This window comes from Myodes glareolus, chromosome 21, assembly GCF_982192425.1.
Source record: "Myodes glareolus chromosome 21, mMyoGla1.1, whole genome shotgun sequence".
Taxonomy (NCBI): domain Eukaryota; kingdom Metazoa; phylum Chordata; class Mammalia; order Rodentia; family Cricetidae; genus Myodes; species Myodes glareolus.
In genome coordinates this window covers 10,507,106-10,750,094 of record NC_142046.1, presented here as the reverse complement: position 1 = coordinate 10,750,094, position 242,989 = coordinate 10,507,106, and the positions used below count along the sequence as shown (strand labels likewise).

The 242,989-nt window shown below is 46.1% G+C and overlaps 6 protein-coding genes, 2 long non-coding RNA genes and 1 other non-coding gene across 11 annotated transcripts; 5 read left to right on the top strand and 4 right to left on the bottom strand.

Annotated features, from left to right (window-relative positions):
• The first annotated feature begins 9,217 nt into the window (after positions 1 to 9,217).
• Positions 9,218 to 11,824, top strand: B3galt9 (beta-1,3-galactosyltransferase 9). The gene is given in 6 exon segments (XM_048432288.2): positions 9,218 to 9,223; positions 10,449 to 10,704; positions 10,707 to 11,106; positions 11,108 to 11,187; positions 11,190 to 11,255; positions 11,326 to 11,824. Coding segments are annotated over 6 exon segments (1,092 nt in total). The 3' UTR covers positions 11,610 to 11,824.
• Positions 11,825 to 15,684: 3,860 nt separating this feature from the next.
• On the bottom strand, positions 15,685 to 32,033 carry Psmd5 (proteasome 26S subunit, non-ATPase 5). Its single transcript, XM_048432204.3, has 10 exons — positions 31,844 to 32,033; positions 28,102 to 28,246; positions 27,235 to 27,348; positions 26,775 to 26,903; positions 24,725 to 24,834; positions 24,096 to 24,238; positions 21,635 to 21,826; positions 20,033 to 20,142; positions 18,255 to 18,395; positions 15,685 to 16,386 (listed from the first exon to the last, which is right to left on the bottom strand). The coding sequence occupies exons 1-10, from the start codon at positions 32,014 to 32,016 to the stop codon at positions 16,129 to 16,131; spliced, it is 1,515 nt and encodes a 504-aa protein (XP_048288161.1). The 5' UTR covers positions 32,017 to 32,033; the 3' UTR covers positions 15,685 to 16,128.
• Positions 32,034 to 37,953: 5,920 nt separating this feature from the next.
• Positions 37,954 to 59,941, top strand: LOC125398996 (protein CutA homolog). Of its 2 annotated transcripts, XM_048432209.3 has the most exons (8): positions 37,975 to 38,114; positions 38,207 to 38,322; positions 46,860 to 47,005; positions 48,847 to 48,906; positions 50,235 to 50,280; positions 50,514 to 50,563; positions 55,515 to 58,163; positions 59,398 to 59,941. In XM_048432209.3, the coding sequence occupies exons 1-7, from the start codon at positions 38,105 to 38,107 to the stop codon at positions 55,615 to 55,617; spliced, it is 531 nt and encodes a 176-aa protein (XP_048288166.3). In that variant the 5' UTR covers positions 37,975 to 38,104; the 3' UTR covers positions 55,618 to 58,163; positions 59,398 to 59,941. The 2 variants fall into 2 exon arrangements, with proteins under 2 accessions (XP_048288167.3, XP_048288166.3); XM_048432210.3 differs by lacking the exon at positions 38,207 to 38,322 and having other exon boundaries at positions 37,954 to 38,114.
• Phf19 (PHD finger protein 19) lies at positions 57,404 to 75,746 on the bottom strand. Its single transcript, XM_048432206.3, has 15 exons — positions 75,616 to 75,746; positions 73,565 to 73,756; positions 73,100 to 73,181; positions 69,800 to 69,895; positions 69,331 to 69,431; positions 68,706 to 68,854; positions 67,012 to 67,107; positions 66,199 to 66,267; positions 65,998 to 66,118; positions 63,910 to 63,977; positions 63,233 to 63,394; positions 62,644 to 62,731; positions 61,845 to 61,930; positions 60,844 to 60,939; positions 57,404 to 59,646 (listed from the first exon to the last, which is right to left on the bottom strand). Exons 2-15 carry the CDS (start codon positions 73,748 to 73,750, stop codon positions 59,304 to 59,306), a joined length of 1,743 nt encoding a protein of 580 aa, XP_048288163.2. The 5' UTR covers positions 73,751 to 73,756; positions 75,616 to 75,746; the 3' UTR covers positions 57,404 to 59,303.
• Positions 75,747 to 77,853: 2,107 nt separating this feature from the next.
• LOC125399062 (U6 spliceosomal RNA) lies at positions 77,854 to 77,960 on the top strand. Its single transcript, XR_007231590.2, has one exon. It is a non-coding gene; the product is annotated as a U6 spliceosomal RNA (small nuclear RNA).
• Positions 77,961 to 97,848: 19,888 nt separating this feature from the next.
• On the bottom strand, positions 97,849 to 116,102 carry Traf1 (TNF receptor associated factor 1). Of its 2 annotated transcripts, XM_048432217.3 has the most exons (8): positions 115,953 to 116,102; positions 112,070 to 112,264; positions 110,384 to 110,468; positions 103,303 to 103,368; positions 102,441 to 102,851; positions 101,097 to 101,274; positions 99,673 to 99,821; positions 97,849 to 98,615 (listed from the first exon to the last, which is right to left on the bottom strand). In XM_048432217.3, exons 2-8 carry the CDS (start codon positions 112,207 to 112,209, stop codon positions 98,397 to 98,399), a joined length of 1,248 nt encoding a protein of 415 aa, XP_048288174.3. In that variant the 5' UTR covers positions 112,210 to 112,264; positions 115,953 to 116,102; the 3' UTR covers positions 97,849 to 98,396. The 2 variants fall into 2 exon arrangements, with proteins under 2 accessions (XP_048288174.3, XP_085537452.2); XM_085681326.2 differs by lacking the exon at positions 115,953 to 116,102 and having other exon boundaries at positions 112,070 to 112,533.
• A 24,641-nt stretch (positions 116,103 to 140,743) lies between these two features.
• On the bottom strand, positions 140,744 to 241,059 carry LOC125398997 (complement C5). Its single transcript, XM_087899686.1, has 41 exons — positions 240,949 to 241,059; positions 237,838 to 238,030; positions 221,262 to 221,424; positions 219,029 to 219,099; positions 215,649 to 215,740; positions 213,566 to 213,648; positions 206,623 to 206,713; positions 205,430 to 205,544; positions 203,018 to 203,144; positions 200,862 to 200,977; positions 200,588 to 200,773; positions 199,406 to 199,609; positions 197,364 to 197,573; positions 197,083 to 197,232; positions 195,232 to 195,361; positions 192,971 to 193,045; positions 191,381 to 191,578; positions 189,705 to 189,795; positions 187,656 to 187,729; positions 186,928 to 187,067; positions 183,065 to 183,292; positions 181,741 to 181,801; positions 175,555 to 175,644; positions 173,870 to 174,082; positions 173,375 to 173,450; positions 170,469 to 170,628; positions 168,939 to 169,034; positions 166,572 to 166,743; positions 165,132 to 165,337; positions 163,533 to 163,685; positions 160,404 to 160,466; positions 157,149 to 157,230; positions 156,221 to 156,278; positions 151,230 to 151,332; positions 150,687 to 150,761; positions 150,480 to 150,585; positions 149,431 to 149,514; positions 148,127 to 148,216; positions 144,939 to 145,022; positions 142,356 to 142,494; positions 140,744 to 141,108 (listed from the first exon to the last, which is right to left on the bottom strand). The coding sequence occupies exons 1-41, from the start codon at positions 241,026 to 241,028 to the stop codon at positions 140,970 to 140,972; spliced, it is 5,067 nt and encodes a 1,688-aa protein (XP_087755812.1). The 5' UTR covers positions 241,029 to 241,059; the 3' UTR covers positions 140,744 to 140,969.
• Positions 141,061 to 146,015, top strand: LOC148118656 (uncharacterized). The gene is made up of 3 exons (XR_015735822.1): positions 141,061 to 141,203; positions 141,963 to 145,203; positions 145,393 to 146,015. It is a non-coding gene; the product is annotated as an uncharacterized LOC148118656 (long non-coding RNA).
• On the top strand, positions 156,037 to 172,563 carry LOC148118655 (uncharacterized). Its single transcript, XR_015735823.1, has 3 exons — positions 156,037 to 156,515; positions 168,645 to 168,811; positions 172,468 to 172,563. It is a non-coding gene; the product is annotated as an uncharacterized LOC148118655 (long non-coding RNA).
• Positions 241,060 to 242,989: the final 1,930 nt, after the last annotated feature.

The window sequence follows — 242,989 nt, the reverse complement described above, 5'->3', positions numbered from 1 at the left end:
CTTCCCAGGCATCTAATTCCATAAAGAAAGGCAGTTACTGACTTGAGGTGCTAACTGCTTCCTAGGTGCTCACTTCTCTCTACACACACCCCTCACTATCTTGCTCCTCTCACCCTTCTCAATGCAGACATCTAACTTGTTCTCCAGCCCGTAACAGAAACAATCACAAAGTTCTGAAAATGTATAGTATGGGAAAATTTTCTAAATTGGGAGATGGGAGCCTGAGTTTGGTCTATGCCTCTAAGCAATTGCATATTTATGTTGGTCTTAATGGCTAAGGCAGTGCCTGTGAATATCACATTTAATTTTTAGCATGGTTCCTATAAAATGTAAGTACTACTGCCCTTACTAGCAAAGACCATGGCCCAAGAGGTGGAGAGCCTCTCCGAGAGATACATAGGAAGCAGCAGCTCAATGTTACCCAGTTTCCACCCCCCCCCAGGCAAAAACTTCTACCCCGCATCATTTTACAGGCAAAGCATTGTGGGTGCAAAGTTTGAATATCGTTTCCCTCCATCTACTGTGCCATGACCTGTGCAGGTAAGGAATAAAAGATTCAGGTCCATGAGAAGGCTCTGTGGGTAAAAGTGCTTGCTGCAAAGCCTAATGACCTGATCCCCAAAGCCATGTGTTGGTTTGAAAGAAAACGGTCCCCAAAGGGAGGGGTACTATTAGAAGGTGTCCTTGTTGGAGAAAGTGTGTCACTGTGGGTGCAGTCTTTAAGATCTTTTTTGCTCACGCTTCCCTCAGTGTGACAGTCAGTTGACTTCCCATTGCCTCCAAGATGTGGGATTCTTAGCTACTCCAGCACCACATCTGCCAGCACCCCGCCATGCCCATCATAACGGACTGAATCTCTAAAACTGTAATTGAGCCCCCTCAACTAAATACTTTTATTTATAAGAGATGTCGTGGTGTCTCTTCACAGCAATAAACAAAGAACAGACACCATAAAGTTTGTTCTCTGGCCTGTATGCGCGCGCGCACACACACACAATTTTTCTTTAAAGAATAAAAGATAGATACTTGTTCTTCAAAAGGTTATCTCCTTGCCCCTCTTTTCCTACCAAGTACAACCAGTTAAGTACAGAGGCAGGCCAGGCATGGTGGCACACATCTTTAATCACAGCACTCAGAGACAGAGGCAGGAGGATCTCTGAGGCCACCCTAGTCTACATAGTGAGTTCCAGCACAGCCAGAGCTATGTAGAGAGACCCCGTTTCAAGAAACTAAAAGAAAAAAAAAGAATCAGATGTTTTGAAAACGTGTGCATATGTGCACAGAGGCTTATATATACATAAAAATATTTTGTGAATATTCAGGAAACTGATTAAACAGGTTGCTTCCAGAGAGAACTAGGAAGGCAAGGAATAGGGATGAGATCTCTTTTAACCACACATCATTTGTATTTAAAACCATGGATACACTATTTTTAAATTCTTTTCCTCCTATTGCTTGTGGGATTTAGAAAATTGTTTTTATTTTCTTGTCTGTTTTTTGAGACAGGCTTTTGAAATGCAGCCTAGGCTGTTCTCAAGTTCACAATTCCCATGCCTCAGCTGCCTGAGTGCTGGGACTAGGAGTCACAGCCGCTTTGATATACTTCAAATAATGTTTATAAAACATGGGCTCTGAAATCTCACTTGTTGGGTAACCATGGGCCAATCATCTCATGTATTTCAAGCACATTTCCTCACTTGTAAACTGTAGCCTGGTACTGCTTTACCTACAAGAGTTTGTGAGGATTAAACAGGATAAGGCGTTCTGCGTGTATCTGGCACACTATGAGCCTTCAAGAAATGCAGTTACTGTTACTAAATAACTATGAATACAGTTATTTCGGCCTTGATTTTTTTTTAAAGTAGCATCCCAAATACACACCTGTTTTCAAAGCATACCCACAAGCACTGTGCCTTCCTACACGCTCTATAACGTTCTGTATTTTACAAACCACTTGTCAACACTTCATCTTTCATCAAACTGGTAGCCTTGGGACATCAATGTTAACTCATTTCGCAGCTAGAGAAACCGAGGCACCAGAAGGCAGGAACTTAGATCTAATTTTCCTGTCTTTAAAATTAACTCCGAATCCCTCAGCCCGCTCGTGGCTCCCTCGGTCCCTTCCTCATGGAGCCGTGTTCCGCGCGGCACTGACCTGAGCGAGCGCCCCGGGGCCCGGGACCTCGCGCCGGGCTCACACCGACTAGGCGCGCTCGGGCCACCAGAGCGTCGCAGCGGCCGGGTCCGCTCCGCAGCCATGGCGCCTGCGGGGAGAGGGAGAAGACAGGTCGGGGCAGCGGGTCAGCAACGCCGCCGCCGCCCAGGATCCCTGCCCAGTCCGGCCCGGCCCATAGAGAACACAGACCTGGACCGGCGGCCGCTGCTCCAGGTCCGCAACCACACAGGGGAGCGGCTTCCGGTGCTGCTTGCGTCATCTCCGCGCGTCCCTCCGGCACCCAGCGCCAGCGCCGGGCGGAAGAGCCGGTACTTCCGTCCGCTGCTCACCGGGGAGGTGGAAAAGAATGGCCGGGGCTGCGGAGAGGGGCGGGATACAGCCGGTACCACCTGTCTGTGCTTACACCTAGTGATCCTGGACTAAAGCTTCGTTTCAAGGCGACTTTCCAGATTTGTAGGGAGTGCTTATGTTCCTCATCGACCCTTGTTTTTCACCGTTAGGGGTAGTTTTTCACCGGGGAGAAGGGGGCTCCCAATTGAGATGTATCTAAATTCAAACAACCCATTAACACTTGATTCCCAAACACGGTTCTGGCACAGATGAACAAATACCTAACGGCGTGAGGTCTACATCTAGTCGTGGGAGAAAGACCGCATAAACAACTAGGCAAACTATGCGGAAAGAGGCAAATGCTGTGGAAACGAAACCGTGATTACTCAACCACAGAGATGGCTGTTCTCTGTAACACTTAAGTTACTTTGTGAGAGTCAAAGTTACATTTTAAGTTTTAATTATTATGCCTTAGGGATCCATAAAACAAAAATTCCTCTGATCCGCAAGCCCCTTGCCCAAGGACAGACACAGTTCCTGAAATGCTCGAGGCTGCTGTTTATGGGAGATAAGGAGCCACGCTTTCACTCCCCTGAACAAACAGGTTTGTTGGACCCATCTGCACCAGATGTGCTTGGTCACATGTGAGCAGGAGGTACATAGGCAGGAAATACGACAGGATGTTTGCTTGCCCCCGATTGGACCCAATGGGAAATGCAATGAATTATGGGTTTTCCTTCTTAAACCATCGTAAAACTTGATTCTGGACCTTAGTGTTTTATTCTCTATTGGCGGGATTAACAATTTATCAGCAGGCTCAAATCCTTTTGCTTTCTGCAGCTAGAAGTCATCTTAACGAGAAGCTCTCCCAATGCTGCTGTGTAGGCGTTTTTTGTTCTTGTTGTTTTTTGTTTTTGTTTTTGAGACAGGGTTTCTCTGTGAGTCTGGCTGTCCTGGAACTCCCTCTGTAGACCAAGTTGTCCTTGAACTTGAACTAAGACCGGCCTGCCTCTGCCTCCTAAGAGCTGGGATTAAAGGGGTGTTGCCACTGCCTGGCTTTTTTTCTTTTCTTTTTCTTTTTTTCTTTTGAAAGCTTTTGTTTCCCTTGCTGTTTGACAGCAGCAACCATGGCAACATGAAGACAGGAACAAGAGCAGGATGATCATGAGGAGGGGTGTTCAACAATTTTTACACATGAAGGATTCCAGTAGGCCTGGACATGGCGAATGTGACTCTGGCAGGCCTTGTCCTTTCCCCATTTCCTCCTTCTTGCTACACTGTTAGGTTGCATTCCTAAAGCTAGCCACCAAGGTATTCCCTTATTTGGCCACTTCCTCCTCCTGAGGCTGACTGCCAAGGTCTAGCTATCAGGTATTAAAGTCCAGCAATAAAAAGTCCTGTTTTGGCTACCCTAATTAATATGCCCAATCAAAACAAATCAACTCATCCTAACATGGGGGTTTCCCTTTATAAATTGCCATTTGCTTATGGGCCACACCTGTGCCCTCTATCCAGAGGCAGGCCTTTCTCCCTCCAGGGCAAATATCTCCCCCCACTCTGTTCCCTTCCCCTTGTCCCTCATCCTCTATCTCCTGTCTTTGTTTCTTATTCCCTGCCCTTTGTCCCTCTGGAGCAAATAAATTTCCCTTATGCTGAGAATTTGATCTTGGGATACCTCGTTCCAGTCCTTCAAACACAGGCCTTGAATATCTGGACCTGTAACTCTTGTGTGGATCCAGGAAGTGGTAATTCCTTCCCCCTTAACACCTGACAGTTTTGTAGCTTTTGGCCAATGGTGCATGAGAACCTTAGCTTTAAAGACTTGACAGCCAAGTTGGGGTAGTGGCCCATGTGCATAATCCCAGCACTTGAGAGGCAGGAGCAGGAGAATCAAGAGTTCCAAGTCTACGTGGGGATGGGGTGGAGATGTCAAAAAACACCTGCAGTGTCTTCCTTCTCAGTTAATACAAACGTCTCTCCTGCTCTGAAAGGACAAAGAGGGGAAGTGGGCACTTTTTGGCAGGCCCTGCCAAGCTATGCCACTAAGCAATCACCACGAGCTGATTGAGCTAGTGAGACAGGTTTATTGTGGGGGGGTGGAGGGGGAGAGGCTGTATCAGAGTGGGGACAGGAGAGAAGCAGACAGACAGAGAGACTAGAGGAAGAGGCAGGATGGGAGCAGAGGGGTAAGAGAGGAAAGAAGAGCAAAGAGGGGAGTAAGGAGGCAGAGGGCTCTGCTAGTGGCACTTTTGAAGGGTGTGCATGTTGCCCAGCTGACGACGGAAGGCACCTGGTCACAGATGATGAAGCAAGTGCTTTGGCAGCCGAGGCAGACTGCTTCCCTGGCGGAAGCTGACAAGTTCTCTGCCCTCTCTTGCCATCTGTTCCTTGTGTCCTTTCTCCTTTCCAGATCACTCTGAAATGCCTCTGCTACTGCTCCTTCAGCTGTCAAACAGCTTGCCGCTTTTTAGGTTTTTCCGTGCTGATTGTGTTAAACCTGAAATTCACAAGAGAAAGACCAATTTCTCAATTTTGAGTCAGATTTGAAGCAAGCTTTAATATTGGCCAGAATGTTGGACTCTGGTCAGGTCCATTCGAAGGTTCCCATGGCCACGAGTCAGTTTTTACAGAGTCTTAAAAAGGCAAAAAGCTCCCACAGGGCCACCGTATTTCCCATTAGGTCTAATGAGGGGCAAGTATATATATATATATCCTGCCATATTTTCTACCTACATACCTCCTGCCCACATCCAGTGAAGCTCATCAGATGCAAACACATGTGTTTAGGGGAGTGAAAACAGGTGGTTTGTTAATTACCGAGAACCACAGTGCCCAGCATTCCAGGAAGCTACAAATGGGATTTACAGGTTAACTTTGGCTCTTAAAACCTCTAGACTCACCAGGTGGTGGTGGTGCACACCTTTATTTAATCCCAGCACTCGGGAGGCAGAGACAGACAGATCTCAGTGAGTTTGAGGCCAGCCAGGATAGGCTCTGAAACTACACAGAGAAATCCTGTCTCAAAAAACTGAAAGAACCCCCCAAAAAAACCCCAAAACAAAACAAAAACAACAACAAAAACCAAACCAGTAGGCTCTTGCTACCATGGCTGATTTTCCTGACTCCATCATCCTCCCTTCTCTGTGTCTTCTCTGTTGTTTCCAGCCCAGTCCACACTACTGAAAGTTGGTGAGATCACTGGTGAGAAGAGCCTTTTACTACGTTTAATGTTGCAACATGAGAGTAGAGGGCACACGAGACTGTCTCCCGGGTGACACCCTGGGTGAGTCTGAGTAGACTGATTATATGGCTAGAGAAAGGTCTGTATCAGGCACAGTTATGGAAGTTTGTGTTTGGGCCAATTACAGCCTTTTCCTTTAAGACCAGTCACTGCAGTCAGAAGAGCTTCTAAGCCGCTAGAATAAGAGCTCCTCACCCGGTATAGGTAGAAATGGTTACAAGGTCATCTAAGTCCACGAATACTTGTAATAGCCAGAAGTATGTGTTAAGTATTTTTCCTTGGCTGACAAACCTTTCCATCGGCGCAATAATCCAAATCAAACCAAATCAGACCAAACTAGAAGAGAGACCAGATTTAATGGATGGCAGCATTCCTGGGTGCCCCACCCCCATCCCAGGAAAACATGGAGAGGGGAACAGACCACGGAAAACCGTGAGACTACGTGTTCATTCTTGGGGGACAGTTTAAATAGCCTGTGGGAGTGGTCTTGACCCTCCTGAAGGAAGGGTTACCTTTTGGCAAAGTTTGGACTGAGGCAACTCTCAGGGGAGGGAGCTTTGAAATGAAACTTTCCACCCAACGATTCAAGATGGATGCCAGGGGGCTGGGGTGAAGCCCCCAACTAAACAGTCTGGTACAGACTGCTTCATACTGTAATGGCCAAAGTAAAATGCTGCGGATTCCCAGAGGCTGTACCAGCAAAAACACTGCAGGTCCAAGCAAACAGTGGTCCGGTCCGAGAGCAGCCAGTCCCAGGCAGGGACAGTGCAGTTTCCCGAGTGGCTGCAGCTGGCCACAAGGAGAGACAGACAGATGGGCATGCCATGAGACCATGCCACAGGTCTCCATTCTCACCACGTCTCCCCTTCTCCCCTTCACCCCTTCTCTTTCTCTCTTCTCTCTCTCTCTCTCTCTCTCTCTCTTTCTCCTCCCCTTCCCTTCCATAACCCACTAAATAAATATCCAACCTCACTCTGCATGGCGGTGCCTAGCCATGTCTCTGTCTCTTGCCTGCCACATGGCTCCTGCCCAGGAGCAGCCACCTTTGGAGACCTGCAGCGTGGTTTCGTGGAGTGCCCATCTGTCTGTCTCTCCTCATGGTCTGCTGCAGCCACTTGAGGAACTGTGCTGTCCCTGCCTGGGACTGGCTGCTCTGGGGCTCGCTCCCCTTCTCCCCGGCTCAGGGACCTACAGCATGGTCTCATGTCCTGCTGCAGCCACTCGGGATCCACAGCATCTTACTTTCACCATTACACATACAGCCCCAAATAGGGTTGTAACTTCAGCAGTTGGGGGCGATCAGCTACAGTCGTACATTTTTCTAAAGACACTATATATGCTATTATTTAAATTCTTACAATTTTATAAGATAGTTACCATTATTATCCCTATAGTTAGAGATGATTTTGTTATCCTGCCTATAGTTAGTCACTAACTGTCATAGGATTTAAGCACAAATCAACTTCAGAACACCAACTATCCCCTTGCGCCTTCCTGGGCTTCATAAGCTGCACTCATGGGCACTGCATTCGTGGGCACACATACCCAAGAGCACCAGTGAGACCCCAGCAATGACAAAGATGTCCTCTTGGTTCCCTTGAATAACGTGGTCACTAGACTCTTGTTTTGGGCACATATGCTGTTTGCAGTAGAGTACAGGAAGGTTCCGCGTGCCTGGAGCTTCGGGAGCATGTCAAGCATTGGAAATAATCCTTAGTGGTGGAAGCCAAGTGTGTGGTCCTCAAAACCAGATCCCAAGAGAGCAACTTTGATCTGACAGGCACAGGAAGACACTGTCAACAGCTACATCAGAGATTGATTGCTGAGAGCGTTCTGTGAAACTAAGAGAGAGATGAACATATGGATTTGACAACCTTTATGAAAGGGGTGGCTGGAAGGAAAGCCATGTACCAACATTTGTTTGCTGCCCTGGTCTCAACCTCCACTGGGTAGATGTTTGATAAGCCAAACTGCAAATTTTAAATGGAACTTACCCAGAGGTCATAATACTTGGCCTTCTCATAGAAAAAAAAAAAACTTCACTCTAAATTTGAGGCCTAGAGAAGATCTGGGAGCAAAATTTGTCACCAGAAAAAGAAAATTACGAAAACATAATCTTTCAAAAACATAATATAAGACACATTTAATTGTTAGATTCAGTACATATAAAAAGTCCTTTTCCCACTTGTTAAAGATTCCCAAGACCAGATGATAGTTGTTGAGAGATCACACACAACTTTAAGGGCCTGTTTGTGAGTCTGTGTCTGTGTGTGTATATGTCTGTGCGCGCGTGTGTGTGTATGTATGTGCATGTGCCATAATTCCTTTTTATTGTTCGGTGTTTTTTTTTTACTTATTTTTTGAATTACTACACAAAATATTGTTTCATTATGGCGTTCTCCCACAAAATCTGTTTTCTTGACTGTTCTAGTTCCCTTTATTTCCCTAAGGACTTACACTTTTGTTTGTTTGTGTTTGTTTTTGATACAGTGTTTCTCTGTATCCCTGACTGTCCTGGAACTAGTTCTGTAGACGAGTCTGGTCTCCATATGAAAGATTCACCTGCTTCTCAAGTGCTGAGATTAAAGTTGTGCACCACCACATCTGGTTTTATGGCAGTTTCTTCTTCTTCTTCTTCTTCTTCTTCTTCTTCTTCTTCTTCTTCTTCTTCTTCTTCTTCTTCTCCTTCTCCTTCTCCTTCTCCTCCTCCTCCTCCTCCTCCTCCTCCTCCTCCTCCTCCTCCTTTTGTTTTTCGGGACAGGGTTCCTCTGTGTATCCCTGGCTGTCCTGGAACTCACTCTATAGTCTAGGCTGGCCTTGAACTCAGAGATCCACTAGCCTCTGCCTCTCGAGTATTGGGATTAAGGGCATGAGCCACCACCACCCAGCAAGATTTCTTATGATTTAGTAAATGTCGTACATAACTTAAAGCAGGAATTCAGAATCTCTCTCAGGGAGACACATTGAATATATAATGTTTCTTTGGGGAGAAAAAATATGGGCATTTATTTCTCAATGTTTAGAGTGGTTTTATCATGTACTGGGGATTAGGCATTATTTCCAAGAGACACCCACACATTGTTTTTCTCTTTGGGAGGTGCAATCACGGTGTGGGTGACGGGTTCTTTGAACTTCTACATGTATTTTACCTGGAGCTCAGCATGACGATAAGGAGTCTGTTCCATGAGACGCACAGGGAGAACACATAAAAAGGCTTGCTTTTCCTCTTTTGTTCTAGATTCTAACCAGTCAGAACACGATAAGGACATACTAGCCTGTCCTATGTAGGTGGCTGGTATTCTGGGACAGAAGCTCAGGGTGATTGGGTAGAAGCCTTATCCTTAAAGTCTGAGGCTCAAGGTGTTTTACTACAATTGCCGCCAGGCTGCACTTAGCCCAGCATTCTCTTGTGCAGAACTTGGCATGTGAACTTAATCATTTCCAAAGCCCCAAGGTTGCTCGCAGACAACATGCAGGTAAGTTTCGAATCATCTCCGAAGCGTTCGATAGCTGTTGAAATAGACCGTTCTGCATGTGAATTGTTAGCACTGAGAAAAATGGCAAGGAGTGCCGTTTGCCACTGCAAGTTCTGCTTTGTTTTTCCTATTCCATCGGCATGGCGAGGGAAAAGTGGGGTCAGAGGTCCTCAGTAGTCACAGTGAACTTTAGACACTGGCAGATCCGAGTTCAGAACCAGAGCCTCTTACCCACAGTGCACTCTTAGGCAAATTATTAAACCTCTCAGGTGCTCATCTGGATTTGGAAGTTAATCTACCCAAAGGGGTGTCACTGTGGCTAAATGCAGTAAGTATAAAGTGACCAGCAGGGCACTGGCACCCAGCAAAGGCCCAGTGAGAGGCAGCTCACTTGAGCCACTTCCTAAGCACAGGCTCTAACACAGTTCTGAGTCCTTTAAAGGTCCCTGGTCTGTTACAGTTCCGCACGCTCCCTTCTGGGTGGGCACTGTCCCTCTCTCTGAGTGAGGTGGAATAAACTTGACACAGGTCCACCTAGCTCTCTGCAGAGAATGCTCCCTGCAGATAGTAGGAATCTGCCCACATCCACAGGCATGCCAGATGCATAGGGAGAGTCAGTCAAAACAGTCTGTTCAGTATCAGAGTAGGTTGAAAGTTGTACTAAAATGTAAGTCTGATAAATAGCCAGGGTGTGGTGGACACCTAAAGCAACCACATCATGGAAAACAATCCTTGACCTTTATAATTAGAGAGGAAACTGATCCAAGGGCTTCCATTCAAGGAAGAGTTATGTGTATGTTCCCTGTAGGTTTTAATAACAATGATTAAATGATTATGTCATTCGATATGTGGCATCAATACAGCTGTGCCTGATCCTTCTTTGTATCTCCAGTGTATAACACAGTATCTAGTTTATAATTGTGTGTGTGTGTGTGTGTGTGTGTGTGTGTGTGAGTGTGTGTGTATGTATATAAACTTCCACCCAAACAAGGAAGTAAACTGCTAACATTGTGCTCAGTGTCCATTTTCTGGCAAATGCTGGAGAAGAGAGACACATAATGCTTGTGACCTGGGAGACTAAAATCTAGTAGAAGAAAGAAGTAATAATAAACATTTAAAATAGAATGTACTGCTAAGTGCTGTGAGAAGCCCTTCAGGCTGGTGGGAGGAATGAACAGGGACCGGAATGAAGTTTAAAAGGCTCGTAACCGCCTTTCTTACTTAGGTGACGTTCTGCAGACTTCGGACTCACTAGTGGCGTTTCATTCTGTTTAATGTTATCCTATCTCATGCTTTGCTCTTTGGAGCTGACTTCATGGAAGAATACTTTTTACATGCTTTGCCTCACGTCGATATGAAAATTCTTGAAATTAAGAACAAGGCAAGAAAACCCAACATGGGATTCATAAGAGGTACTCCCTCCAAGGACTATGTTTTGAGCCAGCCGGAGGCATGTAACGGGAAGCCCATCTTTCTGCGTTCTCTATCTTCAGTAGTCCAGGGAATGGAACAAGAAGGGAGTGCATGAGGACAACCTGGGGTAGTGTGACCAGTGTCCAAGGCTACCCAGTCCTTGCACTGTTTGCTCTGGGAACGGCAGCTCTGGTAACTACCCAGGAAGAGACAGACATCGAGTCTCAGGAGAATAACAACATAATTGAAGGGATCTTCTTGGACAGTTCTGAAAACCAAACCCCGAAGAGCATCTCAATGAAGCAGTGGGCTGTGACTTTCTGTCCTAATGCCCTGTTCATATTCAAAGCTGACGAAAAGATGTTTATCAATCTACCAGGCTTGGTGGACTATCTACTCAGTCTAAAAGAACATCTAGAAGGTATCTATGTAGGAAGTGTTACTCACCAAGATAATCCTAATAGAGACCCCTAGCCAAGAATTTGTCCCTCTTAGTGAGTACCCTGGCTGCTGCAGTGATGAGGCCTTTACAATGCCCCAAGACGCGGCTCAGACATGTATGTGGTTTTGAATGAAGCACCTACAGTGATACCGGCTGATGCATTTATAGGGATTTGTGGTAAGTCTGTTGGTCTTTTTTGTTGTTGTTGTTTGTTTTTGGTTTTTTTCAAGACAAGGTTTCTCTGTAGCTTTGGAGAAGTCCGATGGTCTTATACCCATCCATAGCTCAAGGTTTTCTGAGAAGAGACACATTGTATAAAACAGATGTTGCTACAAGTTCATCTTTACATCCTCAGAAGCTACAGATGCTGAAACTTCCCTGGCATGGAGAGAAATGAATGATGGGAAAGGATGTTCACTGTTTGAGACTTACTATGGGCTCATTTCCTGCAAACTTCTGACATACCTCGACGGCTTTGGCTGTTTTCACGTGGGGACTGCACAAGGCAATGCTGTGCACTTTTGTGGGTAGTATTCACTTGTTTTTAAGTTGCTGTTGGCTCAGTGTAGGAAGCCGCTCTATGTCCTCATGTCGTGTAACAGCTCTGGATCTCTATTCATGCCTAGGAAAACCACAAAACGTTCCTAGTGCTCTGATGTACTCAGTCTTGACATCTTCTCTTTGATGTTTTAAGACATTTAGATTAGTATGGTATGATTCTTTTCAAAATAAAGTCTTTCAGAAAAGAGAGAACATTAAGTTTCATTCCAACATATTGTGGTGTGCAGTGATACATATTTTAAAAAATTACATTTTTTATTTTATTTGTGTGTGTACAGATGCATGTGGATGTATCTGTGTCACAGGGAGTGTATAGAGGTCACAGGACAAAGAACAAGAGGAGTCAGTTCTCTCCTTCCAACATGTGCATTCTAGGAATGGAACTCAAATCATTAGACTTGACAGAAATCACCCTTATCTACTGAGCCATCTTACTGGCCCATACGAGTAAAAAATAGTATAGTACATTATGGAATGCCTAAATCCATTTATTTAACATATGTTTCCTTATATACTTTTTGTGGTAAAAACACTTAAAATGTATGCTCCTAACAGTTTTCATGTGTGTATGTGTGTGTATCATATATATGATCTACCTTCTGTCTATCTATCTTAACTATAATTATTGTGAAATATAATAGATTTCCTGAACTTATTTCTTTTACTGTATGTACATTGGTATGAAGGTGCCAGATCCTCTGGAACTGGAGTCACAGACAATTGTGAGCTGCCATGTAGGTGCTGGGAATTGAACTCAGATCCTCTGGAAGTACAGCCAGTGCTTTTAACCACTGAGCCATCTCTCAGCCCCAATCCTGAACTTATTTCTATCAGACTGATATTGTTTGGTTCCTTGACTAAAAACCCTGTGAATCTAGAAGTCATTATTCCTCTGAGTTTGGCATCTTTAACACTGCATGTGTGAATGATAATGTGGCTCTTTGTCTTTTGAGCTTGGCTTATTTCACTTGCCATGGTGTCCTCTTGTTCCTACATGTTGGTGCAAATGATAGTTATTTTCTCTTTCTTCCTTCTTTCCTTCCTTTAAACATTTTTTAATTTTTTATTTTTTATTGATTCTTTGGGAATTTCACATCATGCACCCCAATTCCACTCACCTCCCAGCCCTTCCATATCCTCCCCTCACCCCTGATGCTTTCTCCCAAAAGAACCCCCCCTCAAAGTCAATTAAAAAACAAAACAAAAACCACCTCACTTCTGTCTTTCCAACACCTTCATCCATCCTAGTGCCTTTTGGTGCTGCTGTGTATCACACAAGATATCGTTTTGTCCAGTCAACCCCACCCACAAAATGCTCATTGCAATGAGCTATTGGTCCAGTTCAAGGCTTATGCCGTAAGGGATCATCACTGGACCCTCTCTGGGGCGCCTCTCTGCTCTCCAGCTGTTGCCCTGAGTCATGGAGGTCCTGTGGTTATGCTTCCACAGGACCAGTCCCTTCACACTCCAACAGGTCAGAGATGGTGTAGATGTTAGGGTGGGCCAACCCAAGGCCCAAGACGTGGGGCGGGGCTAGGTGGTATTGGCCCCCTCAGGTGAGGGACAGAGTCAGCTCTCCTAGGCCCATGCCACTGGGGCCAGCTCTCCTCTGGCTGGTCTTGAATTCCTGGATTAACCACCTCCATCTCTGAGTAGCTGCGACTACCAGATTACATCACTGTGCCCAGCTCTATTGGCTATTTGAATTTTTTTTTTTTTGGCTTGGTTTTGAATTGTTTCTTGCCGGGTAGGTGGTGGTGGCACACACCTTTAACCCTAGAACTCAGGAGGCAGAATCAGACAGACCTTTGAGTTTGAGGTCAAACTACAGAGTGAGTTCCAGGACAGCCAGGACTACACGGAGAAACCCTGTATTGAAAAACAAAACAAAACAAATCAGTTTCTCAGTTTCTTGCTATTGTAGTTCACACATTTTCCCCATTTTTTTATTTTTTATTTATTTATTTATTTTTGAGATAGATAGGGTTTCTCTGTGTAGCTTTGGAGCCCGTTTTGGAACTTGCTAAGTAGACCAGGCTGCCCTCGAACTTCAGATGCAGGAAGGTGAGACGCGGTGGCTATTCCTCCTGGAGGGTGGGGTGATACAGATAAGCCAAGGATGTTTCCGTGGAAGGGGTATCATGAAAGTTCAATCACCAAGGTTGCTCCTCTGGATTAAAGCTCTCATACCCTACAGTCAGGGTGACATATTGGTGTAGGCCTTGAAGGGAAAGAGCTTCTTCATTAGATGTCTGTTTCCTGAGGGGCAAGGCTCTATGCAGCTCAAGAACACGTCATTCACAGTTTGGCTGGGCCTGGGTTCCAAACGGTCAGGTGTATCAGCTGCAGCAGCAAGGGGACAGATGGGGTGCTTCCTAGACAGCCCATCATCATGGAATGAGCATGGAGCAATGCAGAGAGGTTTCAGAACAGAGCTGCTGCCCACCCCACCGTGGGATTCACTCTAGCTCGTTTCCTAAACACAGGGCTGTGGAACCTTGGGATTAGGATTAGGAATGAGGCATATACAGCGTTTTCAGCAATGTGGAGTACAGGGTTGCTCACTGGTGGTGGCCGTGATATTGTCTCAGGTGCTGGCAGTGGGAGTATGGAGAACTCCACGAGGGTCTGTGGACCAGTTTGTAGAGGTTTGAGAGACGTGCCAACTTTCCCCCCATCTTTGGGGTTCACTGGCAGAAACGGCTGTTGGTCACCCCAGAGGCAAGGCGTGCATCTATGCCTGTGCTGCCTTCACACCTGGCCATTTTGTTGGTGTTGGTTTTGTCCTCAAGCCTTCTCCGGGCTGTTTTAGTTTGTGGAAGTCACACTCTCTCATACACACTTGCTTATTAAATGCAAAAATAGTAACTTACAGCTCTTATTAACACCTGAAAAGAAAGCACAGAAGTTGATTGATAATCAGGTGGTGGTGCATGCCTTTAAATCCAGTGCTCAGGAGGCAGAGGCAGGTGGCTTTCTGATTTCTAGGCCAACCTGGTTTACAGAGTGAGATCCAGGGCTACTCAGAGAAACCTTGTTTTAAAAAAAGAAAAGCCAGAATGAGAATACAGGCCATATACAGGAGAGCAGGCCCTCCTCTGAATCTTGTGGTTAAATAATTAAGTCAGGGACTGGAGAGATGGCTGCTCTCTTCCAGATGTCCCGAGTTCAATTCCCAGCAACCACACGGTGGCTCGCAACCATCTATAATGAGAGCTGGTGCTCTCTTCTGGCCTGCAGGCAGAACACTGTATACACAATAAATTAATAAAAAAAAAAACAAGTCAACATTATGATTCAGGATTGTGGTTGGCGGGGTGGGGAGTTACCATTTAATGGGTATGAAATTCTAGTTTTATAGGCAGTCTTGGAGATGGATGGCAGTAATCACTGTATGACATCTGCACATATAAAATACCACTAAAAAGTACACTTACAATGGCTATGTTTTTCACCATGTGATATACTTATCTCTGAGTTTGAGGCCAGCAAAAGTCACTCTGAATATTTCATGCCAGGAAATATCTGGCTGTGTCCTAATTTGTGATATTGGCAGCAGAGAATCGGCCAGTATGGGAAAAGGCCACTCAAGGGACACCAGAGAAGAAACGATGGAACTGGACTAGGATTCCAGTCACTTGAGAATCATGTCACAGGAAGGGATGAGGTATCAATCTCAACACAGCCTAAAAGGAACACTTCCTGGTTCTGAACTGGTTGGTCACTGCCAAGCTCAGGCAGAAACCTCTGGACAACTGAATTTTGTGTGTGGAGCACTTTACTGTATATCGAGATTATCACTAGAAGACAGGCGAGGAGAACCATCTGGAAGCCAGTGAGACAGCATCAGTTTGTGCGCTGTCTTCTCCACCTAACCCCCATGGGTCAGAGAAATTCCTTCACAAGACGACCCACAGTAAGATGACAGCTCTTCCCTCCTTCCCCGGTAACATAACATGGTAAAATTAATTGACAAACAGCAAAAGTACCGATCCCAAACAATTTTTAGAGATTTTTTGTTTTCAAAGGAAAAGTCACCAAGAAATCTTATTAAAACTATTTATTCCTTGTGTACAAATAATACAATTCAATGATTCCAAATGACTTATTTTTCAGGAATACCCAAGATTCTGAGGTGGAATCAGATCAGGGAAAAAAAAAAAAGGTGCCGAAAAGAAATCAGTCATTTTGGCTTCATTTTATTTTTAAATGAGGTCATGAGTAGGCCCATGGGAACTCGGTGAGAAAAGAAACCTCTGCCCTTGCAGCAGAGACAACCAGAGGCCTGGGAAAGCGCTCGTGCTCACAGCTATGCCACTGCCTGGTCCACACGGTGCTGACACAGGAACGGCACTGCAGATGCGAGGCTGCCCCAGACACTCCATGGGAGCTCTGGACGAGGGAAGCCCTGCTCTCTAAAACATGGATGGAATCATATGCCTTGAGAAATTCTGGTCAAAACATGGTCTTCTGTCCTAAATGAAAGAAATCAATCAGCTCCTTCCACTGCTGTCGTGGCAACAGGTTTTACATAGTATGGACCTTCACTTAAGTAGGTTCTGAGTCTTAAATAATTTGAGTTCCCAAAGATCTCTGCAACTGTCTTGGAATTGGCAAGTGCTTTAACCAGTTCATATTTGGCATCCTTAGAAGCTTTGTCATGTTCCACAGAACGGTCCATCACAAATTCCACAAAACCTGGACTGTTAAACATAAGTTTCTGAGCCCAGGGCTGGTTTGCAATAGCCTGAAATGAAAGATGGAAGAGAGTACAGTTACTTCATCTGTGCCTTAAGAAGGTGCGCCTGTGAGCAGAACAACACAGAATGCAGAAATACACGTGGCAGCACAGACCTTAAAGACATCACCCTTTGTCCAAGTAAACCAATTCCCAAGAAACATATTTTAAATAATTTTTTATACTAAAAGTTTTGTATACAAAGATGTTCATCACACTGTGGAAGCTATAACTGTTTAATAATGGGCCCAGATAGGTAAACTATGGCTCGTTACGTTATTATTTATAAGGAGCCTAATAACTTGAGTAATCTACCACGTGAAAGACACAGAGCGGTGGTTCTCACCTTCCTAACGCTGCGGCCCTGTACTATAGCTCCTCATGCTGGTCTGACCCCAGCCATAACACTACTTTGTTGTTACTTCATAACTGTACTTTTGCTACTGTTATGAATCATAATTCAAATATTTCTGGAGACAGATTTGCCAAAGAGGTAGTGACCCACAGGCTGAGAACCTCTGAGACAGACCCAGCACCTCTAGACAACAATGAAATGGTACCAAAGCAGAGCAAAGCCAGAGGAGACAATGATGCTTCAGGGACACTCTCGAGATGGGGTTTCCCCGAGTAGACCAGGCTGGCCTTCTGCCTGCTGGGTGCCAATAGAATGCATTCTAAACCAGTCTAAGAGTGTGTGATCTGGACTGATGTAGGAGGACCGTCAGGACCAGCCTGTAAACCTGCGTCCCCAACAGTCAGACTGAGGAACGAGGACGGTGAACGGGATGGGCAGAGGTAAGGAGCACACGAAACACTGCACTCCACAGGTCAAAACCAAGATGGAATGCGAGCACACAACTTTGTGTTCTGAAATCTCCTATTTTTCAATCTTTTTCAAATTTTAAAATAATGAGTCAGCAACCTACATGTTTATCGACAGCTCATACCACATTGAGTATGTTTACAGCCTCGTTTATCGATAGCTCATACTACATTGAGTATGTTTATAGCCTCGTTTCTTCCTCAGGCTGGCAGCACGAGCCACCCACCCTCACCAATCAGGGTCAGAAGAGCAAGAACTAAGATCATGAGACATCAACACAATGGCTGGTTCAAAGGTGAAAGGTCCTGAAGCACTTATAAAGTCTTACTGTTTTAGACCTAAATCGGCAGTCTCAAAGATGACAGGAACACCTGTGTTAATACATGCTTTAGGAAGTCTTCCTCTCTCATTTCCTCCTAGCATGGCCTAGTGTGTGTCCTGGATCCTATGATAAGACCACTAATGTGATTATATCAGTCAGGACAACTGGCACGGTGCTAAGTGCTGGGGCTAAGAGGTTAAACACAGGAAAGAGTTAATACACATTTCAACAGGTGTAATACCTCAGCTATAATTCTATAGCCAACTTTCTAACTATATTTATGGTCTGGCTCCCTCTACAGATTGGAAGTTCAGAAAAGGCTCAACATCTAGCAGGTAGGGGAAACTCAGCATCTGCTGAAGGAATGTATCACATGAGAACGGGACCCACTCAACTCCACTGTAGACTCAGGCAGTGTGCGGATGCTACTGCTTGATAAATAAGCAGTGCCGAGGTCAGAAAGCACAGCAAAGGTCAGAGGTAAAAAACTGGCAAACAGGCATCACCCGTGCACTAAGTGCCAGAAGGGACAGCAGAAATTAAGGCTCAGGAAAGGTGCTGAGCACAAACTGGAGGGGTAATCTGTGATCCAACAGCAGCTTGTTCAACCTCAAACAGCACTGGATCCCTTTTACTGACAAACTGCTGTGTGCGCACACAGTGGCTAGCTCATTCTGCGTGCTGTGTTGAGCTGGCAGTCACACAAGGACTTGGAGACAAGAGAATACCTACTGTGAATACTTTCAAGGCAGCACAGTGGAGTTCAGGAAAGGGCTGGTTACTGATGCCACGAAAGAGTTCCAGGGAGTCTCGTGATAAGGAGGAAAACCAGGATTCCGCCATCCTCAGGAAGTCATCAGTCTGCTGCTCGGGCTACAAGACAGAGAGGGAAACACTCACGACAAAGTTAGCACACCCGGAGAAAGGCTAGCAACTACAGTGCAGAGACTGCTGGAAACAGCACCAGAGATCCTCCTGTGCAGAGCTCACCCCAAACCCACTTCTGTGGGAGGAGATAGAGTACTCCCCAGGGTCTTGAGTTCTACTGTTCACTCTACGCTCAGAACACTAGTAATCAGGCCCTTAAGAAGGCCCAGCGGGTAAAAGCACTTCCTGTGTAAGTCTGATGGCCTTAGTTCAACCCCTGGATTTTATATAAAAGTAGGAAGAGAGAATATTGACTTGGCAAAGTTGTCCCCTGACCTTCACATGTGTACCATGGCATGTGAACCCATACAGACACACCTTCCCCCATCCCTCCTTATCTCATACACAACAATAAATAAAAGTTAGGAGGTGAGGAGAGGGTTATGAGTAAGCTAACTAGAACTAAAGAAGTCCCCGCTCCCGATTTTAATGGAATTTGAATTGTGGTATCCTGTATGAGCAGACAATGCTGTTCCCAGAAGAAATGGGTTATTAAATGAAAACCTCGGCGACTCTTTACAAGTTAACTGGGAGGTCCCAGAGAGCACCCCCCAACTGAAACAGGGTATGCCTATTGCTCTTGGTTGCCCACCATAACTAAATGGTAACCCTCTTCCCAAAGACACCTAGACTTTGTTGACAAGACACAGAGAAACCAATGACTAGGAAATTCTGCCTCAGCCAGCTAGCTTCTATGGCACCAGAAAGCACTATGCAGGCTTCCAGGGAGAAGAGACGTCAGTGTTCTCCAGTGCTGGCCCTGCGTGTTACAATCTGACTCTCAATGAAAGACGTGTCCCTAGTGCAGAGTCCAATGACTATGAAGTGGATAGCCACCTCCGACTAGACCCGAGGACTGCTTCACGAGGAAGACCTCATGCTTGGTACTGTAAATCTTGTCAGAAAGCCAGAGCTGGGGGCTGGAGAGGTGACTCAGAGGCTCTGAAATGCTATCTTCTACACAGAGCATGATGGCGGCACTCATAAACTCCTAGTAGGGTGGCTGTCCGCTGTCTGCACACGTTTAAGTCAGCCAACATTCCATTAAGAGATGAGAAGAGCTATAGCACTTGACAGCAGCTAGGGGAGGGACAGTCTTTGCCAGTGCTGCTATGACCTCATAGCCTTGTGCACATGGATTGGATTCAGTAGTTATGAAAGAAAGGAAGAAGACAGGCATGAAATTGGGAGGAGGGCATTGGAGGAACATGGAAGGGATGTTGAAGAGAGTGGATACAATCAAAATTTATGTATACATGTATGGAACTCTTAAATAAAAATATTGCTAAAAATTTTTCATGTAATTAGTTAATAATGATGGTTATCATCTTTTTTTTGTTTTTGTTTTTTGTTTTTTGAGACAGAGTTTCTCCATGTAGCCTTGGCTGGCCTGGAGCTCAGAGACTCTCCTGACTCTGTCTCCCTCCTGAGTTGCTGGGACTAAAGGCAGGCACCACCAGGTTATTATCTTAATTCACATGAGAAGCACGACACCCATGTGAACATGAAACTGACTAGTGCCAAGCTGACGCATCCTCCCGAACATGCCCCACTGCCCTTCAATAATTTCTCCATCTACTTACTGATAGATACAGAAGAGAAGAAACTGCGTCCAAACATCTCGTTTTTAGCTCCGTGGAAGCATTCTTTGCTTGATATCCTATCCTCACGAGGAGGCGTTCAAAGCGGGTTCCTGTGAAGGATTAATGGTGACACATAACAAAACCCACCATTTTAACCACCTCAGTTAATGCTACTAACCACACTAAGATTGCTGTGCACCATCACCATCTCCAGAATGTCTTCAACAACCCAAATTCTAACTCTGTACCCATCCTCCCTCCTCTCATGCCCTGGTATCCACTCTCCACTTTCTGTTTCTATGAACTTGACCCCCCTCCCATCTGCTTACTATAATCCCGTCTGTGAAATCATGCAATATCCATCTTCCATGCCTTAGCATAATGCCTTCAGACTTCCTCTGGGCTACAGCTTGTGCCACAATGTCATACTTTTACAAGTAGATGCCAACCAGTGTAATACCATTCACTTATATAGCAATGCACACCGGTTTCCAATTATTGAGCTAACTGATATTGTTAGAACAGGCGTATATAGACAACTGCTTGAGCCTGTGCTTTCCATATTGTTTAGTTTATGTCTAGAAGTGGAACTGCTGGCTCATGTTAACTCTATGTTTAATTTTTCAGTGGAACTTCCATACTGTTTTCCATAGCAATTGCACCATTTCATAGTCTGACTGGAAAACATGGGAGTTTTTCAACATCTGAATACTTATCATGCTTTCTTAATTAAAAAAAAAAAAAAGACTATCCTAATAGGTGTGAAGTGCAAAGGGCAATTTATTCTCTCATGCATTGTGATTATCCATCTACAACACACAAAGAGGAATGTGTTCAGGACCATATGATAGACCCAAACACAGCATTCTACTTGCTACGCAGGGTGAGCATGGTGTACAGGACTGGATCAAAGGCCCCAGTCTGCACAAGCTCGGGAAGTCTCCTGTATTTCTGCTCCTGTATCTGGGAAGGACTATAGCCGCTCCATGCAGGGCTGAGAAGTGGATGCCACAGGGAACGTACTTAAGAACCACAAGAGACACTGCAGAGGCTGTGCGTGCAATGCATCAATTTTCAACATGTACTTTGCAAGTGTGTTAAATAGTGCTGTTTCCTGTACTAGAATTTGTTGTGCAAGTAGACTGTCAAGGATATTCCATACATGCACCTTTCTTAACATAAACTCTTGGCACACACGTTTCTTTCCCGACTGTCTATCTGTGCTTGTGGAACTGTCAACCCCCGAAGAAGCTGCTGCTGTGCTGTTGTGGAAATGAGAGTGAGGCCTAGAGGACGACATGAGTGAAATCCACAGCTTCCAGCAGCGACGAGACTGGGACACGACACGACACAGGAAGATGGTAACAGTAAATGCTGCGTGGTCCCTGTCGTGTGAAGCAACCTAAATCTAGCACGGAGTAAAAGCCACAGCTTTTCAGTTGTAATCCTGAGACCCAGAGAGGAGTGCACACCCGGGGAAAGACTACACAAACATATACAAGTAGTCCCCTAACGATTAGCCCGCCAAAGATGGACCTGTGCCCTGAATCACGGCCAGAAGTGAAAATACATCTTAAGAAAGCCAAGGTAAGTCATACTAACCTGTCTTCTGTAAAACCTGCTTGCCTTCAACACTGGATCCCAGAATTCCAACGGTGTCCACGGCTACACCAATCATGGTGGGGTCCTGACTGTCTGCCATTTCAAACACTTTCTCCAGAAAGACAGGGTAACGCTCACAGATCTGCTGAGGACTATCCATGACAGCCAGGTTTCCAAAAAACTTCACAAATCCTAAATATATTCATTAAAAAAATATACTTTATCAGAGAGATAAGACAGCACAAATTGGGGACCATGTTTCCACAGGAATATTAATAAACTGCAGGCCAGAAAGAGGAGACAGACAAGCACTGTGCTGTCTACAGAACAGAGTCAATAAGGAGGCTGAAAGACCCATGAGATGTGTGCTTCTGAGAGGCAGAGGTAGAGGAGCGTCTGTGAGCTTGAGGCCAGCCTGGTCTATACCGTGAATTACAGACAGGAGGGGAGAGAGAGGGAGTAACAGAGGGGGAGAGAGGAAGAGAGGGAGAAAGAAGGAGGGAGAGACTGAAAGAGAGAGAGAAAGGATGAGAGAGACAGAGATGGGAAAAGGAAGAGAAGATAGGGAGAGGGAGAGGAAGAGAGACCACGTAAAGACCAATGATAGGAAGGCAAGCTTGAAGACATTACTGAAAGAAACTGTTAACCAGGAGACCACTCAAGGGGCATAAACCTTCAGCTACTACAAGTGCTGATGAAATATGAATCAACTTCTCCTAGAATCAAATGGGTGAGGTGAATCCTCCTCGATCTTCTCACCCCAGAGACTCCATGGATCTGGTACACACAGTCAATGTCATTACTGCTATTTTGATTTACTTCTCACTGAACCTTTTTTTTTTTCCTTTTTCTTTTGTGTATACCTGGCTGTCCCAGAACTCACTCTGTAGACCAGGCTGGCATCAAACTCACAGAGATCCTCCTGCCTCTGCTTCCTGAGTGCTGGGATTACAGGCGTGTACCACCACCACCCGTTCCTTTGCTGATTTTTAACTGGTCTGTCTTCTTCCTACCAACCGTTTGTGTCCCTTATATTCTGGACAATTCTTTCCTAGTTTGCAAATACTCCTCTAACCCCACACTGCATCTCACTCTGGTGGCTGTCTCCTTGTCTGAGCAGATGCTTTGATACAATGACCAAGACCATCTTGGCCCAGGCCAGCCTGAAGCTTTCCCCACTACATTTCTTGCAGCAACTTCAGTTTCACGCCTTGTGTTTTGGTCTTAATTATACTGCGTTGAGCTCTATGATGTCAGATGAGGGTTCAATTTCATTCTTCATTTAAATACCCAGTTTTGTCTTTTAGCATCACTTACCGAGAACAATGTACTCTTCACTCTATGTTTTGGGCATGGATTGTGCATACACACATTTACTCGAGCCCTCCGTTTTGTCCTATTAGTCTGTGTGTCTTTTCAGGAGTAAGATGGTGTTTCAATAATCAAGTATTATTTTTTCAGAAGTTATCACAATGGGAGTGTTCCCTTGAGCTCTCTTGGACAATTCCTTAGTGGAGAAGGCTACTAATTTTGTATGCTGCTGTTGATCCTACAACTTCACTTAATCGTTTCTTAGCTGGGACAATCTCTTGGTGGAGTCTATGAAGCATCCTGCATGAAAGATCATGATGTGGGAGTCCCCTCTGTGTGCTGTGATTACCATTAACAAATAAAGAAACTGTTTCGGTCCTATAGCAAGGCAGAACTTAGGTAGGCAGGGAAAGCTAGGCTGAATGCTGGGAGGAAGAAGGGCAGGGGCAGAGAGAAGCCATGCCGAAACTTTGCTGGTAAGCCATGGCCACGTGGCCATATACAGATTAATAGAAATGGGTTAAATTAATATGTAAGAGTTAGCCAATAAGAAGCTAGAGCTAACGGGCCAAGCAATGATTTAATTAATATAGTTTCTGTGTGATTATTTTAGGTGTAAGCTAACCAAGTAACAGGGAACCAACAAGCAGCCTCCCACTACAAGATCATGCTGCCCACACACCTATAAACAGGACAATTTCCTATCTTCCTCTTAGATTTAGAGGCCTTTTATTTTTCCCCTTTCCGACATGTCTAGAATTTCCCATACTGCACTGAACAGAAATGGTAAGAGACCTCTGGTCCTGATCTTAAAGGAAAGGCTTTCAACTCCTCACTTGAGCACACCATCAGCTACAGACTTGTCACGCATGGCCTGTACTGTGCTAAAATGCATCTCTTCTTTTATACTAATTGAACTGTCAAGCTAAAAAGATGTTGAATTTTTTTTAATCAAATGCATTTTTAGTATTTGCTGGCATGTTTTTTGTCCTTCACTTTAGTACTCTGGTGTATCCTATGGAACAGTTTGATTTACTGAATCACTCAACGGTGACCCACCACTGATGGCTGCAGATGTCTTGCACTGGAAGCAGCACTAGGAAGGGTAACCTCTGCCCTCCAGAAGCCCATGTAACTCAGCTGCTCTCACCTGGCAAATAGAAGCCAGAGAAAGGGTCTGAATCCGCTCCAACAATTATATTAGATATCTGGTCAATGACTCCTTCCTGAGCAAGGTATTGTCGTCCATGATGGGTATATGCTAGTGACGTCACCATTTCTATACAGGTGGCTCTGAAATAAAACAGGACAAAAACGAAGAGCATTTTAAAGCTGCTTTCACACTGGTTATATTTTATTTATACCTCACATCTGAAAGGCCCTTTTATGTCCTGGTGTCTTGTTCAGAAGACAACACAAGGACGACACCATTTCCTAACTTGTTACTATGGAGTTCAGAGCTGAGGCCCGACCTTCTGACTGGAGGCCCAGTACTATTTCTGTAACACAGCAGTAACATACTAAAGCAAGGAGCACACTTGGCCAGGGACAGAGGATATGGTCACAGGAAAATAGCTACAACATCCTGCAGGGCTTTGCCAAACTCATTATATTATGATATAACGAGCGATTTCCTAAAATGCTTCCTGAAGATAAAGAGCAGTCCTGAGACTGTAAACTCTGTATAGTCTCCAACAGCACAAACCACACTAAGCTCACAGCTGCCTCCTGGCCCTCCAAAAAAGGGCATTTCTCACTAAGAACTTTGAGTCTACATACCTGACCAGCACGTCCTCACCCGTCAGCTCTCTCAGGAGCTGGGTCACCAACCCACTTGTGGTACAGTAGTTTAAGGATTCTGATGACACAGAAGAAATCTCTACAATTAGCTGAAAGAACCGAGAGAAAAAAGGTCAAAACAACCCAAATCTGTTAGATCTCATTTTAAGTTAAATGCAGAACTATGTACTATATATGTAATTGAATTCTTAACAATTCACGATTTACTGAATTGTAAAACTTCACTGAACATAAATTACTATGGTAGAGAAATAGTCCATAGAATCTAGGTATATGTCTAATTCCACCAAGAAACCATTAATCAGGGCATAAAAGCTTACAGCATCAACAAACACAAAAATGAGTCTTTCAAAACAGTATACACACACACATACACACACACACACGCACAGAGACACACACACACACACACACACACACACTCAGTAGAAGAGCACTTGCCTAATACGTACAAGGCCTGTATCTAAGCACTGCAAAACAAAACAACAAAATGTATCCATACATCTGTCTGTCACATCTTCATTTGAGAAGCATGTTCGGAAGCTTAATGAAAGACAAAGGATACTGAGCAGTTGTAAGCAGAAGTTTGATTTTTACATTTATTTAGCTACTTATTTTGTGTATGAGGGGAGGTGGGGACCAGAAGACAACTTGTGAGAGTTGGCGGCTCTCTCCTTCTGCCTTAAGGATCTGGAGACCACATTTCAGGGCATCAGGCTTGGCAGCAAGTGAGTACTTATCAAGCCATTTCCCTGGCCCAAAGACCATTCCTATGTGTGCTACAAACATTATGCTGTACACCACAAATACACATGACTTAGTGTATCAATTAAAATATACACTTGGGGAAAACAGTACTGATTGTACTTAAGAGAAACTAGGGATGAGAAAAATGAAGGGAAATTCATTTGGATGCGAATACAGTAGTGCAGAAAGTGGTACTGGTGGCTGGGCTAGGATGGTGGCAGCTTCGCCGGCAAGGGAGAAAGACACAACTTAAGTGAAACTAACGTGATGGGGCGTGTGACCGGGAAAACAAGCCTCTTGAAGATGGCACAGACCAGGAATTCAGCTAAGCACGAGTATGGGGGCGACAGTAAGTAAGGAGCTACATGAAGGCTGAAGTCTTAACTTGGAAGAGAGGTATGGGCTACAAGTTGATGCATGAGCGTCTTCTCACACAGGCGGAAACTGAAATCATGAGAATAAATTTGCCTGACTATAGCATGAGCATGAAAGCGGGGGATGGGACCTCACAATCCTCAAAATGAAAACTTCAGTAAGGAATAATGAGCCAGGGCGCAGAGGAAACAGACAAGGGGAAAGCAGAGCTGGTGAGGGAATTGGATTATAAGCGGCTTCACTTTAGATATAGTACTTACTTATGTGTGTGAACTTGGGACAACTACTTCTTCAACAGCGACATTAATACAACATTTACTATAGTAATCAATGACACAGGGGCTAAGATAGTGTGGTCACTAAAGTGCTAACATACAAGCATAAGGACCCATGTTAAACACCAGGTACAACAGCATGCAATTATAATTCCAATGCTGGGTAGGCAAAGACAGGCAGGTCCCTGGAGCTCACCAGCCAAGCGGCTTAGTCTAATCAGTTCTCAAAGAACAAGGTAGAGCTGAGGAATGACACAGACTGACCTCTGGCCCCCACATGCACACATCTACATACCAAGCATAAACACACAAAAGGAATTAAGGACAGTGTGTGTGAGGATTTTAGCAGTGCTCAACAGAAAACTGGTCGAAAGAAGAGCCAATTCTGCCCACTGCCAGTACTGACAGTTTTTCACTGGAGTCTCGTCAAAAGTAATACTTACAGCACACTGTCAGAATGCCTGTGACCATCTCATACATTGGGCTGCGAATGCTTCTCGATATTGTGAGCACCATATCATACAGGATCTAATGCAGACTATATACTGTATGCAAATGAGCCACTTTGTTTCCTTTGTAATTTACTACACTGTTTTGAAAGCATTAGAAAGAAAGTGAGCCTTTAGTTTTACCTCATATACCCTGTATCGGACGACATCATTTGTTTTCATTACATTTTTCAAATCATCCAGCAAATTACTTTCAAATAAAGCTTCCAGTCCAGCTTGGGTTAGTGATATTCTTGACAGGGATTTGATAGCCTTATATGGAAAGAAAATATTTCTTGTCAGAAACGTACAGAATATTTATACCTACTTCCTACACCTGATATGAAAATTAGCATATAAAATACCTAATCTAACAGGTATTCGCATTTTAGCCACTGTTATTTATAACTGGAAAACACTGAGCAACCAAATGTAAGTCTGATAGACAATGTAGACGTGTCTTAGGAGTTTCCTGCTATGTGTCTGACACCAGACTGCAGATTCGATTCTACCTTAATCGTACAAATCATCCACCAACCCTTCTCTGCTGACTTTAGGACACCATGCCTTGTACAGTTGGCTGACAGTGTTCTAGTGAACTCACCACTTTGGCAACAGATAAATTCTCTCCACCAATGCAATAAACAATCTGTTTTAACAGTTCTACATTGTTCAGAATCTCACTAACAGCTTCAGTATTTTCAACAATTCTTCCAATCTGAAAGAAAACAAAACAAACAAGTAGAGAGACGCTTTTTTTTAGGGAGAACACGCTTACAAGTAGTTATTACAGCTATTATACAAATCACTACAAATACACAAGGATCCAAATTCATTAAAGCCAAACACAAAAAGTCATGCTTTTCAATGAAAAGGAACATAAATAGTGGGGAAAGAGAGGAGACAGGTGAATCAAAACAATATGAATCCTAATATGTTAAGTTTTGGTTGCACAAATCTTGTATAGATTACTTTGAGTTTAATTTTTAAATTAAGTAATATAAAATAGAAGTACAATTTTTAATTCTAAGGCAGTAAGAAGATCAAATGAAGATGGGTAAGCACCTGCCATAGTCTCTGGCATACATACAGGCAATGAATAAACAGCACCCCAACTGAGTACACAAGTACACATGCAGGGAGGAGAAGGCTGTGGCCGTCTACTGGGTGCCCAAGTTGTGATACCTATGACCCCAGCAGCACGTCACACAAATGCAACGATACTTCGGCTGCCGTGATCAGTGGTATTATCTTAACGTGTCTGCTTAATGAACTCTACACTTAGTTCATGCTTCTTCAAAACAAAATAATGCCACAAAGTAACCTTTAAATACCTAAAAATCATTTTCTTCAGACTAAGCACGCCTTAAAGAAAAAAACAACAGGTGTGTCTTGTTAACTCAAACACCAATGGCATGACACCCGGCGTTCGATGAACAGCTGACAGTGAATGACTACTAAAATTCCATACCTGGGACAGAGTGAGGGATTTTACAGAATCATCCGGGTGAGTCAATCCCCTCTGTAGGTCAACCCTGAGGTTCCTGGCCAAGTGAACTGGCTCCACAGCTTGGAGCAACTTCTCCAGAATGGATACACACAAAGCGGTTTGTTCCCTAAAGGAGACACCACAGAGCTTATCCACCCAGGTCAGACTGAACACAACCACGCAACACCTAAAACTTGGCGCCATGACAATTTCTTTCTAAAGAATTTTTCAAGGTAGCAGATTCTAGTCACGCATTAGACATTTCACATGTATCTATTATCTACAATGCCTGTGTTGGGGCTACAGAGACAGATAGAACATATGGTCGAGCCTCGGAAAGCTCACTCTGGTAGAAGACACACACACACAGACACATAGACACACACGGTAGATAGATTACAGATAAATGCTGTAAACTAGGGATAGAAGCTGTGGGAGATTAAAAATAAGTTTGCAAGGTATGGATAAGGCTTCTAGGGGCAGTAATGCCAAACTAAGTTTTATGGAAAAAAAAAACCAGAACGAATGATTTAGACAGGTGTTTCAAGCAGGGGAAGTAGCAGCATAAAGAAAACAGAAATAAGCTACTGTATTAAAACTTGAGAGGAACCTCATGGTCAGAACTGGGGGAGGTGGTAAATGGGTGAGGTGAATGGTAAGAAAGGAAACTAAACGTGCACAGAGTCTCTTACGCCATCCTTGAAATGTAGGCTTTTTCCAGAGAAGCAATGCCAAGTGGTCAAGTGGCTTTATGCAGAGAATTAACACAATGACATTTAGCTTACAGAAATCTCTTGGGGGCTGGGGATGGGACTCTGCAGTAGAACACATGCTTAGCATGTACAACGCCTCGGTCCAATCCCTAATGCCAAGGAGGCAGAAGAACAAGCGAATGCATGAAGAAGGAAGGAGAACCACTTTGCAGCATGCTAGATTGCGGGAGGTGAGGAAGGAGTGAACCAGTGATGCAGCAGCCAAGACGGAGAAGAGGGAAAGCTACCAGAAAGTAGACCAATCCGAACGGTTGACTACCCACTGTAGGTACAGCTCTTGTTCCAAGATCAACTTGTCTTTTAATAGGCAATATAAATAAATGGGCTAATCTATGCCTGATGCCAGTACAGAATTAAACTGGCCTAACTTTCCTAGATTGTGACAATACAAATCAAAAGCCTTTAAAACAAGCACAAGGACGATGGCTCAGGGGAAGAATGAGGACCTGAGTTCAGCCTTCCGCCGAGGATCCGAGCTGGGATTCCCAGAACCCACAGAAGCTGAATGACTCAGTGAAAAGACTTGCCACGCAAGGCCTGATGACTTGCAGAATCCACGGGAAAAGCTGGATATAATACAGCAGTATGCACCTGACAGGGCAAGATGATCACGGGCCAGCTAGCCTGGAGCAGAGGTTCTCAACCTGTGGGTCGTGACCCCTCAGACAAACACACGAGATGTTTATATCACGATTCACAACAGCAGCTAAATTACAGTTACGAAGCAGCAACAAAAACAATTTTATGGGGGCTGGAGAGATGGCTCAGCAGTTAAGAGCATTGCCTGTTCTTCCAAAGGTCCTGAGTTCATTTCCCAGCAACCACATGGTGGCTCACAGCCATCTGTAATGAGGCCTGGTGCCCTCTTCTGGACTGAAGAAAGAATACTGTATACATAATAAGCAAATAAACAAATATTTTAAAAAAAACAACAATTTTATGGATGGGGGTCACCACATGAGGAACTGTATTACAGGGTAGTAACATTAGGAAGGTTGGGAACCACTGGACTGGATAGGTGGTGGCAGAAAATAAAAACAAGATAGGTCTTGTCTCAACAGTAGGAAGGTGAGAATGGACTCCCTGAAGGTGTACACACAAACACACACACACACACACACACACACACACACACACACACACGCACGCGTGCAGTTTCTCATGAAAAGAACTTTAAAAAGTAGTGATGGGTTAAACCGTATTGTATGTAAACTGTAGGTCCTATGTGACCCTTAGCTGCCAAACAAGCTAGAGGTGGTTAAGTCAGAATCGTTCTTGTCTGACTTCTGGGATGTATATCAGTAATTTTAGGTGTTAATTATTCCCTCACAAACAGTGTAAAATCAGACTTCATCAACAGAATCAGATTCCCAATCAGCAGTCTCTTACATGGTCTCGCCACGATTATCCGACAAAAAACACTCCCACAAATTGCCACTGACAGAGCACATTCCAGCTCTAAACTTTCATGAGAATTGCTCCCCAGACTCGCACCCCATCAAGTAGCAAACTTTCCTTTCCACTTCACTCTAAACTTCCCAGCCCGCAGTATGACTTTCCAGTCTTTTCACTTTCCATAGGAAAAGCTGACGAGGAGCAGTGGGAGCCCTGTGAGAAAGCCTGGGCTACACACTGCTCTACATAGCAAGATCCTACCATAAAAAACCAAAACAAACAACAAAAACTGGAGCTGGGATCCCCGTTAAAGGTCACAAGCCGCATCTTGTATTCAGTATGTATTCTCTGTTCAGCCCAGGGGATGCCGAGGAACAAAATGTGGTTCCTGTCACAGTGGACACAGAACTGAAACAAAGGAAGCATGTCCAGAATCACTGACAGAGACGATGATGACATCCACTAAGATGTCTGAGCAATAGTTGCGTGCAGTTGGAGGGATGGCCCTTCCGCAGAGACCTTCACAGAATAGGGACCAAGAAGAGGGCACACAGTTACAAGGTACTGGTGTGAACGATGTTAAGAAATTGCAAGTCATGTCTGAGGGACGTTAGTGGTGTTACATGATAGGTGGAGTAAAGGAAAGGAGTTAGACTGGAAAGCTGATTGGACATCGAGCAGCAAGACTCTATAGTCATGATTTCCCGCTGTAGGCAAGTGTAGCCAGGGACAAGCCAGCCCGGCTGACCTGACACGTTAACTCTGGCTGCAGGGTGAGGACCGGCCAGAAAAGGGAATAACCACTAGAACAGCGACTGTGAAAGCCAACAACAGACCAGCCAGAGGAGTGGAAGCTTATACTGAAGAGAGAGAGGGTAAAGGAGGGAAGAAAGCCCCCAAAAGCATCAGTGTTGATGAAAGAGCTCACTATCTTTTCAAATTAAAAAGTCAATTTTTAAACTGACTCACATAAAAAATCCATTAAATGATCAAATTACCAAATACAAGATGTTTTTAATTTAAAACTATAGATGCATATTAAATCAAAAGTTGTTACCCTAACAATTTAACCGCAGTTTCCGTATTAATAGTTTCTACAGATAATCCTGGGTTATGCAGTTTACTCTAACCTGTAGGGGTAGGTATACAATGGGTTATATGCATTACACACATCGGGATCATTAGCTTTGCAATTTCCTTTCCCCCCATTCAACATTTTCATATTCACACTCAGAACTCCAATTTCTAAATAGCTGGGTAATTGCACTATAAGCTATGTCCTTAATTTGGTTGTTTCTAGTTTTTGCTGTCTCACCCATCTGTTATGACTACCCTCTGTATACAGTACACTGACATACAAGGGAACAAGCATTTGTACATCGGTTGCTGAAATTAAAAGGCATGCGAGGGATCCCGCCACACTTCCAGCAGAAGATTCTATCTGAAGAGGTGAAGCGTCAAGACCTGGTCAACACGCAATTGGACAACCTTCACTTTACTCCAAACCCCTCGGGCCATGCCTACCCACCGTCTCCCAAGCCCCGGGCTTCTCTCACCGATTGTTCCCGTTAAGCAAGGAGAAGAGGGGGCCGAGACGTAGCTCTGCTGCCTGCTCGCGAAGCTCGTGGAGCGGCACAGCGTGCACCACAGACTGCAGCGCACGCAGTTCCTCCAGCGGCGCCTCCAGCCGGGCCACCTCCCTCAAGAGCGCCACCGCCTGCGCCGCCATCTTTCTGGCGCCAGTCTGCCCGCCCACCTACCTGGATCCCGGGCCCTTTTCCGAGTCTCGCGAGATCGGAGGGGGCGTGGTCCCTCACGAATCTGTCAAGTCTCGCGAGGGATTCTTGGGCGCTCAGAGCGGTGCACGCCCCTTTGCAGTTTTAGGACTGAGATGCCCTTGGTAGGCTTGCTGCGGCCGGACGGCTGTGACGGTGAGGACTTCCGGGGAACCAAGTGGCGTTGTGCATGAGCTCCTCCAAGTCCTCCGTGGCGGAACCGAGCTTATCAAGTCAAGGTACATGATCCTACCTCAGGAAGACGTGACGAAAGTTCCCGAGAACTGGAACCTGAACGTGATGCGGCACCTTGTTGACATCTGTCATGCAACTGGAAGCTTGATTAAGAGACGTTTGGAGCTGAAAGTTTCCGGCATCTTCAAGATGCTGTGCGTGATGGAATTATCCAGAGGATGGACACTGCATTCGTCTTTGGAGTGGAGGTCCAGACAGTAGAGGGGCTGGCCTCAGACTCTGAAGGCCGTTTGCAACCAAGCCAAATGCACCTACACAGGTGGGAACCAACAACGGTCAAGGACAATCCATATCCGTTTCATGAAAGCATGAGAAAAAGTTCGGAAATCGCTGCTGTCTTGAGAAGTACGACATTACTGGAGGAGGAAAAACCATTAAAAGCTAGGCGACAGCTGTGCTGGCGAATCTTATGTCAACCAGACACACAGCTCAGAGTTATCTGAAAGGAGGGAACCTCAGTTGAGAAACTGATCCAGTTGTAGGGCATTTTCTTAATTAGTAATTGATAAGGGAGGGCTTAACCCATTGTGTGTGGGGCCATCCCCTGGGCTGGTGGTCATGAATTCTATAAGGAAGCAGGCAGAGCAAGCCACGAGGAACAAGCCAGTAAACAGCGCTTTCCATGGCGTCTGCTTCAGTTCCTGCCTCCAGGATCCTGCCCTGTTTGAGTTCCTGTCCTCACTTTCTTCAATAATAAACCACATTATGGAAATATAAACAAATAAACCCTTTTCTCCCCTACTTGCTTTTTGGTCATGGCATTTTGTTGAGACAATAGAAACCCTAACTAAGATAACAACCAACTATTTCAAGCAGTTGGAAAGTTCAGAGTTGTGGACTTCATCTGGTCCTCAGCCAAGGAAATGAGCCTGATTGGGAAGCATTGCTTCCTGTACTTTTAAGGAAAGAGACAAAATTCCAGAAAGCTTAGAAAAGACCAAGGATGTGATATCCCTCTGTGTGAGTGCATGTCAGGCACTCAGGTGAAAAAAATAAAATTCTGTAGTTTTACAAAGACCTTAGTTGCACTTGTCTTTTGAAAAGAAGAAACCACCATTTTCCTGTTTTATGACTTACTCACCCAGAAGTATCAATAACCATTGCCTTCTTTCTGGATTACTTCATGATTGTTGTAGTCTTGAAGCCTAGACTAACTGGCAGAGAAAAATCTTGAATTAAAGGTGCTGGTGATTTTGGACAAAACTACCAGTAATCCAAACTCTCCTTTGCTTACTCTAATGTTGATATTATGTGTTTTTTCCTCACTTCCTCCCAGAGGCTTGTTTTCTGTAGCTGTTGAATCATATTTTTGAAGCATCCAGGAATTATTACACCAAGAAGACATTAGATCACTTTTCTCACTGCACTGGAAGAAAAAAATAGCTCACTTAAGAAACATAGCAGCTGGGCTGGAGAGATGGCTCAGCGGTTAAGAGCACTGACTGCTCTTCCAGAGGACCCGGGTTCAATTCCCAGCACCCACATGGCAGCTCACAACTATCTGAAAATCCAGTTCCAGGACATCTGACACCTTCACACTAATGTACATAAAATAAAGTTAAATAAACCATGAAAAATATTAAAAAAAATAGCAGCTGCTAGGCAGTGGGAGCACACACTTTTAAACCAGTACTCAGGAGGCAGAGACAGGCAGATCTCCATAAGTTGGAGGTCAGCCTGGTCTACAGAGTGAATTCCAGACAGCAAGGATTGTTATACAGAGAAATCCTGTCTTGAAAACCACAAAAATCCAATAATAACAAATAAACAGACACAGGGGCCTTACATTACGTTTAGTAGTTGTAAAAGAAGTATAAATGACACATAGCCAACCATTATTAAAGCTTGGTAGAAACTGTAGGAGTATTCTGTAAATTGCCGCACATTTCACTAGAGCTGATGAGGCCTGAAAAAGAATCTGTTAAACTGATGGGTTAAAAGTAACATTAAGAAAAGTGAAAACAGCAAACCAAGAGTCTATCCATAGATGAGAAGACCAGTCCTTATAAGCAAAGATTAAAGATAACTCTGAGAAAATTGAAATCTGTGTATGCCAGTCCTCAGCCCTCCCTCACTGGCTGTAATTGATAGGGATCCTGTGCCTATGAGATGGCTCAGCAGGTAAAGGCACTTGCTGTCAAACTGATCAGTGTTGTAGAATATTAGTTGAAGATGTGTTCATTTGTTTATGCTGTGGAACATTTATTTAATGATGCAAACATGTGTTGCATTCTTTTATGTTGCATTTGTTTAGCTCTGTGAAGCTGTGTTACTGTGCCTGTCTAAAACACCTGATGGTCTAATAAAGAGCTGAATGGACAATAACAAGGCAGGAGAAAGAATAGGAGGGGTTGGCAGGCAGAGAGAATAAATAGAAGGAGAAGAAAGATTGAAGAAAAGGATAAGAAGGAAGACTTCAGGGGCCAGCCACCCAGCTACACAGCCAGCCGCAGACTAAGAGTGAAAGTAAGATATACAGTGTAAGAAAAGGAAAAAGTCCAGAAACAAAAGGTAGATGGGATAATTTAAGAAAAGCTGGCTACCACAAGCCAAACTCTGTGTATATTTATTTGGTAACTGGGTGGCAGGCCCCCAAAAGAGTAAAAGAGCAAAGAATAAAAAACAACCAACTACAGATCTGAGTTCCATTGCCCATGGTGGGAAGGAAAGACTCCACAAGTTGTCATATGGATGCCAGACTGGTGTGGGAGTGCTGGCACTCAGACACACACCCCTTCCATACACCAATAAAAAAATGTAATAAAAGATTGCAGTGGATTTCTAAATAACCTATAAAGACATAGAAGAGAACTTATAAAACAGAGAGACCGGAAGCAAATGAAGTAGGAAATGGAGAGGGGTGCAGGATCCGAGTCTGAGGCAATGTCTGACATGGGCCCAGAAGGGAGACGCAGGATTTCATAAGGAGGAGAAGTGGGAGGATTGATCGGAATAAAAGACCTCTGGAGGTGCTGCTTGTAATTCCAGGCCATGGCGTTAAGACTGAGAGTTTGTGTCTCAAGATACTGCCAAAGCCATTCATGCACAATTGGACTTTGGGATCTAACTTGAGAATTGACTATGAAGAGAGCAGAAGCTCAGAGGCTGGTGGTCTCTCCCTTGCTGTTACACCCACACCAATCACACGCCATCAGAGGCTGATGGTCTCCCCCCACCATTACACCCACACCAGTCACACACCATCAGAGGCTGGTTGTCTCTCCCCTGCTGTCCAGCTATCAGCATCACTAGCACCGCTACCATCACACCCACACCAGTCACACGCCATACCATCCAGTCCATTGAGCAGGTGGTGAGCAACAACATCTCAGGAAAAGAACTGAGTTAAGTGGTCATTATCAATGCCCATTTTCATTAATGTAATATGCTGTGGGATGTCTTTCTGTATGCTATGAATTGTGTTATTCTCATTGGTTGATAAATAAAGCTGCTTTGGCCTATGACAAGGCAGGATATAGCCAGATGGGAAATCCAAGCAGAGATATAGAAGGATGGAGACTGGGAGACGCCATCCAGCTGCCCAAGGAACAACATGCCAGCAACTGGTAAGGCCAGAACCAGGTGGCAATGCTTAGATTAATAGAAATGGGTTAATTTAAATGTAAGAGCTAGCTAGTAATAAGCCTGAGCCTTCAGTTGAACATTTATAAATAATATTAAGTTTCAGAGTGGTTATTTGGGAATTGGTGGGCAAGAGAGAAACCTCCAATTACAGTAATAGGTATGAAGGACTATATTATAGTCCTGATTTACCTCAGTAGGCTTATGAAGGTTTTTTTAGGGACCTTCAGTCTTACTTTTTTCTAACTATATATTTTATACAGATAACTAAGTTTTTCAGTTACAAGTAGAAACAGGTAGTTGGAAAGAATAACTGCTTTTGAAATTGTATCTTGGTTATATGTTTTGTAAATTATTCAATATTAATCTTTTGTTCTTCATATCTATGAAGAAAGTACGAACCTCGCCTTACTCTGCTCATCTCAGGTTAGGTAATTTGCCTGAATGTGCAGCTAACAATTTAACTCATTTTAGCTATTGCTTTCGCTAGGAAACCAGGGCTTTAGCGGTAGATAGTTAACCACTAGCTAATGTTAAACCCCTGAAGGCTGTGAACTGCTCTCATGGACCAGATATGGTTAATGGTATGTTTTTCTGCACAGTCTGAAACAATTTTTGGTTTGTTTTCCATATTCCCTCATTTTTGTTTGAGAGTTTGTTACATTAAACAAAATTTACCAGTTTATTTTTTAACTTATTGTTTGACTATTTATTGTATGTGTCTGTGGGTGTGAGTGTGTGTCACAACAACTGTGTGGGGGGCAGAGGGACTCCCTTTCCATCATCTGGGTTCTGGGATTGAACTCAGTTCATCAGGTTTGGTGACAAGCACCATTACTCTGGCTCAAAACTCGCCAGTTCAAGTGTATATTTTGTTGAACACTCCCTCCCCCAAGAGTAATCTAGATATGAATCAGTTCCTTAAGCAGTCTATTTTGGTCCCTGTATATCTAAGCTCTTTCCCTGGGCCGGGAGATGCCAAGTTAGGATAGTTCACACTGAAAAGCACAGCTCGGCAGACGAGTGCACTTGCTGCCAAGCTTGGTTCCTAGGACAAACCACCTGGTTGACCAGAGAGAACAGACTCACGCAGAGTTGTCCTCTGACTTGCATAGGTGCAGCGGGGCACCTGTGCCAGAACCGCACAGATACACCACAGAAGGACATGGACAAAATGTGGTAACGTTCTTTTAAAAAGATCCAAAGAACAAAAGGAATATATATTTTTAGATTTGTTCATTTTTAAGTGTGTAAGTGTGAGTGGTGCCATGGAGGTCAGAAGAGGGTGTCGGGTCCCCTGGAACTGCAGTTATGGGCGGTTGAGAGCTGATATGTGGGTTCTGAGAGTTGAACCCATGCCCTCTGGAAGAGCAATAAATGCTCTTGAGCACTTAGCTGTTCCTCCAACCTCAGAACAAAATAATTTTTTAAAAAGTTGGAAAGCGTAGCAACTGAAGACTCTGCAGGACAGTGCTCACTCACCCCCCCCCCCACGTCTTACTGCTTTTCTCCTGTCTGTGCCCTCTCTGAGTGTGTCTGATGTGTAAATAGGATGGTGCTGGGCTTAATCCTAGGAATGGACAACTGGCTTGGGAAGGGAGGGATTAGTTCACTGAGGAGAGAATTAGGCAGCAAAAGTTAAGGTACAGGTAAGGAGAGAGGGAGGGAGGGACAGGGAGGAAGGGAAGGACATGTGACAGAGAGGCAGTTCTGTGTGTACCTCATTTGTTTGTCTTTGTGGGTGGCTTTGGCCAGTTGACAGAAGGGTTTTATCTGTGTTTTGCTTCTTCGTGTGCTGTGGTTTGTGAAGGTTTTGTTTCCTAAGAAAGGTTTGTCTTTATCTGTATATCTATGATTTTATGTTTTGCTTGAAGAGAAAGAAAAGCAGCATTCTTTTTGCCGGAGGAGAAGCTCTGGAAAATAAGCTCAAAGAAGTGAGACCAGTGGGGGAGAAAGCCCGCGTTCCCTCCAGGCCAGTCTTCTGGCCAGCCTGGCTGGGAGGGGCAGAGTGGACGTTGTCCTGGAAAAAGGTATGTGGGGGTGGAGGAGGCTACAGTTAGGGCCCTGGGTTCCGCCTACAGCTGACACCCTACCTAGGCTGCAGACCACAGTTACTGCCTACTGCTATATCCCCAGCAAGGGCACCATGGACAAGCAGGAGTCACGGTGCCCTCCGCCGGGCCCCCTCAGGCTATTTGTCCTTACATGCCTCCTGGTGAGTGCCACCAAAACAGTCCTGAAGCCTCTGCCTGCGGCTGAGGGGGAAGAAATGCAGGAAAGGTATTTCTCTCTCCACTGCTCTTATAGATTTGAGCTGTGAGCAGCTTGTGGGAGGAGAATTGAGATCCTTGGAAGTCCTCAATGTCCTGGAAGCTGTCTGGTGCCTCATGGTTACCAGCCCCCTTTCATGTCTGCCCTGTGGGGTAAGTGGGGCTGTCTTCTGTGAGGGAAGGACACATGAGAATGTCTGGGACATCCTCTCCTAAGCCCTTTGCTAGGATCTTTGGCTGCCGCGCTGACCATCGTGCTCTACTGCCTTTTCTCGGGCTGCTTTCTCATCTCCGAAATGCCCTAGAAAGTTAATGTCAGACGTACAGCAAATGGTGGGGAGGACAGGACAGGACTGGAGGAGAGGCTCAAGCCCAAGGTTCGCACCATCCCGGTGTGCGCATTTGGAGGGATTGCTCCCCTTCTCTAGACATTATTTCCTCATTTGCAAAAACTGCTGTAAATCTCTTGGAGGATTCTTGTTTGTTTTGTTTAAGTTCTGAGTTTGTAGCTAGGAAAACACAGAAACTGAATGTAGTGTTGATGTCAAGGTATTTACAGATTCCTTTAAAGTAGGTTGGTTAAAAGGTTAAATCACTGATTTCGATGAGGCTTCCTCTGCCTCACCACAAGCTTGCGAAGCCTCTTAAAGGTCAGGCAGAAACTCCAGGACACTGAGGAAGAAGCCCAGTGTGGCGGCGCGCTCCTGTTATCCCACCACCCAGGAGGCTGAGGTGCAGGGGTCCCTGCAAGTTTGAGGTTTACCTGGTCTACATAATGAGTTCAGTCCATCCACGGCTACAGAGCAGGACCCTGTCTCAACAAAAAGAGAATGGCTGGATCGAATAGGAAATAACTGAACAGATGCATAACATATTTCCTATAAGTATAAAATTAGCAATGGTGCATAGTAAAGACACAAAAGATATAAAGTATCCAAACTTTATTGTGTAGAGACATCTCTTTAAAACAAGTTTGGGAAGGTGCCTTAGTAGGACGCTGGCCATGAACCTTGTTGGGATGCCCTGCACCTATGTAAAGAAGAGCCAGGCACAGCAGCACACATCTGGGACCTCAGCACTAGGAATGCTGGAGACAGGTAGACCCCTGGAGCAGTTTGACCAGCAAACCTAGCTGAATCATTGAGCTCTAGGTTCAGTGAGAGACCCTCTCTCAAAACCAAACTGGACCCTGGACAAAGAACTACCGGCAACTGAGGAATTCTGAGAGCAGGAAAACTAGTCTTCCCTAACTGGCTATCCATTACCAAGTGGTCAGTCCTGAAATTATCTATTGATCAGTCTGTCTATCTATCTGTCTATCTGTCTGCCCACCCGCCCGCCTGTCTGTCCGTCCGTTCATCCATCCATCCATAACACTAGATAGATTGAACAGGTTGTATTTATATATTTATGTGTTTATATATATGTGTGTAATAATAACAAAGAAAAGGAGGGGAAATGGGAGGGGTTGGAGGGAGGAAAGGGAAGGGGAATGACATAATTATATTTTAGTTTTCAAAGAATAATTTTTTTTTTTGAGACAGGGTTTCTCTGTAGCTTTGGAGCCTGTCCTAGAACTAGCTCTTGTAGACCAGCCTGGTCTTGAACTCACAGAGATCCGCCTGCCTCTGCCTCCTGAGTGCTGAGATTAAAGGTGTGCGCCACCACCGCCCGACAAGAATAATTTTTTTAAAAGGTAGAAGATGCCCTACTCTGACCTCTGGCCTTCACAAGCGCAGTGCATCTGCACATATATGCTTGTGTGCCCACACAACACACAAATTATAGCCAGGGCTTTTCCCATTGAATTGAATGGTGACTTTGACAGTGGCGAGTATAGCTGCCTTCAACTACAGTAAATGTTTCTGTCAGGGAATGTGATCCTTTCCACCCATCAATTTTGCGTTCATTCACTTTCTAAACTGCCATCCACTATTGGGTCCACCCTGACCTTTTGTGCTTACGACACTCTGTTAGTGTCCATGAAAATTTTCACTATCTGGAGTGCTAAGGTTCTTGTCCAATGGGGTAGGCCATAGCAACTGCAGTGTGATGGCAGTTCTGATCCCTACCTGCTAGATGAGAATAGTGTTCCCTCCCAGTCGTGAGTCAGAATTGTCTTCAGACATTGCTAAGTCCCCTGGAGGACAGAAATCACCCTGACTTGAGTTTGGGCCCCTGCCTCTAGTTACTTTGAGCTGAGGACTGCCTTAGGTAACACGGGATGGTCTCTTGCCTCTTAGTATTTTGGCTGTGAGCTCACCTCCAGCTCCCAGGGCAGTTAGTGTGAGTTTGTATCCCCACCACGCCTGCTGGCTGAAATGCCCCAGATCTTAGCTGTTTCAGCAGAGGGACAGGCAGTCTGCCTCCTTCCTTTCCAGTAACATTAGCATCTTGATTCCTTTTTTTTGTGGGTCAATCTCCCCTGATAAGTGCTCCTTTTGCTTACAGTTGTACTCAGGCCTCATGTTAGGGACCTCGAGGGTCACAGTCTCTGCCCTAGCTGCCACTGAGGTGTCAATCAAAACAGCCAAATAGTGAAAAGATTGAGCTGCACTGGGAAGAGAATGAAGACCCAGGATCCCCTAAGTCCCTTCTCACTGCGATCGGATCTGCACACCAAGACTGTCCAGGTCAGGGTGACTCACTCACTACTGACCCGTCATCATCTAGGGTCTGGTCTCCAACAAGGTGATTCAACAAACTGTCAGCAGTACATGAAATCTGTTTCTGGGAGGCGTCAAGTACAGTCTTTTTCTTCTCCTAGCATGAGCATCCTGGGCAGAAGGCTAATTCTCGAGCCTTGGGTCCACTGTTTCAACAATTGTATGGTTCGATTGAGGAATCTATGTACTGTAGCAAGGCCAGTAATACTTAGAGTGTGTGGTTCCCAAGCCTTGCTTCCTTCACCAAGTTAGCTAATCTTGACACCGCCATCTGACTTGCATACTGATAGTTCATTTTACTAGCCTGCAAGTATTTATTCAGGGCCATGTGCCAAGAGGTGAACTGGGGCTATGGCCATAAAGCACAGCCTTTTCCTTGTGTTAGGGATCCCAGGCTGTGCGTCTCTTCTTATGAGAACCCGGGCACCTCCCAGTCAGGCAGCGGTGTGGAGGAATTCCCCATCTCCACCTCTGGCACTTCCGGGTTAGGCAGCACGGGGTGGGGTGGGTTTCCCTCTGGCACTTCCGAGTTAGGCAGCACGGAGTAGCGGGGGTGGGGTGGGTTCCCCTCTGGCACTTCCGAGTTAGGCAGCACGGGGTAAGGAATTCCCCATCTCCACCTCTGGCACTTCCGAGTCAGGCAGCACGGGGTGGGGGGGTTCCCATCTACACTTCTGGCACCTCTGAGTTAGGCAGCACGGAGTAGGGGAGTCCCCATCTCCACCTCTGGCACCTCAGAGTCAGGCAGCACGGGGCGGGAGGGTCACCTCAGAGTCAGGCAGCACGGGGCGGGAGGGTCCCATCTCCAGCTCCTTAGTGAGGCTGACTGAAGGGGAGGAAGTACCTTGTACTTCGTCAGAAGCCATAAGCTATTAGCAGTATTGACAAGATCCAAATCCCTCCCTCTAGTGCTTTTATTTTTACCCTGTAAACTAAACGAGTTTTCATTAAAGAAGCACGGCGATAGCACCTTGAAAAGGCTGGTTCATTTTTGCTTCCTGGCTATGGGGTCAGGTCCGAGGGGTAGGATGCTCAGTTGAAATGGAGGTACTAGTGGAAGCCGTAGGAGGCAAGAAGAATTCAACCAAAACATTAACATCCAACTCAGGGCATTAAAAACATTGCCTGGGGGCTGGAGGGACAGTTCAGTGGTTAAGAGCACTGGTTGTTCTTGCAGAGGACCTGGGTTTGGTTACCAGTGCCCACGTGATAATTCACAACCATCTGTAACTCCAGTTCCAGGGGGATCTTCTGGCCTTTGCAGGCATCAGACATGCACACGGTACCCGGACATACATGCAGGCAAAACACCCATTGTTGCTGGCTTTTTTTACTCTTTGGAGTCCACCATCCTGCTCCCAAATAAACAGAAATTTATTCTTACTTATGAATGACTGGCTTTAGTTTGTCTTGTTTCTAGCCAGCTTCTCTAGTTTAAATTATCCCATTTCTCGTTAACTATGTTTTACCTCTGGGCTTTTTATCTTTATTCTTATCTCTTTCTTTCCTTCTTACTCCAGGGCTGGCTGTGTGACTGGGTGTCTGGTCCCTGGTGCCCTCCTCTCCTTCGCTTTTTCTCTCTTCTTGTTCCTTGCTTTCTCCCCACCCCCAGCCTAGATTTTTCCTCCTCTTTATTCTCTCTGCCCACCAGCCCTGCCTATCCTTCTCCTGACTCGCTATTGGCTCTTCAGCTTTTTATTAGACCAATCAGGTGTTTTAGACAGGTAAAGAATCACAGCTTCACAGAGTTAAACAAATGCAATACAAAAGAATGCAACATATTTTTGCATCGTTAAACAGATGTTCCACAGCACAAACAAATTCAACACATCTTAAACTAATATTCCATCACAGCTCACACATATGGAAAATGTTTTTAAGAAAGTAAAATAACAGCAAAACACGATTCAGGGCCTGTCAAGAGCTAGCGTCAGAAGCCATGTGATAATAGAACATGGAGGGAGGACAGAGGTGCTCTAGAAGAAAGCCATGAGTCCGGGCTGGGAGACAGGAGGGGCAGCCTTGCTCAGTCTGGGTGGGTCACAGCCTGACTCCTAGGCAGCCTGTGTCCTTTGAATGACTCTATAATGATGCTGGAATGGAAGGTACTTCAGTTTTTTCCTCTCAAACGTCTTGCCATGAAGATAATAAGAAAATGACAACTCAGCCGTTTTCTCCCACAGTTGCTGACGCGTTGCTCAGGATCTGAGCCAGTGACTTTCTAAACAGATTGTTTTCTGGCCAGTCTCCACTCCTCATCTGCCCATTCTTCTGCTCTGATGGCCACACTGTCACCCCCTACTTCAAACCCCCACTGCACCTGCACCTGACTCCAGATGCACATGTCCCAGTTTGACCCCTTTCTTCGTCATTCCTTCCCTTCATAGTTCATTACCTCCTGATTTCCTCCTTACCCATAGTAACAGGGCACTTCATACCCCTTGAGGTGGTTTAGTGCCTTAGTGCCCCCATCAATAATCTGACTTACTATTTCAGATATGATTCAAATGGAGTTTTGGTTTAAATGTTTGCCCACAGGCTCATGTAAAAGCTGAATACTTGGTCCCCAGCTTGTGGTATGGTTTGAAGGGACATAGACTCTCTGGAGAAAGTAGGTCATTGGAGGTGGGCCTTGATGCTTAGGATTTGGTTTCTCCAGTCTCTGCTTCCTGGTATGGCAAAATGTGAACAACCAGCTTCCACACATTGCTTCACCATGATGGGCTACCATTTGTGTGTGTGTGTGTGTGTGTGTGTGTGTGTGTGTGTCCCTGCATGTGTTTGTGCGACTGCACACACAGCTGTGAAAGTCAGTGTTGAGTGCCTTCCACTGTTGCTCTCTACTTATTTGAGGTAGGGTCTCTCACTGCACCTGGAGCTGATTGCCTGGCTAGACCCTGTCCAGTGGGCCCCTGTGAGTCTCTCATCTGCCTCCTAGCACTGAGACTACAAGCGTGTGCTGTCCTGCCCAGAGTTTTGCCTGGGTGCTGGGCATCCAAGCTCAAGTCTTCATGCTTGCCCAGCCAGCACATTAGCCAGTGAGCATCTCCCTAGCCTGACTGGATTCCCTTAAACCAAGTCCAAATCAATTTTGCCTCTGTTAATTTGCTTCTTGTCAGGTATCCGGTGGGAACAACGTCAAGACAGACTAGCATGGGAAATTGGGGTGAGAAGCAGCCTGTTGGTGTTCTGAGCTCCATTGTTTGCTACGCCTCTGGGAGTGATTTGTGGGAGGAGTCTGAAATGGTTTGGAGTTGTGGGCTAGAGAACCCCTGGACTGCTGTAAACAGAGCCTGTGGATCACTGTGGTGGCCGTTGAGAGGACCAGAATGACTGTAAATGTGGGTGGCAAGGACTGTGCTTCTGTGGTTTCAGAGTGGAACAAGGATTCTACTGGGATAAGCAGAGAAGCTCTTTGACCTGAAGTTCAGTGTGGAGCCAGCAAGGGGAAAGCAGCTGAACTTGTTAAGCTATTGGCCCTTAGGAGAAATGAAGCTGCTGGTCATTAGGAAAGGGGCCTTAAGGGCAAAATCCTGCCCGTGGAAAACTTCATTGCAAATTCATTTGAAAAGAGAGTGCCCGGCTGGAACAGGCTGCCCAGGGTAGTGGTTTTCCAGGTTTAACCTTAAAGGCACACAGAGCACACTGCATCTGTGGTCTCAGTGGGACAGGCTACATCTGAGCTGGCAATGGAACTTGGATACTGGCATTATTGACATGTAAAGGGCAAGAGTTACAGGGTCATGAGGCTTCCACAAAGCTGCGAGGCCAGGAAACACATTATCAGGGTCAGCTTCCACGGGTAGGGCTCCTAAGTAGGCTGGCTATGTGGCTGGGAAGGTGGTGCCTTGGTCTCAGTGGCGACCACAAGGACATTGGGCATGCCAGAAATACGGCACATTTACTGAGGAAAGCTGTAGGCACTGGTGGAGCTGACCCAAGACATAGCACACAGCACCTGTGACAGAGTTGGAGGGGCGGGACTAACCACGCCCACTGCAGTACAGAACTGTTCCCTGCAGGGTCTGTGTCTGCCCCAGCAGGGTCTGTGTCTGTCCCAGCAGAGTCTGTGTCTGCCCTGCTGCTTCTGTGTCTGCCCCACTGGATCTGTGCCTGCCCCACTGGGTCTGTGTCTGCCCTGCTGGGTCTGTGTCTGCCTTGTTGCTCATGCGTTTGGCTCAGTTTTCCACACTGAGCCCCTATTCTTCCCTTTGGGAACAAGAATGCTCGCATTAGTGTATTGCATGCATTTTGAATTATAGGGGCACCCAGACAGGAGACAGTCTTGAGTCTCTTGACTTTGAACTTCTATAAAACTGTAAGGCTCTGAGGACTTTTTAAGATAAACTGAATATAATGAATGTTTGCGTTGTGAGGTCACTATGAACTGACGGGGGCAGGTATAGAATATACTGGGATGATGATTATGAAATGCCTCTGGTGGGCTCATGCGTTTGAACATGTTTCCTAGTTGATTGTGTGACTTCGGACACGGTGAAACTTTCAGGTAGAGGCTGTTTACTGGAGGAAATTGGCTGCTAGGAATGGGCCTTGGGATTTAGCGCCCAGCCAGCCTCTGTCTTCTTGACAAGAAATAGAGACCTCAGGCCACAACTCTGCCTCTTGCCCTGCTTCCCCAGCCACAGACACCACAGTGTAAGCCAAGTTGCTTCTCGTCATGACAACGAGAAAAGTAACCAATATATATAGAGAGAGCACCCTCTCAACAAAGCCTGCTTGTGCTCCGCCCCCAAGGAGAATCTACTTCTTGGTCACTCTAAGGCTTAGCCCCAGTAGCGTGTGTTGCATGATTTTAAAACTGGTATGTTCGCACTCCAAGCATGCGCCACACCTGGAACGGTTAGATGAATGCAAGTGAAATTATTCACTAAAGCATTAGAAGAGATAGATGAGTGCTTACCATTAAAAATAATCTTCACAGATGCTAACGCTTCAGTGAGTGGCAGCCGCAAGTACCTGCAGTGACAGTTTCGTGCAATAGAAACGGATTTGAAATCATCCAGACTTGAGTACAAATTCCGGCTTCAACATTTAAAGCTATGGTTTAAGAAAGTTTTTTTTGCCTTATTGATTTGTGGTCCTCTATTTTTTTTCCCTTAGCTACAAAACGCAGAGGAAAACATCTAGGCATGCGTACTTTGTGTATGTGTTGGTAAACTTGTGTGTATGGGTGCCAGAGGCCAACCTTGGGGTATCATTTTTCAGGAGCCATTCATCTTGTTATTTATTTATTCAGTGTGTACGAGTGTTTTGCTTGCACCATGTGTGTGCCTGTTCCCTGGGAGCCAGAAGAGGATATCAGATGCCCTGGAACTTGGGTTGTGAGCCACCATGTGGGTGTTGGGAATTGAATTCAAGTCCTCTGGAGAGATGACTCAGCAGTTAAGAGCAGCTGCCTGCTCTTCCAAAGGTCCTGAGTTCAATTCCCAGCAATCACATGGTGGCTCACAACCATCTGTAACGAGATCTTGTGCCCTCTTGAGGAAATGATCTGGTCAGTTGTCCTCATCAACTTAGACCATGGAACTCAATATGGACAAGTCCAACAGAACCACCATATACGGGCTGCCCAAGCATGCTTTCAGCATTGCCAGGGCATAATTTTCCATATTTCCAATTTTTCCTCTGAAACAGCATTCAGTGCTCTTAACCTTGGCTTATTTATTTATTTTTTTTGTTGGGGGTGGGTGGGTAGGGTCTACCATTGCTCTAAAACTTGCTGAATAGGTGCCAGGAATTATGCTGGTCATCTCGTTAGCCCCAGGGATCTGCCAGTCTCTGCATCTTCAGTGCTCAGATTACAAGCATGGGCCACCAAATTCAGGGTGGCATGTGGCAACCTCATTTAACTGAGCTGGTTTCCCCGGACCTGGGCATGAACACTCTAAGTGGTAAAACAAAATACAGACCTCAGGAATTATTTTGTGAATGGGGATGACGAGATGATTCCAGTCTGGTGGAGCCAGGAGTCACCGACCTGTGCTTTTCTTTTGTACCATACAGATCCTGGCGGTCATCCTGACGTATCCTCTGCTCAGGACCTTTACCCTCTGGCTCCACTCCTCCCTCACCAGGAACCACATCTCTGGCACTTACTCCGTTGTTTTTGTCAACTGTCCCAATGAGCAAATTGCCAAAGATGTTGCCAGGTATAGTGCAGGGCTAGGTGATGCCCCTACGTGAGCGGGAAGCTACCAGGGTGCTCCTAGGGGCCACGTTGTGCCCTTCTCTTGCTTTTGGCAACCCTTTCTGTCCAAAGATGAACTCCATGGTTTCTGCTTGGGGTGGGATGAGGAACCCATTGGATGACCCAGGGCTGATCCTCCTGCTGATGATTCCTGCTAGGGAATGTTAACTCATTGATGGGACAGAAGAGGTGTGACACCCTAGAGATGGGTGGCTTATTGGAGGTCTTAAAGGAACTGTGAAGGCCTCCATGGGGGACAATTTAACCACTCCCCAATTGCTAGTCCAACTCTTTTTCTCACCCCCTTATCTCAATTCCCGAGGTCTCATGATAAGTAAGAAAGAAGAGGGCTCAAGGGACGAGCAGGGAGAGCAGCCCCTCCTTGGAACAGGGGAGGAAATCTATGACCGGACCCGGGAGTAGGGTTCCGATAAGGCGTTTGTCAGAAACCTTTAAAACAAAAACAAGCAAACAAGCACCAACCAAACAAGGGTATCTATCACGTGGCAGTGGAGGGCAAGCATGCTGACCCCCTCTCCCGTCCTTTCCTTTTGAAGTCACTAATGCCACCCTGGGGTCCCACCCTCCTAACCTCACTAATCACCCTCTCCAAACTCATTAACATGATTCGTGGGGTTAGTTCTCAGCACAGGAATTCCGGGGACGCACTCAAACCCTAGCATTCTGCCTCTGTGCCCCAGCATTCCTGACATTACGTGTAAAACACTGCCCTTCCATCCCCATAGCCCTAAAGCTGAACTAGCGATAGCACCATTTCCAGCATCCAGAATCCAGCGTCTCATCTGAATCTGAATCCAGTGAGATTCAGCACACCAGGAGCAAACCGACTTCACCAGCTTGTGAAGTCAAACAAGCTGCCTGTTTCTAGAGGACAATGGTGAAGCAGGCATTTCCAAGTGGATAAATAAGCAAGTAGTAAGGAATAGCTGGTCCCCAGTGGCTTGGGGTCATCACTGCTGTGAGAAAACATCATGGCCAAAAAGCAAGTTGGGAGCAAAGGGTTTAGTTGGCTTATGCTTGCACATCCCTGTTCATCATTGGAGGAAGCAGGACAGGAACTCAAGCAGGGCAGGAACCTGGAGGCAGGAGCTGATGCAGAGGCCATGGAGGGGTCCTCTTACTGACTTGCTCATTGTGGCTTGCTCAACTTGCTTTCTCATAGAACCCAGGACCACTAGTCCAGGGGTGGTACCACCCATAATGGGCTGGGCCTGCCCCTATCAATCGTTAATTCAGAAAGTGCACCACAGTTTGCCTACAGCCCATCTTATGGATGCATTTTCTCAACTGAGTGTTCCCAGGTGACTATAGCTTGTGTCAAAGTAGCCAGGACACCATGCAAGTGTAAAATTCTATAGCACCTTAACTCTGAAGGCTCAGGATAAATTCCTGGATACAGTGTGGTGGGGAAGGACTAGGTCTAGGCAGTCCAGCCTCCACAGCTTTGCTGGGCTCAACTTAACCACACTGTGCTGGTAGCGCTGCAGTTTTGGGTCTCGGTACTAACTTAGCCCCGGCAGCTCCCCTAGCATTGCCTAAGTGAAGACTGGCAGCTGCAGTTTCCACATTTTTACTTCATTAATTACTTGCCAAGGTCTTCACCTACAGTTTCATTAAGAATTAAGTTTCCAACATAAGAATTCTCAGGGCATATGTAGAGTATAGCAGGGGAGGGACACCCTAAATGATTCTTTACTTAGACTCAGATAGTCACAGTGATTCCCATCCCTTCTCTTAAAACCTCGGACTTGCTCCAGTGATCACCCCCTCTCCTTGCTCTAGGGCCATATTGGATAAGAAGTTGGCCACTTCTGTGAACATCTTGCCTAAGACGTCGTCACTGTGAGTTTTGCCAAGGCCGGGGAGGGGACTGGAAATGCTAAGATTGGTTCCTAGACGACAGAGATAGCAGGGGGCAAATGTGAGCCGTCAGAGAATGTTTCAAAGGCGTTTAATCAACACTACACAGTTGACTTACATCCAGAGATTTTGTTTGTTATCAGTTTATATCTCCCAAGGAAGGCAAAAATATGTTGTGTATAGAGAAAGGAGAGAAAAGGCACGCTGTTTGCTCAACTGCTCACATCGTCTGAGCATGGCTACTTAACTTGGCTTAATTTTTGATCTCTGAGCCTCAGCCTAGGCCTGTTGAATTAGCCTCTCTGAGGCTGAGGCCTAAGTTTCTGAATCTTTAAAATGTTCTCTAGAGGCTTATGCATGTAGCTCAGGGCAGAGTACCTGCTTGCCTAACATGCACACGGCCTGCGGTTTGCTCTCCAACATAACAAAAAAGGAAGCGGCAAGAAAAGATGGAGGGGAGGGTTGATGGAGGGAAGAATAAAGGAAAGGAAAAAGGAAGGGAGTAAGGAAGGACGTAAGGAAGGAAGGAAGTAAAGAAGGAAGGAAGGAAAGAAGGCAGGAAGGCAGGCAGGAAGGCAGGAAGACAGGCAGGAAGGAAGGAAGGAAAGAAGGAAGAAAGGAAGGAAGGAAGAAAGGAAGGAAGGAAGGAAGGAGACCTCATGAAATCTGAGTTAGGAAACTATCTTCAATAGATAACCTTCAGGAATGCACTGGTAGGTGCTGAATGTATTTGTTAGAATGATTGGACAGACTGACCTGTGGGGTCTTGGCCAACTCTAGACTTCTTTTATGGGTTTGTAGTTAGGGTTCCTATTGCTGCGAAGAAACACTAGGACCAAGAAGCAAGTTGAAGAAGAAAGGGTTTATTTGGTTTATACTTCCACGTCACTGTCAACGAAGTCAGGACAGGAACTCAAGCAGGGCAGGCACCTGGAGGCAGGAGCTCATGTAGGCCATGGAGGGTGCTGCTTACTGACTTGCTCCCCATGGCTTGGTTGCTCAGCCTGCTTTCTTATAGAACCAGGACCTCCAGCCCAGGGATAGCACTACCCGCAATGGGCTGGGCCCTCTCGTATCAGTCCCTAATTAAGAAAATTCTCTACAGGCTGCCTGCAGCCCAGTCTCGTGGAGGCATTTTCTCAGCTGAGGCTCCCTCCTCTCTCATGACTCTAGCTTGTGCCAGCACAATGGGTTTGAGGAAGATTGTAGCGACTTCTCTTCAGTAGTCAGAATTACCTACTTGGGCAGGTTTGACAATTTGCCAGGCTCCTCTTGGGACTGTTACAATTTGATTTTGTTCTCTTCTCTAGGTACTTTTGGAAGGGAGAAATAGAAGAATCCACTGAGATCTTGTTGGTAAGTGAGGATGGGGCAGAGGAGGTCTTAATAGGACAATGAGTGACATCAGGACCATTTCCAAATTTGAATTAGTGATGAGGCTGGGGTGTAGCTCCGTGACGACATCTTAAATGCACATCAATCAATCAGTCGTGATGATTGCCCCACCTGGGGCTGGTGACCTGGGAGGGATGGAGGGTTGAGCTGGCCTCCAGGTCCTAAGTTGCTGATTAATTTTCTTCCTGTCACAGCTAATAAAGACAAAGACTTCCAAGGTCTCCAGGCTGTCCACCTACGTGAGGTAAGGTTTCTTACTCACGAACCACAGGACTAGGTCTGGATATTCTGGACACTGTGTGAATGAATGTGGGAAAAGGGAGAGCTGGGTTTAGCAACCGTCTCCTTGAGACTCCGTGTCCTCTTTGTCTCAGGTTCTCCACCTGGACGATGGAGAGCAGAACGAGACAGTTTACACTGGTGGCTTCAAAATATTGCTCTCAGGGCCTTTTCATGCTTTAGAAAGATTATTCACGAAAGCTCCATGGGTCAATTTCTAGCTTGTTCCCAGTAACGCAGTCGCAAAGCCCACTTTGAGTCTCAGCGGTTGACAGCAGTGACTCACAAAGTGAGGTCTCGTTACCTCTGAGGTCTCCAAAACTTTGATGAAGTCCATGAAATGAACGTTTTCAGTCATAAGTGCCAAGGATTTTGAAAACTGTTTTTAGCTTACTTTAAAATACAACCATTATATAGTAGTAGTAACACAAATATCTTTTTTTTTTTAAAAAAAAAAAAAACTGGGTTTCTCTGTAGCTTTGGAGCATGTCCTGGAACTTGCTCTTGTAGACCAGGCTGGTCTCAAACTCTCAGAGCTTCACCTGCCTCTGCTTCTTGAGTGCTGGAATTAAAGGCATGTGCCACCACTACCTGGTGCACAAATATCATGTTCCTATGAAGAGTACTCATCCTTTTTCAAAACCAAGAAGTTAGTGAGAAAATGGCGTCATTTCTCATTTTGCAAATTGTGACTTAATAAGATAGCTGTTAGGGACAGTTTTAAGTTTACCATGACAAATTCAAGGTTTCAAAATTTAGATTTTTTTCCTTGCAAACAATTCTCTCATTGGCAGCAAGGACTTTGTCCCCTTCTACCTCTAGCATTGGATACGGGATCCTGTGTCACTTCAGACCTACTGAATGGAACTGCATCCCAAGAATCATATCTAGTGATTCTTGTCCACGTTACCACTGAAGCATTGGTCTAACCTGTTGCCTCAGTGCTGGCCATGTGTTAGACCACTTGGAGATATTTTCCAAATGTCCAACATAAGCACTACCTCATGGATCTCAACTTGGTTTGTCTGCGAGAGGACCAAATGATTCACTATTATTATTGTTATTATTTTATTTTCTCATACATTACATCCCAACCTTATTTCCCCTCCTTCCAGTCCCTCTTCCTACCCTTCCTTTCCTCCAGATCTTCTCTTCCTCCTCTGTTTCCCTTCAAAAAAAAAAGAAAGAAAAGAAAAGAGCAGGCCTCTCAGAGATATCAACCAAACATGATATAACAAGTTACAAGAAGACTAGGCACAAACCCTCATATCAAGGTTGGACAAGGCAACCCAGGAGGAGGAAGAAGGGTCCCAAGTGTAGGCAAAAGAGTCAGAGACACGTGGTATTTGACATTAACACCTAAAAAAAAAAAAAAAACCGTCACAGACACCCACTTTCCTGCTGTTAGGAGTCCTACAAGAACACCAAGCTATACAAACACAAAGTATATGCAGAGGACCTAGCACAGACCCATACAGAGTTCATGTTTGTTGCTTCAGTCTCTGTGAGCCCCTATGAACCCTGGTTAGTTGATTCTGTGGTGTCCTCAATCCCTTTGGCGCCTGCAATCCTCCCTCCCCCTCCTCTGCGGAGTTCCCTGAGCTCTGCCTCGTGTTTGGCTGTGGGTGTGCATCTGCTCCCATTCATGCATGCTGAATGAAGACCCTGATGACTGGGCTAGGGACCCGCCTTTGAGTATAGGAGAATATCATTAGGAGTCATTTCATTGACCTTGTTCGACTTTTTTTGTGGCATGCAGGGTTGGGGGAGCAGTCATGCTTGGTTCTATCCTGGATCTAGATAGGTTCAATCCTATGTCTAGGATGTCCTGCCTCCGGTTCCTGGCCATCCAGGCAGTGTCTGGTGTGGGCTCCCTTTTGTGGCATGGTCCTCAAGTTGGACCAACCTTTACTCCAACACATCTTGCAGGCAGTGTGGATTGTAGGTCAAGTGTGGGGTTCTTTTTTTTTTTTTTAAAGGTTTATTTATTATGTACACAGTGTTCAACTTCCATGTATGCCTGCAGGCCAGAAGAGGACACCAGATCTCATTACAGATGGTTGTGAGCCACCATGGGTTGCTGGGTTTCCGGAATCAGGACCTCCGGAAAAGCAGTCAGTGCTCTTAACCTCTGAACCATCTCTCCAGCCCCCAAGTGTGGGGTTCTTAAGGAGCATCCCAGGTGGACTGATGTGTGCCCTTGCTCTGCATGGTAAAAATCCTCTCCTCACATCTTAGGGAAACTAGGATTTTGTGGCTATAGAGCTGTAAGCCGAGTCTCAATTCTAACTTCAGAGAAGACCTTTTTGTTACCACATCAGCAGAGGCGAGGGAATAAGGCAGTTTGGCTGAGCCGAACCATAAGCTGTGAGGGGACAGCTTCTGGGTCAGGAGAACTCCAGATTCTATTTCTTATGTTGAAGTCTGGCTTCCTACTTGATAGTTGCACCATAATGCTTGTTTTTTTTTTTTAAAGATTTATTTATTAAGCATACAATGTACTGCTGGCAAGGAAAGCACCAGGTCTCATTACATTACAGATGGCTGTGAGCCACCATGTGGTTGCTGGGAATTGAACTCGGGACCTCTGGAAGAGCAGCTAGTGCACTTACCCTCTGAGCCATCCCTCCAGTCCCCCATAATGCTTGTTTTAGTAGATGTATATTTTTTGCCTCATCTGTCTATCTATAAAATGGGTATCAAACTACCAGGCTGCTATACATATTAGACTATATGCAGTATACTTATGAAGTGTTTCAACAGTTCATCTTACTGCTAAGGTGTCTGAGTCTTTGAATTCTGTATGTCTCTTTATAAAAGAAGATTCTGGCCTTGGTGACCATGAAAGAAGCTTATCAAACTGACAATCAATCCTACTTATAAAACACTGTGATTAGTTAACCATGTTAGTTCATGAGAACTTCCCAATGACTCTACTTTGATCAGAAAGTAAGTGAAGAATTATTTCATTCATCTGACACATGAGAGACTGACGGGAAGATACCTGACACTGGGCCAGGTGAATTAAGCAAAGAGGCAGGTGACTGAGCCAGGCTTTCAGTAAGGGCCCCCTGGGGAAAGGTCAGGGATTATTTGACCTTGAGGCTCAAGAGAGGGGATTTTGGTTGATCAGCAGGAACAGTGAAGATTTTCTAGGTAGGACGGAATACACAGGCTTTGGGGAGGGGCAGGAAGACGCAGCGCTGTGTGCGCAGGGAGGCGAAGAGTAGTGAACAGGAGTGTGTGCAATGCTGGCACTAGCTAAGGGCTCGGCACACCCTGTCCCAGCTGCTTCTCAGCAATCCAGCCAAAAAGGTGTTTTTATCTCTTTCTGTGGAGACATTCAGAGAAATTAAATGACTTGTCCACAGTCACAGACACAGGGCAGACAGGAATCCCAGCTGGGAACGCTTGGAGCACAGCAGGAAGTGCAACAGCAGCTGGGGAGGCTGGGATGGGAGCCGCATAGACTAGCTCCAGCCACTTGGTTCAGTTCACATTTGGGCGCCACCTGTAATGTGAGCCACACGAATATATATATATATATATATATATATATATATATATATATAATCAATTTATTAAGGGATGCACTGGGGGAACAGACTCACAGATACAGGACAAGGTATAATGAGTTGCAGAGTCCTTCCGTTTAGCCCAGGGAAGCTGGGGATCGATCACATGCGGCCACTTCATGCCACCTGACCCGGTCTTCACCACCAAAATAGAGAGCAGGACCCTTCTCTCTCTCCTAATAAGTGGTCATGTCCACAGAGAAGAAGCCATGCCATAAGGCTGGTACCCTAAAGATATTGGTGAAATGAGTTCCTACAACACACAGAACTAGTAAGGACAGATATAGACTTTGGACCCATATCTCTAAGATTCTAAGGCAGCCGTCTTCAACCTGTGGGTTGAGATTCATAACAGTAGCAAAATTACAGTCATGAAGTAGCAATGAAATAATTATATGGTTGAGGGTCACCACAGCATGAGGAACTGAGTAGTTTTTTGTTCCTCTTTACTCTTTGGCTTTTGTTGGGGGCCTGCCACCCAGTTCTCAAATAAATCACCATGGAGTCTTATTCTTTCTTATAAATGCCCAGCCTTCCTTAGCTTGGCTTATTTCTAGCCAGCTTGTCTTTTCTTTTCTTTCTTTCTTTTTTCTTTTTTGTTTTTCAAAAAAAGATTTCTCTGTGTAGCTTTGGAGCCTGCCTTGGAGCTCACTTTGTAGACCAGGCTGGCCTCGAACTCACAGAGATCTGACTGCCTCTGTCTCCTGAGTGCTGACATTAATGGTGTGCGCCATCACTACCCAGCTCTAGCCAGCTTTTCTTACATTATCCTGTCTACCTTTGTCTCCGTGGTTTTACCTTTCTCTATTTCTGTGTAACTTTTCTTTCTTATTCCATTGCTGGCTGTGTAGCTGAGTGGCTGGCCCCTTTGTGTTCTCCTCTCTTTGGTCTAGCTCCTTCCTCTATTCTCTCTGCCGTCCGCCAGCCTCACCTATCCCTTTCCTGCCTCACCGTTGGCCATTCAGCTCTTTATTAGACCATGAGGTGTTTTAGACAGGCACAGTAACACAGCTTCACAGAGCTAAACAAATGCAGCATAAAAGAATGCAACACGTGTTTACATCATTAAAGGTTCCACAGCATAAACAAATGTAACACATCTTAAACTAATATCTACAGCAGAACTGTGTTAGAGGGCCGCAGCCTTAGGAAGGCTGAGAACCACCGATTCAACCCAGTACCTGCTGGATGGGAAACAGGCTCTGGCAGGCTGGACCACGCAGGGCGTTAAACAGTGAGCTGCAGCCGCTCGCAGGGGCCTCCAGAGAGCCTGTGGGCTGGGTTTTATCATGTAGGTTAATCTTGTCACCATCACTCAAGAGTTCTGCTTTCTTTCCAAAGGTTGGCTCATCCTTTTGAAATCCCAGAGGTCTTCAGTATTGCCATGGACCAAGGAGATGCTCGCTATTTAAAGTGGCTTGAGGAGGGCATGAAGGAGAAGTAAGCAGAGAAACTGTGCAGGCTGCTGCTGTCGGCTGAGGCCTTCCTGACTGCTCTGGGAAAGGCCACCTTTCTGCCTCCCCAGGGGTTACGAACAGCACAGAGGTGACCTGTGCATGTGAAGTGAAGGCCAGCCAGGCCGCAAGAGCTAAGTGGAGCCTGTCTTGGGGTGCTGTGTATTTTCAGGCAGCCAGAGGGTGTGAGGGTGAGGAGCGGGGGCAGAGGGGTGGTGGTAGTAGGCACTGGGACTACTATAAGTGCCCGGGGTGTAATCACTCCTTTGCTTCTTGTGGGGACAGAGAGCCTTTCTCACCTGCGTGTGTGTGGGATAAATGCCTTCCAAAAAAAAAAAAAAAAAAAAAAAGAAAAAACCAAAAACCCCCAAAAAACTTGTATGTGTTCTTTTCAAAACGATGAATCATAGTGATAGAATTTCAGGGGTCAGCAAAATTGCTTCTTGTTAGGGAAGCTTTTGTTGCTTCCTAACTTGCAGAGGTAAGGCTGGGAAGGGGCTTCTTGAGCCTATGCAGTCTAGGGGAATATATGGGTTTCAACGCAGCCTTGTGAGCTGAGGATACGTCTTGACTCTTACTAGACTTATTGTAACAAACATGCGTAGACTCCAATCCTCTTGGATTTTCTTAAACTCTGAGAGTGTGGCTTTCATTGGTTCATTTCCGGTGCTGTGTATACCATCACAAAAGCCTTTCTTGGTGACCTGTCTGCCACAGTGTACAGGAAATGGGAGAGAGGGGCACTTGTTCCTCATCTTATCCTTGTAAGTTAAACTTATTTGTTAGCATTTTGCTGATAAAATCCGAGGTCAGAGGGCCTAAGCCACTCAGGAACGTGAGGCTGTGGACCGGAGTCTGATTCTAATCTAATATTCCTACTGCTTTTCATTCAGAGGCCAGTTTCTGAGAACCTACTGTAGCCACTGGCATAGAAGTTACTAGTCTTTAAGACATCTGTCTGTCAGTCTGACACTTGTCCATCCTTTGCGTTGTTTCTTCCTTACCACAGATCTGGAGGGTGTGACCCACTCCATGGATGAAGAGAGTAGAGTTTAGTGACGGGCCACTTTCCTTGCAAATTTTATATATAGTGTGTATTTTGTACAGACTCTGAGAGAAGTGTTCCAAGAAATAAAGTTTGGGAGCAAAAGGAGCACTTAAGGTGGTAGGTAATTCAGGCTGCTAATATACCCAAATGCTGTGGCATTAATGCTATTCAAATGATGTTCCCTGATCTTTACATTTAACCCCAGGCTACAGTTTCTGTTAATAGTACTAATAAGAAGGCTTGATATGCCTCTTAACTCAGCACCTTTCAGGTAAATGTAACGATGAGGAAAGGAGTATGAAGGGTGAAGTATTTGATCTGGGAATTTCTGACAATTCCAGTTTACTGCTAAATTCATTCATTCTTTTTCTCCCTTCCTTGTTTTGTTTTTCCAAGATAGGGTATCTCTGTGTAACAGCCCTAGCTGTCCTGGAACTCGCTCTGTAGATCTGCCCGCCTCTACCTCCTGAGTGTTGGTATCAAAGGTGTGTGCCACTATGCCTGCTTTATTCCCAAATCCTAAGGGTAAATGTTTGCTGTTACTCAGTAGAGGTAGAAAAAGAAAGTTCCACGTTATCACAGAGCAGTAATAGTGGGAACACTGCAGAGAACACAGATGAGAGAATGCGGGGGTGGCTGGGTGGTCGAGGGCTGGCCTCACCCTCCGTAGCCTAATCTCCAGGAAGCCAGGAGCAGCAGGCCGTACAAGGACACGTTTACACTGTAAACCAGACATGATTATAACTTTAATATAACAAATATTATTAAAAGCAGCAATTCAAAAACCAAAATCTTTTCAAAGGTGCACAGGGTTATACTGTCACTTGACAGTAACACAGCCATTACCTCGTGGGAGTAAAACGTTGGTGTTAGGAGTCAGGTGACCTGGTCAGGCCTTGTGCTATCGCCCCCACCCCCTCCTGCTCCTCAGGCCCAGTAGGGAAGGAACAACCTTGCAGCCTGGAAAGCAGACGTTGGAGGTTGGCAGGCTCACTGAAGCTAATAGGAGGCCACAAATCTGACCCCAGTTCCCCCACTACCGCTAGCCTGGGAGTTAGCCTCACGACTCTCCTTCCACCTGGCCGCACTGGGGGACTTCAATGGCAGCAGCTGTGAGACTGAGAACTGGGATCAGCGCCCATCTGCTCATCCTTGGCTCAGAAGACAGGGAAGCAGAGGAAAGTGAGTGGCTGTGCCCAGAGTGAGAGGTGACGTCCCTTTGCAAGGCACTACAGTTGCTGAGGTTTAAGGCAAGGGTTATCTAACTTCTGAGACCCCCTGAATGCTCACAGGCAGGAACGGAGGGGTCAGGCCTATCATGGAGATATCAGCTCCCGATATAGGACTAATATCTCCATGCTGTTCATTTTCACCTTCCAGCTGGCAGCATGCAAAGCCCCGCCCAGCTGGAAGCCACAGCAGCAGTGAGGCTGGTCCCAATCTGCCGTCCCTGCCTCCCACCCCAAGGCACTTCTACTTTCCAACCAAGTGAGTCAGTTTCTAATATCTCTGCAGGCAAGCTAATGGCTCCTTGCCCACCTCCTAATTTTGGTTTCCCTCCAGATAGGGCTGTTTGTCCATTTTAAGGGTTCTATTTATACCATCAATGACAAAGACTCCCTTTCTGAAGGGAAGGAACGATTCAGGCCCTTGAAAAACTCCAGCCTGTCCTTAATGGGATTGTCAGTTCCAGGGCGAGGCAGGTGCTATGCAGAAGAGGGCAGTCTTTTGTGCTTCTCTGTTGGGTCAAGTGTTTGGTTTTCACATTTAATTGCAGCATGTATCCCTGGAAGGGGCCAAGGACAGGAGCCAGGGTGCCAGGAGGGCGTGGGAATGTGACGGTGTGTCTGTACACACAGTGGTGTGGTGTGGGACCTTGTGATGAGTCTGAGATTCAGTCTGACCTGGCTTGGCTCCCCATCATTTCCTCTGAGGTCTCAGTGTTTAAGAACACCTCTGTGCAGCAAGGCTAGGCTGTACTCCATGACGACAGTGAAGAGTTATTGCTGGGGACAAACTTCTGGGACCCTCAGAGTCGACTCATGTAGTCTCTCCTCTGAGCCTCAATAAAGGACCCTGCTGCTGGCCTCTTCAGCACAGACCCAGTTCACCACCCCCAAGCTTTGGGTCCCAGGCACTCTGAACTTTCTGACACCCCTACCCTCCTGGCATTAGGGGTACTGGTGAGAAAATGGAAGAGCCTCAGGGTCCAGTGAGGACCCAGTGAAGGCTATCCAGTGAGGGACAGATGTGCCCATGGCAGATGTGTGACCACACAAATACCCAAAATGGGTGAGGTAAAAACATGGAGAACTGGGGACAATGAAAAACAGATTTAGGCCTCAGGATCGGGAGGGGTCACAGCCAGGGTATTTTGGAACCAGAGGAACCAATAAACAGTTTGAGGGGTGTGGAGTGTGCAGACAATGAGAAAGAGTCACTGGGGTCTTGGGAGACACAGGCAATTGGTACAGCAGCACACAGACTTTGGCCTGGCGGGCAGCAGGCCAAGCCCTTAGGGCTCTGTCCTGCTTCCCTCCACCACCCCAGTCTGGAGAAAGCAGGGAGCCAATGGCTTCTCTGTCCCTCCTTTGGTTTCCAGGGATGTAGGCAGCCCCTGAGGGATTGTCAGTAAGGGGTCGTCCCTTCCCATTCTAACAGGTACTGAACCTTGCCCTCAGGTGTGACCCTCCGAGCCAACACTTGATACTTCTCCCCACAGGCCAACCGTCCCGCTGCCCCAAAGTAGTTGGTGATAGATGACTTGAGATGGGACAAGGAGGAGTCATCTTCACTGATGCTTTCCAACGTGTGGCTGTCAACGCCTTCATCTGGCTGCTCAGGGCCCAGAGCTCCCTCTGCGCTACTGTCTGAGGGGCAGCGTCCATCCAGCTTGGCCGCCTTACGCTTTGCCCGCAGGGGCATGTACGCTTTGGCTGCCAGCTTCCTCTTGCGGCTGCCTACTGTCCATCTGTATCAGGAGGGGAGAGGGATGAGTTGGAGAAGTTATTAGATTCCTCACCCCGAGAGTCTCTTAGGTACCAAGACAGACAGGTACTCTTAGGTACTGTGCCGGACCCTGGGCACGGATTATCTTGCTCAAACTTCACAGTAGTTCTGTCATAGGGAAACTGAGGCTGCAGAGAAGAAATCAGCTGGGGAGGACTAAAGGCCAGGATTCAAACCCGGATATGTTCAACTTTGAAGCATATGCTCTCTGTATCTGGGAGGGTGGGCCACTGTTATATATGCTTTTGGAGTCCACAGTGCAGAGGCCTTGTTTAGACCACCTGGTTCTTTGTATGAGCTGGATGAGCTACACAGAGACAGGAACTGAAAGACCTTGGACTACACAGCAGGGGTGTTAGCACAACAGATACGCGAGGCAAGCTGCACACTAATGGATGCCGAGACTTGTCTGCCACCACCTGAAACACTAGCGAGAAACCAAAGAAACAGGAAGACAAGGGGTGTACAGCTCAGGGATAGAGTACTTCCCTAGGATGCATGACGCTCGGCTTTGAGCCTTAGAACCCAAATTAAAGTTCCAGAGGCACGGCCGGGAAGCGACAGGTGAGACCCAGGCAGCGACAGATGAGTGTAGAGAACAGTTCCCGTCTTTAGAGACACTGCAGTCTTAAGTCTACACCCACAGTCTCTCCACACTCTACAAGACGGAGGCGCCAGAGTGCAGAGGGGGCTGTGTCCAACAATAAAAGGGGCTATACCCTTAGTCAAACCCCAGGGTCTTTTCCCTTCCCCTACAATCTGCCCTCTACATAGGCTTAAAATAAATGAAATTTCCTCTTAGAAACCCTGAAATACAATCAGACAGCCAGCACCTGAGAGCAGGAGCCCTGCGGTCTGAGGCACAGACACACAGTCACGACATACAGAAGCCAAGAGGCTCAGAATGAAAGAACTCTAATCAAGTAGTCCCCGAATTAGATTGCTTGACTAGAGGGATCACACAATCATTGCAGGCAAAGTTAACTTCAGCTTCCACCCTGGTAACTTGGAATAGAGGGTCCAGAGCAGACTCCGGTACAGAAGACCAGCCCCCTCCCTCACCCCTCTCTCCTCTCTCTCGACCTGAAAGTGCAGAACAAATCTTCATCCAGCAGTGGGAGGTGGATAGGCTGGGGACTGCTGTCCCAGCAAAGCTCACCTGGAGTCATAGGAGAGGCTGGTAGAGGCAGAGCCAGAGGTGCTGGCGGCATCGGTGGAGTCCACATCTGAGAAGAAGGTCTGGCCTGAGCTGGCACTGAGAGGAAGAGAAGACACGCCTGCTGCTGACCAGGCTCACAAGGCCTCCAGCCTGGCCCTCGGGGTCCCTTGGAGCCTCTCTGCCTTCTGTGGCTCCGACAGGAATCCTCCACCCAGCAGAGGCCATCTCTTCTCCTCATCCCAGACCTGCCCTGTCTTCTTTTCCATCCATTTAGTTTTCGAAGTTGAGAGTCAACAAAACTTTCCCTGACCAACCTCCCCTGGTGATAGACACACTTGGTGACACAGTCCAAGAGCCATCGGGCACTTGTGCAAAGTTTCGCAGGTACAAAGCGCGTGAGGAAAATGAGGAGGCTGGGGGCTAAGGCATTTAGCTAACGCTGCATGGTTAGAACTGGTAAACATGGACCAGAGTTCTCGGATCACTCTAAATGCCCCACTTCCTGCTCGACGGCCAATGAACAGCACGACATGGTCCTCAGTGATTTTAGGAACAGAGCGGTAAAAGATGAAGTCCTTGCCTCTGAATCACCCAAATAGGGGTGCTATGAGCTCTAAGCAGGCTTCCAACACAGCCTGGGAGGGCCAGTGAGGGCTTCCTGAGGAAGAACCTTCCTGGTTTTTGGGATGGGGGAGGGCAAGGCACAGGGCTTTGTAGGCAGAGGCCTCAAAGTAACCACAGTGAGAAGGTAGCCATCTGAGGTGTGAGGCAGGAGAAGGAGAGAGGTGGGCAGCAGGCGAGGCAGCCCGGACCACTGCTTTGGAGGGCAGAGGGCGCTATGCCACAAGCCGTGTACCACAGATTCTCAGGCAGCCCTGTGCACCCTGGATCTTTTAGCTGAAGTTTCAGAAGGCCCATGCAGAGAATGTCCACACCCTCAGGATGTGTGCCTTCTTCACACTGGGGAGTAGAGCCCCCTTCCGCTCCAGAGTATCAGGTACCTTTTTAAACTCTGAATTTCATCCAGAGTGAAGTCGAATATACTGGCCAGGTGGTGGTTGGTGCTCCAGGCAGAAGTGAAGTCACTCTGTAGACATAAGAGAGGATCAGTCACAGGGCAACAGACCCCGCCCCTCCCCAAGCAACCTTATCCCAAGCTGAGAGGTATATGGAATGCTAAGGCTGCTGGTACCTTGGGTAAAGCCTGCCACTTCTTCCTGACTGTCATCTGTGACCAGAGAGCCAAGCCACCCTGTTTTCTAGTCCTGACCTCCTCTCCAGCCACCTGTCTGACTTCCATCCGCCTCTCTGGGTCTCAGTTGCTTCCACTGCCAAGCTCAGAGCTCACGGGAAGCACCGTTAGGACTCAAGGCTGCGGTGAAAGTGTACTGCAAACTGTAAAGTGCTGGAGAGCTGAGGCATGGTTAACACTTCCGCCCACAAGGAGAGTTTCAGTGAGGTTAGTCAAACAAGAAAATGTGCTGAGATGGTGCTAGGCTGGGCTCAGCCCCTGCCTTGAAGTGGCGTCTAGAAAGCTGCTGCCCACAAACTGCCCATTTTGTGCAAACTGGGACCAGGATATTATCTACCCCTGCCTCACCCTTGTGTTCTCAGGAGAACCTGAGGTAGATAAGACAGTAGTGGTCTTAGGGTACCCGTCTCTTCCCTGTTTCTCTGTAACTGTAAGTATGACACCGGGGCATCCCTTGGGTCTGTGGACAGTTTTGGATACAGTACAGGACCCCCTAATGTATGCTGTCCCTGTACGTGGACCAGGAGAATAAGAAACCAGGCACTAACACTGGGAATAGCATCTTCCAGCAAAAACTTTGATCTTTTTCTTCTATACACTCGCCTTTTCTGCTGCTGGGATTCACGAGGCAACAAACTGCGGAGACAGAAAAGGGAGAAGGTGGCCTTGTCAGAGCTGGAGGGCCAGGGAGGGGTTCAGTGTGAGAAGCCTCAGGAATGCTGGGGGCAGTGTGAACCTGGGAGGCCGCCCCAGGGGCAGTGAATGTGGAGTGGCTTTAGAAAGTGAAAAAGAAAAGGTCCCTCCTTACCCTTGTGCCCCTAGAGAGGAGGCTGTACCCAGCCGGGAGAATGAGGGCATATCACACTCTGTGAACCTTCTCTGCCCAGCCCTAATGCAGCAGGGCTGGGTGCCAGAATGAGGCTTCCCTGGAGCTAGGAAATGAGGAGTCTATGAGCTTCTCACTAGCTCTCCCAGGGTATCTAGAGCTGGACCCTGCTGGGACTAGGGACCCCAGGCTTACAGTGGTGCCACCACCCCACCTGGGCCCATTGCCTTCTTCCACCTGCAGGAAGAAGCTGGGAGCTTAGTCAGACAACCCACGCTGGCTGTAGCTACAGCCCCTCCACCAGCACTGACCCGGGCTTGCTCTTTCCTCTCTTGCGAAGCAGTTCAGAGGCCCCTCTCTCACTTGGCATCAGCCTCCTGTCTGGAAGCAGTTTTCCCGGAGGGGTGGGTGGGACGCGGATGCGCAGGCGGAAGATGCATTTTTTCTTCTTGATCTCCTTGCCACACAGGAACCTAGGGTGGGCAGGAAAGAGGTGCGGGCTGTCAGAGTGGAGCTGGTGACCACCAAGGCCATTGACCTCCCTGTCCACAGAATGAATCCAGCCCCCAGCCAGGAATGTGGTCAAGTGCCTCCCTGCCTCCTGCATGTGTTCTGGCTGAAGAACAAAATGAATGAAGCTGGGAAACAAGAGGATGAGGGAATGACAGGAACAAAGCGCAGGATACACTGGATGTGGTGGCACGTCCTTGGGAACTCAGCACTTAGGAGGCTGAGCAGGAGGAGCAAGAATTTGGGCCTGGGCCAGAGAGAGACCCTGTCTCAAAAAGCAGTCAACCAATGGGTAAGAGGGAGAGTGGGAAGAGAGGAGCAGTCAACCAATGGGTAAGAGGGAGAGTGGGAAGAGAGGAGGAGGAGCCAGGCAGGGAGCACGGTTGGAGCAGAGGCTACACGGTAGGGGAAGCCTACAGACTAAGATCCCCCACACATCTGTGAGTCCCGCAGCAGCTCTCTCCCTCCCTGCACTCACCGGCTTTTGTAACTGTTGAGAGCGTTGAGGAGATGAGGTCCTCGATCTGTCACAGGGGTGCTGGTGAGCTAAGGGAAGCAGGCCAGCAGGCCAGTCAGCCATACACAGGCATCAGAGGAGGTGCTAGCCTGACCCCCACCCCGCCCACCGCTGCCATCGGATGCGCCAGCATCCTGCAGGTGAGAGCCATTAGCTTACAGTCGGAACTCTCTGAGCTGTTTGCCCACCTATACCATAGAGGAAAACTCCCGGCTTCAGGAACTTTACAGGGCTGTGGCTGCAGTCCGGTGGGAGACTGCTTGCCTATCACACACAAGGCCCTGGGTTCATTCCCCAGTGCTGCTTTAAAAACGTCTGCACACTAGACCAGCAATGCCACCCTATGGGATCTATGACACAGATAAAGTATGGGACACGGATGAAATTTCACACACAAATGTGCCCAAGAGGGAGGACATTAAGTGTGACTATTTAAAAGGTTATGAAAACATCAATAACCTGGAACCACATAAAAGAGATGATCTAAAATAGCATATTCTGTTTCCTAGAAACCACAAAAATGTTACGGAGCAGGATATACCCATGCTTTAATTCTGCGTATTCCCGAGCAGTGAAAATATGGATCCTTTCAAAGTATACTTCTATTTTGATAATTTAAAATTTTCTTTCTATTAGAAACATACATTGTTTTAAAAACATATTTATTTTTATTCTATGAGTGTTTACCTGCATGTGTGTATGTGTACCGTGTATGTAGTGCCCGTGGAGGTCAGAGGAGGGTGCTGGGTCCCTGGAACTGCAGCTACAGACATTGTGAGCTGTGTGATGGGAATGGAACTGGGTCTCGCACAGGAAGCACAAGAGTCTCAGCTGCTGAGTCATCTTTCTAGCTCCTATGCATGATTGCTATAAGCCATGAAAGTTATTTAAAAAAATACCACCTCTAGGGGCTAGAGATGGCTCAGGGGTCACTATCACGTGTTCTTGCAGAGGACCTGGGGTTTGATTTCCACCACCAACATGGTAGTTAAGATCCATCCATAACTCCACTTGCAGGGGACCAACCACCTCCTTATGGCATCTGTGGTCACCAGGCACGCATGTGGTGCGCAAACATGCATGTGAGCAAAACACTCATTCACATTAAATAAATCTAAAAAAAAAATGCTGACTCTAACCTTCAAGGCTTTCTGTGTATCTTATAGCTTACCAAACACTACAAATGGAGACACTATATACAACTGCATGCTATATGTAAGAATTACCTATTTGTTTTTTTCAGATTGCACTTTAGTGTGTGTGTGTGTGTGTGTGTGTGTGTGTGTGTAGCCTGTACATGCCATGACACCTTTGTGGTGGAGACATTATACACAACTGCATGCTATACATAAGAATTACCTATTTGTTTTTTTCAGATTGCACTTTAGTGTGTGTGTGTGTGTGTAGCCTGTACATGCCATGACACCTTTGTGGAGGTCAGAAGACAACTTGGGGCGTGGGTCAGGTCTCTCCTTCCACTACATGGGTCCTGAAGATTGAATTCAGGTCCTCAGGTCCTACTGAGTTATCTCAATGACCCTTGTTTGTTTTCTACAACCCTGCCTCATCATAGAAGTTTTGGGTAGTGAGTGGGAGACATCTCATTCTGCAGTAGTAAAGAGGGCTCTGAGAAGTCCTTAGGGCAGAAGTCTACATAGCCCCGCAGAAGTGGCTAGGTCTCTCCAGCTCTGCCAGTGTCAAAGTCTGTTATTTACGGGCACTAAGGCCCCTGGAAACAATGCAGAAACAGATCAGCAGAAGACAAACACACTGGACTTTCCAACCTAGCCAGGAAATCTTGTGTGGGCCAAATACCATAGCAGAGAGTCCTACTCCATCCTCACTTTGGTGCAGCGCCTTAACTCCCTTGAAGCTTAGTGAGGCCCCAGATGACCACTGCTCAAACTGGAGACCGAAGCCCCTTCCCCAACACAGGCTCGGAAGCTCTGACTCAAGGAACTGCAGAGAAAGGGTGCGAGTCTGGATACCTGTGTTACCCTGCCCTGCAGGGTCCCAAGCAGGTATCTCTGGCACCAAGGCCTCACATACCTTGCCAAGCTGCAGGAGCTCCCAGTGTTGGTTAACAAAAGCCAGAATCTCCTCGAAGTCAAAGTACTTCTTCTTGCTCTGTACTCCCAGGTTGTAGAGGGCCAGGTGAACTATGTCCACCCTGGGCAGGAAGGCAAGGGCCAAGTGAGGGCAGGGCAGAGGGAAAGGGAGGAGCTGGTGGGGACAGTCCCATCCTCTCACCATCGCAGGGGCAGTCTCTCGATATACTCCGGGCCTTGGTTACACACGGAGCAGAAGAACAGGTAGAACCTGGGGGTAGGCGAGAAGGGGCTGTGATGGGAGGGTACCTGACCCTCAGCCTCGGACACCCCCTCACTCCCACCTGCTTTCTCATGGTCGGCATCCACTCCTGGGCTGTCAGCCTCTGAGTGGTATAGGGAACAGGGATCAAGGAATATGTCGCTATCCCTGACCCCTCTCCGAATATTGCTGCTCTAGCATTAAGCTCTATTCATAGAGAGGTTGGGCTGTAGTGGTCACCATTGTCTCTTCTGACACACATGCACGCATGTTCTCTCTCTTTCTCTCTCTCTCTCTCTCTCTCTCTCTCTCTCTCTCTCTCTCTCACACACACACACACACACACACGCACCCCAACCACCAGCCAAGATTTAAAAAAGCGTAATATTTGATTTCATATACAATGCCTCCCATTAGCTTAGCCCTACTAATTAGAAGCCACCCATTTCCCTCATGGCTTCTATGGTAACATGGTAAGGCTAAGAGATTCTCTGTTCTGAGACATCTGTAGAGACTGGAGCTTAGTGAAGGCAAGAATTTGCTTATGGTTCCCCACACATCAGTGGAAACTAGGCATGTAGCTGAGCGTGTTCCTTTATCATCTCTTGGCCTAGCATAGCTAGTGTCTCTTTTATCTTGCGCTGTCTCCTGAAGACAGCATAGGCTATGACAGACCTCCTTTGTAGGGTCTGGCAGATGATCTGAGACAGCTGCTGCGGTCACCCCTGTCCACTATGCCCAGTCAGCACCTACCGGTCTCCAAACATCATAGGCTCATTAAGGCACTGTGTGCAAGCTTCATGGAACCACTGCCTGCAGCGGCAACACTGTAGCATCCTCAGGTACCACCTGCAGACACAGAAGGGCCGGGTCAACCCCATCCTGGCCAGGCTCCTCGACTTCCCCCACACAGAGATGGGAAAGAGGACCGTTGACCATAGTGACCAAGCACCGCGAAGCCAGAGCTATGTCACCTCTAGATGCACTAGATCTTGCATCTAGTAGAAGAAAAATGCACCATTGGCACTGGCCTTAATATGCACATTCCCTGGTTGGCTTCAGATCTGGCTTAGTTTTCAGAGGAGACTTTTGAAAGTGCATTTATTTATTTTTAAGCAACTGTCCCATTAAACATTGGGAAGCACCGACCTACTAATGTCACCCAGGTTTCTGTATACTGTTTTTCATCCGTCATTCGTTAGATCTTCCAGGATACTGGGAAGCTCAAGGATAATGAAGGTAACTAAGCCCATTTGAGAGCTGAAGCAGTTCAAATGGAGTAGTTAGAACCCAGCTGGGCTTTAAGGTAATCTCTAGACAATCAGAGCTGGCCCTCAGACTCAGGGCAGGGAAAGCAGGCAGTCTGCCTCCCACAGAGGATAGAGACCCTGCCTCTATTATAGACAGCCCAAAGGAGCAAATTCAACTGTGCATGGATGCTCAGGTGGGCAAGCAAGATCAGATTTTTGCCACAGCAGGCAAGACTGTCCTCCATGATCCCAGGAGGTCTCCAGGAAGCCAGGGCACCCACCTGTTTCCCTGACTGATCTCCACTTCCTGGCAACACTACCACCACCACTACCAGCAGATTACAAATTCCCAGCTCGTGTGAGCCTTAATGTTACCTCTGCTCACAAGCGCACAAGGAAAAACTAGTAAGTGAACTGAGAATCAGGGAGGCAGAGCTGGCAAGGTGCTGTGCAGGCTGGTTATGGACATCTCTGTCAGGTCTAGGATCTTAGGTGGCTCCCAGAAAATCACTCTGCCTTCTACTCTCCACTGTCCTCTGGACAGGTTCTCACTCTGAGTTTACTTTCAGGGCCCACCCCTTCAGGCTCCTTGGTTCATACCTGCCTTATTGCGGCCATCCGACCTGGCCGACACGCCCCTAGAAGCCTGGTCCCCACCGACCACTCTAGGTCTCCCTCTCAAAGCCCCATCCTTGCAGAGTGACACGGCCAACATTAGAATCTGCTCTCCCTAAAATGATATCGCTTATCTGCCCCTCCAGTTCCCGCCTCCACGGCCTGACACTTAGACCCTGCCTTCGCGACTGTCACTCAAGGCCCGTCTCCCCAAGACCTGGCCCCAGAGACACTCTGGGTCCGGCCCTTCAAGATCCACCTCCACAGCCTGATACTCAGGTCTCTCTCTGAGGCTGTCACTCTGGGTCCACCCCTTTAAGTCCCGCCTTCACAGTCTGCCGCTCAGACCCCGCCTCCTAGCTGTCACGTCATTCTAGGTCGCGCCTCCACAGTCTGACACTATGGACCCGCCCCACAGCTGTCAATCCAGACCCGCCCTCCAGGCACTCAGGTCCCACCCCCGATCTGTCACTCAGGCCCCGCCCAATGAGGTCGGGCTCTTGTGTCCGGCTGTCACTCACGGCGCCTGTCAGCCCACCCGGAGCCCGGGTCTCCCGCACGTGCCCCGCCCTGCGACCTTACTCTCCAGGCCCACCGCAGTAGCAGTAGCATTGCTGCTGGTTGGTGCGATGGGGCGAGTCCCACTCGAGCTCCTCGGGCTGGTAGGACAGCACCATCTTCACCGCCTGCAGCGTCCTGGCGATGGCGCCTTTCTTCAGCGCACCTCCTTTCTGGGGAAAAATAATGCCCAGGTCACCAACTACTCGTGTTAGCACACAGCTATCAGGAAAAAAACCTGCCAGGGTTGGGGAGACCCAGGCATTTTAGGAAGGTCAGAAAAGCAAGGAGCTTTTTCTCACCAATTCTAAATCCATCCTGTCTCCTTCAAAGATATTAATAGCATTAGCAGCATAGTAAGCATAACACAGACAATAATTAACCACGTGTAAGGGGCATGTAAATAAAATTGTCCTTTAGCAAATCACCCTTTATTGGGTGCCCATTTTATAGTCGGGGAAGCTGAGGTTTAGAGAGGTTCTGAAAACTGGCCTAGGACAGAGGGCTAGAAGGTGGCAGAGCATACTGTGTCTCCAAGGCCCAAGTGATGAGTCAGTGATGGGTCCTGGGGCCTGAGTCTGCGAGGCTCTGGTCTGCCCAGTCGGCAGGGAGGTAGGAAGGCAGGGGATGGGGAGAGGGGAGTGCTCACCCTCACAGCCAGGGCAAAGATGCAGCGTCGGCAGAACCATGGAGTGAGGAGGGGCCGGTTGGCACTGCCTGCGACGGGGATGTGGCATTGCTGGTGGTAACCTAGGGCAAAGGAGGGGACGGTGAGTACTCGGGCCCAAGGCTAGTTGGCCAAGGGCAGGGAGGCTAGCTATGGCAAGCCTTTGGGAGTGCTGCCTGCCAGCTTCCTGGCTACTGGCTGGTGGTACCCAACCAGGGGCCAAGCTGATACCCAACGAGGGACTAAAAGACAGTATTGGCCACTTCAAGTGGAACCAAGGATGGGCTTCAGTGCCTCCCCAAACTAGATCTCTCATTGCTCTTTCTCAGCTTTCCCCAAGGCAGGGATGCCTGTCTCAGGGGCAGAGGAGAAACAAAAAGGCAGATGGGACCTCAGCAAGTGAGTGGGAGAGGGATCCACTAGTCGTGGCCTTCCCTGTTCGCCCACTCACCCAGGCCACACTTCCCACAGATGAGGATCTCGTTCATTGGCCCCGAAGTCTTCCCCAGGCAGATGTCACACTTGGGCTCCTCTCCTGGAACACCGGCTGAAAAAGAAGTCCTCTCAACTCGGCTCCAGCTCACATGACCAAGAAAAAGTCAAAATCCCAGACTGGGAGGTAATCTGTCCTTGGAACTGGCAGAGCTCATAGGAAACTTAATTCTGTTGTTTAGTTAAGTAGGCACAGCGTTGAACTGCCTTCTTATTTACATTTACACATAGACAATTACCATTCTAAGTGTACGTTATACTCATAGACAATTACAGAGGTGTCTGTTTCCTGTGAACTACCGAGAAACAGCTGTACAGATGCTGAGGAAAGTGACTGCTGAGGGCTCAGATCTAAGGAGACATCTATACCACACCATTCAAGGCTCACGAAACACTGTGGAAGGGGCCAAAAGGTAACAGAAGACGACCAGAAAGGCTGTGAATTGTTATTCTTTGAGCATGACATGGCCACTGCAATCGTGAACTCTTTTTTGTTTGTTTGTTAGGTTTTTTGTTTTTGCTTTTTGGAGACAAGGTTTCTCTGTGTAGCCCTGGCTTCCTGGAACTCACTATGTAGACCAGGCTGGCCTTGGACTCACAGAGATTTGCCTGCCCCTGCCTCCTGAGTGTTGGATCAAAGGTGTGAGCCACCACCGCCTGGTGCAATCAGGAACTCCTAACAGTTGCAAATGACGACACTGGGTCTGCCTGAGAATGGGGCCATCAATACCAGACACTGACAGCGTCTGGGAGAAGGGGGGCAGAGGCGATGCTGTTGAAGAGAGAGTAACAGAACTGCACACTGCACAGGCATGAAACCATCAAGGACTTTCGTTATGAAAGCAGTAATAATAACCACAGCGCAGGAAGTGAACTCCGACTGTGCATTGCTCTTCCCAACAGGCCCCCAAGGCTGCCTCACCGAACCTCCATAGCCTTTCAGAGGTGCCTGGTAACACATGTTCCAAAGGTGGGGAAACTGAGGCTGAAGAAGTTAAGGTCCTTGCTTAGATATTAAGAGGGAGAGTGGAATCCAAACCCACAGCGATCTCACTGTTAATCCTTTGCTCTTTTGATCACGTCTGGCTCCCTCTCTCCTACTCTAACTTGTTCTGCTAAACATTTTTTTATATTTAAACACTTACTACAGGATAATCATGTAATGCTCCCATCATCTGTGAACGCAGAAAACCCTGTTTCAACTATATTCTCACCCACATTTCCACTTGTTATTTCAAATCAAGACCCAGACATCCATTCATTTTTCTAGAACTACCTCAGATTAGAGCTCTCTCTAAACATACTGCAGAACCTTTAAGAAGAGTACCTGAAGTTACTTTTATTTCCAAATGTCTGATTAAAATGTCATTACAATTTTATGTTTTGAATCAAAGTCCAGATATAGTGACCAAGTTAATTTCTTTATTTTAGTTTATTTTGGAGCTGGGGTTCTGACCCAGGGCCTGTGCTAGAAAGCCCATTGTGTAGGCCACATTGCTTAGGGGCCAAGACAGGGTTTCTCTGTGTAGTCCTAGATGTTCTAGAACTCTCCCTGAAGACCAGGCTGGTCTCGAGCTCAGAGATTCGCCTGCCTCTGCATCCTTAGTGCTGGGATTAAAGCCGTGCACCACCACCGCTGCCTCATTTTGTCTTTTTGAGATGGGGTGTCTCACTGAGATCTAGGGTTCACTGACTAGGCTGACTAGCCAGTGAGCTCCAATTATCTGCCTGTCTTTATGGAATTACAAGTGTGAACTACCATGCCAGTTTTCCCAGCATGGGTTTTGTCTGCATGGATGTGAGTGCACTACTGTGGGCCTGGTGCCTGTGGCAGTCAGAAGAGGGTTTGGATCACCCAGAACTGCACTCACAGATGTTTGTGAGCCACCACGTGGGTCCTCTGGAAGAGTCGCCAGTGCTCTTAACCTCTGAATTATCACTCCATTCCCATGTTCACTTTCTTATGTGGGCTCTAGGGACCATATCTGGGTGCTTGTGCTAGCAAGGTAAGTATTTTACTGACGGATCCACCTTCCCTACTACTGGCTCAGTTGTGTGGTCAGCCTCTTGACTCACCCTCAGAATAGCAGGTTCTTAGAAACTGCCTCTCTCCAGCACAGTGGCCCTGGGCTGAGCAAGCCACACGTATCACCTCATCTACTCTTCCCAACTGTTCGGTGAAGCCTGGACTTCCACTGTCTCTTCCTTTCAGTTGAAGAAATGGGGACTCAGGAAAGTGACGTCACGGCTCAAGGCTGTGTAGCCAGTAGGAGACAGAACTGGAACATGGTCCAGGGGCTGTCTCACCCTAGACCCTGCCTCTGTTCTGTTAAGAACCTGTGATGTTTAATAGGGTTCTTCTCTCATGCCAGTTGTCATAGTTAGCACCTGGAGTTCCATGATAAAAATACATGGGTGCTGTGACTCGTGACTACCCAAGTCTGTCCTGCAGAGCCTGAACGATCTCGACTGGCTATGTCTATAACAGTGTCAGCTGGGGGCTGGAGAGATGGCTCAGTGGTTAAGAGCTCTTCCCGAGGACCCAGGTTCAATTCACAGCACCCATATGGCAGCTCACAATTGTCTGAAAATTCAGTTCCAGGGGATCTGACACCTTCACACCAATGCACATAAAATAAAGTTAAATAAACCATAAAAAAATTAAAAAAAAAAAAAAACAACAGTGTCAGCTGTCTGAAGGCGAGTGGTACCCAGCCCAGCTCTCCTTCATCCTGAAAGCTGACCCAGCTCCATCTAGGTAAGACCATTTCACACTCTCCTGGCTCTGCCTAAGCTGACCTAGCTCCATCTAGATAAGACCATTTCACGATCTCCTGGCTCTGCCTCACCCCGACCTCCTTGCCTAGGGGTAGAGATTTAGAGATTTCCCACCGATTTCTTCACTTGCAGATAAGGAACACAGTTCACCTCTATAGCTGAACCCCTCTCCTCTGGTCTCCTCCTCCTCCCTAGACCTAGAGTAGCAGACACCAAACATTCAGGAAGGACACAAACTGCAGGCCTGAGACCAAGTCCTAGCACTCTTAGCTCTAGTCCATGCCTGAGCCCCTCCCCCATCCGCCCTGCCTCCCTCCTGAAGTGTGAGCATTCAGGCAGGGGCTCAGTGTCACACAGCAGAAATCCGATCATCATGCCCGGTGGGCCCAAGACGAGTACTCAAGGCTGGGCTATATGGGCTAGCACAGGGGCCAGGAAAAGAGTGGACACAGGGAGAGGCCCAAGGACCTCGGACACTCACCGTGCTGTATGTCCTTCCACAGGACCCAGTATTTGGAATTATCTTCAAAAGTGACAAGGCAGCTTTGCTTAGGACTGCTGACCTGAGACAGGAGAGGGGCAGCATGAAGGAACAGCAGGGAGGGGCGGGTCTTCCTCCAAATCCTGGGCTTTGTGCTTCTGAAGACAGGGAGGCCAGGAGAGACGGGCACTGTTCTCCCCACCGTGGAGTAGGGAGACACAGGGACAGGGTGACAGCTGCATGGGCATGTTTTTAAGAGCAGAAGGGCAGGCTAGTGTGCCACTCTTGCCCACCTAGTCTGGTGGTTTGCTTAAGTTCTCTAGAAAACCTGCTGGGACATGCTGGCTCCTGAGGACGGAGCCTGCCAAGCCAGGCTCTGGTGCCTTCCGCTCTCAGCTTCTAGGCACGAGGGACCAGGAATGGACGGAAAGGCCCTGACCTGGGCCCACGGCAGGGAAGACTCACCCTCTTGATCTTGCCGAGGTAGTACAGCCCGTCCGTCCACCGGCACAGCACATACTGCCCCTCTGTCAGTTTGGACATCAAGTCTTTGAAGTTCTTTTTGGTTTTAGACAGGGTCCCCTTGCTAGGGAGGTGACTGGCGGCACCATAGGCTTCCCGAGTCCCTGGTTCCAGAGCTTGAGTCTCCATCAGTTTCTGCCGACACCAGGAGAGAAAGAAGAATCCCACTACCTGTCCTAGGAGGTGAAGGTCTTGTCCTGGATGCAAACCCTCTGTGGGCTCAGCTCTGAGGGAGCAAGCACTTAAGACTTCAAGTCTCCCCTGAATGTGTTCAGAGAAAAGCCCACCTGGCAGTGAAAACTTTTGGCGTAGCTTGGGAACAGGTGTGACAAAGCCATGTGCCTTTTGTAAACACCCCCCCCCCCATCTCTGTTCTCAACTATTTGATGATTTCATGGACATTTAAACCTGCCCATGCTTTCATCCACATGTACAGTGGCCATACCAGCCCAACACATCAGAAGACTTCTCCAGCCAGCAGGCTGCCACAACAGCTTCTGGTCCAGTGGCCTGAGCATCCCTGCCAAGTGTCCTGCCCTCTCTCCCAGCATGCCCTGCTTTCAGTTCTGCCCTCATCTTTTTCCATCCATTAATTCATTCACCTTTTCCAAGCCTATTTCTTGAGCCTGCTGCTTCCTACTGCCTGGCACCTGGAGTGAGGAGTCCCTAGGTCACCCTGGCTTCCCCATCCTGAATCTTTCAGAAAACTTGTGGTTCCCCAAACCTTAACTGGTGTTCAGCCTTATTGCCTTCTCCTCTCTGTGGGCTCACCTGGCACCATACCCCACCATACACACTCTCTTCGGGTCAAACTCGGCTTCCCTATGTTGCACTCCGTGGGGACGGTGGGGGCGGTCCTGCTCTGATTCCCTCCCTGCCTAGGTGCTGGGAACCTGGTGCCTGGCCTGCTGACAGAAAGACAGCTCTGGGTGTGTTTTCATGTGAGTGCCTCTTCAGAGACTGCAAGGACACTGTCTGTGGCAATGTGCCAGTCTGTATGTGAGACTAAGTACACGTGTGCGCGTGAGGGGCCCTGGGGCAGTGGAGTCAGGGTATTGGCTGTCCAGATAGCGGGTGTCTACCTTCTTCTACTATCTCCTTCCTGTCTTTTACTCCTGAGCAGAGGCACAAGCACCAGGTAGGGGCTGTAGTCAGAACTCTTGCCCTCTTCCTTGGCACTTGGCTCTTAGGGCGCTGGGAGGTCCCTACTTGCTCTGGCTGGAACGGGACCGGCCTCGGCAGGTTCACAAACTGACATTTCCTCCCCCGCTGAGCTTTTGGGGGCAGGCCGGGTCGGTGCGCCCCCGAGGCCGGGCTGGGCCCCCGGGGAGCGGCCCCCCCACCCCGCCTCCATCCTCCTGGAGCGGGCCCCCGCGGGCTGTGATTGGCTGATTCAAACCCATCGCCACAGAAATGCTTGTTTGCGGGTTCCCGTCGGCGTCCAGTTCAAATCCGCGGCACTGGGCGCGCGGGGCCGGGCGGGGGCAGGAAGCGCGGATGATTCATGCGCCGAGGCCGCTCCGGGGCGGCCGTTGGCTTTTTAAAAGGGTGTTGGGGAGGGGGGGGGAACAGCTTGCAGCAGTGTCCCTTCGGCTTCAGGCACTCCTTTCCTCAGTTGCTCCAATTGCAAACTTTCCCCGCTCCCAGCCCGTCACAGCCTGACTTTGGACGTGAGCAAAATCCCAAATGCCCTCCTATCCTCCCCTCCACAGCTTCATATGGAAAAGAAAAGACTCGCGGCCACAAACGGAGACCTGTCACCCACACCCTGCGGTGGGCTGGGGATGTGGCTGGGATTCTCGCTGCCCTGAGGGTACCGCTCGCTCTCCATCTCGGTTCCCATCCCACAAGCGCGCAGCTCCACAGGAGTCCACCCCCGCCCGGGGATTGAAGGACTCAACCTAGTACTGAGAGGTTTCTAGAAGAGGGGTCGTGTGCAGGGATTGAAGCGTGAAACGCGGAGTCTCCCGGGGCACCCGCGGCGCGGGACTTACCGCGAGGCAGCGCGTTCGCCGGTCCCACTTGGAGTCTGGCCACCAGGCACATCGGCGGCGGTGGTGCGCTCGGCCCGCGGCTGCCCGGCGGAGTGTCCGCCCGTGGGGCCGGGGTAGGGGTCTCGGCGGGGGCGGGGCGGGGCGGGGGCGCCGCGGGGAGGAGGGGACGCGGAGAGGGAGGGGCCGGTGCGCTCAGGAAGGGGCCCCCCGGGCGCGGGGCGCCATCTTTTTCGCGTTTTCCCCGCGAATTATTGACGTCCCCGCTTATGTAATTAGCAGGGGCCGCACCGGCTTCGCCATTGGAGCCCGTGGCCGGCGGGGCCCCGCAGCGCCTCCCGGGGCCGCCCCCGCGCAGCGAGCCGAGCTGGCACACGCGGAAACGCAGCTGCACAGAACCACGGCTGGGCAGGCGTGCACACACCACACGCACAGAGTTACACCCGGACCCTGGATGGCCCCGGCTAGGTCGCCCAGCACCTTGATCTTACAGCACAGACATCCCACTCCACCTCCGGGAAACCAGGGCAAGCCTCAGAGAATCAGACACACTCAAAATGACACTCTCCTCTCAGCGTAGGCTCCCGCGGAACCACGTGTAAGGCACATAAGTCAGCAAGGATAGAGCGCCGATACAGTAACCACAAGACCCACGCGGGCATGCCACCCACGCACTGCAGAGATACAATGCAAAAGAGACAATCACATACACCACGTGCACAAACACAGCACTTAGGATAGATCTTGTAGATCTGATAAAGTCTCAGTCGATAGAGTCTCCCTCCAGGAGAAAAGACAGAGTGTTCTCATCCAGACTCACTCTTGGCACCAGGGCTGGAGAGAGTGCTGGCTGACGCCCCTCACCCACATTCCTGCCTTCAGTCGGAAGTACCCATTGCACCTGCTACCATGGTGCCCGCACACACCCCTGCGGAGTGAGTGCATTCATGGGAGCCTTCCCTGCTCATTGTCTAGTGGCCCACATTGTCCCTCTGCTCCTTGGATGTTGGCAGTGCAGCCTGAAGCTCCTATCTGCCTCTGTCCCCTAGCTTGAGAAACAGGAGTCCTCTTCCACCCTTCCTCATTCCCCCTCATCCCCTGGTATTCCCGCTCCTGCTGTCTTACCACCCTCATTCTGGGTCTTTGACCCACAGCAGAACCTAGTTATCTGAGCACCTGTCTCCCTTTTGCTGAGCCTGGAAAGGAAGTTGGTAGCAATCCCATCAGACAGGATCTTCCAGTCTAGGAAGACCAATTCAAAGGCACCTGCATTTAGTCACTTTCAGCAGAGATAACACCCCTCTTTCCAGGATGCTCTCAAGAGCCTCTAGGCTGACCAACACTACCTTTAGGATTCCAGGGGCAGAGACAGCGGAGGAAGCATGTCTCTGCAGCTCACAGGCAGGCGCCACCCATCCCTGGGTGTGAGATCCTGAGTGTGTCACTTCAGCTGTTGGGAAAGTTAGGGGACACAGTATGCAAAGCCCCTGTCAGCCCATGGCCGTGCAGAAGGGGAATAGTGTGCTTTGTCAAGAAATATGTACTCACCCTCTGTTCCCTTGCATAGGGTACGACTCCGGGCTTAGGGCACACAGGTGAGTAAGAGAAAGAGGACCTGCAATCTGGTTTTGGGGCAACACATTTATGTAAAAAGAAGATCTGGGCATGGAATTGGGGAATTCTTGCTCCGAAGCCGGGCCTGCTTCTGAGCTGAGGGATTGTGGGTGAGCTAGTCCCCAAGGTTTATGCGCCATTTTTGTCTATTCAAAGGTGGTGGCAATACTACTCTGCCTCACAGGGCTGTTGCCCCAATAAAGGTCGATACAGAAAGGAGCAGGTGCTTTGGTAAATTACAAAGAGGCCTTGTGCGAAACGAGAAGTGAGAAGGACAAGGCAGGACACTGAAATGCCACGAGAAAGGTGTGTCGTTCTCTGTGATTTAGAGGCTTAGTTCCATGGAGAAACTAGCATTCTGGTAGAATGCAGGAATAGGGAGGCACATGTTTCAGGAGGAGGGAATTGAATGGACTGACACAAAATTTAAAAATCAAGGTTAAAAAGTGAGCAGTGAGCCGGGCTGTGGTGGTGCACATCTTTAATTCCTACACTTGGGAGGCAGAGGAAGGCAGATCTCTGTGAGTTCGAGACCAGCCTGGTCTATAGAGTGTGTTCCAGGATAGTCAAAACTTCACGGTGAGACCCTGTCTTAAAGAAATCAATCAATCAATCAATAATTGATTAGTGCTTGCTTAGGCAATATATAGACTAAAATTGGAGTTATACATTGAAGTTTAGTATGATCCATGTGTAAGCATGACATACAGATTCATGATCATTTCACATTTTTCTCATAAGAATGCTGTTTGCTAGGGACCTGGAGAGATTTTGCTTTTTTTTTTTTTTTAGGGTTGTTGATGTTGAAAAGCCTTAAATAAAACTGATTTAAAATTTAAGACCAGGCAAAAGATATCAACAGATCATTCCCCAAAGAGGAAACCCAAATGGCCAAGATGACCAAAAATATAAAGAGATGTTCACCTTCATCAGCCATGTGGGAGATGCAAATGAGAAGGGCCGTGTTGTGGCATCATCACCGGTCCCCAGGGTAGCAAAGAGTTAACATCTGCCTGTCTCAGAGAGTGGGGGGTAGTTAGGGTGCAGTGCCAGGGCCTCTCAGGTTCTGCTGTTAGGGATGTCAATCGCTAGGACTTTGGAGACCTGATGGGGTAACATCAAGTGGCATTTAAGATACGGGTACTTCCAGTTTAATGGTACTCAACATATAAAAGCAAACAAACAAACAAACAAAAGATAAAATTATATCTTGTGAGAAATTAAACTAAGACAATGAACCCTAACATACATACATACTAGGGACAGATAAGCAAGGAGGTAGGTAGGTAGTCTGGGGTAGAAAATGTTCATTTATTCATTTAAACCTGCGAGACTACACTGTGCATGGTTTTAGTGATAGTCAAGGGGTGTAGAGGTATTAACCATCATGGGCAGTGAACGATCCCGGACTGGTGTGTGTGTGTGTGTGGCCTGAGATTGGAAAGAAGCACAAGGAGGGTTTAATCAGATCTGTACGATTTCTTTCTTAGAAAAGACCAAATATGTCAAAGTATGAGGATGTGACGGAGCTGGTGGCTGGTGTGCAGTCCTCTCTACTTCTCTCCTTCCTAGCCTGCGGCTTTCCCTCTGCTTTTGTGCAGTTTCCTCCTGGAGGGAAGGGGGAGCCACTAGGAGCCTTGAAACCCACAGAACCCAGGAAGTTCATGAAAATGAGAAGATCTGCAACCTCTGCCCCTCTGTAAGGTTATAAAAGTAGTAACCAAGGGAACTGGGGAGCTGGCTCAGTGCGTTAAGTGTGTGACAGGCGTGAGGCTATGACTTCAAATGCCCAGAGCTCACATAGAAGCTGAGCACAGTGGTTTGCTTCTGTAACCACAGAACCCAGAGTGGAGACAGCAGACATGGTTGCTCACTGGACACCTAGTCTGGCTGAAACAGCAGACTCCAGGTTTGGTGAGAGAATATGTATCCAAAAAAAGTGTTCATGTCTCCCAGGGAGGAGTTACAAATAATCTGGTCACTGTGAAGATGCCAGGCACCCAAGACCCCAAGAAAGTAGAGGAAGGACATCTGACATTGACCTCGGATGTGTGTACACATGGGCAAACCCATTTGCACACATATGAATATACCCACCCCAATGTAGTAAACCCTATCTGAAGAGAGAAGACTTAATGAAGCTAACTGCAGGGCGGGGAGATCCAAGGGTGGGGACTTAGTGAGCTGTCACTCATAATGGGGTGGGCATTTTGGTGATGTAGGTTGTCACCCTGCTACAATTAGTGGCAATAAGCCCATTGGTTCCCAGCAAAGGCTAGAATGGATTCCATTCTTTGGTCTCTCCATTTGGGGTGAATAGGTGCTTATTCAAGTCTCCTAGGAAAGACTCACATTCCATGTTTGGGACAGCTAATCATTATCAAGATGGGCACAGGAGGTCCTGAGATGATTACTAACGTGGAGTCTTGGGGTGCATTGACACTGAAGTGTGCAGGGTGGTTTAGGCCACAGCTCCTCCTAGGTCTGCCATCAGTTGCCTTCCTCTTTTAAGACTTGTCACAACTTGGTGAGCCAAGCTTGACAGACGTCAGGGAGAGGGTGGAGGGTTAGAGTGGCAGGGGCACACACACACACACACACTCATGCACGCACACACACATGCACGCACACACGTGCACACACACACGCACACACACACAATGCACACATGCACACACGCACACATATGCATGCATGTACGCGCACGCATGCACATGCACGCATACACACATGCGCACATGCATGTGCACATGCACATGCACACACATGCACATACACACATGCGTGCACACACATGCATGCATGCACACATGCACATGCACACACACGCACCACACCAGAACATGCTCCATCCCCTCAGCTGTGCTTTCTCTTCACTCAGCATTACTCCTTTTATATTTGGTTAAGGAAGATGTAGAAATGTGCAAGGAAGAACTACAAGCCATCGGCAATGGTCTCCATATTACACTTAAATCACTTTTCCTGGAAAACTCGCTTGTTTCAGCACACAGTCACTAACTTACTTTGAAAAAACATCATTTCGTTTCAGAACCCTTTACCCAAGTCCTATGCAACATCCATGAAGGTTCTATATGAAACAGTCACGCTTTATACAAACACTTGAATATTATGGTCATTTAGGCTATGGAAATAATTATCATGCAGGTGACTAGTTAGATGGGTCTGTGTTCTCTGTCTAAATTTGGAGGGTCTGTGTTCTCTGTCTAAATTTGGAGGTCAGTTTAGAATGTTTCTTTCATGGAGGTGTTTTCTCCTTCCTTCCTTCCTTCCTTCCTTCCTTCCTTCCTTCCTTCCTTCCTTCCTTCCTTCCTTCCTTTCTTCTTACCTTCCTTTCTTCCTTCTCTCTTTTTTTCTGCTTTTTGAGACAGGTTTCTCTGTGTAGCTTTGGAGCCTGTTCTGGAACTCATTCTGTGAACCAGGCTAAACTCGAACTCATAGAGATCCACCTGCCTCTGCCTCTCAAGCGCTGGAATTGAAGGTGTGCGCCACCACTGCCTGGCTGGTGTTTTCAGATTCTAGTAGAAAACATGGCCATTAACACTATTTGAAGATGAGTGGGCTGGCGGGGTCAGACTGTGACCTGTTGCCGCGCCTGTGGCAAGGGTAGCTGCCAAGCCATAAACACTTTTTACCTGTGGCTTTTGTGGGTAAATAAAAGAAATCAAGTTGTCTATTCCTGTAGAAAGGGAACCTTTGCCAGCTCATGGAACTGGAGCTGCTACTACCCCACCCCCCATGTCACTGTTAAGAATGAAGTGGTCCTATCTGATTGGTGGTAGAACATGCCTTTAATTCCAGCACTCAGGAGGCAGGGACATGTGGATTTCTAAGTTCTAGGCCAGCCTGGTCTACAGAGTGAGTTTCAAGACAGCCAGGGCTACATGGAGAAACCCTATCTCGAAAAACCAAAACCAAACCAAAATAAAACAAACAAACAAAAAATCGTTCTCTTTTATATCTACTTTCAACATTCAGCAGTCAGCTAGGGAGCCATGCTGTGGACACTTGTCTGTTGGAATCTTGGGTGTGCTATAAAGATAAAAAAAGTTCAGCCAATGGCCTCCAGTTGTCCCTGGTCCAGAGCTGGTGTGGGGGAGGGCAGGACAGACACATCAGCAGGTAATTGCTAGAGATGGGGTCAGATAAGCAGGCTGGCTTTGAGCACACAAGAATGACTTCCAGTATTCTGCCCCTTCCCCCAGTAACTGAATCATCTGATCCTGTGACCTTGGTCCTTGTGTCTCCTTCATTCCTGGGACAAATACTTAACTAACCAGGGTTGCTCAATGGTTAAAGTTTAGAACAAATGTGTGATTTTCTGTCATTCATCATAAATCATCCCACATAAGTACTTGACCTGTTCTAACTCTAAGTTTTGTATTTGAGAATTTGAGAGTTATTTTTTGTCTTTTTTTTTTTTTAATGGTTTTACAAGACAGGGCTTCTCTGTTACAGTTCTGGGTGTTATGGAACTTACTTTGTAGACCAGGCTGGCCTTGGACTCATAGAGATCCACCTGCCTGTCCTGGGAATAAAGGCGTGTGCGCCACTGCCTGGCTTTGTCCTTCTTGTTTTTATGGTGTGGTGTTCCATTTTGGTCTTGAGGAGATGGAAATTGAGGCTGTTGTAGGAACTTAGCAGATTCTTTGTATCAAAGCAGATGTCAGAATGAAGAACTGTTTTTTATAAGTGCTCTGACCTTGAGGAATCCTTGTGGAAAAGCAGTGATGGCCTTGCTGAAGGGGCAACACAGCCACCTTGTGACTTTGGTCAGGAGAAGCCTCAGGCATCCCAGAAGCTTTTGGTATTATTGTGTATTGCAAGCATACATAATAAAGGACTAGAGCTGTGGGGGGCAGCGTGTGACGCTCTCCTTCAGTAAGACATGCAAATTAGAATTAGGGACCTTGGTACTAGGAAACACTTTGTGTAACTGTCAATAAAATAAGCCTTTTTATGGCTGTTTGGGGTTCAGTCCTTCAGAGAAACTGGACCTTCCTGCTGCCACACAGATCTTAAAATTTCATCTTTAGTACCAACCTGCGCTGCACAGAGCACCCGACAGAAGCAAAACTAAGCCATCCAGCCCAGTGCCTCCTCCCCAGCCTCATCTGCCTCAGCGGATGTCCATTTGAGGGCTAGGGCACCTTTGATACCATGACATTTCACCTGGTGCTGCCTCACGCCACGCCCACAGCTGCAGGGTGAGCAAGGCTCCAGGAGGGCAGAACTTCCTCACCTGTGGCTAAGGAAGCTATGTGACACATTCATAATCACAGAGACGGAAGTTAGACAGGCCCCTGGCGCCAGGTAGCTAGCTGAGAGGACCTCCTATGTCAGCTCCTAAGTCCCCATTTTCATGTGGGGGAACGCTCTACAGAGGCTCCTTCAAGGACAGGGAAGCAGGGAAGACTTGCAGGCTGAGTGGGAAATCCGTGGAGAAGCCAGATCTGCTGGCGTTGTCTTGTCAGCTCTCAGGCAGTCCCTGGAGTCTTTTCTTTTAAATTGTTTTTACATTTTAGTTAAAATATAATTGTATCACTTCCCCCTTTTCCTTTCCTCCCTTCCCCCTTCACCTCTCCCTAAGTTCCCTCCCCCTACTCCTTCGAGGTCTCTCCCATCTCTCAAGTTGATCCCTCTTCTTCTCCGGTCAGTATTGTTACACATATATGTAGATGCAACATATGTGTGTGTATTTATGTATGTGTGCACAAATATTTAAATATATAATCTGCCGAGTCTGGTTGTTTTTTTTTTTTGTTTTTGTTAGTTTTCAAGACAGGGTTTTATGTAGCTTTGCAATCTGTCCTGGAACCCACTCTGTAGACCAGGCTGGCCTTGAATTCACATAGATCCTGTCTCTGCCTCCCACATGCTGGGAGTAAAGACCTGGTGGCCCAAGTCTGTTTTTCTTGTTTGTCTGTATGTGATTTCAAGGCTGACCACTTTGTATTGGACATAAATTAAGGGGTTCCTCCTGGGGGAAGCTAACTCTTCCTCTTTCTTCTTCTTCTTTTTTTTAATTTAATGTGTATAGGTGTTTTGCTTGCACGTATGTCGTGCCATGGAGGCCAGAAGGCAACAGGAGTTTGAGCTACAATGAGAGTGTTGGGCGTTGAACTCAGGACCTCTGGAAGAGCAGTCACACTTTTACCTGTTGAGCCACCTCTCCAGCCCCATCTAGTCTTTCTACCACCAATGTTTATTTTAAAAATTCTGTGGTTAAATATTCTGTGACATGAAACAAATTTTGAAGGGAATCCTTGTTGGAGTGGGAAGGTATGAGTGGCCCTTCAGGACCCGTTTCTGCTTGGAGAGCTATGAACCTGTCATCAGGATTCCAAGGTTCTTCAGAGACAAAGAGCCTTTACTCCTGCAGCGAACTCTTGCTTTGCTCCATCCTTGTTCTGTCCCCAATATTGGGGCAATAAGTTTAAGAGGATTAGCTGGGGCCTTTTGTCTTCTTCTAAGACCACGGGTCCCTTGTCCTCCCACCTCAGAGGAGAAGAAAGATCCAGTTAGAGTTTCACGTTGGGAGGGGTGGGAGCTGTCATGAGGTAGGACCCGCTAACCTAGGAAGGGTGGGAGCTGTCATGAGGGAGGAGTCCGCTGACCTAGGATACATTTTCATGCGGTGTGTTTCAGATCACTGGACGCCCCAACAGCGAAGTTTAGACAAACCCCAGGGCTGGGTATGGCATGTGACGTTCAGGTGGTCAGGGAACAGGCCAGCAGTGGATCTAAAGGGGCTAATCTGCAGGGGAGACACTATGAGCAGTGTAGAGTTGGGAATCGTGGGCACAGTTTGAAAGGAAGTCAAAGCAAAGAGATGCCAAGGCAGGGAGATAAGAAACAGGAGACAGGGAGCCACAGAGGGACATGCCTCTCTGGAGACAGCCTTAGTCTGTACAGAATACAGCGGAATCAAAAGGGAGCGAGGGACTGAAACCACAGGTAACATGCTCACCCAGCTTTCCAGGCTCATCCAAGCACTTGGTAATGCACCTTCGGAGTGACCACAGTTTCTACATGACTGGCCATCTGCCCTAGCATTTCCTATTTCCACGATCAGTCCACTCAGCTTGCAGCCTCCTCTGCCCCATCACAGGAGGCACTGCGTGGGCTACCTTCTCTGTGCTGGTTATTGACAGCTTTGGTGTCAACTTGTCTAGGCTGTGGGGCCCCACTATGTAATCAAATGCCAATCTGGGTGTGGTTGTGAAGGTGACACCTAAGCCCGTGCACACCGGTTAGGTTGAAGGAAATGACCCTCCCTAGTGTGAGCGGGCCCCACTTAGTTGAAGGTGTTCAAAGTGAAAATGATATACCGTGCAGATTCCAAGCTTGCCACCCTGATACAGCCTTACCAGCTAATTCCACAAATGTCCCTTATAAGTATTGCATATAGATATGTATCTGTCTCATATTGTCCCCAAATCAACTGAAATACACACTTTTGGAGTCTGTGAGGGCAGAGACGGGTCAGGCTCCTCAAGGCTCACCACCTGCACCTCACGGCAGGCGTGAGTCCTGTCCTTTTCTGTCTAGCCTTCTGCTCAAATACCCCACACTTCTCCTTCTGCCCACCACAGCCATGGCTTTTCCTGCAGTCACCTTCTCCACAGTCATGACCTTCCAAAGGCTAGAAGGGCCTAGATAGGAGCGGAAGGACCAGAGGAAGCTTCAGGCAGATCTGGAAGCTGGCCCTGAGCCACAGGTGAGAGACTAGGCCTGGCTTCTTAGGACATTGGCAACTCACACCTGTGGCCCTGTGTTGTGGTATTCCTCAGACCACAGTGAGAGAGGCTGTGCCAGCATTTTCACAGCGTCCAGAGGGGTCCAGAGCACCCCAGGAAATCTCTATTCTGTCAGCTCTGCAACAGGATGAAGAACTAGGACCCGAGGGCTATCTATCCCTGCAGAGTCTTGCTGAAAGCCACCAGGCCGAACTCTTCCCATCTTAGGCAAAGTGGGATCTTGCTGACGGACAGCAAGGGTCTGCAGTGCCAGCAAGCGGCTAGACAACAGTCCAAGGCAATGCCCCAGGGAGCTGCAGAACTCCACCTCAGTGAGGCCAGTGTATGCCAGGGTCTTCTCCGGGGATCAGCCTGGGAGAGTGAAAGCTGCTTTCGCACATGCCTGTCTGTTCTCCAGGGAGGTGCGGCAGTCTTTACCGCGATGCCGGCTGGGCAAGGTGAATGTTAGTTTTCCATTCCTCAAAATGGGGAATAGTCCCTGACAGAGTTTTAAGGTCGAGCTGGGTACTGGGAAGATTCCAAGTGACAGCTACCCTCTTGAAGCAATAGCCCAACTTAAGCTAATGACACAGAACCTAGAATTAGATCCATCTTGACTCAAGACCAAGTTGTATGTACCACCTACTAGCTCGAAACATTGGTCTTGAAGAACCATGATCCCCTCCTCTGAGAAATTAAGGTATTGAACCTACAAGCACTGTAAATGAAGAAAATATTTTGAACCTTGAGGGTGGTAGGAACGGGCAGTGATGGCCAAGGCAGCTTCTCGCCTTGGTGTTCTACTCAGGGTGTCCAGTGTTTGCTGGGTAACTTGACAAGCAAGCGGTCATTGTTGTCCTCATTTGACTACTGCCATTGTTCTAATTTGACCACTGCTTTTGCCAGAATAAGTAAACAAACAACAACAACAACAAAACTCAAGAAAGGCTGGAATGTAGCTTGTCTGGTAAAGTGTTTGCCTTGCTTGTACAAGGTCCCAGGTTTGAGCCTTAGCACCACATAAATTGGGCATGGTGGCACACCCTTGAAATTTTAGCTTCCAGGAAGTGAAAATATGAGGATTAGAAGTTCAAGGTCATCTTCATCTACAAAGCAAGTTTGAGGGCAGCCTGGATTCCATAATACCCCTGTCCTAAAAGATCAAAACAAACAAACAAACAAACAAACAAACAAGGATATCAAATAAACAAACCAACATCTATCTCCAACCAATCACACCATACCATTGTGCTCACCATACCCACTGTGATGCCACTGTGCCCACCATGATGCCCCTATGCCCACCATACTTACTGTGCCCACTGTACCCACTGTGATGTCATTGCACCCAGTACCCACTGTGCCCACTGTACCTACCATATTCACTGTACCCACTGTGATGTCATCTTACCCACCATACCCACTGTGCCTACTATACCTACTGTACCCACCATACCCATTGTGCCCACTGTACCCACTGTGATGCCACCTTACCCACCATACCCACTGTACCCACCGTACCCACTGTGCTCGCTGTACCCACCGTACCCACCGTACCCACTGTGATGCCATTGTACCCACCATACCCATTGTGCCCACTGTACCCATCATATTCACTGTACCCACTGTGATGCCACCTTACCCACCATACCCACTGTACCCACCGTACCCACTGTGCCCGCTGTACCCACCGTACCCACTGTGATGCCATTGTACCCACCATACCCAGCTTTTGTGAGCTACAGCCTCATAAATGAGTCCACAATGTTTTCTTTTTAGCAGCCCTTTTGACATTTTCATTTTAGTATGTGAAATCTGGCTACTTGTCTTCGGGAGAGTTTATGGAAAAAGAGCTTCCAGCTGGCTTTGGGGCAGCCCATAAAAATGTCCCGAAAACTTTGCCCAGTTAGAAATGAGAAACCGCTGGCAGCAGAGCCAGTGACGCCACAGGCCACGCTGAGGCCCCTGGACTGCACTCATTAGCAAGAGGATCCTCCTTCACTCCTTCTCGGTGTCTGGGCTAACTGAAGGATGGGGCCCAGGAGCTGGTAAAGAGAGACCACAGCTTTCAAAGAGCAGATAAACACATCCTTTACACAGACGGTCTGTGATTCAGACTGTTTGAAAGGGCGTGGACCGAGGAGGGAAGCAGCTTTGTAGCGTTAACTGAAGAGGCTGACGAGGACCCTCATTTTCTGCCCCTATCTGTTCCTGGTCTCAGGCTTGATTCCTTTCCAGAGTCCTCTTTGGTAACTCTGTCTCATCAAAGAATCCAGAGGAGCCTTCCGACTGTAGCTGGCTTCAAAGTCACAGCCTTGGCTTCACCTCCCCAGTGCTGGGATTATAGGCATTGTGCCACTGCATCCAGCTTTGCAGAACATAGACCTGACTGTCTCTGTGTCTTCCCATACTCTCTTGCCCACCCTCAATCCAGCTGTGTCCTCAATTTCCACTCAGAATCTTGGATTTCACCCCACCTTGGCTGGGACATCCTGCCCCCTTCTTCATGTCTGGATATTCACTTCCCAGACAGCCCCAGCCTCTCCTGTGGTTAGGATCCAACAGGCAGTGTTCGATTCCCCCCAGCCTGTGCATCCCGCCAGGGTGCCTTAGTTCTCCGCCCATCTCATTTCTCCTAACAGACTGCTTGTATGGGGGTGCCCGGCTCAATGTACCCCAACACAGCTTTCTGTTGAGCTGGTCAAGGGTATGGCCTAGGAATGGGGTCGGAGACTGTGTGTTGAAGAACTTCCTCTAGGTTGTTCTCCTGTGCATTCACGAAGAAGGGCACTGGCAACATGTGACAGGGATGACACAGCCATTTATAGGACCTATGGCCCGGACATCTCACAACCTCTGAAGCCCATTTGCCTGGACAGGCAGTGCTATGCGCTTGTCTAAATGCTGCCCAGCCTCTCCTGGTCTGTCCTGTCACAGCCAGAAGCAAGAAGAAAGCCAGTACACCCTCCTGCCACTCCGGTCCCAGGAGCCTGACCTGGGGCACTGGGTACTGGGTCAGATACACACGACATCCTAAGACCTGGCTGCAGACTCCAGGTAACTTGTGGAGCTGGGGAGTGGCATTAGAGGCCAATAGGACAGTCACAGAACCTTGGAGAGATGGAAAATGCGGCTATATCCAATTCTTGTGCTTTGAGAATACAGGCTTCTGGTTGTCAAATTTCTCCTCCTAAAAGAGATTGGCAACAATCTGTATTTCTGTGTGCATGTGGGAAAAATCCTAACTTTTTTGTTTAGGTTACAATTTTGACTTTTTGAAATAGGGTTTCTCTGTGTAGCCCTGGTTGTCCCGGAACTCGTTCTGTAGACCAGGCTGGCCTCAAGCTGCCTGCTTCTGCCTCCTGACTGCTGGGATTAAAGGTGTGAGCTGCCACTATCCAGTGAAACATTCTAACTTCTTAAAGTTGACAATTAATTCAAACAATTCCAAACAAAGTTCAGGCTAATAACAAGCCCCTTATCATTTCCTACAAAAGTGTGCTCTGACCGCCTGCAGATTGAAACTAGAAAGGGATGCGCCTGCCTCGACCGACCCACAGAGCCTACTCGGTGGGTCCGCACAGAGCAGGACTCAGGAAACAGTCCCCAGAGGTTTGCGCAGCATGTACCAGCTGGAGCTTGTTTGGGGACATGACTACTCATGTCCTCTTAGACTCCTGGTCTGAGGGCCCCTGAGAGTTTTATTTGGCCTCAGTAACGGTGTGTGGGAGTCTGTAGACACCAGGAGTGCGCTGTGTCGGGTCGAGCTTTGTCGGTTAGAAAGCTCCGCGGGCGATTTGTGGCCTCCCCCAGAGAATGCAGGCCTGTTCTGGGAGCTGGTGTCTCATCCGGCTCTTCTGGCCCCTCTGCCTTTCGTTCTCCACGTGGTCACAGCCGAGCTGTCGAGCCTGTAATCCCTCTCCACCAAGGACACGAAGTGCCTTCTGGAAGACAGCGTGCTATAAATAAATGAGCCTGACAAACAGTAAGAGCTCCAGAAAAGAAAAGATGATTAAAGAAGAGACTATGAGAATGAATCACTACAGCACTTCACACAGAACAGGTGCTCCGGAAACGGGTCGGGAGGGGGGAGGGGGAGGGGTGGGGGTCTGGGGGCTGAGGGCAGGGGGAGGACCGAGGAGGCAGGGAACCAGGGCGTGGAAAGCAGAGGCTTATAGATAATAGACAATAGCGCTGTCATTTCCCAGGGGCCGAGCCCACAGCCACGGTATACTATCTCCGCCTCAGTTTCCCCAGCTATACAGATGATGATGATGATAATAATAATATAAACAACAACGATAATAACAACAATTATTACCTGCTTCATCAGAGTTGTTGGGAGGACTGGATGCGAGGGTGTAGAAGAAGTTGCCTGTACAGGGCAACCACCTAATAAGAGGCAACTGAGATTCTTTTAAAAATGAACACATCCTGAAACACGACCTTCATTCAGTCGTGTAATGACGAGGTTTGTGTCTGAGTGAGGCCCAAAGGCAGGCCGGCTTTTTGTGTAAGTAACTGGAGTCTTGGCGAGAAAGCCACAGGCGCCCATATTCCCTCCACTGCTTGCCCCGGGTCTGGATACCTGCTTACCAAGTTTGGGGTACAGCAATGACAGCAGGGAGCTAGCTCTACCTAGGAGTGGCTGCCCCATTCCTCTCCCAGCATGCTGAGGGGCTAAAGGTGCTTCCTGTCTGCCCATCACTCACCTCGGCTACCCTTGCCCTCGGCGGTGTTCATCTTTTAAAATCTCCGACAGTTTCCAGCAGGCTTCCCTGCTCCCTCCGTGATGTCAACTTCTTACATTTTATTCTTTTTTTTAAGATTTGTTTTATTTTTAACTCCGTGTCTGCCTGTGCACGTCTGTGAATGTGCACATTCATGCAAGTGACCGAGATACCAGAGATGTCTGATCCCCCTGGAGCTGGAGTTAGAGGTGGCCGTGAGCTGCTCATTGTGGGCTCTCAGAACTAAATTTGAGTTCTCTCCAAGAACAGCACATACTCTTAACAGCTGATCGGTCTCTCGAGCCCCATTTTTTATTTTTATGTATGTGTATACATGTGTATTTGTGTGTGTTCATGTTGTATCTATGCACTTCTATGTTGTGTGTGCATACACAGAGGTCAGAGGACAGTCCTGGATGTCATCCTCAGGAGTGCCGTCGATCTCCCTTGAGACAGGGCCTCTCACTGAATCTGGAGTTCCCTAAATAGATGAGGCCAGCTGACCACTGATCCCCAGCACTGGAATCACCAACCCACGCAGAGTGCCAAGCCTCCCTTCCGTGGTTTCACGGGGTGGAGAGAATCTATTTGTGACAGGCTCCAGGTTGATGCAGAATGCCTCCACAACAATCCCTCTCTCTACATGATCGGCACTTAGCTCAGCTAACAACCCATGGGTAGCAGCAGTAGGTTTCTGATAAGGCGAGGCCACCATGCACCCTGCCTGGCAGACGTGGGTGCTAAGCAGTGGCTTCCTATTCGTTGTTCAGATCAGTCACCACTGTCCGTTCTGTGATCCCAATCCCATGACAAGACCCTAGCTACAGGGAGAAGGTAGACATTTTCCCTGGTGTGAAAGTTGACTCGGGGGTCCTGAATGTCAGCCTTCTGATGTCCCTGCAATCTCCACTTAATTAAAGGTTTTGAAAAAAATATATATATATATATAAATTTAAACACTTAAATGGCTGAATATGAAATTAAAAAAAATTCAGGTTGAAGTCAATATTAAGTCAAAAATTGGACCCTGCTCCCATGGGCACATGGACAGGCATGTGGACACAAAATTTTCATTTTCCAAGTTGAACCAATTCCACAACTTCCAATATTCCCTTCTGAGACTACCTTTGTCTAATTTCCTGAGGCAGGTGACCAACTTCATCCAGTCTTTGACCCTGGAATTAGGAGTCATTTTTAACATAGTTTACATGTTTAACTTCTCAGCCTTGGCCTATCCTGGGTATCATCTGGTAATTAAAAGTATGAATTTAAAAGCCGCAGACTTCCTTAAATGGAGATGAAAAGGGAGAGGGAAAGTCAGCATAGAATTTCAGGGCTTCCCTTTCCACTCTGCCCCCCGCGGAGGCTCAAGTTACAGCCCTTCAACAGAGCAACAGATCCTTGGACTCGCTACCTCCGGGGTCACCTGGCCCTTTGTCTCCAGATCACCTCCCAAGAGGGGTCTGACCTGGGAGCACTTGGGCTCTGGCCTGGCTGCCTGGAAGAAGTTTCTGGCCACCAGGGGCTGCTGCTAAGTCCTCCTGCCCCATAGCCGCTGGTGCACCTCTGGCTGCCGTAAGGCGTATTTATTCCACTCACGTGTTGCTACCCATCCACACACCCTGAGCGCTGGCATTAACCTTGGGCAGGGCTCCCAGAAGGCGTCAAGAGGACGCAATGGATGAATTCCAAATAACTGCTCAGTAGAAGAGCCTTAAAGTTTCCCTCTCTTCTGTCAGCCCCCCGCCTCAGCTAACATCCTAGGGTCTTCCATGGGCAAGGACATTTATACCCATTGTAAAGGCCGGAGCATTCTGATTGCCTCGGGACTCAGGACCAAAGTGGGGTTCAGAGCAGGCAATGTGACAGTTCCCAGGTTGCACAGCAAGGGGTATGGTGGGGCCCAAGTCCAGGGAGGACTCTTAATTCAGTGCTGATTCCACAATCGGAGTCCTTGTGCTTCATCTGCTCTGCCCTGATAATGTTCCTCCCTGTTGCCCAGCAGTAACCAAGAAGCATAAGGCTAGGAACTGGCCCCTTAAGAAAACAAAGCACAGACACCAGTGTTAAGCTTCCCTCTGCTTCCACCATCCAGGGTTTTAGGGAATGTGATTGCTGCTGTGTTTATGCAATAGCTAGAGGACTCCTTAGTATAATTATTTGAATGGCTTTGTTGAAATCCAGTTTACTTAGTATAAAGTAAGACTAGACCTTACTTTGAATTATGATTTATTTTATACATTTAAAAACAAATTCACATTTAGAAATAACATTGAGTGGGGGTAAAATAATCTTCTGGGCTGAATCATTTGGGTTGATTTATTGCAAAGAACTGGCTTGATTGCGGGGTCTGCTGAGGCCAGTAGGTACCACCCGGTCAGGCAGTGAATAAGACCAGCTGCCGCTCCCGCCCACAAGATGACTTTCTTCTTCAGGTAAACCTCAGTTTCGTTCCTAGCACCTGCTAACAGATCAACCAGGATAATCCTTTAATTAAACCGACCAATTATAAGTGGTAATTACATCCACAAAAATCCCTTTCCGGTCACACCTGATGATTACTGAAAAGCTGGAAACAGCAAGAGAACCAGGTTGTTCGGTCAAATTAACCAGGGCAGAGGTGAAACTGTCAGCTTCGGAGAATACTGTAATGTGCAAGAGGCAGTCACCTGGAGGCTGAGGCTTAACCTGGGGTGGGCAGTGCTGTGCCGAGGAAGGCATTAAGATGGGGCTGGCCAAAGGCACTGTAGCAGCCTGCATTGCTTCACAGCTTCTTCATGCAATCCTGTGCACATGCCTTAAACAGCCTGGGTATCAGTCTGTAGATTAAAAAACAGGTACCATGGCTTTATCAGCTGCTGGATGTCTACCGAGAAGCTGGGCGGCGGGGAGTAGCTCAGTGGTAGAGTGTGCACTTAGCACACGTGAGACCCCGGATTCAATCCCCAGCACAAAAACAGACATATGATTTTGCTGCAAGTATCCTGTTCTACACACTGGTGCTTGGGAGGGTCTGGTGGGGTAGCAACAACGGCTGTACTACATTGTTTCCAGAGCCAGGCCTGGGGCTGAGAACTATATGTAGACTAGTTTGCCTCACCTGTTTACTCCAAGCCTGTAAGCCACCACATTGTCGCTGTGACTCCATTTTACAGAAAAAGATCACTCATGAGCACATTTGCCTGTGGGCCCGTGAGATGTCTTGGCTAGCTCATGTCTTGCTTAGAATCTTTCTCTAGGGCTGAGGGTGTGGTAGGGCAGACACTCAGTACACCAGGGGCCCTGGGATCAAGCCCCATCACTGAAAAAAAAATCAAAACAAAATTACTTTCCTAGGCACAAAACGCTCCCCCCTCTGCCCCTGGGGAAGCTTGTGTGAGACCCTAAAGCAGCTGGCACCGAGTGGGCAGACCTCCAGCTTCACCCTGCCAAGTGTCAGGCTCTGAGGAAAGCTGCAGTTAGATGGCTTCCTTCTAAGATCCAGCCCTACCACCTCTGAGTCTATGGGAACCTCAGTTTCACTATCCAAAAACATGGACTACAGCCCTTACCCTTGCCAGGGAGGTTGGGGGCTTGCTCATAGGCCCAGAAAGGCCCCAGAATTATTGAACTGACCCCTCCTAAGACCCCTGTTGGCAGGGAAATGGCAGTTGGGGCTGGGTTACGCCCAGCAAAGCTTCAGAGCCAACTGTGCCGAGGCAATGAGAGCTAAAAATAGCCATCACGTCTTATAGGGACATCAGGCTGGCCTGGAGACAAACGGGAGTAGGGGAGCTGGAGTGGGGACACTCACCACCAGGGCTCCCCACCTGCAGGGGATGTGTGCGTAGGGGGATCCCCATCTTCAGCTCAGTATAACTGGCCATAGGCCACATGGGGAGGGGAGGGCCTGTTCTTTCTGGCCAAGGCGATGGAAAAAGTCTTCTAGTAGGGTTGGGTGTCAAGCTCACATGGACTACGGATGTGTTTCTAGGTTTCCTAGAAATCCAATCTACCCAGAGTGTTGAAATTGCTTCAGTCTGCCAGCCACACACATAAAACGTCAGTGAGCTAAGCAACATTCTCTCTTCGCTGTGAAGTCTGTGTTGTAGGTTCAGCACTTCTCAACTGGGTGCAGGCACAATTCAAGGGCTGAGTTCACTTCCTGTAGCTGCTGGAACATATTACCACAAATGCAGTGGTTCAAAGCCATGCTCGCCTACAGACCTGGAGGTTGGAAGCCTGCAGCGACATTCACAGTCGCTCCCTAGGGAATGGTGTCCCTCGTGCTGCACACAGACTTGGGGCCTCTTTCTCCGCGTCAAGGTGCATCCACCTAACTGAAGTTTCTGTTGTCACCTCTTCCTGTTTCTGTCATTATTTTTAACGTCTCTGCCTTGGGCTCCTCTGATTCTTTTGATAAACTCCTTGGTGATGACCTTGGACCCCTGGGTAGTCCGTGATACTCTCTCAAAAAAGTTGTTTAACTTAACAGTCTCTGCAAAACCCATTTTGCCAGGTAAGATAACACATTCCCATGCCCAGGTCTCTTCAGCCCGCCTTACTGCTCTGCGCCCACATGTAGTGACCACCATACTGGGCAGGGTAGCTTCGGGGGCAAAGGTGAGAGTGTAACCTGTCAGGAACTAACTGTGGGCCCCAGGGCAAGTTACTTCATATGTGGACAAGATTACACTTGCCTTCCTGTGAAACAGATAAGCTGTTAACATTAGGGTGCTATCAGCAGAAGGTAAAGTGATTACCGTCTGCAAAGGGAACTATCCTGACAGGGGTGTGTATGTGTAGGGGTGTGTATGTGAACCTGTGTATATGTGTGTATACCAGTGTATGTGTGTGCACATGTATGTGTATCTGTGTATGTGTATGTGCACATGAATACGTGTATGTATGTGTGCCCATGTGTATGTGTATATATGTGTACCTGTGTGTGTTCACACACGTATGTACATGTGTGTGTGATGTGTGTAGTAGGAGATCTGAGTTCTGGCAATGTGTGGTGGGTGCTCAGTAGACATCAAAGGACTTAACGGCCTCATTTAACAGACAAGGAAACTAAGGCAGAGTGAAAGTAGGTTTCTGATGAGGTTGGCGCTCAAGGTCTGTGTCTATTATCACCCACCTGGCCGAAGGGCATAGCCCAGAGACAGCAAGAGATTGCTTTAACCTACACAGAAGGAAGCGGCATGCCACATGCTCTGAGGGCCTTGGTTTGGAGTGCACTTATCACCCCTACATTGCAAGGTGTGTATGGGGCATAGACTTCCCAGGAGAGTGGCAGCAGCGAGGAGCTCATGTCTCAAGTGGGTTCCATCTCACCAGGCTGGGCACTTCTCCAGAGATGGAGTTGTGCGTGAGGGTGAGAGTATGCAGAGAGATCAGTTTTGTGTACAAGGGACTCTCCCACACAGAGTGACACCAGAAGGCTTCTGGGTGTACCAGGAAGGCCTAAGCCCACAGTGGCTTGGCCTTTTTAGAGGAGATGCTTCCCTGAGTGGCCCCTCACCGCCTCCAAGTTCTTCTCCTAAAACCTCTGCAAAGGGACCCGCCTGGGAAGATGGTTCAGTTGGTGAAGTGCCTGCTGCCCAAGCATGAGGATTCGAGTTCTGTCTCCAGTGACCACATAAAAAGCCGGAAAAGCTGGTGCTCGCTAGAAATTCTGACATCACAGAGGGATGGGCAGGTGGATTTTCAGGACCTGCTGCAAGCCAGCCTTGCAGATCTGTGAGCTCTGGGTCACAGTGAGAGACCTGGTCTCAAAAAACAAGGTGATGCCACCTGAGGAACAACACTCAAGACTGGCCTCCAGCCTCCACACATGCACATGTGTGTATGAGCATTCCCTTACAAGCACCTTCACAGACATGTACATGTATGTGTGCATATACATAAACACATACAAGAGGGGAGAGAGAGAGAGGAGAGAGAGAGACAGAGACAGAGACAGAGACAGAGACAGAGACAGAGACAGACAGACAGACAAGAGTGGAGCACCCCTGCTAACTCTGCAAGAGTACAGTCCCTGTTGCTGGGGGAAAGGCAACTACTCCATTGGCCTGTGGGAGGCTGAGGGCCATAGGCAGGGTGGGAAAATGGTTCAGTTGACCTCCTCCTCGCCCATCAGAGAGGGGAGGAAAAGCTACTAACTTGGTAGGTGGCCTGGCCTAGTGGCTGCCCCACTATAAACCTTGATATTGTTCTCTGGTGGGATCTGGCCAGTTTTGCCAGGAGAAAAAGGCTTTGAGACGGCCGAGGCTCGAGGAAAGGCCCCAGCAGAATGCCAGTGACCCAGGTGACTGTCCTATCCAGCTCCCTCTGCTGGGCTCCATAAATCCCATGTGTGCCACAAGCATGCACTCTGCTTAAACACATACATGTGTGTGTGCGTGCATGCCCCAGATGTGGAGGCAAATGAAATCCAGCTCCTGGCACAGGGTCCTGGGAGATCCCACAGGAGAAGCCTCCCCCAAAGGCAGAGTGCTGCAAGCAGTGGGCGCCTCTACTGCAGAGGGAGCCTGAGAGGCTGGCTGGCAGCTGTTCCGGGGCTCGCCACTTCCCATTTGCCTCCATACAACTCACCTCAGTCCCCAGGAGGGTACCGCAGTGAGCAGTGAGCCTCCAACTGTGCTGGCTGAGCTCTGCCTGTTGCCTGTTTGCCCCTGAGAAATGATCTGATCTTTCCGAGTTTGTTTCTCCATCTATAAAATACTGTTTTTAAAACACAAGAAAACTCACTGAACTCTTCCAAGCAGCGCTCTCTAGTCTCTGGGATCGTGCTGACTTTTCTTTCTGCCCAGGGATACTTTTCCAGCTTTTCTGTAAGTGTTTCTCTCCTACATAGACCCTCCAGGCTAAAGGCGTGAATCACAGGCGTTCCCACTTCAATAATTTTCTGTGGGTCACCTGTGGACATGACAATGTGGCCTCTGAGCAGATGTTGTCAGGGCCAACTGCTTGCTTCCTGGGCCACTGTGGGATTGGCATTGTCTTGCAGAGTCGGCCCTCAGGCTTGGTGAAGGACCTGCCACCTTCCAAGGCCTGATGAAGATGCAACCTTGTAGTTAGAGGTGTCACTGGAAGAAAGCCTGGTGGAAGGGAGGGGAACTGGACACCAAAGATGGGGCTTGAAGTGCCAGCCCCTGCCATGGTTGCTCTGGCCTTAGCTTCCCCATCTGTAAATGGGCACAAGCTTGTCGTGAGGATCCGGTGAAACAGGATTTACCAGCAGCTTGCCTCCCTGACCCCTGAATCACCCGGAAGAGATAAGCACAGAGCTTCTCTGGAAGATAAATGATCTGTTTAAGCTATTATCTCATCCTCTGCTAACAGGCCAAGGGTCCTGCAGGTGCGTCACTGCTCAGCATTTGATGACTGTGTTCTGGCTGACCCAGCGTTTCTGCCTTCCCCTTTGGTCACTCAACCCCTGCTTGCAGCCAAGATACACCCTATCCCTCCAAGGCTGTTTTCTCCTTCACACACGCTGGTGTCTTCCACTGAACTAGGAGATTCCGGAGAGTGGGCTGCACTTCTCACTGTTTCCCTGGCAGGGCTGGGCGTAGGAGCTACCCACAGCTGTCCAGGAGCAGAGCTTGTCCCCAGCACTTCATGGAACCAGGCAGGGGACACACACCGATAATCCCAGCACTTGGGGGCTGCAGGCAGGAGAACCAGGCATCCAACACTATCCTTGACTATAGAGTGAATTTGAAGCCAGTGTGGCCTTTTGAGAGGGGGCGCGGGGGTGGGGGGGACAGGAAGAATGGAGGGAAGGAATGCTGAGGACACTTTCTGGCCTCCACAAAGGAAGAAAGCAGGAAATGCAAGAATGGAGGAACAGCGGTCCCCAGGAGTGTAGCAGTCCCACTTTGGCTGGGCACTCTGTGAGCAGCGGAGGAGGTGCTGTGTCTTGGACACTGGCCCCTGATTTGCATGGCAAGATCTTTACGTGACCTGGGTGTGCTCCTGTCTGTTGGGAACCTGGGCTGCAAGGTTAGGTGAGTGGGGAGCTGGAGGACATGAGGATCCTGGGTATTTCTCCAGAGTCCTCTGTGGGGGTAACCTCACCAGGGACAGGAAGCTTGTTATTATTTGTTTCGTCTGTAAAAACATCAAAGGTCTTTGAATCCAACCAGCAAGGCTTTCCTGGTACAGCTTCCGGATTTATCTGTTAACACAGGAACCCAGCCCCGGGCAGGTCAAATTCACACTAGCGTCTGACACTTCTGCCTGTGGTCCTAGTTCTGAGTCTGGACAGAGAGACTTGATGTGTTTCCAGTTTCCACTGGCCTGCAGAGACCTTCCCAGTAGGAGTGCTCCTCTGCTTAGGCCCCACAGCCTTGGCTCAACATCCATGCCCCAGGCCAGTCTTAAGGTGGTCTCAACATTCAGGACCTGCTGGCATGCTGGTCTGCTTGTGTGCCAGTCTCCTGGTGTGCCAGCCTCTGAGTGTGCCTGCCTCCTGGCGTTATGAAGAGAGCACTTCTGCCTTCTCCACTCTGTCTCTGCTGGCACAACTCCAGTTCTCTTGCTCTCTCAGTAGCCACAACCAAGCTGCTGTGGCACTCTGGTCACTCCAGCTGCAGCCCATCCTTCTCTTGCACCGTGGGCTCCAAGGGCAGGGCCTGGAGGCCTATCCAGCTAAGTCCCCTAGTCTAAGTTGGTTCCCCTCAGGAGATACGCCACATCCCTAAGCACTGGTGTCCACAATGCACTTGAGGAACATTGTGTCATCTTTTACGTAGGCGTGCTTGGGCGACTGCAGCTTGCTGAGGGGGAAGAAGAGCGGGCAGCCACTGGCCACGTTGGTCTCACTCTGCGGCCGCTGGAAGGAGGCCGAGCTCAGGTCAGGCCTGAAGGCATCAATGGCGTGTTCACGGTTGTTCTGATCAAGTAGCATGAAGGTGACCTGCAGGGTAGGGATAGGTGGAGGGGTCAGGCCTCAGGGGATAGCATTGGTTCTCATGGGAGCCCAGTTGTTTGGGCTCAGATGGCTCCACGCCCACTGCTTGGGCTGTTGCTCTGACCATGGAGAGGAGGTACCATGTTCCACATGGAGAGGAAGCACAGGTGAAAAGGACTTCATATATGCACTAGGGAGAGGCCCATGGGGCAGAAGAAACACCTGGTACTATGGTAGCTTCAGGTTTTGTCTTTCACTGTCTCACCCAATGGGAATTCTCTCTCTCCCTCTCTCTCTTTCTGCATGTGTGCAAATCACAGGATCACAAGTCACCATCAGGTGTCCTCCTCTATTGCTCTCCTTATTATTATTATTATTATTATTATTATTATTATTATTCAGACTTGGAGATCACTGGTGAAGCTCCACTGGCTGGATGGCAAGCCCTAGAGGTCCTCATAACTCCTTCTTCCCAGTTCTGGGATGGGAGGTACTCACACCTGGTTTTTGGTGTGGATTCACCATTTCCCCAGGCCCACAGTAGTGGGGGTTCTGTTACTATAATTAAACGGGCTGCAGAGACTAGGGTGCCCTGATAAGGATCATGGTGATGTGTCAACTTCTGTTGGGACCTCTGCTGCCAGGCAGGAAGCAAGAGCAGACGGGGGCGCAGCTTCCACTGAGCTTCTGGTGTACCCAGGGCAGATCATAAAAGCCCCTGAGAAGTGGATCCCCTAAGCATGACACAAGCTCTCCCCTGGCAGGACCCCTTGAATGTAACCCAAGAAACACACTGCTTCTCCTTGCTAAAGCTGCCCTTAAACTTGCTGGCACTAGAATTTCTGGGGAGGACTTTAAAAAATCCCAGTGCTCCTTCAAAGTGTTTTGTTCCAGACACTGAAGCTCCTTCTCAGTGGGCAGGATCCTCGGCCGCTGGATTTGCACTCAGCTTCATTTTATAAAAGGAAATTGATACAGTAAGCACAGGAGACTTGCCCAGACCTCAGGTGCATAGCTAAAGTCACCATGCCCTCCCCAAACCCATCTTCTCCTGGGCTCGTACCTTGTTCCGGAATGGCCAGGGCAGCAGAGCGTCATACTCTCCTCTCATGATGACGATGAACAGGGACAGGTGGGTCTTCTTGCCTGAGCCATCCCCATTCAGGTACAACCGCAGACACAGCTTGTAACCATACTTGGCCGTGTAGAAAGCTGAGAGGTGAAGGCAGTGTCAGCACAGGTGAGGAGATGGGGTGCAGCAGGCAGGGGCTGAGGATAGTGGGGTTTGGGACCTGGCTCTCTTCTCTAGGAAGAGTGTTGAGGAAGGCCATGCTCTTGGAGGTTGCCTAGCTCAGGGGTTGGCAGCTGGCCTTCTGGTCACAGAGAAGGCTCCCACTCGATGGTTCTGGCTCGGTAGGTGATCTGGCATCTGTGGTTTTACCATTCCCTGCGGCGCCATGCTGCTTGTCTCACAGCTACACGTGGAATCTACCATCTTAACCAACCCTCAAGGAACTAGAGATTGAGCCCAGAAAGGGAGATGGGTGGGTGTTGTTTTATGTGCTGGGGCAGAAGTAGGGTTAAGGTCCAGCCAGGCTTCCCAGATCTTGGCATTGATTTTCTCGGCTGCCCAAAGGTTGGGCCCTCCCTGGAGGCTGCTGTGAGAAGGCCCTTTTGGGTTCTGCTATTAACCCTTGGGAATGGCCCCAAGAGGCAAGCCATCCCCAGTGACCAAGCATGGGGGGTCACGTGGCCCTCTCCCTGATGGTACATCCTTGGGCACAGCTGTGCACCCAGCTCTAAGCAGACCCCCTACTGGGGACCCTGCCTCCTTGCTTCAGGTGATTTTCTATAAAATGAGGCTGGGAGGGCAAGTACTTGGCAAGGCTCTCAGATGTCACATCCAGGAATGGCCTGGTCCTGGCAGATGGTGTGACTTAAACAGATCCAGAGCTGAATGTAAATATTATATGTATGCCATCTATAGGTGGACACACACACACACACACACACACACACACACACATACACATACACATGCACGTGCACATTTGGTTACCAGTTAGTGAATAACAAGAGTGTCAAGTCACTACTCTATTAAGTCCATCAAAGGGCCCGAAACCCAATCTGTTGATGCCCATGTGCCCACAGGCACACAGCTTCCCAGAGCCTGGCTGGGTCCTCTGCCTCCTACTGCAGATGGCCGGCTGGGCCGTGACACTGGCGGCTGTACCACTCTGGCTGTTGAATTTCATCTCCTATCCCCCTTCTCATCCCATAGCCTCTTTGCAGAGTGCAATTAACATCCAGGAAGGAGAGAGGACAGTTGCTATGCTGGCAGAGTCATGGTTCAGAGAGCACAGTCTATATCTCCCCCATGACTGGCAGGGGCTCCAACCCGACTCAGCATGGCTGTTCTCCCTTCTTGTCCCCCAGGCCCGCTGGGGCCTGTCTCTCCTCCCAGTCTTTGTGCCCACAGGGAGTTACCTGGAGAGAAGAGACTGATAGTCCTGCCACACACTGACTCATGACACCGTCTGGTGACATTGGTGATCTTCCATAGGAAAGTGCCATCGTAGGAGGCCTCCTCCATGAGCCGCAGGCTCTGTTCCAGCTTGCCCAGGACCTGATCCTTTTGGGCCAGGGTCTGTTGCAACTCCACCACCTGCAGGGAAGGTTGGTCAGCCAGAGGACCAGCACCCAGCTTGGGGGACTGGGGATAAATCAACTCAGAGGTTTCCCTGACCAAGTATCACCTAGTGCCTGCACCTGTCCCATGCTTGGAGTCCCTTTCTCTTGTACCCCCAGGCCAGCTCCTATCATTCGGCAGGAGCCCAGCTCACAGAGCCCCTCCTGTAAAGCCTCCAGTCATGGTCCTAGTTGGCGAGTCTCTCTCACTGTGTTTCATGACTCTTACGACTTCCTCCTCTTGCCCAGGCTGTCTCCCCATGGCGGGCTCCTATCTTTCTATGTCCACCCCCATAGTGCTAAGCTCCAAGAGTGGAGCCAGAAGTCTGAGGGTGCGATGGGAACTCTCGCTGCCCTTGGGAACCTACTTTACAGCAGGGGTGAGGAGCTGCCTGGTCATTGGAGCCCAGTGCCTGCTCCTGCTAATGGGTTTCCTCAGAGACATCTGAAAGGATAAACTTAGCTGGGAGACAGAAGGTGAATGGCTCGGACCATACTGGTCGGGTGTGGTGGGGGCAGAACCAAAGGCAGGCCCAGCTAAGTGGGACACAGTGAAATAATGTTGCTGTTTAAATAAAGAATGACATGAGCCTGGTGACTGACTCCGTTAGGAGCAGTGTGACCCCTGGAATGGAGGAGGTGGGCTGAGACTACGCTCTGCATGGGGATGCCTGCAGAAACTGAGGCAGAGCATAGGAAAACATCCTGGCCCCCCATGCTTTGACGAGCAGATGAGGGCACTGAGGGACATCGTCTGTTAGGATGTGAGCACTGTCTGCTCTGGACAGCAGGGGTGGGGACAAGCAAGCCCGTCGCTCTGTGGGCCCTGAAGGTCACAGCCAGGACCAATACTGGGAAAGCAGCTCTACGAAAGGAGGGACTGTGTAGCAGTGGAACTGCCCAACAATGGAACGGAGGAGAGAGCATTCCGGGCCGATTCTAAACAGAAGACCTGAAGCACCGGACAGCATGGCATTGGCTTTCCCCAAGCTTCTGACTAGGGTCTTCCTAATAGGTCCTGGGAAGAGGGGACATTTGGGTTAGGAAGGAGGCAACCTCTTTGGGCAGGATGAATGACGAGAAGGCTGCATGGCGTACCGGCACCCTGAGCTGATGTCAAGAGCTCTTGCCCATCTCACTCACCCGCTGCTCCAAGGTCAGGATGTGCTCTCGGTCCAGATGGCTCTGGTGGATGGAGGCGGCCAGTGCTAGGTGGGAAGCCTCCACCTCCTTGTTGAGGACAGCCACGATGTTCTCAAACACACGCAGTTTCTCCTCCAGCTGAGCCAAATGCTTCTCTTTCAGGAGGTACCACAGGGCCTGTTCGTCCTGGCTCTCACAGCAAGGCGCCCGGTAGCAGTCGACCTCCAGGTCCCCAGTCACTTCCACGGCCGCCTGAAGCTGCAGCTCGGACAGGTTCCGCTCCAGGGCCATGGGCGTGGAGCCCAAGTTGGAGCCTGGCAAGGACTTCCACTCTTTTAGGACCCCCAGCAGCAGGTGCAGGTGGGAGGCCTGGGAGGTGGCCTCGTGCTCCTGCATGGATTGTGGGCTCCCCTGAGGAGAGAGGGAGAGTTGCTAAGGAACAGTGGAAGGAGACCCTGGGTTCTAGCAGGGAGACATGGCGTCAAAGGCCACCAAACAGAGTCAGAACATTATCCCAGCAGAGGGAAAGTGGCTGTCTGTATGGAGAAAGGCGGGGGTGAAGCCATGTACAGGAGACAGCTTCCAGACACCTCCCCGCAGCTAACATCCAGGTCTCTAGTGTGGCCATTCTGCCCTGCACTTGAGCAGAGTGATGATTCAGGACCATGGAGAGAGGTGTGGGGACATGCTCTTGAGTGATGCTCCAGGACTTAGGTGAGGCATTAAGAAAAACTTGGCATAGTACAATGACTTAAGAGTTGTATTTGTTGCTTGGCAACTCAATAGCACGAGACACCAGAGGTGTTTTGGGAGTGGGGAATGGGGCTGGGACCATGGACAGATTTGACATGCAGTTACTTACCTTGAAGGAACAGCCAACACCTGCAAAGGGACACAGGACTCCAGCCTCAGTCACCTCAGGGTGGGCCTGGAAATGATAATTGTGTCACTGGATGCTGGGAAGCACCCCCTGGGCCACCCTAAAGTGACGGGAGCCAACAAGGCCAGAACTGGCTAGGCACATGACTCTGCTAGCTCTATTCCTTCTGCCTGGCCAACTTTGCTCCACCTTTGGAGTCTTGCCCTTCTGTAATCATTCTACAGAAAGAGGACTGAGCCCTGCTGTTATTTGGAACAGCTCATTCCATGCTATTGGGAGAGAGTGCACACAACTCCGGAGTGAGCCCCCACTCTTCAGTTTCAGGATGCTGAAGAGATACTTCACAAAAAGAGCACCATGAAGGGGGAGCGCGCCTGCCACTGCAATGGAGGAGCGCCGCTCCCATGTGTCAGGAGAGCTGGACTAGCATGGCAAGGCCTTCCCAGCAAGAATGTGGGCAACAAGAGCAAAATAGTAATAGACACACTGGAAAACTTACCCAAGTAATTCATTTTATTATTATTGTTATCATTGTTGTTGTTGTTATTATTATTTATCTAGGGTCTCACTATGTAGCCCTGGCTGGCCTGGAACTTGTTATGTAGAACAGGCTAGCCCCAAACTCACAGAAATCTTCTTGCCTCTGCCTCCCAAATGCTGGGACTAAAGGCATGTGCCATTACACTCCGGCAGCCTTGAAATTCTGATCCTCCTGCCTCCATTTTCTGAGGGCTGAGTATCACAAATATTGGCTCATGAGACACAAGGGACTGAGCCCAGGCCTTGTGTGCACACACATCTCTGTGTAGATATGAGTTTCTGCTTCTCTTGAATACATCCTGGGAGTGGCATATGTGGGCTATCTGGAGGCCGATTGTAAGTTGTGAGTGAGTTAGATAAGCAGGGCTGAGCTTTCTGTAAAACACCTTCATAGGGCTGGGAATGTAGCCCACTTGGTACGGACTCCAGGACATCCTTGTGAAGAAAGTTTAGGGGAGGCAACATGGTCCCGAGAGGCAGTTACTGCCTGTCACCAGTCTGGTTGTGTGTGTAGGGAATGACCAGCAATGTGGGGTAGGGCATTTGCCATCTCGGTAGTGGGGAGTCACCTGATTTTGTACTTTAACCAGGACTTTAGTAAACTGTACACTCAGTACACCTAAAATGAGCACTTTTTAAAATCTGTAAATGATATCTTGATTTTGTGAGAACTTTTTTTTTTTGCCAGAATAATCAGGAGATGAGGATGAAAGGAAAGGAGGGAGCCTACAGGGCTGAGCAGATACAAAGTCACAGGGCTCGCTTTTCTCAAAGCTGATTCTCACCGGCCCATCAAAGGATCACCCACCTGTCCCACTGCCTTCTGCTACAGGGCAGGCTGTTCCCAACCAAGAATAGGAAACAGATGTTGATGGGGACAGGCAAAGGGGGTCCCAGCAGGGAGATATACTGGTTGTGGGAATCAGCCTCAAAACAGCCTCTCCAACAGGTCACTAGTGATGACATGAGGCTCAGGGGCACCAGATGCCAGGTATTTCTGGACCCTTTTGAGCCCTGTGATTCCATGCGTATGGTTCCCATCCATTGTGGCTTGAAGTCGATAGTCCCCAGAGGGATAAGAACAAGAAAGTGGGACATCTAACACCGGAATTCAGGCATTGCTCACAGAGTGGGATGTGCCCGTGGATGAGCAGGGCCTGTGGGCAGGACAGCCTGCTGTGGGCTGTGTGGATGTCTGGCTTGTCCTCATGATGAGGCATGCAGGGGAGTTTACTGTGACTGGCACTGAATGCTGAAAGATGGGCAGGGGTAACTCAAGAGGTCTTCTGAAGCCCTAGGGTTAGTGAGGCTGCCAGCTCTGGTCACCCATCACCCACGCCTTACCATGTACTTGGGTGTGGGCTCCAAGAGTCACCCTGTGTGTCTATAATACTGTCGTAGTGTCATGGTACTGGGAGAGTTACTAAGTTCTCCTAGGTTTAGCTTCCCCATCTGCAAAATGAATAATGCTAATCCATCCTCTAGCTGTTGTAGGAACACGAGGTGATACACATAAGCGCTCACATTGCTAACCTCTTGTAGCCGTGACAGCACTAAGTGGTTTAACACAATACAACTTACAATCTCACAGTCCTACCATGAGGGTGCTGGCAGCTGCTTGCTCCTCTGCGAGCTGCCTGCAGCTCCTGACCCGAGGGTCCTCTCTGCATCGTCCAAGTCAACATCCCCTTCGCACCCCCGTGCATGCTTGTCTCCTCACGAGGATCCTGTGGTTATGTTGTGCTCACCCAGGTAGTCTAGGGTGCTTGCCCTACCTTGCCTTCACACCTACAGAGTGACTGCTCCTGCCAGGTGCACAGGTCATGTATGGGAGCTGATTTTCCACTTGACGTTGAAATAGAGCAAATACTACCAGTCTAGGAGCATGAGGTTGGAGTCTGGCTCTGCCATTGATTTAGGGTCAGCTACCAGCATCTCCTTTGCCCTCGGCCTTTATATACTAACTATTAATAAATCAAGGGTACCAACAGGATGCTGTTGGAGGGCTAAGATTGTGATGCAAACTGTCACATTTAGGAGTGTAAAGTGGAGAGTTCACACCGTTTAGTGCACTTCAGAGAGCACAGTCATATTTAGGAGAGTAAAGATGGGAGACACACACTTTAGAGAGCACATGTCACATTTGAGTGTGGAAAGATGGGGAGTCACACTGGCTAGCACACTTCAGAGAGCACAGACACAGACACGGGGGACATATGGAGTACTTTCCCATACACCAGGACCCTGGGAACAGAAGGCTGACTGGCCTTCCCTGAAGGAAGCCCACTTGGGTTCAGCACAAATAATGGAAGAAGTCACCATCGTGGTCAGAAGTCATGGCATGTGGAGGGGTCACGTTACAGTGCCATGAGTTCCCTGCTCTGAAAAGACACCCCCAGGTGGCAGGAGCCCACTGCATGCACACACTGGACGTTACACGAGACTGCTTAAATTCCTGTCATTTGGGGCTCTAGAGAAGACCATGGCATTATCATGAGCCACAAACCAATCTTCCTGACTGGACCTCAGAGGGAAGAATGTGAGAGAAGCAGAGTTCCCTTCTTGGGGTCTCAGCAAACATAATCAAATGTTATTTCCTAGTTCCTGGTTTGTTTTGTTTGTGTGTGCATGTGTATGTATATGTGTGTGTGCGTGCATGCGTGTGTATGTGTGTGTATGTGTGTGCACCATGTGTGTATGCCATGTGTGTATGTATATGTGTGTGTTTATGTGTGTATGTGTGTGTGCATGCATGTATATGTGTATATGTGTGTGTCATTGTATGTGTGTGTATGTGTGTATATGTGTGTATGTGCATGTATGTGTGTGTATGTGTGTGTACATGTGTATATGTGTGTGTGTGTGCTTGCACCCACATCAGATACCCTGCACTATCACTCTCATTGCTCTCCACCTTGAGACTTGGTCCCTTGAGACAGGGTCTCTTACTGAACCTAGAGCTAGGCTGGTGAGCAACAAGCTTCAGCAATCCTCCTGTCTCCACCCCTTACATGACTATTTTACAAATATGCATGGCCAAGTCCACCCCCCTTTTTTAGCAGGGGTTCTGGAGATTTGAACATGGATCATCATGCTTACACAGCAGAAACAGAAGATCTGCCCAGCCCTTCCCCATCCCCAGCTCCTGATTTGTCTTCTACCCTATTGTCAATTGTTCAGGAAGGTCATTTCAGACAAGAGTAGCCTCTCTATGTTATCACTGACCTTCTAATACTTGCTTGCTTTGTTGGTAACTAGCTGATGCTTCTGGGCCCTACGTAAGGCGATGATGATCTATTACAGACTCAGGGGAGGATAGTAGTGGGCATGGGGAGGGTTTGTTAGATGGGCACCTTGGGCTGAGCTCAGCTGCTCCCTAGTTTGGCCTCTTTGCCCAGTTTCTGTCTCCTAGGTTTCCTCAGGCCTGCAGACAAAAAAAGGTGGGAGTTACCATTGCAAAGGCCTGGCTTAGTCACTTTCTCCAGGTTAAAAGTCCCTAAGTTCCCGTCAGGGGTGGGATCAGAGGAGTCCCCATGGTAACTACCCTGTAGTTCATGCAGGCAGTGCTCTTAACCACTGAGCTATCTCTCTGGTCCTTTACTTTGTTTGTCTTAAGGAAGCAAATTTCAACCTGTGCTCTTGCTGAGCCCTGGAAATCCCTCAAGTCTTTAGAGTCTGGGGCAGGAGAAAATATGGGATAATACTGTTTGATGTTGGGTCATAGTGCTACAGTAGAGAGAGAAGCTCTCCAAGATGTTAAGTTTTAAACTTTCCAAAGGAGCAGCAGGGTTCAGTCTTCTTGGAAAAAACCGACACCCAGCTTGCTAACTCCAGTTACTTTATTCAAACATGTGCAAGGTTAACAGGAGCTGGGAAAGATTCCAACGACCAGAGACTTCTTGCTCTTGCTGCCCGTGAGAGCAGACAGCCCACACAAATCTCAGCCCCTTTTCATTATGACCACAAGCAAAAGGCAGAGCTCCGTGCCTGCCAGGAGTGTCTTAGGACCAAGGTCAGTAGCTGCAAGCTCTCTCACACACCGAGTGAGACTCTCCAGAGAAACAGTTCCTCAAGGTTTAAACAGTCTCAGAACAATTTCTTAGCCTCCACTGATTAACCCAAACGTAGCTAGAGCCTTACTGCAACATTTCTGTCAAAGCCAGACACAAGGCCTTCCTAGTCATGCCGCTTACAGACAGACATAGAGGCTTTACCTACACATCACTGCAGACTAACTAGGAGGGCTCGGCTCCAGACACCCCTTCCACCCAAGCCTTCTACTTGTATAGGGTTTATGTTGGCAAAGGTGCAAAACAATTAAAGATGCTAGACGAAGTGACATTAACGTCTATCTGACCCATATTACCTACATGTATACAAGAGGTGTGTTTTAATATTGCTAAGGGGGAAGAAGAAAACCTGGAAGGCACAGAGCCCATTCCCTGAGCTGCACACGTCAGCCCAGAGGCCACGGAAAGGTGTCTGTGAAGCGGGTTCCGAGACAGCCAGAAGGGAGGCTAAGAAGTTCTTCCCTGGAAATTAACTTGACCCCTATTATTCTCTGAGGGCCCACCAGAGGGGAGGCTTCTAAAAATGGAAGGGAAAGCCCTTCAGTCAGCCATGGGCAGGGTAGGAAGTCCCTACACTCTGAATGACAGGGACTGGTGCAAAGGAAGGGGGAACAGGTGTGGAGCCCCTTCTGCATCTGGGCCAATGGGAGGGAGGGAGAGGTGCCCTGGCAGCTGTTGACCCGTGACTCAGATGTCACAGATCCTGGGAAGAGCCAACTTAGCATCTGCATTAAACCAAGGGAGAAACAGGGCCTGAAAACAAGTTTGCCTCCAGACAAACACTGAGGGAAATAAATCCACTCCTGCACACTGAGGTCTGGACCCGTGGGCCACTGTTCACTGCTGGAGGGAGCTTTGGCCAAAAGCAGCTTCATTTGTCTCACTGTGGGGACAGAGAGGATGACAAGACTGAGATCCTGGCCACTGAGGAGCTCGGGCATTGAAGTCCCAGTGTGTCTTCCGCACCTCTCACCCAAGAAGTCAGGTTTTATGCAGCGACTCCTACATGGTTGGACTTTGTAACTCACTTAAGTTTGTTTGGGATCTTAATTGTGAGATTAACATACAGATTGTTGTCCTTGTTCTGTATCTGGTAAAAGGTTTACCTGAAAGTCTTATCTACGCTAATGCCATGAGATAAAGTTCACATTCACGGAGTAAAGATCGACTCTCTAAGCCGAGATAATTTAACTTATAACACTGAATACATTTCTATACTTCTCTCATTTCATCACGAGTTGGTGGGACCTGGAGACCTCTAGGCTACCCAGGTACCTTCCCTCTGGGCTACACAGGTATCCTATGAAGGTCTTTTCATCCTGGTGGGGAGGGTTGGACAAGATTTCAAGGCTATTGCATAAGCATGTCTCTCTGGCCCCTTCAAAGGTCTGAAGGTGTTTCTTACTCCTGGATGCGGAGCTTGGCTTGAGTTGAAAATGATCTCTCTCTATATTGGGAACTGGCTGAAGTTCTCAAGTAAGGGGCTGTAGAATAAACTTTGGGGTTTTGAAATTTCTGTTATAAGTGCTCAACTCTGCCACTGTAGGGAGGAAGCAGCCGCAGACAATAAGGGAGAGTGAGGGTGGCTAGATACTAGCAGAATTTGCATTATGATCATAGAGTTGGCAAGTTATAGAGTCTTTATGAATTCCTAAATGCAGCTTCTTCCATCAGCTAAAACACACGAAACGTCCTTATCCTGTGGGCTGTATATAAAACTAAGAGATGGACTGGGTTTGGTCCAGGAACCAGTTTTTGGACTCCTGGTCTAGAAGGTGGTTCCAATTCTAAATAGATCAGAGCCTACCAAGTGGCTTAGGACAATGTGCTGCTGTCACTGTGAACACTTGTCTCTGCCTTGCTGGGGAAGTGAATTCACTGTGGGCTCAAGACAAAGCAGAGATGCATCTACAAGCCAAAGGCCACATGGGCAACTATCCACTCTGCCTCTACCTGGGCAAGTGCCCCCTTCCACCTCGCTCTCAGTGGAGGCCAAAGGACAACCTCTGGAGCAGTTTCTCATGTGCCTGCCATCCACCATTTTCCCCCCTCTTTCTTTTGGAGACAAGGTCTCTGGTTAGCTGGGAACTCACTTTGTAGACTAGCCTAGCTGGCCAGTAAGCCCCAGGGTTCTCTGCATCTCCTCCTCAGCCTAGCTGGCCAGTGAGCCCCAGGGTCCCCACATCTCCTCCTCAGCCTAGCTGGCCAGTGAGCCCCAGGGTCCCCACATCTCCTCCTCAGCCTAGCTGGCCAGTGAGCCCCAGGGTCCCCACATCTCCTCCCCAGCCTAGCCGGCCAGTAAGCCCCAGGGGTCCCCACATCTCCTCCCCAGCACTGGCATTGCAGATATCTTTACACACAGCTTTCATTACATGGGTTCTAGTGAGAAAACTTAGGTCTTCACAGACTGAGCCATCTCATTAGTCCCCAGAGATGGCCAGATGCTGACATACCTTCTCCTGAGTCAGAAGGCTTCCTGGGCTCACAGGTTGGAGGTTTTCTGCTCTGCATTTGGGACAGATTAGATCTTCACCCTCTCTGGGGAAACATGAACAAGATTCTCAAATTACCACACCTTGCTGGCCCCTGCTGCCCATCATTTGCCCCCTTCCTGACAGACTTCAAAGCCTAGACCTTGCCCCTTGCAGTAATTCCACCGTCCTGGAGCCCCACCGTCAAAGCTTCCGAGCCCCAGGCACCCACCGTTTCCTGAAGCTTGCAGTGAGTTGCCCTGCAGCCCCACCTGCTTTGACCTGGTGGTGCCTTTCCTCACCCAGGTAGCGGGATTGTGGATGGCTCTCTGTAGAAAGACCTATCTCAGTGACTGGTTACAGGGTCTCTACTGGGAGAATTATCCCGTGCACTGACTTGCAGAAATTGAACCCCACACTTCCAGTCTCAAGGGTCTAGACAAGGAGTTGCAGTGTGGAACTCCATTTGTTCTTCTCAGTACCGTGTATGTGGTTCTGGTCTCTTATTCTTGGCCTTAGGTGATCAGGGCCTATCAGGGGGCTATCTCTCTGGAATGGGAACAGCGTGGGACATCTGTGCAAGTGTTTCTGACCCAGAGTGAGTGTTGTTCCTCACCATTTCTGGGTGAGGAAAATGAGGCCAGAGAAGGCGGCCTTGGATGGAGAGCAAGTGAAGGCAGAGCAGGGCCGGGGCACCTCTGGCTGGGACCTGCACTCTCCAGCCGACTTCTGCTTCCTCTTCCGCCGGGCCAAAGAGGGTGGGTGAGGAGATGAGCTCAGAGCATCAGCTGGCCAGGAAGCCCAGTCATTTGGGACCTCCACCCCCCCACTCAGCCTTTCCATTGCTACAAACTCCCACCCAGGTTCCTGCCTCTCCCCTTAGTCACTGAGTTTGAACTTCTCGTTTGACTGATTCAGTTTCCCCACATTCTCAAGCTGTAAGGTCCCGAAGAAAAGGTCATGCCTGTGGCCCACAGCTCTTGACGGGGATCTTCACCAGAAAACCCACAGGCCACAGGCAGTGGTAAGTGACTTTGTCTCTGGGGGCTTTGCAGTTCTCAGCTCTACCTAGGGTAGTGACAGGCGGATGGAGGACACAGGGATGGAACACTTGACGCACAGCAGGTGCACAGGGATGGCCAAGGCAGGGTATCATCGGTGCTGTTGCTGCAGCACATCCCTGATAATTACACTTCAAGCATAAATAAACACCCTATTGCAAGTTTGCCCCCATTAACTGGGTTTAAAAAAACAGAAGAGTGCTTTACTGCCGTATGGTATTTGCCAAGGGGCTTATGTTCATTACTGGGAGAGGTTAGGGGAATATTACTGATGGAGCCTTGTAATAATTCTGTGAGGCAGAAGGCAGCTCCACAGGCAAGAAGTTAGAGTTAGGAGACCAGAAGTTCAAACCAGGCCACATAGCAGGAAGTGGTCAAGTGGAGCTTAAAGTTCCACCTCAATAATGACGGACAGACAGCTGTCCGTGGCTAATGACACACCTGTCTCCAGCCAGTGGGCAGTGTTCGGAAGAAAAGAGCCTGGAACTAGACACTCAAGAGGTGAAGTCGCCTGCCCACAGCCAGCCGATCTCTTCAGTTTCCCCTCCCATCAGGCTCCCTCCCTGGCCATTCTTCCCACCAGCCCTTGGCCCTTTGACCCCCTCACCTCAATTTCTCAGAGAGACAGGTGGTGCAGCAGAGAGCCCTGGGCTCTGAGGGGTCCTGGGAGGCAGCTGGGGGGCAACCAAATGGAAACTCATTTTCATCAGGAGCTGGGCGGGGGTCGCTGGCTGAATTGGAGGCCATCTTGAGGTTTCAGACCAGAGAGGATCTGTCAAGTAGAGCCGAGGCCTTGTGGAGCCTGTAGAGAGAGGTGGGTTCTAGCCTGGGCCACCCTTCCTGTGACTTTATCTTCTCTTCTGGCGGTGTGGTAGACGTCACAGCTGAGTCACAGTAGGGACGGAGTAGGAATTACCCTTTGTGGTTAGGAAAAGCCCCTGGACAGAGACTGAAACCTTTAGGAGTGTCCAGACATTTTTCAGAGTGAGAACATGCAAGCGACAGTCATAGTGGGAGAATGAGAGTGATGCTGTGGTTCTCCAGAGTCATGGTTCCCTGCCTGAGAACCACAGGCTGCCGTTGGCTTCCTCTATCTCCTCCCCGGGCACCTTGGTGGAGAGGCCTCAGCTGGTTGCTTGTCTTACCCCGCCCCTGTCGGGACCTCTGAACCATGTAGAATTCTCTAGAACAGTAGGGCTTTCTGAAGGAAACCCCAAGGGTCGTGAAAGCAGGTCCAAAATTCAAGTTCTGGGTCCTCTAGCATATCTGGGTGGCCTTGGGGAAATGCCACTTTCTCACACTGTTTCTTGGTTACCCTATCTTGAAAAAATGAATCGAATAAGTGGTCTCTAGGAGTAAGACTGCGGAGTCTATGACTCAGGCCACCAAAGGTAGCAGCAAGGCCTCTGACGACCCCACTCTGCCTGTGGCATTGTGTGGCAGTCATGATGGTGACAGAGGAACAGGGACCGCCCCTCCCTTGAAGTCCAAGGCATTGGCACCGCAGACTCTGCAGAGCCCTCTTCCCAAACCCGACTCAGGAAGTCATAGGTGGCCGTGTATCTGGTCAGGAGTCACACGTCCCTGCTGAGACCAAGGCACTACACCAGTTCAGGTTCATGGGGGTTTGCCATAGCTGCCAAGCGGACCATACATCCACGCGTGTATGAGGGTGAACAGGAAAAAACATGACTCTGGCCAGCCATTGTGTGGTGGGCAGACTTTTCCTCCAACCCTTACAATCCTTTTGTGGCCATGTACATCTCAACGAAGCAAGGCGTGAGACCCAAAGACACACAGCCTGAGGTTGGGCGGTGGGATCTGAACCAGGCCCTGTGCTGTTCCACCATGGACAAGGAAAGAACAAGGCAACATGATGAAGTCTCAGAGACAAGGATGTTGGTCGGGGCACCCGGCTTATCTCAAACTGTCAAATGACAAAAACGACCTCCATACACCTCCCCACCCAACTGCACTGCTATGGGATTTGTGAATGTACAGGCTCTGATTTCAGGCAGCTCTGAAGTGGGATCCTGGATCCACCATATGCATTTTAATATTTATTTGTTTGTTTTGGGGCAAGGTCTCACTATGCAGCCCTGACTGGCCTTGAACTCCCAGAGATCCGCCTGTCTCTGCGTCCTGAGTGCTGGGATTAAAGGCATGTGTCATCATGTGCCAACATGCACCACTATGCCTGGCTCACTCACCACAGTCTTAAATGTGTCTGAACCTCAGTTCTGTATACGTAAAATGGGGGATAAAATCATGTATTTTACCCAGTTGTCAAGATGATCAAATATTGGGGGGTCTTCTAGTTTCATTTCTCTGACTGTGATAAAACACCCTGGCAAAAAGCAACATGAGTGGAAACTGATTTGACTTACAATTCCAGGCTAAAGTCCATCATTGGGGGAGGTCAAGACAAACCTCTAACAGCTAGTCAAATCACATCCACAGTCAGGGGCCGAGGGAAACAGATACATGGATGCTTGCTCCTTTGCTTGTTCTCAGTTTAGTTTCTGTACTCTTACAGTTCAGGACCTCCTGTGTAGGGAATGGCGCCACCCACAATGTGCAGGGTGTTCCTACATCAATTAACTTTATTATGCCAATCTCCCACTGCATGCCCACAGGCCAGCCCAATGTCCACAATCTCTCAAGGAGACTCTCCCCAGGTTGTGTCAAGCTGACAATTGTAGCTGACCATCAAGAAACTGAAAGTGTGGCAGAGGTCGCAGTTCATGACATACTCCAAAAACTTTTGGTATTTTACTCAGGCAACAACCATGCCCTTCTTGGCCTCCCAACAAGGAAAGGGGTTTAAAATGGCAAATTACGCTTAACAGTGTTTTTACATCTCTCAACTTCTGTGAGTTCCAGGGGGTCGGGAAGTTTAGACCCTGTGTTCAGTGGTTCTCACCCTTTCTAATGCTGCAATCCTTAAATCCAGTTCCTCATGTTGTGGTGACCCCCAACCACAAAATTATTTTTGTTGCTACTTTGTAACTGCAACTTTGCTACTGTTATGAATATAGATATTTAATATTCAGACTATCCAATATTTGACCCCCAAAGGGGGATCATGACCCATAGCTTGAAAACCACTGTTCTAGATAAACTCAACCATCCCTCATCCCTAGGATGGTTCCAGAACTTCTAGTGGTTGTTGGCAAAAAGGTTGTTGCATCCTATAGACTTCTACCCTCAACTGCGCCCTGCCCAGCCCGCTCAGCTAGTGACCTTGAGTTTCCTTCCTTGTCTCAGAAAGACTTTTCTGTAACTGCTCAGCTCCAGCAGTAACCCCTTGTGCCCCTACACAGCTCCTCCTTCTCCAGTTAGGACACAAAGGAGGCACCCAACCTCATTAGCTCCATCTATCTTCTCGTTTCTTTTCTCTTGTCCTGTCCCCGCCTCCTTCACTGATTCCCTGTCTGCCACCAGCTCCTTCCCACCAGCATCAAAACATCCGTGGACTGCCGTCTAGTAGGATACCAGGCACTACTCTTCAGTGCTGTGTGTTAAGTGGTTTGTTTTTCTTTGCCCTGGGATCAAACCCAAGGCCTTGCACAAGCTCTTGCTTACTGAGCCACGTCCTCAACCTGTTTTAAGTACTTTTACAAACATCTCATCAACATTTCCCTCCAGTCTTTGGAGGCCCCCTACTTCATAGCAGAGGAACCCAAGGCACAGACAACTTGAGAGCCTTGCTCAAGCTAGTGAGGCAGGAAGGACTGAGCACACAGACCTGCTCTTTAAAATGAGCTTGGTCCTTCTCCAAATTCCTCTTTTGTATCTACTCTAGCTTCACTCGGCAGTGAAGATTTTAAAGAGGGTTGTCCACATAGCCGCTGAAACTCCAGAGGGTTTCAACCCTGTTAGAGGCTCTCACGCTGTCAAATGCTCTGGGCCTGTCCTAGTTGACAACCTGTCCTTTCGGAAGAGAGCCAGAGGGCTCTTGGCCCCTCTTTCATGCCAGCACCTTCCTTCTGTCATTCAGACACCCGTCAGAGTTGATTCGTGCACCGCGGTGGTTCTTTTACCTCTTCTCACGTCCACCTTCTTTGGTCCCATCTCTACAGCTCCCATCCCAGAACGGGAACTCTCTATGCTCTGAGTAGCTATGTGCAAGCCTCCTTCTGGTCTTTGGGGGCGCACCTGTGCCACACCCACTTCTCCTGGAACGTCTGGGTGACAGTGTCCAGATTGAAATCCCATGGTGCACCTGCCACCCATAGCCTGGGGCATGCTGTAGGGCCGCCTGCCTGTGGCCCCCTGCCCTCCCGACCCCATTTCTTTCAGCAGATGACTATCGACCTGCCACACGTCCTTGTCAGGACGAGATCAGAGCTGAGCGCAGAAGTTGCGGTGACAAGGGACCAGGGCACCGCTTGGGAAGGACGAGGGGTATAGGACCCTGGAGGGTTCTTCAGCGCGAACCAACGTCGTGACGCTCGCGCTTGGGGATCTGCGGGTGCCGGGCAACCAACCTGCGCGCGCCGCCTTCTCTCATCCGGCCATGCGAGCCAGCGGGAGCGTCCTCCGTGCTAAGAACCGGGATAGCGGGTAGATGCCGAGGGAAGCAGGGCCTGAGTGAGTGGGTAGGGCTGGGCTGGTTCCTGAGGCTGCCCGGGGGCGGGGCAAGCGCTCCTCCCACGAGGAAACTGAGACCCAGATTGCATCTGGTGAGGTCACGGGGCTAGCTGACTCCCGCAGTGACTGCACATGTGAGGTACTCAGTACAACGAATGAATGCGAGGGACACACAAGCAGCATTGAGCTCCAGTCTGAAATCCCGCCAGAGCATGAGTGGAAAAGCAGCAAGTCTGAACCTTACAACAGTGGGTTCTTGCAAAGAGCCCAGCATCCTGCAGACTCGACCAAGCTGTGGATGCCGCAGACAGCAAGCAGTGAGATGGTGCAGCTCTCAGGGCACTACGCTAACAAAACTGGGTGCAGCAGGGAAGTGGTTGTGATTGTAAAACTAAACACACACATCATTTCACATACATACATGCGACATTTTATATACACATACATATATGCATAAACACAACACACACATGTATATACACAAGCACATGGTCTCTTATTCCCTATGATTCTCTTTATATTAATCAAAAGAGTTAGGGAACTTAGTGTTAGGATACAAGTACGGTTTAAAAGATTAAAAACAAAACAAACAAGCAAAAACCCGACTTATGTTTTTGTGAACAGGAATCTCACAAGGGCACCTTCTGTACTCAGGTGTCTAATGGCCCTGTTCTGATGGCTAGTGGTTCTCCATCTGAATAATTTGGTTTTGATTTCTAACTGGATCTATTATTTATTTATTTGTGACAAGGATTACTGTGTTGTAGCCCTGCTGATTCCAAACTTTAAGCCATCCTCCTGCCTCAGCTTTCCTAGTGCAAAAATTACCAGCGTGAGTGGCCTTGCTGGGTTTTGTTCTGGACGTGGAGGTGTGTCTATCTCCCACCCATGGCAGACCCACTCTGGCTTCATGTTTCTAGCAGTCAGGTGATCCTGCAGGACTGGACTGGGCATCTGGCTGGCTGGTGGAATAAAGACTTATTGGGGTTCAACTTGGAAGGGGGAATGTCTGCCTGAAGACAAGTGTTGTGTTTCAGGAACCCCCTCCCTCCAAACATCATCTCCATGATCCGTGTAAGCATGGTCAGAGGTGGTCTCTGAGGCTTTCCATTCTTCTGCTTTTAGTGTTTTTTTCTTTTTCTTTTCTTTTCTTTTCTTTTCTTTTCTTTTCTTTTCTTTTTTTTTGGGCAGGATCTTGCCATACAGTCCAGGCTGGTTTAGAATGAGTGACCTTCCTGTCTTGATTTCTCAAGGGCTGGGATCACAGGCATATGCCACTCAGCCTAGCTTAGGCCTTTCAGTTCTAATAGTAAAGAATTCTACGAGCTCCCTGTGTCCCTTCCTGGTGTTAAAAGTCACCCATCTCAAGTGCTCTTGGTGAAGTGACATTTCTCAAGGCCCTGGGCCCTGAAAGAGTCACTTTTTGGTCCCACCTCTCTCCCACCCCCTCTTCCTTTCTGCCCCAGGGTAAAGAGAAAAGAGCAGGCAGTCTGATCTCACACTGCACGCCACATCCTGTTTTCAGATTAGTGAGTTCATAAGCTGGAAATTTACCAAGGGAAATAGTTTAATTTTGGAAAGTACCAAAATCTCATCTGTAGCTACCCTGCTTAATTTTGGGGGCTCTTGAAATAGAGGGGGCATCACCGAAGAACCACTAAGTGCCCAGGGAGCAATCAGGGAGCAGAACTTCTGCTTCGGAAAGGAAATAAGCCTTTTGGAGGCCGCCCCCATTAGCCCAGGGCACTTGCTTCATTCTTCTAAGAAATTTCAGAAGAGGAATCATGTCCCGGGCCTTGTGCTCACTCAGATCTGGTGGTCTGTGGCGGGGCTGTGAAGGAGGATCAAGGAAGCAGACTCAGGCTGAGGGCTGTGGCTTAGCTGATAGGGTGTTTGCACAGTATACAGGAGGACCTGGGTTTGCTCTCCAGCACTACAGCAAACTGGGCATGAAGGCAAACACCTATATCCTAGCATCCACAAACGGGGGGTGGGAGTGGGAATCAGAAGTTCTAGGTAATTCATAATTATTTAGAGAAGCAAGTGATTGTGTGTGCCTCCCCCATGTCCTCACCCACACCTGTGCCTTTGGATCTCAGAGGCACCCACCACAAAGGTTTTGGTTTGTCTCAGTTCCCCAGCAGTCAGACCTTTGACACTGAAGGGGGCTGCCTGGTCCTACAGCTTTTATACAGTGTGTGGCACCTGCAGAGCAGTCAGGACTGAATGGGATTCTGGGTAGTTAACAGGGTGTAATTAACACTGTGCATCGAGGAGTATAGAACACAAATGAGCCCCCTAGAAATACTGAAGTGTCTGGGCTGTTAGAGTAAGCTCTGTGGCCTAATCCTAGGGTGCTGCAGGAAGCTGGTGAAAACTGAAGAGGGCCCAGCCGCTTAGGGCTGGGATGAAAAGCACCATGTTGTCACCCCTCTTCCCGCTCAATCTGTGTAGACACTCAGCAGCGAGTGCTGAGCTGGCCATTTCAGATCTTCTGTTTTGTTTTCTGTCTCTCAGTCAGCACAGAAGCTGTTTTCTGTGAAGGGAGGAGAAAAGAAATGAATACTTAAGGAGCAAAGCAAGACGTAACAGCTTATAGATGCTTTGGTGTCCCTCGCTGTACGTGTGTGGGTGGAGGGCAGAGGTCAGCTTTGAGTTTGTCTCCCAGGAGCTTTCCGCCATGTTTTATAGAGACAGGATCGCTCCCTGGGACCTGGGGCTGGAAGACTAAGCTAGGCTGGTTGGGAGCAGGCTCCCAGGATCTGCCTGCTCCCTGACTCCAGCTCTAGAAAACAAGTGTACAGCCCCATGCTGGGTGTTTCTGGTATGGCTTCAGGGGGTTGGATTTTGGTACTGAAGTCTGTGTGGCAAGCACTTTACTGACTGAACAATCTTTCCAATTCTAGTTTATAGAATTTGTTTTGCTTTTTCCAGACAGAGTTTCTCTGTGTAGCCCTGGTTGTTCTGGAACTCGCTCTTGTAGACCAGGTTGGCCTTGAACTCAGAGATCCACCTGCCTCTGCCTCCTGAGTGCTGGGATTAAAAGCATATGCCACCACTGCCTGGCTGGAATTTTTTTTTAAGGCAGAAGATGATCTTAGTGTTGTAGAATGTTGTTTTAACTAGGTAAGATGTGTTACACTTGTTTATGCTGTGGGATATTACTCTAACGCTGTAAATACTATTACTTTAACTGTGTAAATGTTACTTTAAATATGTAACATTTGTTTTTGTTATATTTGTTTAGTGATGTGAAGATGGGTTGCATCTGTTTCATCTTGCCTGCCGAAGGCACCTGATTAATCTAATAAAAAGCTGGATAGCCAATAGTGAGGCAGGAGAAAAAGTAGGCAGGGCTGCCGGAAAGAGAGAACAAATAGGAGGAGAGACCTAGGCCAAGAAGTACACGGAGGAATGAGAGAAGGAGGGAGATGTCAGCCACCTGCGGAGAAGCAGTGAAAGTAAGATATACAGAAGTAAGGAAGGGAATAAGTCCCGAGGCAAAGAGAAACAGGTTAATTTAAGTTGAAGGAGCTAGTCAGAAACGTGCCTAAGCTAGGCCAAGCCTTCAAAAACTAATAAGTCTCTGTGTCAGGATTTGGGAGCTGGTTGGTGGCCTAAAAGAAATGCCTGGTGCTCCTTAGCAATCATAAGACCCTGGATTTTTCTAGCTTTATTGCCCATAAGGTCTTGTTTTCATAAGTACTCAAAAGGAGCCCAGGTACACAAAGCAGATGTGGGGAGAGGGACTCTAAGCAGGACAGGCAGCCAGCAGTGGCCAGCAGCTTGTCAGTGGGGGCTGCTCCCTTTGTCCCCACCTCGATCTTGCGCTGAAACACAGCTGGAAACGTGCATGAGGAGGTTCAGCTGTGGAAAGGGTTTCTCTGCGGCTGGCCTGACTCTGCGGCCCCAGCTGTTCACCCTTCCTGACCCCCTCCAACACCCTTCACGTTCACGTGCGTCCAAGAGTTCATGACTGAGTTGCTACAGGAGTCACCAGCGTCCCTAGACTTCCACTCCAGCCTGGAGCATTGGGGTCTGTGGTTGTGGTTAAAGTAGTAACCACAAGAATAAGTGGCTCCCTTTAATGCCAGTCATGGCTCTGAATGTAATGTGTTCATCTCTTTGTGTAGCTTCTAGAATACTACAAAAATTGGGGAGCAAATGAGTTTTTCATTCCCAGGGGAAGAAACAGGGGTCTCAGGTAGATAATTAGACTCAGGTCAAGCAGCCAGTGACTGGCAACTTGGGAAGGGTCAGCATTCACTTCTAGACATGTGTACTTTTTTTCTACTATGATCCCAGACAAAGCTGGGGTCGTATTTGACATTGTTCTCCTGCTCTGGGCCTCAGTTTCCTCACTTGTCAATGGCAAAGTTACATGATGGAAACTATACTTCTGTGGTGCCTTGTGTGCTGACATCACAGAGGGGGAGGGCAGTTGGGACCTGTGGGGCCACCTGACTCCACGTCTCCATCACTAGCCTGTTCTTCAGTTTCTTAACTCTTGGCATTCCTTATCAAGCTTCTGACCTTGAGTCCTTGGGACTCACAGTTCTACATCACAGGACCCTTTTGAGAGTCTGACACGGCTCCATTGGGTCGGAGGTAAAGGCCACAAAGATAAGTCCTGGTGCCCTGGTGGCTGCCTCCCAGACTATGTGGAGGACAAAGTGGATGAATCCACTGAACACAGCCGTCCGATATGGTCCTACTTGCTCACCCTCTTAGGAAGTACGGTTGGAGTGGACCTCATTGCCTTTCAAGGACAGAACCGAAGACCCCTCCCCCACCCCTCGTGCACTCCTGCCCTCTGCTCACCACTAAGGCTCGAGCTACAGAATGGCTTCCCTATCACTGCCAGCTCAATCTCTGCTGACTTCTGACTCACGACCTGGGACGTTTGACCAGATGAGCGCAGGCCACCAGCAACAGCAAATTAGCAGAGCAAGTGCCGGGGCCTGCAGTGCAAAGGCAGGATCTTGGGGTTCACGTACAGCTGCTATTCATAGCAAGTCAGAGAAACACCCCAGCGATTCAGAAAAACTAGAAAAACTACAACATGCTATGTGCATGCTTGCTTAAGCGATAGTTAAAAAGTTCTCCTTGTTTTTACTATACACAACTGGAATTTAAAAACTTCCACTTTGTAGGCTTTCCCCCTTTTCTGTTTCAGCAGAATAGATGGGCACATCAGATGATAAGAACCGGGGTTTATGGGTACATGGAATGAAGCCCAGGGCAGTCTCGAGGGGGGCTGCTGTTGCCATCCACGCCTAGACACCTGTGCACCTATCTTCCATCAGTGAGTGCTAACAAGACTGCTTGGGAAAGTCTACTTCAGGGCCAGTGAGATGGTTCTGTGGGCAAGGACTTGCTGCCAAGCCTGACAAACTGGGTTTGATCCCTAGGATCTGCATTGTGGAAAACGAGAACCAGTTTGAACAAGATGTTGCCTGACCTCACGTTTGCTACTGTGGCATGTGTGCATGTGTACATGTGTGCACGTGTGTGTGTTTGTGCATGCAAGACAAAAGTAAATCTTTTACTTTAGGAAACAACAGTTAAGGATGATGTAATTATCATCAGAAAACATTAAGTCTACCTTTGACCTCGCCCTCGGGGGTTGTAAAGTTAGAAATAATGTTCTAGTAAATACTTAAACAAGAAGTCTGGGTCTGTTGAAGGCAATCTGTGTTTGGTGATTTTCCCATCACGACAGGTTCAGACTGAGTTTCAAAATACCCAGAAACTACAGAAGTCCTCTGCATTCTAGGCCATGGTTCCCGGGTCTTCCCAGATGGCTGTTGGCTGGGCACTCTGAAGTCAATGTGGATGCCATAGGAAGGCCAATGGCTCTCAGAAGCAGATGGCAGGTTCAGGGGCAAGCTTGACGATAGCTAAGGACAACCCTGAGATGCCCACAGTGTGGAAGGCTGTAATTCTAACCCATTTCTCTTTGCCTTTTCGGGCCACCACGTGTCTGGTTCTAGGAGTCTGTTTTTGCTGCATGTCAACCTATTCGAGGACTGTGGAAATTAAGGCTCTGCCCCATGGGTGGGAAGGGTGCAGGGGCCTCCTAATTACTGCTCCACACTAACTGCAGGTGTGTCTTTCCTGGCTCTTGGCTAGTACATTCTAAACCAACTCGGTTGGCATCTGGTGGGAGAACAGTGAAGCTGAATGTCCTGGGGGAAGAAAACAAGATGTGTTAATCAGGACTCTTTAGATCAGTGGTTTTCAACCTGTGGGTTGCGATCCTCTTGGGAGTCAACTGACCCTTTCAAAGAGGTCACCTAAGACCACTGGGAAAACATAGATATTTACATTACAATTAATAACAGTAGCAAAATTACTGCTATGAAGTAACAATGAAAATAATTTTATGGTTGGGGTCACCACCATAACACTGTATTCAAGGGAGGATCTGTATTAAGGGTTGCAGCTTTAGGAAGGTTGAGAACCACGATGTAGAGGAACAGAATTGGTAGAATGATTCTGTTTAGAGAGAAAGGGGATTTATTAATGTGGTTCACAGGCTGTGGTTCAGCTAGTTTAACAATGGCTGTTTATCAGTGGAAAGTCTGAGAATCCAGTGGTGGTTTAGTTCATGAGTCCAGGTGTCTCAGCTGGTCTTCAGTGTGCACTGGAATCCCGGAGAAGTGGGCTCTGATGTAAGAAAGTCCATGTAGCCATGGACTTGCTAGCAAGGGCAAGAGCAAGAGCAAGGGCAAGGGCAAGGGCAGAGAGAGAGAGAGAGAGAGAGAGAGAGAGAGAGAGAGAGAGAGAGAAGAAGAAGAAGAAGAAGAAGAAGAAGAAGAAGAAGAAGAAGAAGAAGAAGAAGAAGGAGAGGAGAGGAGAGGAGAGGAGAGGAGAGGAGAGGAGAGGAGAGGAGAGGAGAGGAGAGGAGAAGAGAAGAGAAGAGAAGAGAAGAGAAGAGAAGAGAAGAGAAGAGAAGAGGAGAGGAAGATTGCTTCTTTCTTCCATGTCCTTTATACAGACTGGACTTTCTAGCAAGGGCAAGAGCAAGCTGGCTGCCACCAGAAGTGTGGCCCAGATTAAAGGTGGGTCTTCCAACCTCAAATGAGCCTGTTAACTAAACCACCCCACAGGAGTGCCTCGCGGCCAGGGGTTTTAGTTAATTCTAGAGCCAGTCTATCAAGAATCACACAAGGTGTGAGGAGGGCTGTTTTTCAGAAACTGGGCCAGCAGCTTCTACTTGCCCTGCAGGAATGGGGGAAAACTCTCCCGTCCTTGACTGTGTCCCTTCAAAGAGTGGTAGAAGTTTCTTAGTATATCCTTCATTACTCAAACCCTGCTACTGGGGAAGGGGTACAGCCCAACTGTTTAGGGATTTGCTCTACATATTTGGGCTTGCAGTGAAGAAATGCTAGAAGGATTTCTTCTAGCTAGACAAATCCCAGCACCAGCCAAGACTTGGGTGCAGGAATGCAGGCAGGGAGTAACAGATTGAGGAGCAGGGCAGCAGCCTTTACTCTTTAAAGAATCCAAAACCAGGGGCCAGTTGGGTTGTAAAAGTGGGGCTGCTGTTTGCTCAACCTTTCTGGCTTCCTTGCCTACACAAAGAATTCCACAGAGAAAACCCAGCTTGCACGGTCTGTCCAAGGGCCAGATGCCTCTTCTTGTGTCTTCTGTTGCCTTTTATCCAGAACACCTCTGTAAGAATACCCTATGTTTTTGGTGCTGTGTTCACCCCTGCTTAGATGACTATCTGTCTCTCTTTTAAGCAGTTTCCTGCAGGCCAAGAGGGCAGGACAGATATGTCTCTGGATGTTCTTGGACACCCCCCACCCCCGAGCAGGACAGAGATGTCTCTGGATGCTCCTGGATGCCCCCGAGCCTACCTCTTCCATGCAGTGGGGGCTCAGCTCATGTTTATCAACAGGGATGGATTCGTCATCCTGAGAGGATTCAGGGACACTAGGAAAACATCATTCTTGTATGTCTCATTTGTGGGCTTCCAAAATGAATTTAACAAACTTGTTTTTAAAAGAGCTTTGAATGCTTTCTGGGGAGACCATTGTCTACCCTATTTCAGACCTGTTCTTGTAACCTTTCTTGCATGTATGTGTGCGTACATGCTTGTGTGTACATATGTCCATATGTGCATGTATGTGTGTGGGAGTGCACAAGAGCCCGAGAAGGCCTGAGGTTGTGTTGTGGTGAGGCAGTAATCACTCTTTGTCTCATTTATTTTGAGATGAGATCTCTCACTGAACCTGAGATCACTCATTTGTCTATGTTGCCAGCATGCCCCAGGGAGCCACTGTCTCCATTTCCCAGTGCCAACATTAGAGATGTGTGCGATTGTGCCCAGCTCTTTATGTGGGTCCTGGGGATTCAAACTTAGGTCCTCCTGCTACCATGGCAAGCGTTTTACCAGCAGAGTCCCTGGGTCCTCTGTTACTGCTCTCTGTAATCAGTGTCTTACTCACATTCTTAGATCTCCAAAGAGGGCAGGCAGCTGCTCTCTGGCCTCTGTTGGGACCAGAGCTTATGGGGAAGCTAGCTCCTGGTCCTGTCCTGCTTCTTCCCAGAGAACATGTCTGCACACAAACACTGCTGAGCTGCCTTGGATGCCCTCCAAGGATTGCCCTGGAAACCAGCCAGCATCGAGAGTGCCCCTGGGAAGGACACATCTTTTGAGAAGCAGAAGCTGTGGCATGTAGGCACACATACGCTCATGTCTGCAGAAGACTCTGAAGCAAACTGGAAATCTCGATTTTTCTGTGAAATATCTTGATTTCAAAAACACAGCACAATCTAACCTATATGGGAAGTAGGAAAAGATTGGGAGCATGGATATTATGGGAGAGGGTAGAATGGGAGGGGGAGAAGGGAGGAGGGGGGAAGAAGGGGAGGGTGGAGGAAGGGGAGGTAGAAGGGGAGGGGCAGGGAGGGAGGGGGAAGGTAGAAGAGGAGGGGGGAGGAAGGGAGAGGAGTGAAGAAAAATATATATCTCAATAAAAACAATTAAAAAAAAGCATCATAGGAAAAGCCAAAACAAAACAAACAACCATAACAACAAAGCCCCCCTCAAACCACACGAGACTGTCTATGCTTCTTTTTCGTGGGCTCCTATGTGAGACCTCTGGTCTAGCCTGGCATTCCCATAAACATGTCCTGACTGAAGGTGTGAATATGATGACATGCCACTCACCCAGGATGCACTCATACTCTGTGTGTGCCCAGATGTGCTTACATGGCAGGGTCCACCCTGAGGGCAGCAGGCAAAGCACCTTGTCCTAAGTACAGCCATTTTGACTGCAGACTCCACATTACCTTTATGGTAAAACAAAGTTCAGATTCCCAAGCACTAGGGGAGCTGAGAACTTTCCAATAGCTGACCTACCGCCTCCTTAAACCACAGAAAGTCATTATGCATCTTTACTTCTCGAGAAACATTATGGCTGTCCTTAACAACAGAAAGAACAAATTAATCTGATTAGTTCAACAGAAAGGCTTACATTGTGTATCAGTTGACAATGATGAAACGTTCAACGAAGCCCCAATTTCTATATCTTGATTGGTGAAAATTGTAATTGTAACTTGGCAACAAATGTTTATAATTTTTGTGCTTAAATATTTGCTTCAACTGGCATTCGGGGGTCACAGTTCAGCTCCGAGTCTGTTCTGCAGCCCTGATCAACCAGCTCCCTCCTCTTCCCTTCTCCTGCGCTGCTCTGCATTAAATCTTGCCTTGCTACAACCTCTTGTGTCATCTTGGGTTGATTCGGTGCCTTGGACCACAGCACACTGAAAATTGACACATGCATGCTCTCTCCCAGGATACGGCCTTAATACGGACATTTCTCATCTAAGAAGAGTGAATGTCAAAGAAATTGCCAAGGTCAGGCAGTTAGTGGCAGTTAGTGGCTGGATTAGAATACAGGCTATCTGACTACAAAGCCAGGGTCGGTCCGTACCACTCAAGTTGCTTCCCAGACTCCCACACTGAGGCTGCCTGATAGTTTGCTAAACCCCCATGAGTTTAGAGATTGTATTTTATTTGTTTATTGTTTTACAGCAGGACATAGAAATCATTCATTAAATAATGTGTGGGATTGTAGCCACAGTTCACACAAACACATGTCCAGACATGGCACACATAAACATACACAGCTCATTATGCCCAACAATGTGTGCACACCCTCATCTCTCACCCAAGTTCTTCCTGCCAGCCTTCTGCCAGCCTTGTCAGCCTCACCAAGAGTTTCCTGGAAATCTCAATGTGGCTGCGGTATTCTTTTCCTCTAACCCAGGAGACAAATCAGCAGTTTTATTTTTCAAAGTCTGGTTTTCATAAACCTGGAATCTTTCTATTTCTTTCCACTAGGAATTTGCTTGCCCGGTTGCTTTTCTCTAGGACCTTGGCCTGGAGGTTACACGTGGAGCGCCCTCTGCCGGGCACCATCCTCCCCACCTAGTGGGCTCTTACAGAGGGGAAGGAGGGGATCTCTCTCAGAATAGTGTGTGTAACCAAATGGGGGAAACCAAGTCGGAGAGTTGCTGAGAGGGGGTGATACTGGCATATGTGTGCTCATCTAAGTGTGTGCCGATGTGTGCTACTAGTAGGTGGGCTTGTGTGTGTGTGTTTAAAAGTAAAATATAAAAGAAGAAGATAAAAATAAAAGAAGAAAGAACTCTCAAGAGTTCTGACTAAAAAGTCCTCTACTCCTCCTAGGCGCCCTGAGTGGGGCTGATGTCAGGAGTTTGGGGACATCACCTAATTCAGCCTTGTTCTTCAGTGCCCATCATGTGTAAGGGTGAGCAGGCTGAGTCACAGAGAGACAGAGAGGGGTTGGGGGTGCTTCCGGGTACCTGCAAACTGCTAATTATACCTGCAAAGGCTGCTATTTTCACCTTCTTCTCAAGTGACTTCTTGAGGTAGGCAGCTTTGTTTTCACTTTAGAGATTAAGATCGAAAGGTCTCAAGGTGGGAGAGGGGAGGGAGGAGCCTGGGATCTGAAGTCAGCCCCTTGTCTTCTCATCTCTTGGGTTTCCCCATTTGGCTCCGGGTCTGAATTCTGTGGGGCCCAGAGTGGAGTCTGAGATGAGGTATACCACAGTGCTCCATCTCAGAAATGGAAGTCCCTTGAGTGTGACTTTGCAGAGAGGTGGTATTTCCAGCCACGGTGGGGCCCCCCCACATCAGCTCTTGGAGCCAGGGCTTCAGCTGGGACAGGTCCTAGAACCAGCAGTGGTACCAAGGCCCCTTAAAGAGCAGAGGTATCAGGCCTAGATGTCTTTACAGACACTCAATTCCACTTTGCAGCTGTCCCGAAAAGAAAGCAGGCCACGGGAGGTTTGGGGGTTGTTTTTAATTTTAATGGGTCCTGGTTAATGATGCAAGGAAAAGCAGACCGTGTTTCAGGGAGAGATTGCTGCTGCTCTCCCCGGTCCCCTGCCCGCTGCACTGCTCAGAAGTCCGCAAACTTCTCACCTCCGGTAGGAAGAAACCTAAGACTCTCCTCTGTTTGCTTTTGGTTCCTTTGTCCTCACTTGTCTCGTTTACACAAACACAAAAGACTGTCTGTCCCCGTAGCCTTTGATGAGTCCCATCTGGACCAACTTCAATTCAGCCTAGCTAAATCCTGGTCATTGTTTTTAGTTGACCGACTGTTTTCCTGCATGCGTGTACAGATCAGAGGTCATCTCGGGTGTTTCTCTGCAGTACCCATCCACTTTGGGCTTTGAGGCTAGCTTGGGACTTGAATATTAGGCTAGGCTAGTTGACCAGTGAGCTCCAGGGATGAATTCTCCTATCCACCTTCCCAGAGTTGGGATTACAAGCACATTCCACCGCACCCAGCTTTGTGACAGGGGTACCAGAGATTTCACTCAGTTCTTCATGCTTACATGGCAAACATTTTTACCAACTGAGCCATCTCCCCAGCCCAGTTCTGGTCATTCTTTAAAACCCACTCAGAGGTCACATCTACGGAGCCTTCTCTCCAGACTCTGGCAAGAATTACCCTGCCTTGCATTCCTCTCACAGGGCCTGTAGTAGGTGGAACAGGCGGAGAAACTACTGGGGTCACCTCTGATTCTACCGTATAGGTATGCACCTGTGTGTGTGTGTGTGTGTGTGCGTGCATGTGTGTGCATGCGTGTGCATGTGCATGCACTTTGTGCAGCTTTTGCATCCTGTCCCAAGAGCCCTGAGATGATTGGCTGTCACCAGAAAATCGAGGTTAATTGGGAGTTTTGCTAAATAAAACTAGAGACTAAATATGCTTTTCAAGTCAAGAAAGGGAAGTTCTCCGGAGTTTACTCATAGCTAAACACGACAATGGTGGTTTAAGGAGTAGAGGTTGGGTGGACACTGTCTCATAGGAGGGAAAGACTGGGAGGCAAACACCACTTACACAAGAAGACAGAGGGAAAAGGCTCCACTCTCACCAGCCTGCACCCACTCTGTTCTTGGATAGAAGGTGATGGCCAGACACACAGAAGAAGTCCTCTTAGGTCTACCTGACACACTGGTGAGCGGATCCGAGGGTCCCAGAAGTGAGCAATGCAATTTAGGGCAGTGCTCAAGTGAGGACAAGAGGTTTTAGAGATTGATATAGGGAAAAATCTAAGAACCCCATGCACAAGCCCACGCAACGGCAATCAAAGCTCTCGGGAGCCATCTTACAAAGTTTTGGTCAAGTGAGAGTTCTCCTCCATATCTCTCTAGCCCCAGGCAGGGCAGCAGAAAAATCTGAATACACTCAGTGCTATTGGAGCTCAGGCAAAAGAGGCTGAGAATGTAAATTACACATCACACCTTTAAAATTTATCACCGTAATTAACAGCAAGGAAGTCACAGCGAAAGGTGAGAAGGGAGGTCTTTAGGCCAAAAGCATCTGCTGTGATTTAACCTTGAGTTACAGGACCCACCAGCAGTGGGCCCTGACAGGATGGGCACAAAGATTGTGTTTCAAATCAAGCTTGGAATCCTCCTTTTGTATGGGCCTGAATACTGAATATTATTTGCTGGTGTATATGACCATAGAACTTCCTACTTCCAAAGGTTGATCGTAATAGTCATAAGATATTCAAGACTTCAATAAAAGGTAGAAACAGGACTCTCTTCTGTCTGAATATGCTCTTACAGGCAGTGAGGGGAGATGTGGATTCATGAGTATATGCAGTGAGTTTTATTTGCTTGATGTAGGGATTATGTTTGTTTCACACTGTGAAATGGATCTTCTAACTGCGGGTGTTTGCTTCTGTCCTGCTGATCTGGCAGCTAAGAGCACATGCTTGCCTCAGTCTAAGCCACTTAGCCATCAGAACGAAACTCAGCTGGGTACCCGGGGTCTGGCCCTCTTCTTCTGGGGGCCCTGCTGTCTTCATGTTGAGGGGTTCCACAACCACATGCTTGTGTAGAAAGTTCTATGACAACCGGTTCCTGACCTGATGGTCTGCTAAGTGACACAGACTAAAATTCATATCTGCCCTGCTACAGATCCTGTGCTCAGGACAGAGAGAGGAACTGGGCAAGACCCCATCCTGAAGAGACTTACGGGGATGACAAACTACAGGGCAGGACAAACGCTGTACTTGGGTCCCAGGTAAAAATGTCAGCAAGAGGTTTCACTTCATAATGGGGTGGCCGAATCCTGGGGAGGACAGCCAGTGGTTTACTGTCAGCTTATGGCATGTCAACAGGACACAAACTAGAACCACTCCTGAAGAGGGAGCCTCAGTTGCCAGTAGCAGATTGGCCTGTGGGCGTGTCAGTAAGGAGGGCCCAGTCCACTAGTGGGTAGTGACACCCCTAGGCAGGTAGTCCTGCACTATATAAGAAAGCAGGCTGAGCAAGCCAGGGGGTGCAGGCCAGTAAGCAGCACCCTTCCATGGCTCCTGCCTCTGCTTTTGTAGAGTTCCTCCCCTGACTGTGATGGGAGAGGGTAAGCCAAATAAACCCTCTCCTCCCACGCAGGTTGCTTTTGGTTATGGTGTTTATCACAGCAATAGAGAACGAACCAGGACATGTGGCCAACAACCCAGCCACATGGGTACTCACTAGCCTCTGCTGGACCCTGGCTAGCCGACAATCCGGCCACACGGGTACTCACATAGCTGCTACTGGACTCTGGCTAGCTAACAATCCAGCAATGTGGGTACTCACACAGCCTCTCCTGGACCCTGGCTAGCCAACAATCCAGCCACGCAGGTACTCACATAGCCTCTGCTGAACCCTGGCTAGCCAAGACTCCAGGAATCTGTCAGCAGGATGAATAACCCAAGCGCCCCCACCATCTTCCTTCCCCAGGCCTCTCTTGCCACCTGAAAACAGCCATGTCAAAGAAGAGAATCCCTGTGGAGTTCTCCGGGAAGATGTGCAGGGAAGCACTGGGCCACAGCCTTCTGTGATGCTCTCTAGCTACACAGTCCTGGGTCACATGGGTCCCCTCAACTTCTTGCGAAGGTAGTGACATCTCCCTTCTCACCAAGTGGCCAAGGTGCACATGCTCTGCACACGCTGCGTAAGCATGCCAATTAGACAACAATTAGTATGGGCGAACATTTTATTCAGTGTTCTCTACAAGGTGAGGGGGCTTAAGACCTTTGGGGGTGGATGATAGACGGTTGGGAGGTAGCTTTAATTATGACGTGGTCTGTCTGGATCTAAGCATCTATGTTGGGTGGATGGGACACTCCCTTAAAACCCCGCACCCTTCTGTACAAACAGGCCTGCCACACCAGCTGTTGGTGGTGACCTGCGCCTGCCTCATTGTTTCTTGGATCTTCCTACCCATTTTTGTAGAACATGGTCCCTCACCTTCCTGATAACCCTTCCTAGCATGACTTGCTCAGGACCTCGAACCAAAGAGGCTCCACAGGAGGCCCTCCTCCTCTGCGCTGGTTTATTCTATATGAGCACCTCTGTAGTCACTGTGTGAGTGCACATTGTGTGTGCACTCGGGCCTCTGCACAGGACACCATTCCCTTGGACTGTGGCTACCAAGAGATGCTCCATCGCATCCACTGTGTCCTCGGTATCTATTGCCCCTGAAAGCTGATCTACTTTCATTTCTGTTGCTTTGATACAATGCCCTGAGAACACATAGCTTAGGGGAGGAAGGGACTTATTAGAAGACAGTTCCGGGTTGCAGCCCATAACTGTAAGAAAGTCAAGGCAGAGAGTTAAAACATCACATGCACAGCCAAGAGGAAGGACACACGGATGTGTCCACGCTGCCCCATTGCTTCCATCACTCTTACACAGTGCTGGGGCTCTGCCTAGGGAATGGTGCTACCCACGAGGGGCTGGATCTTCCTATGCCAATTAACAATCAGGACAACTCCCTACAGACACGCCCACAGGCCAACTGATCTAGATAATTCCTCAGTTGGGTTGTTTTCCCAGGAGATTCTAGATTGTGTCAAGTTGACAGGTAAAACTAACCTACACAATAGCCCCGGGTTTGCCACGGTCCCTGCTGCGTCCGTGGTGTATGGCACTGCAGAGAGGTAGAAGTTGCAGCTCCATCGACCCCCACAGAAGAACCAGCAATGCTCCTTAAACTTCTATGTCCCTATAGTATTCCTGGAAACTTGTGAAAATATGGTTTCCAGTGACTGTCTCGTGAGAACCGAGACTCTGTACCCCAGCAAGCTTCTGTGTGACACGCATGCTGCCAGACGGGAGATGTGGTTTAGGGGCACAGGCCAAGGGCATAGTTGCATCGACTAAAGGGAGAAAAGCTAACAGGGAAACCAGGGATGTGGAAGATTATTTTTAAAATAGTGCCATTTCTCCAATCATCATTTTTTTGTGTGTATCTGTGTGTAGCATACATGCATGTATACTATGGGTACGTATGCACATGTGTGTATCTGATTGTGGAGGCTTGATGAAGCTGATGTTGGGTGTCTTCCTCAATGACTTTGTTTTCTTTAGTGAGGTAGGGTCTCTCAACTGAACTCAAAGTTCAAGTCCTTGCCATTCTAGCTAGACAGCTTGCCCTGGGAATTGCCTGTGTCTGCCTCCCTAGTGCTAGGAGTACAGGTCTGACGGACTTTCATGCAATTTGGAGATCTGAACTCAGGTCCCCATGCTTGTATGACAAGTACTCTATGCACAGAGCCATCTGTGGTGGTTTGGATGGAAATGCCCCATGGGCCCACAGGGAGTGCTACCATTAGGTGTGGCCTGTTGGAGTGTGTCACTGGGAGTAGACACTGAGGTTTCAAATGTTCAAGCCAGGTCCGCTGTCTCTCTTTCTGCTGCCTGACAATCCAGATGTAGAACTTTCAGCTCCTTCTTCAGCACCATGCCTGCCTGCACACTATCATGTTCCGCACCATGATGATAGTGTGTTGGAACCTCTGAACTGTAAGCCAGTCTGTGATCCAGATCTCAAGCTGGGAGAGCACACCTTTAATGTGGGAGACACCTTCTGCTGGAAGTCTGTAGAGGGACAGTGGAGATGAACTTTTTTTTTTGTTTTTTTTTTGTCTGCCCGCCCTTGCCTTGCCAGCACATCCATACATCCGTTCCTTCACTGGCATTGGTGACTACTTCTTCAGGATTCCAGCATAGGCAGAAGCCCAGCTGAGACACCCACCTTCGTGGGACTGAGCAGCTATTAGATTCTTGGACTTTCCATTCACAGCTAACCTGTAGTAATTCTAGTAAATTCCTATAGATATACATATTCATTCTGCAAGTTCCATGGCTCTAGAGAACCCTGACTAATACGCAGCCCCAGTTAAACCGTTTCCTTTATAAGAGTTGCAGTGGTCATGCTGTCTTCACAGCAGTAGAAACCCTAACGAAGACACAGTATCTCTGGGCCTATAAACTTTAAGAGCATAGTCCAGTTTCTGTAATATCTCAGCACGAAGATGCTGTGAGTGGTTTCAATGTGAAGTGTCCCCTACAGGCTCCCGTGTCTGTGTACTTGTAGCTCCCAGGCAGTGTTGTTTGGGAAGGTGGTGGGATCTTTGAGGAGTGGTGACTTACAGAAGCATGTCACGGGGGGGTGGGCCTTGAGGTTTTGTAGCTCAGTTCCACTTCCTGTTCTCTTTCTGCTTCCTGACTACCCCCATGGTGTGACCAGCCCACCTCACTCTCCTGCTGCCATGTTGCCCCAGTGTGGCAGACTGTGCCTCTTTGGAACTGCGAGCCACAGTGTGTCCTTCTTCCTAAGCTGCTTTGGTCGGATATTTCACAGCAGCAACATGTAAAGGAACCAAGACTGCCCGACTGCTTGTTTTTGTTCTAAAGCTGAAATGCGCTTCACTCTCTTTTTAAAGCTTTATTATTTATTTGCTTATTTATTATGTATGAGTGTTTTGCCAGCATGTATGTGCACCAACAGAAGTGAGAAGAGGGTGTCAGCTTCCCCGGGTTGGAGTTACAGACGGTTCTGAGCCACCATGTGGGTGCTGGAATTGAGCTAAGGTCCTCTGCAAGAGCAGCCCGTGCTCCTCATTGCTGAGCTGTCTCCCCAGCCCTTTCCATCTCTTTGATCTGTTCATCCCCACGCAGATCTCTAGGTGGGGCCTGGAGAGACCTACCACCTCTTTTGCAAAAGAGAAGGGAGGCACAGAGAGGAGGTGAAGCCCGGCAGCCAGCCATGGTCACTGCTACGTGGCTGACACACAAGCAGTTTCTAACCTTTGCATCTGGCAGCTGGCAGGGCCGAGAAGGACACTTTCACTTTATGGGTGTGGTTCTAGAACTTTCCCAGGGTCACACAGATAAGCAGAAGTTACGCAGCAGTGGAATCGGGGTTCCTTTGTACTGGGCTCTTGGGGACGCCTCTTCTGACTCATGGTTCGGTATCTCACTTCTTCATACTATTTCCGCAGAGTAGCCCCTCCTCCCTTCTGTCAGGGAGCTGATGGGAGGGCACCTCAGGCCACCAGCAGAGGAGAGGAGGGCTGGTGCTGTGACTCTGACTCTGTTTTGGAGTCCTGGGTTCCTTATGCTGCCTGTGCAGTGAGGAGGGGCCGATCACAGGCCTTCTGGGGAAATGGTGAATGTTAACAGTTTATTACTGGAAGTTTTTTGCCTTTTTAGTTTGTCACTTGTGGCATGCCAGGAAACATGCTATTAGTGAACCACAAGTACACTGGTTACCTTTTCACTGCTGTGGAAAACACCCGACGAAAGCCACATTAAGGAAGGGAGGGTGTCATGACTCAGAGTTTGAGGGTGCAGCCCACAGCAGTGAAGGGGATGGGGTGTCAGGAGCATGAGGCAGCTGGTCCACCTGTAGTTGGGACACACAGAGATGGGTGCTTAGCTCATCTTTTCCTTCTTATTCTGTGCAGGACCCTGTCCTGGGGGTGGTACCACCTACCTTTAGGGTGACCCTTCCCACCTCATTGAACCAAGAGAGAAATCCCTTAAGGCCTGTTCAGAGTCCTGCAGTCTAGGCTGCCAGACACTGTCAAGTTGGCCAGTCACTACCCACCACGAGACACTTTTATTGTGCTGCCCATTTCATAAGTGTTGTCTGTTACAGAAATCCTTCAACTGGGAATTGTTAGCACTTCTGTTTTTCAGTTGTGAGAACGGAGAGCTAAGAAGGTGAAATGTTCCTCGTTATTAAATGTCTCTCATGGGTGTAAGGACACTGGACATTACCAAGGTCTGACCCCTCCTTGCCCATGCAGTATTTCTGGAAGGTAGTGTCTGGACTCTGCTTGGTCATCTCCAGGGCTGGGAGCTTGGTCCCATCTAGAGAGTTCTGTATTCTCTTTGAACAGTTCTGGCTGTACGAACATGCTTTTGCACAGGGAGCCCAGACTGATTTCTCTGTACTTTGTTTGCCTGTGTGGTAGAAGAGCAGTGGGCCCAGTCAGAGGCCTTGGGCGTGTGTTCTGGCCCTCCACTTCTCAGCACCATAAGCTCCAGGCCTGTGTGTGTGTGTGTGTGTGTGTGTGTGTGTGTGCATGTGTGAGTGCATGCACATGTACATGTTAGCGCCTGTATTGGAGGCCAGAAGACAACTTCAAATGTCTTTCCTTTGGTGGTGTCCACCTTTTTAAACTTTTGAGACAGAGTCTCTCGCTGTCCCCAAACTCCCCAAGCTGCCTAGGCTGATGACTGTTCAGAGAGCTCGCCAAGACCCACCTGTCGAGTAGCATTGGGCTTAGAAGCATATGTCAGCTAGCTGGTTAAAAAAAAATGTAAGTTTAGAGGCTCGAACTCAGTTCTCAGGCTGGCAAGGCAAGAATCTTACCAACCGAGCTCGCTTCAGCCCTGTAAAGAAGCGATGCATCTTCCTATTAAATTTAAAGATCACGTTCTGTTGATGTGTTCCTGTCATGCTATCTGCATTTAATGAGTTTTGAGAGTAGGAAAAGTCCTCAGAAAGGCCTCAGAGTTGTTTTGTGTCCTTAGGAACCTTCAGATTGGGCTGTTCAATAGTCAGCTTTTCAGACAGGTTTTCCCTGCTGAGCAGTCTCTAGTTGGTGGCTTTTATTTTTACTCCTTACTCTTTGCTCTTTTACTCTTTTGGCTCCAACACCCAACTCCTAGACAATCGCTCACGCGGAGGCTTATTCTATCTTAGGAACGCCCGGCCTCTGCTTGGCTTGTGGTAGCCAACTTTTCTTAAATTACCCTGTCTACCTTTTGCCACTGGGCTTTTTTCTTTTCTTACTTCTGTATTTGACTTTCACTCTTGCTCTGTGGCTGGCTGTGTAGCTGGGTGGCTGGGTGGCTGTGTAGCTGAGTGGCTGGCTGTGTAGCTGGGTGGCTGGGTGGCTGTGTAGCTGAGTGGCTGGCTGTGTAGCTGGGTGGCTGGGTGGCTGTGTAGCTGAGTGGCTGGCTGTGGTGTAGCTGGGTGGCTGGGTGGCTGTGTAGCTGAGTGACTGGCTGTGTAGCTGGGTGACTGGGTGGCTGTGTAGCTGAGTGGCTGGCTGTGTAGCTGGGTGGCTGTGTGGTTGGGTGGCTGTGTAGCTGGGTGGGTGGCTGTGTGGCTGGGTGGCTGTGTAGCTGAGTGGCTGGCTGTGTAGCTGGGTGACTGGGTGGCTGTGTAGCTGAGTAGCTGGCTGTGTAGCTGGGTGACTGTCCCCCGAAATCCTCCTCTCCTTGTTCTATCTTGCTCCTTTCTTCTGGTTTCTCCTTCTATTTATTCTTTCTGTCTGCCAGTCCCGCCTCTCCCTACTCCTGCCTCACTATTGGCTGTGCGGCTCTTTATTAGGCCATCAGGCGCTGTAGACAGGCAAAGAATCACAGCTGCACAGAGCTAAACAAATGCAGCATAAACAAAAAAAATGCATCTTTACATACTTAAACAAATATTCCACAGTATAAACAAATGTAACACACCTTAACATATTCTACAACAGAGTTCCCTGCACGGACTTTTAGGAGTGTCTCTGAAACAGTACACACGTGTGTGTGTGTGTGTGTGTGTGTGAGAGAGAGAGAGAGAGAGAGAGAAGAGAGCAGGGCCCTTGACATCGACGTTGGCCTTGGTGTCTGGGGAGTTGGGGCGGTGCTTGAGGCCAAGCTGAGAGAGTTCTTTGTGTATTCTGTATTACACCACAGAATGTCAAGACCAGACAAAATGAATGAGGACAAGAAAAAAGCTCCTCTGTGATCATGTTTGAGTAGAGGAGAAAAGTAGGAACAATGTCCAAACCCAAAAAATGACTACGTTCCCTTTTCTGGCTAACCTGAGCATCTCTCTCTCTCTCTCTCCCTTTCTATCTTTCTTCCCTCCTTCCCTCCCTCCCTCCCTTCCTTCCTTATCAACTGGAAAAGAGTCAAGATGCCCCTTATAGGGTTGTCCCTATGTCCAGCCCAGAGCAGAGCTCTGCTTCCTTGAAGTCTCCCCAAATAATCTACCACAGCCCAAATCCCAGGGTCTTTTCTAAATCCTTCTTACCAAGAGGGCTCATGCCCCTGCCCCCTGCCCCATTATGTCTTTTTCCTCTGCGAAGTCAACAAATTCTGTTCAATTACAAGTGTTTGTGGTTGAGCTGACCGCATGGTCTCCAGCTTTAGATGCAGAAGAAAGTGTGAATGTGACCGGGAAAGTCCCAGAACCCAGGCTGACCTGTTCCCTCTTTAAATCCATGACTGGAATCTTCCAATCCCCAGAGAGAGACCACCAGAGAGGCCCAGACTGTAATAAGCAAGGTTTAATCAGCATAATACAAACATGTTTGGAACCCCTGAACAAACATGTACTGACCCCATTACAGCAAGGTAGGGAGAGGAGTTGTATCTCCTCTGTGGGGTAAGCTTTTAAAAGTGTCACTACAAAGAGGGTTTTTGAAGCTGCTTTTGGCCCAGGTGCAAGGTCTTTTGCTCTGTCCCACCCTGCTTCGTTCTCACCAGGTGGCTGGCTGGCTAAGCTGAGTGACCTTGTGCTCAGAATCTTCCCGGTGGGAGAGGGGGAGGCCACTATCTGGCTGGGAGAACATTCTATTAGGAAATTTCTTCTCGCCCCTTTGAGAATAAGGGGTGAGGGTCCCACACTGTTCAGTGTTCCTCTTTCTAAACCGCCACCCTCCTTGTGAGTCTCAGTTGATCCTGCCCAGCCTGAGTCGCAGGTGATCTTCTGTTGGTTTTTGAGCTGAACTTTCTTAGCACGTTAGCTTCTGCCTCACACACCCTGCCTCCTGCTGGTGAAGGAGGGCTATGCTGCTGACCGAGGGGCAAATCCAGGTTGCTGTCCTGCCTCCTGCTGGTCAAGGAGGGATATGCTGCTGACCGAGGAGCAAATCCAGGTTGCTGTACTCATACCCATTCCCATTGTTCTTTATTCCTAGCTGCATTTGTGCTACTAGAGAGCTGAGCAGCTGCCACAGAGGCCACGTGACCTGAGATGCCTGACCTGTCTACAGAGGCTTGAACCCAGTCATGGCAAAGATGAGCAAGCAATATGCTTATCGATTGAATCCACCCTTCCATTCCTCCTCCTTTTGAAGACAAGGTCAGAGACTTATCCGATGGACGAGGGTGGTTGTCCAGAGGGTTCCTGTCCCCACCTGCCCAGCACTGGGGTCACCAGGTGTGCCACCACTCCCAGGTTTCACAGATTCTGGGAACTGGACTTTCCTACTTCCTCTAGCTCCCCAGCCTAAGATGAACTTCTTACATCTCAACGGATTATTTGTCAAATTGACTTTTCCTTGAGAAAATCTAACCTTTACTTAATATTTTTCCTTAATTGCTTAATATTAATATTACTGAATTACTTAATATTTTTCCTTAGAGTTACTTCTGGCAAAAGATTTTAAACCAGGATTGGCCAGGCTGCTTCTGCTTTTCCAGGACCTCCTCTTGTAGAGCTCTAACCTGGAAACTGTGGGTGTTCTGGTCGGCCTCTGGGGTGACTTGCTTATCTGTGTCCTCTCTGCTTTGAAGACCCTCCTGCCTCCTCACCTCCCCAGGTCCCTACGTCCATCTCTAGGAAGCTCTGGACACCTTCATCTCTCTTCACATTTACAGACAGACATACGCACCTGGCTGCACAGCAAACACACATTTGGCTTTGTCTCCTGGGTCTCATCATAGGATTATCAGATGAGTTTAGTGCTTTCCCCAGAGGTGACTAGGATATCCAGGTCCCTTGTTTTCCAGACTATCAGGGAGATTAAGGGAGCCTAATCCACCAAGGAGGGGCAAAACCTAACCTAGAACTTGGATCTTCACATTCTTCATCGTGAATAAGAAACCCACAAGTGAGAGCTTCCTGGATCCCTGTCAAGTTCTGGGCATTGTGCCAGGCCCTGGAAATAAAGGAGAATGGAGTGGTTGCAGATCTTGCCCATGAACAGCTCATAAAGGACTCAGGGTGATAACATGCTCCACAATTCTATATGATTAAATCCTGGCAGGTGTACAGGTGCCTTGGAAGAGAGGTGCAGGGTGAGTCAGGATTTGGCCTAGTTTGGAGTGTCACAAAATGCGATTAAGGAGGTATGCTCGGGAGACACGGGGAGCAGGAGGTGTGCTCGGAAGACACAGGCAGGAAGAGGTGTTCTCAGGAGACACAGGCAGGAGGAGGTGTGCTCAGGAGACTCAGGGCAGGAGGAGGTGTGCTCAGGAGACTCAGGGCAGGAGGAGGTGTGTTTAGGAGACACAGGGCAGGAGGAGGTGTGCTCAGGAGACTCAGGGCAGGAGGAGGTGTGTTTAGGAGACTCAGGGCAGGAGGAGGTGTGCTCAGGAGACTCAGGGCAGGAGGAGGTGTGCTCAGGAGACTCAGGGCAGGAGGAGGTGTGCTCGGGAGACTCAGGGCAGGAGGAGGTGTGCTCGGGAGACACAGACAGGAGGAGGTGTGCTCGGGAGACACAGGTCAGGAGGAGGTGTGCTCGGGAGACACAGATAGGAGGAGGTGTGCTCGGGAGACTCAGGGCAGGAGGAGGTGTGCTCGGGAGACACAGACAGGAGGAGGTGTGCTCAGGAGACTCAGGTCAGGAGGAGGTGTGCTTGGAAGACACAGGGCAGGAGGAGGTGTGCTCAGGGGACACAGGGCAGAAGGCTAGCAACAATTCAGCTGCATTTATGGCTTAAGCTGGTCACTGGCTTGGCCTATTTGCCATCACTCTTGGGGACAGAGACCCACAGCTTGGACACTTGTGTCTTGGAAGCAGACCCCCCCCCCATGCCCCTTTGGTTCAGCAGGAAGAGGCGGGAGCCATCTGCAGACATGTTTAGCTGGAGGCCCTCCATCTCACTTGCCTCTTAGTCATATCCTGTGCAGCTTGGCATCTTTTTGGCTTTGACACCAAAATGTCCTTAGTTCCTAGAAGTAGAAAAGTCCCTGCTATTGATGAGACAAGCCGCGAGGCCTTAGATAATTTTATTGACTTGGTAGAAGGCAGATTCCTTTTGTCCTTGTTACCATGACATCACCTGACGTATTTACACATTTCTTATGTTAACTCAGTGGGGCTAGATAGCCTATGCTTAAGAAACTCTGGTTATATTTTCCTTACATTGTAGAAAATCAGCCAGTGCAAGCCGTGGGCTGTGCAGGGGTGTGGACGTGGGACACTATTGGGTTTCTATTTCTGCTTCTGCCTCACGCTAGGCTGGGGAATTACTTCATGTTTTAGAGCCTCCATTTTGGCAGCTGTAAAATGGGAATACTGATCATCGGCATACTCAGAGTGCTTCCTGAGACACAGAATGCAGATATCTAGAAAAATGCTTCCACAAGACCTAACCTAACGCGCTCAACACAGTGTATAAAGCACAAACTTAGGATGCAAGAGAAAGTAGGTCTGGGCCAGAACGACAGTCTCCGGAGTCTTGGTTTCCCTTCACTGGGTTTTTGCACTGGGGTCTGCCTTCTGGTAGGGCAATTACTGCAAGAGTGAGTTCCTGGGGAAATGGATATGTGCTGAGAGAGGGAGCAAGGTGTGTGTGGGAGAACAGAGGCTTTCCTGTCAGGGGTACAGAGAGAGCTGGAGGGGGAGGCAGCAGTGAGCAACTCTCCTGCTTTCCCAGGAGCCCAGGGCTCCGAGTGTGGCCTTCAGGGGTCAAGGTTCTCCACTGCCATGTCCCCCTCTCTGTGTGCCTGAAGCTGAGCCAGCACGGAATAACAGTTTTTAATGCACTCGAGTGCAAGGTCAAGTTTTCATGGTCAGTTTCCGCCCTTGGTGTTTTCCTTTCACGTAAAGGCTGTTTTTACAGGGTGCTACATTTCAGGGTCTCCTTTTTAGGTCCCAATAATCACTTCCAACTGCCGTGTTGAGTGTTGTTCGCTTTATTGGTGCCGATGCCTGATAACCTTGGGGGACCCATTTTCATGGCCCCACCAGGCTCTGTTATTTCACAAAGTCATAACTTCAAGTTGTGCCTTACTAAAAAGAAAGTGCAGTGAAATTTAGGATAAGTTTCCAAGAAAGAGTGTCTTCCAGGGGGGAGAAAATGCCACCAACGCGGTCCGTGGGGAAAGCGATGCAGAGGAAGTTCCTCAGGCGCTTTCACAGCCGCTCAGAAAGATGTCTTCAGCAAACTCTTCCAGATTAGCTACGAACTCCGGACATGATGGACAGTTCGTGTCTGTGGGCCAGTATTCAATCCAGGTGGAGGAGTCCAGAGGGTAGATGTACCTGTCAAGGCAAAATGGAAACAGTGTCGGTGATGGTGGCCACAGGCAGAGGAACGCTGTACTTGATTTTCCTAGGAAGAGATCAGATGTGGGCAAGTGAGTGTGAGTGAGTGTGTGTATGAATGTGCGTGTGGTGTGTGTAAGCATGTATGTGGTGTGTGTATGAGTGTATAAATGTGTGTGTGTGTGAGTATATATAAATGTGTGATGTGTACTGTGTAGTGTGTATAAGTGTGTGTGGTATATGAGTGTGTATAAGTGTGTGGTGCATGTATGAGTGTGTGTATGTGGTATGTGTATGAGTGTTTGTGTGTGGGTGGACATGGTGTGTGTGTGTGTGAGAATGTGTAGTGTGGGAGTGTGTGTCTATACTTGTGTGCAGGTACTTGTAGAAGCCAGAGGTCAGCCTTGGGCACTGTTCCTCAGACATTGTCTACATTAGTCTTTTTAAAGACAAAACCTCTTACTGGCCTAGAACTCGCCAAAGGGGTGTGGCGGCCTGCCCTGCAAGCCCCAGGGATCCACCTGTCTCTGTCTCTGCAGCACTGCGATCTCATGTGTACCGCCATGCCTCGTTTTGTTTTTGTTTTTAAAGTATTTATTTGTTATGATTTTATGTGTGTGGGTGCTTCGTCTGCCTGGATGTTTGTGCACCACATGTGACGCCTGGTGCTTGCAGAGCCCAGACGAGAGTATTAGTTCCTCTGCAATTTGAGTTACAGATGGTGGTGCAGGGAATTGAACCTGGGGCCTCTGGAAGAACAGCCAGGGCTCTCAAACACTTGAGCTGTCTCTCCAGCCCCAAATGCCTGTTTTGCTTTTTTACATTTTTATTTTAATTTTTTTATTTTTTAGCGTGGGTTCTGGTCATTGATCTCGGTTCCTCATGCTCGCATAGCAAGCGCTTCACTGACAAAGCTGTCATCTCCGCCCCCGAGCCCCACTCTGTGCAGGTGATAAAGCATGTCTTAACATTCTCTCTACACTAGGGACTCTTTGCACACTGAGGGAGAGCTGGCGGGTGGTCAGGCGATGTGGACCTGCGTTCTCAGTTCCTCATCAGGTTGTGTCACGAGGATGGTTTGGCTTTCAGCCAAGGCTGCAGGTGCTGTGAAATTCCAGATACTTCGTTCGTACTCAGGATGCTTTGTGGGCTGAACTTAAGGCATCGCTGGAGTGCCAGAGTAGTGGAGAATGAGCCACACCCGGGTTGGAGAAGAGGCCGGGCTGCGAATGCTGGTGACTCACTTGAAACTGAAGTTGTGCTTGATCTGCAGAGCCTCTTTGCCCATGACGAGGTACTGCTTCCCCTTCACCAGAGCGGCGTTGGCACAGCTCATCTTTCTAATGAAGGTGATTTCAGAATCCTTCTCAGCGGCGGCTTCCCCTGAGGGACAAGGATGGAAGGTTAGCACAGTCACATTTTAACGCTGCCCAGTTCCTCATGACCATGAAAGACAAACACTGGTGGTGAGGGGCACTGCCCTGTGGTGGAGAACGCAGTCAGGCTGTCTGCGTTAAACCCCACAGGAGCCACTTCCTGCTGTGTGGCTCTGCTTACTGATTTATGAGCCCTCTAGTAAGGGCTAGCATATGAGAAGTTCTGAGGGCTGAGTAAGAGCTGTTAAGTCTTACTACTTCTCAGAGATACAGAGTTATTGCTCAGTAGTTGTGCACTATTTATCTCCACGTGCTATGTTCATAATTAGGGACGCATTTGGTAGCAGGCAATGGTCAACTTTCTAGAAAAGCATGTGATGTGACGGGCTGGCAAATTTTGTGAAAGGTAACTTTTGGATTCCTTAAAGGACTCAGAATTAGCCGGGGCGTGTTGCTTCTACCCAGAAGGCAATCTTCCCCGTGTTTAGCCTGTTGAGTTTCACGTATGTTTAAGCCCACTTCACTTCTCATGGTATCAGCCAAGCCCTGTTTGGACCTTTGCTGTAATAGTAACAGAGATTGACTCAGGGTCTTGAACTTGTTAGGGAAGCATTCTACCACCAAGCTATCCCCAGTCCCTCACTCACCTCTTTTAATCTTTACACCTTAATCCATCTAATCTCTCCCTCCCCTCCCTCTTCTCCTTCCTCCCTTCTGCCCTCTGTCTCTCTCTGGTATATATGTATATGATTATAAAGGCAAGAAGTTGACTTTGGATGGTTTCCTCTATCATCTTCCATCTCAGTTTTGGAGACAACTTCTCTTAACCTAGGGGTCGCCATTTTGACTAAACTTGAAGGCCAGGAAGCCCTCAGATCGTTTGCTCCACACAGGGCGGGGCGCATAGATGTGCACCCCGACATCTGGCGATCGACACAAGTGCTGGGATCTGCACTCAGGCCGTCGTGTTTGAGCAGCTGCTGCTTTTACCCCTGGGTCACCTCCCAGCGCGGACATCTGAATCTCTACTCCAGGGTTCTGCTCCACATGTGGCCTCAGACTTCAGACACACTGGAATCTTGAGGCAGGGATCGCACCTCAGTTACTGCTATAATATTAAGGGCCGTTATTCAGCTCTTGAACCGTGACACAGTCTCCCTAACAGTTAAAGCCTGCCTCTTGAACCTGTCAGTCAGGGGTCTATAACTGCCGCAGACATAGCTTTTTCTAGGTCCCTAGATTCCCGTATACACACAGGACTTCAAACTAAGTTTTTTTTTTCAGACTGTCTGGGGATACAGCTTCCTGTTGTAGCAATGCCTGAGCCACATTCCCAGCACCCTCAGGCCGGCCACAGTAGAGAAAGCAGCGTGTCAACCCTGGGTCTTAAGAGTTCACAACCTTCTGTTAGTGAAACATTTTGAGTGTTCCAAAGAGCAGGGAATAGCTGACTTCGGCGAGCACACAGCTTCCCTTCTGTCCTGGGTTCTCCCCTGCTCCTAGCATCCTCGAATGGATAGAAATATCAGTTTATCAATGTACCTTGATTCTGTGTTAGTAGGACACTTGTGGGCTTCTGATAGTTCTGTGAATTCAAAATTTCTAATAAGCATTAAAATGAGCATCCAAGATGAGGAGATAAAGTACGAAAAACTTGCTTAGCCTTTCAAGTTTACTGGAATTAATCTTCAGAACCCATAGGACAAAGAGGAAATGGCACTAATGAGGGTTTTGACTCTGGGACCACCTGACAGCAAGTGAAATCAGAGCCATCTGGGTGTCCGTGGATAGCAAGCGGGCACTGGTATCAAACAATTTGAGCCAAGGATCTTCTGACATTGTGACAGAATGTACAAAGCTACACATCAGTAAAAACATATTACATTGTAGACTTCAGGTCCTACTTACTGCAGAATTTATATTTACTCAAATGAGAAATTGGCTGCTTGGACATATCAACAAGGCAATAAGCTTAAGCTACTTAATCAATACTTATTTAATTTTAGATGTGTTCTAAGGGTCAGCAAGATGGCTCAGCAGGAACGGTACTTGGCTCCAAGCCTGATGACCCAAGTTCAAGGCCCAGGTGTTACACGGTGGAAGGACAGAGCCAACTCCTGCAAGTCATCCTCTGACCTCCTCATGTATGCCACAGACACACACGCATGCGTTAATGAACGCGATAAAATGTGTGTTTTGAGAAACTTAAATGGAACACAAAAGCTAAAGATGGTTATGTTGACATAGCATTTGCTGAAATCTGTGATAAGATAATTCAATGAGAAACAGAAACTTATTGAGGGTGAAACCCCGTGACTGTTTTCAAGTCATTGCCCCTACGTGCGACGCAGCGCCTGCCCCCACGTCCGACGCAGCGCCTGCCCCCACGTCTGACGCAGTGTCTGGCTGGTATGATGCACTAAAGGCTGAGGTGGGGAGAGGAGATCTCACCTGTTTTGTAAATATCCAGAAGAGTCGCAGTGTATTTGACAAAAACGTTTTCTTCAGTGGTGGATGTGATCCTAACTTTATAAGCTGGTAAAAACAAAACAGGACAAAATGAGGCAACTCCGACTGAACACCACCAGGAGAAGCCGGGGCTTGTCATCAGAGGAGGAACGTGGATGGCAGGTATCAGGGCACCCTGGGGTGAAGCTCATTTTTTTCATGGATCTTCCCAAACCCCTCAGTCAATTATTAGATTAGAAAAAAAAAAGTGAAGGGGGCTGGAGAGATGGCTCAGAGGTTAAGAGCATTGCCTGCTCTTCCAAAGGTCCTGAGTTCAATTCCCAGCGACCACATGGTGGCTCACAACCATCTGGGATGAGGCCTGGTGCCCTCTTCTGGACTGAAGAAAGAATACTGTATACATAATAAGCAAATAAATAAATATTTAAAAAAAAAGTGAAGAATTCAAAGGAAGGAAATGAAGTTCCTTCTGATAACAGGAATTCATTCTGCAGATCATGACCAGAGTCACTCCATTCCTGTCATTATGTCCCTCATGGCCTCGGGCAAACGTTTAACCTCCTTGAGCCTCAGTTTCTTCACTGGAAATAGTGACGGTGGTTTGATGCTCTAGATCAGTGGTTCTCAGCCTTCCTAAGGCTGAGACCGTCTGATACAGTTCTCAAGTTGTGGTGACTCCTAACCATAAAATTATTTTAAAAATTAATAAAATTATTTAATTTTGCTACTGTTATGAATCATAATGTAAATATCTGATATTCAGCCCTAAGGGGGTAGTGACCCACAGGTTGAGAACTGCTGCTTTAAAGGGTCCTTATGGAACTCATGTTTTGGTTTGAGTGTGAGATGTCCTCTGTAACATCATGTGTTTGGGGCTGGAGAGATGGCTCAGAGGTTAAGAGCACTGGTTGCTCTTCCAGAGGTCCTGAGTTCAGTTCCTAGCAACCACATGGTGGCTCACAACCATCTGTAATGAGATCTGGTGCCCTCTTCTGGAGTTCAGTAAATGCCTCCAGAACACTGTATACATAATAAATAAGTTCTTTAATAAAAGAAAAAGACAGTGTGTTTGAATGCTTGTTTCCAAGTTGCGTGGAAAGATTGTGGAACCTTTAAGAAATGAAGCCCTTGTGGAGGAAGCAGGTCACTGGGGGTGGGCCCTACAGCTTTATAGACAAGGCTCACTTCCTGTTCCCTTTCAGTTTCCTGAGTAAAGATGCAATGTGCCTTCCCTGCCTGCGGTCATGTCTTCTCACCATGGGGCTGGCGGGGGGGGAGGGGGGGGGATAACAAGCCACAATGAAGCCTTTCTCCCTAGATGCTTTTGTCATGGTATTTTATTTCAGCAGTGGAAAAGGAACTAAGATGTCCAGCGAAAAACCACATACAAAACATACAAAAAAGCCAAACCGCTGTGTGTGTGTTTAAACTGGAAAGAATCTTCTGAAAGAATCTGAAAATAATAGTGTATAATATTACCCCCCCCCAAAACACCCCAAACGCAAACCAGAAACATCTGAAATAGACATAGGGAATGGAAGGCAGGCAGACGTTCCTGTACCGCAATGGGCAGCATCTGACTCCAAAGATAAAGGAGTGACTTATTTAGTTTTTCCCTCCCTCCCTCCCTCCCTCCCTCCCTCCCTCCCTCCCTCCCTCCCTCCCTTCCTCCCTTTCTTCTTTTTTCTCCATATTGGAGTTGTAGATAGTTACAGACAACCATGTGGGTGCTGGGAATTGAACCTGGGTCCTCTGGAAGAGCAGTCAGTACTCTAACCCCCAAGTAGTCGATTTTTTAGTTACTTAGTTTTCTACTGCAGTGATAAGATACATGGATCAAAGCCACTCAGAAGGAAGAGTTTATTTGTGGCCTATGACTTCAGCATTAGAACCCATGATGGCAGAGAAAAGGCATGGAGACAGGACAGCTTGTATCTCCAGAGAGAGAGAACCTGGGAATAGCATGGACTTTGGAAACTCTGAAGCCTGTCCCCAGCGACATACCTCCTTCCCAAACAGGTCTATCAACTAAGGACCAAGTTTTCAAATGTATGGAGTCTATGGAGGTCATTCTCATTCAAATCACCAGGAGGATTTAATTCTCTCAGGGACTTGCTACAGCCTCTAGCCATCCATGTGAACTTAGATAATGAGAAATGAGGAGAGTCCCAAGCACAGATAGCAACACCGTACATATCAAAAATTATTTAGTAGCTCCCTACTCTACTGTCTCCACTGGAAGAACCCATTGTTGAGATCCTAAGACTCTATGGACTGCCTTCCTTCCTTCCTTCCTTCCTGCTTGCCTTTGTGGTGTGGGATTCCCCTCTGTATGCTGTGAATGTTTTATTACCATTGGTTAATAAAGAAGCTACTTTGGCCTATGGGCAGGGCAGAATAGAGATAGGCAGGAAAATTAAACTGAATGCTGGGAGAAAGAAGGCAGAGTCAGGCAGATGCCATGTAGCTGCTGAAGGAGAAAGATGCCAGAACCTTACCAGTAGGTCACAGCCTCATGGTGGTACACAGATTTAATAGAAATGGGTTAATTTAAGATGTAAGAGCTAGCTAGGAATATGCCTAAGCTATTGGCCAACAGTATTGTAGTTTCTGTGTGCTTGTTCGGGTCTGGGCGGCCAGGAAATGAACGTGCACCTACATGTTTGTTCCTTCCTTTCTTGTTATTTTTAAATTTGGTGTGTATGGGGGGGGGATGCATTAGTACACACAAATGCAGTTGCTCATGGAGGCCGGACATCTTGGATCTCTGAAGAGGGAGTTATGGGAGGTTGGCAGCTGTCCAGCATGGGTGCCTATGGAAGAGCATTACATATGCCTAACCACTGAGCCATTCCTTAGGCCCCAACTTCTGTGTTTTTTTTCAAATGTTTTCTTGGAATAAGTGTAGTACATCTTTTGAGAAGGACCTGGTAAGGGAAGTGTCTTGCTGGACGCTTGTTTCTCTGATTATCTTTAATGGAAAATCGTACTTCTTTGCTGAATACCATATAACTTTGTATCTTAATGCTGAAAGTTGAAGACATTTTCCTTCAAGGGACTCAAAGAAATGTTCTATCCACACAACGTCACTCACGTGCAGTGCTCCATATTTCTAACTAAACATGTATGATGAAATTTCATGTTTAACTCTACTGAATGTCTGCACTTACCATATGCAATCTCTGGTTTACACGCTGTTTCTTTCCTTTTGTCTGCAGAGATGGACAGGTCCAGCTCCGCCTGCAGTTGCCCACAGTCAGCTAGATTGTGTGGAGAGTGGGTGACAGGTTAGTTGACAGAAGGGGGTGCTCTCTGTATGAGTCTCCCATGAGCCCTGAGGCAAGCTGGGATCCTTTCTTACAAATGCCATATTCCTAAGACCTGTGCATTGTCTTCTTTTTCATGAAGTGAAGCATTATATAAGGCAAAAGTTAAACCAGCCAACCAAGGTCTTAAGTGCAGACTTATTATTACATGGTTGTTTATTCCACAGCCAGCTCACCAGAAAAGCAAACCCTTCCCGTGAAGGAAGCAAGCAGGGAGTAACTTTCCATTTTAGGAATCTAATGAAATGCAAAATGATGATTTGATTGTAACTATAAAGTGATACAATAAGGACCTAAGATGTATAAAAACAAAAAGTAACCCAAAACAACAAAACAAACACCAATAAACAAACCCTACTAGATGGGCAAACCAACCAAAACCAAAACCAACCTAGACTCACAGAGAAACCATGCTGATTTCTGGTGAGTTTTGGTGAGTTGCCAAAAGGGCCTTTGATTTCAAAGAGACAGAATTCTGTCACTTGGAGAAGTGACAGAAAATCCCATTAACTAGAATTAAACGACAGAGAGGAAGGCCTACGGGCCTACCTCTGCATCTTTGTTCTCTTTGATTATGGTCCTTTGCTTAAAAAAAAAAATTAGGTGAAAGTAAAAAAGAAACTACATTATGTCCACTCAGGACACTCAGTAGCTGTCTGGATGGAGTTTCTGTTCTTGCATAGGGTCCTACTAGGGTCCTACCAGGTCCCACTGGGATTTCACCAGGGTTCTACCAGGTTCTCACTAAGGTCCTACCAGGTCCCACCAGGGTCCTACCAGGGTCACACCAGGGTCCCACCAGGGTCCCGCCAGGTCCCACCAGGGTCCTACCAGGGTCCCACTGGGATCCCACCAGGTCCCACCAGGGTCCTACCAGGGTCCCACCAGGTCCCACCAGATCCCACCATGTCCCACCAGGGTCCTACCAGGGTCCCACCAGGTCCCACCAGATCCCACCATGTCCCACCAGGGTTCCACCAGGGTTCCACCAGGGTCCTACCAGGGTCCCACCAGGGTGTTTGGGAGCTGTAAGGAAGGGGCCTAGGGAATCATTACTTTTCAGTCAGCTAAGATAAGAAACTATGGTTTGGCTAAACAGCGTTCCAAGCGTCCCTTCAGACAGGGACAGGCAGCCTATGATACATCACCTTCCACACATCGGCATGCTGTTCCTTCACAAACTCTCTGGAGTCTGCTGTCAGAGGTGCTATAGAACATGGTGCACTGCTTGTCTGTGGAAACGGAGAGATGGTCACAAGAAGCGGCTGGGCTGATACTGAGTCTCCTACAAGGGGCTTCAGAGACTGTCTGTGGCAACTGGCTGTCCTGGAAGGGTCCCTGTCCCCATAGAACCCTCCTACCTCCACTTGGTTATTTTGGCTGTGTGCTTGGAATTTTACTGCTCAATACTCATTTCTTAGAACAAACATGCTCCCAAGAATGAGAGAAAAGTAAATTATATTACTTCAGGATCTTTCGAAGGGATTACAACTACTTAGGCTAGAGGAGCGCACACGTGCACACTTACACACGAGACACACACATACACATATATGCATATATATGAGAAGAGGGACTAGATATGTTCTATGTGATCTCAGAAGATAAAGCCAAGGTCGGTGTTTGTTCCACGTAAGGGTTTTCTAACGAACACAACTGCCGAAGTGGATGAAAAGGTGTGTGATGACATCACCTTTCTCAGAAGGAGCTGAGCTAAGTTCACATGTGTCGGATGCTCTGCCACAGACCAGGGCACGAGGATGAGCATGTGTGGGCTGGTGGGAACGGTAGAAAAACAATTTCAGTGCGGGTGGCAACTGTTGATCTGTGGGCCAGCTGTGAGAAGAATACAGAAAGGGTGGCAGTTGTTCTGAGAGGGTGAAGAAGTTGGAACAGCAACTGGGCTCCTTTAGAGAGCAAGGATTCAAGGGACATGGGCAGTGACTGCCACAAAGGAACTTGAGGCAAAACATTTTACTGTTGAGGGTAGTATAGTCCAATTATTTTAAAAAGGAAGAAGCTAAGGATCGAGACATGAACCGATCGACTTGATCACAAAGTAGTTTGAATGCACTATTAAAAATGAGTGTTCAGGTTGGACTTTCTGAAGCAGGCTCTAAGAAGCCGTCTGTGAATGTGCAGGCCTCCCTTGGAAACAGAGTCAGAGGAAACTGCAGGGCTGAGCAGCGCTGCTTACCTGGTCTGTGATATTCATACACCGTGAAGGTAGCAGGGTTCAGAAACCCAACTTGGAAAAGTTCAAATATCCGGAATCGGACACAAAGGAAATCTCTGGAGGGAATCTGTTGGACAAATTCAAGGTTGTAAGGGAGTTGTGGGGGAAGAGGTATTCACAATGGCTCAGGCTGTAGGGATATGATGGGAGGCGGGAGGCGGAGCTTACCGAATTCAGCTGCAGAATAACATGGCCATCTTTGACCTGGTAATCAGTCAGGAGTTGATCTACTCCTTCCACAAGCTAAGGAAGTAAGAGGAGAGAGAGAGAGAGAGAGAGAGAGAGAGAGAGAGAGAGAGAGAGAGAGAGAGAGAGAACTTGAATTTGCTTTCTCATTTTTGTGTTTAATTACATTTCCTCCCCGATTAAGCTAGAGTATGCTTCACCACTCTGACTTGAAGGATGGTCCCTCCTTCTGGACTCCCTGTACACATTGCTGCGCATACTCCCACTGCTGCGCGCTCCCACTGCTGCGCGCTCCCACTGCTGCGCGCGCTCCCACTGCTGCGCGTGCTCCCATTGCTGTGTGTGTTCATATGCTTTGGTTAAGTGACGCTCCTTTTCATTTCCATAAAATCATAGATTTTTGTTTTGGGAAGAATATTTTGGGTAATTGTACAAGGGTGAGGTATTAAAGTAAAAGAATATAAATTTGCCCATAAAATAATACAGGAACCCCAACATTCACAACATCTCAAAAGAAATACTTGCAGCACGTAAATCTTCTTGGTTTGCTCCAATTCCGGTTGGCAGAGAGATATCCATCACTGCATGGGAGGACCCGGATGCTGACTCCCCCTTGCTGGCCTTGTAGCTAAACAAATCAGAGATTGAGGAAAGGATTATATAAATTATAAGATTTTTAAAGAAAGGGCCTCATTCCTTAACAGCCTTTATGTATTTATGTATGTATGTATGTATGTATGTATGCATGTACTTTGTGACACAGGGCCTCACAATGTAGCCTTGGCTCCCTGAGACTGTGGAGCTATGTAGTTGAGGCTGGTCTCAAACTCTTCCTCCCCAAGTGCTGAGATTAACAGTGTGCACCACTGTGCCTGCCACCAGCCTTTCAATTTTAGATTGGGTTCTGTGTATTGTGGTATGTGTGTCAGAACCCGCGAGTGTTAGAGCTGCAGAGGGTCTTTGGGCTATCTATTCCAGCGCTTTCCTTGGCCAGCAACACCAGCACGGGAGCAGAGAAATCATCCACTCCGCGACAGCAGATGCCATTACGACTGGAGTGCGGCATCTGGCCAAGGTCACACAGCTGCTTCAGCGGAGAAGTCTATGGATCACTCTCTTAATTGTTATTCTAGTGCTTTTTCTAACAACTAGATCCAAGTAAAATATTAGTTATTTGTCATAAAGAGAACCTTAAAAAAACCAGAACCAATCTTAAGTAAACTAACCATAAGACAAACCATAACCCAAAGCTAATTCTATCACAAACAGTGACCCTAACTCATAACCCTAATATAACTCCTAACCCAAACCTGTAAATCTAACCCAAACACTAACCCTAACCCAAACACTAACCAAAACACTAACCCTAACCCAAACACTAACCTAACCCAAACCTTAATCCTAGCCCTAACCTTAACCGCTAGCCCTAACCCTAACCCAAACCCTACTGTTCACTTATCTGTGTGGTGAGGCTGTGCTTGGCTATATTCCTTCTTTCCTTTACTCCTGCCTGTTTTCTAAGTTTTCAAGCATGGGTACTCCACGAAAAACTTGGTGTTTTAAAGATTCTTATCTAGAAATTTTGATAGTTTGAAGTTAAGAAAAAGCAAAGTGGGTAAAATAGAAATTCTCTCTCCCAATCAGCCTTCTGTGGGGGCTGGTGATGGCTTGGAGGCACAGATTTCTCTCTCTCTCTCTCTCCCTCCCCCCTTTCCTCCCTCCCTCTCTCCCTCCTTCCCTTCCTCTCCATTCCTTGCTCCCTCTCTCTCTGAAAGGAGATCAGGAAATCTGGGTCTTGTCCCAGTTTTACTGAACAATTGCACAGATTATTTCCTTATCTGTGAAAGCCACTGTAAGAAGCATAGCCAAGCATTTCAAACCATCTTTCTGACTCGCGGACTTTGAGAAGCAGAGGCTCAGCGTTCCCAGCAGCAGTCAGAGGACTGAGAAGGGCCGGTGAGGAGGAGATCGGGAAGGAGCTAGTGGTACAAGATGACCCCTGGGTTCCAGCCACACCTCAGGATGCTCAAAAGCAGCTGCCTGCTGGAGTGGAACGGGGGCTTGGAAGAGAGGAGGTGAGTGGGTACCTCACAAATGATTTCACACAATGGGTCTTAGGGAAACAGGTGGCATGGGAGCTGAAGAGGTAGCCACGTACATCTTTTCTTCAGTCACCCGTGAAGTGCACTCAAACCAGCTCTTACGAGTAAAAGAAAATCCCATTTATCACAACAATTAAAGGCACTAAAAAATTATCCCTGACTCATAAAAATGTAACTCCATTCCCACCAGAGGAACCATTTAGAAGGGAACACGGGATGCCTTTGACCGGTGCCTTGACGTCTGAGCATGTCCTTTATTGGATGGGAAGAGCAGAGATTTCTGGCTCACAGATGCAAACACAACATCTACAGGATGCAAAAGGGCCTCCCGGGTGGAGGGTGTCTGTGAAAAGACCAGCAGAGCCTGGTGACTGGTTGCCATGGGGACTGTTTCAATCGTGCAACAGAAATCCTTAGTTCAAGAAGCCCTTTGCTTGCTGCCAAAACCAGCAATCTTCCCCAAAGGCATTTTGTTGTAGAAATGAAATCCTTCCCTGCCCCCTCCCCTTTTCTTATGAGTCTACCAAGTGGTTGGGAAAAAAACCCAACCCCCTCAAAAAAAAATACACAAAAGGGGCTTCTGAACGTACAGATAGTGTGCTGGCAAATTTTTAGTCAGGAGAGAATATTCGAAGGCAAAGAATTTTTTAAATGAATAAGGACTGTCTCGTTCCTTTGGAATCCACCCAAGCTAACATTCGTGTTGCAGTTCCAAAAGCAACTTCCACCTGCCTTTTTAGAACCCTCTGTCACTAATCTGTAAACAAACAAACGAACAAACAAACAAGCAAAAAACCAAAGCAAAACCAAAACAACATCCAAAAGATATGCTATCTAGCACCATAGTTTCTCTTCTGTGCTTTGACAACTGGGACCAGGCATCCTCCCAAGGAAGCCCAAGAAACGATTTCGAAAGCGCGTTTTTTTTCTGTACAGCAGGGTTGGGGACAATAGGAACTGGCAGAATCTCGGAGGCAAGACAGTCCAATGTGCTTTATAGGTGGGGCCAGAGGATGAAGCTACGGGCTCTGCTGAGGATCATCGGAATGTTTGGGGGAGGGCTACCCGCAAGTGTGTCTCCCTTGTCCCGGATTTCTTCTGCAGCCTGCTCCAGATGTCACTTTGTCAGTCCTGGGCACTGATGCTAGCTCTCCCAGGTGTTTGCTCAGACAAGCGTCACAGGTTTCAAAGACAGCTGTGGGATTGCCCCATCCCCAGCTGCAGGGACGTAAGAGGAGCAGTGGGGTAGCTTGAAGAAAGCTGCTGGGAGGAGGTGACCTCCGCAGAAGACACTGGCATGAGAAAGGGTTTAGAAGAAGCAGAGGGCAAAACTTGCCAAGGGTGGAAGTAAAGAAGCTGGAAGAAGGGAAAGAAGGAAGGGAGGGAGGGAGGGAGTGCAGAAGGAAGGAATTAAGGAGGGAAGAAAAGCGTCCTGCAGGAAATAGAGCATGGTGGTGAGAAATCCAGAGAAGTGAGAGGCTCAAGGCCATAGACAGGTGAAGAATTGCTGGGACGGAGGCAGCAAAAGGCAGCGGCTTCTTGGGATTAATGGAATGGAGGATATAGACCGGAAGAGATAGTCGGATGCTGGGGGCAACACCAGGAGTCAGGGCGCCGAGGTCTTGCCTCTGCTGCTGATGGAGAACTGTTTACTTCCTTTATTTCTAAAACAAGGGATTCCTGTCGCCATGAAAGGCCATTCAGTTAGATCTAGTTCACATTTTGTACCAGTTTTTTTGGTCCACACTGGGCACTTTGGTATCATGTGTGATTACAGTATATATAACCAACAAAATATGATTGGGGCTCTACCTAATATTGACAATATTGAGATTTATAGAGACAGAACATGGCAGGTGGCCCTGGGAGGAGATGGAAAGGTGAAGGAGTTTGTTCTAGGTCTGGCTTTGCTACCAATGGTTCACTCTGTGTTCACTAAAACCAGAAGTATGTGTGTTTTAAAACCTGTGCACACTTTATACACACAATAGGGAAGGAGACTGTGGTGAACACTGTACACACACTAGGAAGGAGGCTGTGGTGAGCAATACACACTTTACACACACACTAGGAAGGAGGCCATGGTGAGCAATGCACACTTTACACACACACTAGGAAGGAGGCCATGGTGAGCAGCACACACTTTGGAGGCTGTGGTGAGCAGTACACACTTTACACACACACTAGGAAGGAGGCCATGGTGAGCAATGTACACTTTACACACACACTAGGAAGGAGGCCATGGTGAGCAGCACACACTTTGGAGGCCCTGGTGAGCAGACTCTTTGGTCTCCAAAGATTCTCACGTCCTAATCTGAACCTGTGGTGTCATGTGGCAATGTGATTTGATTCAGGATGGGGTGTCCTGGGGTATTTGGAGGCACTCACTGGACTCACAAGACAGTTTATAAAAGCAAGATGAAGGCGAATCAGAGAAGGAGGTGATTGATGGGGACAGGGCCCAAACAGAGCGAGCCATAATTCTGCCAGCAGCAACAAGAAACTAATATAGCGGCTGTTTTAGGTTTTTCCAGCAGATGGTTTGATAGCAAGAGTCTCCACGTGGGCTGCATTAGATGGGGCCTGAGCCTTGGTGTTTTTGAAGGTTCTGACCCAAGAGGGCAGCCTGGGCTGAGAGCAGCTGGCTTTAAGGGCCAGAGGTTTTGCAGGTAAATGTGATTCCCAGTTACCCCACCTTCCCCATCACCTCAGAATAGGAGCCATGCTGAAAAGCTTCCTGATACTACACTTCTGCCATTTTGGAAGAACAACAAAGGTCATTGTACTATCGGAGTCAGAAAAAGACAGACACCCAGGAGGGATGACAGTCTGTGAGCAAACCCAGAGCTGCCCTCCAGAATAAGAAGCTATTTAAGAATTCTTGCTGTACTCTGCATTTAAAATATGAACAAATGGCCAGGCAGTGGTGACACACATCTTTAATCCCAGTACTTGGGAGGCAGAGGCAGGAGGATCTCTACAACAAACAAAACAAAACAAAATAGAATACTAGAAACAAACGAACGCACGGACACCTGAGCACCCTTGGGAATGCTAGGAGGCACTGGAGTGCTGCAGTGAAAGACGAATGCACGGACACCTGAGCACCCTTGGGAATGCTAGGAGGCACTGAAGTGCTAAACAAACGAATGCACGGACACCTGAGCACCCTTGGGAACGCTAGGAGGCACTGGAGTGCTGCAGTGACGGACACCTAAGCACCCTTGGGAATGCTAGGAGGCACTGGAGTGCTGCAGTGACGGACACCTGAGCACCCTTGGGAATGCTAGGAGGCACTGGAGTGCTGCAGTGCACGGACACCTGAGCACCCTTGGGAATGCTAGGAGGCACTGGAGTGCTGCGGTGACAGCCAGGTTTCGGAAACCTCCACTCCACGTTGCGCAATGGACTCACCTGGCACATGCGACCACAAGCTTCTGATCGGAGTCACTGTGGCTGGGATAGCTGGAGGCTGGCACACAGACAAACACACAAACAAGTCACAAAGGAGGAAGTACGCTGCTTTTACTTGTTTTGGAGCGTGTTTGGGCGGAGTTGTTATGAGAAAGTCTCGAAACACAACTAAAAGTGATTTGTGATCTGGAAGATTTTAAAATCTGGAGATTGTAAAGCTACTGACAACGGCGGGATGCTGCTGTCACTGGAGATGCTCTCTGCTCTCAAATATCTCTGAATACCGCTGAAGGAGGTAAGTGGGTCTCAATAGTGTGTTTGGGGGTCTGGGAAGATGGAGGGTCACGTCTGTGGGTGTAGAAAGTTTCCTGAAGGAGCAGGCCTATTGTGGCCCTGGGGCAAGGGTCAGAGGAGGACAAGAGCATCCAGGTGGACTTGACTTTGGACATGGAAATGCCAACAAACTAGCAGGGGCACAAGAAGGGGGGCACATTTTTTAAAAGGCTTATGTACTAGAGAGAGAGCAAAGATGAGGGAGGGAAAATGAGTATGGTTCTAAAAAACCAGCAGGAAGAGGAGGTTTCTTGGAATAGAATCCTCACATGCAAAGCAGTAGAAATCCAAAGGAATATTCCATTTTAAGCCTTACAACTTGTTAAATTCTTTAGAAGTAACCAATACTGAGGCACCAACACTGAATACATTCAGGTGAGCTGCTATATCACTCGATACTAGTTTGCAACAGTTATTAAAGTTGCATCTACTGTGACAAACGGGAGGAATGTGTACTTGGATGCCTACCTACTGAGTAGCTAGATTAAGAATCTTTTTTTTTTTTTTCACAGGCACACATTTCCTAATTGGGGATGCTCTTTACCTGACATTTTCAAAGTGTAGCTAAAATACAGAGCACACTGGGGCATCTTACCATCAATGTCTTGGGTATCAATTTTCAAGTAAAAGCTGCAGAATTCCTCAGAGACACTAGTTTTATGAACCACAGTTTTTACCTATGTTGGGATATGGAAACAAGAAGATTCCTCATTAAATGGGAAAATGAGAAGGCATTACGCTGTGCTCTAGCTGAGAGGAGAGGGAATGGCACATATGGATGAGTCCATAACTCTACTGTGAAAACACAAAGAACCAGAAAACACAAAATGATGACTCTTGGCCAAGCACAGTATTCTTCTGGATCCCATATAGTCAGATCTGGAGATGGACTCCCCAGGCACCTGCTCCTTAGCCCATACAGTTTAACATCTTACCATAATCTTAGCTAGTCTAAGAAGAGATCTCCCAACTCCACATGCTATCAAGGCAAGCAACTCACTGTAAATGTGTCTGGACGAGTGTCTGCCAGAAATAGATACACCAACAGCAACTAGGATTGTGGGAAATATAAAGAGCCCGTTTTCCTCTGTGCCACCGTGTAAACAATCCTTGTAATGTGTTAAAGGTAAAAAATTATCAAAACACCAACAGAGAGAATTTCTGCTCAGGAAATGCAGATTGTGTGGTCAGACACAAGATGCTGTGTAGTAAGAGATGCTATGAACCACACAACACAATATGAGCCTCATGAGTTCAAATGCCACTGTAAAATTTATAAATCTGTGTACCATGTAACAATAGGGACATTGTATAAGAAACGATTCACGGGGCAAATTTTTCATTGTGTAAACATCATAGAGTATATTTATACAAAGTAAGATAGCTATGAAATCACTCACTGTTGCAGCCTTATGAGACTATAATATATGTAGTTTGCAGAAGTATCATGATGCAGTTGCATGACTATATATGATATATACAAAAATTTTCACAAATACAGAGGGTATGCATACAAGACCACTAGTTATTATCCAAAATCAACTGTGAGGACAGTCAAGACAGCAAGACAGAACTAGATAAACAAACTCCACTTTATCATGGTGAGCCAAGTCATATTCCTATGACTTTGCATCAAAGTATTTTTTATTTTTTGTAACAGATACTGTGGAACAATGCTCTTGTACCCTGTCACTTGTATTGCTTTAATAAAATGCTGATTGGCCAGTAGCCAGACAGGAAGTATAGGCAGGGCAATGAGAACAGGAGAATTCTGGGAAGAGAAAATACTCAGTCTGCAGTCATCACCCAGATGCAGAGGAAGCAGGACGAGAACGCCTCAGTGATAAAAGATATCAAGCCACATGGCTAACAGAGGCAAGAATTATTGGTTAATGTAGGATGTAAGAGTTAATAAGCCTGAGATAATAGGCCAACCAGTTTATGATTAATGTAGACTTTTGTGTGTTTCTTTGGGACTGAACGGTTGTGGGACTGTGTGGGACAAAAACCTCTGCCAACAAATGGTGCTAACATGGACAACTACATCTACATAAAACCTGAGAGAGCTTGGGAAGTAATTCTGGACACAAAAGAACAGAGTTAAGCATGGCTTCCTAGTAGCAGCATTTTCTCAGGTGGGCTCTGTTTTCTAGAGGTAAGCACTCTTATTTAAGAGAGGCTTCCTGACTCAGCTTAACTGCAAAAACCTTGCAGCCCTTTTAAGAGGCTCTGCCACAATGCACTTAAATAGTGTTTATGAATTGACAACAGCGTGCTTCTTGGTGGGGGCAGGGACCTTGAAACTCCATAGAGTTGTGACAATAAGCATGACTCCAGCCGGTACCTCCGCCATGAGGCTAGACTCTCAGAAAGCTAAGAAATGGGGTGGATCCAGCTGTCAAAGCCACAGCTTTAATCCTACCCATATCACTTAGCAAATTAAAGACTCATGTGGTTAGTAAAAGAGAGGTATATAGTAAAGATAGATTCAGATGAAGAAAACCTCTAAACAGTTTATAGTGTATTTAAAAATACATGTAGGCTTGGGAGAGAAAAGAAAAAGGATAAAATCCTTAAAAAAGAAAGAGAGTAGTTGGGTCTGGTGGCACACACCTTTAATTCCAGCACTTGGGAGGCAGAGGAAAGCAGATCTCTGTGAGTTCAAGGACAGCTTGGCCTATAGATTGAGTTCCAGAACAGTCAAAGATACATGGAGAAACCCTGTCTTAAAAACAAAACAAAACAAAAACAAAAACAAAAAATAAAAATAAAAAAATAGAGTTTAAAATACAGACACATAAAGATGGAAAATACACAGAGAATCTGGATACTGTATGCTATTGTGTTGTCTTTTAATTGTTTGATGGCTGAGGAAGGAGCAACAGCTGCTAAAAGACATTTGATTATAAATGTTCCTGAATTAATACAACATATATATTTTGAAAATGCTTTGACTTCAAAATTTAAGTCAAAAGATATGTTATTTTGGAGAAGAGGCTTTGTTTTTGGTTCTACAGGAAATTAGAGGTTGTGGATTCATTCTGGGTTTGATCAAGGAAGATCTCCTGAAAAAAATCTGCGATAGGTGTGAATGGCCCAGATGATCCAACATTTCAGAGTTCCTCTGTTCCAGTTTCCTCTGAGTTTTACATCCAGAACAGCTTCAAGACTGCTGGCTGAGATGATAAAGTCTCACAGAATACTCCAATCAGGACTTGATCATAATTCTAAATTTTCTTTAGGTCCCTATAAGATTATCAGTGTCCCCAATCAGCAAAAAGTAGCCTGGAAAACTATGCCCACATTCCCAAAAAATGGATTACTTTATTTAGATTGTTGGTTACAAGTTGTTATGGATAATGGTCTGGAAAAAAAGCTAAACAAAGGACCTTAGATTCAGAGTTCTTGTTTTGGAAAAAAAAGGGGGAAGTGCTGTCAGACAATGATCTTGTACCCTGTCACTTGTATTGTTTTAATAAAACACTGATTGGCCAGTAGCCAGGCAGAAAGTATAGGTGGGGAAGCCAGGCAGGAAGTAGAGGCAGGGTGACGAGAACAGGAAACTTCTGGGAAGAAGAAAGACTCAGTCTGTAGTCATCACCCAAACACAGAGAAAACAAGATGAGAATGCCTCACTGATAAAAGGTACCAAGTCATGTGGCTAACACAGAGAAGAATTATGGGTTAATGTAGGGTGTAAGAGTTAATAAGAAGTCTGAGCTAATAGACCAACCAGTTTATGATTAGTATAGGTCTCTCTGTGTTTCTCTGGGACTGAATGGTTGCGGGACCAGGCAGGACAGAAGCCTCTGCCAACAGCAGCGTTCCCTGGTACTAGTCGGATACTCACATGTACTGTTGCCAAGCCATTGCTATTTCCTGTGGTGACAACAAGGTCATCATTGACAGGTACCTGGGGGTGGAGAGAGAAAGCAAGATTTCACTCATCATTTGATAGCGGGCAGATAGAGCAAAGCAAAGAGGGGCAGACCTGACAGCCTCTCTCTTGGTTCTTATGAAATTAAATGGATGACATTGGAGATTTGAACGCAGCAGGCACTAAAAGATGTTGCGGTTCCTTTCACCCTTCCCTCCATGTGTAAACAGGATGTCCTCCTTAGTAAACCAATCAACATAACACATCAGGGGTCATCTATAAAAATATATTCTATGTAAACTAGATATTCATTAATTATATGTATATATATATACATACATACATATTCATTGTAAAAACTAGATATTTACTTCATTTTTCCAAGTGAACAAATTCCTTTTGGAGCCTAGTTCAGGACTTAGCATCTCGTGTGCCAATGGGAATTGTTTTTTTCTTTTTCTTCCTCCCTCCCTCCTTTCTTCCTTCTTTCCTTTCCTTTTTTTTTTTTTTTTGAGACAGGGTTTCTCTCTGTAACAGCCCTGGCTGTTCTGAAACTAGCTCTTGTAGACCATACTGGCCTCAAACTCACAGAGATCCACCTGCCTTCTCTCTCTCTCTCTCTTCTCTCCCTCCATTCCACCTTCCTTCCTTCCTTTTTTCTTTCTTTCTTTTTCTTTTTTCCTTGTTGTTTTTCAAGACAGTGTTTTTCTGTGTAGCCCTGACTGTCCTGGAACTCAATCTGTAGACCAAGCTGTTCTCAAACTCAGAGATCCTCCTGCCTCTGGGATTGAAGGCATGCACCACCACTGCCAGGCTGTGGATTGCTTTCATAAACATCAAGATGCAAGGCTCTGAAGCAGCCACAAAATGTCTTTGATCCTCTACCACTTCCCCCTTTTCCCTCTCCTCCACTCTTGATGGTTCATCTTCCCATTTCTCACTGGCCTGTGCTAATTTAAATCCAGGTACCCAACTCCTGGCCCCTAGAATGTTCCCCTAAATCTCTGACTGCCCCACTTAATCCTGCTACAAATCTTTCTTTGCTGTTCTTCCTACTCTGCTTATCGGATTCAGCTAAGCAGCCCTCCTCTCTCACAGACTCCATAGTTTGGGGACATTATTAAAAAGAAGGTTTTGAGCAAGACTGAAGACTTCAGCTAACTTCCCTTCTCTCCACACTTGCAGCATTCGGTTCTCTTTGCCTAGCATGCAGGTGCAAAGGGGGCTTGGTGCACCTTCGAGTTGTCAATCTTTCCTTCGAATCTTAGTAAACCTAGGGAAATAGGTCATTTACCCTATTGTCCCCACAGGATGTGGCGCAGTTACTTAGGGAATGAGTGCTTTGACATGCCCAATGAGAAGTTTCTATGGTGAAGGAGTCTGGGAAATGTTGTACCTCATCTTTCTTTCTCTCGGAGTTACCATGCTTAGCAGCAGACAGAATGAAGACCAGATGCAACTGCATTTAAACTAGAATGTCCATGCTTAGTCATCAACCTCACACATAGCCTCACATGGCACATTCTAGGAAAAGCTGTGGCAGGGAATTCCAAGCTGGCTAGCAGCAGCCCAGGCTTCACGTGGAAGCAGCACTCACGGCCAGGTCGTGTTATTTTAAGATGGAAAAGGCCCCTCGCATCACATCTGAGAGGAGCGAAGTCATGCTGCCCACCGGAAGTAGGCTGTGACGGTTCCTTTTCATCGCCAGCTCCACACAATTAGCATCACCCAGGCGGAGTGTCTCAAGGAGGGACTTTCTGCATTGGGTTGGCCCGTGAGCTTGTCTGTAGGGCAGTGTCTTAATTATGTTAATTTATACAGGAAGGTCTGCCTGCTGTGGGCGGAGTCATTCTCTGGGCGTAAAACTGGAGCCAGGGAGCTGAACATCACTCACCGGACCTTTAACACCAGTAGCCGCATATAGCTCCTGCCTCCTTCATCTCCCATGGCTACGGACTGTGCTCCAGAACTGAGTAGTTTGTGTCGGGTGCTTTACCGCAGCCCAGGAAAGGGAAATAGGACATAGCCCCATGCGGCTCAGACCCATGGCTCCTCCTTAGAGCGTAGACTCAGAGCAAGTGTCTCTGGTGATTCCTAAAATGTTCCCTGGGACAAAAGCTACCCCCCACTTAGGGGTCACAGCACAGCCACCTCCAGAGGCCCAGAGGGTGAGAAGCATGCACATATATCATGCGATCAGTACAGATCGAAAAAACCATGCCCAGGGCCTACAGCCCTGCTGCTAGATCTTATTTATTTATTTAATCAAAAATAGGTTGGGAAATCAGACTTGTATTTGAAATGTTTGCATCACTAATTATTGGCATAGATATAGGGTCATGTATTGATTATTATATTATCATTGTTTTGCTATGAGCCACTGGTTTGTGATTTTTGCTTTTCCTCATAGATATTTACTTTCACAAGTGTGGATCTGTAGGGCATGTAGACAGTGAGGAGTATTCCCTTTTGCTTATGTATTAAATGCACTAAATTCACACATAATTAAAAAGGTGCATTTGCCTATGTAGATTGGCAGCAATAATAATATAGAATATACTTTGCCTAATGTATCCTTTTCTTTGGGAAATTTTCAGATCCTATTAAGAGTTTTCCCTTTAAAATAAAAATCTAGCCTTGGAAACAGACCTGGAGCAAGGAGTCTAGAGATTTAAGTCCAAGTTAGCCATAGTCTGTGAGCATGGCCAAGGGCAAAGGGACCCGCAGTAGGTGCCCAAATTTGTCCTTCACATCTCTGCAATGGCATTTTTGTGTGTACTGTTACATACGACGAATGTCCTTCCCTTTTCTCCATCTGGCTACCCCTTTCTGATTCTTCCAGGTTAGTCCATACATGTGGACTTATTAACCCCTCTGCTACATACAACCTCTGTCAGCCTGGACCAGGAGGCTCCTCTGCATGATGTGTGTTCGCTGCTCTTCCTCATGAATCACTCGTGCCTGTGATGTAATAGGCACCCTGCTTACCTGCCGCTGGTCGGCACTCAGTGCATGTTTAAACAGTGAATAAAAGCACACGTACAGCAAGGATGTGAGAGACGACTTAAATTCCCCCATGTGACTGAAAAATATTTCATTTACCTCCACTGGTCGCCCAAGGAAATTCTTCTCCGTCACCTTATAATGATAGAAATCACCTTTGTGTTTGTAGGAGACATTGATATCCATATTCAAACGCAGTTGTTTAGCCAGGAGTGAATATTCCGTCAGACCCTCGATGGCGTTAATGGTATCCTGTCAATAGTCAGCAAGGCACAAAAGCGCATTTAGTTTATTTATATGTGCTCAGTTTACAAACTGACCCACTCCCAAGAGGCAGCACCGTCCGGAGATGAAATTGCAGCTGACTGAGTGGAGCGGCTGAGGGGCCCATTGTGGAGGGGTAAGGCCAATCACTCTCTCCCTAGGAAAGACATTGTTTTCATCGGGGACTGGAAGGAAGCACGGCCTCAGGTCTGGGCTCTCTACATATTCTGTGCATATATCCCCAGGCAGATCACTCTGAAAACCGCCTCTGATGTTTTAGGATTATCTCTCTCACCCTTTAGTCTCAGTTTAAACACCCCCACACTGAGGTCGCAAACTATCCCTTCGTGAGAGTTTTAATGTTCATCTCTTTCCCTTGATAGCTTTCACTTCATAATATTTTTATTTATAGTTACTTGATTGTTTCTTCCCCACTATAATATAAGATTCATGGAGCATACAGGGATCCACGTCTTCCTTGGTGTCCTTCAGTTCATGTACTGGAAACTTAATGTCCAATGTGGCTATGTGGATCTCATGAATCTCATGGGAGGTATGAAGGTCATGAGCGCCATCCTCACAAATAGATTAATGTCGTTATCCTTATAAAAGAATGAATTGGCCCTCTTCTCTTCCTTCCCCCTCCCCTTTCTCCTTTCTTCTCTCCCCACTTTTTCTTTCTCTTTGTCCTTCATGGGAGGGCACAACAAAGACGTCCTTGCCAAATTATGGCCTCTCAATCTTGGTCTTTCCACCCTTGAGAAACGAGAGCTATACGTTTCTATTAATTATAAACTATAGAATCATAGATGTCTATACATTATAAAGTGTAATTACTAATTATTAATTTTTTATGACTGGCAGTGCAACAGGCTTGCTCACATCTGCACAGGCAGGTAGTGTGTTATGTACATCATGATGATAGCCACAAATCTAGTAGTAAGCAATAGGAAGCTTTCAGTTCTACTACAATTTTACAAATCACGGTTATATTTATGGTCTGTTATTGACCAAAACATTGTTATGCAATACATGAATGTGTGTTATCCAACTGTCTAACAATGGTAACAACATCAAGCATGATTGAAAGGCAGCTAAACATCATGCAGGAGAGGAATCATTGGTACCTTTGCTTTCATGGCAACTACTACTTATCAAACAGGATGTGATGTAATTGCTGGTAACCTACCAGCCTTCCATAGTCTTTAAAGACAATGAAAGAAGCACCATGGGCATAAAGTCAGCAATCATGGGTGCCGATTTGGCTCCTTGAATAAACCCCTTTCGGCTCATTTCCTCTTCTGAATAATGAAGTTGCCAAGACAGATCACCTCCAGGATGACTTGAGACATGATCTGTACCTCATGGGGGCCAGAACGAGTGTGGAAGCTGTGACATGGGGAGCAAGCTCAGATCAAGCTGACGACACATTACCTGGGTGGAATAAAAGCCGCCTCCATACCTCTGCTCTTCAGACAGCCACTTGATAATTGGGTTGACATAATGCGTCTCCTTCAGGTTCAGGCAGGTCAGCAAAGCATAGGCTGTGGTTTCCACCATACCTGCTGTGCCGCTGTTAGGCCCTGGGCTATCTGCGCGTTGGCGAGTGTCTTTCCAGAAACGGTATATGGGTGGATCACCTGAGGGCAACATTACATTCATTAATAGAAGCAAAGGAAGGAAGTTGACGTAATCCTAGCAGGTGTGTGATAGCCTTCTTACTTCTACAAGTTGTCTTCTTTGTCAGAACTTTGTTAAGTTTCAAACCTGGGACAAATGGCTGAGGTGCCTATTTCACATATCAAAGCAGACCAGGTCACCAGATTTTCCCAGCATCCCTCAGTGTAGGACTGGTATACCCCACCCTCTACCCTGAGCTATAAGGAAGAGCCTCTGGGGTTGCCCTTCCCCCAGAGCCTCTTCCTTACAGAATCAAGACTTTTTGGTTACCCTCTCCTTTTGTACCTTTGGCCTCCTGGCTACTACACTTGGTTCCCCATTCTCCCTTCCCCTCCCCACTCCACGTCGCCCAGCTCAGTCTGGTCCTGTCCACTCTGAACCCTCCCAGATGTCCTTGCCTCAGACTGTGCTCTCCCTTATGTGTTCAGTAAAGTTTTTCCTCCACCATACCCAGGAGCAGTTGTGTCCTTTCTTTCCTTTTTCTTTCTTTCTTTCTTTCTTTCTTTCTTTCTTTCTTTCTTTCTTTCTTTCCTTTTTCTTTCTTTCTTTCTTTCTTTCTTTCTTTCTTTCTTTCTTTCTAATTCGGACGTCATCAATGTAGCTAAGAGAAAATGAGATTGTATGATACAGTGCCCTTGTCTCCATTGTAGGAAGGCACACTCGCCGGAAATCATAGACTGCTGACAGTGGAGTGGCAGACAGAAAAGCTGGGACTCAGGATTAACTGACTAGACCAAGTCCCATTCCCCTCTTTTCCTCTCCCTCCCCGCTCTGCCTCTGTCTCTCTATTCCTCCAAACCCTATGTGTTCAGAGAGTCTCTCAACCAAGGAAAGGCACCAAAAGCCCAGTTCTACATTCTTGGTGGCACTGCAGCTTCCTCCCCTGAAGTTGCCAGCTGCCCAAGTCCCTAAGAGCTCAACTTTTGACCATTCTTGGGTACAAAATCATTACCCCTCATCAACAACCTAGAAAATCTCCCTGCTTTTGTTTGTGGGCCCGGCTCCTCCATCTTCCATCTCTGGGATTGGAAAACTTGACCTGGAGGTGCTTTGTTCAAATGAACAGGTTTTTCAGTTAGGTTTGACCCGGCTTACGGTGTCGATGGAGAATTGGAAAGTCTGATACCCAGGGTGCAGACTCTCGGGGCTCAGTCAGCACCTGCAAACTGAGCAACAGTGTGGGATGAGTCCTACCTTTAACCGAAGCTTCCCTTTTCAGGGCTGAGACAATTGAACGAAATTGCGGGTGGGTTTTGTCTCCTAGGGAAAGAGCATAGGCCACGATAGCCAGTGTGAAGGTGCTCTTGGACGTAAGGGCCTTTGCGAGCAGGAAGGAGTCGGCTTTAGTTAGTGCCATGTCGATTTTCTGGGAAGAAGAGCAAAAGACAATTAACTTTCTTTGTTCAACATCAGCCGGTAAACTGACAGTAGCTGTACTGAGATTGTGGGCAAATTGCTGTGCGTGTGCATGCGTGCATGTCTCGGGAGGTGTGGAGTCTATCTCAGAAGAAACCATGTGGTTGTACAAATTGGGCTATGCTTTCTGCCACCGAGTTCCTGTTTGCCTTGAGAAGTTTGTCTCTTGAGTTTCTGACTCCATCACTGGACCAACCCCTGAGGAGAAGCCATGGTGTAGACAGGATTTTCATCCTGCGTCAGCATAGCTGAGACAGGCACGTGTTCCAAAGGGTCATAGCAAAACAGAACAGAACCACAGCAGCAAAAGGACCAGAGCGGCTGGAACTCTCTGCCCCTCACAGTGCCTAGGAAGAGTCCCTGCCCTGTGCTGAGGTTGCCAGAGAGCCACCATGAATGACAAGCCAGGGAGGGACTGCTAGCGTTCGGCCTGGCTCATCTCACTGCCGACCTGAGCCTCCTGTGGGCAAGACTGTCAATCAGCACCCAGACCGCTGGGACCTGTTAGTGTTGATTATTTTCTCTTAGATGTGCACACCAATGCTTATGAACTGCCCGGACAGAAGAAAGCTTTTGTGGCTCCCATTCTACAAATTCTCCTTGGAAACTGAAATCCCAGCTCAGTTCTGTAACCTGATTTACAGGACCAATCAGTTGATGTTGGTGTTGCAGACAGGACTGCTTCACTTCGGAGCAGAGCTCTGTCGTCCACCAAAGGCTATTGTCTGTGTTAACCTTTGGAAGCTTCTTTTACCTCCGTGGTTTCTGTGACATGGACTCCCACTGAACCTGGGGCTTCCTAGTAGGCAATACTGGCTGCCCAGAACTCTCAGGGATCCTCCTGTCTCTGCCTTCCCAAGGCTGGGATTGAAGGTGTGGTCATGTCACAGCGAGCTTTTATCTTCATGCGGGGGGATCTGAACTCAGATCCTTCAGTGGCAAGCACTTAACTGACAGAGCTATCTCCCACCTTTCGCACCGCGAAGCCTCTATGTTATTTTAAATAAGTGGGTCGTCTCTTTACTTCCTCAGCTTCCAAGCAAACAAAATAATAGGACCCAAAGAAGTAAAAGTGTGATTGGATGCTAGGGAGTTTCTACAATACTGAAGGCAACAGCAACGCACACATAATAGAGGAGATAAGGGCGGAGAGCTAGGGACTGGAGAGACTGCTCAGTAGGTTGAGAACACTGGCTGCTCTCACGGGAGATCCGAGTTCGGTCCCAGCACCCATATCAGATGGCTCACAGTCATCTGTAACTCCAGTTCCAGGGACCTGACGCCCTCTTCTGGTCTCTAAGGTGGACATACAGACAAGCAGGCACACACATATATGCACAAAAATAATTTTTAAATTTAAAAAGCAAGGGGAGCGAGACATATTGACTCATTCTCCCGTCACAGTCCCAGGTACTATTCCGGCTCTGCAGTTTAGCAATGGTGACATTGAGCAGCGGGAGTCACCCTACCTTTAAAGTCAACTCTGTCACCTCTTGGTGAATCTACAGGTTGGACTAGACGCCACACTCTGTCACAGTTATGAAACCCTTTGATTCTGGTCTTAAGGTTACTTTCTTTTTTTAATTTTTATATATTTTTTATTTCATTTGTGTGTTAGGCCCCTTGGAATTGGAGTTAAGATGACTATACGCTGCCATATGGTGTTGGGAACTGAACCTGGGTCCTCACAAGAGCAGTGTGTGCTCCTAACTACTGAGCCATCTCTCCAGCCCCAGGATATTTACAGTTAGAATTGTTAGTCTTGTTTCATGTAGCTTAGCAGTTATGTTCTCAAAATAGACGTCAGTTAGAATTGTTTTTTAAAGATTTATTTCTTTATTTTGTTTTCAGTGTTCTGTCTGCGTGTATGCCTGTAGGCCAGAAGAGGACACCAGATCTCATTACAGATGGCTGTGAGCCACCATGTGGTTGCTGGGAATTGAACTCAGGTCCTCTGGAAGAACAATCAGTGCTCTTAACCTCTGAGCCATTTCTCCAGCCCCCAAGGTTACTTTCAAGTAAGTGTAAAGCAGTGAAAAGAACATCTGAAATGAAGCGGACTCTGATAGTGAGCCCCCACCCCGCAACTCTCTCCCCTCCCCCTAGCGCACCCTCCCACGTGTGGCCAAGAGAAGTGCTTCTTACCACCAGGGGGCAAATGTCCATAGCCTTTCTAATTCCTATCACAGAAAAGGCTGTGAGATACAAAGCATTCTCCCGGGCTTCCGCAGGCAAAGTGCCCTAGAACAGACAGGGCAAATGGCATTTTCAAATGAGATGATCTGGTCCAAGTCCCTCTTGGAGTCACCTCCATGCGTCCACACCGTGCGCTCCAGCCAGATGCCCGCGTTTTCCCGGGAACCCTGAAGTTTTGCTAGTACCTCCCTTAGAGTGTCTCCCCATCCTCACCTGCCAGTTTTACCTCATGATTCGTCACCACATTCAAGTTCACCCTCTTCAAGATCCTCTTAAAAGACCATGCTCGCTAGGAGGCACCACTTAGGGCAGGGGTAACCCAGTGCCAGGCTCTCACAGGGTCTCCAGTGGAGCTGATCTATCTCCCCACGCACAATCTAATTCTCTGGGCTCTAGTTCTTTGAATGGACTTTAATCTCTCTCCTTCTTTCTCCCCTCTCTCTTCTCTTCCCATTTCTTCCCTTTTCTCAACTCCAGAATTTAAATTTCCAGGCATAATAGTTATAATAAAAGTCTTCAGTGTTGCTAGCCATCAGGGAAATTCAGACTCGAACCACAGGGAGACAGTATCTCACACGATTGCTACAGACACGACAGAAGGACAAGAGGCAAGTGTGCAGCGCTGCTGGGAAATTAGCATAGTTGCCGTGAGACACAGTACGGAGGTCTCCCAAAAATTAAAATTGGAAGTACTGGGATAGCAGTTCTACTCCAGGGTTTATATCCAGGAGGAAGGAATTCGGACCTCAAAGACACATTTGCCCTTCCGCGTTCCCTGCAGCAATGCTCGTAACAGCAAGATTTGGGATACACATACTCACACACATGTGTGCACATACATACATGTGCACACATTTTAAAACAGGTTTTATATCATAAGAACAAACAGTTTGGGTGAGAAGGAGAAATAAATTAACTCTAAAGAAAGATCCAGACACGTTTCTGGCCCTCCTCCATCTCCCGGGAGTCACACAGGAATTTTGCTTTTTCAGTTCCTCCAACCTAGACTTGGTCCCCCGCTGCCAACGAAACTGGGTTTGCCTTTCACTACCAAATGTTACACTCTTGAAAATCCTTATGTCTGACTTGTACGTTTATTGTCAACCTGATACCATCTACAGTCACCAGGAAAGGAACGGATGAAGGTTGTCTAGATCAGGTTGGCCTGTGGGCATCTCTGTGTGGAATTATCTTGATTATGTTAGTCAAAGTGAGAGGACACGCCCCCGTGGGCGGCATCATCCCCCGGGCTACGGTGAGCTGAGCACCAGCAAGTGGGCATTCACCCTTTTCAGTGCCTGCTGCCATGACAACCCTGAGCTGAACACCTCCCAGAATTTGCTTTTGTTGGGATACTTTATCACAATGAAACTAGGACAAATATATATTTTTTTCTTCTCTTCTTTAGTCCCCATAATAGGATGGGAATAAAACGTGAGTCTGTAAATAAAACCAATAAAACACATTTGATTTCCTTACCTGTAACTTTATGGGTAGATATTGGGATTTTTCCTGGAAAGATCCATTTTCCAGCTGACACTGCTCAATCAGCCACAACAGAGAATTACAGATTGAGTTTTGGTCCTGTTTCACGTACTTGGCCACTTGCCCAAGGACTCTCAAAGCGAACGCTGTTAACCTTTGCAACACAACCACACAGACTTTAGAACACAGTCTCCCCTGCCTTCCTAGTGACACAGGGTGTCTTTGCATGCTTTTCTTCTTTAAAAGAAATTAGAGGCGAAGATACGGAGTTCGAGAGTAAGTCATCATTTTACATGATGCCAAGAGAGGACATTCGAAAATCTGCAAGACTTTCAGTCACTAAATATGAGCAGTACACGTGTGATTTCGACACTGCTAGCTAGCTCTCAAAACGTTGTTACTGGTGAGAAAAACCAGAACAAACCAGATGACAAGTTGAGTTAAAGACCCCAGAGGGAGGCAAACAGCTCTGCGTCAACGCTGATGGCTAGAAGTGAGACAATGAAGTGGAAAAGCATGCGACCCAGCCTCCTGGGTCTGAGCTCCTTCATCTCTCCAGTGTTTGTCTCCCTTCTGTTGAGCTCTGCCATGGACTCAGCATCTGCCATCTGACCAGGAAGACTTAGGATGCCACCTATTTAGCCGGAAAGACCAGCCCACCAGCATGTACCCCAGACTAACAGTGAGGACAGGAGTCGTGACCTCGCTAGAGAGCCCACTCTTGGAGCCCTCTGATGTCCTTAATTTTTTGACTCTCCTGTCTCATCTTAAAATTTTGTTTTAACTTGTATTTTTAAAATGTATTTTAAATGAAAAAATTTCAAGAGCAAAAAGTTTTCAAAGGTCCCAAAGCACAGAAAAGCAGCTAATAAAAGAAAATCTCCTCTGTGTACCCTTCCATCTTCCGACAGGTACCTGCTGCTTCCAGCTTCCAGGCAACAGATGTAAACAGCTCGTCTATGAAGGCTGCATTGTTAGCTAGCATGCAAGCTAACACACACCTCCAAATAGTAAACAGAAGTCTAGACGCTCCCAGTCTACCTACCAATCGCGTCACATTCAGTCATCAGGATTTGTATCTTCCTGTCCTCGGGGCTGTCTTATTTAATATCTTTTGGCGATCTTGTGTTTTACTTCGAGGCAGAATCCTGCTATGAATGCCCTCTGAACTGAGGCTGGACAAAGAACTAAAGCCAAGGGGAGGGGGATGAAAAACCAGCTGATGATTCTGATTTCGTGGAGGACGGGGGTTCAGAGAGGGGACAGGAAAGCATGTTTGAGAAAGAGCAATGGCCTTGGAATGCACTGTATTTAGAGTTCTTCATGTCCAGACACCTGGAAATGCAGTGCTGTGGCCAGGAGAAGTTAGGTCTCCGGATGTTGATTAAAGACATTGCTCAGGGATCCATTTACACAGAAGTGTGGAGGTCACAGGCAAAGATAAGATTGTGCAAGAGAGATCACAAGAAATAAGAGGCCAAGGCTGAAATTCTGGGGAGCATCCAAAACTCAGTAATTGTAACTTGCTGGGCATGGTGGCACATGCCCACTACCCCAGCACTGTGGGGACAGAGCAGGAGAAGGGACACAATCCAGGCCAGGTCTGAGTAATAGGTTTCAGACCAGCCAGGCTACATAGAAAGAATCTGTCAAAAAGCACTGAATTATTGCAGAACTCAGAAGGGCGTCTTATGCAATAGAAGCTATGAGGTACTTGGCACACTGAAGTCTTGTTTTACCTTCACTTTTGGGGGCATCACCTTGTAATGCAGCCCTGCTTTGAACTTCTGCTCCTTCAACCTCTTCCTCCCAGGTGCTGTATGTCTACACCACCATGACTAGCTATCTGTTTCTTTTCTTTTTAATTTGTTAAAATTAAGTATCTTCCAAAGGGGAAAAATAAATAAAATTAGGTATCTAGTCAAAGTAGGAGGACATGCTTTGAGAACACTGCTGTGTAAATGTTTGCTTCATCTAGACTGTCTTTCCTTAGATGATCACCATCACAGAAGGTACCCCTCAGTGAATAAATTCTTATTGAAGATACAAGGTCCTCGGAACACATGGAGCCACCCACATACAGATACAGGTAAGGGAAGTAAGTGAGAAAGTTCGTAAAAAGTGGGAAAGAGGAAAGGAGCCTATCAGGGCAGGACTCAGCACTGGGTACAGTGGTTTTATATAGAAGGAGACGATGGAGACCTCATTAAGAAGGAAACTTCCAGTAAGTCCCCGAGGGAAATAAGGCATCTGGTCTTGCCCAGGGAGGAGCATTGCAGACAGGAAGGGGTCAGTGCAGAGACCCCGAGGAGGAAGTCAGGTCTGGTCTTGTGTGTTTGAGAAACAATGAGACCGTAGGGCTTGAGTGGAGCATGAAACAAGATGGATGAGCGAGGGAGAATTGAGCAAACAGTGGTTCTCACTCTGGATGAGCTGAGAAGCATCTAAATGGTTTGGAGTGGTGAGGCCACTCCAGCTTCCACACCGAGTGTAAACTCAGGGGGGCAAAGTCTGAAGTCAGAAGGATAAAAAGGGAGAGGGCTGGCTGCAGGATGGTGAGCTGATGTTGGGGAACGAAATCCAGGCTCTATTTGAAGGAGCAACCACACCAGTTAACTAGGTCAGATCTGGGCTGTAAGGGAAAGTGAGGTGTGGGGAGGGGGCGTCTGCCAGAGCAAACGGAAGGACGTCACTATGGAAGTCATTCTTATTTATGAGTGTGTGCATGCATGACAAAAGGAGAAACTGTGGAAGTCAGTTCTCTCCTTATAACATGTAGGTCTTGGTGATAGAATTCTGGTAGCCTTTACGCAGGGGGCCATCTCCATAATCCCCTGGCCGTTATTCTTAATGAATGAACCAGCTACTGTATGAGAATATGAGAGAAGTCCACTACTCACCAGGTACTGGCACTTCCCTCCTTCCACATGCTGTAAGAATAGTCTCTGTTTCTGTAGGACGAGATGCTCACCAGCCCTAAGGAGGACCAGAAAAAAGAGCACAGTGCTCCACTTACAGGAGTGCTGGGTCAGTCCAGGGGGTGAGCCCTCCTGGGTGTGAGCGGCTCTTGTGGGTTCTGTGGCCAGTATTCCCAGTTTCTCATAGGAAGTGTGTGAACTACTCAAGTTGGGGATCAAAGCGAATGTTCTGCTCCCACTCAAAGAGGGAGGGAGCAATCCTCTGGAGGATTCTGGAAAGCAGGGGTCCTGCATCTCAGCCAGGCATTTCATGAGTTAAGCCAGAATGCCTCAGAAAGAGTTTATCACATGACTTTTTTTGTTGCTAAAATTCTTTTATAGCTAGTCTTATATGTATGATTCACGGTAATTTAAATATTTCAGGAAATAAAATACTGGCTTTAAATCTGTAAGATGACATATAAAACTTTTTTTTACCTTCTTTTATTTTTTTCTGCAGACTCTGTTTTCTAGCTAAGGAATCAGGATAGAAAATGTTCCAGTGGCTTCCTGCTTCCAGGTAATGGAAGACATAGAATACCGGGACAACACTCATGATCTCTGCCTCCGCGCTCCCCCTGGGCAGGTGGGTTAGGATATCGATGCCTTCCTTACTCAGAACTGCGGACAGGAACTCCCCTATAAGCAGTCCTGAAACACAAAGAGACCCAAGTAGACACAACCATTTTTTATCAGCTTCCAACAGTGTGCTCTGAAGAGGAAATGACCACGGTCTCACTTCTTCCCAGTTTATCCTGGAAATGGTGGGAGAAAGCTGGATTTTATTGGGAACATGGGCTTTTGGTGGAAGGCAGAGTAATACAGTGAGCACATGGCTGCACGGTCAGGTGCAGACATTGTAAACCATCCTGACTGATCCTCAAGTGAAGGACAAAGAACCTGAAGAGGAAAGGCGTTGACTTCTGGATCCAGAGCAACGCTGTGCAAACTTGGGCAGATCAGTTTCTTATGTATCTAACATCAGTTTTGCACACGGTCAGAAAGGCCCTTTCTAGTGCCGATGTTCTGGGATTTCAGCGTTTGATCTGAGAGGAAATGTAGCCAGGATGTTCTGTGGTGTCGGTGACGTAGAGAGAGACACCCAGGGGAAATCCAGCAAGGATTCCCCAGTGCGAACACCCTGGAGGGCAGAGAATCCCTGTCCCTCCATCTGCTGAAACCTAATGCACAGAGGTGATGGTGTTGGAAGGTGGGGTTTTTCTGGAATGCGTGGGAGAGTCCTTCACCCCACTTTGACATTTTGCCCTTCTACCCTTAGCTGTGTGAGGATGCCACAATGAGACAATGGCTGGAAACGCAGGGAGCAGGCCTTGCCAGGCACTTCATTGCCTTGATCACCAGAATGTAAGGACGAAGAACCTGTCCTTTATTACACAGACTTTGATATCTCGTTATAGCTGCACAAATGGGCCAAGCAACTGATATTAAGAAGGAGAGCTGGTGCCCTGGGCTGTTTGTAGGTCACAAAGTCTTCAATGGGGCAGGACTGGCTGCTAGACTGTGGGAAGTTAGGTGTTGAACTAACTAGAGAAGTCACTGGGATAGGACCCCCCTGTCAGAGGAGAAGAGCTGCCAACCAAAGCTGGTGAAGAGTTGGAAAGTAATCAAGTGTTTGAAGATGAGGACAGTGGAAGACAAGGTTCTATCAAAAGCCAATTTATGTGTGTAGATGAAGAAAAATAAAGAATAATCATGAATATATTTGATTTTGGTTTGAAACACCCAGTTAAAAAAATAAAAATGAGATTTATAATCAGACTGAGGTGGCACATGCCTTTAATTCTAGAATTTGGGAGGTGGAGGCAGGTGGATCTCTGTGAGTTCAGGGCCAGTCTGGTCTACAGAGTGACTTCCAAAGACAACCAGGGCTACACAGAGAAATAGTCTCAAAATCCAAGGCGGGGGGAGATTTGGTCCTGAGTTGCTCACACTGGCCAATGCCTTACTATGCCGAACTTCAGTTTCTGACCACCCTCCTTCTCCACACCCCTACCCCCCGCTCCAGGACAGAGATAATACGTGAGCACCACCACACTGGGACTTCATGCACACCAGGCAGCCACTCTACCAACTGAGCCTCATCTCTGGCCCATAAAATTTACCTTTTACACTCAAAATCCTTTTGACATCAGTTTTGGGTACCAAATCTAATGGTATCCTGTATGGGAATTCCTTTCGTCTGTTAGCAATACCTGTAATAATAATAATAATTAATAAAACATATTTGTCCAGAGTTCTTAAGGGAAAGAACTATTATTAGATTATATATCTACTAACAAAGAAAATTTCAAAATAAAACACATTTATAATAACAACATTAAAGTTTTAGAAAGAGAAAAAATGGTGAAGGATTTTCATCAAACCCTAGACTTGTAGAATCTCCTTAAACAAAACACTAAATTTGATGCAAGATTCCTGGTCTTTATAGGGCATGAATTAAATAGGTTATTTCATCATTGCCCTCTAGAAAGAGGCAGCATGTCCAAATAACTGACACATAATTGTGGGTTGTCTGCACACTAGCTCCTCTGGGAAGTACAACCAAACATTTTTCCTGCTTTCCCACCGAGCCGGACAGAAACAGTTTTCTCTATACTCACAACTCCATGGTTTCAGATTGCCAGTGTCAGAGAATTTTAAATTATAGACTCTCCTTATTGACTGTAAAAAATTGTGCATTTTAGTGATTAACACCGAGACTCATGACTGTTCCAAGTGCTAAGAGAATTGACTGTAGGTGCAGGTCAGTGGTGGGACATCTATACTCACCCCAGCTCCTATTTCAGGGAAGAGGGGGAATAGAGAATGCAAGAGCCAGAAGAAAGGGAGAGTCCTGTGACATGGAGAGAGAGAGAGAGAGAAAGAGAGAGCTGGGACATGGAGAGAGGGAGAGCTGTGACATGGTTTCTTCTGACACTGACATGCTTGTTGAATGTATGAACTCAGAGCAGCTATGGTAATCTGCTCTAGATCAAATTAGTTAAATATTTTAGCATGGATAAGGGAGGGGACCCAGAGGCTGGCTGTTCAGCCATTTCCTCCTTTATCAAAACATTCCATCCTGCAGAGACTCTCTTTAAGTAGGAAAGTACACTCATAAGAGCTTCAGGAAGTCCATGAAAATGACCAGACTTACTAGGCCACTACCTGCCAAAAGAAGCCTACAAAGAAGACTGCAACAAGACCAGATGGTTGGAGAAGAACATGGAAGAAGCAGAAACCAGGTGAGCTGTTTGGAAGAGGTTTAGACTGACTGAGACACTTGGAAAGGCACCAACCTGCTGAGCTGTGCCGTGTGTGCCAGCTGTGGTGAACTCTTACCCCTGATAGGCTGTCAGAGCTGGGCAAATACACAGCATATGGCAACTGATAACTCAGATGTCAGCCCACCAGAGGAGTGACTCTGATGGACGTTAATCCTGTCCAGGTAAGGCCTGGAAGACTCTGGAAACTGTTGTTTCACTTTTGCTAAAGCATCTTGCTGTCTCCCCAATACCTGCATTGCAGTGTGTAATCTCATGTGATGTGTATATGTAATCTCAGGATTATGTCTCAATCTTGTAGGCACATATATCTGTGGATGGTCAGAAAGATGACTTTTCATTTACCTGTATAATTTTGATATATAGAAAATATACTAAGACATATTTCATAACTAGATCCATCTATTCTATGAGTGTAGACACTTAAAAGCCTGCCTTGTTCTTTTGCTCAGACTAACTGCACACAATTAGCTCACTTTCACTTCAGAGCAAGTTCAAACTGGACTAAAGGCTTTGTGTAAATGGATCATAAGTTTAAAACCTTACCGCTATGCTCAAGGTCCAGAGTTGCAAATGTCAAACCAAAGTTGTTACACAAAGCACCCTAAGAAAAGCATGCCAATTCTTCGCTTGTCAAGCCTGCTGACAATAGACCTATGTCTCAAAGTTGGTCACTGGGCACTGTGTCCCCCTGGTCTGGTTACAGTCTTACATCTGTAACCTTGGAATCTTGTGTTGCCATGGAAATGACTCAGCTCCCTATCCTACGAATGTGCTTTTGACTAATGAGAGGTAAATCTTGTAATTTTTTTTATAACTTCAAGGCTTCTGTAAGAAGATATTTAGGCTAGAGGAAAGGAAGTCAGGAGGAATTAGAAAGAGGACAGGAGAAGTAGAACAGAGGCAGAACAATAAAGGGACAGATTCAGAAAAGCATGTGCGAGAGAGTTCATTCACCCTCAGAAAAAGTCATTTTCTCTTGCTGTTGTGTCCATTCTGAACCCTGAAGAGAGTCTTGGGGCTGGACCCCAAAGACTTTTGTTAAGGGTGGACGTCGGTGATGCAGTTGTCTGTGAGTCATTTCTGCTCCTGTCAGCAACTCATCATCCATATTCCTGTAAGTAACTCCAATAAACTCATTGACTCACCAAATTGGATTTTGGTGGTATCCATACTTTGGTCTGAGGTGGGTTACCTATTGTGGATTAGTAGATTTGTGTGTTGTGTGTGTGTGTGTGTGTGTGTGTGTGTGAGAGAGAGAGAGAGAGAGCGAGAGCGAGAGAGCGCATGTATATGTGTGTGTGTGTGAGAGAGAGAGAGTCACCCAGGGAAGGTTTTGTCACATAACAGGTCTACCTATTCCTGAGAAGCTATTGGCAACTGATGGCTACTAAGGGAGGAAGCATCAGTTCTTGCTCTATTTTTTTTTTTTTTGGTTTCTCAAGACAGGCTTTGTGTGTGTGTGTGTAGTTCTGGCTGTTCTGGAACTCACTCTGTAGACCAGGCTGACCTTGAACTCAGAGACCTGCCTGCCTCTGCCTCTTGAGTGGAGGGAGATTAAGCTGGGAGTAGAGACTAGCTATGATCAAGATATATTGTAGACATGTGTGACAATTTCAAAGGGTAAATAAAAATATTATTAACACATGCTGCCACCCTCAAAACATGATTCTTCTTATCACTGTGCTGACAGAGAGTCAAGCTTCAACTAAACTAACTAAATGCAGGGCTACACTGCATACTCACAGGAGTCCTGTATACAAGGTCTAGTTTTATTGTTTCAGTTTTGTACAGGGATAGTACAGGTGGTGCCATGATCCAGGTTGAGGAAGGCTTACTGCAAGGCTCACCAAAGTTACTGTAGTGAGAATCCAGCTCTAGTGAGAACCAGCACAAGCACTTTGCAGCAAGTACTTTGGCAAGAGGACTATGAATAAATTTATGCTATGAATAAATCCTGAGATCTCATCAATGAGCTGCATGGATTTGGCAAAGATATAGGAATGTTCCTAAAAAAAAAATTCTCTGTCATTTAAGCCTTGATGAAACATGAAGATGCTGTGTTAAAATTAGTCAGTGAAGGCGTTTAGGAAACTTGAGGTAAGGGTGTCAGAGCATGGAGGTGACAGGATTGGCATGCATGTGACACCAAGCAAGGCACAGCCTTTCTCTGCTGCACTTACTCATTAGTTACAGAGGGTAATGATGTTTTCAAAGGGTTTTTTTTGAGGGTAAAAAAATCATGCAGACAGAGAAGCTGAATACATTGACACTGTAACAATTTAAGAAGGGCTATAGTAGTCTGTCTAGCTGGAAACAGTTGTTAGGAGAACCTATTCTTTCAGAAGCATGCCTGGACTTAGCCCAGGAGTCAGTTCAAAATGTTTGAGAAGCTCTTGCTTTGAGAAGATTCTCAGCTGAAGGAAAGAAGAGACCCAGAGCAGCGAAGAAAGGATTTTCTAAGTGACCGTCTCACTGTGGTGTTCCAAAGGGTGCTTGTGAGTTAATTACAACATGGTTAGCTGTGAGGTGTTGTCTGGACAGAGGCTTCCTCAGTAAATACATGTTACTGTGATGATGAGTATTAGGGGGATTTATTACTATAACTAGGTTTATTAGTCTAACTAGGCTGAGATGTGTCACATTTGTTTATGTTGCGGAATATACTTTAACTGTGTGAAGGTTGCTACATCTGTTTCTGCTGCCTTTGTTAATGATGTAAAGATGTGTTACATTTGTTTGTGCTGCATTTGTTTAATTAAGTAAAGATGTGCTGCATTTATTTCACCTTGACTGCCTAAGGCACCTACCTGATTGATCTAATAGAAGGCTGAATGGCCATAGCTAGGCAGGAGAGAGATAGGTGGGGCTGGTGGGCATACAGAATAAATAGGAGTGGAGAGAAGAGGAGAAGGAGGAGGAAGGAATGAGGGAGAAAGAGAGGGACAGAAGCAAGGCAGCTGTCAGCCAGATGCTAGAAGCAGTGAAAGTAGATAAACAGAAGGAAAGAAAGGTAAAAAGCCCTGAGGCAAAATGTAGAAGAGAAACAGGTTAAGTTATAAGAGCTATCAAGAAACGAGCCTAAGGTAAAGGTGAGTATTTATAACTCATAGTAAGTCTCCGCATCATGATTTGGGAGCTGGGTGGTGGCCCGAAAAGAAAAAAACCTGACACACTGTTGCAATGTGTTTGTCCTGAGTGCTCAGTGAGTTGAGTTAAGAGGTCTGCTTGGCCCCAAGCACACAGATTGTGCCCAGGGAGAGCAGTGCTATAACAAGCCGACGTGGCTGATTCTGCACACTGGGCACTCGGAAAAGTGATGTTTTAAGTTACATAAAATTACACTTTAATCTCCCATGCTCTTGGGTAGGTAGAATTAACATAGTAAAAATGGCAGTCTTACCAAAAGCAATCTACAGATTCAATGCAATGCCCACCAAAATCCCAACAAAATTCTTCACAGACCTCGAAAGAATGGTACTCAACTTCATACGGAAAAACAAAAAACCCAGATTAGCTGAAACAATCCTGTACAATAAAGGAACTTCTTTTACAGAGCTTCAGTACTGAAAACATCCTGGTATTGGCATAAAAACAAACAGGAGGACCAATGGAACCGAATAGAAGACCCGGATATCAATCCACACACCTACAAACACATAATTTTTGACAAAGAAGCAAAAAACTATAAAACCAAAAAAGAAAGCATATTCAACAAATGATGCTGACATAATTGGATATCAATATGTAGAAAAATGAAAATGAATCCATATCTGTCCTCATGCACAAAACTGAAGTCCAAATGGATCAAAGACCTCAACATAAAACCAACCCCACTGAACCTCATAGAGGAGAAAGTGGGAAGTACTCTTGAATGCATTAGCACAGGAGACCACTTCCTAAATATAACCCCAGTAGCACAGACACTGAGAGAAACAATTAATAATGGAACCTCCTGAAACTGAGAAGCTTCTGTAAAACAAAGGACACGGTCAACAAGAGAAAACAGCATACTACAGACTGAGAAAAGATCTTCATCAACCCCACATCGGACAGAGGATTGATCTCCAAAATATTCAAAGAACTCAAGAAACGGGTCATCAAAAGAACAAATAATCCAATAAAAAATGGGGTACAAACCTAAACAGAGAACTCTCAACAGAGGAATCTAAAATGGCTGAAAGACACGTAAGGAAAATTTTAACACCCTTAGCCTGCAGAGAAATGCAAATCAAAACAACTCTCAGATTCCATCTTACACCTGTTTGAATGGCCAAGATCAAAAATATTGGTGACAACTTATGCTGGAGAGGATGTGGGGTAAGAGGAACACTCCTCTATTGCTGGTGGGAGTGCACACGGGTACAGCCACTTTGGAAATCAGTATGGCGATTTCTCAGAAAATTAGGAAACAATCTACCTCAAAACCCAGCAATACTGCTGTTGGGTATATACCCAAAGGAAGCTCAGTCGTACCCCAAGGACATGTGCTCAACTATGTTCATAGTAGCATTGTTCATAATAGTGAGAACCTGGAATTAACCTAGATGCCCCTCAACTGAAGAACGGATAAAGAATATGTAGTACATTTACACAATGGAGTATTATTCAGCGTTAAAAAATAACGACATCTTGAAATTTGCAGACATATAGATGTATTTAGAAAAAACATATTGAACAAGGTAACACAGACCAAGAAAGGCAAATATCATATGTACTCACTCATAAGTGAATTTTAGACATAAAGCAAAGAAAAACCAGCCTACAGTTCACAACCCTAGACAACCTAGACAGTAAGGAGGACCCTAAGAGAGGTATACATGGATCTACATAGAAGGAGAAAAAGACAAGATCTCCTGAGTAAATTGGGAGCATGGGGGTCACAGGATGGGGTAGAAGGGGAAAGGGAGGGAGGGGAGCAGAGAAAATGTATAGCTCAATAAAAACAATAAAAAAGGAAAGAAATTACACTTCAATGTCTACTTCTGAAATAAAACACATAAAAACCAAAATAATTTTTCCTACCATAAATTCCCCTGGGGTCGAGCGTCACGCCAGCATAGCTTTCTCTTTTGATCCCTTCTGGCTAAAGTGGAAGCAGAAAACATTCTGTTAAGAGCGTGGTTACATTTATAAGACCTGAATTCCTGGAGTCAAGTTGCTCTGGACCACTTTGCCAATTAAAACAAACAAACAAAAAACATTAAGAAACTTCTTTTCCGAAAAGACAAAGTTGATACAAACGCTTCCTTGTGAGGAAAAGATTCCGGCTATGTGAATGTTGGTCAGAGTGAACACTTAAACGGATGCTTGTATAGGTCGGATAATTTGTCTAAATGCTTTGTATATATCAACTCATTCAGTCCCTATGAACCTCTGTGAGGAAGGTGCTGTCATGGCTCCCAATGACAGACAAGAAAGCCAGTGCAGAACTCAGTAATTTCAACCCGGAAACGCTGCTAGGAAGCTTGGAGCCAGGATTGAAAAATCGAGAAGCCTGCTCCAGCTCCGAGTGTGAAACAGAGGTTCTCATGACAGACGGGACACGGAGAAGTCAGCCCGGCTTTTCTTTTCAGCAAGGGCTCATCAAGTTGCCCTTGGTGGCTTCAAACTTGCCTTAGCCTTCTCAGTGGATGGGATTACAGACATAAGCCACCGTGCCAACTGAATACATGTTTGCTGAAGTTAATGGCACAGAACCCAAAGCATGAAGGCGCAAAAAGGCCTGCGAGGACGGTAACTAGTGTGACACTCGACGAGAACAATGTTCCATCCTAAATTAGAAAATCTAATTGTAGGATCTCAATGGTAGGAAGACACTCAGCTGGTGTCAGGGTCACCAATGCTGAGGCATTGTTTCCACTCTTTCTGCCCGCTTATTCATTTATGAAGTGGAAAATCTCCACGCTGCAGGGTCTTTAAATGCATGTGTGCGGTCTATTACTGATTTACATTTGGTATCCAGCCTGGCACCTTGCACGTGGATTTCAAGGTGACAGAAACGATACACAGAAGATGTGTATCAAATAGCAAAACTTGGGAATCTCTGGACTTGGGGATTTATTGCTGACTTTTCTTTTTTTTGGTGGATTTTTGGTATTCTTATTTTCTACAGTAAGCAGGTGTTATTCTTCTGTTTGATAATTTTAAGTGTAATTTCAGATTAATGTAAAAATTACAAGAAGAGTGCCAAAAATGTGGGAGAGCATCTGTCAGATTCCCCAACTGTTTCTGTGTTCTGATTATGTCATTGTTTCTCTCCCTTGCTTCTGGCCCCAATCATAATTATTGACACAAATTGTTGAGAGCTTGTCCCTCAGAAAATTTAAAAGAACATCGTTTTCCTTACCACTACCCGTAATGTTTTCACTAAGATTTCTCTTCCAAAAGAAGTCTCTAGTGAGAAGTTGATGGAGTGGAGTCCAATTTCCAGAGGAAGCAGGCTGAAGGTCACCAAGTGACTGGAGGAGCCCTCGATACTCTGGCGTGCACATCTGGAGGACTTGGAGCCCTGGTGTCTACCAGTTGAGCCCCCTGACGTGCAGATTCCCTCCGCGGCAGACATTCTGACACAGAACTGAAACACAGCAGGAGGAGAACTGTATCAGGACACCTCCTCATTAAACCACACTTGACGAAAAAGCAAAATGTAAGTGTGCCCCAAATCATGCTGGTCTGGCCCACTCTCCCCTGGTTTGTTAGCACTGTCTGGTTCCAAGGCAGAAGAAGACTCCTTTTAGGTTTCTGACAGGTACACAAGCTGCCATGGGTCATAGCAATGTCCCGGGTGGCTGAAGACTCAGTGCTAGAACGGCTGCATCTTTCTCAGGGCGCTGCCCTCTCAGTTATGCCACAGCTGCTGCATTCTTCGCCCTCTCCTACAGTCTGTGTTTTGGGCAGTGGGAGCCTTGGGTTTAGCTGTTCAGAGTCTTACCTTTACCTCAGCCTTTGACTCCAGCTCATGCAAAGACTCACCTAGTAGACAGCCAACTCCATTCCTAATCCTATTGACTTCCCACTTGTGCCCACTTGTCTTTTAGTTACAATAAAAACACACTCTGGAAAGACAGGTTCAAACCCGGGCTATCCTTTTATGAACAGTGAAAGGAAACGGATTGTGTGAGTCCTCTCATTTCCTGGTAACAGTATCTGTTGATTTCTGGCTCAAAGATGAATATATATATTCAATTTAATGAACTGATAGAATCAAGAACTATGCCTGAGGAATACAATCCATAACTTCCAGAACCAAGCAGGTGAGCACGAGGGAAAGCACTGTTTTGTTGTTGTTTGGGACATGCAAAAATGAGAGGGAATCAATAGATGATTTTGTGGGACTCCCCCCAAACGTCAAAACCCTTTTGCCCCTTGGATGTATTTTTGGGACAGTGCCAACCATGGTGGATGGGGGAGGAGTCAGAGGAGATGATGGGTCAAGGATTCCCCAGCATAGCAGGTGTCGAGCAGAGAAGCATGCAATACAAGTTCATTTTAAAGACCCATAAAAATCCAGGCATGACGTCATGAGACTCTGATGCCAGCACTAGAGAGGCTGGCCCAGGAAGACCCTAACTTTGAGTCCAGTCTGAGTCTTGCAGACAGTTCCAGGCTAGCCTGAACTACATATTGAGACCTTGTGTCGTACAACAACAAAACAACCAAACAAAAAGACCTAATCCAGATAATAATAACTACAATAAATCCTTGTGGTACGTTGAAATTAGGAAAGAATTTTTGAACCTGATGGTCAATATGGGTAAAAAGCTACATGCAGCAGTAGTTCTGATTTCGGTGATTGCCACGAGGCTAAGACCAGCCATGAACTCAAGACGGCTGAAGGACAAGGGACCCTCGGAAGATGGGGTGACACCAGGATGGGACTTGCTGTCTTTTTGACTGAGAGTGGGTTCCATTAGTGCTTTGAGTTGAATAAATCCCCAGTAGAAACCTTCCACCTTGCTGGCTCAGGGAACCAGAGGGCAGAGTGAGGACGTACGTCACCGTGGCTGAGAAGAGAAGACGGTCACGTACGCTCTGTACTCAAACCCTGCTGACCCTTGACCTACACACAGCAAGTATCCCAGCTAAGGCTAAAGGGACTGAACAGGGGCTCCAGAGTCTGGGATGACAGCTGTCCAATGTCTGCTAAAATATGTAAACAAACCCAAACATTCTTCAGAGGACCAGAACAGAACCTAGAATCTCCACATAACTTCAGTTAACAAGGTTGCAGGTCTGATCCAGAATTACTAGTCATTAGGGCACAGGACGACAGTCACACTATGAGAGGGAAAGGGACGGCGTTAGCCCTGAACCACGATGTACTTGTTTTGATGTGGCGGGCACACTGGCGAGGTAAAGATTCGATACAGCTGGTGCTGCCATAACCTTCACAGCTCAGTTGTGTCGCCATTTATCACAGTGACTTTGGCTGCCTGTGCTGTGGCCGTGTAGGATTGGGCAGCTAGGATAGAGAGCAATCATAGAAAACAATCTGATTACAGACTCCAGTGTTTTAAATAAAAGTATGTTGATACGAGGATAATAAAATTGATTATATCTTTATTTTCTCAATTTTTGATGTATAAAAATGATTGGAATTTATTTAGAATGGAATTTCTGCTGAGCCCACTATTATTTCTAGGAAAAGATACTCATAGTCATTAGACTGACAGAAAGCATTTGCTTTTCTTCACAAAATTCTAGTTTTAAAGATTTCTTTTATTTTTGACTGTGTATCTGTGTGTGGTGTACACAGTTGAATGCAGATGCCTGCAATCCAGAGAGCTGGAGGCACAGCTGCTGGGTGCCTCCCCATGTGGGTTCTGGGAACGGGAATCAGGTCTTCTGGAAGAGAACACCACACTCCTGGTGGTGGAGACATTTCTCTACCCCACCCCTTTTAGGGACTTTAAAAATGTGTAACATACTATTTTATTTCTAAAAATTTGTAGCATGCTTTTAAAAAATCAATTATATACTATTAATATTTGTAATGATCGCTGAATACAAAATTAGTTTCTCTTAGAGTCTTAAAATGAGGAGTTTTAAAATATTTTTGTTGTTTATAAATATATTTGCATCAAAATATAACAAGATGATCAATAGAAAAAATCCAAGTATAAGCATAAAGTGTAAGTGATTAGAATAAAATTGAATTAAAAGAGAAAAAGAAATGATGCAATAACTTATTTGAATATTTAAAAATACATTACTTTGCTATTTAGAGTCCACTATGCATTTTCAAATGATGTAATAGTCTTATTTCAAATACTGATGTGTTTTTTAAATATTTAAAATTATTTAAAAAGTTATAGGTGGTATCTTTTAAAAGCTCATAATGAAAGGTTTTATATGCCAATTTGAAAGTGTGCCAATGGAATGCATTGCTTCTTTAAAAATGTTAGAGGGACCACTGACACACTCAGTCCTAAGAATAAAATTAGAAATTTAAGAAGATAGTTTGATTTGTGAACAGTGTTGGGTTTTCATCTAAGTCTTGTGATTTTGATGAAACCTGCCAGCCTATTGTGTAGTTAGTGGTAGAGATGCCCTACAGAGAAAAGACAAATGGGAAGGTTCCCCATGGCTGGAGGTTTTCACTGTTCGGATCCTGAGTGAGGGAGGCTTGTGGGGGTTGCTGTACTTTTAGGCAGTGTGGTTATATGATGATTCATGAGTAGCTTGTACAAGGGGGAAAGTAAAGACATAGCAGTCTGGAGGATAATAGAAAAGGTCTTGAGTCAACCCGTTGTTGGGGGTTTCTATGGGGTTCAGACTTGCTATGGAAATAGTGGCAATGCTTAGCAAAGTGGCAAGGAGGCTATGAGTGGAGGGGAGGTGTTGAAATCAAGATTTCAGAGAGGATAATGAGATATACAAGGAGAAGATGCAGCACAGGAGGAGAGGGCTGCTAGCATCGCGGGGACTAGGAACCCGATGAACCGTGTGTGAACTCCCCTCTGTGAAACTCAGAGTCTCAGTCACCTTCTGGGCGGCAGATGAGATCACCTGGCTGTGTTCTAGCCCTTCCTCCTTTCTGCCCTGCTTCACATGCCAAAGTGTAGGACATTTTCTAGGACAGCACTCAATGCCTGTGCTTATTGGAGTTGTGTGTGTGTGTGTGTGTGTATGTGTGTATTTTAATGACACCCTCAGACAACTAGAGAGCATTTTCTTTCTCTGTTATTCTAATAGCGTATCACAACTCACCATTGTCCCCGAAGTCCTGTAATTGTAAACAGTTCCTTTCAACTGGATCTGCTCCCCTCGTACAACAGAATATGGTATGTTCATCTCCAGAAAGACATCTTTGAGCACTTTTGCCTTGAGTGTATCAGCAACACATATACCTTTAGCCCAAAGGGAAAGCAAGGTATGAACACATTAGGGAATTCTTATCATACTTCATTGGTACTAAAATGTGTCAAAATAATATTCCATTTGTTTGCCAAATATTTAATTCTATTTAAAATATGAGAATGCTTATTAGTTAGAGTACCAAATCTTTTCGGATATTTATTGACAGGTCCATTGAATGACTATAAAACTTTGATTGTGGAGACTAAGAGTTTTGTGGAGACAAGAGTGTGAGACAAACAAGACTAACCCAGAAGTTATTTGTGTGACTGTGTTAAGTCAGCCAAGGGACATCAGCCCAAGAGAGGACAGAGCTTTATTTCTAACTCTTCCCAAGTTCCCACTGCTGTCAAAAGCAAAGGAAAGGAGGGATTTGATCACAGCCCTGTAACCAGCAGCTCGTAGAAGAGCAGAGGAAATTCAGTAGTTTGACTGGTATAGCTACATCGAAGTCTTTTGAAAAGAAAGAAAATTAAAAGTTTGCCTTTTATATCCTGGGCAAAGAAAATTTACAGTAACAAAGAATTACATCTTGTGGTTAGCAGTGCCTCCTGAAACGAGCGTGTGAGTCGGTGTCTTACCGCTGTCTGAAATGCTGATGCCTTGGACTTCCCAGGTAGTGAGTGAGTCAGGCAGCACAGCCTGCAGCTGGTTCCTGGAACATCCATCACACATTGATATTCGTCATGGTTAATATCACCAACTTGACAAGCTCTAGACTCACTCAGAAGCCAAGCCTCTGGGTGTACGGGTGGAGGACTGTTTTCATTAGGCTAGCCTCTGTGTGTACCTGTGGAGGACTGTCTTTCGTAGGCTAGCCTCTGGGTGTACCTGTGGAGGACTGTCTTCCTTAGGCTAGCCTCTGGCTACACCTGTCAGTCACTTTCTTGACAGGGTTAACTGAGGAGTAAAGATCCACCCTAAAAATGGGCAGTGGCGTCAGGCAGTGGTGGAGCACACCTTTAATCCCAGCACTCAGGAGTCAAAGGCAAGCAGATCTTTGTAAGTTTAAGACCAGCCTGGTTTACATAGTGAGTTCCGGGACAGCCAGGGCTACATGGAAAACTCTGTCTCAAAAAACTCAAAACAAACAAAAAGCAACAAAAAAGGGCAGTGCCATTCCCTAGGCCTGGGCCCGCGATTTCCCTAAAAGGAGAAGCCAGCTGAGCAGGAGCATTTGCTATTCCTGCTTCCTCCCCATCGATGCCTCAGGCTTGTGCCAGTTCTTCCCCACAGAGACGGACTGAATCTCAGAACAGTGAGCTATAATCTATAATGAACCCGTGGTTCCTTAAGTTGCATTTGCCAGGCATTTTATCACAGAAACTGGAAGAGAAACACGTACAATATTCAGCTACTGTGAAACCCTGGAGTTGACAGTATTACATCAGCTATTAAGGCAAAACTGATCCAGACGTGTTCAGCACCTGCCCTGCCCCATCTCAGGTTTGGAGACATTGCACCTGTGGCGTGAAGACTGGAGGGAGGACACCTTTGAAACAAGGTCCCGTCGGAGCACACAGCACACACCCCTGTTGTTACGTGCTAAAACCCGGGGCAAAGAGAGGAACTGTGACACAGCTTCTAAGAAACCAGTGTAACTTAAATCTACAGGCGAATCTAAGCCTGTGTGTTTACTGTAGCTCTGGCCTACTGATTCTTCATTAGGTATGATACCAAATGCACAGTGTTTGTAAGCTATGGTGCTGCTGGCGTCTAGTGGGAGACAGTTATGCAGATATTAGACATGAGTTGCATGTCAGTGTTCCCACTGTACCAAAATGGCGTTGAAAGAGTCCAGTTAACACATTCATATTTACGTCTCTACAAGCAACTCCTGGATGTAACACAGAGATCTGGACTCACGTTTTGCTTTGAGATATTGACTTTAAAGAGGTAAGGAGACAGGCTTCTGAAACACCACGTGGTCCCTGCAACAGGGGTCACTGGGACTAGGAATTGATCTAGTCATGTTCTGGTGCAGAGATTTACAAGGGGAAGGACGAGGAGAGGCACACAGAGGACCTAGGCTGCACACCAGTGCAAAGCCAGTGGCAGCTGCCTAGAAATGATGAGATGGGACCCAGTGTTTTCAACATTGCTCCCAATACCTGCTCCAGAGAGGCTTCCCATTAAAGCTGGAACTCTAATAAAGAGTCCAACAAAGCATAACTCCATTTTTCTTTCATCTGTTTTATATACAGGTGCTTTTATGTTGAAAATAGTTGCCCAATATGACATATAGTACATAGCTAACTGTGCACAGTAAATGCATATTAATATGGCATATAGCACATAGCTAAGTGCGTGCAGTAAATGCATATTAATATGGCATATAGCACATAGCTAACTGTGCAGTAAATGCATATTAATATGGCATATAGCACATAGCTAACTGCCTGCAGTAAATGCACATTAAAGATAAGCCAAATAAGTAGTACCCTTTCTTATTAATAACTGATGTTGCCCTGGACTCAATTCTCAGACAAAACACTAAACACTAAACAAAGAAACAAAACAAAATTTAACCTGATAGTGACATTATCTTAATAACAGGGAAACAGTAGTGTCAGATTTTGGGCAATAATATTTGAATTTTCCACATCTTCTGCCAGAAGACATAAACATACCGTTTGGGAACATGATGAACTTCCCACAGCCAGCTCTCGGGAAAGTAGCTTCGAATGTCTGCTTTCATTGCTGGTAACAGGGTCTTTACGTCTAGGGGAAAATATATTTAGTTATAGAAGCCAATATAAATTCTGCTTGCAGGTGAATATTTAAATAAAACCATTCATTTGTGACTTAACTGTTTTCTAAAAGGTCAGTAAGGCATTGTGCTTAATGATTTAAAACGGAACTTTAAAACCTTAGAACGCATCTACCAAAGACACTGGAGAAACAGTGAAGAAACATCAGAGGACTTGTCTTTCTGAGATTGTACACAATATCAGGGAGCCCATAAAGTTATCTGCAATTTTGTGATTTTGAAAAATTAGATTTATATTAGAAACATGGAAGTTTTCTGCAATCTCTGACTTAATTGGTAATTTGCATTTCCTTTAATAGACGGGGCATCTGCTTCCATCCAAGATGCATTAAAAGGGGTTGGGGATTTACCACCAAGTCTAGAAACAGAAAACCAGATACAATATCAGAAATAACAGCTTTCAGACATTAGCAAGGGCAACATGGGCCTGGGATCCCTGAGGAGGTCATTCACATGCCAGGGCAGGCAGAGGAGCCCATGCAGCCTGGTGGCCTTGGAGATGTGTGGCAGCACAGATGGGATTCTGGGGGCCCCAGCTCTCCAGCATAGGGTGTAGACTCAGCAGGGAGGGGGTGTGCAAAGTGGGTACCATGCAACTAAAGCCAGCTGGAGATGCCAGCTGAAAAACTGGGCAGTGAAAAAAATGTGCACTAGATTGTTCACCAGAATTAACCAAATAATATCATGGTTATGGTAAAATGATTCCTAAATAGCATGATTTTTTTTAAAAAAATTGCAATGTCTTTTATGTCTGTAGGATGTACCAATTGAGATTGATTGAGGTTAGTTGTGTATCTTACGTGTTAGTAAGATGCACAGCTAAGCAAAAACAGAGTAGAAAGGGGAGAAGCCTTTTGCTTTTGTTTCTTTTTTTTCCCTAAAGATGATGCATACATGAAGGTCTTAAAAGTTTGAAAAGCAGAAAGTTTTATAGATTCTAAAGAACATCGTTGACTGAAACTGAAATAAGACTTCCAGTCTAATCACAAGTGAGCAATGCTTTGCTCTGGTTAGAGGTCTTTGGCTGCATTTGGTCAGTGTAAACACAACTTTATTTATTTTTGTTTTTTCAAGATAGGATTTCTCTGTAGATTTTTGGAGCCTGTCCTGGATCTCGCTCTGTAGACCAGGCTGACCTTGAACTCACAGAGATCAGTCTGTCTCTGCCTCCCGAGTGCTGGGATTAAAGAAGTGTGTCACCACTGCTCAGCACAGACTTCATTTTCAATGGTCATAGCAGAAATACAAAGTTTTAGCATTCAAGGGTCTTTTGGGTTTACCCAATTCAAGGCTCCTGCTTGAGGCTTAGTCAAGCTTTGGGAACGAGTGGGCTTTAGATTTACACCAGATCAGGATCGAGGCTTGATGAGAATTATACCATTCCAAATCCCCAAGAATAACAGAGGAGTTTGGATATGTATGAGTTGTTTCTTCTTTCAGCTTTTCCGAAACATCTAGGCTGCTTTTCTCAGCAGCATTAATTTATACAAAATCCCTCATATCAGATAGGATTCTGGCAGAAAAACTAGTACTTACGCATCCTCCCCAACGATATCGGTTTAAGGGAACCTTCGTGTCGGATCTTGGTTGCGATGATACAACACTCATTGAAAGCCCTGACACAGTTTGGGCCAATGGTGACCCTGGCAACTCGCTGTGCACAGGTTTCATGGGTGTTATACCGGGCTCCATCAAGACAACATTTCCTTGGCACTTGGTGCTTGTATTTAGCAGCTGAAATGGTGACAACACAGAAACCCTTATCACACACAATCCTAACATCCCAGGTTTAGAACTCTCAAGGGATATTTGGTTCCTGCCATCAAATAGCCCCTCACTACAGCAGTTGGAGCTGGCCGACTGACCAGCCTCTTCTTGGGAAGTCTCCAACAGCAGGGCAGATGCGACCTTAGCAGGTGGTCTGTCCCAGCTTGTGCTGAATGGTTGAAGGGCCTCCAGAAACTAAGCTAAATACTAACTTTTGAAAGACTTCAAATACCCTTTTGAGAAGAACAAATTAAATACCCAAGGGACTTTGACATATTATCCTTGTTTTTCTTACATCTCCCTGACCTGATCCGCAGCCCTTCACTAAGGGTGTCTTGTAAGAACTCTCAGAAAAAGCATCAAAATTGATGGACTTGTCTAGGGGGTCCTTCCTAGCCCATGTTCTTTATATGTTTACAGTAAATAACTTATTAAAACTGATAAGTAAAATTAAATTTTATTACCAAAAGATGGTCAATTATCATAAAAATCTATTAAATAATTTTTAGTTTTGTTTTGCCTTGTTTTCTGAGACAGGGTTTCTCTGTGGAGCCCTGGCTGTCCTGGAACTCACTTTGTACACAGGTTGGTCTAAAACCCACAGAGATCCACCTGTCTCTGCCTCCTGCATGCTGGGATTAAAGGCGTGCATCCCCATGTCTGGCTTGAATAATTTTCATTATCTATATTTTCTAAAAAATAATCTAAGTTCTCAACTTTCCTAATGTTACAATCCTTTAAGATAGTTCCTCACATTGTGGTGACCCCACCATAAAATTATTTTTATTGCTACTTCATAACTGTAATTTTGCTACTGTTCTGAGTTGTAATGCAAATATCTGTGTTTTTCAACAGTCTGAGGTGACAGCTGTGGAGGGGTCACACTCGCAGGCCAAAAATCACTACTCTCACGCTACTAACTGTTAGATACATAAAAGAAATAGGTTTCTTGTCAACCATGGATTTTGCCAGAATAAAATCAAAGAACATGATTTTAATTATTAGATGAAGTTTGTAGGAAGGAAGCACTGACAGCTAAAAGTCGATCTCTTTAGTTTCTAGAGATAGAAATGCTTCCTTTGTACTCCAAGTACCAGACATGGAAGCCAGGGCCTGTGCGTCTGAGTGAGCTCTACACTCAGTGTGTCTCCAGACGTCACGACACAGCAGTAAAGACAGGCATCTCCAAGTTAATGGTACCGTCAGTGAAACGCCACCTTTGTTGGGTTAACCTTTGTGAAGGCGGTGATCTAGACCGCCACACATCCTTTGGAATTGGGGGAGGGTCTACAGGGTTTCATTTCCGACAGTGGCAACGTGGTCGTCATGTTTTTCAAGCAGAAGAACCTTGCAGCCTACCTTGTTCTTCTATTTTCTTCTGCAGGATGAGCTGCAGGTCTCTTTTTGGCCTGAGGATTTCTTCACATGATTCATCTGTTTAGAAAAAGGCAGAGATATAGAAAATTGGGGAAAGGACATAAAATCTAAAATAAAAATAAGTTTCATAAGAGTATTTGAAACACCCCTAGTGATTGATTTAACAAGTCTCTACCGACAGCCTGACTCAGATAGGCGTCATCGCATGGCGCTGCACTGGACTCTCGGCATGCATGCTCAGATTGTGCAGCTTTGTGTTCTTGTGGGACTCCTAACAGTGGGCGCAGGTGTGTCTGCACTTGGGACCTTTTTCTCCTACTGAGTGCCTTACCCAACCTTGCTATGAGGGTTTGTGGCTAGTCTTAGTGCTTCTTTCTATGCTGTGTTCAGGTGATATCTCTGGGAGGGCTGCTCTTCTCTGAAGCAAAATGGAAGTCTCGTGGAGAGGAGATGTGCGAGGGAGAACTGGGAGGAGTGGAGGGAGGAGATGCTGCAGTCAGGATGTATTGTATGAGAATAAATAAACTGTGGTGGTGCACGCCTTTAATGTCAGCACTCAGGAGGCAGAGGCAGGCGGATCTCTGTGAGTTTGAGGCCAATCCTGTCTAGAGTGAGTTCCAGGATACCCAGGACTGTTACACAGAGAAACCCTGTCTCAATAAACCAAATAAATAAATAAATAAAATAAAAATAAAAAAAGCTAGATTAGACTCTGTGTTTCTGTGTGTTACACCTTTGAATATAACATGGTTCATCAAGGACCTAGCATCATGTACTCTGGTTTGTTTGATAATCTTGGTTTTTGAATATAGCTCCTTTTCGGGTCTATTGATTATGTTTAGCAGGAGACAAATTTTTGTTGAGTTACATTTTCCTCTTTTAATTTTGTTAAACATTTATTCATTTGCTTGTGTGTATGCATGTGTGCACTCACATGCAAGTGTGCAAGTGGAGGTCAGAGGATGGCTTGCAACGGCTGGTTCTTTCCTTCCACAGTGGGGTTCCAAAGATCAAACTCCGGTCATTAGGATTCGCAAATACTGGCACCCACTGTGCCATCTTGCTGGCCCCTATCTTTTATTTGTTTCTAGAGTTGCATTATTTTAAACATGAGGGTGACTATCATGGTATCAAGTAGAACTGTGAACATTTTAAAACCACAGAAACAAGGTCACGGTCGTGTGATATCTGCTATTAAAGAGTTATGGCACCGGAGCAGAGACAAGACATAGGACTAAAGCGTGCAACGGTGGGGTTTAATGGTTGCAACACGGAAGGACCATGGAATTTTAGAACCCAAAGGTAAACTGAGGAATCTAACCTAAGGGTCTTCACACCCAAACTGCAAACAGACCTAGTTTCTATAAAATCCTCTGCAGTAATGGAGGAGGCCATGGCTAATTCTGTGCGGAGAAGAGAGCCCACAGAGGATTTCCTTCATTGCCTCCAACCCAGTCCTCCTGCCTCTGCCTCCCCAGTGGCTTGGATTTGCGGATGTGCACCCTGGTACCTGGAGGTGATTCTTATTCTAGCTGAAACAGGCTTATGAGGAGAATGCAGCCTCCAAGGAAGAGCAGGGTGAGAAGGGGTTGGAAAGGCCAGGAAGATAATGGGGGGCACTGAGGACTACACTAAAGAGGTTGTATTTTATCTTGAAAATGAACAAAACAAGTTAAAGTGTGTGTGTGTGTGTGTGTGTGTGTGTGTGTGTGTGCATGCAACGTGTGTACATGTGCATGCTGGTGTGTGTGAAGCTGCGTGTGGAGGTCAAAGGTCAATGTCAGTTGTGTTTTCCATTACTCTCCACCTTTATGTATGCATGTATGCATGCATGTATTTGATAGCTATGGATACTTTGTCTGCACGTATATAATGTGTGCATGCCTGGTGTCCCAGGAGACCAGTAAAGGACATCAGATTCTCTGGAACTGGGGTTCTGCATAGTGTGAGCTGCCATGTGGGTGCTGGGAATTGAACCTGGGTCCTTTGAAAAAGCAGCCAGTGCTCTTAACCACTGAACCATCTCGCCAGCTTCTGTTCTACTTCTTGAGACAGGATCTCACTGAACTTGGAGCTCTCTGGCCGGCTGCCGAGCTCTAAGGACTTGCTTCTCTGCTTCTTCCCCGATATATATCCACAGTGGACACCTTACAGAGACGTCATAGGTTCGGGGCAGTCTCTGGAAGTGGGATAAAATGAGGGCTGGAGGAACCTCCCAGCCACAGAAGTGCTGAGTGTTTTACCATGTTGCTGGGAGTCATCTGCGTTTGCGTTGGTGAGAAATGTGAGTCCAGCCAGATGGAACACATCTGCATTGTTACGGCCGCCACCTGCCCCGCAGCCCAGGTCACGCTTATCGAAAGCTTGAAACACCTGTCCAGAAAGGCAAAACACTGATCTTATCCACCACAGGAGTAGAGGAATTAGTCATCATGCAATGTCGACAAATTTGTGAGACACGGGGACACATCTAATGATCAAAGACCACCTCTCCCAGCTTCATTCCTTCAGTTGTATTTATAAAAACCTTCCTATTTAAAATCAACCAAGAATGAAGCCTTAAGCAAATAGTATTGATGAGGAGAATCTTAGGAATTGTCAGAGCATATACTATATAGAATACATGAATATATATGTAATACACACATGCACATGCAATCATACATGCACATGCACACACACATGCACACATGTGCACACACACACATACACATATAGATCAATGTGGGAAAGAATGCACACACACATACACATACACATGCACACACACATAAATCGATGTGGGAAAGGATGCACACACACATACATGCACACACACATAAATCAACGTGGGAAAGAATGCACACACACATGCACACATACATATAAATCAATGTGGAAAGGATGCACACACACATGCACACATGTGCACACACATGCACATACACACATAAATCAATATGGAAAAGGATGTACACACATGCGCACACACATATAAATCAATGTGAGAAAGGATGTACACACATGCGCACACACATATAAATCAATGTGGGAAAGGATGTACACACACATGCACACACATATAAATCAAGTGAGAAAGGATGCACACACATGCACACACATATAAATCAATGTGAGAAAGGAAGCACACACACGTACACACACACATAAATCAATGTGGGAAAGGATGTACACACACATGCACACATATAAATCAATGTGAGAAAGGATGCACACACATGCGCACACACTTATAAATCAGTGTGAGAAGGATGCACACACATACACACACATATAAATCAATGTGGGAAAAATGCACACACATGCACACACGTGCACACACATGCACATACACACATATAAATCGATGTGAGAAAGGATGCACACACATGTGCACACACATGCACACACACATATAAATCAATGTGGGAAAGGATGAAGGGATGAACTAACAGACAATACTGATTTTTGTTTCGAGAAAAGCTCTAGATTCTAAGAGGGAAAGAACTACAGGTGTTTATTATGACTTTAATTTTGACTCAAGAAATGTCCTTTCTTCTCTAAATGTTTTTAACTTCATAGCTACTTGGTTTGTTCTGCCTCCTCAAAGAAACCCAAGCCTAGAAATAAGAGCTGGCTGTGGTGGAGTAGATGAGAGCATGTGGGACCTGGGGTGGAGAAGATGAGAGCGTGTGGGACCTGGCCGTTTCCACATTTGCCTGGAGTGCAGATTTAAGTGAGAATTCAAACAAAAAAGCAAACGAACTCAGAGGTTCCCTGGTTTCTTCCCCAGGGTTCTCTCCTGTGCTGCTTCGGTAACTACTTCCTCTGACCCAAATCCTCAAACTCCCAAGTGATGAGTCCAATGGCCCCCATAGTCCTGCCTGCTTATGGTGTTTGCCCCTTTATTTGGCGGACCCGAGAAGGACAGCTAACCTGTGCATTAGGGACAAACATGAAGACTGCTTTCCGTTATTAGGAACTCCATGTCGAGTGTTGAACATCAGGCAGGGCCCCCTTAGTTCCTCCCTCGCAACCTGCCCCAGCAGGTCACACTTTGTGAAGCGCTGCACCACGCTAGCCCACCCCACGATTGCCATGCACGTGGACTTAACTCTTTGCATGGGCCTTTTGACTCTTTCCTGGACTCCGTACACAGCACTGTCGACGGCCGCGAGGGCCACCCACGAGTCTGCTTCAGTTACCATTTCAAGGGACACAGTTTGGCCTGGAGAATAGACGTCTGCATCTGGAGACAGATGAACCTAAACAATTTGAAAAAGAAGATCATTTGTATCTGATAAACCAATCAAAGGCAAGGGCTTTAGCCCATCTCCTTCACCCACAAGAGAGTCGCACTAAGTGGTGGATGCTGCCATGTGCACGCATGTCTCACCTGCAGCTGGTTGCCACACTTCTCTTCAACGTTTATCCAGACGGAGTCAGCCACTAATTCTGCTGTCTGCTCTCCTGTGACAATGTAATAGACCAGGAGTCGGGCTGAAGGGACCATGTCCTGTGTCACTGGAATGTTTATATTTTGATAAGTTGAATAGAGAACTTTCTCTTTTGTGCCATACTGTACAATTTTGCCCTTGGATAAAATCTGAAATTAAACAGCAACAGCAACAATCAACAATTGTTTGATTAAACAACAACAACAATAACAACAACAACAACCAGAAATGGAACCTGCATCTAGGATGCAGTTTGGAGCCGGAGCAAAAATTACATTGAGACAGGGAGATTACCCATATGTTCCTACTGTGTGCTGGGTTTCACATTTACTAAACTTTAGTTCTCACAATACAGCACTGAGACAGGAATATTTATCTTCACTGAAAAAATTGAGCCTTAGGTAGGTAAATTGCTTAGCACACAAGAGTGAGGACCAGAGTTCAAATCCAGAATCCACATAAATGCAGGTACAGCAGCTGACAGTAATCCTAGCACTCAGGAGTCTGAAACAGGATCCCTAGGGGCAAGCTGGGTAGTAAGATTAGCTGGTCAATAAGTTCTGGGTTCAGGCAGAGAACCGGCCTCAATAAATAGAGGAGATGGAGGAGGGGGCTTGCTGTCAGCTTCAGGCTTCCACTTGTGTGCACACAGACACAAGCATCTGCACACATGAACTCACATGTAGGCATGAGTAGACACACACAAAGAAAGAAGGACACTGAGGCCCAGGAGCTAACTAGTGTTAGCACTCAGGCATCTGTACTGGCCTGTCCTTGGGGTCCTGACAGGATACACGCTCAACTGCGGCCACAAATGTTCTGTGCACATTTGCTTTTCAAAGGTGGGACTGCCCACCTGCTGTCTCTTTCTCTTTTTCTCTCTGCTTTTTTGCTTGTCTGTCTGTTTTTCCCTCTCTCTCCCTTTAACCATCTCTTCTCTTCTGCTTCTCCAGGCCCCAGAGGTCGGTCTCCCCCACTTCCTCTTTTCATGTTTCCTTTCTCCTAATAGCCCTCCCCCCACACCTGAGCTCTGTCGCATGGTGTCTTTCTCTCTCCCACTGCACTTTTAAATAAGCCACTATAAATGTCATACTGATCCTAAGTTCAGAACTACGTAACAGGAAATCAGAGAGCTCTTCTTAAAGCTGGACCTCTTTGAAATCTTATGTTTACTAAAACCTCCTTTGTCTTGTTGTCTTAAAAAAAAACCAACAACAGTTGAGTAAGCAGTGCATTGTCTCATCTTGGGATTAGGTTTTAAAGTCCTGAATTAGGTTCTAAATGGGGGCTTAGAGCTAAAAAAAATGACATGAAATCAAGATGTCTTCAAAGGTCCTGTTGTCTTGGCCTTAGATAGTAGGATTGCATTCCTCATATGCAGCCCGTAAACAGTTTCCCTAATTAGTTAGCATGGTTTCTATGGTCCTTGTTTTTCAATGTCTCCTAAAGAACATTGGAAAAGTCACCACCTATTTGCCCTGGGGCACTAGAATAATTCATCCATCTCCTTGGCAAAACTGTTAGGCATCTTTTGAACCCCCTTTCTGAGGCTGTACCAGGTTAACCGGTATGTCTCTTGGACAAGAAAGCGAATAATGTAACTCACTTCTTACTGGAAGCCCCCTGCTGTGACAATGAAATAGACAAGCTTGAATCAGGTGAAGGTAAGCCATCCTTGGCTGTGAAATAAGAGGAGGTGACATAATGGGATCACTTGTCCTGGACAGAATCACTGGACAGGAAACCAGGGCTTCTCAGTTCAAATCATGACCGTCTCCCTTCTCTCAGCTTTATGGATGTTCTGTCTTGTGGCCTTTCGGTTCCCCTCTGAAATGAGACTCATGCTTTGCCTCCGTGTTTAGAAAAGCTGTAGGCCATGTGCTCGGAAACACAGATGTGGAAGTCACTACCCCCGTTCTCTGCCAACAGGACAGTGCTCTGGGCTGGGGATCGGGTAGAGATCGCGCATCTTTGTACTTACCAAGTAATTATAGTGAGTTATTTTGTCGATATATGGACTCTTGGGGGTAACAATAATATTCAGGAATTCTCCCACAAGCATGGGCTTGTAGTTTTCAGTCCAAGCAATATAAATGTAACTTTGGCTGAGAGATGAGTATGTGATTGCTTGATATTCTTTGCTGGCTTGATTTTCTTCTGGAAGTTCTGGGACATCAGTTTTGACCTAGAAAGGAAAATTTCAAAAGTCCTCATGGGCGGTGTGTGACTGCTTCTGTAAAGCATATCTCTTGATTTTTCACATACCTAAATTTTCCCTATGCTGGCTGCGAAAGAGAAGAAACATCTAGATTATTCCAGTGTTTGTAGAGTTGTGGTGTCAAGTAACTTTAGAAAGTCTATGGAAAGTCCAGAGGGGAGGGTGGGCTCTGTGGGGAAGTCTGACCAAGCCAAGAGAAGGACCTTCCAAGGCAGGAAAATGGGCATGCTTCCTGAAATGCCATGGTGAACTGGAGAGGACCCGCTAGGAGAAATGACAGAGGCAGCGGTAACTGGCCAGGGCTGGAACACACGACCTAGTGGATGTCTCACCCAGTTTCAGCGGGAAGCAGTGACGCGGGAGTGTCACCCGGGGGGCGGTGATGCCTGCTTTCAGGTGTGGGGAGTTATCCTAATATGCCCCTTTGTGAACCTTAGCTTCAGCCAGGGACCTGAGCTATTAGCCCGCTCGGGTTTCACTTGGGATCTTGAATACATTTTCTGGGGGAGAAGATGAGGAAGTGAGCTCTAAATTGAGTAGTTAATGTATCAGGGGAAAAAGGGAGACTTTCACATCTGACCCCTGAGAGACCCTGAAAAGATAAAATACGCATGCGTTGGAAAGGTATATTCCTATCACTGATCTCCACCCTTGTGCCTACTCTGACACTTCTGAATTGTGATGTAATCAATCTTCTTGGTATAAGAGGAAATAGTTAATTTCCAAACAACAAAAAAATTTGACAGCATTCGAGGCTTTGAATTCTGTCCATTCAACTGTCCCCGCGGCCATTCACTACATTAGCAAACTGTTTCAGGTACGTATTTCGTTTTGGGTTTAAAACTGTGTAATTCCTCTCTGGACTCATGGATGAAATCAGTCACATTTGGTCTGTATGTCAGGCAAAACACACAGTCAGAAACACAGCAAGAACATTCAGCTCACGTTGAAGTTCAGCGCCGTCACTTCAGATGGGAGATTGACCACAAAAGGAGCTACTCCATCAGTGGCGTGAGTGACGCTTCTCTTGGGTTCCAGGTCAGATGTGTCCTGATTCTCATCGACTGTTTGCGCCGTCAGAATTACTGGGATCCCTCCTACCAGCTGATCAAGTGAGTCCTTAACCTGTACCTGTTTGCCAGAACAATTCCGTCATGTCTCAAATCAGAACAACTCTAAAATGTCTTTCTTTCCTCTCCACCTCCTTCAACCTGCCTACCTTGATGGAAAATGGAATCCCAGGCTTCAAGAAAAGTGGAGTAGCAACCAAATTCAGTGTGTATGGAGAGATGACGTATTTGATGCCGGGAAGGTCAGCTTCTTCTGAAAATCCACCTATGAGGGGGCAGCAGGCACTGTGTTAATGTCCCCAGAAAAGTGATGCCTGACCGGTCTGTGTGCCACAGACCTACTCATTCCCTCCACCCATTGCTGCCTTCATTCCCTAGCCAGTTGTAACTGGGGCATGCTTCCCGTGTGCGGACAAGAAGCTGGGGCTTCTGAAGCCTATGTAGACAGCTCCCTGTCAGATGTCCCTGTGTGAGTGAGGCTGCAAAGAGACAGAGGGACGTGAAGGACGATGTCACCTTTCAATGGTGGCTTCAGGTTCAGTTGAATGCGTTCAAATGATCAGGGAGAGAGCAGGGAACCCCAGAGGCTGAGCCTTAACAGGTGGAGAGAACTAGAGAAGAATCAGACACCTTGATACCGGGAAAAGCCCTGAAGGCTTACTTGAAGAGCATCATTGGATTGCCCTTCAGTTTAAAATTAAACAACAGTAAAAATAATACAAAAACTTCTAGTTTCCTCAAGCTCCTTCCTAGCATTCCATCCCTATTTCCCCCGGCACCCAGACCAGACAGAGCTGTCCTCAAGCAGGACCCCCCTTTTCTCTGACCTCTTTGAGGAGGGAACCCTGCTTCACCCCATCTACCAGCCCTGCCTCCAAACCCCAGCTTTGCTTCAAGACTGATCATCTTTAGGACAGTGTTGCTGGTTACCGCACAGTCACCCAGAAGACCACCTCTGTATAGGCTAAGAGCATGCGCAGGATTCTTGCCCTGGTCCCTTGCTGACTACCTCTGTTCCCATCTAACACTAATCTGTAAGCGGCTTGCATGCGGCATTGACGCTTAGCTCACGTGTGAGATCCTGTACATTTATAAACAGCCTTTGAATATCTCATAACTATTGCTTACACTAAGTCTATTTGAAGCCAATTGAGGAACCAAAAAAAAAAAAAAAAGGTGAGAAAGGCACATTACTATCATGTTGGAAACAAAAGCTAGGTTATGGAGTGTAAGGTAATTACCATCTCTAGCAGCCCCTGAGTCTAGCAACGCATGGTATTCAATAACATAATTATTTAAGTTCTCTATTCTGCAACCAGGGAAGGACAAATCTCAGTGGGTGAAGGGAACCTTAGGAATCACTGAAGATTATTACTGTAAAGGAAAAGCTAGGTTTAGTGTGGTTAAATTGCTTATTCAAGGTCAGTTGGGGGTTTGGTATAAACCTGAAATATAAAACCATATTAGTTATAAACACATACTAGAAGACAGTTTGACTCGGCTTGGAGTAGTAATTACTAGCTATTAAAAGTCATGAGAGTCAAGTGTAAGACACATGTTAGTAATCTCAGCATTTAGGAGGCTGAGACAGTAGGATTGCTGTGGGTTTGAGGCTAGCCTGTGCTACATAGTGAGAGCCTGTCTCAGAATGACAACCATGGGAGGGGATTTGAGAGCTACAGACAATAAGCTAATTAAACACGCGAATGACATGGTAGGACGGCCCTGCGAAGAAGAAGCTGGATGGGGAGAAGAAGGAGTGGAGAAGCTGGCGCTCAGGTGGCGTTGGGTGTGTGACATGGATGATGATGGTGCAGTGACCAGCACTTACGTCATATGACAGCAAACAGTTCACACACACAGTCGCATTTTTATTTTGGCTCTAGGCAGGTGAGACTGGGTGCTAGAAGCTCAAGTGAAACAGCGCTAGAGACACTGGCAAATGCTAGTTTGCTTTCGTGGTTCTGACGATAGGGGGTGAGGGCTGCAGAATAACACAACACTCATTCACTTTTTTTTTTTTTTTTTTGGAGACAGGGCTTCTTTGTGTTGCCTTGGAGACTGTCCTGGAACTCGCTCTGTAGACCAGGCTGGCTTCAAACTCACAGAGATCTGCCTACCTCTGCCTCCTGATTAAAGGTGTGCGCCACTGCCACCCAGTTCTGCATTCGTTCATTTTTAATGTCATAAAAAGGAAAGGTAAAATTTAACTATGAAAAAAAATGTGAAGGGGCTGTGGAAGTCACTTACACTATTGATATGATGTCAAATCCATACCAAGAGGATGTTGTGTGTGCACGCTTACCTGAAGCTTCTGTGACGGTCACAGCGATATAAAGGTACTTGCCATGTAACTCTTCCAGACTTTCATACGACAGCTCTTTAACCGCTGCTTCAGAATCAAATGTGAGGCGAGCGACTCCATTGATCAGCTTTTTAAAAGGAGCAAAAGGAAGAGTCAAAGCAGAGAACATAGAAGGAAAATGTCGGTCTGCTTTTGCTTGCCTCTTGAAGGCGAATTCCAGAAGCCACATGCATGTTATAGTTATAATTAAAGTGACTGGGCCCACAGAGACAGCCGAGATGCTGCTTCCTCGCGCTCGTGCAGAGTTACAGATGTGGAGGGGCTTGGGTTCTCGCATAGTCTTTTGAGTACCAATTGATAATACAGTATACAACAAGTAAAGAAACATTAGGTTTGTTTATATCATATTGTTTAATTATGAATTTTATTATTGAATTATTAAACGATACTATTTTTCCTCTGATTTGTTTTTGATTTATTTCTTATTAGAAAATGGTTTAACCTGGAGCAGGCATTTTTTGTATGACTTAGCTTGTTTGACCCAGGGCCTCCTAGAACCTCATGCGTGTCAAACATGCACTTTATCATCGAGCTACATCCTTTGTCTTTATTTCCTTTAAATCTTGAATTTTCAAGGTGGAATCTTGAATTTTAAAATGACTCTTAATTTACATTTTGAATAAATAAGGCCATCTTTTCAGATACAAAAGCTAAAGGCCTGATCGTTCGAAATTCAAAATAAATGGGAATGCAAATGCATAGAAAAGAGACGAGACCTCATGCCATCTGTGGGGTATGGTAGAGAGCATGAAACAAGAGAAAAGGAAGCAAGGGCTGGAATCTCGGTCCCTGTAACAGTACGCCCATAACCATGGACAGATTTCACCAGCACCCATACATGGTGTGGGCACTCTGCCTCGAGGATGCCAGCAGAGGTGTCTACACTGCACATGGAGTGGGCGCTCTGCCCTGAGGATGTCGGCAGAGGCGTCTACACTGCACACGGTGAGGGTGCTCTGCCCTGAGGATGCTAGCAGCATCGTCTACACTGCACACGGTGAGGGTGTTCTGCCCTGAGGATGTCGGCAGAGGCGTCTATACTGCACACTGTGAGGGTGCTCTGTACGGAAGAGGCATTCCTGCCTTTAGCAGCTCAATACCAGAAAGCAGATTTATTTTTAAACAATCATAAATAATTCTGGGCATTGTTAAACACTCCTTGTGTTAAATGCTCTCCGTCCTAGTATGAAGTCACACTGAAGAAAGTATAAAACAGGCTTTAATGAGACCTGAGGCCAGGGAATGAGGAGCCTGCCTGACTCCATTTTGAATGCAGGAGCCATTATGCTGTATTTTAAAAAAATAAGTTTCTATTTATTGTGAGAGTTGAGTTTCTCTCTGTTTCCTGGAAACTGACCTTCCCCAGCCCATGACCTTGATTTGTTTTTTTATAATACACTTACCCCCCTTGACTCTCCCTGACCTTCCCTTACCCCTCCCTAATCACACGGTGGGTGACCACATGATTTTTAAAAGTTATTTTTGTATTTCCTTATTGGCCCATTGTCTCTCTTTTGTAAAACTACTCTTGATTTTACCCCTTAAAAGGGGCCCAAGTAATAGATTCGGTGCTTCTGTCTTTAACCAGCTTAGGAGGCAGCCGCTGGCCCGCTCTGGGGTGCATTCCAGTGAAACTCAAGTTTGCTCAAACTCAAATGAATTCAATGAAACTCAAATTTGACTCAAACTGCAGTGGTGGTCTTATTTTCTCTGTTGGAAGTAACAGGAATACATAGAATGGCTGACTAACTGTGTTTGGGTGGCCAAGGGCTATGACCAAAGAAAAGGGGACTGTGTTGTAAAACAAAGAATGAGAAGGAATTAAGCTCAGAGGAGACAGGAAGGCATGGAGGGGAGGGGAAGACTTGAGACAATGAGACTGCTAAGTCGAGGAGGGAAAGAGACGGCATGACGTTAGCTGTCTGGAGAGGCTGATGCCAAAGAAAGGGCAGTGTGTTTATTTTCTTTGCTTCTGGTTTGCATGCATGCATGTATGTTCTGTTTGCTGTATGAGCATGTGTATACACATCTTTTTGCATGTTTGTGAGTATACAGGCAAGGGCGGGTGCATGTGTATGTAAAGGCCCAAGTATCATGCTGGACTCTTCTTCCACCGTGCTTGTTGGAGCGGGTCCTTCAATCCCTCAGTCAGTCCAGGGGTTGCCAGGATGGCTCATATCTGCAGTTAGCTTGCCCTGGGGTTTGAAAGGGGAGATTTATCTGAAGGGCACTATGCCAACTGAGAATTTTAACCTCACTGTCCACATCTGTACAGATGTGGGACTGAGCTAGAGGGCTTGCAAGTGACTACCCCTCCTCACATTTTTTTTGAAGTCTCAGCAAACATCTTACCCTTGTGACTTGCATTGCTTTCTGCATCATTTCCTTCTGATCCTCTTTTATGTCTTCTTTCAATCCAAAAAAGACATACACTTCAGCATCAGAGACTACTTTATTATAAAAATATCTGTCAAACAAGAGCAGAAAGTTGTTTTCCTAACATTGCTATAATAGATGACTCGGAAAAAAATCTGCCAATATTAAATTATATAAGGCACATAATACACATCCACCCACTGTTGTAGTACACCCCTAGAAGGCCACAACAAGAAAAATATGGCTTTTAATCCTAGCACTCTGAGTTCAAGGTCAGCCTTGTCAACATATTGACCTCTGGGCCATCAGGGTCTACATAGTGAGAACCTGTCTCAAAAAAAGCATAGTTCAAGGCTTCCTGACTTAAAAAGGGAGTGTCCACTGTGGCAAGAAAGGAGGGTGGAGCTCATGGAGACAGGAGGGTGTGGCTGTGGATCCTATCATTCGGGCAGTCCAGGAAGCAGAAATGCATTTTCTAGTTCGACCAGAGAAAAGTGGGGGTTTAATATAATTAAAAGACATTGTATGCATGTGTTTAATTTTCAAAGAATTAATTGAAATATATATTAGAGATGAAATAATAAGTGGAACCGTTTGTATCAGTCTCCATACCCTAAATCGTGCTGTGTGGTGGTTTGAACATAATTGGCCCCCATAAGCTCATAGGGAATGGCACTATTAGGAGGTGTGGCTTTGTTGGAGGAAGTGTGTCACTGTGGGGGTGGACTTTGAGGTCTCCTATACTCAGGATACCACCTAGCATTTTAGTCGATTTCCTGTTGTCTACAAGATGTAGTACTCTCAGCTACTCCTCCAGCACCATGGACCTCTACGCTGCCATACTTCCACCATGGTGATAATGGACTGAAACTCTGAACTGTAAGCCAGCCCCAATTAAATGCTGTCCTTATAAGAGTTTCTGTGGTTATGGTGTCTGTTCACAGCATAGAAAGGCTAACTAAGATATGTGTTTATGAACGCATACACTGAGCTTTAATCTTGAGGACATTTTTTTCTGCCTTCAAAGCTGACGTCAGGATAGGCAAACAGAGCAGTCAGCATAAAGTCCATCCCCAAAGTTGTGGAACACAGCAAGTCACAGGCTACCTTAGAAAAACTCTGAGAGCTAAAACCAGAACTAAACGTAACTTACCTGAGAAAGTTCTTACCTGGCTGTCACAGTGATTTCAAAGTTCTTAAAGTTCTTATAACTAATGAAGTTACTTTCTGGCTCTATTGAAACAGAGAAACGTGGCAAGACTGGAAATAGAAATGAAGAGATGGCGTTTTCATTGAACCAGCATGGGCCCTGAAGCACATCAGGCATCTACACTTTCTAGGTAGATAACTGGTAGCATTAATAAAGCATCTCCGTCTGATGTGGGACTCCCTTCTGTATGCTATGAATATGTTTTATTACCATTGTTTAATAAATAAGCTGTTTTGGGTCTGTGGCAGCACAGAATAGAGCAAGGTGGGAATTCCAAGCAGAGATAGAAGAAAAAAGAAGGCAGAGTCAGAGAGATACCATGTGGTTGCCAAAGGAGACAGACGCTGGAACCAACCAGTAAACTATGAGCCTCATGGCAATATATAGAATAATAGAAATGGGTTAATTTAAGATGTAAGAGTTAGTTAATAATAAGCCTGAGTTAATAGGCCAAGCAGTATTTTAATTAATACAGTTTCTGTGTGATTATTTTGGGTCTGGGCGGCCAGGAAACAAATGAGCAGATCTCACCTAAAAAATGGTGCCCATGTGGGCAATTGCATCCACATAAAACCTGAGAGAGTTTAAAAAGAAATTATGGACAAAAAACGGAGTTTAACACAGCTTCTTGGTAGCTGTACTTTTTTTCCTGGATGAACTCCATTTGCTGAAGGCAAGCAGGGGCACTGCATCTCCTTTAAGCGAGGTCTTCCTGACTCAGCATTGACAGCAAAGACTGTGTGGCTTCTTTAGGGGAGGGCTTCCTGGTTTCCACTAGTTGCACAAATAGCTCTGGCTCTTTAAGGAGGCTGAGCATTTAAATGGTGTCTGTGAGCTGAGTGTTACAAATTGCTTAATTGTGACACTAAAATCCACTGTGAACCTGGAGCTGGGGTGGTGGTGACTAGGCAGAGTCAACAGGCAGGGCTGCAGAGTTGGTCCTAGCCATGTCTATTTACATTAAAAAAGACATTTCTTTTCAGAAAATAATTGCAGATATGCACACAATAAAGACAGATTTAGATAAAAAAGACCTCTAAATGAGCTACAGTGCTGTATAATTATACTTAGGCTTGGGAGAGAGAAGAAAAGGAGTATAGATAATTATAATATAAAAGAGTACAGACAGTCATAAATTAAAGGAGTAAAGATAATAAAATAAATATTAAACTTGTAAAGAAGTAATAGAGTAAGTAAATAAGCCATGTAAAGATGGAATACACACAGAGAGTCTGGATTATGTATATATTATTGTGTTTTCTTTGAATTTTTTGACTGTGAATTAGCTAAATACGGAAAGATATTTGATTCTGGGGGCTGCTAAGATAAAGCAACATATACACTTTAAAGGTATCTTGACTTCAAAATTTGTGTTTATGTTGCTTTGGAAAAGAGGTTGTGCTTTTGTTTTCACAGAGGATGAGAATCTGTGGATTTCTTCTAGACTAATATCATTTGATGGACCACGACCCCCTGAAAAGTCTCTGTGAACCCCTTAAAATACTTTTTCCAACAAAAAGCAGGAAGTAGTTTGGAGGGAACTGCTCCCAAGTTCCCAAATATTGTTTATAAATGTTTGTTTACATTCAAAGGTGGATAGGCTATAGAAATTTGCATTGATATGGATCTTGGTCTATTGGTACAAATTTGATGTCAATTTTGTTATATGTATATTTCTTCTCATGTTTAAAGTATTGTGTTTGTGTAGTTCTTTTAAAAATGTAATGTATAATTAAGAAATACAGGTTAATAGATGGTCAATAGATAGTAATCTACACTAGTCAAGCTTGTAGTTATGTTAGTTAGGTTTTCTAGATGTACAGAGATACATTTCAGATGAATAGGTATTCTTCAAATCTTCCAAAGACTTACAGAACGTGACATTTCAATGTTTTAAGAACTTAGACTTTCCATGACAATGAGACACATCTGCTTCTGGCAGCACTATCCTACTTCAAGAGGATGATGGGCATTGAAGAGACTCCTTATGGAGTAGGTTAGCCATTTGTGTAAGAGACTGCTCTTGCCTGGACTGCTTGATGCTATAGTGTATGAACTAGACATGCAGGACCCACAGAAAAATGACTGCTGAACTTGCCAAAAGAAGGTGAGGCAGTTGTTTGGAGTTCCTGCTTCATGAGAGAATTGCCAGACATTTTGCAGGACACAGAAGAAAGCAACAGATGAACTTTGCCAGTACAAGGCATAAGAGATCTTCAATTTTCTTGCTTAATAAAAACATTTGCCAAAAAGTATTGGCCTGTGGGCTGAAGATGGATGCCCTAACATTACAGAAGAACTTTGGATGACTGTCTAGGCAAAGAAATGTCTCTCTCAGTTCTAGAGTTTGGAAGTTGCTCACAATGCACTTCTTGTTTACATAGGTAATATTATATCCTTCTGGAGTCTTTGATGGAGTTGAAGAAACATAGTTATAATTATAAAAAATAGATTAGGTTTAAAACTTTAGACTCACAAAATAGGATAAATGATAGAGTATTTTCTTTAATTTGTCAAATGAACTAGATATTGTAACTATAATTCTTGCTTGATAACTGTTTTGTTGTATGCAATCTTGGTGTGGGAGAATTGTCTGTATTCTGTCAATCATGTTTTAAATAAACGCTGATTGGTCAGGCAGGAAGTATAGGTGGGTCAGCCAGACAGGAAGTAGAGGTGGGGCATTGAGAACAGGAGTATTCTGGGAAACAGGAAGCTCCCTCTACACTTCTGCCCAGACTACTAGGAAGCAAGATGTAATCTACCTGGCTGAGAAAGGTACCGAGCCATGTGGCTAGCATAGGTAAGAACAATGGGTCAATCAGTTTATAACCTAATGTAGACTCTGTGTGATTTTCTTTGGGGTTTTCCAGCTGTGGGGAGCCAGATGGGACAGAAACCCAACAAGCCAGCCCTCATGTTACACAATCTTGCTATGTTAAAGTTAAAACCTTCTTTTTTATTTAGAAAAGGGGGAGGTGATGTGGGATTCCCCTCTATATGCTGTGAGTATGTTTTATTACCATTGGTCAATAAAAAAACTGCTTTGAGCCTGTGGCCATACAGAATAGAGCAAGGCAGGAATTCCAAGCAGATACAGAGAAGAAAAGAAGATGGAGTCAGAGAGATGTCATGTAGTTGCTAAAGGAGACAGATGCTGGAACCTTACCAGTAAACCACAAGTTTCATGACAATATATAAAGTAATAGAAATGGGTTAATTTAAAATGTAATAGTTAGTTAATAAGAAGTCTAAGCTAGTAGGCCAAGCAGTGTTTTAATTAATAGAGTTTCAGTGTGATTATTTCAGGTCTGGGTGGCGGGGAAACAAATGAGCATTATTTGCCTACATTCATCATCATCATTCTCATGCTCATCATCCCATCATCATCCCCATCATCATCATCATCCCCATCATCATCCCCATCATCATCATCATTACCATCATCACCCCCATCATCATCCCCATCATCATCATCCCCATCATCATCATCATCATCCCCATCATCATCATCATTACCATCATCATCCCTATCATTATCTCCACCATCATCATCCCTATCATTATCTCTACCATCATCATCCCCATCATCATCATCATCCCCATCATCATCATCCCCATCATCATCATCATCACCATCACCATCATCATCCCCATCATCATCATCCCTATCATTATCTCCACCATCATCATCCCCATCATCTCCATCATCATCCCCATCATCATCCCCATCATCCTCATCATCATCTCCATCATCATCCCCATCATCATCCTCATCATCTCCATCATTATCCCCATCATCATCATCCCCATCATCATCCCCATTCCCATCATCATCCCCATCCCCATCATCCTCTCCATCATCATCTCCATCATCCCAGTCAACATCTCCATCATCATCCCCATCCCCATCATCTTCATCATCCCCATCATCATCCCCATCATCATTATCATCCCCATCATTATCATCTCCATCCTCCTTATCACCACCATCATCATCCCCATTATCATCTCCATCATTATCATCATCATCAACAACAATGATATCCCTCTCTCCAAATCAAAATGGATCTAGGCTTGATATACCAGAATCACTTGGTTTAAGTTTTGATTATAGTGTATATTTTGGACAATAGATTATTTCCTTTGGTAAAATATCAGTTTCTTAAAACAGAACAAGAATTATCTTTGTTTCTGTGTCTATCTGTCTGTCTCTCTATCTCTTCCTCTTATCTTTCTTGTAAGTCTTAAACATAGTGTTTCCTTAATGAGTGTTTATTAAATTGAAAATGGGAAAGGAAAATGTGGGTTTGTTTTGTTTTGTATTTCAAGACAAGATTTTTCTGTAGCTTTGCAGCCTGTCCTGGAACTAGCTGTTGTAAACTAGGCTGGCCCTGAACTCACAGAGATCCTCCTGCCTCTGCCTCCCAAGTGCTGGGATTAAAGGTGTGCGCCAGCACCACCAGGCATGAGGGTTTATTTAGTATCTCTCTTTTATCAATAGATACAATCCATCCAGTATTTATGTGCTGTCGTAAACTCTGGTGCTAGCATGTCTGTGGAGGGTTATCTTGATTGCTAACTGATGTAGAAGGTACCAGCCCACTATGGGCAGCACCATTCCATGGACAGGTGGTCACGGACCCTATAAGAAAGCTATCTAGACATGGGCCTGTGAGCAATCCAGTAAGCAGTGTTCTTCTGCAGTTTCTGCTTTAGGTTCCTGACTGCACTCAGGGAGGAACTGTGATTGGGAAGATCAGCCAAATAAATCTTCCCTCCTCTAAGTTTCTTCTGGCCATAGTACTTTGCTGGTTAAAATGCTTCCTTTTTATTACAAATAGATATCTTTCCGATTACAGTGTCTCCTTCCTATACTTCTCCTAGTTCCTCTCCTCTTTCCTGCCCGTCAAGATCCACTTCTTTCTGTCTCTCATTAGAAAAGAACAGACTTCGAAGAGACAATGACAGAACAACAAAATAAAATATACAAGATAAAAACCATAGCATCAAAGTTGGACAAGGCAAACCAACAGGCTGAGCAGGCATGGGGAGCGAGCCAGTAAGCAGCACCCTCTGTGGCCTCTGCATCATCAGTTCCTGCCTCCAGGTCCCTGTTCTGTTTGAGCTCCTGTTCTGGCTTCCTTCAGGGATGGACTATGGATGTGGAAATGGAAGCTAAATGAACCCTTTTCTCCTCAAGTCACTTTGGCTATAGTGTTTCACCACAGCAACGGTAACCCTAACCAGGACAGTATTTTATCACCACAACAGTAATCAAACTGCAACAGGGCTAAGTAAGTAATTGTACAGATGTGATGAATTTGTCATTGAGTGACGAAAGGGAAGGAGTTCTGAGGTCCTGTACCAGAAACAAATTCAAAGAAAATGTCTCCAAGTAAATGAATGTTAGACGGAGGCATGAGGCATGAGTGGGATTGACTGGGCAAGGAAGGGAAATGGGAAACACCATTGGTAACATTCCCAAGGCTGTGGAAAATGGGGCCAAAGAAGAAGCAGTTAGGGGCCAGCTCAACCTAAAGACTTAGAGTTCATTTTAAGGGGGCTGAAGAGCTGATCACTAGGCACTCGCTGGAGTGAACACTATGATTTTCGTTTTGAGATTACTTGACTGATACCCAGTGAGACAGTTCAGACACCACAATGCCAGAGGAGGTTGCTGTAGTTTGCGGGTAAGCCCAGTGAGAAGAATAGATGTGGGCAACTGCAGGAAGCAAGATACCAGCAAAACCTGGATATAAACAGAGCACAGCAAACACACAGGAGGGAGAAAGGTTCCTTAGAAGAAGTGACAGGGAGCTTAATCTTTAAGTTTGAACTTCCTTATGGCAGGATTTGTCACCTGTCTCCTCTATTAACTTTGTATCTCCTTACTATGATGTTCCTGAGGAGATAAAGAATGGCTTCAAGCAGAGATGTTCAGTCCTATAACAAAGCACATAGCTACTGGAGTAAACTATAAGAAATGGGAAATTAGAGGTATTTATAGGCCTAGTAATATGGCCGATCTCAAAATATGAACATTTTCAATTTCTAAATGAATCTTACTGGACTCCACTCACTTTATCTCTAAATTGTTTACCCTGTAAGTCTAGAAAGGACTCTAACAAACCAAGCACCTCAAGGGACCACAATTCTCCCAACTATGTCAAGAAGGACACGGTCCAGGAGGATAGGGTGGCCTCTTCAAAGTTGTTAGCACAAACTGGAACTAAGTGCTAGAAGCCATCACTACTGTCTCTCTGTCCTCACCCCTCCATCACTACTGTCTCTCTGTCCTCACCCCTCCATCACTACTGTCTCTCTGTCCTCACCCCTCCATCACTACTGTCTCTCTTTTCTCACCCCTCCATCACTGCTGTCTCTCTGGCCTTACCCCTCCATCACTACTGTCTCTCTTTTCTCACCCCTCCATCACTACTGTCTCTCTTTTCTCACCCCTCCATCACTACTGTCTCTCCTTTCTCACCCCTCCATCACTACTGTCTCTCTTTTCTCACCCCTCCATCACTACTGTCTCTCTGCCCTCACCCTTTCATCACTACTGTCTCTCTGCCTTCACCCCTCCATCACTACTATCTCTCTGCCCTCACTCCTCCATCACTACTGTCTCTCTGCCCTCACCCCTCCATCACTACTGTCTCTCTGCCCTCACCCCTCCATCACCACTGTCTCTCTTTCCTCACCCCTCCATCACTACTGTCTCTCTTTCCTCACCCCTCCATCACTACTGTCTCTCTGCCCTCATCCCTCCATCACTACTGTCTCTCTGCCCTCACCCCTCCATCACTACTGTCTATCTGCCCTCATCCCTTCCAGCACTCCAAGGTACTGTAAAACCCCTCTTTTTAATGACAATAAAATAATTCTAGAGAATTTACCATATTCTTTAATTTCAAAGTTTGCAGCTCCAGTTGTTGAAAAATCCTTCTTATACTTAGCTTTAATTGTCCACACACCATACCTATGAAAAAAAATATTTAAAAGCATAGGTGTCATTACATAGTTCTAATTTTGCCATAGGTAATTTAATTAGTTCCTATTTAAAGATGTTAAATGCATAGACATGTGTAGCCTGAGTACATATTTTGTGGAAGATTCTAAAGCAATAGACAGAAATAGTTGAATATTTTTTGATAATATAAATGATTAATTAGAAACATTAATTTTAGATATTTTTAATCTATTATATTATTTTCCATGCATTTTATCTTTATACAGTTATTATGTTTGAGTTAAGGGGCTGATGATAACTTCAGAATTTACTTAATACTTGAGTTTAATGATGCTAACATGATATTATAGTCTATGGTATATGAGAAAATTCATAGTGATGTCTCTAGAAACATGTAATACACAGGTGAAAAGTGTATGGATGATAAAGTTCATATCTCTCATAAATAAATTTATCATTGAAAATTAAGTATGGCTTATCTAAAAAGGAAAACGGTTTACTTAGTTAATAACCTCCGTTCTAAAATATTTACTGAGCACTGGATTAAGCAGTAAAGGATAAACAGAATGAATAACATTGGTCACAGTCCTCAGAGTTAATAGTCCATGTGTCTGAATCCTTGTGTTTCTGTAAACTAGCAGATGATGAAACCAATCACTCAGCCTCACTTGTGAAATGAAAATATGCTGCCAGTGTCTGCATGGTGTATATTACAATTATCGTCAGCATTAATTCAAAGACTATCTATCAAGCACCTCTTCCAATGCCTGCAGAGGCACAGCTGGTCATTCAGGCAAGGGCTGCCTGCCTGCAGGGAGTTTCCAGTCAACTGGAAACTACAGAGGTTGTGGCAGGTAGGGAGGTCCTGCCTGTAATCCCAGCCCTGGCAGGAGACTGAGGCAGGAGGATCAACAGGGATTTGAGTGCAATCTGGGATGAAGAGTGAATTCCAGGACAAGCAGAGGTAGAGTGAGATCCTGCCTTTAAAGCAAGCAAACAGTAAAACTCAAAAGAAAAAAAAAATAAAGACATCGAAATAAGCTTCACAAAGGAAATGGAGGAGAGGGAGCTGTGTTGGACCACACCCAGGGACAGCGCCTGGGCAAAGGCTCAGCTTGGGAGACAGGGCGAAGCACACACTACAGCAGGGGAGGTGTGTGCGAAGGCAGGGTCAATCACACACTAAAGCGGGGGGGGGCGTGTGCAAAGACAGGGAGAAATATACACTACAGCAGGGGAGGCGTGTGTGAAGGCAGGGAGAAATGCACACTACAGCAGGGGAGGCGTGTGTGAAGGCAGGGCGAAGCATGCACTGAGGCAGGAAAGTATGAATTGAGTCTCCTAGCGATGCACACCTGCATGGGACAAATGGCACAGCTAACGCTTGAGAAATGGCAGTAGTGACAGGACGCTCAGCTCTGTACTGCACAGCGCATATTTCTAAGAAACCACACAGATTAAAATTACCCAGTTTACCGAAACTCTTCAGTTTCATATCAAAACTTCAGGAGAATGCATCCTCTCGAATTTCCTTTTTAGAGCACACAGGGAAAATGGCGCTCAGGAGCAGTAGTTTATGGATGCCCTTGTCTACACAGGCTGCACTGCTCTCCGTGGGGAGCAGGGATGAAGTCTCCATCTGTGTGAGCATTGCTCACTTCCAGTGTGATTCAAATATACGGTGGCATGGTAACTAAATATCACACTGAAAGTGTGTGTGTTTGTGAATGTGTGTTTCAGGCAGGCATCTCTGTTTCCATGCCAACGATGAACCCATGGGCTCCTCCTGCCTCACTCTCCTGAGTGCCTGGGGTGGTGGTGGGCTATGCTGGATCCCAGCAATGGGAATTTTTTTTTTCACTAGCAGAAAGCAGCCTCACTAGACTGAAGATTTCTGTGGTGCCCTGCCAACACTAGGTGGCTCTATTTGATTGTATATCTCCTTCCCCGACCATTCCAGATGCACTTTTAAGAGAAAATTGGCTTAATAAGAAATATTTTTTACTGACTTAGGATTGGGTGGAATCTTGAAGTCAGGGAAGGAGATAATTCCAGTGTAATCATTTTCTTCCACGATGTCAACTTCTGCTCCTTCAGGATCCTTTGAATAGAAACAGACATCCATACTTTAGTTCTCTATGTAAGAATATCCAAGATTTACAAGACATGGACATTTACTTAGGCTTGTGGCTTCGGGGGCTGCTGAGTCTAAGAGGACGGCAATGGCGTTGGGAGGCTGGAGATGAGGCCTTCGGCTCTCTCCACGGTCCCAGGGACCCAGTGCCGTGGGAATACCTGGAGCTCACTCATTCCTGCCCACATATGCCCACTGCCACCCATTCTCCAGCATTGCCAAGCTGAGAATTAGACCTTACCACATGAATGTTAGGGAGACCCAGGGAAACCCTAGCAGCTTTCAAAGCATAGAACCCACATTTAAAGTTTCTGACTGCGATAGAATCTTTGCTCTACAAAAACTATTTCCCACGGCATCTGTGTCTTCAGTAAATATTAAACCAGAGTTATGAAAAGCAAACATGGTTCATTTGAAGGCACTTCCCTTGACTAAGATCCTCCTCAGCTCTCTGCACTGTCTACATCAGACATTGAGAGAAATGCAAGGCCCAGTCCTCGGGAGGAGAGGAAGGAGGACTGTGAATTCAAGGCCAACCTGGGCTACATAGTGACACTCTGCAAATAAAGAGGGGCTTTAATAACACACAAGACAAAAGCAAAATAATTCCTCAGCTGGTATTAAAAAAAACCCAACTTTTCTTTTGTTAAACTGAAGAACCATCTTGTAGTAAAGACAAACTAGGTTCATTCCTGTTTGTCTCAAGGATTGAGCTCTGCCCCTTCTGTAATCTTAACTACAAATGGTTCTGAACTGTCTGATTCAGGAATGGCAATCATATCTTTTGTTTCAAAAAGTTGCTTGTAACCATCTTGCAACCCTGCCTTTACTGTGAAAGGTTATATGACCACCTATTACTACTGTGCTGTGTTCACCTTGCGACCATGTCTGTTTCAGGTCACTAGGACTCCCTTGTTCTGCTCCTGTAACTCCACCTATTTTGCCATTTGGAAACCCCCTACCCTTGAGTTATAAAGGCCTTGTCTTCCTCACATCCAATGCTGACCTCTCAAACCCTGCGTTAGGGGGAGGCAGCCTGTGGGTTGGTAACCTTTCTCCTCTGATCTGTGGGATTAACAAAACAGTTTTCTCTCTCTCTCTCTCTCTCTCTCTCTCTCTCTCTCTCTCTCTCTCTCACACACACACACACACACACACACACACACACACAATTTAACCCTGATACAATCCTTAAAATGTTTACACACTCTGCAGGCCCCTATAAATCTTCCCCATAAGTGGTATTGTGTTTGGCTCAGCGACTTTGGACTTACTTTGATCTATTCTTGGAGTTCCTGGTAAGTCTTAACTTGAAAACTCAACATTGTGTACTGCTTACCCCGACTGTAATTTATGACTGGATATTTGGAGTGTTTTTTCTTAATTACAAATTGGACTTACAAAAGCCTGTTATGAACAAGAGTGACTCACAGCTAAGTGTCTTCCTGGCTGAACAAGAATGATCCACAGATTCACAGCTCAGAGTCTTCCTGGCTTCGCCCCATCATCATTAATGATGGCCCTTTCTCAAATCCTTTGCTAGGTGCTTAGGAAGCATCCATCTTCCCAAGGCTCTGGGGCTCAGCCCTCCACTCCCAGGAAGCTCCTTCACGGATGACTGGCATCCATTTATTTTACACTTGGTGCCAGGATTCAGTTCCACTCAAGTTCTCTTGCAGCAAAGCAGGATAAAGAGCCCACGTCCTTCACCCCTTGTTTTCCAGCATAAGTAGACTTTGGAGCTCATGTCTCTCCCAGACTTTGTTGGCCAGTATTTCCTGTGCTTGTTTGTGTCTACACTATTCTCATTGGGCTGGCAGCTGACTAGTTTTATACCAACTGGATACAAGCTAGAGTCATCAGAGAGAAGGGAACCAAAACTGAGAACACATTTCTGTAAGATCTGGCTGTAGGCAAGCCATTTTCCTAATTAGTGATTGATACAGGAAGGCCCAGCCCATTGTGGGGGGCCATCCCTGGGCCGGTGGTCCTGGATTCTATAAGAAAGCAGGCCGAGCAAGCCATGATGAACAAGCCAATAAACAGCACCCCTCCATGGTCTCTGCATTAGCTCCTGCCTTCAGGTTCCTGCCCTGCTTGAGTTCCTGTCCTGACTTCCTTCAGGGATGGACCATGATGTAGAAATGGAAGTCAAATAAACTCTTTCCTCCCCAAGTTGTTTTTGGTCATGGTGTTTCATCACAGTAATAGTAACCCAAACTAAGACAATTTTTTTTTCTGCTTCCAATAGATTAGCTCAAGTTAGTTAGTTCCTATATAGATAGCCTTCATTATTTCAGAAGAACCCATGACAGTTCCTTTTATTAGGACTGAACTCTTGACCTTTTCCATTCCAGAGAAGGAATGTATCACCACTCAGGTTTACTCATACTGTATTTCCTCCAGAATTCTTGAGACATTAATGCACATTTTAGCATATATTCTAGTACAGTTTTGTTCTCTAATACACACTCCTTTATATGTGCATTCTAAATCTGTTGGAGAATGAGAAAATGTGCCCATAGGTCATTTGTCGGACAACCACTGTTAAGAAGTGAGCAGTTGACCAATTGCAACAATTATTTCTCCACAAAAATGCCTCTGGGAGTTTACTATAAACTTCTGGATAGGGGAAACTGTGGAAGTTGGTTTCACGTCATCTGTTGTGCAAGACCTGCCTGCTTAGCGGCGGCAAATGCTGAGCAGATTATACACCAGTCATTAAAATCTAAATACCTTAAAAATAACTAACATCATACAAATCAAACTTTTATGTATCACAGACAGTCAAGTGATTCTTTTTTAGTTTTATTTTATTATTTTGTGTGTATTAAATGTTTTGTCTGTATGTCCATCTGTGTATCACATGTGTGTATGATGCGAGCAAAAGTGGTGAGCCTTCATGTGGGTGCTGGGAATTGAACCTGAGTCCTCTGCAAGAACAAAAACTCTTAATCAATGAGCCAGCTCTCTAGCCCTGTCGATTGTTTCTTGATGGGTATGCTTTTAAAAAGTAAGTAGTATGGAGGACAGATTTCAATGGTGTAGATCAGTATCCTTCTCATGTTAATTTAGCTTGTCTGGGCTTTCTACATATCTGTCATAGAAGGTGTAGATCTATAATGCTACATTCACACTGATGATTAATAACCATTTTGTGACATCAAATGATTTAGTGTAGTGTGAGGATGGGATTGTGGAGGAGATTCCACAGTGAAAAGGTTAAGGGGTTATTTACAGAAATAAAATACTTACTATGAAAGTTAAGACGGTCTCCCTTTTGGCTGGTTTCAAGTCATCATTCAGAGAGTAGACTCTAACTTTTACTGCAAAAACACAGGACACCATCAGAAACTCTGACAAACAAGCAGGCTTCGGTCTTTTATTAATTAATTAATTAATTAATTATTTCAGTTTTCATTTTCAGTCAGGGTTCTGTTAAACTTGCTAGCCTGGCCTTGAGTTCACCCTCAACCCTCGTTTGGCCTTGAACTGATAATCCTCCTGCCTCAGCCTCTCGCATAGCTGGGATTACAACTTATAGTTTTTAAATTTTTCAAGTCATCCTTAATGAGATAATTCTCGTTTAAAAGGCTATATGCACAATCCATACATGAAAATATATAGTTGAAAGAAAAAAATACCCTAGAATTCAATTAAGGAGCTATTTGTATTGAATTTAACATACATTTCACACACATACACACACACACATGTGCACACACACATGTGCACAAACACACACACACCCCTTTGGGAACACATCCATTTGTAAAATAATTGTATCTGTCCTACTTATCAAGCAGTGGCACTATGGTCTGATGAGAGAATCTGATGTTTTTATCAGAGTTAATGGAAATTGGAAGTTTGATTCAGACAGTGTGCCTTCTTCAGTTACAAAGTCCAGCAAGGTAAACACCATGACCAAGAACAACTGGGGGAGGAAAGGGTTTATTTTAGCTACAGCTCCTGGGTTGCACTCCATCACAGAGGGAAGTCAGGGCAGGAGCTCAAGGCGGGACCTGCAGGCAGGAGCTGAAGCAGAGGCCAAAGAGGCGTGCTTCTTACTGGCTTGCTCCTCCTGGCCAGCTTCCCTGCTTCTATAAAATCACAGGCATTTGCCCAGGGATGTCACCCTCTCCCCATCGTGGAAGGGACCCACTTACATCAATAATTGCTACAACTCCGTGAGGTAAATTGTATCTTTTTTATCAGATGAGGAATGGGGCTGAGGCTGTAATTCCCAGGGGATCACAAAGTCAGTAACAGCCCATACTTGGATTTGACCCCCATCGCTATGGCTCCAGAGGCTGCATTTAAACTACTCTATTTTGCTATCTGTCACCAAAGGAGAAACATTAATAAGAAGTTCTTTCTTTTTTTTTATGACTAGGTTAAGTGAAAACACCATATCTTCTTGCTAGTGAAGTCCTGATAGGAAAAAAATGAAGCCATTCCCAAGGGAAACCCTAACCTCCATGAAGGTCCTGGGCTCTGGGATGCAGACCCCATCCTTGCTCTACAAGTCTGATGACCTGAAGCAATAGGTGGTGTGAACGGTGCTCATTCCATGAAGCATCCTCTGTGATAGGAGGGCTAGGTGAGGTCATATTTTTTTTAGGTATGATGAAGCTGAAGAGGACCCAATCTTTATGGATGGAGACTATGACTTTTCTTTAAGTAAAACATCTTTTTTTTTTTTTCAGCCTTAAAAAGAATTTTAGGTGTGTGGGTGTGTGGAAGTTTGTGTGCTGTGTGCATGCTGTGCCCGCAGAAGCCAGAAGAGGGCGGTGGATCCCTTGGGATCAGAGTTACAGACAGTTGTGAGCAGACATAAGGGTGTCAGTGCTGAACCATCTCTTCTTCAGCTCCCCACCCCAGCCATCTTCCTTCAGTCAAGAGCTTGTCCTCCCCTTCTCCAGACTTTTCCTGCCTGAGTCAATCACAGCAGGTCCTCTATGCCACGGTCGCCCTTGGCACTGCCCACAACCACCAGCATTAGCTCTACACAGAGCCTTTCGGTGAAGCTGCTGATCCTGCCCCCTTGCTCTGGCTTTCCCCTGCAGGATTATTAGTGACCTCAGTGCTTCCTTCCTCCACACATGCATCTTACAGATTGTCTCTGATGTGCTTCACGGTCAATGACAGCAAGAATCTATAATAAATATTTCTCCTTTGTCAAAATTTTATTTGAAATACAACCTATTTGTTTAATGAGTAAGATCTAATAACATTTTGCAATATTTAGGGAGCTTTGTATCTACTTAGAAATAATTGATAATGCAGCAAGTGTAATTTTTGATTTTTCAGTCTTAAATTAAAAATTAAATGCTATTTGAAAATATAAAAGTCATTAGGAACTGAGGGCTGGTTTTGATTTCATTATTTTTTTTTTCAGGGTGGAAACCAGTCTCCACTCAATTCCATATGTCAAAATGTTCTAAAGTATAGTGCCAGTTTCCCCACAAAGAAGGGCCTTGTACTCTACCTGACTGGTCTGGAGTGTAAACAGGCTTGTCTGTGTGGATGAAGAGAAATCCATTGTCATAGATTAGTGGCATTTTTTTCGATTTTGAAAAGTGTTTTGACACGACTTCCAGGTACACATGTGAGACCGGGTTTTGCTCTCCAGGCAGCTGACTGGGTTGTATCTGTAAGAGTAAGGTCGGAAAGGGTATAATCCTAAGGTTATAGAGCACACTAGAAACCACTGCGATCTCATTAGAGTAACGACAGAAAGGGTATAATCCTAAGGTTGTAGAACACACTAGAAACCACTGCAATCTCATTAGAGTAATGATGGAAAGGGTATAATCTTAAGGTTGTAGAGCACACTAGAAACCACTGCAATCTCATTAGAGTAATGATGGAAAGGGTATAATCTTAAGGTTGTAGAGCACACTAGAAACCACTGCAATCTCATTAGAACAGCAGCAACAACAACAAAACCCCCAAAACAAAGAAGGCTGCCCGTTGCATCATTTAGAAAGTGCATAGCCTAACACTCCGCAGACTGAAGCATAGAGACCACAGGTTCAAGATCCCTTGGGTTACACAGCGAAACACTGTCTCAAAAGCAAACCCAACCAGCAAGGAAACCAAGGAACAAGATGGCACAAGAGCTAGAAGAGCAAACTCATTTTGCCCAAATGAATCATCATCTAACGCCATGATGAAAATTCAGCTGTCAGCAATGGAAAACTTTTGTTTGCTTTCAGAGCTCTGCAAAGGGGCTGGAAAGATATAGCTCGGCTGGTAAAGCGCTTGCCTTGCAAACACGAGGTCCTGAGCTGAAGACCTCAAAACCCATGGTACTAAAAACTGGGTGTTGTGGACAGCCTTGTGATCCTAGAACACGGCAGGCAGAGACAGATCCCTGGGGCCTACCACATGGCCAGCCTCAGCTACCTGGGGAATTCCAGGCCAGTGAGAGACCCTGCCATAGAAAACAAGGCAGACAGCAACCAAGTAGCCACAGCTAAGGAACCACAGCTAAACTTGTCCACAAGTATGTACACGGTCACCTCTGTGTGTGTGTGTGTGTGTGTGTGTGTGTGTGTGTGTGTGTGTGTGCAGTCTAAAAGAAAAACAAAACAGAACCCAGAGACTCATGAAGTATGATTGCAGAAAGATCAGATCTGCAGTCCAGCCAGACAGGAGTCCTGGTCTAAATACTGTACCATATGCCATAGAGAGCTGGCATCTCTTCTTGACGATTGATGGCAGCAGCGGCTGGGTCACTCTAGAGGCCAAGCTCCTCCCTGTATAGCCCACTCTGAGAATCCAGGGCAGTTTATACTTGCACTGAGACAAGTGACTGCATGTGGACAGATGTTACTTAACACCTAAATTTAATCCTGTAGGCCGCTTTGTAGCCCTTTCTTGTGCCAAAGTGCACAGGCGCTTTCTATGCCTTGGCCTTCTGACGAGTCAATTGCTTGTGGTTGAATGGCTGCATTTTTAACCCTTTTCTGTTTTCATTCTATTTTTATCTATCTATCTATCTATCTATCTATCTATCTATCTATCTATCTATCTATTTATTTATTTCAGGGGAGAAATGTTTGTTCTTTACTGTAGGTCACAATTCCAGATTGCAGTCCATCATTGCAGGGCCATCAAGGCAAGCACTTGAGGAAGTTAGCCACATCCACAGCTAACAGCAGACAGAAATGAATCTGTGCCTGCTTACTATAGCTTGCTTATCACTGTCTCTGCTTTTATGGTATTGAGGACACAAACCTAGGGAATGGTGCTGCCCGCACTGGGCCCGCTTTTCCCCCATCAGTTAACACCGCCAAGACCTCAGATCAACCTGGTCTAGACCTCCATCACTGAGATTGTCTACTCAGAGGATTCTAGGTTGTGTCAAGTTGACAAAACTCACCTAGGCACTCAGTAGGTATTCCCATAAATGCTGGATTCAGTTCAGTTGTGTTTAATAGAATTATGTAGCACTCGCTGATTAAAAGTAAAACCTGACTTTCATGTAGGTTTGCATATTTTGCTATGAAAATTGTAAGGTAAGGAATCTGTAAATATAAATCTGTACTATTTTGTGTATTCTTTCTCGTTGCAAAACAAAGAATCAGGGTTGGGTAGACTGGCTAAAATACAGTAATATATATATATATATATATATATATATATATATATATATATATATTGCTATATATTTTTTTATTTTGCACACCAACCCCAGTTCCTTCTCCCGCTCCCACCTCTCCCATCTTTCCACCTTTATCTGAATCACCTCATTTCCTCTCTTCTTTATTGATCCCACTTACTTTCTCCCCATTTTCTTTGTTGTTTAAATGCTAATAGCTAATTTTACTTAAAGCTACTTAACTTAATATTTCCTTCCATCCTTACTCTTAATTGTTAATACCTAAGTCAGGCTATGCTATCTTTCATCCTTTATGGTCCTGATGTTATTGGAATTGAAAGGGTGATTGTTTTTGATTTGTTCTTACTGTATTTTCATAGCAGGCCTATTTTTCAGTTGTGGTTGCTTCTACAGTTAGAATTCTACTCTTAGAGTAGGAATAGAGATTCTGCCTGGTCCCCTGAGCACATGAACTGAGAGTTTTACCACTGAGCTCTATCTCCAGTCTAGAATTGGAGGAACGACAGCCTAACCCTACTACAACTTAGTTCCACTTGAATGGGAAAAATGTTTTAACTGAAAAAAAATACAGATGATTAAAAAAATACCTATACCTATATATATATATATATATACACATATATACAGAGAGAGAGAGAGAGCGAGAGAGAGAGAGAGAGCGAGAGCTGAATGACATGAAGATGCCAATAGAAAACATGAAAGGGAATTCAATAGAAATAGTAAAAAGTCAAATTGAATTTTTAGAAGTTAAAACGTTAATAGATGAATTTAAAAACTCAGGGAAAGCCTTTCCAATATAGTGTATCATGTGGAAAACATGGCTTAATATACAGATAAATTAGAGCAGTCAGACAATGACTATAATAAAATAATAACATAAACAGAACGTGCACCATTTATGGGACACAATGAGTAAAATAACTCTGTAGCACAGGGCATAGAAGAAGAGTTCAAGCTAAAGGTTGGGAAAACACGTTCAACACAGTCAGAGAGAAGCAGCTCGAAATCTAGGGAACAGAATGGGTTTCTGGACACAGGAGACATTTAATGTTCCAAATACACCAAGTCAGAAATGAACCTCTTCATATCATACTATACTTGAAACACTAAGTACACAGAATAACGAAAGCATATTGAAAGCTACAAGTGAGAAACACAGAATCTTTTATTTAAAAAAACACATCAGAGTAACAGCAAACTTTTCAGCAGAATCTCCAGGTGCCAAGAAAGAATGGGACGAAATATTTTTAGTTGTGAAAGATAATTGCCAAACCAGATCATTTTATCCAGCAAAGAAGTCTCGCATTGAAGATGAAAAAATCTTTCTAACAATAACACTGACCAAAGCACATGTCATCATGACAACAACTCATCAGCATCACAGATGCCCCAAGGAAGGGAAACATGAGCACAGTCCTGAAGCCACAGCAAAGAATGAGCTGCTCTGGAACAGTAGAAATTAAGGACTAGAAAGCACCAAATACTGCAACACAATAGAACTTAACACTCCTTTCAGTAATAACTCTGGATGTCAATAGTCCCAATTCTCCAATCAATAGACACGTGTAGCAGATTGATCCTTAACATGAAATTTATCTGTTTGTTGACTGCAAGAAACACACCTTACTGGCAAAGACAAACAGCCTTAGTATGGAAGGGTTGAAAAAGGAATTCCAAGCAAATGAACTAGCCAACAAGTAAGCACAGCTACCATGACACCTGAAAAAATAAACTTTAAAAATAGTCAAAAAAGATAAGAAGGTTACTTCATATTAATTAAGGCAATAATTGGTTAGGAAAACATTACAATTTCAGATGTATGTGTATACATGACAAACACGTTGGCCAAAAGGAGCAGGCTGACATCAAAAGACTAGTAGTGGTCATCTTCAGCATCATACTCTCTCCAGACCAAAAAAACCAAACAATAACAACCAAAAACCAAAAACCAACCAAGAGACATCAGATTTAAAAGGGTATTATAACAAAACATCCATAGACTACTCTACTCTAACACCGAAGAAAACACATTTTCCTCAGTGACACACTGAACTTTCTCTGAAACACACCACCTTTTAGGACATAAAGTGTCTAGTTAAATAAAAAAGTTTAGATGATTTCTTATAGTCTATCTGATGACAATGGACTAAAACTAGAAATCACTAGCTGGAAAAAGTATAGAAAACACACAAAGTTATGGAGCTTGAACAACAAATCACTGAATAATGAGGAAGTCATCAAATAAAATGAAAACATAACAAAATCTGGGGATGCAATGACAGAGTTTATGAGGGGGAATTTTATATCTAAAAATACTTACTTAAAAAAACTAAGCAATCACAAATAATGATGCATTTCACTGTCTTAAAGAAAATCTACAAGCCAAACCTCATATAAACAAACGAAAAAAAAACAAACAATATGAAAAATCGGTGAAACTATAAGCTGTGTCCCCGAAAAGGTAAAAAAAAAAAAAACTGGTTAAGAGCAGGTACTGCTTTTGCAAGAGGGGCCATGGGTTCCCTGTCCCCATGTCAGGTTGCTCACCATCCATAACTCCAGCCATGGGATCTGACCTTCTGACCTCCACAAGCACCTGCACTCATGTCACGTTCCCACTCACACCAAAGACACAGTCATGTGATAAAATTAACATTATGCTTAAAGATGGAACAAGATTCACAAGTTCTTAGACAAGCTAGCTGAGGTAGATAGATGATGATGATGGAGATAGATAGAGCGATAGGTAGATAGATACATTGATGATAGATAGATGATAGAGAGGCAGATAGATAAATGAAGATGATAGATGACAGATAAAGATGATGATGAAGATAGATGATGATGAAGATAAATAGATGATTGATAGATGATGATGATGATGAAGATAAATAGATGATTGATAGATGATGATGATGATGAAGATAAATAGATGATTGACAGATGATGATGATAATGAAGATAAATAGATGATTGATAGATGATGATGATAGATAGATGATATATAGATAATGATGATGATAGATAGATAAGGGAAAACTAGAGATGAAAAGGCAGATATTACCACAGATGTTAACAAAACTCAGACTTGTTAGAGTAAGTTTTGAAAACCTGTATTCCAATAAATTTGAAAAGAGAAACAGATAAATTTCTTGACACATATGACCTAGCAAAATTAAACCAAGAATGTTTGTAACTTGAACCAATCTATAACAAGCCAGTGGGATCCAAACAGTAATAAAATTGTGAAAAATGCCCAAGCCCAAACGTAGTCACTGCTGATCCTGAGCCGTCCAAACTATTTCATAAATAGAAAAGACTGTGGCTGCTCTAGTTTGCTTTTTAAGGCAAGACTTCAAAATCTTAAAGCTGTTAGAGGACAGACAGGAAGACACTTTGAGATCCTAACACAGGGGAGGACTCTCTGGACAGCACCCCAACAGTTCAGGGAACAATAATACCCAGAGCTAACAAACACAACTGAAAGAATTGTTTAATTTTTTCCTAGATGAAACAAGTGAAAACAAGGTATAAATAAAAGGAGAATTTTTTGCTATATAAAAGTCTTTTGATAGAGAAATAAAGAACTTTTGAAACTAGGTACTAAAACAAACAAAACTCCAAGCAAGCTAGGCAATAAATTGACTAATGAAATGATCACACAGTTCATAAGCAGCGAAGCACAGAGGACTGGAGGACACATGGAAATCTGTTGACGTCCTTACCATCTGGAGAGCGCCAATGACAATGGGATTCATCTCACTGCAGGGAGAACAGCTATCATTGAGAACAGTAACAAAACCCAGACACCCTGGGGAAGATGGAGGGGCAGGGAAACCTCATGCATTGCTAGAGGGAGTGAAAATCGGTGCAGGCACCAAGAAAATCAGTGTGGGAGTTCCTAAAACCAGAGCTACCTCTGGCCCAGCTGCAGCTCTTGGGAATCTCCCAGGAGGGATAAAAGCCAATGTGGTAAGAGAGACTTGCACATTCTTCATCCTTATCATTGCACTGTTCATGACGCCAGAGCTACGGGGACAGGAGACAGTCTGCTTGTCCATCAGCAGCTAAGTGGACACAGCAAATGTGATACACACGGGGGAGTTTTATTCAGCCACACAGGACAAAACTGCCGGGAAATGGATGCAGCGGGAGGTCTCCATAGAACGTGAAAGAAGCCAAACTCAGAAGCCAAGCCATTACCGTCTGTCAGCGCTCCCTGCAGGCACACACATACACACACACACACACAGACACACACACTCACTCACACACACACACACACACACACACACACACGACATAAAGAAATACAAAGGAGACTTGAACAGGAAGCAAGCAAACAGGAAGAGGGGAAAAGAGAGAGTGAATGAGGTGGGGCAGAGGGGGATAAATATAGTCAAAGAACATGACACACTTACAAGAATTTGTCGACCTAGGACAGAGTGGGCCTAAGGAAGCAAGCTTCATGGGAGCGGAAGCCAGCAGCCAATCCAGTCCCGGGACACTGGTGGATCAGGATTGAGCTAGCAACCTTATCCAGAGTCAACAATCTCCACCTGAACAGGTACAGGGGAGTAACCGCTGAGTGAGTGAGCCAGAGCCAGAAACTACTGAGGGTCTGGACATGAATATTGGACCTTTAAGGGAGTAGACCTAAGCCAGAACCCCTGTGGGTCTGGGCATGAGTCTTGGACCTCCCAAACTAGGCCTGAGCCAGGACCTCTGCCAGTCTGGGCATGAATCTGGAATCTCCAAGAGAGTAGGCAGGAACCAGAGATTTCTGAGGGGCCAGGCATGAGTCTGGGACCTCAGAGGGAGTAGGCCTGAGCCAGGACCTCTGGGGGTCTGGGTATTGGTCTGGAACATCAAAGGGAATAGGGAGGAACCTAGAACCTCTGCGGTCCGGGTGTGAGTCTGGAACCTCTGAGGGAGTAAGCAGGTCTTCTGCGGTTCTGAGTACACCCAAGTCTGGGACCTCCAAGGCAGAAGACTGGAGCCAGAAACCTTTTCAGGACCAACTCCAAACTAGGGACTTCTGCACGAGGGAATCCAGACCAGGATTTACAGAAACAGGTCAAAGCCCGTAACCTAGGCCAAAGTAGGTCTCAGACAGCAAACTTCAAGGGAGCAGAGCAAAGCACAGGAGCGCTGAGCTACCTCCAGGAACACAGAGTAAACAACAGGGTAAATAGAACTGTGACACTGACTGTACCACGAGGAACAACCATCTGAGCTTGGATTCTTTGACACCTAGAAGATTATTCAACAGTATCTCAGACAGCCCCAACCACACCCATTAGAGAAAAAGATGAGTAGAAAAAGTAAGAACACACACAACACCACAAAGAGCAACACCACACCGGTAAAACCTAAAGACCCTACAACAGCAAGATCTGAACAATCAACTATAAATGAAGCAGAAGAAAATGACCTAAAAATAACTTCAAGAGAATGTTTGAGACTCTTAAAGAGGAAATGAGAAATTCTCTTAAAGAAATGGAGGAAGAGACAAACAAAAAATTGGAAGACATCAGCAAATCCCTCAAAGAAAATCAAGAAATCAAACATATGAAAGAAACTATTCAAGACTTGAAAAGTGAAATAGAGACAATAAAGAAAACACAAGCTGAGGGAATTATAGAAACAGAAAATATGAGGAAAAGATCAGGAACAACACAAGCATGAACAGCAAGAATACAAGAGATAGAAGAGAGAATCTCAAGCACTGAAGATACAATAAAGAAAATAGACTCATCAGTTAAAGAAAAACATTAATTCTAACAAAAGCTTAACCCAAAATATCCAAGAAATATGGGATACCATGAAAAGGCCAAATCTAAGAATAATAGGTATAGAAGAAGAAAAAGTTCAACTGAAAAGCACAGAAAATATATTTGACAAAATCATAGAAGAAAACTTTCCCAACTTAAAGAAAGATATGCCTATGAATATACAAGAAGCTTGTATTATATATTAGAACACCAAATAAACTGGATAAAAAACCTGTCCTCTTGCCACATAATAATCAAAATACTAAATATACAGAGTAAAGAAAAAGTATTAAGAGCTGCAAAGGAAAAAGGCCAAGTAACATATAAAGGTAGACCTATCAAAATTACACCTGACTTCTCATTGGAGACAATGAAAGCCAGAAGGTCGTGGTCAAGCGTTATGTAGACATTAAGAGACATGGATGCCAGCCCAGACTACTATACCCAGCAAAACTTTCACTCACCATAGAAGGACAAAATAAGATGGTTCATGACAAAACTAGATTTCACCAATATCTAGCCACAAACCCAGCCTTACACAAAATACTAGAAGGAAAACTTCAACTCAAGGAAATTTGCTACACCAACAAAAACACAGACAATTGATGGTCTCATAGGAGCAAATCCCAAGGAAGGGGAAAATGCACAAATTAACATCACCAACAATGAAAACTAAATTAATAGGAGATAGCAATCACTGGTCATTAATATTCCTTAATGTAAATAAACTCAACTCACCTATAAAAAGGCACAAGCTAACAGATTGGATACAAAAACAAAATCCATCCTTCTTCTGCATACAAGAAACACATCTCAACCTCAAAGACAGACATCGTCTCAGAGTAAGGGTTGGGAAAAATATACCAATCAAATGAACCTAAGAAACAAGCACATGTAGCTATCCTAATACCTAACAAAATATACTTCAAAAGAGACAAAGAAGGTCATTTCATATTAGTCACAGAAAAAAATCCATCAAGAGGAAATCTAAATACTGAACATCTATGCCCCAAATACAAGAGCACCATCATATGTAAAAAGAAACACTTCTAAAGAATAAATCATACATTAAACCCCACACACTAATAGTGGGAGACTTCAACACTTCCCTCTCACCAATGGACAGGAAAGTCAGACAAAAAATGAACAGAGAAGTAAGAGAACTAACAGATGTTATGACTCAAATGGACTTAATAGACATCTATAGAATATTTCATCCAAACAGAAAAGAATATACCTTCTTCTCAGCACCTCATGGAACCTTCTCAAAAATTGACCACATACTCTGTTACAAAACAAACCTCAACAAATACAAAAAATTTGGAATAACCTAATGTACCTTATCAGTTCACCATGGTTTAAAACTAGAAGTCAACAGCAATACAAATTCCAGAAAACCCAAACACATGAAAATTAAACAATGCTCACCTGAATCATCAATGGGTCAAGGAAGAAATGAAGGGAGAAATTAAAGACTTTCTAAAATTCAACGAAAATGACCGCACAACATACACAAATTTATGGGACACAATGAAAGCAGTGTTAAGAGGAAAGTTCATAGCACTAAACACCTACATAAAGAAGCTGGATAAATCCCACACTAGTGAATTAACAGAGCTTTTGAAAACTTTAGAACAAAAAGAAGCAAACTCACATAAGAGAAATAGATGGCAGGAAATAATTAAATTGAGAGCTAAAATCAACAAAACAAAAACAAAACAAAACAAAAAACAATACAAAGAATCAATGAGACAGACATTACCCGACCCCCTTGACTCCCTGGTCACTTTGCAGGGGCCGCTCCGCCCTGCTAAACTTGCTCGCCTCCTACCCCATCCCAGATTTCACCCAGGTACCCCTTCCTTTATTCCACCCTTCCCCCTGGGGCCATAAAATTTCCCCAGCGTGCTGTGACTGAGCTGCAAGCGCAACCCGGCAGGAGGGAGTTCCTGTGTTTCAATAGCCTGCCTGAGGTAAGGTAGGCCCTGTGTCAGTGAGGTCCCTGCCCAATAAGGAAACCTGACCCAGTTTCAGAAGATTCAATAGAGAGCATTTGAAGGAAGAGGTGGGCAGACGCCAAGGCAAGACCTCCTCCAACAATCTGAAAAACAACATGAAAACACCAGATCCCAGTGACCCAACAACAGAAGGACTTGAACACCTTAATCCAGAAAAAGTGGAAAAAAGTGCCATTATGAGAGCAATAGAGTCCCTTAAACAGGCTATGAATAAATCCCTTCAAGAATTGGATGAGAAGTATAACAAAAAGTTTGAAGAAATGAGTAAATCCGTAAACGATACCCAGGGAAACCAAGAAAAAGCAATCAAACAGGTAATGGAAACAGTTCAAGAATTGAAAACTGAAATAGTGGCAATGAAGAAAACAAACTGAGGGCCGGCTGGATATGGAAACGAACAGAGACTACAGAAGCAAGCATAACCAAAAGATTACAAGAGATAGAAAAACGAATCTCAGATTCTGAAGATGCCATAGAGAAAATAAATGCTCTGATCAAAGAAAACAGCATATCCAACAAATTCTCATCACAAAACATTCAAGAAATCTGGGACACAATAAAAAAACCAAATCTAAGAATAATAGGGATTGAAGAAGGAGAAGAATTGCAGATCAAAGGCACAGAATATATTCAACAAAATTATATTCCTTTGAAGGTTCAAGAAGCATACAGAACACTGAATAGACTTGATCAAAAAAAAATCTCCTCGCCATATAATAATCAAAACACAAAGCATACAGATTAAAGAAAGACTATTAAGAGCTGCAAAGGAAAAAGTCAAGTAACTTATAAAGGTAAAGCTATCAGACTTACACCAGACTTCTCTATGGAAACCATGAAAGCCAGAAGGTCCAGGATAGATGTACTACAGAAACTAAGAGACCATGGATGCAAACCCAGACTACTATGCCCAGCCAAGCTATCGTTCACTATCAACGGAGAAAATAAAATATTCAAGGATAAAAACAAATTTAAACAATACGTAGCTACAAATCCAGCCTAACAGAGAATATTAGAAGGAAAATCACAACCCAAGGAATCTAACATTGCCAACACTGCCTACAATAACTCAGACATCTAGCGACCCTTCACAAGCACAACTCAAAAAAGGGAAACACACAAACTCTACTACACACACACACACACACACACACACACACAAAGAAATAAAAAAATAACTGGAGTCAACAACCACTGGTCATTAATATCACTTAATATTAATGGACTCAACTCAACTATTAAAAGGCACAGACTAAGAGATTGGATAAGAAAACAGGATCCAACATTCTGCTGTTTACAAGAAACACACCTCAACCACAAAGACAGACATCTACTCAGAGTAAAGGGTTGGGAAAAGGTTTTTCAATCAGCTGAACGAGCACGTGATCCAACCAGATTCTCTGAATGTGGCTGGCCTGGAGTCTTTCTGAGAAGCCATTGACAATGACACTGGGACTAGTTTCCTCTGCATATACTGGATTTTTGGGATCCAGTCTGTTTGGATACTCACCTTCCTGGACCTGGAGGGAGGGGGGAGGAACTTGAACTTCCCACAGGGCAGGAAACCCTGACTGCCCTTAGGGACAAAGAGGGAGGAGGAGAGGGAGGGGGGGAGTGGGAGGGCGTTGGGAAGAGGGGCGTAATTGGAAACTTTTTATAATTTAATAAAATTACTTTAAAAAAACAAAGCAAACTTCCACAAATATAAAAAAATATTAATAACCACCTGTGTCTTGTTGGATCACCATGGAATAAAGTTAGAATTCAACAATTATAACCCCAGAAAGCCTACAAACTCATGAAAGCTGAACAGTCAACTACTGAATCACCCCTGGGTCAAGGAAGAAATAAAGAAAGAAATTAAAGTCTTCCTTGAATTTAATGAAAATAAAGACACAACATACTCAAACCTATGGGACACAATGAAAGCAGTGCTAAAAGGAAAGTTCATAGCACTAAGTGCCCAATTAAAGAAAACGAAGAAAGCACACATTGGAGACTTAACAGCACACCTGAAAGCTCTAGAAAAAAAAGAAGCAGACTCACCCAGGAGGAGTAGAAGACTGGAAATAATCAAACTGAGGGCTGAAATCAACAAAATAGAAATACAGAAAACAATCCAAAGAATCAATGAAACAAAAAGTTGGTTCTTGGGGAAAATCAACAAGATTGACAGACCCCTAGCCAAACTAATCAAACGGCAGAGAGAGAACACTCAAATTAATAAGATCGGAAATGAAAAGGGGGACATAACCACAGACCCAGAGGAAATTCAGAGAATCATTAGATCTTACTAAGGGAGCCATTTTAAGGTTTGCAAGAGACTTGATTCTAGAGGGGTTCCCAGGTCCAAGGAGAGATCCCTAGATTGTTCCCTGGACAGCAGAGGAGAGGGGGCCTGAACTGGCCTTGGCCCATAACCATACTGACGAATATTTTGCATATCACCATTGAACCTTCATCTGGCGATGGATGGAGATAGAGACAGAGACCCACATTGGAACACTGGAGTTAACTCCCTAGGTCCAAATGAGAAGCAGAAAGAGGGAGCACATGAGCAAGGAACTCAGGAGCAGAGGGAACCTTCATCCGACGATGGATGGAGATTGAGACAGAGACCCACACTGGAGCATTGAACTGAGCCCTCAAGGTCCAAATGAGGAGCAGAAGGAGGGAGAACATGAACAAGGAAGTCAGGACTGCAAGGGGTGTGTTCACCCACTGATACAAGGAGACTGATCTAATGAGAGCTCACCAAGGCCAGCTGGAGTGGGACTGAACGAGCATGCGATCAAACCGGATTCTCTGAATCTGGCTGACACCGGGACTGTATGAGTAGCCATTGATAATGGCACTGGGATTAGTTCCCTCTGCATGTATTGGCTTTTGGGGATCCTAGTCTGTTTGGATGCTCAGGTTCCTAGACCTGGAGCGAGGGGGGAGGAACTTGAATTTCCCACAGGCCTGACTGCTCTTAGGACTGGAGAGGGAGGAGGAGAGGGAGTAGGGGAAGTGGGAGGGTAGTGGGAGGAGGGGCGGAAGTGGAAATTTTTATAAATTAATAAAAACAAAAAACAAAAAACCAAAAAAACCCAAAAAAACAAAAAAATTAAAAAAAAGATTAAAAAGATTAAAAAAAATCAATGAGACAAAGTGCTGCTTCTTCAAGAAAATCAACAAAATAGACAAATCTTTATCCAAACTAACCAAAGGCAGAGAGATAATATCCAAATTAACAAAATCAGAAATGGAAAAGGGGAACATAACAACAGACATGGAGGAAATACAGAGAATCATCAGGTCATATTTTGAAAACCTGTACTCCACACAATTAGAAAACTTAAAGGAAATGAACAACTTTCTGGATAAATATCACTTACCAAAATTAAATCAAGACCAGATAAGCAAATTAAAAAGACCCATAACTGCTGAAGAAATAGAAAGAGTCATCAAAAATCTCCTTACCAAAAGCACCCAGGACAGATGGTTTCAACTCAGAATTCTACAAGACTTTCAAAGAAGAACTAATACCAATGCTCCTCAAATTATTCCACACTATAGAAGCAGAAGGAACAATGCCAAACTCTTTTTATGAGGCTACAATTACTGTGATACCCAAACCACAGAAAGATATTACTAAGAAAGAGAATTACAGACCAATCTCATTAATGAACATTGATGCAATACTACTAAATAAAATACTGAGAAATCGAATCCAAGAACACATCAGAACCATCTTCCACCATGATCAAGTCGGCTTCATCTCACAGATGCAGGGGATGGTTCAACATATGAAAATCTGTCAACGTAATCCACCATATAAACAAACTGAAAAATAAAAACCACATGGTCATCTCATTAGATGCCAAAAATGCTTTCAACAAAATACAACATCTTTTCATGATAAAGGTCTTGGAGAGAGCAGGGATACAAGGAACATACCTAAACATAATTAAGGCAATAAACAGAAAGCCAACAGCCAACATCAAACTAAATGGAGAGAAGCTCCCAGTGATTCTACTGAAATCAGAATCAGACAAGGTTGTCTACTCTTTCCATATCTATTCAATATAGTTCTTGAGGTCCTAGATATAGCAATAAGACACCAAAAAAAAAAGATCAAGGGAATACAAATTGGAAAAGAAGAAGTCAAATTCTCACTGTTTGCTGATGATATAATACTTTACATAAACGATCCCAAAAATTCTACCAAGGAACTTCTACAACTCATAAACACTTTCAGCAATGTAGCAGGATACAAGATTAACTCAAAAAAATCAGTAGCCTTCCTGTACACAGATGATAAAAGGGCTGGAGAAGAAATCAGAGAAACAACACCCTTCACAATAGCCACAAATAGCATAAAATATCTCAGAGTAACTCTAACCAAACAAGTGGGAGACTTGTATGACAAGAACTTTATCTTTGAAGAAAGAAATTGAAAAAGAAACCAGAAAGTGGAAAGACCTCCCATGCTCTTGGGTAGGCAGAATTAGCATAGTAAAAATGGCAATGTTACCAAAAGCAATCTATGAATTCAACGCAATGCCCATGAAAATCCCAGCAAAATTCTTCACAGACCTCGAAAGAATGGTACTCAACTTCATATGGAAAAGCAAAAACCCAGGATAACCAAAACAATCCTGTACAATAAAAGAAATTCTGGAGGCATCACAATCCCTGACTTCAAATTCTACTACAGAGCTACAGTACTAAAAACAGCCTGGTATTGGCATAAGAGCAGACAGGAGGACCAATTGAACCAAATAGAAGACCCAGATATTAATCCACACATCTTTGAACATCTGATTTTTGACAAAGAAGCAAAAAATATCATATGGAAAAAAGAAAGCATATTTAACAAGTGAATATCAATGTGTAGAAACATGAAAATAGACCCATATCTATCACCATGCACAAAACTCAAGTCCAAATGGATCAAAGACCTCAGCATAAAGCCAGCCACACTAAACCTTGTAGAAGAGAAAGTGCGATGTACACTTGAACACATTGGCACAGGAGACTACTTCCTAAATATAACCCCAGTAGCACAGACACTGAGAGAAAAAAATAATAAATGGGACCTCCTGAAACTGAAAAGCTTCTGTAAAGCAAAGGACATCGTCAACAAGACAAAATGACAGCCTACAGAATGGGAAAACATCTTCACTAACCCCACATCAGATAGAGGTCTGGTCTCCAAAATATATAAAGAACTCAAGAAATTGGTAATCAAAAGAACGCATAATCCAATAAAAAAAAAGGAGTACAGACCTCAACAGAGGAATCTAAAATGGCTGAAAGACACTTAAGGAAATGTTCAACATCCTTAGTTATCAGAGAAATGCAAATCGAAACAACTCTGTGATTCCATCTTACACCTGTAAGGACGGCCAAGATCAAAAACACCAATGACAACTTTTGCTGAAGAGGTTGTGGGGTAAAGGGAAAATTTCTGTATTGTTGGTGGGAATGCAAGCTGGTACAACCCCTATGGATGTCAGTGTGGTGATTTCTCAGACAACTAGGAAACAACCTTCTTTAAGACTCAGTAATATAACTTTTAGGTATATATCCAAAGGAAGATCAGTAGTGCCACAAAGACATGTGCTCAGCTATGTTCAAAGCATCATTGTTTGTCATAACCAGAACCTGGAAACAACCTAAATGCCCCTCGACTAAAGAATGGATAAGGAAAATGTGGTACATTTACACAATGGAGTACTACACAGCAGAAAAAAATGACATCTTGAATTATGCACAAAAATGGATGGAGCTAAAAATCATTATTTTGAGTAAGGTAACCCAGACACAAAAAGACAATTATCACATGCACTCACTCATAGGTGGATTTTAATCATAAAGCAAAGAAAGCCAGCCTACAAATCACAATCTCAGAGAACTTAGACAACAGTGAGGACACTAAGAGAGACTTACATAGATCTAATCTACATGGGAAGTAGAAAAAGACAAGATCTCTTGAGTAAATTGGGAGCATGGGAACCTTGGCAGAGAGTTGAAGGGGAGGGGAGAAGTAGGGAGGGGAGCAGAGAAAAATGTAGGGCTCAATAAAAATCAATAAAAAAAGGGGAAATTTTTTTTAAAAAAAAGAATTTGTCTTCACGTAACCCATTAGTACCATAATGAACATGCTAAAAATAAAAAAGCTTCTAACCAGTCTGAACCAAAATGTCTCAATGAACGGCAGTTATTTGACCAGTTTGTCCTTTCTACCCCTTGAGTGTTTCCAGAGAGAGTTGCTGGCTGCAGCAGACAGCAGTTCCCCAGCATGGGAACTCTGTGTACAGCTGGGGAACACTGAGTTTTAGCAAATACCCAACAGCCCGTGTGCACATTCAGTTAGCAGCCACCATTTCTCATTTCACCTCAGGATATTTCCTGTTCATCTCCAAACGTTTTCACAGAGAATAGTTTATTTTTAAGGATGTGGGCATGGCACACTTGCCTCAAAATCAAATGTAATTTTCTGAACAGAGTTTGGCGTTTCACTCCTCACTCCCCTGTTACCATCTCAGAACCACACAGCTATGGAGCAACAGGAACGACGACAATTTTACCAAGGATCAACCTTTGCACAAATTTTACCAAAAAAAAAAATGTTAAAAACAAAGAATAAGTACATACTGTTAACATTGCTGAGTTTTGGAATTTATTTTCTGGAGATAAATTAACATAACCTGAAGAGTAGGTCACTTTTTTATCAGGGTAACTTCTTATAGAGATTGTCGCATCAAATGCTTCGGTGTAGCCATGGGCTTGAATTACAACATTTTCAGATGCTCCGACCTGGAAGACCTTGGGTGCTGAAATGACGTAGCTGTTGAAACAGTAAAAGAAAAGGTTTGTTCGTTTTGCAGGTTTTCTTATACTTGGTATTTTTTCTTTCACTCAAGATTAATTTTAAAAACATATTTTAAGCCTGGTGGTGGTAGCATATACCTTTAATTCAAACACTCAGGGGCAGAGGAAGATATTTCTCTGAGTTTGAGGCCAGCCTGGTCTACAGAGTTAGTACCAGAAAAGCCAGGGCAGCACAGAGAAATCCCATGTTTCAAAAAAAAAATTAAATTAAAATGATATTATGAAAGTCAAAATTTATTATGATAGAAAACTTTTCCAGCATGAAACAGGTTGTAATTGAACCCTAGCAACAGCTAAGAGATTGGTGTCCACTTAGAAAGGCAGTAATCGAGATATAAAGACACCAAGACCAATGTCCTGAGTTTGATCCCAGAAACCCACATAGCAGACGGAGAGAACTGACTCTTAGAAGGCGAAGCAAGCCTGGTTCACAGAGCGAGTTCCAGGACAGGCTCGAAAGTTACAGAGAAACCCTGTCTAGAAAACAAACAAACAAACAAAAAAACCAAAAAAAAAAAAAAACCAAAAAAAAAAAAGAAGGTGCCCTTTAACCTTCCCATGTCTGTGGTGTAATGAGCATTTCTACCCTCCCATACACAAATAAATACATATTTTTAAATGCTGCCTGTGGAGTTTCCCTTCAGATGAACTTTGGTCTGTATTGGGACATCAGCAATGCAGTCTGTGCATGTGGGGGAAATTTCGTCCTGTGTATTTTCTCTGCACTCTCAGAAGCTCAGGCCGCTGAGCTTGCAAGGAAGGTATCACTAGGGCTGTTTCTGTTTTCTCTGCAGACATGTGCATGGCATCTCCTCTTTTCCTTCGGGCTCAATATGCACATCACCATTGTCCGAGGACCTTATTCGTCCATAGTCATAAACAGGGGCCTTCGGTCTATGTGCTCTCCCGCTGCTTTCCTCACATTCCAAAAACTGCCTTCATATTCATTTGTCTGTCATTGGCTCACTCACTCCTTCATTGGCTCATTCGTTCCTCATTGGCCCATTCATTCCTCATTGTCCCATTCATTCCTTCATTGGCCCATTCCTTCCTTCATTGGCCCATTCGTTCTTCATTGGCTCATTCCTTCCTTCATTGGCACATTCCTTCCTTCATTGGCCCATTCGTTCCTCATTGACTCATTCGTTCCTCATTGGTTCATTTGTTCCTCCATTGGCTCATTCGTTCCTTCATTGGTTCATTAATTTTTATAGGCTAACCCATTCATTATCTACTTCTTCAGATAGACTTCAAGCTCTAGAAACATCTTCTCCTGCCCTCAGAACCCATTACAAAGTTGGTGTCACGACAGATGACTTGATTGTCGTCTCTCTTGGACGGAAAATGCCTCAGAGCTTAGTAAATACATCTGGCCAGTTGTGCCTTTGATAGTTTCAGGGAGGGTTAACTAAGGGTTTCAGTCCACATGAATGTGGAGAAGGACAACGTCCCTTAGATCACCACGTGAAATGGGGTTCAGGGATTGGGGGAGTTGAGCTTGAGAGCAAGCATTCTCTCTCTACCCCTGAGCTGCCCAGAGGAGCTGTCCTGACTGTCACACCCTTCCTGCGGTGGTGGGCTAAAACCTCTGACATCTGAGCACAATTAATTCCTCTTTTAGTGGCCTGGTCCAGTATTTTGTTTCAGTGGCAGAAACCTAGCTACTACGAGAATCAAAAAATGTGCTGAATCAAAGTGATCAACTACTGTGCTGTCCACGGCTTTCTTCCTCATGGTCTCGGAGAGAGGAAAGACTTTCATAGCAGGGGCCAATGCAGTAGAGCAGGAGAATTCTGAATACCCCTGAACAAGAATCATGAGGGTTCAGTCCCGGGGTTTAATCTGGATGTCCCTGAGATGCAATTGCTTGTCTGTTAAAACAGAGAAACAAAGGTAGCTAAGGTAGTGAGGTGAGCATGGCCTAGCAGTGAAATCTCAGAGGAGACACGTATGCAAGCTTATGTTATCAGCCCACGTTTCTTTTACACTTGTATTTCCACAGATGCATTTGTGACAAAGACAGGGGGAGTTGATGTGCTAACCAGGAGAGCACAGTTAAAGTCCTCTCTTCTAGCAGTGTGACCTTTGGCCAGTCACTTCTGTCTGGATTTCCTGTCCTATGTGGACTGAGCAGACTCTGCTTATTAACAAAGGCCTAGAACCAGCTAGCAGGGGCAGAAGGCAGAGGTTCACGTGGGCATATGATCTGAGTCCAGCCTAGACATCATGGTGAAACCTCATCTTACAACGAACAACAGAAAAGAATAAGTTCAGTGAGGTAGCAGTCGGTTAACTTCCAGTCCTACGATGATCGCCCAGGGCAGCACTGCTTACAAGGACAGGATTCTGGCAGCGATAAAATTGTGACAAACTGGTTACGATATAGATGTTATTACAAACATAGTTTTTTCATTTTTTCCGTAGTACAAGTGCATTGTGACCCATTATAAAATATTCTTATACATCATTATTAAAATGAAGTTATGATTGTTTGTGATTGGTTTTATAAGATCACCATATTTGACTTACACCGGCTCAACTGCACTTAGACCAAGAGAAGCACAAACTAAGCACCAAGTACAAGCAGGTAATAACTGCTAATAAAATTGATGATCTCAGTTTCACTCTGCACTTTTGCTGACTAGGAAATGAATAATCATCTCTGTCATTGTTACAGGTGCTGTCTCACGGGAACAGTTGTGTTGTTAGCTGCTCACCAAATCCAGACGTGTCCACGGCTCTCATGGTCAGCTGAGACTACCCACTCATTATGTCAGGAGCAGACAACTATTGTTGAATCGATACAACCCGAGTCTCCTTTTCACTCACCGCAGCTAAGACACCCAGGAAAGTGAAGAAGGCTCATTTACTTACGTTTGTTCCTGTCCCCAAGTTGTGCCCAGGAAAATTAAAAAGCAAAGTGCTCCCCAAAGGCCCATGGCTGGAAGTGGCATAAACCCATGGGCACAACCTTCTTGAGCTACTTTTAAGTAAACTGGGTTGAAGAGTTTGGGTAAATTAGTTTTCTGGTTAATTATTAACGTCAGAGAAATAGATCTCTGAGTGGGAAACTTAAAATCAGGAATGGGTACAAGAGGGAGTGTTAATGAACACAAAACATGCTTTAGCATCCTGTCATGCCCAGTAATAAACACAGGGGTGTTTGACATCAACTTACCCAGGGACTTGTTTTTTGAATACAAGTAAAAGGTCCTAACCTGGGTGTTCGCCACCGTGCAGGAAGGCTCAGTGCTGGGAGCCAGAAGCTCTTCCCTCTGACTTTCTTCTTGGCCAGGTCCTTTGTGCTGACACCCTGCCACCTTCAAACTTGATTCTGTCAGGTTTCATTTGTCTCTGAGATTGATGGAAGACTCACCTGGATTTCATTTTAAATAGATGGTTTTAGAATGAGTTTGGCCAGCTTTTAAGTCCAACACTCAGGAGGCAGAGGCAGGCAGATTTCAGTGAGTTCAAGGGCAGCCTGGTATACAGAACAAGTTTCAGGACAGGCAAGGGTTCACAGCGAAACCCTGTCTTGGAAAACCTAATAAATAAAAGATAGATGATAGATAGACAGACAGAATGATGGATGAATGGATGGACAGAGAGACAGACATATAGCTATATGTATGTATGTTTGGATAGATAGAAAGATAGATAAATGATAGATAAATAGATAGATAGATAGTTAGATAGACAGACAGACAGACAGACAGACAGATAGATCCTTGACAGACAAATAAAACGAGTCTGACCTGAAGAAGTGGCTGTAGCATCCCTGGTACTGGTGATAGCCAAGGGTAACCTAGGTCTGCAGAGCTGGTCAAAGGACTAGATCCATGGTCCATCACAGTCTAGAGAAGAAACAGTGCAGTAAATGAAAAGGGTTGTGTCGGCATGGAAACCCTGCAGAGATACGCCTGAGATTCCCTAGACAGTAGATAGTCAGTGCTTATGAGGATGTGAGTCTGGAATCCACGAGTCCCTCTCCAGAGTTTGCATGCAGTCATAGAAGGCCTCCCTTTATACCTCCATGTTCCAGTGAGGGTTTCTGCAGTTTAATACAGGAGGTCAGTATGAGCAGAGATGAATAGTATTTCCCGTGACTGCTGATTTTCTTCTTTTTTAAATCAGTTTTTGGTTTTGGAGACAGGGTCTCTCTATTCAGCCTTCGCAGTCCTGGAACACACTGTAGACCTGGCTGGCCTTGAACCCATGGAGATTGACTGTCCTGTGCCTCCAGAGTGCTGGGATTGGAGCAAGTCCAACTACATCTCACAAGTTGATTTTCATGACTCATTTCCAATTAAGCAAATATAAGCAAAAGATAATTTTTAGAAATTTCATTAAATTTATTTTATATGTTATGTTCACTAGAAAATTTATTTAGATTTTCTTCTGTTAATCATTTGTACATTTGTATATGATTTGTGTTGTATTTCAAGGTAACAGAAGAAATGTCCAGGAGCTGGATGTGTATTGCAGTTGGTAGAAGCCTGCTGAGCATGCCCAAGGCCTGGGTTGGGCCCAAGGCCTGGGTTGGGCCCCAGGCTCACACGACTGTCAGGTGTGATAGAGTACACCTGTAGTCACAGCACTCGGGAGGTAGAGGCAGGAGGATTAGAAATTGTAGGTCATCCTCAGCCACTAGTGAGTTTGAGACTGGCCTGGGCGACATGAGACCCTGTATACAATAATAATAGTGATAATTGTGTTGATGATGATGATGAAGCGATGTCTAAACACAGTCCTGGAAGTCAGAATTTTGGTCACACTGACAATGGCATTCTTACCTAATTAGTAAGGTTCTATTTATCAATACTTTAATCCTGAATTTAACCCAAAGATAAAGAAGTGGGAAGAAAAATTTTATGCACTATTTCATTAACAGTAGTGTTCCTTTTATCCAGAGCAT

Coding starts and splice junctions, on each gene's coding strand:
- Psmd5 (XM_048432204.3), bottom strand. CDS start 32,016: ATGGCGGCGCAGGCGGTGGCGCTCTTGAGGGAGGTGGCCCGGCTGGAG. Junction 21,827..24,095: donor CTCTGGCTTCTATTTGCCAG/GTGAGAGCAGCT, acceptor GAATATATTTAG/GATTTGTGAAGTTTTTTGGA. Junction 20,143..21,634: donor GCAGGTTTTACAGAAGACAG/GTTAGTATGACT, acceptor AATCCTTCACAG/GAACCCGCTTTGAACGCCTC.
- LOC125398996 (XM_048432209.3), top strand. Junction 38,323..46,859: donor TTTCATGTCTGCCCTGTGGG/GTAAGTGGGGCT, acceptor TGTACCATACAG/ATCCTGGCGGTCATCCTGAC. Junction 47,006..48,846: donor ATTGCCAAAGATGTTGCCAG/GTATAGTGCAGG, acceptor TCCTTGCTCTAG/GGCCATATTGGATAAGAAGT.
- Phf19 (XM_048432206.3), bottom strand. CDS start 73,750: ATGGAGACTCAAGCTCTGGAACCAGGGACTCGGGAAGCCTATGGTGCC. Junction 68,855..69,330: donor TCTTTGCCCTGGCTGTGAGG/GTGAGCACTCCC, acceptor ATTTTTCCCCAG/AAAGGAGGTGCGCTGAAGAA. Junction 59,647..60,843: donor AGCCTCTCCTATGACTCCAG/GTGAGCTTTGCT, acceptor CTCCTGATACAG/ATGGACAGTAGGCAGCCGCA.
- Traf1 (XM_048432217.3), bottom strand. CDS start 112,209: ATGGCCTCCAATTCAGCCAGCGACCCCCGCCCAGCTCCTGATGAAAAT. Junction 101,275..102,440: donor TCCTGACCTTGGAGCAGCGG/GTGAGTGAGATG, acceptor CCTTCCCTGCAG/GTGGTGGAGTTGCAACAGAC. Junction 99,822..101,096: donor TATCAGTCTCTTCTCTCCAG/GTAACTCCCTGT, acceptor TTCACCTCTCAG/CTTTCTACACGGCCAAGTAT.
- LOC125398997 (XM_087899686.1), bottom strand. CDS start 241,028: ATGCCACTTCCAGCCATGGGCCTTTGGGGAGCACTTTGCTTTTTAATT. Junction 165,338..166,571: donor AAGGGAAGCTTCGGTTAAAG/GTAGGACTCATC, acceptor TGTTGCCCTCAG/GTGATCCACCCATATACCGT. Junction 151,333..156,220: donor CTTGTGGTCGCATGTGCCAG/GTGAGTCCATTG, acceptor TGATTTGTTTAG/CTACAAGGCCAGCAAGGGGG.